This window comes from Salmo salar, chromosome ssa03 (genome assembly GCF_905237065.1).
Source record: "Salmo salar chromosome ssa03, Ssal_v3.1, whole genome shotgun sequence".
Taxonomy (NCBI): Eukaryota; Metazoa; Chordata; class Actinopteri; order Salmoniformes; family Salmonidae; genus Salmo; species Salmo salar.
The window spans coordinates 13,837,260-14,107,125 of NC_059444.1; the positions used below are offsets into that span (position 1 = coordinate 13,837,260).

The 269,866-nt window shown below is 42.4% G+C and overlaps 18 protein-coding genes and 1 non-coding gene across 34 annotated transcripts; 13 read left to right on the forward strand and 6 right to left on the reverse strand.

Moving 5' to 3' along the window:
- Positions 1-10,921: 10,921 nt before the first annotated feature.
- On the forward strand, positions 10,922-13,695 carry LOC106598900 (transcription factor Sox-14-like). The gene has a single exon (XM_014189919.2). The coding sequence runs from the start codon at positions 11,224-11,226 to the stop codon at positions 11,956-11,958; it is 735 nt and encodes a 244-aa protein (XP_014045394.1). The 5' UTR covers positions 10,922-11,223; the 3' UTR covers positions 11,959-13,695.
- Positions 13,696-13,772: 77 nt separating this feature from the next.
- On the forward strand, positions 13,773-16,547 carry cldn18 (claudin 18). Its single transcript, XM_014189917.2, has 5 exons — positions 13,773-14,334; positions 15,219-15,383; positions 15,690-15,834; positions 15,933-16,043; positions 16,187-16,547. Exons 1-5 carry the CDS (start codon positions 13,773-13,775, stop codon positions 16,287-16,289), a joined length of 1,086 nt encoding a protein of 361 aa, XP_014045392.1. The 3' UTR covers positions 16,290-16,547.
- Positions 16,548-17,356: 809 nt separating this feature from the next.
- Positions 17,357-32,487, reverse strand: LOC106598901 (selenoprotein F-like). The gene is made up of 5 exons (XM_014189920.2): positions 32,185-32,487; positions 29,011-29,178; positions 19,301-19,364; positions 18,408-18,457; positions 17,357-18,097 (listed from the first exon to the last, which is right to left on the reverse strand). Exons 1-5 carry the CDS (start codon positions 32,230-32,232, stop codon positions 17,954-17,956), a joined length of 474 nt encoding a protein of 157 aa, XP_014045395.1. The 5' UTR covers positions 32,233-32,487; the 3' UTR covers positions 17,357-17,953.
- A 182-nt stretch (positions 32,488-32,669) lies between these two features.
- Positions 32,670-58,418, forward strand: hs2st1a (heparan sulfate 2-O-sulfotransferase 1a). The gene is made up of 7 exons (XM_014189918.2): positions 32,670-33,118; positions 51,574-51,818; positions 52,180-52,265; positions 53,005-53,143; positions 53,372-53,469; positions 55,742-55,899; positions 56,339-58,418. Exons 1-7 carry the CDS (start codon positions 32,995-32,997, stop codon positions 56,563-56,565), a joined length of 1,077 nt encoding a protein of 358 aa, XP_014045393.1. The 5' UTR covers positions 32,670-32,994; the 3' UTR covers positions 56,566-58,418.
- A 4,754-nt stretch (positions 58,419-63,172) lies between these two features.
- On the forward strand, positions 63,173-105,580 carry LOC106598894 (serine/threonine-protein kinase N2-like). Its single transcript, XM_014189916.2, has 22 exons — positions 63,173-63,531; positions 82,082-82,382; positions 85,610-85,764; positions 89,336-89,465; positions 89,724-89,869; positions 90,308-90,521; positions 90,816-91,001; positions 91,442-91,551; positions 91,833-91,976; positions 92,200-92,275; positions 92,651-92,792; positions 92,966-93,104; positions 93,399-93,541; positions 94,076-94,151; positions 94,566-94,657; positions 96,081-96,257; positions 97,116-97,178; positions 97,273-97,349; positions 99,073-99,215; positions 102,573-102,680; positions 102,877-102,957; positions 103,345-105,580. Exons 1-22 carry the CDS (start codon positions 63,511-63,513, stop codon positions 103,546-103,548), a joined length of 2,928 nt encoding a protein of 975 aa, XP_014045391.1. The 5' UTR covers positions 63,173-63,510; the 3' UTR covers positions 103,549-105,580.
- A 2,021-nt stretch (positions 105,581-107,601) lies between these two features.
- On the reverse strand, positions 107,602-120,234 carry gtf2b (general transcription factor IIB). Of its 3 annotated transcripts, none has more exons than XM_014189716.2 (7): positions 120,053-120,234; positions 115,970-116,082; positions 114,485-114,618; positions 113,869-114,015; positions 113,250-113,379; positions 110,734-111,015; positions 107,602-108,165 (listed from the first exon to the last, which is right to left on the reverse strand). In XM_014189716.2, the coding sequence occupies exons 1-7, from the start codon at positions 120,055-120,057 to the stop codon at positions 108,032-108,034; spliced, it is 945 nt and encodes a 314-aa protein (XP_014045191.1). In that variant the 5' UTR covers positions 120,058-120,234; the 3' UTR covers positions 107,602-108,031.
- Positions 120,235-120,304: 70 nt separating this feature from the next.
- On the forward strand, positions 120,305-128,371 carry LOC106598902 (leucine rich repeat containing 8 VRAC subunit D). Of its 3 annotated transcripts, none has more exons than XM_014189923.2 (3): positions 120,341-120,583; positions 122,199-122,268; positions 124,670-128,371. In XM_014189923.2, exon 3 carries the CDS (start codon positions 124,672-124,674, stop codon positions 127,216-127,218), a length of 2,547 nt encoding a protein of 848 aa, XP_014045398.1. In that variant the 5' UTR covers positions 120,341-120,583; positions 122,199-122,268; positions 124,670-124,671; the 3' UTR covers positions 127,219-128,371. The 3 variants fall into 3 exon arrangements, with proteins under 3 accessions (XP_014045396.1, XP_014045398.1, XP_014045399.1); XM_014189924.2 differs by having other exon boundaries at positions 120,382-120,583; positions 122,179-122,268; XM_014189921.2 differs by lacking the exon at positions 122,199-122,268 and having other exon boundaries at positions 120,305-120,583.
- An 890-nt stretch (positions 128,372-129,261) lies between these two features.
- znf326 (zinc finger protein 326) lies at positions 129,262-133,593 on the forward strand. Its single transcript, XM_014189925.2, has 11 exons — positions 129,262-129,521; positions 129,819-129,844; positions 129,968-130,055; positions 130,474-130,816; positions 130,930-131,008; positions 131,278-131,350; positions 131,673-131,820; positions 131,919-131,982; positions 132,298-132,428; positions 132,759-132,848; positions 133,011-133,593. The coding sequence occupies exons 1-11, from the start codon at positions 129,454-129,456 to the stop codon at positions 133,038-133,040; spliced, it is 1,140 nt and encodes a 379-aa protein (XP_014045400.1). The 5' UTR covers positions 129,262-129,453; the 3' UTR covers positions 133,041-133,593.
- Positions 133,594-134,078: 485 nt separating this feature from the next.
- LOC106598905 (zinc finger protein 644) lies at positions 134,079-141,736 on the reverse strand. Its single transcript, XM_014189926.2, has 6 exons — positions 141,684-141,736; positions 137,649-140,196; positions 136,104-136,673; positions 135,813-135,938; positions 135,413-135,518; positions 134,079-135,154 (listed from the first exon to the last, which is right to left on the reverse strand). Exons 2-6 carry the CDS (start codon positions 140,179-140,181, stop codon positions 134,956-134,958), a joined length of 3,534 nt encoding a protein of 1,177 aa, XP_014045401.1. The 5' UTR covers positions 140,182-140,196; positions 141,684-141,736; the 3' UTR covers positions 134,079-134,955.
- On the forward strand, positions 141,526-172,119 carry LOC106598907 (probable ATP-dependent DNA helicase HFM1). 2 transcript variants are annotated; one of them, XM_045714520.1, is made up of 40 exons: positions 141,526-141,731; positions 143,848-143,942; positions 144,058-144,170; positions 144,404-144,692; positions 144,992-145,260; positions 147,158-147,199; positions 147,315-147,385; positions 147,476-147,608; positions 147,870-148,021; positions 148,367-148,444; positions 148,671-148,826; positions 150,500-150,700; positions 150,804-150,892; positions 151,001-151,044; positions 151,183-151,284; positions 156,845-156,990; positions 159,232-159,326; positions 159,548-159,681; positions 160,156-160,203; positions 160,325-160,405; positions 160,627-160,718; positions 160,885-160,991; positions 161,081-161,128; positions 161,274-161,371; positions 161,495-161,629; positions 162,015-162,100; positions 162,326-162,409; positions 162,617-162,774; positions 166,764-166,867; positions 167,052-167,258; positions 167,374-167,451; positions 167,571-167,695; positions 167,943-168,025; positions 168,144-168,250; positions 168,379-168,468; positions 168,686-169,351; positions 169,466-169,538; positions 169,760-169,865; positions 170,968-171,107; positions 171,233-172,119. In XM_045714520.1, the coding sequence occupies exons 2-40, from the start codon at positions 143,872-143,874 to the stop codon at positions 171,297-171,299; spliced, it is 4,968 nt and encodes a 1,655-aa protein (XP_045570476.1). In that variant the 5' UTR covers positions 141,526-141,731; positions 143,848-143,871; the 3' UTR covers positions 171,300-172,119. The 2 variants fall into 2 exon arrangements, with proteins under 2 accessions (XP_045570476.1, XP_014045403.1); XM_014189928.2 differs by lacking the exon at positions 141,526-141,731 and adding an exon at positions 142,937-143,355.
- A 4,579-nt stretch (positions 172,120-176,698) lies between these two features.
- On the forward strand, positions 176,699-184,570 carry cdc7 (cell division cycle 7 homolog (S. cerevisiae)). 2 transcript variants are annotated; one of them, XM_014189934.2, is made up of 11 exons: positions 176,699-176,882; positions 178,310-178,420; positions 178,524-178,610; positions 178,756-178,891; positions 179,319-179,412; positions 179,501-179,643; positions 179,914-180,184; positions 180,439-180,540; positions 180,841-181,114; positions 181,279-181,428; positions 184,019-184,570. In XM_014189934.2, exons 2-11 carry the CDS (start codon positions 178,330-178,332, stop codon positions 184,378-184,380), a joined length of 1,710 nt encoding a protein of 569 aa, XP_014045409.1. In that variant the 5' UTR covers positions 176,699-176,882; positions 178,310-178,329; the 3' UTR covers positions 184,381-184,570. The 2 variants fall into 2 exon arrangements, with proteins under 2 accessions (XP_014045409.1, XP_014045411.1); XM_014189936.2 differs by having other exon boundaries at positions 179,914-179,977.
- A 35-nt stretch (positions 184,571-184,605) lies between these two features.
- glmna (glomulin, FKBP associated protein a) lies at positions 184,606-193,036 on the reverse strand. 3 transcript variants are annotated; one of them, XM_014189931.2, is made up of 19 exons: positions 192,845-193,036; positions 192,280-192,370; positions 191,534-191,659; positions 190,608-190,721; positions 190,179-190,287; positions 189,629-189,863; positions 189,226-189,322; positions 188,555-188,736; positions 188,324-188,377; positions 188,144-188,174; positions 187,948-188,037; positions 187,765-187,806; positions 187,502-187,575; positions 187,339-187,423; positions 187,073-187,182; positions 186,848-186,911; positions 186,537-186,675; positions 185,180-185,265; positions 184,606-185,057 (listed from the first exon to the last, which is right to left on the reverse strand). In XM_014189931.2, exons 2-19 carry the CDS (start codon positions 192,316-192,318, stop codon positions 184,968-184,970), a joined length of 1,767 nt encoding a protein of 588 aa, XP_014045406.1. In that variant the 5' UTR covers positions 192,319-192,370; positions 192,845-193,036; the 3' UTR covers positions 184,606-184,967. The 3 variants fall into 3 exon arrangements, with proteins under 3 accessions (XP_014045406.1, XP_014045405.1, XP_014045404.1); XM_014189930.2 differs by having other exon boundaries at positions 185,180-185,262; positions 189,226-189,325; XM_014189929.2 differs by having other exon boundaries at positions 189,226-189,325.
- LOC106598756 (uncharacterized) lies at positions 193,008-201,124 on the forward strand. The gene is given in 11 exon segments (XM_045715418.1): positions 193,008-193,130; positions 193,258-193,303; positions 193,457-193,571; positions 193,838-193,869; positions 193,871-193,934; positions 194,035-194,100; positions 194,802-194,993; positions 197,189-197,308; positions 197,685-198,019; positions 198,495-198,575; positions 199,953-201,124. Coding segments are annotated over 11 exon segments (1,320 nt in total). The 5' UTR covers positions 193,008-193,081; the 3' UTR covers positions 200,173-201,124.
- Positions 201,125-207,267: 6,143 nt separating this feature from the next.
- LOC106598913 (zinc finger protein Gfi-1) lies at positions 207,268-211,777 on the reverse strand. The gene is made up of 7 exons (XM_014189938.2): positions 211,440-211,777; positions 210,052-210,245; positions 209,614-209,814; positions 208,986-209,392; positions 208,729-208,866; positions 208,387-208,552; positions 207,268-208,052 (listed from the first exon to the last, which is right to left on the reverse strand). Exons 2-7 carry the CDS (start codon positions 210,161-210,163, stop codon positions 207,874-207,876), a joined length of 1,203 nt encoding a protein of 400 aa, XP_014045413.1. The 5' UTR covers positions 210,164-210,245; positions 211,440-211,777; the 3' UTR covers positions 207,268-207,873.
- An 11,968-nt stretch (positions 211,778-223,745) lies between these two features.
- LOC106598916 (60S ribosomal protein L5) lies at positions 223,746-227,735 on the forward strand. Its single transcript, XM_014189941.2, has 8 exons — positions 223,746-223,872; positions 224,376-224,445; positions 224,786-224,901; positions 225,007-225,141; positions 225,838-226,040; positions 226,705-226,882; positions 227,226-227,314; positions 227,564-227,735. Exons 1-8 carry the CDS (start codon positions 223,870-223,872, stop codon positions 227,664-227,666), a joined length of 897 nt encoding a protein of 298 aa, XP_014045416.1. The 5' UTR covers positions 223,746-223,869; the 3' UTR covers positions 227,667-227,735.
- LOC123741964 (small nucleolar RNA SNORA26) lies at positions 226,391-226,514 on the forward strand. Its single transcript, XR_006769487.1, has one exon. It is a non-coding gene; the product is annotated as a small nucleolar RNA SNORA26 (small nucleolar RNA).
- A 251-nt stretch (positions 227,736-227,986) lies between the features above and the next one.
- LOC106598915 (divergent protein kinase domain 1A) lies at positions 227,987-240,088 on the reverse strand. Of its 2 annotated transcripts, XM_014189940.2 has the most exons (6): positions 239,778-240,088; positions 239,583-239,666; positions 233,930-234,064; positions 232,636-232,743; positions 230,096-230,272; positions 227,987-229,886 (listed from the first exon to the last, which is right to left on the reverse strand). In XM_014189940.2, exons 2-6 carry the CDS (start codon positions 239,634-239,636, stop codon positions 229,074-229,076), a joined length of 1,287 nt encoding a protein of 428 aa, XP_014045415.1. In that variant the 5' UTR covers positions 239,637-239,666; positions 239,778-240,088; the 3' UTR covers positions 227,987-229,073. The 2 variants fall into 2 exon arrangements, with proteins under 2 accessions (XP_014045415.1, XP_014045414.1); XM_014189939.2 differs by having other exon boundaries at positions 239,583-240,088.
- Positions 240,089-241,156: 1,068 nt separating this feature from the next.
- Positions 241,157-258,037, forward strand: mtf2 (metal response element binding transcription factor 2). Of its 5 annotated transcripts, none has more exons than XM_014189945.2 (15): positions 241,157-241,418; positions 242,020-242,236; positions 242,353-242,434; positions 244,358-244,453; positions 246,315-246,412; positions 247,445-247,569; positions 247,683-247,778; positions 247,901-247,969; positions 248,279-248,402; positions 253,279-253,346; positions 253,422-253,595; positions 253,832-253,940; positions 254,064-254,107; positions 254,194-254,301; positions 255,381-258,037. In XM_014189945.2, exons 1-15 carry the CDS (start codon positions 241,414-241,416, stop codon positions 255,748-255,750), a joined length of 1,785 nt encoding a protein of 594 aa, XP_014045420.2. In that variant the 5' UTR covers positions 241,157-241,413; the 3' UTR covers positions 255,751-258,037. The 5 variants fall into 5 exon arrangements, with proteins under 5 accessions (XP_014045420.2, XP_014045422.2, XP_014045424.2 ...); XM_014189947.2 differs by having other exon boundaries at positions 254,197-254,301; XM_014189949.2 differs by having other exon boundaries at positions 254,200-254,301.
- A 200-nt stretch (positions 258,038-258,237) lies between these two features.
- LOC106598918 (uncharacterized) lies at positions 258,238-265,573 on the forward strand. Of its 3 annotated transcripts, none has more exons than XR_006769071.1 (10): positions 258,238-259,874; positions 260,018-260,087; positions 260,257-260,355; positions 260,574-260,634; positions 260,723-261,074; positions 261,220-261,489; positions 262,471-264,259; positions 264,407-264,479; positions 264,590-265,340; positions 265,463-265,573. XR_006769071.1 is itself a non-coding variant. In XM_045714521.1 (10 exons), the coding sequence occupies exons 2-10, from the start codon at positions 259,804-259,806 to the stop codon at positions 264,733-264,735; spliced, it is 2,931 nt and encodes a 976-aa protein (XP_045570477.1). In that variant the 5' UTR covers positions 258,238-258,828; positions 259,787-259,803; the 3' UTR covers positions 264,736-265,573. The 3 variants fall into 3 exon arrangements, 2 of the variants coding, with proteins under 2 accessions (XP_045570477.1, XP_045570478.1); XM_045714521.1 differs by having other exon boundaries at positions 258,238-258,828; positions 259,787-259,874; positions 264,590-265,573; XM_045714522.1 differs by having other exon boundaries at positions 258,238-258,828; positions 264,590-265,573.
- The last annotated feature ends 4,293 nt before the right edge of the window (positions 265,574-269,866 follow it).

Genomic DNA, 269,866 nt, shown 5'->3' on the forward strand with positions numbered 1-269,866 from the left:
TTTTTTTATATATATATATATATATATATATATATATTTTATATATATTTTATTTTTCTATTTCACCTTTATTTAACCAGGTAGGACAGTTGAGAACACGTTCTCATTTACAACTGTGACCTGGCCAAGATAAAGCAAAGCAGTGCGACAGAAACAATAACACAGAGTTACACATGGAATAAACAAATGTACAGTCAATAACACAATAGAAAAAAATCTATATACAGTGTGTGCAAATGAGGTAAGATTAGGGAGGTAAGGCAATAAATAGGCTGTAGTGGTGAAGTAATTACAATTGAGCAATTAAACACTGGAGTGATAGATGTGCAGAAGATGAATGTGCAAGTAGAGATACTGGGGTGCAAAGGAGCAACAAGAAAAAATAACAATATGGGGGATGCGGTAGTTGGATGGGCTATTTACAGATGGGCTATGTACAGGTGCAATGATCTGTGAGCTGCTCTGACAGCTGATGCTTAAAGTTAGTGAGGAAGATATGAGTCTCCAGCTTCAGTGATATTTGCAATTCGTTCCAGTCATTGACAGCAGAGAACTGGAAGGAAAGGCAGCCAAAGGAGCAATTGGCTTTGGGTGGGTAGTATATGGGGCTTTGGTGACAAAACGGATGGCACTGTGATAGACTGCATCCAATTTGCTGAGTAGAGTGTTGGAGGCTATTTTGTAAATGACATCGCCGAAGTCAAGGATCGGTAGGATAGTCAGTTTTACGAGGGTATGTTTGGCAGCATGAGTGGAGGATGCTTTGTTGTGAAATAGGAAGCCGATTCTAGATTTAATTTTGGATTGGAGATGTTTAATGTGAATCTGGAAGGAGAGTTTACAGTCTAACCAGACACCCAGGTATTTGTAGTTGTCCACAAATTCTAAGTCAGAACCGTCCAGAGTAGTGATGCTGGACGGGCGGGCAGGTGCAGGCAGCGATCGGTTGAAGAGCATGCATTAAGTTTTACTTCCATTTAAGAGCAGTTGGAGGCCACGGAAGGAGAGTTGTATGGCATTGAAGCTCGTCTGGAGGTTAGTTAACACAGTGTCCAAAGAAGGGCCAAAAGTATACAGAATGGTGTCGTCAGCGTAGAGGTGGATCATAGAATCATCAGCAGCAAGAGCAACATCATTGATGTATACAGAGAAAAGAGTTGGCCTGAGAATTCATCCCTGTGGCACCCCCATAGAGACAGGCCCTCTGATTTGACACACTGAACTCTGTCTGAGAAGTAGTTGGTGAACCAGGCGAGGCAGTCATTTGAGAAACCAAGGCTATTGAGTCTGCCGATAAGAATGTGGTGATTGAGTCGAAAGCCTTGGCCAGGTCGATGAATACAGCTGCACAGTATTGTCTTTTATCAAAGGCAGTTATGATGTCGTTTAGGACCTTGAGCGTGGCTGAGGTGCACCTATGACCATCTCTGAAACCAGATTGCATAGCGGAGAAGGTACGGTGGGATTCGAAATAGTCGGTGATCTGTTTGTTAACTTGGCTTTCGAAGACCTTAGAAAGGCAGGGTAGGATAGATATAGGTCTGTAACAGTTTGGGTCTAGAGTGTCTCCCCCTTTGAAGAGGGGGATGACCGCGGCAGCTTTCCAATCTTTGGGGATGTCAGACGATACAAAAGAGAGGTTGAACAGGCTAGTAATAGGGGTTGCAACAATTGCGGCGGATAATTTTAGAAAGAGAGGGTCCAGATTGTCTAGCCCAGCTGATTTGTAGGGGTCCAGATTTTGCAACTCTTTCAGAACATCAGCTATCTGGATTTGGGTGAAGGAGAAATGGGGTAGGCTTGGGCAAGTTGCTGTGGGGGGTGCAGGTCTGTTTACCGATTTGGGGTTATACCTGGTAGGTTCATTGATAATTTGTGTGAGATTGAGGGCATCCAGTTTAGATTGTAGGACGGCCGGGGTGTTAAGCATGCCCCAGTTTAGGTCACCTAACAGTACGAGCTCTGAAGATAGATGGGGTGGCAGTCAATTCACATATGGTGTCCAGGGCACAGCTGGGGGCAGAAGGTGGTCTATGACAAGCGGCAACTGTGAGAGACTTGTTTCTGGAAAGGTGGATTTTTAGAAGTAGAAGCTCGAATTGTTTGGGCACAGGCCTGGATAGTATGACAGAACTCTGCAGGCTATCTCTGCAGTAAATTGCAACTCCGCCCCCTTTGGCAGCTCTATGTTGTCAGAAAATGTTATAGTTAGGGATGGAAATTTCAGGGGTTTTGGTGGCCTTCCTAAGCCAGGATTCAGACACGGCTAGGACATCCGGGTTGGCAGAGTGTGCTAAAGCAGTGGATAAAACAAACTTAGTGAGGAGGCTTCTAATGTTAACATGCATGAAACCAAGGCTTTTACAGTTACAGAAGTCAACAAATGAGAGCGCCTGGGGAATAGGAGTGGAGCATGGCGCTGCAAGGCCTGGATTAACCTCTACATCACCAGAGGAACAGAGAAGAAGTAGGATAAGGGTACGGCTAAAGGCTATAAGAACTGGTCGTCTAGTGCATTCAGAACAGAGAGTAAAAGGAGCAGGTTTCTGGGCATGGAAGAATAGATTCAAGACATAATGTACAGACAATGGTATGGTAGGATGTGACTACAGTGGAGGTAAACTTAGGCGAGGCATTGTCTCTAGAGACATCATTTAGACCAGGTTAGGTCCCCGCATGTGTGGGGGGTGGAACAAAAGGGTTAGCTAAGGCATATTGAACAGAGCTGGAGGCTCTACAGTGAAATAAGACAATAATCACTGACCAAAACAGAAATGGACAAGGCATATTGACATTAGGGAGAGGCATGCGTAGCCGAGTGATCATAGGGACCAGTGGGTAGCTAGGCAAGCTGGAGACATGGCAATTCAGACAGCTAACGGGCCGGGGCTAGCAGGCTAGCAGAAGGGCCTTAAGATGGACGTCGCAACGGAAGAGTCTGCTTGTACCCCCCTCGGACGGTTACTTGAGATTCTTCAAAGTAGCCACCCTTTGCCTTGATGAGAGCTTTGCACACTCTTGGTATGTTAGGTCTCAGAAATAACACAGGGATGGATCTAAACTCATTTTTTCCAATTTGATTTGAACAAATTACAGGCTCCTTGCTGTAGCATAGGCAAATTAATGATTGTTGTTATACTGATCTCTTGTGGCCCTCTTCAGTACTACCATTGTGTGCAGTTAAACCAATACACTGTATTGCCTGGTGCTGCTGGTCCTTAACACCTTGCATGTCATTGTATTGTCAGTACTAACCTCAGTGTGTGCATTGATTTGACTTGGTGTGCTTCTCCAACTTGCGTTTGTTTTCAGATTGAATTTCAGTCGTGTCTTAGCATTTTTGATCATGTCTCCTGTCTTGTTGTTTAACATTGCCCAGTGTTTACTAGGGAATCAGGGGGAAATACAACCTAGTAAGACAACAACGATGAGACAGACGGAGTTTTGATGAAGAGGAGGATTATCAAGATTCTCCAGTCCCATATATTTTGCCTGTGTTGTGCTATGCTCTACCCAGCCCACCTCAGAAACAGGCGCAATTAATCTGTCATGTCCTGATTCCCAAGAGCTCTGAGGTGCCCACAGATAATCAGTCCTGTAACCAAATCCACCTACCTACAGTACACTCACTGCCATCCCATTGGTTGAGCAGGAACATTCCAAAAAGACTTAAAAACCTCCACTTTCATGCCTGTCTATCTGCCTGTCCTCTCCCGGTAGGGGTTTATCTAAGCATACTGTTGTCATGGTGTCTCCCTACTCCCTCTCTTCTGGCTCAGTATGGCGCTTAACACGAGTACAGGCAATCTCAGTAAATACAAATCTCTCCTTACTGTCACAGCTAGCATATCATAGCTGGGGGGAACACTGTTTTCATTATATCATAAGCCTCTTAGAAGCGCCACACTGTCATTTTAGGGGGTCATATTATGAACCGTATGGATATTGCCTCATTCGCCTGTATTTGAATTGGCTCTCATCATACAGTACATGGAAACACAAATTCCTGTTCTACTCGGAATACAAAGCGCTAATAATTCCAGGAATTTTAACTGGCCACTTATATAATCCCATTCCTTAAAGAGGAGTCTCACCTCTAAAAGGGGTAACCAGGCTGCTTAGAGGAGAGGGGTAGAGAAGAGGGGTAAAGCTCACTAGCGGTTCTGGGGGGGGGGGGCAGTGCCCCTGTGACAACAATTTTGGACCCCCTTGTGGCCCCCCTAAATGTGGAGTATGAAATAATTTTTACATAACACATTTTTGCTATCGTTCAGATAGTGGCAACGCGGAACACTAATTTAACCCACACATTTTCTAGAGGGACGGCTTTAGGAGGAACACAACAGTATCGTACCACATGCAAAACAATATGACAACAATAACGTCTAATGTAACTGGCCCCTCTAACAGTACAACTGGCCCCAGCTTGGCCCCCCCAGTTGAAATGGTCTAGAACCGCCACTGGTAAAGCTGCCAAGCTCAGGCTGGTACCTGGAGGGCAGATTGTTTCTGTTCCCCCCTGTGTGTCCTAAAGGAAGAGGAAGATGGTAGATAAATGTCTGTCTAGAAGTAACAGACAAACAAGGTCAGTTGGGGGTCCTCCTATCTCCCCACACCCTCAACCTTGATCTTCCTCTTCATTCCCTTTTCTTCTTCAGAGGGAATGGCACTCTCTCGCTCTCTTTCTCTCTCTAACTCTCTCACACATGAACACACCGATTAAAGGAATTGCTTGTATTGCTTTCAATACCTTCTTCCAATACTGTGGAATTCTGGCTTAAACAAACACTGTCTTCTCTTGCATCTTTTTCCCTCACTCTTCTCCTCTGGAAATAAATCCTGTAACTTTAAGCAGCGTTTAATCAGCTGAAAACACACTGCTCTCCTGCTAAGCTCTCCTGGCTGCTGATAACGTCTTACCAGCTCATTTGCATACAGTAAAAGCTTGTCTTTAATCGTAGCGTCTAATAACTGTAGGTATTAATGCTTTTCTTCAGTGAGCATCCTAACAGTTGATCCCTTAGTGATCATCTCGCATGTTGGAGTCCCTTTTCGTGTTACTGGCATTATTCTAAACCTCTGTCATCTCGATTCAGCATGTAATTAATCCAACCAAAGAGGGAAAATCACTCTGTATGTAAAACACTTGTCTAGTAAGAGCTTATTTTCCTTATTGGCTATCCCTCGGCACGTCCCTGTTTCAAATACAGTAGGTCATAAATGATGGAGTTGGTCAAGGATGCCCTATTACAAAACATAGACATTCATGAGAAAGATTTTCACTCCCTACTTTTCTTCAAAAACTTGAGGTTTAAATTAAGTTGAGGTAAATATAAAAGCAACTACAGGTTAGTTTAACATTGATCCCACTGGGCACACACTGGTAGAATCAACGTTGTTTCCATGTCATTTCAATTAAATTACATTGAACCAACGTGGAATAGATGTTGAATTGACGTCTGTGCCCAGTGAGATATCAGTTGTGCTAGTTTGAAGGTCATGAAACATGGTAAAGAGTTGTGACTCTTTCGTTCGCTCAGATCTAAGGTTCCGCTACCGAATGTTCACCAAGAAGGATACAAAATGAACTGGACTCTAAATCTGAGTCCAACTGAGGAGCACTTTCACCCCCTAAACCACTCTGCCATGTAAAGTAAAGCATCGTCCTGCTTAGCTGGCCCCTTTCACTTTCAAGCAGCACTTAATTTACTGCAGGACATTTTCAAATCTTTAGCCTGCATGACGCTGAGTCGCTGACAAATGCCTGGTTGTCTCTCATTGACTGCTGACTAAGTGCTATTACAAGCTTGCAGATAGGCCCCACTGTAATATGGCCTTCAGGTTTATCCTGAGATGGTGGAAGTGTATTAATTTAGTCGGGCGAGCTGCGAGAGCATGCAGGGGTAGATCTCTCAACCCCCTGCAGGATTGGAGCTGTCGACCACAGACCCCAAGCATATTCTGCCATCAATGTGTCAGGCGGAAGCTAATAAAACCGCTTTACTTTTCCTAAGTATCATGAGAATAAGCACAAGATTTAGTGAAATCCCCTCCAGGGTCTGGAAAATCTGAGGGATTTTCCCCCTGAAATGTTCCCTAATGTACTCCTCGGAAGTGTCAGAAACTGTTGTTGGATTTAAAACGTCCCCCCCTCCCCCCTCAAGATACCCAGAAGTCTTGCATTGTTGGGAATTTCTGTGTATTTACTGTACGAGTAGCTGAAATGACACAATTTAAAGTGAGGTTGATGCTGAACTTTCTTCACACTCAGCTAGTGCCAAATGTCCTCTGCATACATGGATGGTCACAATATAGGTTTGGGATTTTGAAAAAAAATCCTTGGGTTTTTCAAATCAAATTTTTATTGTCACATGCTTTGAAAACAACAGGTGTAGACTAACAGTGAAATGTTTACTGAAGGGCCCTTCCAAACAATGCAGAGAGAAAAAAAAATAGAAATAGAAAAACTGAAAAATAATAACACAAGGAATATTAATTTGTGATGTGGAAGTATTCAAAAGTAAGTATTCAGGAACTTTAAAGAACAAACAACTTAAACTTACATCACATACCTCAAGTAGAACTCTGCCAAAGTCCATGTCATTAAGGTCTACATACATTTCTACTAACATAACCACATTTGATGTATGCTTTTGATAGATGAACTACAGTAAATGTATTTTATAAGGTTATTCAATTAATTGAAAATATTGTGTAGGTTGGCATTGGGTCCCACATCAGGAAGGCACTCAGTTTTTCCCAACCACATGACCAGACTTGGAAAACCTCTGCGTGGTCAGAAAAAACAATGGCCTCCCTATCTTCAGGTCTTTTCTTCTGTCACCATGACATAAATGATTCGGGGAGACAGGCGCAGGAATGTGTTATTAAGCCCAAATTACGGCGTGCCATGTAAAGGCACGGGGACGAAGACCAAACAAACACATAACAAAACACAGGGTAGAAACCCAAAACAAAAGATTGAGGAGCACCTCGAATAAATAACACACGCGTACAATGATTAACACACGGGACAAGACCCGTAATCATCTGCGCAATCCACAAGGGCACGAAACCCCAAAACACACAGCACAGGTACTCACACGCACCAACGGACATTGTAACAATAATCGACAGGACAATGTTAAACCAAGGACACACTTATACAATTACTAATCGCTGGGAATAGGGGCCAGGTGTGCGTAATGAAAGTTCCGGAGGGATCCGTGACATCTTCCTGTTGCCAAGGTTTTATCGATCTCTTAGGTGTAGCTCTTTTGTGTTTGATTGTCAACAATCTTCCCTGCCTGACGCTGGCTAATCCAGCACTACAGACTCGACGTAAAGAGAGAAGGATGCCTGCTGCCGACGTTAGAAAAATGGCAACTCTAAAATGCAGGGGGATAGAGACAGACACTGAACTAATGGATTGAGTCAGACAGGAATGGCCACATGGCGTCCGTCGTTTTCACTCTCGATAAGCAAAAGGGATCAAACCGCGCAGGTTTGTTAAAGCTCGAGCGCTGTTAGGGTAGGTAACCAGCTTCCATACGTGTGTCAAGAAAGGAGATCCAAATCAGTCACATGAGCTGGACAAGAAAGTAGCAATGAGAGTAAATGTCCGCACACTGATTGCATTGCAGCTCAGGTACACCTACTGTACCTTCACAACTCCTTATCATTCGTCAATGTGCTTGACACATACAACCTTTCTGAAAGGCCAAGAGGGACCGTTCCGTACGCTGTGGCAAAGATATACAAGTCGGTTGATTGTTTTTCTAATGTCAACAGAATTGAGCTGCAGGTATTCAACACAAAAATTAGCAGGGCTTATTTAACTTTTTCACTCCGTGGAGTTACCAACAGAAAGTTAGTGCCCTGAGGTACAACTATTCCTCCTTCCTTCTCCTCTTTCATTTCCTTTCTTCCCCCAGGTCTTCTGTACCTGTCAATCTCTCTCTCCAGCGTGACTTCTTCTTAATCCACCTGAGTGCATGGAGGACAGTTTTGACATAAGAAGAAAAAGATAGACTCCTGAGGACCAGTATCTTTAGAGCTCGGAGGATAACCGGATTATGACGGCCATTTTGTGCTGCAGGCAGTTTTTCTTATTACCCAGGGTTTTGTCGAACTTTAGAGAGGAAACGCCGTCCTCACAGAACATAGTCACACCCAACACTGATTTACACAAACAGACTGTACAGAAAACTACATATAAAATTGCCATCAATTAGTTAAACTTCTCAGCGCTTTTCTCAAACAGAGGAAATACTTCGGAGGACAGCATTATTGGAAAGAGTGACATGAGTGTTGTCATTATCTACACACTCTCACCAGGAAAATATCGGAATTTTTGTTTACACACTTTGCTATATTAATCCATTCACTGATTCCTTCAAACTGGCATTTTCTTTGAGCCAACAAACAGGATGTTTACCCTGTACTGTAGAAGCAATCAGCCTCGCTGCATGGTCAATGCCTCCTGTGTCTGAAGCTCTGAACTAAACCCCCATAGTAGATAGAGAACATGGCTGTTGGGTTACTGTTGATCCACTGAGCCCTGCTGCCAGGTAGTTTATCCACACAGCCCTCGGCGAGGCCCAGTTTGGACCCCAATGGTGGTTTAACATCTTTATAATCTCTGCCTCTGTATCGACGTGCACCGTTGGATTCCCTTCTGTCCATTTGTCTGCCTTTGAAGTGGCTTTGGCCTGCAGTGCTACTGATGTACAGAGTTGAGGAAATGTTGTTTACCTCTGGAAGCACCTATTCCGGGTAGGCTATGTGTACATGTACTTGGTGAAAATAGTGCTTCTGATTCTGATTAGTTGGCGCTGGGTTGAAATAAAGAAGGCCTCCACTCTGGTCATCTGTGCTTATACCCGCCACTCCCAACTCTGATCCACTGGTACCAAGTCTATCAACTCTGATCCACTGGTACCAAGTCTATCAACTCTGATCCACTGGTACCAAGTCTATCAACTCTGATCCACTGTTACCAAGTCTATCAACTCTGAACCACTGTTACCAAGTCTATCAACTCTGAACCACTGGTACCAAGTCTATCAACTCTGAACCACTGTTACCAAGTCTATCAACTCTGAACCACTGGTACCAAGTCTATCAACTCTGAACCACTGTTACCAAGTCTATCAACTCTGAACCACTGGTACCAAGTCTATCAACTCTGAACCATTGGTACCAAGTCTATCAACTCTGATCCACTGGTACCAAGTCTTTCAACTCTGATCCACTGGTACCAAGTCTATCAACTCTGATCCACTGGTACCAAGTCTATCAACTCTGATCCACTGGTACCAAGTCTATCAACTCTGATCCACTGGTACCAAGTCTATCAACTCTGATCCACTGGTACCAAGTCTATCAGTGTAAAAAAACACATAATCTGCCTGTCATGGTGGTAAACTGTTTGGTTCAAGCCCCTTTGCACATTTCAGGGTTTGTAGGATGGCCCAGGGGCTTCCACTTCTTTTGAGGCATCCCCAAGAAGGGTGTATTTTCCTTATCCCCCAAAAAGGTGTCCTTCATGGTACAAGATTTTCAGAATGTTTAATCCTAATCAAAATGATCATGTGTTATGTACAAATCTTCTCCCCCCTTCAGATGAGGTCCCTTCACTGCTTTTGGAGGAAACTTCAAGACAAAACTATGATCTCATGACACTTGTTTGTAAAAATATTGCTTTTTGATTCTTTAAAGATTGAATGGGGAACACAATCTAAAGAGGGAACAAATTTAAGAAAACACTTTGTACAGTTTGTTGTCATATAAGTATTCTGGCAAGGACATTCAGACATTTGGCCCTGTCTTATCAATGTCATTTCAATATCAAGGAAAATAGTTTAAATATATATTTGATCAGATAAGGGATAGTAATTACCAGCACCTCACAATCAATGGAATCATCCAGGACTATTGAATTATTTCTGTGATTATTATTGATTACACTGGGGTGGGAAAGATGGCTGGGTCAGGTGAGACACACTGACGCATATTAAGTCATTGAGGGTGCAGTTGAGCATTTCTATGAACCTGTCAACTTTTGTCAACTTTTAAGGGCAGTTTGAGAACTGTGGAAAGTGTGGGCTTAAGTAATGATTAGGTTTGATAGGCTACCTGAAAAGACTTGGCATGGCCTATCAGTCACCTAAGGGCAGCAAGTATCCTAGCAGTTAAGCATGCTGGGCCAGTAACAGAAAGGTCACTGGTTTGAATACCTGAGTTGACAAGGTGAAAAATCTGTTGATATGCCCTTGAGCAAGGCACTTATAACCCTAATTTACTGGAGTGGTGAAGTACTACTGTTAAACAACATATTTCACTGCATCTATCCGGTGTGTGTGACAAGAAAATATATATTTTTGACAACACATCTTTTATTTTATGAAATGTTTTACTAATGTGGCCCTACTGTTATTATTTGTGTATATATAAACAAGGTTACACTTTCTTTAACAGTGTTTCCTGATTCTTTTCGGAGTGTCTCTGTTTGAGTGAAGAAGTCCATGGTAATTGCTACACATTTTAGTTGGAGATGTCATAACACCTCTTGCTTCTAGTTGGCATTTCAGGACCATGGACAAGTAGGTAATACTTGTCCACTCCAGGAAAATGGCCACGAGAGATTAACTCCAGATACATTTCCAAATTCTGAATAAATTATCTGCTGGTGGTGAAAAACGAACGGCGCCCTAAAACTCAAGGAACGCAAAAAAAGGCTACAAAAAAAGAGAGTGCTTTCCTCCTCCCAAATTGCCGATTGCATAGGTTCAATTTTTAGGAACGGGATTACAATGCTTTCTACCCTCGGATTGGCTTGCCTGAGTATGACACTTCTATGATGTTGTCAGGTTGCGCGCAGACCTACACAGCTCTATCCATACCTTTGAACTTGGCTACGTTTGGCTCCCATTCACGCGCCTCTTCACATTCTTGAGTTTGCATTGCAGGCAGCTTTCTTTTCTTGAGAAACACACAAGAGATTCAACTCGCATTGGAGCACCAGTTGCCACCGGGTGTAGTCGTGTTTTTTTAACAGAGGCATTTGTATGAACTTTTATCTTTAAACTCTGTTAATTAGCCTTCCCAATTTGGATAGGCTGCGTTTTCTCTCCTGTGCCACATCTCCACACTAAAGGAGCATGAGCAGTTGGTGAGCTGAATACCAACAACTAAATCTATAGATCTTTATAACTTTGGTTGATGTTGATGCGCATTTCACCGTGCGCTATTGAGATGGCAAAACCTTTGGATCACATAAAGAGGCCCATGAACGCTTTCATGGTGTGGTCTCGCGGTCAGAGACGAAAGATGTCACTGGAGAATCCCAAAATGCACAATTCTGAAATCAGTAAAAGACTTGGCGCGGAATGGAAGTTGCTTTCCGAATCAGAGAAGCGACCATACATTGATGAAGCCAAGAGATTGCGCGCGCAACACATGAAAGATCACCCCAACTACAAGTACAGACCTCGGCGCAAACCCAAGAGCTTGCTAAAGAAGGACCGGTTCCTTTTCCCCTTTCCCTTCCTCGGGGACGCAGAACATTTGAAAGGATTTTCCACCGAGTCCATTTTGGCTTCCGCTGAGAAAGCTAGAGCCCTTTTGCCGCCGACGTCGTCACCATACTCGCTCCTTGACCCAGGTCAATTCAGCACCGGTGCTGTCCAGAGGATCTCAGAAATTCCCCACGCGCTGGCTGCCAACGGCTTGTCCTATGCGCCCTCTTTGGGATACCAGACTGGCGCGTTTGGAAGTTTGGGATGCCCCAGCCAGCACACTCATACTCACCCGTCCCCCACGAACCCGGGGTACGCCTTGCCCTGTAACTGTGGCACTTGGTCGGCGACGGGTTTACAGCCTCAGGTTGCATACATCCTTTTTCCAGGTATGGCCGGCATAGACCCGTACTCCTGTTCACCACATTCAAGTGTGTGACCACATAAAGAAAAAAGAAAAACGCATGTGAATAAAATACATGAATGTTCACATCATAACTGTCAAAATAGTTTTGCTGTTGTCTCACATCAAGGTGAGCAATGGGCTATATCTACCACGCACGCGCAACGAGGACCGATTCTGATCATGGTAAAACTGAATATATCTATTTATTTACTGTAGATAGGTCTAAATGAATTTACATTTTCATTCTTGATTGGTTTTCCTTATTTATATGGATTTTTCGTTCTGTATTTATGTTGTATTTACTTCGTTAACTTGATGATGATATGACAATATTTTGGGGGAATATGATTTAGGTTATTTTGGCATTTAAAAAAAGGCTGTTAACAAACTTTAAATCTCAATTGTCAATATGCCTTAAAAAATCTGGATTTGTCTATTGTCAATTAAAATAGTTGTTTTTAACAGATCAGACCATATTCCTTGGCAGCTGTTCCTAGCCAGCTACCAATAAGTCAGTTTATCAGAAGATACATAGTAAACATACCAAGTCAGATAGACACCAATGAGGTACATTTTTGTCTTATGAAATGACCACATAAATAAGACTCTATCAAAGTATAATTTTGCAAACGTCATCTCACATGTTCAACCAGTGGCCAGAGGAGGGCAGGATAGACCTGTGAATCAGTGATGATTTCTAACAGAAACAGACTCTTAGTGATGTAAAATGGATGCTTTATTTTAAACTCTAATACAAAAGAATAAAGCAGTCAATCGACGCCTCTATGATTACTCATTAAACAAGTATCTGCAACATAAATGAGCAGTTTATTACAATATAATCAATTAATACCACGATGACCACTGCTACTGTGTTTTGTTAAGGTGATGGTTGACATGGATATGTTCATCTGCATTCAAATTCATCTAGTTGAAGCTGATTTATATTCAGTTTCACATTTGACCTCCTTAATGGTTAAGGAGGATTGGGGTTGAGTTAACTGATCTTAGAACAGCGTTTGAGGTCAACTTCTCTTCTAGCTTTTAGTTTGTTGATGATTTCCATTGGACCGCATTTACATTCAAATTCTGAAGCAAAGGAAGTTATTTGTTAAACCACTTATCAAATTTTAATTCCCTGCCCACCAACGACGATTAGCAAAAGCTCTCAAGATTGTGTTACCATGGTATTTTTATCAATAATGTTATTGGTCCATAATGGTCTACCAGTATTGCTTGATGAAATCCAGACTGTTTGGTTTCACTGTATAAAAACATACCCTGTACAACTTTCAGTGTGTATTCGTGTGGTGTGTGTGTGTGTGTGTGTGTGTGTGTGTGTGTGTGTGTGTGTGTGTGTGTGTGTGCTTGAGAGAGGCTGGCGATAAGAGAAGAATGGAAAGCCTCTCCTGCACAGTTGAACTGTTGACAAAATGATCATGTGATTAAAATGAGTTTCTGCTTGTTCTGAGTGTGAAAAGGAATGAGTCTTACTAAGCATCATATTAAAAGTATTGATACGGTTACATCAACAAATCATCAACACTAACGTCTGGGTGCCTATACACTCTGGGACTTACCTGATGTCATTACAGGTTGCTGCTCACTCTGAATCATTCGAGTCTCACCTAAAATCACGTCTATAAATCATCTCCATCACCTATCTGTGAAGTGTGTGCCTCTTAATATGCCGTCCTGTCTATCTATCCACCTACCTGACTGTCTGTGTCTGTCTGTCTGTCTGCCTGTCCGTGTTCTCTTAATCCATCTCTGTCTCACTAGCTTTCTTTGTGCATGTTGGTATGTATTAGTGAGTGTGTCCCTGTCAGGGTATATAGACATTACAAATGCTCGCCATGCCGTGCTATAATGGGGTTGTCTTAGCTAAAGTGATTCAGACCTCTTTATTTACTCCTGCCCAACAACGGTTGGCTCAGATGAAAGGTACCTGGTGCACCTGTCTCCACTGTGCCCACATCTCTGATGAGAAACCAAACAGGAGCGTGCATGTGAGCGTGAACGTGCACATGGTCAACCGCCCACGCCACATCACACGGCGGGGCGAAACCTCAGCAACCCCACCCTACTCCACATTAGTTCCACCACCGCCCTTTCGCCTTCCCCCTCTCTCACCCTTCTACATCCCTGTCCTACACACACACATTTCACTCACACTTCACACTCAGGAAAGTATGGCCACTGCACTCCAGACGGGTGGATTCGTCCTGGGCCTGCTCGGTGCGGCTGCCATCATCGTCGCCACGGGGATGAACAACTGGAGCGTCAAGGACCGTCAGGGGGACGTGGTGACCTCGGTGTACACCTATAAGGGCCTGTGGCAGAACTGTGAGGTGGGCACCTCAGGCTTCACTGAGTGCCGGCCCCTCTACGGCCTCCTGGGCTTCTCAGGTAAATAATGTGGAATTTATGAAACTCTTTTCCAAGTGCTTTACATTGAAGGTTTCGAAGATACTGGTTCAGGGTTCAAATTACAGATTGACTTGTATGGGGAGTTAGAGAAGAATTGGTGTGGCCATTAGTTCCTCAAAAGGTTGATCAACAATGTGTTTTCACCGAAAGTAATTACCTGTATCACCAAATTGTGTCAAGGTTCTTATTAAATGTACCACTAAACTAGAGCAAGAGTTGTAGTTCTATTTCCACTCTGTAGTAGCCTAGTGGTCTTTTGTGTCCAAACTCACACTGACACCTGGGTTGGACTTGAAACAGGGCATCACTTGAACATTTCTGACCTTGATATTGTCAAAATAATCAAGTAGATTCCTCTCATTTTAATTCTCAAGGAATGGAACATGGAACAGTTGGCCTGTATAACAACAATGGATCACGGTTTAAGAAAAAATCTATACTTATTTACTTGCAGAATAGGCTCAATCATTAGCGACATTTGAAGAAGAAAAAAAGGGAAGCTAAAAGGTTTTTTACTTATTTGACAGGGCATTTTGGAGTCTTTCTGCTTTTAAGTTTCAGTCCTCTCCTCTCCCCAAATGAACTCCCGCCCGTTTCCCTGGCCTGCTCCTATCAGTATTGACTTTAGCCCCAGTGCATTATGGTTCCATAGCCAGGCTCATGTTAGGTCAACACCATTATCACAGGCAAAAAAATTACAAAGAATCAGATTCAAAATTCAAATACCAACAGAATACATTGAAGCTTGTTATTCACATTGGAACCTCTATCCCCGGTCAATTTGACTTGTAAACGCATGGGTACTAAAACAATGAGTGGCTCATACGTCAGGAATATACATAATGATTTGTGTTGTCTTCCAGGTACCTTTCAGGCAGTGAGAGCACTGATGATTGTGGGCATTGTTCTGGGTGTAATAGGGGCCATGATAGCCCTGTTCTCCCTCAAGTGCCTTAAAATGGGCAGCATGGAAGATTCCTCCAAAGCCAAGATGACCCTTACAGCGGGGGTCATGTTCATCATTGCAGGTATAGGGACGAAAAGGTTTATATTTACACATTTGAAAATGTAGCCTTTATTTAACTAGGCAAGTCAGTTAAGAACACATTTTTATTTACAATGACGGCCTACTTGCATGTTGCTTGGAGAACAGCATTTCAATCACTTATTTCTACATGTCTCTCTCTGAACGTATGTCTTTTGGTGATAATGTGTAACCACCCAAGTCCTCAATCAATGAATTGTTAAAATAAACGTACAATTCCAGTTTCAGCGGCTTGCTTTTGTTACACTCTTATGGCCACTGAGCAATGAATTTCCTTCCTCTCTGTCAGGGATTTGTGCTATTGCTGGAGCTTCAATCTATGCTAACCAAATCGTGGCTAGTTTCATGATGACCACCTACAACCCCAATTATGGAGGAGGGATGGGACAGGGCATGGGGATTGGTGGTATGGGAGGAGGAAATATGATGCCGAGGTAAGAGTGAACTTCATGTATCTGTATTTCCATATTTGGTCATGGTATCGCTATAGACAGGCGAGTCAGTTACTGACTGTGCTTTTTCTCTGTGACAGGTACACGTTTGGCCCCGCCCTATTTGTTGCCTGGATAGGAGCAGCTTTGCTCTTATTGGGCGGGATTCTGAAGTGTGTTGCCTTCAGGGGACTACAACCAGACAAGTCAACGTAGGTTATCATTTTTACATAATTTTCTAGCTATATTCAGGTAGGCCCAAAAATGAACAATGTGATGAAGGCAATATTTTGTTTACATATGTAAATGAAAGTGAATATGCAAAATTGTAATTTTCTTGCATTTGTTCCCCCAGCTACACAGGAGTTGCTTACAAAGTCCCCCAAACCCAGAACAGGCCAGTCTATGATGACCACCATGCAGAGGATGGGAAGAGAGACAACCAAAAATATGTATAATTTCTGTATCAATAAATTTGATTCTGCATTAAGAAGCATGTATTTAAATGTTGCTTCAGAATATAGTGCTCCATTTTCATATACGCTTCCTAGATTCATTTGAAGAGTTTCAAAACATTTTACTGCATGTTATTTAAAAATGTGTATTCTGTTGTGGTTGATAGTGGGCTCCATTTTATACTGCCAGTAACTGTTTTAGTTTCACGTGGTCTTGGGTAATGTGTTATTGCTCTTTTGTCAATAAACCATTAATGTAAAGCTTTCATTTGTACAATGAAAATGCACCAAATACATTTAAAATGTTCTCCATTTCTGGAAAGCATATGTTATACAATTCAAATGTCCTACCATAACATTCAGTCAGAGTACACAATACACAGAGCCTATATTTGAAAACTCTGTGGTACATACCTGGAAACTGACATTTTATTCCACTAGGTGGCAAGAACGCTACACTCTTCGGCAAATCAAAACTCATTTACATTTAAGTCATTTAGCAGACGCTCTTATCCAGAGCGACTTACAAAAACTCCCCTCCATGTTGGACCTACACTGAGTGTACAAAACATTTAACACCTGCTCCTGCCATGACAGAGTGACCAGGTGAATCCTTTATTGATGTCACTTGTTAAATCCACTTCAATCAGTGTAGATGAAGGGGAGAAGGGTTAAAGAAGGATTCTCAATTCTTTGAGCATGTCAATAACTGCAACGCTGCTGGGTTTATCACACTCAAGTGTTTCTCGTGTGTATCAAGAATGGTCCACCACCCAAATGACATCCAGCCAACTTGACAACTGAGGGAAGCATTGGAGTCAACATGGGCCAGCATCCCTGTGGAACACTTTCGACACCTTGTAGAGTCAACGCCCTGACAAATTGAGGCTGTTCTGAGGGCAAAAAAGGGCGTAACTCAATATTAGGAAGGTGTTCCTAATGTTTTGTGCACTCAGTGTTTACCTGTCCCTTTTTGCTTTTAGTGAAAGTGGTAGACTCAGAAGTATGCACCACAGCACAAATGATTAAATTAAGTGTACGCACAAAGAGAAGACCGATACCATTAGAAATAAATACCATGAAAGACATTTTATTAATTGCAGCGTTTTTCCTCCTCCCCATACTCATTCACACACTGGGGAATCCAGTCCCTCTCCACAGCAAGACACCCAGAGAGACACACAGGGACATCAGGTCTCACATCCCAAAATGTGGTTTACTGTGAGGCCTTCATTAATGTGTGCCTCCCCAGAACATTCTCATGAGGTGAGACACTTAGATCCCCCACCCTAAGATCCCCCTGCTGACACCATTAGCAATATTAAAAAACTATACAGGGACCACTGACGGAAGGAGGAAAACAAACATTCAAAAATAAAAAGTAACAAGCACTGAAAATCTTCTTTACACTCTCTTTGGATAATTCATTCCAATCATTTTAAAGTTAACAGCAGGTATTTTGCATGTAAGTTTAAGTATTTTGATATCTTCACAAATCTACAAAACAGACGTTTTACATCCTGGCACAAAATGTATTTGGGAAAATCTACAGATAGAATTTCTTTTTTTTAAACCTGAAAATCAAACAGAGCAGTACTTCCAACACAATTAGACAATCAAATCCAAATGGTGTACAGATTTGTAGCAGGGAAAAATTTTATGATGCACTATGAATCAGTATTATATACTTCCAACTTCTCGCTCAGGAATTCCTCCACGCTATCAGTGTTCCACTTGAGGATGCTGAGTTCTTCAGCGATGTTCCCGTTATCGTCCAGCAGCTTTAGTATAGGGTCTGCGCCTCTCACATACTGAAACCAACCACACAGACAAGAGGACTATCAGGACTACGGGGCCAAGCCAGTAATCCCTTTCAATTCAACATAGCCATTTCAATGGCTATAAGATTATAAAAACTATATCCTGTGTGATATTGAGACTTTATGGTGGTGCGTGGGCTTGATGATTTTCCATACCGACAGAAGATTATGTTCCAAGACAGTCTGGTTATTATAATTCCAAAGTTGTATAAAAGCTGAGAGAAACAACTTCTTCACAGCATTTGACACTTAACTAATTCATTGTACGCAACAGGCAAGATGATCTACAATTCATTTGTACCTTAATTTGAAGACCCTTGAACATCTTCGGCTTGTCAGACCTGACAAAAGCTGTGGACAGAAAACAAGGTTAACTCATTATCGCAGCTCTACTGAATCTGTCAACTGGACAGTATTTTTTTTTTCCACAAAGGTAGTAAACACAAACAGTTGGAAAACATTCCTCGGTAATCAAGTTAACGGGACCACAGTTGTGAACGCAACTGTACAGCTGTCCTAAACACAACAGGGCCACAGAGCTCCAAGGCAACCGTACAGCTGTCCTAAACACAACAGGGCCACAGAGCTCCAAGGCAACTGTACAGCTGTCCTAAACACAACAGGGCCACAGAGCTCCAAGGCAACCGTACAGCTGTCCTAAACACAAACAGTGCCACAGAGCTCCAAGGCAACCATACAGCTGTCCTAAACACAAACAGTGCCACAGAGCTCCAAGGCCCTTCCCCAGGGTTTCCCAACTGGATTTATTTGCCAACCCCAAGTTTTCTGAGCAAAATTATTATTTTTTGGTTCAAATTTATTGTTGGATATAATTGTTTTGTTTTTTTATACCAGGAAAAATCAGCTTCATGTGATTTCAATTGGGAAAATCTGTTCCAAGTATTCCCACGCATACTAATAGAGATACATGATCATATACACATGTTAGCAAGATTTGAAATGATTGTTTTAGACAAATGTTATCCGTTTGGGCTTCTTGTGGTAAATTTATTGTAATTATGTTCTGGCCCCCCATCCATCCTCAAAAGAAAAAAAATTGGCCCGTGGCTGAATCTCGTTGATGATCCCTGTTCAACCCCAACAAGCCGGCAACAATAACAGCCCCCTCAGAACAAACTGACACCAATTAGCTTTACAAGATGGGTGATCACAAAACATTACCACACAACTCACCTTGGACTTGAGGGAACCTCCCCAACTTTCATCCACACACTTCCAGGATGGCCCCAGGGTAGAGCTGTGGAGGGGAAAGTACTGCATTAAGTCCTGTAGTGTGTACAAGCAGACGGTCAGGGTGCGGCGCAGGATGACCACATTGTTCTACTGGAGGCCACCTCATTGACTAACACACAGCTCCTAACAGCCGCTCATTACTGAAACTAGCAAAACAAATCCAGGTCTCAAGGGCCACAAGGTATGCTGGTTCTCCTTACATTTTTACCAGACTTGATTATGGCGTGGTAGTCAGCAATCGCTGGCCAGTCAATGACCTTAATTGATTAATTAATTGCCAGGTAAAAAGGAAAACCAGCAGGACTACGGCCATCGAGAGTTGTACACCAATGCAGAGGTTTATCTTGACAATCCTTTGGCCAACAAAAATATGCAGTCTTAGAAAAATCCAACTTCCTTCCTGACTATACATTTTTACACACTGATGCCCACACACAGAGAAGCTCCTGGCGGTGAATTGGCGATGATGTGATTCTGGACAGTCTGGTTCATGAACATGGTAGACTGGCTGTTCCTCAGGGTCATTAAACTGTGAACCTCTGCATATGCTCTGATGGAAGGCAGCTTTGTGGCTCACAGGTAATCAAAGCTCCACACCTACATTGAGGGGAAAAAGTATTTGATCCCTGCTGATTTTGTACATTTGCCCACTGACAAAGAAATGATCAGTCTATAATTTTAATGGTAGGTTTATTTGAACAGTGAGAGACAGAATAACAACAAAAAAATCCAGAAAAACGCATGTCAAAAATGTTATAAATCGATTTGCATTTTAATGAGGGAAATAAGTATTTGACCCCCTCTCAATCAGAAAGATTTCTGGCTCCCAGGTGTCTTTTATACAGGTAACGAGCTGAGATTAGGAGCACACTCTTAAAGGGAGTGCCCCTAATCTCAGTTTGTTACCTGTATAAAAAGACACCTGTCCAGGAAGGAAGTTGGATTTTTCTAAGACTGCAGGGGTGGCGATGATTCCTACCATGTTAGCCTTTTAAAAAAAAGTGTTAATCAATCCCTCACACTTACAGCAAACTTTAGTTTGGCACACAATAATTTGGCAATTTTTATTATTTTCATCCTCTGAACTAACCAAGATGTCGTTCCCAGTTTCAGTGCTTCTCTAAAACGCTCGGAGTAAAGACTCATTAGAATGGGCCAAAACCCTAAAGGCCATCGCTGGCTTGCTTTACTGAGCGACAGTAATATTAGCCTGCAGAGAGGCAGCAGGGCCAGAGGTGCAGCTGAAGGAGCATTTCTGGACACACACAGAGAAATGGTTGACAAAATGTCCTCCATGCTCGTCGAGACTCACATTAAACTATAAAAAGTCATTTTTACAAATGTTTCATTATACAGCAGAATGTCAAGCGTGAATAGAACATTCTACAGTCAGACAAATGACTGCGCTTATTGAAGTGAAGGCATTAGCGCGAGCGCCCTCTCCCAGGTCTCCTAAGGGTTAAGAAGAGGGGCAGTAGCCGCCGCCTTACAGTACATGTGGTCCTTTGTGGCACAGTTGGTAAGAGTGGGGCACTCTTGAGAGATCCCAAAGGCAATTCCACGGTAACGTGCCAAACAAAAATAATTGGATTTCAAAGTTTAATAAACCATAGAACTCTATGCACAAGGACTACATAACAATGTACACTGAACATTTTACAAAAACACATTTACTGGAAGAAGTGTGCAGTTTGGTAACAGAATTTTGATATAACATGAAACATCGACCAAATCTATTTTGGTTATTGAACAGAAAGTGAAGTGGATTTACACCCGGTAACAGAATTTCATCATGTGTGTCTGATCTGTACTACACAGAAATGCATGGATATGATATCCACGACTGGCACTGAGGTCCAGCGTGACGACTCAATCACGATTTATGACATTGTTTGGATGGCTGACCATCTGCGGGCTATCAAGGTCAAACACACCTTAACTTTGGCTTTCTCCAGGTAGGGGCGTTCCCACAGAACCCTGGGAGCACGGACACCGTTGGAGGTGTGAAGACAGATGAAAACTTGAAATCGACTAAATGAATGTTACTGTGTGAATTAAATTGCCATGTTTCAAGAGTTCATAAAGAGAATGTTGATACGTTCCATTGTACTGTAAGTAGGGTTGAGCGGTATCCAGATTTTTATATCATCATACTGTCCTTCACGCTATTACCGGCTTAGTGCCAAAAAAACACAAAAAAGGCCCTTCAGCGTCTATTACCAGAATGCTAACAAAATTAGCACAAGTAATAGCAAATTTCCACGAGGTTGCTAGCTAAATATGCTAATGAGCAGCAAACAAAAATAAACAAATTGCAAAGAAAGACAATCCCGCTCATTAAGTTATAGCCTACATATATAGGTTGGAGCTACGGAACGTCATTTTTGGTCCGTTTGGACATTTACAAGCGAATGTGAACGAGCGACATTGTGCAAATGAACAAAGTTGACTCATGCTTGTCTGAAGGAAGAACAGTACTGGTTCTCCAGCAGCATGTCTACATGCTGTGTGTGTGGAATCTGGAGACGCTAGGGCAACTGGTGTGCCTGCTCTGCTTGGAGAAGAGGGGGGAGGAGCAGACAGGCCAAGACCAGAGAGGAGAAAGAAACACAAGGAAATGAAGATAGCAGTGGCAGCTGGACAAATAACTCTCCAAAGGCCTTTGACTTCTCAAACAGGCAGAAAGATAACACAATATGATGGCCCCTCACCTTATTAATTGAGCCACTTAGCAAGTTAAACTAGGGGTCTGTTAACACATAATTCAGAGTTTTTCACGCAGGAAAAATATATATAAAAACGCATAAATATCTTGTTGCGTTTTGTATACGGATCTAAAATGCTTCTTATTGTAATTTCTGCTCGGCATCAGAAACATTTTGTGCTTCAGTTGCACTTTTAAACTCGGATGAGAACTCAGGAACGGGTATCAGCAGACATTTACATTTTTTTGTTGTTGACATTTTAGTCATTTAGCAGACGCTCTTATCCAGAGCGACTTACAGTAGTGAATGCATACATTTCATTTCTTTTTTACATTTTGTATTTATTTTTGTGTACTGGCCCCGCGTGTGAATCGAACCCACAACCCTGGCGTTGCACACACACCATGCTGGCGTTACAAACGCCATGCTCTACCAACTGAGCAACAGGGAAGGCAGCGCTCTGACAGCACTCTGATGTGTAGCTACTTTTCTCTAGTACTTTCCTCAGTGTAGCAAGCCTATTTTTCTCCAGTAAAACACCAGATTAACTTTAAGCAAAACATAAGGAAAAGTAGCTGGCTACATTATTCCTATGATAGGCCTAAACATTAGAAATATGATGGCCATGCATCATTTTTGCTTTTTTATTATAAGCACATACTTGTGTGGCTGCCAGCAGCGTCACACTTTGTTGTCGTTTGATGAAAATGAAGCTATTTTATGCCGAATGTGTTGCACTAATGTTTGTATTTTCTGTGAAGGAAAACTAAAGCTGCACGTCCCTGATCACCTTATTGAAGCAAAAAATGCTTGACTTTCAATATATATAAAAAACCCTGTCCATTCACTGCTCGACTAACCTGTTCCTGTTGTCTCCCTGTGTGCCATTTACAAACAAATACGTGACTGGCTCTACTGTTCTGGGGAACTACATGAGCTTCATAATGTAAAATAATGTGACATGTAAAATGAAGAAGGTAAGCGGTTTTTTCTCTTGACGCATTGCACAAGTTAACTGCAGTTATTTACCCCAAAAATTACCACATTGTTTTTCTCTTCATTTTAGTCATTTAGCCGACGCTCTTATCCAGAGCGACTTACAGGAGCAATTAGGGTTAAGTGCCTTGCTCAACGGCACAACAGATTTTTCACCTAGTTGGCTCGGGGAGTTGAACCAGCGATCTTACGGTTACTGGCCCAACTCTCTTAACTTCTCTAGGGTAGGGGGCAGTATTTTGACGTCCGGATGAAAGGCGTGCCCGTAGTAAACTGCCTGCGACTCAGGCTCAGAAGGTATGATATGCATATTATTAGTAGATTTGGATAGAAAACACTCTGAAGTTTCTAAAACTGTTTGAATGATGTCTGTGAGTTTAACAGAACTCATATGGCAGGCAAAAACCTGAGAGAAATCCAACCAGGAAGTGTGGAAATCTGAGGTTTGTAGTTTTTCAAGCGATTGCCTATATAGTATACAGTGACTTAGGGTTCATCTTGCACTTCCTGCGGCTTCCACTAGATGTCAACAGTCTTTAGAACGTTGTTTCATGCTTCTACTGTGAATAGGGAGAGAATAAGAGGTCCTGGAGTCAGATGAGAGAGAATGACATGAGTTCAGTGGCGCGCACTCACGTGAGAGTTAGCTGTGTTCCTTTTCTTTTTTGAAGACATTGGAATTGTCCGGTTGGAATATTACTGAAGATTTATGATAAAAGCATCCTAAAGATTGATGTTTGACATGTTTCTACAAACGTAAATAGAACTTTTTTTGACTTTGTCGTGACATTTTGTGCGCGCTTCCCGCATTTGGAGTAGTGAACTAAACACGTGAACAAAAAGGAGGTACTTGGACATAAATGGACTTTATTGAACAAAAACATTTATTGTAGAACTGGGATTCCTGGGAGTGCATTCTGATGAAGATCAAAGGTAAGTGAATATTTATAAATGTCATTTTTGTAATTTCTGTTGACTCCAAAATGGCGGGTATCTGTAAGGCTTGATTTGATATGAGCGCTGTACTCAGATTATTGCAAAATTTGCTTTCGCCGTAAAGCTTTTTTGAAATCTGACACAGCGGTTACATTAAGGAGAAGTGCATCTATAATTCTTTGAATAACTGTTGAATATTTTTATCAACATTTATGATGAGTATTTGCGTAAATTGATGTGCTCATTCACCGGAAGTTTTGGGAGGCAAAACATTTCTTAACATTACACGCCAATGTAAAATGTTTTTTTTTGGGATATAAATATGAACTTTATCGACCAGAACATATATGTATTATGTAACATGAAGTCCTATGAGTGCCATCTGATGAAGATCAAAGGTTAGTGATTAACTTTAGCTGCATTTCTGGTTTTTGTGACGCCTCTCCTTGCATGGAAAATGGCTGTGTGGTTTTTCTTGTCTCGGCGCTGTCCTAACATAATCTAATGTTATGCTTTCGCCGTAAAGCCTTTTTGAAATCGGACAATGTGGTTGGATTAACGAGAAGTGTATCTTTAAAATGGGATATAATAGTTGTATGTTTGAGAAATTTGAATTATGAGATTTTTGTTGTTTTGAATTTGCCGCCCTGCTATTTCACTGGCTGTTGAATAGTGTCTACCGCGGGTGGGACGCTAGCGTCCCACATACCCCAGAGAGGTTAAACGCTAGGCTACCTGCCTACACCCTACAAATATGTATGGAACAACCTGTGGCTATTTCCAAATACCCCAGTATACAGTATACCGCCCAAGCCTAACTAAGTGCTATGGATTTTTTGTTACAGGAAAACTTATTTTGTTCGTTGGATGGTGTCTACTTCAAAGAGGGAGAGACACAGGAGTGCACACCTCATTTCAAATTGAGTTGATTAGAATCTGAGTTTTCCTGTCTACTGTTTTAATGAGCAAAGTGTAAAACCACGTTAAGTCTTAGCCTATTGGTGATAGTCATTTACTCTGTTAGTCTAATGTATATCATGCATCACTGGAATTGTTTGAGTGTTAATTCTTTGACTAATCTATTAGTGTAATTCATGAAATGCATTCCTCGTTTTACAGAGTAATTCTTTGACTACAGACTTATACTTGAGTAGACCTATTGGTAGTTATTAACACGATACACATAGCACATTCTTGGGTACCACCTTGATATTGCTGATCTGCTTGCCTCAAATTAATTCTAGAACATTGGTTGCCAGGATTAGCCATTTGTATGTAGTCTCTCAATAATTGCATAACGGTGCAAGTTAGACATGTTCATTATAGTCATAGTGAGAGGTGATGCAAGGCTCGCTGTCTTCACTAGACTCCTCCAGAGACGTACAGGGCCTGTTGCATTTATTCACATAATATTGAAGTCAGATTGATACATGTAATTTCTATGTTTGTGTAATTTCCATCCACTAATGGACATTGCATACCTATGCAATATCCGGCCTTGCATATTTGGGTATTATTCTACACACTGGATATTATTTTAATGAGCTCTGCCCCCAAATGAGACCTAATTTGGTTGGTCCAGACCAGACCAAATCTGAACCAATCATAAGTGTCTTTCACAAGTTTGGATATCAAAGCACAGCACAGTAGAGTACAGTGGGTGTCATTTGTCACGATCCTATGAACTTCTCACATTGATGCTCATGGGTCCTTCTACATGGAAATGACCACACACACTATAAATGTAAGCACTCACACTGTAAGTCACTTTGGTAAAAAGGGAATGCTAAGTGGCATATTAGGATATATTACAGGACGGAGGTAATAATCAACATGTGGAATGAGCTGCTGCTCACACTTCTCTCTGTAGGCTTCCTCTCCTAGGTAGTGTTGCTAGGATACCACAGCACTCGGGTGGCATGGGGAGCTGCTTAGTTTAATCAAGCAGAAATGACAGTTCTGTACTCCTCCACTTGAGCCAACTTTGAATCTATTTGAGTAGTTGAACACATGTTAAGTAGGGATGGGACGATACAAGTATTGCAGTATGTTTTTGATGGATGTATTTTTTTTATTTCAATTTTTTTTTTTTTACACGAAGCAGACTTTAAAAACATGCTGTATGTAAAATATTGTGTGCTATACAGTAGCTTGGAAAATAAATAAATGTGACTCTGGACGACAACATAATGATGTTGGTTTCCAACATTAGGGCTGTTTTCCTAATGAAGTTAAAGCCGCTTGGTGTTTTGTTTCCTTGCCACGATACTAATGAGTATCGCGATACTGGTATCGTCAGGGCTCTAATGTTAAGGATAGTGTGGCATGGGTACAATGGGGTGGTTATTTTATTTGACCTTTATTTAACTACGCAATTCAGTTAAGAACAAATTCTTATTTTACAATGACAGCCTACCCCAGCCAAACCCTTCCATAACACGGACAACGCTGGGCCAATTGTGCTCCGCCCTATGGGACTCCCGATCACGGCCGCTGGTGATACAGCCCGGGATCAAACCAGGGTCTGTAGTGACGCCTCTAGCACTGAGATGCAGTGCCTTAGACTGCTAATAACACCTAACAACATCTGACACACTAACAACATCTGACACACTAACAACATCTGACACACTAATATCTAATAACACACTAATATCATCTTTAGCGCTAACACCCAATATCTAATAACACACTAATATCTAATAACACTAACACACTAATATCTAACAACATCTTTAGCGCTAACACCCTATCTAATAACTAATTACAATTAATAACATCTATAGCACTAACACCCAATAACACCTATATCTAATAACTACTAATATCCAATAACACCCATATCTAATAACTAATATCTAATATCTAATAACATCTATAGCACTAACACCATCTACTAACAATAACACCAAAAACACCCAATAACACCTATATCTAATAACAACTAATATCTAATAACGAATAATACCCACTTAACACAGCCATGAGAAGGGCTGAGCAATATGGACAAAAACCAATATCTATGAGACTCAAACGTTTGCTCTGGTGTAGAGCCTGAACTTACCAGAAGATACCTACCTTACCGTTACGCTCGTTCACACTGAGATGCACTTAGGCTGCAACGTAATCATGGTTACATTAAGACAGTGTGGAGCCGGAGTGAGATATAGATCGGAAAACGTACCTCAATGCAGGGATGGGATATGCCACTGTGCTCTAAATTTGACCTTTATCCACATTGCTCCATCGAGAAGATTGGAATACTGCTACTTTTTCCTGAAAAATGCCTTTTTCGTCCACATGCTAGCTAGCAGTAGCCATTATAGAATGGCACATTACGTTGAACAACAAAGGAACTGATTGGCTGACACTGCCATTCCACAATGCCAGTGGTGGCTACGGCTAGCTGCATTGAGCTACGTTTTCTGACCCATATCTCGCGCTGGACCCATGATTGTGTTCCGCGTAACAGTAGGGTCAGTATCTTCTTGCAAAGCCTGAACATGAGAATAGTTCATGTTTGTTTGGCCACAAAGGGTCAATGCACATGGTACCATGGAATCATATTCTGACATAGCTGATCACATGACTTGCATGTGTGACGGAGTCGATCCTTGCTCATACAGCTCACTACATCCTCTCATCTCATCTGCACTGGTCTGAGAAGAACTGACCGGGTGAAAGTCAGTCTATTGAGGAGCTTCCTGCACATTATTTTCACCAGGCAAGTCTTTCTAATCAGTGCAGATGGATGGACTGAGACAACGAGGATAATTGATATTAGAGGTCGACCGATTAAATTAGTCAATGCGGTGCCGGTTCATTTATCATTGAATCACAGCCTACTTCACCAAACGGGTGATGATTTAACAAGCTCTTTCGCAAAAAAAGCACTGTCTTTGCGCCAATCATTGCCTTTCTTCAAATCAATATACAAGTATATTTTTTTAAACCTGCATATTTAGTTAAAAGAAATTCATGTTATCAGGCAATATTAACTAGGGAAATTGTTCACTTCTCTTGCGTTCTGTGCAAGCAGAGTCAGGGTATATGCAGCAGTTTGGGCCGCCTGGCTCGTTGCGAACTGTGTGAAGACCATTTCTTCCTAACAAGGCCGTAATTAATTTGCCAGAATTTTACATAATTATGACATAACATTGAAGGTTGTGCAATGTAACAGCAATATTTAGACTTATGGATGCCACCCGTTAGATAAAATAGGGAACGGGTCCGTATTTCACTGAAAGATTAAACGTTTTGTTTTCTAAATGATAGTTTCCGGATTTGACCATATTAAATGACCTAAGGCTCGTATTTCTGTGTTTATATTATAATTAAGACTAGTAATTGATATTTGATAGAGCAGTCTGACTGAGCGGTGGTAAGCAGCAGCAGGCTCGTAAGCATTCATTCAAACCGCACTTTCCTCCGTTTGCCAGCAGCTCTTCTCAATGCTTGAAGCACAGCACTGTTTATGACTTTAGCCTATCAACTCCCGAGATCAGGCTGGCAATACTATAGTGCCTATAAGAACATCCAATAGTCAAAGGTATATGAAATACAAATGGTAGAGAGAGAAATAGTCCTATAATTCCTACAACTTCTTAACTGGGAATATTGAAGACTCATGTTAAAAGGAACCACCAGCTTTCATATGTTCTCCTGTTCTGAGCAAGGAACTTAACGTTAGCTTTTTTACATGGCACATATTGCACTTTTACTTTCTTCTCCAACACTGTGTTTTTACATTAATTAAAACAAATTGAACATGTTTCATTATTTATTTGAGCCCAAATAGATTTCTATGTATTATATTAAGTTAAAATAAGTGTTCATTCAGTATTGTTGTAATTGTCATTATTACAAATATATATACAAAAAAAATGTGGCCGATTAATCAGAAACAGCTTTTTTTGGTCCTCCAATAATCGGTATCGGAGTTAAAATCATCATCAGTCGACCTCTAATTGATACACCCGTTATAGATACTCTAACTGCGGTCAAACATCTTACCTTCCTGGACTCCATCTGGGCCTCCTGCTGGCAGCACTGTCTACAGACAGGCTGGATCTGGCCCAGGCTGAACTCTCCCAGCAGGTCACAGGAGCTGCACAGGAGGTTGCTGGAGAAGCCCAGCTCCCTGCATGCCTCTGAGGACAGGTCGGCTCCATAGGCCGAAAGCTGAGCAGGAAAGAACGCAGAGACATTAGATTGGTTGTCACTTAATGTTTTCAGGGGCCACCCGAGTGGCGCAGCAGTCTAAAGCTCTGCATCACAGTACTAGAGGCGTTACTATAGACCCGGGTTCGATACCGGGCTGTATCACAACCGGCCGTGATCTGGAGTCCCATAGGGTGGTGCACAATTGGCCAAGTGTCGTCCGGGTTAGGGGAGGGTTTGGCCAGGGGGGCTTAACTTGGCTCATCGTGCTCTAGCGACTCCTTGTGGTGGGCCGGGCGCCTGTAAGCTGACCTCAGTCGTCAGTTGAACGGTGTTTCCTCCGACACATTGGTGCGGCTGCCTTCCGGGTTAAGCGGGCGGGTGTTAAGAAGCGAGGTTTGGCGGGTCATGTTTCGGAGGACGCACGACTCGAGCTTCGCATTAATGTGGGGTGGTGGTAACCTGTATCTTTATTGACCTTTTATTTTATTGCTTGCACTGTCTATGCACACTAACAGGGCCCTAAACACTCACTCCATAATCTGCTTAGTCACACATATATATATATATATATACACACACACACACACACACACATACACACACACACACACACACACACACACACACACACATACATACATATATATATACACACACACCGCTACTACTCATATCCTGTTGCCTAGTCACCTTACCCCTATACATATCCCTGCACATTGTAAAAATTGTACTGGAACTGAGCAGTTCAAGTTAGAAGTTTACATACACCTTATCCAAATACATTTAAACTCAGTTTCATAATTCGTGACATTTAATCCCAGTAAAAATTCCGTCTTAGGTCAGTTAGGATCACCACTTTACTTTAAGAATGTGAAATGTCAGAATAATAGTAGAGAGTGATTTATTTCAGCTTTTATTTCTTTCATCACATTCCCAGTGGGTCAGAAGTTTACATACACTCAACTAGTATTTGGTAGCATTGCCTTTAAATTGTTTAACTTGGGTCAAATGTTTCGGGTAGCCTTCCACAAGCTCCCACAATAAGTTGGGTGAATTTTGACCTATTCCTCCTGACAGAGCTGGTGTAACTGAGTCAGGTTTGTAGGCCTCCTTGCTCGCACACGCTTTTTCAGTTCTGCCCACAAATTTTCTATAGTACCTTGACTTTGTTGTCCTTAAGCCATTTTGCCACAACTTTGGAAGTATGCTTGGGGTCATTGTCCATTTTTGAAGACCCATTTGCGACCAAGCTTTAACTTCCTGACTGATGTCTTGAGATGTTGCTTCAATATATCCACATACTTTTCCTCCCTCATGATGCCATCTGTTTTGTGAAGTGCACCAGTCCCTCCTGCAGCAAAGCACCCCCACAACATGCTGCCGCCACCCATGTGCTTCACGTTTGGGGTGTTCTTCGGCTTGCAAGCCTCCCCCTTTTTCCTCCAAACATAACAATGGTCATTATGGCCAAACGGTTCTATTTTTGTTTCATCAGACCAGAGGACATTTCTCCAAAAAGTACGATCTTTGTCCCCATGTGCAGTTGCAAACCGAAGTCTGGCTTTTTTATGGCGGTTTTGGAGCAGTGGCTTCTTCCTTGCTGAGCGGCCTTTAAGGTTATGTCGATATCAGACTCGTTTTACTGTGGATATAGATACTTTTGTACCCATTTCCTCCAGCATCTTCACAAGATCCTTTGCTGTTGTTCTGGGATTTATTTGCACTTCTCGCACCAAAGTACGTTCATCTCTAGGAGACAGAACGAGTCTCCTTCCTGAGCGGTATGACAGCTGCATGGTCCCATGGTGTTCATACTTGCGTACTATTGTTTGTACAGATGAACGTGGTACCTTCAGGCGTTTGGAAATTGCTCCCAAGGATGAACCAGACTTTTGGAGGTCTACAATTTATTTTTCTGAGATCTTGGCTGATTTCTTTTGATTTTCCCATGATGTCAAGAAAAGAGGCACTGAGTTTGAAGGTAGGCCTTGAAATACATCAACAGGTACACCTCCAATTGACTCAAATGATGTCAATTATTATATCAGAAAAAAAAGCCATGACATAATTTTCTGGAATTTTCCAAGCTGTTTAAAGGCACAGTCAACTTAGTGTATGTAAACTTCTGACCCACTGGAATTGTGATACAGTGAATTATAAGTGAAATAATCTGTCTGTAAACAATTGTTAGAAAACGACTTGTGCCATGCATAAAGTAGATGTCCTAACCGACTTGCCAAAACTATAGTTGGTTAACAAGAAATGTGTGAAGTGGTTGAAAAACGAGTTTTAATGATTCCAACCTAAGTGTATGTAAACTTCCGACTTCAACTGTATGCTTACTTAGTGTTCTTCACATTATTTTAATGTATCGCGTTTTTTTCCTAGTATTACATTGTTATTGATTATTGCATTGTTGGTTTTTAAATGAGCAAGAACGTGATTTCACTGTAGCTGTGCATTGACTAGAAAATACAATTTTAAGTTGAAACAATTAAATAAGTTGTATATAAACACATCTTGTTTATTTATCATTGAGTGGTGAACATGTAACCATTTTTAATACTTCATTTATCGTCATACACTCATGTTCAAATACTAGAACAATCGGGCTTGGTAAAATGTTCGCCCATGACTTGAACGGTATGAAGAACCGTAGCCGCTGTCTCGCCGTGATTGGCTCTTTACTTTGTCACCTGTCACATCAGTGAACGCGAGCAGTTTCCGTTTGTTTGAAGTACAGTATGAGTGGTAAAGTTTAAGATTTATTACAAGGTAATTAAATATCAGTTTTACCAAAGGTGGCTAGCTGGCTTGCTAACTAACGTTAAACTTTGTAAACCGGTGCAATTGTTTTAAGCCACGTCATTCGGTTTAATACCGGTTGCGAATGTCGCAGCAAAGAAGTGGTTATAAATCCAGTGTTGCAAAAGAAAACCTGCCATCCGATACAAGCTGAGCAATAGGCAACAAAGCAGCAAATGCATATATGTGGCTTAGCTTATTTTTTGTTAATAAACCTACCGTTTGTATGAGAGAAAGAAGCCACAGAATATACACCTCCCCCGACATTTTGGCGATTGCTTTGTTAAGGATGGAAACTGAGACCCCTTAAAAAGTAGGAAGTAGTAGCTACTGGCAAGTGCCTAATGTCCTGTAAATTGTAATATACACGTTGTTTAGTGATTATCTTTATATTCAACAAAACGAGATCATATATTCGCAAAAATAATATCTGGTTGTTTATGTTATTTGTCTAAAACTTATGATTTGTAATTTGTATTCCTCTTTTCAGATGGCAAACAGAAGGGCACCTTTAACTTCTCTTCTTTTATCGGTCACTCACAGTTACATTTCATTCGGATGTGGACAGTGCCCCCCGTGGCCAAATTGAAGAACTGTTTAAAAAATGTCCAATCGCATTTTAACAGACTTGACTGTTGACGAATGAAAAGCCTATTCCGTTTAGTTGATTGTTGGTTTCACCAATAGGGGTTTTGTAGTAATAAGTCGTCCGACGAAGGTAGGCGTGTTAAGTGAACTGAACAGGACAGCTCTACGGAAAGACTCGCGGAGACCGAGGAACACAAGCCCGCTTCTGTTGACACCCTTGGGGGGGACATCTCAACATCAAGCAGACGGCATTGAGGTTGCATGCAGTTCTCTTTAATGAGAGTATATTATAGTATGAAACATAATTTGGACCTGAGTGTGTTTCCTACTGCACAACCAGGGTTTTAACAGACACTCGTTCGCTCTGTAATTGCCCATTCCATTACCTTTTTATGTAGTATTTTCTAAACCTGGAATGACCTGTTCTTACTGGATTGTTTGATGGGGCTTCTAAGAATCATGATACCGCCCAAGTTTCAGCTTCTGGCGCTGTTGGCATTCGCAGTGGCCATGTTCTTCTTGGAGAACCAAATCCAGAAGCTGGAGGAGTCTCGGGGAAAGCTAGGTAAGACTGCGGTCAAGATGTCCTTATTCATCATGCCGCAGGTAAATGTGTCCGTGAGATGCAGTCATTGCTTGGTTGAATCATTGCTAAACATCTTGTCAGCTTGGTTGCCAATTTGGGGTTGACTTGTGACGACATCATTCGCGCTCCCCTTGGGAAGTGACAAACTGGCATTTTGCGGACAACGTGCAACCCAGGAACATCAACTACATGTTCAGTCAGGTTTAGTAAACGATTTGACAAACCTATTATACAGTGAGGTTGCCCTCTTTTACCATATGGTTGACCAGATCACGTGTGAACAGCAAGTAGAACCTGTGGCACCATTGTCCCTCCAGTGGGTTAATGATTGATAGTGTAGTGATTGAGGGGGAACAACTAGGCTTGAACCATCAACCCAGCAGTTTTAGGGCTGGTGCAGTACAGCTTTTGGCCAGTGAGGAGGTCCAGACCTCTTGGTAAAGCAGAGGTCATTACACTTTCCAATAAAGAGCAACCCGTGCATAACGCCTTGTAGAGCTGCATGGTTATCCCACCGCTGCCACCAGGATTGGACCAGAGACCATGTGGTTACGGCAGAAGGGCTCTACCTCCTATTTCATTAAGCTTCAGATACCTCTTTACAGAACATGCAAGGAGACAACAATAGCTGTGTTGAGACTTAAGATTTGAATGATGGCCATTCCAAGGTGATTTCATGTAAACATGCACTACTTGGGGATTAGAAAAGTTCACTATTTCAGCCCATTCAATGTGTATTCTATGTATGCATTATTATTTTCAACAACCATGTACATTTGCATGGTGGAATGGATCGTTCCGAGAAATGTCCTTGCTGTAGTGTGCTGTGCCACAGAAACCTTTATTCATGGAAAACATGAGTTCCAAAAGAATGTGTTCTAAACAACCGGCTAATTTCAACAAACTGTGATCAGAATTAATTATCATGGTGGTTCCATAACAAATATTGGGAGGATATCTGAATGTTCTGGGTAGACATCAAATATCAACTTCTGAAACAACACAGGGAATATCTAAATGCTTTTGGAGTGAAAAAACAAGATGCTGAAACAACACAGGGAATATCTAAATGCTTTTGGAGTGAAAACACAAGATGCTGAAACAACACAGGGAATATCTAAATGCTTTTGGAGTGAAAACACAAGATGCTGAAACAACACAGGGAATATCTAAATGCTTTTGGAGTGAAAACACAAGATGCTGAAACAACACAGGGAATATCTAAATGCTTTGAGTGAAAAAACAAGATGCTGAAACAACACAGGGAATATCTAAATGCTTTTGGAGTGAAAACACAAGATGCTGAAACAACACAGGGAATATCTAAATGCTTTTGGAGTGAAAAAACAAGATGCTGAAACAACACAGGGAATATCTAAAGGCTTTTGGAGTGAAAACACAAGATGCTGAAACAAGACCTAAAGGGAGCGGTCTTTTCCATTGCAGCCTACTCAAAGAATTTGATTGACTTGACAATGCGTCTGATTGATGCCTGGAGAGGGCAAACATCTCTGTAAACTGGACCCGTCAATCATATCCTGCATAGTCAAATAGCCTAGGTTTGAGGCAGGGCAACATGATGGACACCACTTGCTGTCCAACCAGGTGCTGATGCATTTCCCCGTCTACATTGAGAAAGCAAGCTGTATATTTTATTAGCAATTTTTTGGGGGGTGGGCACACTCCAATATTGCCCATTTCCAACTTATTTTCTTATCTGCTTGTTACTTGAGATGCTGAATCACTTTTCCTACTATAAGTCTCCAGCACAGAAGCCACTGTGATTTGCTTCCAGGCTAATTGTGAGTGGTTTGGTAGTCTCTGCATGGATTGAAATCACCCCATGACTTTAACGAGCCATGTGTCCTGTAGCTAGCATCATCTGTGTTATCTGTTGACATACAGTGCATTTGGAAAGTATTCAGACCCCTTGACTTTTTTTCCACAATTTGTTACGATACAGCCTTATTCAAAAATTGATTAAATTGTTGTTTTTTTATCCTTGTCAATCTACACACAATACTCCATAATGACAAAGCAAAACAGATTTTTTGAATTTTACACATTTCAAAAAAAATGTCATATCATATTTTATATATGTAGTCAGACCCTTCACTCAGTACTTTGTTGAAACACCTTTGGCAGCAATTACAGCCTCGAGTCTCCTTGGGTATAACGCTAGATGCTTGGCACACCTGTATTTGGGGAGTTTCTCCCATTCTTCTCTGCAGATCCTCTCAAGCTCTGTCAGGTTGGATGGGGAGCGTCGCTGCACAGCTATTTTCAGGTCTCTCCAGTCATGTTTGATCGGGTTCAAGTCCAGATTCTGGCTGGGCCACTCAAGGACATTCAGAGACTTCTCTCGAAGCTTTGTGCTTAGGGTCATTGTCCTGTTGAAAGGTGAACCTTCGCCCTAGTCTGAGGTCCTGAGTGCTATGGAGCAGGTTTTCATCACGGATCTCTCTGTACTTTGCTCCGTTCATCTTACCCTCGATCCTGACTAGTCTCCCTGGCCCTGCCTCTGAAAAACCCCAGAGCATGATGCTGCCACCACCATGCTTCACCGTAGGGATGGTGCCAGGTTTCCTCCAGATGTGATGCTTGGTATTCAGGCCAAAGAGTTCAATCCTGGTTTCATCAGACCAGAGAATCTTGTTTGTCATGGTCTGAGAGTCCTTTAGGGGCCTTTTGGCAAACTCCAAGTGGGCTGTCATGTGCCTTTTACTGAGGAGTGGCTTCTGTCTGGCCACTCTACCATAAAGGCCTGATTGGTGGAGTGCTGCAGAGATGGTTGTCCTTCTGGAAGGTTCTCACATCTCCACAGAGGAATTCTGGGGCTCTGTCAGTGACCATCGCGTTCTTGGTCACCTCCAAGGCCCTTCTCCCCCGATTGCTCAGTTTGGCCGGGCGGCCAGCTCTTGAAAGAGTCTAGGTGGTTCCAAACTTATTCCATTTTAAGAATGATGGAGGCCACTGTGTTCTTGGGGACCTTTAATGCTGCATACATGTTTTGGTACCCTTCCCCAAATCTGTTCCTCGACACAATCCTGGCTCTGAGCTTTAGGGACAATTCCTTCGACCTCATGGCTTGGTTTTTACTCTGACATGCACTGCCAACTGTGGGATCTTATGTGGACAGGTGTGTGAGTCTCATAGCAAAGGGTCTGAATACTTATAAATAAGGTATCTTTAAAAAAAAATGATTTATACATTTCCAAAAATTTCTAAACCTGTTTTTGCTTTGTCACTATGGGGTATTGTGTGTGAGTATATTGTTGAGGACCATTTTGTATTTAATCAATTTTAAAATAAGGCTGCAACGTAACATGTGGAAAAAGGGAAGGGTTCTCAATACTTTCCGAATGCACTGTATTTCCTGTAGCGTCCTCTTATGCCAGCTAGGTACATTTTGTAGAAACGTCAAGTTTAACATTAGCACGTGGAGGTGGGGCTGACGTTGTGCTTTATTCATTGGCTGTAACTCTAGATGGGAGTATATGCTATACTTGCTAAGCGCAGTGTAAATTGAAGTGTTGTTTATAAACCAGTCACCTCATGGCCCATGTAACTAACTATGTATCTACATTTAACCACCACACCAGTCTCCACAACATTTACATTTTAGTCATTTAGCAGACACTCTTATCCAGAGTGACTTACAGGAGCAATTAGGGTTAAGTGCCTTGCTCAAGGGCACATCAGATTTTTCACCTAGTTGACTAGGGATTCCACCCAGCAACCTTTTGAGTTACTGGCCCAACACGCTTAACCGCCAGGCTATCTGCCGCTCCATGAGGAGCAATGAGCTAAGTAAGTTCCCACTCGCCACTATGTCACAGCAAGCGCAATGATTGTGGTTGGTTTGCCAGAGCTTGGTTGAATTGTTTTCTCGCGTTGTACCTGAGTGAAACATCCTAAGTGAGGTTTTGTCTTTTATTTCTTACACTGCTTTAATAATTCATGAAAGAGAGGCCTTTTAATGCAAAGGAGAAAGGGTACTGTACATGCATTGTGAATGTGTTTGGAGAGAGTGACACTGATGTAGGAATACCTTCTGCTCAACATTTATTCATTGCCTGCGCTGCGACTTCTTAAAGAGTCGGACCCGAATTATCTTCCATTTCCATACTGGGCACCAACCTCATTTTTGCTGAGTGCCCTGGACAGGAATTTGCTCATGAAAAGACCTTGCCATCCACAGACCGACATCAAGTACTTTGAAAAGAGTTATACTATTTGATGTGATTGACAGTAGCCTTGAGCATGGCTTTGAAAAGTCCATCTCAGTGCAGTGCTAGGAGGACCAGTATATCATCGCTGATGTGGTCAAGTTCCTAGTTCGCATCTTGGACGTTTGAATGCTTTCAATTATAATAATGAATCTGAACATTATAAAAAGTAGAAATCCTGATACACTAATCAAAATCAAAAACCTTCTTTGTCACATGCGCCGAATACAACAAGTGTAGACTTCACCGTGAAATGCTTACTTACAAGCCCTTAACCAACAGTGCAGTTCAAGAAGAGTTAAGATAATATTTACCAAGTAGACTAAAATAAAAAGTAATAATAAAAAAAGTAACACAATAACAATAATGCGGTTATATACAGGGGTCACCGGTACTGAGTCAGTGTGCGGGGGTACTGATTAGTTGAGGTAAATTGTACATGTAGGTGGGGGTGACGTGATTATGCATAGATAATAAACAGCGAGTAGCAGCAGTGTACAAAAGGGAGGGGGGGTCAATGTAAATTGTCCAGTGGCGATTTTATTAATTGTTCAGCAGTCTTATGGCTTGGGGGTAGAAGCTGTTAAGGAGCCTTTTGGTCCTAGACTTGGCCCTCCGGTACCGCTTGCCATGCGGTAGCAGAGAAAACAATCTATAACTTGGGTGACTGGAGTCTCTGACAATTTTATGGGCTTTCCTCTGACCGCCTATTATATAGGTCCTGGATGGCAGGAAGCTTGGCCTCAGTGATGTACTGTGCCGTTCGCACTTCCCTCTGTAGCGCCTTACAGTCAGATGCCGAGCAGTTGCCATACCAGGCGGTGATGCAACCGGTCAGGATGCTCTTGATGGTGCAGCTGTAGAACCTTTTGAGGATTTGGGGACCCATGTCAAATCTTTTCAGTCTCCTGAGGGGGAAAGATTTTGTCATGCCCTCTTTATGACTGTCTTGGTATGTTTCGACTAGAGGTCGACCGATTTAATTGGAATGGCCGATTTTTCAAGTTTTCATAACAATCGGTAATCGGCATTTTTGGATGCCGATTATGGCCGATTATATTGCATTCCACGAGGGGACTGCGTGGCAGGCTGACCACCTGATACGCGAGTGCAGCAAGGAGCCAAGGTAAATTGCTAGCTAGCAATAAACTTATCTTGTAAAAAACAATCTTAACATAATCACTAGTTAATTACACATGGTTGATGATATTACTAGTTTAACTAGCTTGTCCTGTGTTGCATATAATCAATGCAGTGCTTGAAATTGTGTCACTTCTCTTGCGTTCTGTGCAAGCAGAGTCAGGGTATATGCAGCAGTTTGGGCCGCCTGGCTCGTTGCGAACTGTGTGAAGACCATTTCTTCCTAACAAGGCCGTAATTAATTTGCCAGAATTTTACATAATTATGACATAACATTGAAGGTTGTGCAATGTAACAGAAATATTTAGACTTAGGGATGCCACCCGTTAGATAAAATAGGGAACGGTTCCGTATTTCACTGAAAGATTAAACGTTTTGTTTTCGAAATGATAGTTTCCGGATTTGACCATATTAATGACCTAAGGCTCGTATTTCTGTGTGTTTATTATAATTAAGTTTATGATTTGATAGAGCAGTCTGACTGAGCGGTGGTATGCAGCAGCAGGCTCGTAAGCATTCATTCAAACCGCACTTTCCTCCGTTTGCCAGCAGCTTTTCGCAATGCTTGAAGCACAGCACTGTTTATGACTTCAAGCCTATCAACTCCTGAGTTTAGGCTGGCAATACTATAGTGCCTATAATAACATCCAATAGTCAAAGGTATATGAAATACAAATGGTATAGAGAGAAATAGTCCTATAATAACTACAACCTAAAACCTCTTAACTGGGAATATTGAAGACTCATGTTAAAAGTAACCACCAGCTTTCATATGTTCTCATGTTCTGAGCAAGGAACTTAAACAATAGCTTTTTTACATGGCACATATTGCACTTTTACTTTCTTCTCCAACACTTTGTTTTTGCATTATTTAAACCAAATTGAACATGTTTCATTATTTATTTGAGGCTAAATTGATTTTATTGATGTATTATATTAAGTTAAAATAAAAGTGTTCATTCAGTATTGTTGTAATTGTCATTATTACAAATAAATAAATACACACAAAAAAAAATAATAGGCCGATTAATCGGTATCGGCTTTTTTTGGGCCTCCAATAATCGGTATCAGCGTTGAAAAATCATAATCGGTCGACCTCTAGTTCACACCTCAGCCACCTCCTCACTTTCAACTCCTACACTCTCTTTCTTTCGCTCTTTCTCTTTTTTACCATTATCCGGAGCACTCAGATTGCCTTTGAACTCCTTTTGACACCATGGAGCTGTTTTTAGCCTCCCCAGGGATATAAAATGGATTCATACACTGACAGTCTGCTGGTATTCACTAAATAGGGGTTACTGTACATCTCTATGTGTCTCAGCACTCTGAAACATGCCATTTGAGTGCCTAATGGATTGGATCCCACTGTGGAAACACAGGTGTCAGGAATGGATTTGGTGTGGGCAGAGTACTAATGGCCCTAAGCGCGAGCAGTTAGGGCCCTGATTGGTGTATTTATGGGCATTGGCTTGCACTTTAAAGAATAATGTTTTCCCGTTAAGTTCTGTGCTACATTTCCGTGGACAGTTGCGGATGACTGACAGGCTAATCACGGTGCTATGAACTGTTTCGCACCCCGGAGTGTAATTGAGACCGCTCTCCTCGCGCCGCAGTGTTCCCTTGTCGGGTTTCCAAGGGGTTTGACGAACGATGCGGTCGGTGTGGTTAAGCATGCGTGAAAGCAGGTGGGTGACTTATCGCTTTTCTAACACTGATCAACATCCCTCTGAGAGACCCAGCTGTAACAGAGCTTCTGTAGATGCATTGTAAGAATACCAAGCGTCATTATAACTGATAATCATGTTACTTTTCATCAGAGTCCTTCCTTAGCTAATCAATAACCATAAACAGCCTCTTTATTTGGAGCCTGGGATGCTACTGTAGTGCAAGATGCTAATCCCTGTGGCCAAACAGGCCTTTCCCCAATTTCCAACTTGCATCCAAAAGCTATCTTCCGCTTCAAAGCTACGGGGGGAGGGGTGGGGGGTGGTGAGATTTAATTTTCATCTCAACACAGAAATATTTAAACCCCTGGCTGCTCACATCCTAAGCCTTAACAAAAGGAGGGGAGAGAAACATGCCTGCAGCATTTTAAAACCAATTTCATCAGAGAATAGAGGGATAAGGCCGCCTGGCTGAACTGTTCCGCTCCTCCTGTCTTGCATATAACTTCCATCTTGTATAGAGCAGCTGAGTACAGCCTCACAGTGGAGGTGTCAGAATAACCAGAAAAGGTGACTTTTATCAATATATTCGTCTCTATTTACTTTGATTCCAAAATGCTAATTTGCATCAAAGTAGACATCTTTCAAAACTACAAATCCCTGCAAGCTCCTGCACGTCATCGCTAGCTGACACTTTTGCTAACAGGCATTGTGTCCATTTAAAACTTACACAAGACAGTTCACAGAATTGTCATTCTAAAGAAATGTAGCCAATTTATTCAGTACTACATTTAGCTAACATTAGATAGTTAATCCAGAGATTCTTACTTTTGCCTTGATTCGGCAGTCTCGTCCAGATCATCATGGCATTTGTAGTTCTTTATGGTAGCCACATTAGCAGATGATTAGCGTTTCATTTTTGGGGGGTAAATACAGACGAATATATTGATAAAAGTCACCTTGTCAAAACGTCATGCCTACATGAAGCCTACATGAAACACAGCCCTTATTTTAAGTGTTTCTAAAATCCCCTGTGGGAAAAAATGTACAGTGGGAAAAAGATTGGAACCATTTCCTGTTTGATCGCTAGGTTTTATGGGTATTATGACTCATACTATGGTACTCTATCCTGGCTTGGCTTTCATCTGCTGTGGTACAGTGCATCTTGTACGATCAGCTCTGGGGGAGAACTGCTGCTGTGGCCCGCTCTCCTTGTCAGACTTTCTCTTCAGCATTGCAAGGCACTGTGAGTGCTGGCAGTGTCGCACACAGTGTGCCGAGACTCTGGGGAGTGGGGACAGCCTCTCACCACAGAAGTGGTGTGTCACAGAAAGGCCAGTTGGAACACTCGAGATGTTCTTGTTCGTGAATGATCTCAATCGATTCATTAGCTGCTGCCATAGTTCATGTAGCCTGGTTAAACCAGACTGAACGCTGCGCTCTCCATTGTTCAGTCTCGTTTAACCAGGCTATAGTTCTTGAGGAGTAGTATTGAGAACCGCTTGTAACCATAGAGGAACATTTTTGGTGTCCGTTTCCTTCTTCCTACTTGGTTGCTATGACAGCCGATGATGGATCTGATCTCACATCAACGACACAGGAGTTCTCTGTTGGGCTTCCTCTGTGGAGCTTTGGGTCCTATTAACCTATTAGCCACTCCTCATCTGTCCTATAAATAGCTGCCCTCAGCATTGCTCGAACATTTGTGGAGTTTTCCCTGGACTCCTGTCTATGCATTATTAACACTTATGGAGGAGAGAATCACATTTCTGTGTTGTACAATAACTAGCCTACACCTGCATTGTTATGTAAGCTGTTTATTTCTGTGATGTTATTTTTTTACATTTGGACAGTAATACAGTTTCTCACATGAACAGTTTGCCGTACCATTTCTTAAGTGGTGGTGGACATGGAGAAATGGCTGCTGTCTCTCATCCTGTGATTCTGGATAGATGGTGTTATTGACAGAACCTGATATTTTCCCCCTATTTCAAGCAGTAGGCTAATTGCCCTGCTTAGTCAATGACAAGTTCTGCCAAGAGATCCAGACAAATCAATTGTCCACCCCACAGAGCAGCCCTTGCCAAGGCATAGAATGATTAGCCTGTAAAAAAGCCTGCCATCTGTGTAAATTATCATCTCAAATAACTGCCCGTTTTTGATGGGCGGAACTGAAGCGGTCTTTTTTTTCGATATCGTATAAGCTCACCTTGTCAGATAAAATGAGCTTTGATTGCGGAGAAAAATTGCGGGGTTAAGTTAACTATGATTATTACCTTATGTTAGCATTAAGGTACCAGTGTCTGTGCTAAGCTTGCAGTGATACAGTAGCCTGGTACCATACTTAATGTAATCCTACTATTGACACTAGACATACTACCTACACCAGCACTTCTCAACCTTTTCTGTACCAGGGACTGGCAGTCTTTCCCCTATATTCATGCACACTGAAAAAATATATAAACGCATCATGTAAAGTGTTGGTCCCAGGTTTCATGAGCTGAAATAAAAGATCCCAGAAATGTTCCATATTCACAAAAAGCTTATGTCTCAGATTTTGTGCGCAAATGTGTTTACATCCCAGTTAGTGAGCATTTCTCTTTTGCCAAGATAATCCATCCACCTAACAGGTGTAGCATATCAAGAAGCTGATTAAACAGCATGATCATTACACCGGTGCACCAATAAAAAGCCACTCTAAAATGTGCAGTTTTGTCACACAACACAATGCCACAGATGTCTCAAGTTTTGAGGGAGTGTGCAATTGGCACGCTGACTGCAGGAATGTCCACCACAGCTGTTGCCAGAGAATTGAATGTTCAGTTCTCCAGCATAAGCCGCCTCCAATGTTATTTTAGAGAATTTGGCCGTACGTCCGACCGGCCTCACAACTACGGACAATGTGTAACCACGTCAGCCCAGGACCTCCACATCCGGCTTCTTCACCTGCGGGATCATCTGAGACCCGCCAGCCGGACAGCTGATGAAACTGTGGGTTTGCACAATTGAAGAATCTCTGCACGAACTATCAGAAACCGTCTCAGGGAACCTCATCTGAATCCTGGTTTCAACTGTACCGGTCAGATGGCAGACGGTGTTTATGGCGTCGTGTGGGCGAGCGGGTTGCTAATTTCAACGTTGTGAACAGAGTGCCCCATGGTGGCGGTGGGGTTATGGAATGGGCAGGCATAAGCTAAGGACAACAAACGCGTTTGCTTTTTATCAATGACAATTTGAATGCAAAGCGATACCGTAATGAGATCCTGAGGCCCATTGTCAGGCCATTCATCCGCCGCCATCACCTCATGTTTCAGCATGATAATGTCCCAAGAATCTGTACACAATTCCTGGAAGCTGAAAATGTCCCAGTTCTTTCATGGCCTGCATGCTCACTAGACCCATTGACCATGTTTGGGATGCTCTGGATTGACGTGTATGACAGCATGTTTCAGTTCCCGTCAATATCCAGCAACTTCACACAGCTGTTGAAGAGGAGTGAGACAACATTCTACAGGCCACAATCAACAGCCTGATCAACTTTATGCGAAGATGTGTCTCGCTGCATGAGGCAAATGGTGGTCATGCCAGATACTGAATGGTTTTCTGATCCATGCCCCTACTTTTTGTTTATTAAGGTTTCTGTGACCAATAGACGCATATCTGAATTCCCAGTCATGTGAAATCCATAGATTAGGGCCTAATGAATTTATTTAAATTGACTGATTTCCTTATATGAACTGTAACTCTTTTTAAAATTGTTGCATGTTGTGTTTTATATTTTTGTTCAGTGTAGCATAAACTAACCCTAATAATTTTTGGGATGGTAAAAACTAAAAACCAGATGTAAAGTATGCAGAAATTATAATAGAACAATATATTTGTTTTATTAAGATCATCTTTGAGAACTAACAATCACCACTAGACGGGAGAATCTACAGTTCCAAAAATGCCATGGCATGGGGACCCCATTGATTTCTGTTATGTTTGAGTCACTCAGATGGCATAAGCTGTGGTCGCCAACCTTTTCTGAGTCAAGATCACTTTCACAGTCAAAAAGCAAGCAGAGATTTACCACTCAGATTAAAAAAATAGATACAAAAAAACAGACTTAAAATAATGTAAGCCTATGCAACATGAATAAACTTAGTTGTCACAGCATATTGGCTTTGTGTTTGGCCTGCTAATATTGTTCTGCTAACACCATATTATATTTCATAACTCAAGCTTTGATAACAGAATATATCAGTTGGTGTATCACTTGCGATGCACAGCTTTTTTATATTACTGGAATGATGGTACCTGCAGCTGATGGTCAGTCTCAGTGGCGGGAGAGAGGGTCTGCCTCTCACTGTCCCTGTTCTCTCCTTTCCTCCGGTGAGACTGACCAGCGAGGGGACACCTTCCTCCTCCTGATGGCAACTCGAATTGCACCACATTACTTCTGCCTCATACACAAATTCATGTTGTTCCTTTGACTAGAGAAAGTGAAATATTCCTTGATATTAAAAACACAAGCCTATCAATACACTTGGCTACTAATTACTTGCAGCTGCGGTGCAAGAAGAGGTAGTGAGAAGCGAGTGTTATACTTTGAAAGTGTTGGGGGGAAAAAAGTGTTGACAGTGCTGAATAAAAACAAATAACTCACTCATAAAAACAGCAGCTCTATGCTTTTTTCTTTGACAGTTTCTCTCTGGTCATGGTTTTAAAAGTTATGAGATCTCATGCGGGCTAGTATCAAACTGTGGGTTCTTGGAAGCTATAGGCATGGTGATTGGAGCCATCCGATTGGCCAGTGCAGTAGGCGCACTTGATTTAACTACAGCTCTCCTGGTCCGCCGGGTAGGTGGAGTTTGTCCCTTCAGACAAATGAAATGGTTAAAAATAGGAACACTGCCTTTCCGGCGCGCAGGGCTTCTGAATCAAGTGCACCTTCTGCCAAAAGCACAAAGTCAAATAAAAATAAAGGAGCCTTTATCGTTTGCTTTTCTACAGACATTTTGGTGATCGACTAGGAGTGCCCAGAAGATCGACCAGTCGATCGCTCGACCGGTTGGTGACCACTGGCATAAGCCATGGCAAAATGTGTAGAATTGCAGGAAATTTGCTTTAAAAACCCCAACATTTTGTCTCTTCAGCCAAGAGGGCTTCTAATACCGTGCCATTGGTCAGGTCCACTACCACGGGGTGTGACCAATGGCACTCTATTGTGATACTCGTATTGATGCTGTAATAAGGTAGTCAGTCCCAATCAAGAACCTCCCTAAAAACTGACTGCAGATGGCAAGTTTTGTCTGCTGACAAGATTTTTGGTCTGGTTTCACTGACCATAGAGGCTTGTGTATTCTCCCATGAGGAAAATAGGCTACTTAACAAGATACCTTGTCTTTTAGAAATGGCCTGCTTCCACATACAGATTTATATTGATTGGCATGTGGAAATAGAGCATGTGAGTGCTTAGTTACTCAGTTTCCACTGCACCTCTGTTGATGCCAGCGAAATATCTCCACTTGCTTGGGCTAAGCTGTACTAGCCATCCGAGTGCCGTTTCTCATTTTCTGCCTTGTGTCCTCACCCGGCTCGGTCCAGCCGTCTCTCTCCCAGCTGTCTACACCTTAGCCGCCAGGCTAGACGTGAATGAGAGCTTTCATGGACCATCAATGCAGCCGTTGTCTCCAAGCCAGGAAAATCCCCCCAGCTACGGTAATCTGTCCTAAAAAGAGCACTTAAGGAATTAAGTTGTAACTCATGGTGCCTCCGTCATTTATTTGCAAACACAGCAGATTGTGATGAGGTGTCTGTGTCATACACTTGTTTGAAACAGTAGTTCTGTACAGTCGTTGATGAAGCATTTAGTTGAACAGGCTCCTTTTGAATTCCCAGTTGCTGCAGCTGTGAAAGGTTAGCCCAAGGGTCCCTTGTACAATATGCTTGAAATTACTAATCACACACTCCTATTACCACCTGGCTGTGTATGCACTCTGGTAAACAAATATTGCAGGTGCCACAGGCCGCATCGAAGCTTACTGTATATAAATAAAAAATACCACTTCATATTTATTTTTTTCCAGCAGCAACCTAGATCTCCTCCCTGTCGTACTCCATTGATTTTGCAATCCAGTGCTACTGAAGCAGAACCATACAAGGCTTCTAGCTCTCAGGCTCTCTATTACCCCTCAGCCTAGGCTTGTGCTGGAGGGGCTAACCCGCTCAGGGATGAAGAGCTGCAGAGTATGATGGATGTATGAGCTGCCTGGAGAAAGGATCATCTCTCCCCTGTTTTTATTATCCCATAAGATCGTATGAGACACCATGACACACAACAAACTGTCATATTCTCGGATTTCCCGCCGAAGACGAATGATGATTGGAAATGGGCAATTCTAATCTAGCGTGAAATTGTTTTAGTAAATATTGCTATCTCGGCTGGCGTTTTAAAATATGTATTCAGAACAATAGGCATTGGCTTAGTTGTTGTAGTGTTTAAGACTGTGTTGCTAGTTCCACCATAGGTCATAATTAGCTGGAAATGGCGAGGGGGAACCAACGGAAATGGTGACTGAATGGAAGCACACTGTGTGGCCAGAGTGATTCATCAATACAGAGCGGGTCTTTGTCCACTAATTAAATGACCTCAGACTCGACCATTAGCTTAAGTGTGTGTGTGTGTGTGTGTGTGTGTGTGTGTGTGTGTGTGTGTGTGTGTGTGTGTGTGTGTGGCGCCCTCTGCTCGGACACAGTGGGGTTTTAACTAAGCTTGTTCAACACAATGGACTACAATAAACTGTACCTCCCTGTTCATTGTTGGCACTGAACACAATGCCCTGAACTAGTGGCTTGGGGCCTGTTTAAGTTCAGCTCATTATGTTTTAGGGCTAGGGAGTGCTGATCCTGATTCAGTTGTTACAGACCGTGACTACTGTGTCCAATGTTAGGACACGCTGTGGGAATACGCTAAGGTCTAGGCCTAGACATCTGGGCTCAACATAAGGCTGCGTTCAGACAAGCATCCCAATTTTTAGTTGAACATTTTCAGAGCTGATCTGATTGGTGAAAAAAATCTGAATTTGGCTGCCTGTCTGAACGCAGCCTTAGCATCTGAGTGGGAGTGCTGATCTAGGAACAGGTCTCCAACTGTCTATATAATCTAATTCATTATGATCTAAAAGGTGAAACCGATCCTAGATCAACACTGATATGAAAATGATAACTGCTCTTTTATGGCTTTGTGCTTTAGGTGACGTGTGGATAGATGTCTCTCCTAGCTATACATTCTGGGTGTTACTTATGACCATATTTATCTATGTTCATCATGACGACAGACGACCATAGACTGCCACCTGTCACAGCCCAGTATCGTGGCTAGCACCAGTTGCTAGCACGGTTGGTTAGCGCTAGCTTTGATTAGTGGGACATTAGCAGCTGCCTGGGAGGGTGTAAAAATGGAAGGGGGGGGCTGTGTATGTGGGGATGGCAAAGGGGGGTTGGGAGTGCAGTGTGATCACAGATGACATCTTATTCTCTGTACAAGCTGCCAGCATGGCTAGGCATGGCCTGGCCTGGCTTGGCTTGGCGTTCCCATGAGTATTATATGCTGGAGTGTTGATCTGTTCCAGCACAGATCTGAGCCAATGTTAGTGTTAGGCGCCGACAGAGATGGCCGCCTCGCTTCGCGTTCCTAGGAAACTATGTACTATTTAGTTTTTTTTATGTGTTATTTCTTCCATTGTTACCCCAGGTAATCTTAGGTTTTATTACATACAGTTGGGAGGAACTATTGGATATAAGAGCAACGTCAACTCACCAACATTACGACCAGGAATACGACTTTCCCGAAGCGGATCCTCTGTTTGGTCCACCACCCAGGACAATGGATCAGATCCCAGCCGGCGACCCAAAACAACGGCGCCGCAGAAGGGGCAGACGGAGCGGTCTTCTGGTCAGGCTCCGGAGACGGGCACATCGCGCACCGCTCCCGAGCATACTACTCGCCAATGTCCAGTCTCTTGACAACAAGGTAGATGAAATCCGAGCAAGGGTAGCATTCCAGAGAGACATAACAGACTAACGTTCTTTGCTTCACGGAAACATGGCTCACTCGAGACATGCTATCTGAGTCAGTACAGCCACCTGGTTTCTTCACTCATCGCGCCGACAGAAACAAGCATCTTTCTGGTAAGAAGAAGGGCGGGGGTGTATGCCTTATAATTAACGAGACAGGGTGTGATCATAACAACATACAGGAACTCAAGTCCTTTCGTTCACCTGACTTAGAATTCCTTACAATCAAATGTCGACCGCATTATCTACCAAGAGAATTCTCTTCGATTATAATCACAGCCGCATATATTCCCCCCCAAGCAGACATCGATGGCCCTGAACGAACTTCATTTGACACTCTGTAAACTGGAAACCACATCCTGAGGCTGCATTCATTGTAGCTGGGGATTTTAACAAGGCTAATCTGAAAACAAGGCTCCCTAAATTCTATCAGCATATCGATTGCGCTACCTGGGCTGGTTAAACCCTGGATCATTGTTATTCTAACTTCCGCGACGCATATAAGGCCCTCCCCCGCCCTCCTTTCGGAAAAGCTGACCACGACATTTAAAACATTTAAAAGTGTTAACCCTCGCAAGGCTGCAGGCCCAGACGGCATCCCCGGCCGCGTCCTCAGAGCATGCACAGACCAGCTGGCTGGCGTGTTTACAGACATATTCAATCAATCCTTATCCCAGTCTGCTGTTCCCACATGCTTCAAGAGGGCCACCATTGTTCTTGTTCCCAAGAAAGCTAAGGTAACTGAGCTAAATGACTACCGCCCCGTAGCACTCACTTCCATCATCATGAAGTGGTTTGAGAGACTAGTCAAGGACCATATCACCTCCACCCTACCTGACACCCTAGACCCACTCCAATTTGCTTACCGCCCCAATTGGTCCACAGATGACGCAATCGCAACCACACTGCACACTGCCCTAACCCATCTGGACAAGAGGAATACCTATGTGAGAATGCTGTTCATCGACTACAGCTCAGCATTTAACACCATAGTACCCTCCAAACTTGTCATCAAGCTTGAGACCTTGGGTCTTGACCCCGCCCTGTGCAACTGGGTCCTGGACTTCCTGACGGGCCGCCCCCAGGTGGTGAGGGTAGTTAACAACATCTCCACCCCGCTGATCCTCAACACTGGGTCCCCACAAGGGTGCGTTCTCAGCCCTCTCCTGTACTCCCTGTTCACCCACGACTGTGTGGCCATGCACGCCTCCAACTCAATCATCAAGTTTGCAGACGACACAACAGTAGTGGGCTTGATTACCAACAACGACTAGACAGCCTACAGGGAGGAGGTGAGGGTCCTCGGAGTGTGGTGCCAGGAAAATAACCTCACACTCAATGTCAACAAAACAAAGGAGATGATCGTGGACTTCAGGAAACAGCAGAGGGAGCAACCCCCTATCCACATCGACTGGACAGTAGTGGAGAAGGTGGAAAGTTCCTCGGCGTACACATCACGGACAAACTGAAATGGTCCACCCACACAGACAGCGTGGTGAAGAAGGCGCAGCAGCGCCTCTTCAACCTCAAGAGGCTGACGAAATTTGGCTTGTCACCAAAAGCACTCAAACTTTTACAGATGCACAATCAAGAGCATCCTGTCGGGCTGTATCACCACCTGGTACGGCAACTGCTCCGCCCACAACCGTAAGACTCTCCAGAGGGTAGTGAGGTCTGCACAACACATCACTGGGTGCAAACTACCTGCCCTCCAGGACACCTACACCACCCGATGTCACAGGAAGGCCTTAAAGATCATCAAGGACAACAACCACCCGAGCCACTGCCTGTTCACCCCGCTATCATCCAGAAGGCGAGGTCAGTACAGGTGCATCAAAGCAGGGACCGAGAGAAGCTGTTTTTCAGTCTCAAGGCCATCAGACTGTTAAACAGCCACCACTAAACATTGAGTGGCTGCTGCTAACATACTGACTCAACTCCAGCCACTTTAATAATGGAAAAATTGATGAAAAATGTATCACTAGCCACTTTAAACAATGCCACTTTTATATGTTTAAATACCCTACATTACTCATCTCATATACTGTACTCGATACCATCTACTGCATCTTGCCTATGCCATTCTATACCATCACTCATTCATATATTTGTATGTACATATTCGTCATTCCTTTACACTTGTGTGTGTATAAGGTAGTTGTTGTGAAATTGTTAGGTTAGATTACTCGTTGGTTATTACTGCATTGTCGGAACTAGAAGCACAAGCATTTCGCTACACTCGCATTAACATCTGCTAACCATGTGTATGTGACAAAAAATGTGATTTGATGTCACCACTAGTCAATCTGAGACTGATTTAGACCTGGGATAGGAAAGCCAAACGGAAATGGCTCAGGCCTACAGCGTTGTCTGTTTATTCACAGTTAGTCACATACATTTCTATCTGATACAGCTACTGTAAGGCCAGCAGGTAGCCTAGTGTTTAAGAGCATTGGGCCAGTAACCTAAAGGTCGCTGGTTCGAATCCCCAAGCCGTTCAGGTGAAAAATCTGTCAATGTGACCTTCAGCAAGGCACTTAACCCAAATTGCTGCTGTAAGTCGCTCTGGTTAAGAGCGTCTGCTAAATGACTGGAATCTAAATGATATATATAGAGAGGACAGGCCTCGTGCTCAGACACATCTGTTAAGTTACACTGAGGTGAGATTTAACAGGGATAGACTCCAGGCTGTGGTGTGACACAAAGGACTCCACCTCCAAAAACCACAAGAAAGTGGAGTCTGACACCCACCATCTCTGATTGCTCTGAAATCTTTTCTGTAGTTAGAAACATAAGATTAGCATTCCTGAAATGCTATTTTGATGAGGTTGGGGACCACTTTTGGCTCATGAGCTCTACTTTTAAAACTACTGGCTAAAATGTATACAAAAGTACCGGAGAATCTCTTTAACAATGATTAAGACATGAGGGATCTAAATAAATGGTCAAACCCCACACCAAGCGCACCCCAAAGGCCAGTACACAGTATCAGTTCTCTATGTTTGATAGGTATATTGAAGCTTTGGAGTATTATTCATACAATGTAATGTATTCTCAGTGAATTTGGTGATTGTTTATTTTTTTCTGTTCTTTATATTATGTTCAGGAGGCTGGTAAAAGGATAATTTGCCTAAATTACAAGTGCACCCCATTTTATAGATCTAAAGTGGCCTATTTACAGTATATACCCAAGATATGTTTTTTTTTTGCCACTGTGGTATTGGCAAAGTTGAGCCTGAGACAATGGAAGCTGTAAGGCCCCTGTTAGCACACTGTTGCTAACAGAATATAGGTCCTCATGTGGGTGAACTATCCCTTTAACTCTTCTTCCTCTGTGCAGAGCGGGCCATCGCGAGGCACGAGGTGCGTGAGATCGAGCAGCGGCACACACAGGACGGCCTACGGGAGCGGGAGGCCCCCTCGGCGGCCGACAGCGAGGACGTGGTGGTTATCTACAACCGCGTGCCGAAGACGGCCAGCACCTCCTTCACCAACATCGCCTACGACCTGTGTGGCAAGAACCACTACCACGTGCTGCACATCAACACCACCAAGAACAACCCGGTCATGTCCATGCAGGACCAGGTGAGAGGGGTAGGCCAGAGGCAAATCTCAACGGTCAATGGCACTCGTAGCTGATTAGAGAAAATACTGCACACAGTGGAGGCTGGTGGGTGGAGAAATTGTAGGACAGGCTCATTGAAATGGCAGGAATGGAATGAATATAAAGATGTCAAACAATGGGTTTCTTCCATTCCAGCCATTAAAATGAGCCAGTCCTCTGTTTTAATGTCACACCAGCCGTCACTGATCGCACACTGTGGCAATGTTTGACCTCTGTGGAAGAGGGAGAGAGACAGGGAGAGATAGCGAGTGGGAGGGTGATATTGAAGAAGGGATTGCATTGGCACATATCATGTATTAATTGTCTTGTCTACCTGCTCAGGTGCGGTTTGTGAAAAACGTGACAGAGTGGAGGGAGATGAAGCCGGCGTTCTACCACGGTCATGTTTCTTTCCTGGACTTTACAAAGTGAGTGGCTTCCTCCACTGCAGAACATATCTTACCAGAGAGACTTTTGCTGCTGTCTCCCCCTTGTGGTCTTATAGAATACTACATTAATACAACATTTACATTTTAGTCATTTAGCAGACGCTCTTATCCAGTGCGACTTACAGTAGTGAATGCATACATTTCATTTCATACATTTTTTTTCTGTGCTGGCCCCCGTGGGAATCGAACCCACAACCCTGGCGTTGCAAACACCATGCTCTACCAACTGAGCTACAGGGAAGGCAACATCAGAGTGCAACATTCAGAACAGAGAGAATGCAACTCTCTATACAAGGAATATGTCTTTAAATCATGTGAAAAGAGGTGGTGTCATGGCAGGTTGAAGCTTTACATCTGCAACACTGCCCTCTTGAACAGGGCCCAGATTCACATCTTGATATAATGTCATTAAAGGATCTCTAGGTTAAATAAAATGTACTGTATTCTTATCTCTCTCTTTTGATCCAGGTCCTATTGAACAGGCCCCAGATTAACATCTTGTGTATTCATAGATCTTAGATTTAATGACACATGATTTTTGTGATATGCGTAACGGGCGGGTGGCGCATCGTAACGGGCGGGTGGCGCATCGTAACGGGCGGGTGGCGCATCGTAACGGGCGGGTGGCGCATCGTAACGGGCGGGTGGCGCATCGTAACGGGCGGGTGGCGTTTCATTATACCGTCTATTCTTACGCTAGCTCTCTGTTTTGACCCAGGTTTGGAGTAAAGAAGAAGCCTATCTACATCAATGTGATCCGTGACCCCATCGAGCGCCTGGTGTCCTACTACTACTTCCTGCGTTTTGGAGACGACTACCGGCCCGGCCTGCGGCGCCGGAAACAGGGGGATAAGAAGGTCAGTCTGCAATCCTCCTGATTATTTTGTACCAACTAGTGTATTAGTGATTAACACTGTAAAATATTGTTAAAATTATTGTAAATAAGATGGCCGTTGCTGCCTACACTAAAGCTACAATCTGTGAGAAAAAAAATCCCAGCAAACTATTATTATATATACAATGTATTTGAACAGTAGAACACGCTTCCATAGGTAATTCTGTCTTTGATTGTCATTGTGTTTCAGACCTTTGATGAGTGTGTGTCGGCGGGAGGCTCAGACTGCGCCCCGGAAAAGCTGTGGCTGCAGATCCCCTTCTTCTGTGGTCACTACTCTGAGTGCTGGTATGTACCCCTCTTTACGTTTCATCCACACCAAGCATTCTTAATCTATAACCCCATTACACACTTCTTAATGGGCTTATATATGAACAGTAGAACACCAAACATGAACCCCTTTCAAATATAACTTACCTCCATTAGACATGCTATATTGCATGTCTTTCTTTTCTAGAGGCCTTTATTCTGAAAGAGCTGCAAAATCTGGACCCCTACAAATCAGCCGGGCTAGACAATCTGGACCCTTTCTTTCTAAAATTATCTGCCGAAATTGTTGCAACCCCTATTACTAGCCTGTTCAACCTCTCTTTCGTGTCGTCTGAGATTCCCAAAGATTGGAAAGCAGCTGGGGTGATCCCTCTTCAAAGGGGGGGACACTCTTGACCCAAACTGCTACAGACCTATATCTATCCTACCCTGCCTCTCTAAAGTCTTCGAAAGCCAAGTCAACAAACAGATTACCGACCATTTCGAATCCCACCGCACCTTCTCCGCTATGCAATCTGGTTTCAGAGCTGGTCATGGGTGCACCTCAGGCACGCTCAAGGTCCTAAACGTTATCTTAACCGCCATCAATAAGAAACAATACTGTGCAGCCGTATTCATCGACCTGGCCAAGGCTTTCAACTCTGTCAATCACCACATCCTCATCAGCAGACTCCACAGCCTTGGTTTCTCAAATGATTGCCTCGCCTGGTTCACCAACTACTTCTCTGATAGAGTTCAGTGTGTCAAATCGGATGGCCTGTTGTCCGGGCCTCTGGCAGTCTCTATGGGGGTGCCACAGGGTTCAATTCTTGGGCCGACTCTTTTCTCTGTATACATCAATGATGTCACTCTTGCTGCTGATGAGTCTCTGATCCACCTCTACGCAGACGACACCATTCTGTATACTTTTGGCCCTTCTTTGGACACTGTGTTAACTACCCTCCAGACGAGCTTCAATGCCATACAACTCTCCTTCCGTGGCCTCCAACTGCTCTTAAATACAAGTAAAACTAAATGCATGCTCTTCAACCGATCGCTGCCCGCACCTGCCCGCCCGACTAGCATCACTACTCTGGACGGTTCTGACTTAGAATATGTGGACAACTACAAATACCTAGGTGTCTGGTTAGACTGTAAACTCTCCTTCCAGACTCACATCAAACATCTCCAATCCAAAGTTAAATCTAGAATTGGCTTCCGATTTCGCAACAAAGCATCTTTCACTCATGCTGCCAAACATACCCTCGTAAAACTGACCATCCTACCGATCCTCGACTTCGGCGATGTCATTTACAAAATAGCCTCCAATACCCTACTCAACAAACTGGATGCAGTCTATCACAGTGCCATCCGTTTTGTCACCAAAGCCCCATATACTACCCACCACTGCAACCTGTACGCTCTCGTTGGCTGGCCCTCGCTTCATACTCGTCGCCAATCCCACTGGCTCCAGGTCATCTACAAGACCCTGCTAGGTAAAGTTCCCCCTTATCTCAGCTCGCTGGTCACCATAGCAGCACCCACCTGTAGCACGCGCTCCAGCAGGTATATCTCTCTGGTCACCCCCAAAGCCAATTCCTCCTTCGGCCGCCTCTCCTTCCAGTTCTCTGCTGCCAATGACTGGAACGAACTACAAAAATCTCTAAAACTGGAAACACTTATCTCCCTCACTAGCTTTAAGCACCAGCTGTCAGAGCAGCTCACAGATTAATGCACCTGTACATAGCCCATCTATAATTTAGCCCAAACAACTACCTCTTCCCCTACTGTATTTATTTATTTATTTATTTATTTATTTAGCTCCTTTGCACCCCATTATTTCTATTTCTACTTTGCACTTTCTTCCACTGCAAATCTACCATTCCAGTGTTTTACTTGCTATATTGTATTTACTTTGCCACCATGGCCTTTTTTGCCTTTACCTCCCTTATCTCACCTCATTTGCTCACTTTGTATATAGACTTATTTTTCTACTGTATTATTGACTGTATGTTTGTTTTACTCCATGTGTAACTGTGTTGTTGTATGTGTCATACTGCTTTGCTTTATCTTGGCCAGGTCGCAATTGTAAATGAGAACTTGTTCTCAACTTGCCTACCTGGTTAAATAAAGGTGAAATGATTTTTCTCTCTTGTGATATGTATCATCCTCCTCTCTCCATCTCATCCGTTGAGAATGCGAGACTAGCCTATTTTTGCTCGATCTAAACAACATCTGATGTACAGCTGATGAAAAAATGACTTTATAAATGCATTTAATTGATTACATGATTGAATGACATCTCTTGTAGGAACGTGGGCAGTCACTGGGCTCTGGAGCAGGCCAAGTATAACCTGGTCAATGAGTACCTGTTGGTGGGGGTGACAGAGGAGCTGGAGGACTTTGTTATGATGCTGGAGGCGGCGCTGCCACGCTTCTTCAGGGGCGCCACAGAGCTCTACAGAACAGGTACTGTACCAGAGACACCACCATGCCTCTTGATGACCTTTTACATCGACTTTATTCATTACTTTGTCAACCAAGCAGAAAATGATTTATTTGTTTTCTGTCTTTTTAAAGCTTTTTTTTTAATTATAGTGTCAGCATACTCAAATAGATTAATATGTATTTTGAGTCTTTGTAAATCGTATGTGGAATGATTACATACCTATTTCTGAACGTGCACTTAGCTGTAACTTTGCCACATGAAAGGTGATTTGCTGTGCAAACAAAACAACACTTTCACTTGTTATTCCCCTTAGAGCAATTCTCACCTTTTTAACAGCTCTAAAAATATGCAAGTGCCTCTACATTTATTACATATTTTTTATATACCATTTTTAACTAAAAACGAAAATCCAAGGGCCACCTGGATTGGTAGTGATGCCATATGCCCTTTCCCCCACAGGGAAGAAATCCCATCTGAGGAAGACGAGTGAGAAGAAGCCGCCCACCAAGGAGTCCATCGCCAAGCTGCAGCAGTCGGCCATCTGGAAGATGGAGAACGAGTTCTACGAGTTTGCCCTGGAGCAGTTCCAGTTTGTCCGGGCTCACGCTGTCCGGGAGAAGGACGGGGAACTCTACCTGCTGGCTCAGAACTTCTTCTACGAGAAGATCTACCCCAAAACGAACTAACTAATGCACATGGAAGATGGACCATTCATCTAGGCTTCATCCCGTAGTCACATACACTGGACAGAGGAGAAGAGGAAGACTAATATAATCAGTGGGTCTGTGGAACTGTCTGTGTTGGACGTTATTTGGACGTTAGTCAGCAGTTTCTGAATGTCACCCACTTAACTGACTCCTCCTCCTCGTCTCCATAGTAGCCGACAGAACTAGGAAGTGGCCTCTTCCTGGTGTGAGATAATGCCAATAGGTCATGTTCCCACCAGCATCCCAGGTCCAGGACTCCCTTTATACTTCCTGGTGAAAGGTCACAGGAGTTGTCGACAGACACGACAGGAGACGAGTCTACTTGGCAGCTGCCCATGTTCTCTTTTTTCTGATCACATGATTTATATTTTACGTCCAGGGGGAGGGGTTTTATTGGCCGTGTTCTGTTCTGTTTAGTTTTTGTGGTTTATTCTACTTTACTATCATCGTCTATGGGAACATTGTCGACCTAGTTTTATACGTTAAGAGGGTGTCATTTTTTTTATGTTGTAACCCTCCCACTAATAACTTAAAAGTTGACTACTATGTTACCTTGGAGTTTACCTATATGAACTGCAGACGTTTTTCCAAAATCTAAATCCTGTGACCTCCATAGACTTGAGTGGCAGACTGTGGTACTACTATTCAGTATTTTATACTATACTATACTTATTTAGTTGTTTTTCTGACTCTTTCACCCAGTTGGATTATTGCTAGGTGGAATGTGAAGTGTTTACACATGATTTCATTAAACTATGGAAGAAGACAGACACCGACCATTTAGCTGCTGTACATAATACTAATTTCAAACAGTTATTCTATATCAAGAGGACTTACTATTATTCACTTATTTCAGCTCTGGTATAACACATTTAGTTAATGAGCCATTTAGAGATTTTTCTCTCAGCTTTTGTTATTTTCTCTATATTGGCAAGATACCATTTAATTTTTGTGCTTTTACTGTCATAACCCAAAGATCTCCCAAAGCTGTTGTTTTGCTGCTTTAAACTCATGAACTTGCTGAATTTCTTGACACGATATTTGATGACTGAATTTAGATGTTATTTTGCTATTTCCCGTAGGATCATAACTTGCAATCCATTTTCATTAAATGTGTATGGTTATTATGTAAGACTATAACCTTACCCATGCGTGCACTGCTAACTGCTGACACTGCTAATGCCAATTTCGGTTCGTCTGTTGATGGCCTTAATACAGACACTGATCAGATCATCTCTGTGACTCAGCCTGCAACAGTGACTGCAGTGCTGGAGCACTAGAACAGCCTACAAAAGTGTTGTGAAGAAGTGACTTTCCCAACTAATCAAGCCCTAGCCCAGACATTGAGGCAGCAGAAGTACTAAAAGCAAAGGGATTTTGTTCACAGGGGACTATATAAAAGAGAGGTCGAGTCCCCGAGGTGAGTTGGGATGGTAGGCAGGCAGTAAAAACCAAACATTGAGATCCTGTCGGACACATTGCTTGTGTTCTCATGTCATTAAAAGAGGCACTTCACCATGTGACATCAGGAGTCATCTTTTTTTGTTTTACTACAGAACGCTGTTACTGTACGGTGCTAGAGGTAATGAATATGTGAGGTTCAAAAGTGGTGAAGCGTCCCTTTTTAAGGTCTGTTAAACAGAAAGTCTTGTAGTTTTTGTTACATGGCATATTGTGTATTCCTCCCTAGACACCCCAAAACATTGTTTCTCCCTCTGTCTGTTGCAGATTTATCTGCTGGAATGTCAACCTCAATGTTTTTGTTATTCTGTCGTTCTCATGTTTTTATTGTTATATCACACACACACACTTAAAAACTGAAATGCCCATAACTGCGTGCTTTTAATGTCATTCTTCATTAGTACATTGATCGATGGAAATGTTAAAGGCTGCTGTTCTTGCTGCATACTGTAGAGGGAGCTCATTAGCTATTGTGTCTTCACCATGCCTGGAGTGAAGACATCTACTGGAGACATTATCCAGTCCATGGTGATGTGGTGTGTGTGATGGAAACAGCAAATTAACACTTGGATACTGTAAGTTAAAAGAGATGAATCAGGCTAGGTGCTTCCCCTTACAAAAAAAACAGCTACTCAAAATAGCTTTAGCCTCAAATCTTTGTTCCATAGGTTGAGGTCATATGACTGCACCACTGCAACGCTTGTATTGTTAGTGTAGACCAGATCCAACCCTCCCTATAACATCACTGGCAACTGCCAATAGTGTTATGAGGTATGCATGCAATTGTGTATGTACAGTGCTGTGAAAAAGTATGTCTTTGATATATTTGGACATATGGATAGTTAATGTTAATTTCAAACTATTGACAAATGGAGGTAACCTAAATGAACATTTAACAGTGACAAATAACACTTTGCAATCATTTATGAAATTAAAATAAACAGAAATCCAATTTTCCTTGTGTGGAAAATGTTAGTCCACCCCTACCAGTATCATCCCATCAAATGGCAAAAAATTAGAATCCGGTGCACCAAAACAGGTGCAAATGATTAGAACCCCATCAGAGTAACTTGGAGGGGACATAAAGATCAGAAACATGGTCTGTTTTGGTCTTAACCATACAGGTGTGTGATAGACTTGCCTAATTAAATAAATAGGCCAAGATCAAAAGAGCTCTCTGAGGCCCTCCGAAGAAAGATTGTTGATGACTAGAGTCTGGGAGGAGTTACAAAGCCTGTTCCAAGCAATTTGAAGTCAATCATTCCACTGTCCGACAGATCATCTACAAATGGAGAAAATTCCAGACCACTGGCAGTCTAGCTAGGACAGGCCGTCCCACCACATTCAGCCCAAGAGCCGACTGAAAGATGCTCAAAGAAGTCTAAGAACCCCAGGGCAACATCAAGGGATCTACAGGCATCTTGCAACAATCAATGTCTAAGTGCATGAGTCAACTGTCAGAAAGAGACTGCACAAACTTGGCCTACATGGGAGGTCAGGAAGGAAGAAGCCTCTGCTTTCAAAAAAATGATATAAAATGGACGACTGAAGTTTACCAGACCACACCTGGGTGAAGAACAAGACTACTGGAACAATGTGCTCTGGACAGACAAGTCAACGGTGGAGTTGTTTGGGCGCAATGCCAGACGTCATGTTTGGCGAAAACAAAACACTGCCTTTGAACAGAAGAACCTTATACCAACCGTAAAGCATGGTGGAGCGGGCATTATGGTTTAAGGCTGCTTTGCTGCTTCAGGGCCTGGCCAACTTACCATCATTGAGTCACCCATCAATTCGCATTGGACCAGAGAATACTTGAGGAGAATGTGAGGCCATCTGTCAAAAGGCTGAAGCTGAACTGAAAATGGATCTTGCAATAGGACAATTGATCCAAAACACTCCAGCAAATCCTTAATTGAATGGCTCAAAAATAAGAAATGGAGGGTTATGGAATGGCCGAATCAAAGCCCAGATCTCAATCCTATTGAAATGCTGTGGGGGGACTAGAAGCGGTCTGTACATGCAATACATCCCTCAAACATCACAGTTGAAGCAATTCTGTAAGGAACAGTGACCAAAAATTCCTCCCAGTCAAAGGAAGAGACTGATAGACAGTTACAAGAAACGCCTACATGACGATATTTCATGCTAGGGGTGTATTTATCTTTTTCTGCACAAGGAAATTGCATTTCTGTTGATTTTTGTTGAATAGATGATTGCAAATATAATTGTTTAGTGTTGTTATTTGTTAAATTAGGTTACCTTTATCTGTCAGTGTTGCAATGGAGATCAAATATATGTCCAAATATGTAAAAATAAATCAAATAAAATGCAATCCATGGTTCAAATCCATAATCGAGACACAGGGGTTTCCAAACTAGGGAAAATAATGGCACCAACCCAGGGCTGCTGGTACACACTGTTGAAGCCATATAATTAATTAATGTTTCTATGGTCGTAGCAGTGTGCCACTAAACTCTACCCAGCCTGGCCCAGGGTTCCAATAAACTCTACCCAGCCTGGCCCAGGGTTCCAATACCCTCTACCCAGCCTGGCCCAGGGTTCCAATACCCTCTACCCAGCCAGGCCCAGGGTTCCAATAAACTCTACCCAGCCAGGCCCAGGGTTCCAATAAACTCTACCCAGCCAGGCCCAGGGTTCCAATAAACTCTACCCAGCCTGGCCCAGGGTTCCAATAAACTCTACCCAGCCAGGCCCAGGGTTCCAATAAACTCTACCTAGCCTGGCCCAGGGTTCCAATAAACTCTACCCAGCCAGGCCCAGGGTTCCAATAAACTCTACCTAGCCAGGCCCAGGTAATCTTATGCTAGTCATCAGTTACTGAACCAATCTCCCAGTAATCCCATCGTTAGGTAGCCTACAACAGATTCCTGGATTTGCCCATGTGACACAATAAAAAAGGGTTTCCCTACCCTCTGTCCAAGCCACAATTAGTCCTGATGGAATTCTTGTAGAACCCCTTATTCTTTTGTAAAAGGTTCTTTGAGGGTTCTTCGTAGGGTGGAAAGGTTCTGCCTGGAAGCTTTAGGGTTCTAGATAGCATCTTTATTTCTAAGAGTTACTTGTCTGTTTTTCCCATAACTGTCTCAACAGGTAATGCCCTGGGGTGTATTCATTCCAACAATTCTGTTTCACAATGGAACGTTTTGCAACTGTTTGGAGTTTCTCTTGGACAAATTCAGGTAAATCCCTCCCAGTCTTGTTCCGCTTGCTTCAGTTTAAGAAACGTTTTTCAAAAGAACCAGCGGAATGGAAACACCCCTGTTGAGTGCCATTATGCTTTCTCCCTTTGTGCTACTTCCCAGACTGATCTGGGGCCTGCTTCATGAGATGAAATAGTGTGCTCTCTCTTGTCATCTGTGAAATGACCAAATTGATCCAGGACCTGTAATGAAGGCTCTAGTCTACAGTGTCATCTATGAGACTGAGAGGTCTGATGTAACTTCAACTTTTCAATGTGCGGGGGTAAAGGTTAGTTGAGGTAATTTGTACATGTAGGTAGGGGTGACGTCACTATGCATAGATAATGAACAGCGAGTAGCAGCAGTGTACTAAATAAATGGAGGGGGGGTCAATGTAATAGTCCGGTGGCCATTTTATTAATTGTTCAGCAGTCTTATGGCTTGGGGGTAGAAGCTGTTAAGGAGCCTGTTGGTCCTAGACTTGGTGCTCTGGTACCGCTTGCCGTGCGGTAGCAGAGAAAACAGTCTATGACTTGGTTGACTGGAGTCTCTGACAATTTTATGGGCTTTCCTCTGACACCGCCTATTATATAGGTCCTGGATGGCAGGAATCTTGGCCTCAGTGATGTACTGTGCTGTACGCACTACCCTCTGTAGCGCCTTACGGTCAGATACTGAGCAGTTGCCATACCAGGCGGTGATGCAACCGGTCAGGATGCTCTCGATGGTGCAGCTGAAGAACTTTTTGAGGATCTGGGGACCCATGCCAAATCTTTTCAGTCTCCTGAGTGGGTAAAGGTTTTGTCGTGCCCACTTCACGACTCTTCGTGCCCTCTTCGTTCCCTCTTCGTTCCCTCTTCTTGAGCTTACACATGGACTTGCTTCTTTCTGTCTTGTTGCAGCTATTTCTGTAGAAGGCCTGCCTGCTCACGGTGCCATTGGTATGTAGTGCAGTCGGTTAACAGCTATTTTAGATTGTCTTCAGAAACTGGGCAGATTCGGTTACAATCGAGAGAGTCATTCTCTGTAACTGCTACTACTGTACTACTACAGTGTATTAGGCTACCCCTATATACTATACTACTGCCACTTTTTTAAAATATATTTTTTTATTTGTTTAGGCATCCTATTATGATGAATGATGATGATGATGATGATGAAGATGATGTCAATCAGAGGTGAAACCTCTATGACCCAATTGTCATACTTGATTAAAGTAAAATACTACATGAGTAAAAGTATAGATACCTTAATTAATAGAAAGTTACTCAAGTAAAAGTGAAAGTCACCCAGTAAAATACTACTTGAGTAAGTCTAAAAGTATTTGGTTTTAAATATACTTAAGTATCAAAAGTAAATGTAATAGCTAAAATATAAAAGTAAAAGTATAAATCAACTCAGATTTCTTGATTTTTAAAATTTACTTATAGCCAGGGGCAGACTTCAACAGTCAGACATAATTTAGAAACGAAGAATTTGTGTTTAGTGAGTGTCAGATCAGAGGCAGAAGGGATGACCAGGGATGTTCTCTTGATAAGTGCGTGAATTAGACAATTTCCCTGACCTGCAAAGCGATTCAAAATATAACGAGTAATTTTGGGTGTCAGAGTAAAAAGTACATAATTTTCTTTAGGAATGTAGTGGAGTAAAAGTAGTCAAAAATCTAAATAGTAAAGTACAGATACACCCAAAAAAATACTTAAGAAGTACTTTAAAGTATTTTTATTTAAATAATTTACACCACTAAGTTTCAACTATAGGATAACCTGGAACAAGTAGTATCCAGCTCATAATCTTCATCATTTTAGTGCACATCTAGAATTGTCACACGCTATTATATTGTGTAAACATGATTTCTTACAGGAGAGTGTGAGAAGTTTCTGATCACGTGGGAGAGTGTGAATAGAATCTGGCTGAGAGAATGGGCTCTGGGTTGAGTTGGTGCATAGCTCCTATGGGCGGACGCTGATGTGTTTCCACACAAACCACAGCCTCTCGCTCCCAAAGTGAAAGCAGTGGGACATTTATTTATGTTGCTGCTTCATATATGTGGACTACAGCACAACTTTTCTTCCCTCAGCGAAAAAAGACGCAAGGACTCAAGGAAAGCCATGGAAAGTCAAGTATTTCCAATATGACCTATGGTTTGGTCACCGAATAGGTTATTTTTGACGCACGAGAGGGAAACTTAAAACAAGGCTGTTTTTGGAGTTCCACCTCCCCTGTCTCCGTACAGTTTGATTCAAAGTCAAAAGGCAAGATGGCCGCCGATTCCGTGCAGGTATGAAAGTTGACAACTGTTGCAATAAATGCGTAAAGTTGTTGTAAAGTGCGCTTTCCAAGTTGGTAAATAACATTATTCTATATACCATTTGCAGTGGATTCAAATCTTTTGATGTTAATACATTTCTTAGGGATTTTGTCCCCCTCTTCCGAAGGATTGTCTGGGAATTATAGATTGAGGCCTGGAAAACAATTATCAAAATATCAAAAGTTTTGTGTAATTTTGTACTTGAGCTCCCACCAGCTGAACTACTGAATTAATCTGTTGTATATTCTTTTAATGACATGAAATCAATTGAATATCGACCATGATAGTAAAATGTTGAGCGTTTTGGAAGAAAAATAGCGTAGTTTCGAACGCATGGAAAAACATTTTCCATTTTAAGGTCCTTTGTAAACAGTGACCCAGTCAAGTGGGCGCGTGTTAAAACCCAAAGGTGTCTATTAAAAGAAAAACGTGTTACTAGGCTACAATACTTGTACTAAGTTAGTTGAAAATAATGTTCCAAGACATGCAAGTATAATTTTCAATTCCAAAAGGTTGAGCATTCCCTGATACATGGTTGAATTTGAAACTGGTAACTGTAATGATATTACAACACTTTGAAACTTCACATCTTAATCTCAACCGCAACAAATTACTCCGAAAAAAGTTTGTGGTCACTGCTGACTCTGGGGTGACGTCAGCTGTCAAATCTGGCAATTTTTATATTGGGGAGAGAAAAAAAGTATATCGAACAACAATGTAGCGTGGACGCATAATGATGTGATCTGACCATAACTTTGTATCCTGCGGAACATGTAGCTACATTTTTTCCCCCTCAAACTTCTGCATTCGAGGACACTAACCTGTGAACATATTGCCTTTGTTTGCAGTTTCAGTGATTAGATTAGAGGTAGGTCACTCTTTGGAACCTTATTTGTACCCACTCAGCCTCACTCATGAATTCAGACTTGTCTTTTTGCAGACATCGTTTCACAAGACTCTTGTGTTTGTTGGGTGATCGCTGAGATTGTTTGGACAGTGAGACTATATCTGGTATTTGTCAAATTGATTATGTTGCTGTTGACGACTAGACAAAGGACTAGTGCATGTATGCGGAGTGACGAAGTGGTGTTATTGCCCATAACCTTTTGGTCATCAGTAGTTTGTCTTGTGTTGTAACCCTGCCAAGAAAAACAGGCAAAACATACACTGTTCCTAGGTATCACTGTGATGTAAGAGTGGTACTTCCAGTTAAACTGACCAGGGCTGTAATTATACTGAACAAAAATATAAATGCAACAATTTCAAAACATTTCATGAGTTACAATTCATAAAAGGAAATCAGTCAATTTAAATAAATTCATTAGGCCCTAATCTATGGATTTGACATGACTGGGCAGTGGCGCAGCAATGGGTGTGCCTGGGAGGGCATAGGCCCATCCACTTGGGAGCCAGGTTCAGCCAATCAGAATTTGTTTTTCTTAGACAGAATACTGCTTACCACCTACCCCCACCACCTCAGACGATCCCGCAGGTGAAGAAGCCGGATGTTGAGTTCCTGGGCTTGCATGGTTACATGTGGCCTGCTGTTGTAAGTCCAGTTGGATGTGCTGCCAAATTCTCTAAAATGCTTAAGGTAGAGAAATTAACATTAAATTCTCAGGCAACCGCTCTGGTGGACATTTCTGCAGTCAGCATACCAACTGCACACTCCCTCAATTTGAGACATCTGTGGCATTGTGTTGTGTGAAAAAACTTCACATTTTAGAGTGTCCTTATATTGTCCTGAACACAAGGTACACCTGTGTAGTGATCACACTGTTTAATCAGCTTCTTGATTTGCCACACTTGTCACGCTCACTAACAGGGATGTAAACACATTTCTGCACAGATTGAGAGAAATAAGCTTTTTGTGCATGTGGAACATTTCTGGGATCTTTTATTTCAGCTCATGTTGCTTTTATATTTTTGTTTGGTGTACACCTGTCATCTATGTAATGTACAAGCGTTGCAGTCTTTTAAATGCATTTGTCTGGCTTGGAGGTGATTGTGTTCACGCTTATGTGCCATTTCTGGTATAAATGCAGCTACTAAACCAAATGTAATAAATCCGGTTTGGGGTAGGAATTGGTGATGTTTAGGTTCAATTGTTGTTTAGGTTTAAGTTGGGCTTTAAAAAAAGCAGATACTATTGCGCTCTACCGTAAACCTAAATAGTCTTTTAGCATAAGTTAATGTTCGCCTGTCCGACTTTTCCATTGTCCCTGGAATTGAGCTTTAGTTGGAGTTTGAGCTTAAGGCTATTTAGCCTGCTTACAGTGGAAGTTCAAGCCCTAATATTTGCTTTGGTTGGATTCTTGTAGGTGCATGAGAAATAGGTTAAACTAAGTTAAGGAATAAGGACACAACCTTTTATCATTTGCGTTGATTCAAACTTATATGCAAGCCTGTCCAAGTTCAATGTTTTCCTCAGTCAGTTAGATTTTCATAGCTATGTTGTTGCTTAGAGTGGAAAATAAGGGTGGTCCATGGCTTTGCATCGTCTTCAGGCTGGTAGTCGAACACAGCTACAGAAACCAATTGGGTTGAGCTGTCTTTTTACCTCTTCCAGCAGTTGTGACCTCCATTTTACCTGTGAGTCATACAGGGAGGCGGAGCCTCTCTCCCTCTGGACTGAGACGCAGGCCTAATAGGCTGACACATACTTCCTCTGTAAAGGTTTAGCCACTAGTCACCCAGAACAGGGAACCACCGTGCAGTCTAATCTCAAATACACACTAAGCCTAGGTGTCAATAAGAGTATAGCAGTTAGGGAGAAATAAACGTAGGCTACTTTGACTCAAATACAACAGCTCCAAAGCGCCGTATGTTATTCCGTTGGCTCAGTATGTTGAAACGTGGCGCTTGCTTGCTTCACCGAAGTAGTGGATTAGATTATTTCATTGGCCAAGTACTGATTCATTAACTGTACTAAAATATGTATACAGTGTTGGGAAACCAACAAGGCAAAAAATGTTTTTTAAGTTAAAAACTCTTTCCGAGGCTTCCAATCTCAACTTTAGAAGTATTAATGTACTTGTAGATGTACACAACGGATCCTCCTGTTAGTCCCATACACGTCACTCCACAGGGGAGGCCATTGGAACTCTGGCATCTTTTTTTTTTTTTTAACCAAAGTTTATTTTTAAGACTCCACTCGCTCCCCGGAGTGAGATTAGGTCCCTTTCTCGTCTCATGTGACCTCCCAGAGCGAGAGGCTAAACAGGATTTGGCTGCCCCTTCCTCAGACGATTTAGGCCAAACTCTGTTTTTAGAAAAAGGGAGAACTTTTGTTTGTGTTGTGAGAGGAAGAACAAAGCAGAACTTAAAAACATACGTGGACGGGCATCTGTAGCAGATGCCATGGAGACGAGGTTGATGGAAATTGATGATGTGATGGTAAGGAACATAGATTTGTGTAGCCAGTAGCCACTGTAGGAATTGTAAAACACCCATGTGTGGATTACGTTACGGTGTGGGCTGAGTGCAACAAGGGCTGAGTGCAACAAGGGCTGAGTGCAACAAGGGCTGAGTGCAACAAGGGCTGAGTGCAACAAGGGCTGAGTGCAACAAGGGCTGAGTGCAACAAGGGCTGAGTGCAACAAGGGCTGAGTGCAACAAGGGCTGAGTGCAACAAGGGCTGAGTGCAACAAGGGCTGAGTGCAACAAGGGCTGAGTGCAGGCGTAACATGTTCTGGTGTTGTGGGCTCATTGTGCCTTGTCTATGAATGGAGCAGTAGGCTAAGCTCAGTTCAAGTGCCGTAAGCGTTTAATGGTTTCACTATGTCAGGGGGAGCTTACTGTTATTTTCGGCTACAATTTGAAACAAATATTATACACAAGTTCTAGCAGTGGGGTCATCCCGAGTGAAATGGAATGAAATTGTCAATTGTAGGCCAGTTCTATTTTCCCTAAAGTTTTTGAAAAGAAAAGTGTGTTAAAGTGTGACATGATACAAATACCAAATATTGGCTTAAGTTATAGTTTAAAGTATCGTTTACAGAGATATTTGTAGGCCTAACAGGCTTTGGTGTTAACCTGCTGCTACCTGCTATTTGTACGCCTGACAGGCTTTGGTGTTTACCTGCTATTTGTACGCCTGACAGGCTTTGGTGTTTAGAATACTATGCTGCTGTTTGAGGAGAGCGCACAGTTTTGAACTTGAGAAGTTATTAATAAACCATTTGGGCAGTCTTGATATAACATTTTGAACAGAAATACAATGGGTCCTTGGATGAGTCTAAAACTTTGCACATACACTGCTGTCATCTAGTGGCCAAAATCCAAATTGCGCCTAGGCTAGAATAATACATTATGGCCTTTCTCTTGCATTTCAAAGATGATGGTACAAAAAAATACAAAAAAACTGTTTTTTTTCTTTGCATTATTTTTTTACCAGATCTAATGTGTTATATTCTCCTACATACATTTCACATTTCCACAAACTTCAAAGTGTTTCCTTTCAAATGGTATCAAGAATATGCATATCCTTGCTTCAGGTCCTGAGCTACAGGCAGTTAGATTTGGGTATGTCATTTCAGGAGAAAATTGGAAAAAAAGGGGCGGCTCCTTTAATGTATTCCTGAACGCTTTATAGATGCTTAAATCATTTGTTAGCATTGTCTTGCTAACTAGCCTGTATAAAGGATGATCATGATACAAAGGGTCCTTATCTGGTGCTTCGCCAAATGTGGTATAACCTTTTTGTCCTCCAGATCCTTTTATATAGCATTCTCCATGACATTTCCTTAGGCCTGACCCCATTTAGTTGACTGGTCGATTGTTTGGTCGATAGGCTGTTGGTCGAACGAGATTTCTTTAGTCGAGGTGAAGTCAAAATATATATATATATACACACGCAGTACCAGTCAAAAGTTATTTTTACTATTTTCTACATTGTAGAATAATAGTGAAGACATCAAAACTATGAAGTAACACATGGAATCATGTAGTAACCAAAAACGTATTAAACAAATCAAAATATATTGTATTTTTGAGATTCTTCAAAGTAGCCACCCTTTGCCTTGATGACAGCTTTGCACACTCTTGACAGTCTCTCAACCAACTTCATGAGGTAGTCACCTGGAATGCATTTAAATGAACAGGTGTGCGTTGCAAAAAGTTAATTTGTGGAATTTCTTTCCTTAATGCATTTGAGCCAATTGGTTGTGTTGTGACAAGGTAGGGGTGGTATACAGAAGATAGCGGCAGGTAGCCTAGTGGTTAGAGCGTTAGACTTGTAACCGAAAGGTTGCAAGATCGAATCCCCGAGCTGACAAGGTAAAAATCTGTCGTTCTACCCCTGAACAAGGCGGTTAACCCACTGTTCCTAGTCAGTCATTGAAAATAAGAATTTGTTCTTAACTGACAAGTTAAATAAAGGTGTGAAAAAAAGCCCTATTTTGGTAAAACACCAAGGCTAAAATGATCATCAAGGACAACAACCACCCGAGCCACTGCCTGTTCACACTGCTACCATCCAAAAGGCGAGGTCAGTACAGGTGCATCAAAGCTGGGACTGAGAGACTGAAAAATAGCTTTTATCTCAAGGCCATCATACTGCTAAACAGGAATCACTAACTCAGAGTTGCTGCTGCCTACATTGATACCCAATCACTGGCTAATTTAATAAATGTATCACTAGTCACTTTAAACATTAAACAATGTCACTTCAAACAATGCTACTTAATAATGTTTACATATCTTACATTACTCATACCATATGTATATACTGTATTTTATACCATCTATTGCACCTTGCCTATGCCGCTCGGCCATCGCTCATCCATATATTTATATGTACATATTCTCATTCAACCCTTTTAGATTTGTGTGTATTAGGTAGTTCGTTGGGGAATTGTTAGATATTGCTGCACAAGCATTTCGCTGCACTCACATTAACATCTGTTAACCATGTGTATGTGACCAATAAAATTGGATTTGATTTTGATTTGACCTGACCAAAGTCCAAATTAGGGCAAGAAGAACTCAAATAAGCAAAGAGAAATGACAGTCCATCATTACTTTAAGACATGAAGGTCAGTCAATCCGGACAAAGTTCAGTGACGTGTAGTCGCAAAAACCATCAAGTGCTATGATGAAACTGGCTCTCACGAGGACCGCCACAGGAAAGGAAGTCCCAGAGTTATTTCTGCTGCAGAGGATAAGTTCATTAGCGTTAACTGCACCTCAGATTGCAGCCCAAATAAATGCTTTACAGAGTTAAAGTAATAGACCCATCTCAACATCAACTGTTCAGAGGAATCTGTGTGAATCAGGCCATCACGGTCGAATTGTTGCAAAGAAACCACTCCTAATGGACACCAATAATAAGATGAGAAGAAACACGAGCAGTTGACATTCGACTGGTGGAAATCTGTCCTTTGGTCTGATTAGTCCAAATTGGAGATTTTTGGTTCCAACCGCCGTGTCTTTGTGAGACGCAGAGTAGGTCCCTTGTGGCTCAGTTGGTAGAGCATGGTGTTTGCAACGCCAGGGTTGTGGGTTCGATTCCCACGGGGGACCAGTACGGAGAAAAAATGTAGAAGATGTATGCATTCACTACTGTAAGTCGCTCTGGATAAGAGCGTTTGCTAAATGACTAAAATGTAAACGTAGGTGAATCTCTGCATGTGTGGTTCCTCCGTGAAGCATCGAGGAGGTGGTGTGGGGCTGGTTTTCTGGTGACACTGTCAGTGATTTATTTAGAATTCAAGGCACTCTTAACCAGCATGGCTACCACATCATTCTGCAGCGATACGCCATCCCATCTGGTTTGTGTTTAGTGGGACAATCATTTGTTTTTCAACAGGACAATGACCCAACACACACCTCCAGGCTGTGTAAGGGCTATTTGACCAAGAAGGAGAGTGATGGAGTGCTGCATCAGATGACCTGACCACATTCACCTGACCTCAACCCAATTGAGATGTTTGAGATGAGTTGGACCGCAGAGTGAAGGAAAAGCAGTCAACAAGTGCTCAGCATATGTGGGAACTCCTTCAAGACTGTTGGAAAAGCATTCCTCATGAAGCTGGTTGAGACAATGTCAAGAGTGTGCAAAGCTGTCATAAAGGCAAAGGGTGGTTACTTTGAAAAATAAACAAATCAAAATATATTTTATAACACCTTTTTGGTTACTACATGATTCCATATGTTATTTCATAGTTTTGATGTCTTCACTATTATTCAACAATATAGTAAAAATAAAGAAAAACCCCTGAATGAGTAGGTGTGTCCAAACTTTTGACTGGTACTGTATATGTACAAGACACCTGTTTGATTTGCACCTGTCTGAGTGGACTAATCCAGTGTGGAGGCCGTAGGGATGGCACAGTCCATCACTCTAAGAAGTTCTTCTGAACTTGTATATGGTTATATTACATAAGAACAATGGTGCAACACTAATAACAAATAGTATTTTATAACAAATGCACTTTCTCCCGCATTGGATAGTGGTCGCTGTCGACGGTTCTGAAACCAATCAGTACACTGTTGAATTGGCGCCTTTTCCTAGACCATGTTATGTGCATAATAGCAAAGTTAACCAGCATATTGGTGTTGAGAACAATGCAGTGGAGGCAGCAGCAGAATGAGGAGATGAGAAAACAGCCCTTGCCTTAATGTCTAAGAAAAGTGAGGAGAGAGGAAACCCCAACTTAATTGTCTATAATCAATAGCCTAACTGTTAAAAATGCCTGTCTTTATCAATCATCCATTTATATCTACAGAAATAAGACAGGTCCTGCCTCTGTTGCCTGTTTGAGTGTTTGTTTAATACCCTATTGATTCTTGACAACGACATGTCAAGTAAACAATATGGGGGAAAATGCACAATTCTTTTTCAATCTTCAACATTGAAATGCTACCAAAAAAATGTATTGAAACTTGTTACAAATGATCACTCATGATTCACCGAACAATATTTTGAAAGAGGGAGTAAAGTACTTTAAGAATGTTTTCGTTTGTCTCCTCCAGCTCTACTAACCAAAGCTAATTGTATGGATATTTTTCCTTATTAATAATGTAAAATTAACATCTGTACAAAAATACTCATGTGAAGGCCAAATTACAGAGGAACTTCTTTATGCAACTAAAGCCTTTAAGGCTGGGGGAACTCCAGGGCTGGATGGCATACCAGTGGAAGTATACAGAACTTTTTTTTATATACTCAGAGGACCATTATTAGCATGTTTTAACCAGTCCTATATAAACAGTAGATCTTCGAACAAGCAACAAGGTCTGATTTCATTATTACTGAAACAGGATCCAAGTGGTGTGTGTGTATATATAAAGATCCAGTCCATTTAAAAAATTGGAGGCCTCTTACACTTCATTGTTGTGATGCAAAAATTCTAGCTAAATGCTTGGCGCATAGAATTAAAAAGGTTTTGTCAGATATTATTAATCCTAATCAGACAGGTTTTTTACATGGACGATACATTTTGAGATGATATTAGACAAGTACTGGAAACAATAGAATACTATGAAATATCGGGGAAACCAGGCCTGGTTTTCATAGCTGATTATGAAAAGGCTTTTGATAAAGTACAACTGGAGTTTATATATAAATGCCTAGAATATTTCAATTTTGGAGAATCTCTTATAAAATGGGTTAAAGTTATGTATAGTAACCCTAGGTGTAAAATAGTAAATAATGGCTACATCTCAAAGTTTTAAACTGTCGAGGAGTAAAACAAGGTTGTCCACTATAGGCATATTTATTTATTATTGCCATTGAAATGTTAGCTGTTATTGTTAGATCTAATTTTAAGGGATTAGAAATTCATGGATTAATTACAAAGGTGTCATTGCACGCTGATGATTCATGTTTTCTTTAAAAACCACAATTAGAATCCCTCCACAGCCTCATAGAGGATCTAGATACTTTTGCTAACCTCTCTGGATTAAAACCAAATTGGATCACAAAAAAATGCAACTTTTACATTACCGTGTAGTTTACTAATAAAATGGTCTGACGGGGATGTGGACATACTCCATATACAGTGGCTTGTGAAAGTATTCACCCCCCCCCCTTGGCATTATTCCTATTTTGTTGCCTTACAACCTGGAATTTAAATGGCTTTTGGGGGGGGGTTGTGTCATTTGATTTACACAACATGCCTACCACTTTGAAGATGCAAAATGTTTTTTTTTATTGTGAATGAAATAAGACAAAAAAAAGAACTTGAGCATGCATAACTATTCCCCCGCCCCCAAAGTCAATACTTTGTAGAGCCACCTTTTGCAGCATATACAACTGCAAGTACCTTGGGGTATGTCTCTAAGCTTGGCATCTAGCCACTGGGATTTTTGCTCGTTCTTCAAGGCAAAACTGCTCCAGCTCCTTCAAGTTGGATGGGCTCCGCTGGTGTACAGAAATCTTTAAGTCATACCACAGATTCTTAATTGGATTGAGGTCTGGGCTTTGACGAGGCCATTCCAAGACATTTAAATGTCCCGTGTGGCTCAGTTGGTAGAGCATGGTGTTTGCAACGCCAGGGTTGTGGGTTCGATTCCCACGGGGGACCAGTACAAAAAAATGTAAAAGTATGAAATGTATGCATTCACTACTGTAAGTCGCTCTGGATAAGAGCGTCTGCTAAATGACTAAAATGTAAATGGAAATGTTTCCTCTTATACCACTCAAGTGTTGCTTTATCAGTATGCTTAGGGTCATTGTCCTGCTAGAAGGTCTCAAATCTCTGGAAGACTGAAACAGGTTTCCCTCAAGAATGTCCCTGTATTTAGCGCCATCCATCATTCCTTCAATTCTGACCAGTTTCCCAGTCCCTGCCAATGAAAACATCCCCACAGCAGGATGCTGCCACCATCCTGCTTCACTGTGGGGATGGTGTTCTCGGGGGAATGCGAGGTATTGGGTTTGCGCCAGACATAGCGTTTTTGATGATGGCCAAAAACCTCAATTTTAGTCTCATCTGACCATAGTACCTTCTTCCATATGTTTGGGGAGTCTCCCACATGCCTTTTGGTGAACACCAAACATGTTTGCTTATTTTTTATCTGGCCACTCTTGTGTAAAGCCCAGCTCTGTGGAGTGTATGGCTTAAAGTGGTCCTATGAACAGATACTCCAATCTCTGCTGTGGAACTTTGCAGCTCCTTCAGGGTTATCTTTGGTCTCCTTGTTGCCTCTCTGATTAATGCCCTCCTTGCCTGGCCTGTGAGTTTTGGTGGGCGGCCCTCTCTTGGCAGGTTTGTTGTGGTGCCGTATTTTAATTTTTTAATAATGGATTTAATGGTGCTCCGTGGGATGTTCAAAGTTTCAGAGATTTTTTTATAACCCAACCCTGATCTGTACTTCTCCACAACTTTGTTTGGAGAGCTCCTTGGTCTTCATAGTGCCGCTAACTTGGTGGTGCCCCTTGCTGTTGCAGACTTTGGGACCTTTCAGAACAGCTGTGTGTGTGTGTGTATATATACTGAGATCATGTGACACTTAAATAAAATCTACCTGTTTGCAATCTAACTAATTATGTGACTTCTGAAGGTAATTGGTTGCACCAGATCTTTAGGGGCTTCATAGCAAAGGTTGTGAATACATATGCACGCACCACTTTTCCGTTTTTATTTTTTTGAATATTTTGAAACAAGTTATTTTTCACTAAACCAATTTTGACTTTTGTGTGTCTGTTACATGAAATCCAATTAAATATCTATTTAAATTACAGGTTGTAATGCAACAAAATAGGAAAAATGCCAAGGGGGTGAATACTTTTCCAAGGCACTGTACATATCCTGAAAGAAAGAAATGATCTCACCCGAATACATTTTAATAGAAAGTTAGCAAAAATAGATAAGATCTTGCTACCATGGAAAGGAAAATACCTGTCTATTTGTGGAAAAATCACCCTGATTAACTCTTTAGTCATATCACAGTTTATCCATTTGCTTTTGGTTTTGCCTACACCTAGTGACCTGCTTTTTAAATTATATGAGCAAAAAATATTCTATTTTATTTGGAATGGCAAGCCAGACAAAATTAAAAGGGCCTATTTATATAACGAATATGAATTTGGAAGTTAGACATTATTAAAGTATTAGACCTCTCACGGAAGGCATCAATCATACAAAAGTTATACTTAAATCCGAAATGGTTCTATAGTAAATTAGTAAGAATGTTCAAGAATGGCCTTTTTCCCTTAATTCAAATTACAGCTGCTCACTTTTTTTTGCAATTTCAGTTTAATCCACCTGAAAAGACAGAACAAATAATACAACAAATATTGTGGTTAAACTCAAATATACTAATTGATTTAAAAATACATTTTTATATTTTTTTAAAGGTATACTTTTTGTAAATGATATCATAAATAAGACTGGTGGAGTTGTCACACATGCAGCTAACACAGACATATGGAAATGTCTGCTCTACCCAAAATTATAACTAATTGCAGCATTACCACAAAAATGGACGAGGCAAGTAGAAGGGGGGAAAAGTAAGGAACTTGTCTGTCGGCCCTGCATTAAAGGGCAAAAATGGTTAAAGAAAATTGTGTAGAAAAAAAAGAAAAAGAAAAGAAAAAAATATATACACTGCTCAAAAAAATGAAGGGAACACTTAAACAACACAATGTAACTCCAAGTCAATCACACTTCTGTGAAATCAAACTGTCCACTTTGGAAGCAACACTGATTGACAATAAATTTCACATGCTGTTGTGCAAATGGAATAGACAACAGGTGGAAATTATAGGCAATTAGCAAGACGCCCCCAATAAAGGAGTGGTTCTGCAGGTGTGGGCCACAGACCACTTCTCAGTTCCTATGCTTCCTGGCTGATGTTTTGGTCACTTTTGAATGCTGGCGGTGCTTTTACTCTAGTGGTAGCATGAGACGGAGTCTACAACCCACACAAGTGGCTCAGGTAGTGCAGCTCATCCAGGATGGCACATCAATGCGAGCTGTGGCAAGAAGGTTTGCTGTGTCTGTCAGTGTAGTGTGGAGGCGCTACCAGGAGACAGGCCAGTACATCAGGAGACGTGGAGGAGGCCGTAGGAGGGCAACAACCCAGCAGCAGGACCGCTACCTCCGCCTATGTGCAAGGAGGAGCAGGAGGAGCACTGCCAGAGCCCTGCAAAATGACCTCCAGCAGGCAAATGTGCATGTGTCTGCTCAAACGGTCAGAAACAGACTCCCTGAGTGTGGTATGAGCCCCGACGTCCACAGGTGGGGGTTGTGCTTACAGCCCAACACCGTGCAGGACGTTTGGCATTTGCCAGAGAACACCAAGATTGGCAAATTCGCCACTGGCGCCCTGTGCTCTTCACAGATGAAAGCAGGTTCACACTGAGCACATGTGACAGTCTGGAGATGCCGTGGAGAACGTTCTGCTGCCTGCAACATCCTCCAGCATGACCGGTTTGGGTTGGGTCAGTCATGGTGTGGGGTGGCATTTCTTTGGGGGGCCGCACAGCCCTCCATGTGCTCGCCAGAGGTAGCCTGACTGCCATTAGGTACCGAGATGAGATCCTCAGACCCCTTGTGAGACCATATGCTGGTGCGGTTGGCCCTGGGTTCCTCCTAATGCAAGACAATGCTAGACCTCATGTGGCTGGAGTGTGTCAGCAGTTCCTGCAAGAGGAAGGCATTGATGCTATGGACTGGCCCGCCCGTTCCCCAGACCTGAATCCAATTGAGCACATCTGGGACATCATGTCTCGCTCCATCCACCAACGCCACATTCCACCACAGACTGTCCAGGAGTTGGCGGATGCTTTAGTCCAGGTCTGGGAGGAGATCCCTCAGGAGACCATCCGCCACCTCATCAGGAGCATGCCCAGGCGTTGTAGGGAGGTCATACAGGCGCGTGGAGGCCACACACACTACTGAGCCTCATTTTGACTTGTTTTAAGGACATTACATCAAAGTTGGATCAGCCTGTAGTGTGGTTTTCCACTTTAATTTTGAGTGTGACTCCAAATCCAGACCTCCATGGGTTGATAAATTGGATTTCCATTGATTATTTTTGTGTGATTTTGTTGTCAGCACATTCAACTATGTAAAGAAAAAAGTATTTAATAAGATTATTTCTTTCATTCAGATCTAGGATGTGTTGTTTAAGTGTTCCCTTTATTTTTTTGAGCAGTTTCATTTAAGGACCAAAACATTGACAGCTGTGCCATATAGATTGCAAAATAGTTGGGAAGAGATTTTCGATATACCGATTCCATGGCACATGGTTTATGAATTGACACGCCATATTCAAAACTTCACATTTTTCAATTTAAATTATTATACAGAATTCTTGCAACCAATATAATGATATAGTGGATACAATCTTCTCAGCTCTGCAGAGTCATTAGATCATTTATTTTGGTACTGTCCATATGTAGCTCGTTTTTGGTCACAGGTCTAGGAATGGCTGAAGAATTGCAACATTTGCTTAGAACTAATGCTGCCGATAGCAATACTGGGTGATGTGAAAAGTCAGTCAATCGATCAATAATATAAACATTTTTGCTAAAATAATTATTATCTTTAATTTACAATCTGTAGAAGCTATGAGAATAGAAAGGTTCAGTACTTTTGTGAAGCATCACAGTTGAAAAATATATGGCAAATAGAAATCCAATATGGATGGTGTTAAGAGATAGATGGGAGGGATTGAATGGAGCTGAAGGGTGGGACTTATTAAGATAACAAATCTAAAACATACGGGGTCTGTAAAATGTATATAGGTTCAGAAACTTTGAAAATAGCACAGTTATAAATAGAAATCAAACTGGATGGACATCAGAAAGAGGAAGGACTAAAAACAAAATTACTATTGTAAAATTGTCTGTAATATGTATACAGTATGTATAAACTGAAGGTAGAAGCCTAAGTGGTGTTTATTAGTTTACTCCAATTGGGGGAAGGGTGGTAGGGTTTGCGGGGAATAATAAAGTTATATTCTAAAAAGTGTATGTATGTATATTTCCAATCCTCCATATTTTTTGGGGTAAATAAATACATTATATATATTTAATGGTGCTCCGTGGGATGTTCAAAGTTTCATTTTTTTTTTATAACCCAACCCTGACCCCGTATGTTTTAGATTTGTTATCTTAATAAGTCCCACCCTTCAGCTCCATTCAACCCCTCCCATCTATCTCTTAACACCATCCATATTGGATTTCTATTTGCCATATTTTGCAACTGTATAGATGGATATATATACACAGTGGGGAGAAGAAGTATGATACACTGCTGATTTTGCAGGTTTTCCTACTTACAAAGCATGTAGAGGTCTGTAATTTTTTATCATAGGTACACTTCAACTGTGAGACGGAATCTAAAACAAAAATCCAGAAAATCACATTGTATGATTTTTTTAAAGTAATTAATTTGCATTTTATTGCATGACATAAGTATTTGATACATCAGAAAAGCAGAACTTAATATTTAGTACAGAAACCTTTGTTAGCAATTACAGAGATCATACGTTTCCTGTAGTTCTTGAACAGGTTTGCACACACTGCAGCAGGGATTTTGGCCCACTCCTCCATACAGACCTTCTCCAGATCCTTCAGGTTTCGGGACTGTCGCTGGGCTATACGGACTTTCAGCTCCCTCCAAAGATTTTCTATTGGGTTCAGGGCTGGAGACTGGCTAAGCCTCTCCAGGACCTTGAGATGCTTCTTACGGAGCCACTCCTTAGTTGCCCTGGCTGTGTGTTTCGGGTCGTTGTCATGCTGGAAGACCCAGCCACGACCCATCTTCAATGCTCTTACTGAGGGAAGGAGGTTGTTGGCCAAGATCTCGCGATACATGGCCCCATCCATCCTCCCCTCAATACGGTCCAGTCGTCCTGTCCCCTTTGCAGAAAAGCATCCCCAAAGAATGATGTTTCCACCTCCATGCTTCACGGTTGGGATGGTGTTCTTGGGGTTGTACTCATCCTTCTTCCTCCAAACACGGCGAGTGAAGTTTAGACCAAAAAGCTCTATTTTTGTCTCATCAGACCACATGACCTTCTCCCATTCCTCCTCTGGATCATCCAGATGGTCATTGGCAAACTTCAGACGGGCCTGGACATACGCTGGCTTGAGCAGGGGGACCTTGCGTGCGCTGCAGGATTTTAATCCATGACGGCGTAGTGTGTTACTAATGGTTTTCTTTGAGACTGTGGTCCCAGCTCTCTTCAGGTCATTGACCAGGTCCTGCCGTGTAGTTCTGGGCTGATCCCTCACCTTCCTCACGATCATTGATGCCCCACGAGGTGAGATCTTGCATGGAGCCCCAGACCGAGGTTGATTGACCGTCATCTTGAACTTCTTCCATTTTCTAATAATTGCGCCAACAGTTGTTGCCTTCTCACCAAGCTGCTTGCCTATTGTCCTGTAGGCCATCCCAGCCTTGTGCAGGTCTACAATTTTATCCCTGATGTCCTTACACAGCTCTCTGGTCTTGGCCATTGTGGAGCGGTTGGAGTCTGTTTGATTGAGTGTGTGGACAGGTGTCTTTTATACAGGTAACGAGTTCAAACAGGTTTAGTTAATACAGGTAATGAGTGGAGAACAGGAGGGCTTCTTAAAGAAAAACTAACAGGTCTGTGAGAGCCGGAATTCTTACTGGTTGGTAGGTGATCAAATACTTATGTCATGCAATAAAATGCAAATTAATTACTTAAAAATCATACAATGTGATTTTCTGGATTTTTGTTTTAGATTCCGTCTCTCACAGTTGAAGTGTACCTATGATAAAAAATGACAGACCTCTACATGCTTTGTAAGTAGGAAACACTGCCGATTTTGCAGGTTATCAAATACTTGTCCTCCCCACTGTGTATATATATAATTTATTTACCCCAAAAATATCGGGGATTGGAAATGATACAGACAATTACATTGATGGAAGCAACAATCTATCCTCAATATTAAAGCTGATCCACCCCCTGAAAAAAAGATATATATATGAAAAAAAATTCACATTCGGCTGTTTTTAATCTTTACTCTGTTAGAACGTCCTTTCTGGTAATATTTATTATTTATTTGGTGTTTACACTGTTCCAAATTGTCCTATTTTATTTATGAAAAATTTAATTTAAAAATTATTTTTATATAATATTATTATTATTAACGCTCCTTTTTCTCCTTCATATTGTTACTAATAATAAGTGATGTCATTATCATTAGTAGTGTTACTATAGCAGCCTTGTATAACCACCATCCAGCTGTAAGCCTAAGAGCGCATCCTGTTTAGCCTTAATACCTTAACTTACTTAGGCCTATATTTCAAGACTTCTATAGGCTACTGTATCAATCATATGTGTCATTCATGATTTGAAATGCAGTCAAGCATTTTAATTTTAAAAGAAAGTGACCCTTAAATAATTACCTTAAACAATAAATAAACCGTTCCATTTCGGAAATTGCATTTAACGAATTAATGTGACTGTTTTTAGTCTTTGTTTACTGGTGGTCCCTGCAGCAACCCGTACAGCGTGATAACTGGTGGTCCCTGCAGCAACCCGTACAGCGTGATAACTGGTAGTCGCTGCAGCAACCCGTACAGCGTGATAACTGGTGGTCCCTGCAGGAACGCGTACAGCGTGATAACTGGTGGTCCCTGCAGCAACCCGTACAGCGTGATAACTGGTAGTCGCTGCAGCAACCCGTACAGCGTGATAACTGGTAGTCGCTGCAGCAACCCGTACAGCGTGATAATTGGTAGTCGCTGCAGCAGGGAGGAGACAAAGGGACAACAGGTGTTTGTCACAGTCACTCGCTGTCTTTTTTTCTTTTCTTTTTTTTACACACAGCGTTGCAAGATTGAGCCCAGCACAATCAAATCAATTGCTGGTCGGACTCCCTCTAGTCATTTGTGTGTCTTAATTATTTCATCAAACGGTGTGCTTGAAGAATGAGACGAGCTAAGGGAATATAAACTCAGCAAAAAAAGAAACGTCCCTTTTTCAGGACCCTGTCTTTCAAAGATAATTCGTAAAAATCCAAATATCCACAGATCTTCATTGAAAAGGGTTTAAACACTGTTTCCCATGTTTGTTCAATGAACCATAAACAATTAATGAACATGCACCTGTGGAACAACGGTCGTTAAGACACTTACAGCTTACAGACGGTAGGCAATTAAGGTCACATTTATGAAGACTTCATACAATAAAGAGGCCTTTCTACTGACTCTGAAAAACACCAAAAGAAAGATGCCCAGGGGCCCTGCTCATCTGTGTGAACGTGCCTTAGGCATGCTGCAAGGAGGCATGAGGACTGCAGATGTGGCCAGGGCAATAAATTGCAATGTCCATACTGTAAGACGCCAAAGACAGCGCAACAGGGAGACAGGACGGACAGCTGATTGTCCTCACAGTGGCAGACCACGTGTAACAACACCTGCACAGGATCAGTACATCTGAACATAACACCTGCGGGACAGGTACAGGATGGCAACAACAACTCCCCGAGTTACACCAGGAACCCACAATCCCTCCATCAGTGCTCAGACTGTCCGCAATAGGCTGAGAGAGGCTGGACTGAGGGCTTGTAGGCCTGTTGTAAGGCAGGTCCTCACCAGACATCACTGGCAACAACGTCGCCTATGGCACAAAGCCACCATCGCTGGACCAGACAGGACTGGCAAAAAGTGCTCTTCACTGACGAGTCGCGGTTTTGTCTCATCAGGGGTGATGGTCGGATTCGCATTTGTCGTCAAAGGAATGAGCGTTACACCGAGGCCTGTACTCTGGAGCGGGGTTGATTTGGAGGTGGAGAGTCTGTCATGTTCTGGGGCGGTGTGTCAGAGCATCATCGGACTGAGCTTGTTGTCATTGCAGGCAATCTCAACGCTGTGCGTTACAGGGAAGACATCCTCCTCCCTCATGTGGTACCCTTCCTGCAGGCTCATCCTGACATAACCCTCCAGCGTGACAATGCCACCAGCCATACTGCTCGTTCTGTGTGTGATTTCCTGCAAGACAGGAATATCAGTGTTCTGCCATGGCCAGCGAAGAGCCCGGATCTCAATCCCATTGAGCACGTCTGGGACCTGTTGGATCGGCGGATAAGGGCTAGGGCCATTCTCCCCAGAAATGTCCGGTGGAAGAGTGGGGTAACATCTCACAGCAAGACCTGGTACATCTGGTGCAGTCCATGAGGAGGAGAAGCACTGCAGTACTTAATGCAGCTGGTGGCCACACCAGATACTGACTGTTACTTTTGAATTTGACCCCCCCCCCCCCCTCTTTGTTCAGGGACACATTATTCCATTTCTGTTAGTCTTGTCTGTGGAACTTGTCCAGTTTGTCTCAGTTGTCGAATCTTGTTATGTTCACACAAATGTTTACATGTTAAGTTTGCTGAAAATAAATGCAGTTGACAGTGAGAGAACGTTTCTTTTTTTTTGCTGAGTTTAGTTGATTTGATTAAAACAACCATGTGTTCAACAAATCGATTGGTCGAAAGAACAGACGACTCTTGGTTGACCAAGATTTTCTTTTAGTTAGGGATTGCCCTACATTTCCTTATGAATCCTAACCCCCACCTATTTTCTCTGTTGTCCTCCAGGGCGACGCCAGGGGCCAGCTGGTGTCGGAGCGGCTGGGCCTGGGCCACAACCTGGACCTGTCGGACACCATGGTGCAGCAGAAGCTGGACGAGATCAAGGAGCAGATCCGCCGCGAGATCCGCAAAGAGCTGAAGATCAAGGAGGGTGCGGAGAACCTGCGCAAGGTCACCACGGACAAGAAGAGCCTGGCCTATGTGGACAACATGCTGAAGAAGTCTAACAAGAAGGTGGAGGAGCTCCACCAGGAGCTCCAGGAGCTCAACGCCCACATTGTGGTCAAGGACCCCGACGACCTGCTAGGTATGGCTATTTTTCACAGGGCGTGGGAGTAACTAGGGTTGCCAAACTCTTGAAACTTTCCACAGGTTTTTCAGAAATCCCTGGTTGGAGGATTCACTCGCTGCTTATTCCCTCTGGATTTCAGGAATCCTTCAACAGGGATTTTTGAAAAACCTGGAAACTTCAGGGGATGTAACCTTTCTTTTGATATGAGGTGTATGTACTGAATGCTTTCCCTCTGTCATGTTTGACATAGGCTAAACGGAATTTAGTGGAATACATTACTATGCTCTCTTCAGGTGTGGTATTTCTTGGTACAAGGACACAATACATGATACAGCACATAATACACAAATAGGACCCACACACAATGAATGCCCTCTATTGTGGTGACTCATCTTCTAGGAGATGACACTGGCATATTCCTTATTGTTTTACAATAGGGCTCCGTTTAGTTATTTTCGAGGCTGTTGAAACCTGCTACCATGAATTTATGAACAACAATGGATTTTTAGCACGTTACTGGAACACGGGTAAATGTTTCAGGGGATGTGCAGGGAATAGTTAATCTTATTAATAGTGGGTGGAGAGAGAAGGACTGGGTTTGTCTGTCTGCTGCTATGGCATTTCTTACTCCCTAGTTGTAGACATTGGAAATGGGGGCCGCCTTTCTGTATGTAATGGAAGTCATAAAGATTTTGAACGGGATCTAAAGCACTTACAAATTTGTAACATATTGTACGAATTAGAGCATTTTTCAGGACAAAACATAGCATACAAAATGGATGACATTGTTCATAATTGTGCACAATTTTCGGGGACCCATTTTGTCTCGTGATAGCTACATTCAAAACTACTTGCTGAAATTATACAAAACCTTTTTATAACTTATCTTTAAGTGGGAACAAATTTAGCCTGACTCATTGAACCCTTATCTGATGAGAAAGGTGTTTTGTTTAGTGATGCATGGCCAATGGTATGTCGTGGAACTGGGAACTGACCTCAGGCCAAGTTCTAGAGCAACAGGGGGAGGGTTCTGTCCTCTACAACTGATGTCAGATCATCTTCCCCTTTTTTTTTCACACCCAACCTTAACCAGCAATATGACAACACTAAACAAGTCTTAGGGCAGTTGTTAAATGATGATGTAACTGTATGTGTTGCGTTCTACCCTATCGGTGGCTGACCTTGGATCAGACGTTGGGCTGGTTCCCCTGTCAGCGCTCCAGGAGTGACATCACCCGGCTTGATATTCATTTACTTTTTTTGTTGTAATTTTAGCAGACGCTCTTATCCAGAGCGACTTACAATAGGGAGTGCATACATGTTGGTACTTTTTCATACTGGTCCCCCGTGGGAAACGAACCCACAACCCTGTTGTTGTAAGCACCATGTTCTACCAGTTGAGCCACACGGGACCATATTCAATGTCTCAGCATTTGTCGGCTGGCCCAGCGTGAGCTGTGTGGAGGAGGGGGCCCTTGACTGGTCCTGACCCCGACCAAACCCCTCTCTTCTGGAGGGAAGCCCTGGGTCACAGGCACACACACACAGATACATACACACACGCACACACAGATAATCGAATGTCAGTTAGGACTGCAATACAGTCCGCACACACACAACATAGCTGAGTATTTTTGCATCTGCTTACACTCAGTCTGAGCTTGAACACAGATCAAACATATGTTCGTAGGAATCTTGCGGACCCATAATCATTCTCGTTAGTGCTAATTTAGCAGATTACTTTATGACTCTGGTGCTGCCTAGCAACCTGACGTTCTCCTTCATATGCATTGCCAGGTTATTGGCTGATTAAATTAATTATTACACTCTGTTAGAATGAATTGACGACCTCCTGAGGCGTCTCCAGAGACGCCAATGTTTAATAGGATGTGCTTCTCATGCTAAAGCGGTGTGTGTGTGTGATATTTGAATGCTAACTGTGGTTAGCGCTGTTGACTGGGTATAGGCCTAGAGCTATTAGCGGTAGGGATATGTTGGTCAGCTGTGGAGCCATTTCAGCACAGGAAGTTGGTCGCACCTTAATTGGGGAAGACGGGCTCGTGGTAATGGCTGGAGCGGAATATTGGACCTCTTATTTCTGTTCTAATTTAACTGTAAATTGAAATGAAATCTAACCCTCAAAATGAGTACAGTTTACCTCAAACTATCACCAAGATGACGGTAAGAGACAGTAGAAGTCAGTCAGGCAGGTTTTTGCCCACCTGTGTGTGAAGAAGCGACCATTTGCTCAGCACTCGTCTCGGGGTGCAGCGGTGAGTAGGGGTGCAGCGTTGAGGGGTTCTGCCCAGGCATGAAAACCAGTGAGCTCATCCCTCAGCACCGCAGCTTGACTGAAATGATAGAGGACACTTTTGTTTTTGGAGGGAAGGAAGGAGAGTACTTGAGGTGTGCACAGCACCGGACCCAACAGCCCCTGGGGCAGGACAATAGCACGGAGTACCTGGGTGGCAAAACTGTAGCGACGCGCTTTGCAACGGAAGATGAACTTGAGCATTTCATATTGGACACCTTCAGGTAGTCCCTCCGTGTTTGTCCATTTTCTTCTGTTTTGTTCCTAATAAACACAACCCCGGCTTTTCGCAACAAGGGCCTGTCAGTCATACCATATATTTGCATGTACAGTAACGTCACATCTTGTCTTGAGCAAGTTTGTGCTTGTTTTTTTCCAGAGACCGCAACAGGGTTCCCCTAACTTCTGTGCTGTTTGGAACAGAAATCCCAACTCTTCAGGGAATTTAGTAAAGAATCTAAGTGTACATACAAGAATTCCCCGTCATCAGTAGTTTTCATACCAGCAGACAGGGATGGAAATTACTTTTCAGACCGGGCTGGTAGAAAATGTGCCCAACTAGCCCGTGGGATAGTGACATTTAGTATTTGGAAATATTGCATGGAACAGATATTCGACCCGGGCTAGTAAAGATTTCAGTCTAATTCCCCGGCTGGCCAGTGTCCAAAATCCTTAAATTCCATCGCTGCCAACAGGCTTTCTGTTTTTACACAAATTGCTTTGTTGTAGATGGTAAACAACAACCTGGTGAATATGGCTGCATTGAACAAGATAAGAAATGCATTATGGCCAACTAAGACCTTCCATACAAGCCTTTTGAATGTTATAGCTAATGAACATGCAAACTTTATTGTTGTATTGTAAGCGCTTTAATGGGTTTTAATATCCAAGCTTCACATCTTCCTTTCCGATCTTCTACCTTGGTTTCTAGAGTGCCCTTTGACCCCGGACACCCCAGCTAGCGAGGCGAGGATGTGCACCAGCAACAGCCGCTTGGCCGCCCTGAAGAAGCAGAACGACATTGAGCTGAAGGTCAAACAGGGGGCAGAGAACATGATCCAGATGTACTCCAACGGCTCTTCCAAGGTATGCCCACTGACCTCTGACATTCACAAACAGTAATTTTCAGTTTGTGACCTCTGGGTCATGTTCATTAGGGCACTTAACTCTACAGAAAACGACAATGAGCGTGTCCTATTGGTTAATTCCAGGTAATCCCTCCTTGCAGTCTCTTGTTCACTTGGCCCTTCTTGGAAATGAGCAGGTAGGGTTTTTCCAAAGTGTCACAGTATGATGCAACACATATCTGTATTTTGAAAGTTCTATATTTTGAAAACTTGATTGCTGACATGCAAAACATTTTTGGACTGTATCAACAGTGGAATAATGGAGCAAATACCAAATTATATTTTTTTTTAAAGTGGTATTTTCTTTTTAAGAGACCACAAAATCCATTATTCAAAATATTGAGCTCAGTTAGCACCATTATAAATATGGTGTATGGTAGGACTAACCTACAAGATAGTGTCCCTGGCAGTGACACCAGACATGGTATTAACAGAACTAGCTAGTACTCCCTGTGCAGAATCATGTTAAGTAACCCCAGCCATATTAACAGAGCATTATCAGGCCGTATTTAGCTCTGCACTGGTTACTAAGGTGTAGAATGCTGATGAATTCAGCTAAAATCATACAGCACTAATACATTAGGGATATTAACGCTAAAGTGTGGAATGATAGCAACCTCAGTGCTAACTACTAACCACAGCATTTTATGCAAGATGTGGCGTATTAGCTTCGTTCTATTTGCAAAGGTGCCCTTTGCTAAAATCAGCCATAGCTGGCTGTGAGCACTAGAGGTCGACCGACTATGATTTTTCAACGCCGATACCGATTATTGGAGGCCCAAAAAAGGCCGATACCGATTAATTGGACGATTTTTATTATTTATTTGTAATAATGACAATTACAACAATACTGAATGAACACTTTAACTTAATATAATACATCAATAAAATCAATTTAGCCTCAAATAAATAATGAAACATGTTCAATTTGGTTTAAATAATGCAAAAACAAAGTGTTGGAGAAGAAAGTAAAAGTGCATTATGTGCCATGTAAGAAAGCTAACGTTCCTTGCTCAGAACATGAGAACATATTACATTTACGTCATTTAGCAGACGCTCTTATCCAGAGCGACTTACAGTAGTGAGTGCATACATTTAATTTCATGCATTGTTTAATTTTTGTACTGGCCCCCCTGTGGGAATCGAACCCACAACCCTGGCATTGCACACACCATGCTGGCATTGCAAACACCATGCTCTACCAATTGAGCCACAGGGAAGACATATGAAAGCTGGTGGTTCCTTTTAACATGAGTCTTCAATATTCCCAGGTAAGAAGTTTTAGGTTGTAGTTATTATAGGACTATTTCTCTCTATACGATTTGTATTTCATATACCTTTGACTATTGGATGTTCTTATAGGCACTTTAGTATTGCCAGTGTAACAGTATAGCTTCCGTCCCTCTCCTCGCTCCTACCTGGGCTCAAACCAGGAACACATCGACAACAGCCACCCTCGAAGCAGCGTTACCCATGTAGAGCAAGGGGAACAACCACTCCCAAGTCTCAGAGCGAATGACGTTCGAAACGCTATTAGCGCGCACCCGCTAACTAGCTAGCCATTTCACATTGGTTACACCAGCCTAATCTTGGGAGTTGATAGGCTTGAAGTCATAAACAGCGCAATGCATTGCAAAGAGCTGCTGGCAAAACGCAGTAAAGTGCTGTTTGAATGAATGCTTACGAGCCTGCTGCTGCCTACCATCGCTCAGTCAGACTGCTCTATCAAATCATAGACTTAATTATAACATAATAACACAGAGAAATACGAGCCTTAGGTCATTAATATGGTCGAATCCGGAAACTATCACGTTTATTCTTTCAGTGAGGTACGGAACCGTTCCGTATTTTATCTAACGGGTGGCATCCATAAGTCTAAATATTCCTGTTACATTGCACAACCTACAATGTTATTTCATAGTTACGTAACATTCTGGCAAATTAGTTCGCAACGAGCCAGGCGGCCCAAACTGTTGCATGTAACCTGATTCTGCGTGCAATGAACGCAAGAGAACTGACAGAATTTCACCTGGTTAATATTGCCTACTAACCTGGATTTCTTTTAGCTAAATATGCAGGTTTAAAAATATATACTTCTGTGTATTGATTTTAAGAAAGGCATTGATGTTTATGGTTAGGTACAGTCGTGCAACGATTGTGCTTTTTTTCGCAAATGCGCTTTTGTTAATTCATCCCCCGTTTGGCGAAGTCTTCACAGTTTGCAACGAGCCAGGCGGCCCAACTGCTGCATATACCCTGACTCTGTTTGCAAGAGAAGTGACACATTTTCCCTAGTTAAAAGAAATTCATGTTAGCAGGCAATATTAACTAAATATGCAGGTTTAAAAATATATACTTGTGTATTGATTTTAAGAAAGACATTGATGTTTATGGTTAGGTACACATTGGAGCAAAGACGGTCCTTTTTCGCGAATGCGCACCACATCGATTATATGCAACGCAGGACAGGCTAGATAAACTAGTAATATCATCAACCATGTGTAGTTAACTAGTGATTATGATTGATTGATTGTTTTTTATAAGATAAGTTTAATGCTAGCTAGCAACTTACCTTGGCTTCTTACTGCATTTGCGTAACAGGCAGGCTCCTCGTGGAGTGCAACGTAACGCAGGTGGTTAGAGCGTTGGACTAGTTAACCATAAGGTTGAATCCCCAAGCTGACAAGGTAAAAATCTGTCGTTCTGCCCCTGAACAAGGCAGTTAACCCACCGTTCCTAGGCCGTCATTGAAGATAAGAATGTGTTCTTAACTAACTTGCCTAGTTAAATAAAGGTAAAAAAATAAAAAATATATATATATATATATATATATATATATAAAATTTAAAAAATCTGCAAATCGGTGGCCAAAAATACCGATTTGTTATGAAAACTTGAAATCGGCCCTAATTAATCGCCCATTCCGATTAATCGGTCGACCTCTAGTGAGAAATGTATGATATCAAGGTGTGGAATGTTGGCAACCCCCGGTCAGCGCTCCCCTGCTGGAGCGCCTGGAGAAAGTGGCACCATCCTGTGGGAAATGGCATGGCCTGATGATGTCAGCCAGGAAATGCCTGTCAGACTGGAAGCCTTTCCTGCCCTCTACGCCGGCACGGCATAGCATAGTGCGCTCCTCCACCAAAGGAATTCTGGGTGGAGCCGACTAGTTTACTCCACGGGCCAGTGTGTGCGTCAACTCGAGGGTCACCGATAACACAACACAATGGCATTCTACTTTCGCCTGCGGTGAATAACTTTTTCCATGTGTTCATTGAAAACTTTTGCTCCACTTAAGGTCATGATTTGACGAGACTGTGTTCCGATTGGGTAACCCACGCACGCACCCACACATTCTGTCTGAAGTATGATGTGGAATTTGGGTCAGGTGTTTTGGGTTATTTTACTCATGAAGAAATGCTGTTTAGATCAGATGTTGATCAATATCACACAGTCCAGTGAGTTACTTTGTTATAGACGCCTCTGTGTACCTGTTGATGGTGTGAGTGTTGTCTTCATTTTCTGCCCAGGACCGGAAATTGCTAGCGACTGCTCAACAGATGCTCCAGGACAGCAAGACAAAGATTGAGTTCATCAGGATGCAGATCCTCAAAGGCAGCCAGGCCAGCGAGTTGAGCTTCGATAACAACGACGTCATGGGTGAGACGCACACCTGCCTGTGACTCATTCTGTCCGTGGCTTCCTGTCCTGTGTTATCCCCTTTGACACATATGGATACACAAGCACACACACACACACAGTGGATTCACTACATGGAATCACTGATCTAGAGATTACCTTCCATCCTAAATATTTACTGACTGTGTGATCCAGATGAGTGATTCTGCACCTCCTCTTGCTCAAACTGATCCCCTCAAACGCCCTGATAGTCTCTCTAACAAGGTCCTCTTCCTCCAGCCAAGCCCATCATCAGCCCGCTGGACCTGCGGGTAGAGGAGCTGTGTCACCACGCCAGGATAGAGTCAGCCGTGGCCGAGGGCGCCAAGAATGTAATGAAGCTCCTGGGCTCTGGCAAAGTCACGGAGAAGAGGGCACACTCAGAGGTACAGACCACAGCTATAGTTGAGTAGGAGTGCTGATTTAGGATCAGGTCCCATAGTCTATATAATTATGATCTAAAAGGCTAAACTGATCCTAGGTCAGCACTCCTACCCTGGCCCCAAAAACAACTAGACAAAAAAATATGTTTTCGAAAGCTATTCCTAAACCCTTAGTCAACTCACTGCTCAACAAACTTATGCCCAAAATGGGAGCAAACGCTTTCAAAATGTCTGGGCGTGCCTGTTGGACAAACTCTATACAAAATACCCATTCTGTTTGTGAACTTGTTTTTCCTGGACCACATTCTGTAGAAACCATTATGAGAGCAAACACATTTTGAAATAAAAAATAAAACTAAATTGTACATTCTGAGTTTTCACCCATTTAGTGCCAACTGAAGATGCCCCTGTTTTGACCCTCAACCTTGCTTTTCTCCCCAGGCCCAGGCCCGTTTCAACGAGTCCAGTCAAAAGCTAGACCTGCTCAAGTACTCCCTGGAGCAGAGGCTGAGTGAGCTACCCAAGAACCACCCTCGCAGCACCAACATCGTGGAGGAGCTGTCCCTCATGTCCTCGCCCGCCCTCAGCCTGCGCTCCAGCATCATCTCCACCCAGAACCAATACAGCACCGTGGCCAAGCCAGCCGCACTCACAGGTAAAAGGGCTTATATCCCACAGCAGTGGTCATCAGTTGCATGCGGTTAACCTCTGAATGTAGAGCTGAATCTTAACTTGAGATATGCGCCTGTTAATCTTGTCAATGGAAGATTTGTGCGAAAACTTGACTTACAAAGATCTCAAGTTCTAGCCTTTTATGTACTGGCATTTTGGGATTTCAGTCTTTAAAGTATGCAGTTACCAATATATCATGATGGTAGTGCTGTAGCACTGTGCTTAGCCTGGGCTCATAAAATCTATCACTTTATGATAAATCTCTCGTCTCCCACAGGCACGCTAGATGTCAGGCTCATGGGCTGCCAGGACCTGCTGGAGAACGTTCCGGGTCGTTCCAAAGTCGGTTCCGTGCTGCTGCCTGGCTGGAGCCCCAGCGAGACGCGCTCCTCCTTCATGAGCCGGGGGAATCGCAACCGAGGTGCCAGCGCACGGAACCTCTCCAAGAGTGAAGACCTCTCCAGTGAGTCTCCTAACACCAACAGTCTCTCCTACTAGCCCTCCATCAATAACTTAATCCATTGATAGCTTTTTTGTCACCATCAGAAATCCAAGAATTTATTATGTCCAATATTAATACATAGTTGTCTGAAATGGCACCCTATTCCCTATATAGGGCCCATTTCAGACACTGCCATATACACACTTTACAAAAGCACATTGGAGAAACCTGAAACCTGTCGAGTGACTGATTACCGCTGCCATCATCCCCTCTGCTTGAGAGGATGAGTTGTAGCAGAACTATAAATATACAGAAACCACAGCACTCTATATGTAGTGTGTCCTAAAGGAAGATCACCCTGTTCGTTTAAATGTATAGTCATTTCAACAATACATGTATGTATGAACTATAATATGTACATTTTTGGCAGGAAATGGTATTAAATCTTTTTTACTCTCCAGATGAAATCAGTGCTGTGCTGAAGCTGGACAATACAGTGGTGGGACAGACCAACTGGAGACCTGTCAGTAACCAGTCCTGGGATCAGAAGTTTACACTGGAGCTGGATAGGGTACGACACGCACACACAGTTAACTTATAAGCATATTGCAAACCTCATTATCTGGCAGCCAGTTTAATTTTGGTATTTTCTACATCAGTATTTGTTATGAGGAGAAGACTAGTGGATTCCTCAGTTCACTAGACGCTAGTTAAATAATCTCCTAGTAATGCACATCGTTGAAGAAAGGTTTCAAATGAAATCACAATGCACCACGAAATGATACCCTATGAATACTTGACTTTACTTGTGTATTTGTGCGCTTGAACTTGTGTACATTGTTTGACCTGCAGTCTCGTGAGCTGGAGATCTCGGTGTACTGGAGAGACTGGCGCTCGCTGTGTGCTGTCAAGTTCCTGCGACTGGAGGACTTCCTGGACAACCAGCGTCACGGCATGTGTCTCTACCTGGAGCCTCAGGGAACCCTGTTTGCAGAGGTATCCCACATTGACACTACACCAGGGTTGTGTTCATTAACTGAAGGGGACTACCTGGACCTGTCCAATAAGAAATGCTCATTTTAGTTTTCGGTGCTAGTGGTTTTAAATGTTTTCCGTGTTTGCCCTAATGAACACCACCCATTTATCAATACCTTCCTATGATTAAGCCTGTTTGCTTGGTGTCCTGTATGTCTCCTCCAAACTATGGATTTTTGTTCAGGTCACATTTTTCACCCCTGTCATTGAACGGCGACCCAAACTGCAGAGACAAAAAAAGATCTTCTCAAAGCAGCAAGGTAACTTGTCATTTTCTGAGAAAACACAAAAATAGGGCCCAAAGCAGAATACAATTTACTTCATACTCAACAGGAGGTCCACAGGAAAAAAACAATGTTTTTAATGGAAAATATTAATTACATCTAAATTTGTCTGAGAAATCACATAGTTGCTTTGGTGTTCAGGACACTATTTATTGTCCTTGTTGGATGGCTTAATTCAGTGTCTTACACTAAATATCAGTAGTCAAATAATGGTGAGGTGATGATTTCCACGGTCACCCCCGGTCATAGGGTCTGTAGGGGTGTTGTGAGGACTAGTGTTCCCCCGTCCAGCTTTGTGACCGCTGTTAAGGAGGTTAGTGAGTCACTGACCTATCCTGTGTCCCTCCTCAGGGAAGACGTTCCTGCGTGCTCCTCAGATGAACATCAACATTGCCACCTGGGGACGCCTGGTCAGAAGGGCCTTACCCACAGTCAGCCCACAGGTGGCTGAGACCGGGACCAGCAGTCTGCCAGGATCTCCAACACCTACCAGGTGTGTGTGTGTGTATGTATATGTGTATATATATATATATATCTCTCTCTCTCAGGCATGAATTCACACTGGTGTTTGTATGCACACACTGTCACAACTGCCAGAGACCTTCATAACATCTTCACACACAGTCTGTAGACTCTCTCATTAAGATGTGGCACCTTTCCTTCCAGTCCCATCAGTGAACCGTTGGTGACCAAGCTGGACTTTGACAAAGAGCCAACCCCGGGACCCAAGCACTACCCTGTACCCGCTGGCATCAGAGAACCACTGGCACAGGACAACAAACTGCCCGACAAGGAGGAAGTACAGGTACGGATATGGGGTTACCATTGAGATGCCTGATAGAGGAAGTAGTGCACATGTAGTCATATATGATAATAGTTATGATAGTGGGAATGGTCATCCCAGTTCAAGCAAATTAAAACATTAAAAAACTGTCAATGGAAACCTGGGTCTTGCTCTGTGAAAACGTTTTGAAGCTGGGCTGTACTACCTGAATCCGAACAGTAACTTTTTCCGTTGCAAAACATTTTGTTACAGTGTGCCACACTGAACACAACCACGCTGCCCCATCCTCCTAAAAAGTGTGTTATGCCGTTGCAGGACGCCCTGGCATCGTTTGATTTCCTGAACAAGAGGAACAGCATAGCTGTGAAGTCGTCAGACCTAGACAGACTAGACAAGGTAGCAAAGCAGGAGATCCAGCCTCCAGGCCTGGAGCTCACAGCCATACAGAAGGAGATAAGGTAGAGCTCACTGACGACTACATTGCAGTTGAACTGCGCAGAATCACTGATTTACAAATCCTAAATAATTACTCATTATGTGATCAAGAGCAGCAATTCTTTGACTCTCAAATAGGGTGAAGATCTGTGACTCAAATATTGTTTTAACTGTTTGAGGACATTTTTGGTAGAAACTGATGCATTCATGACGTACTTTTAATAGGCGTTTGTTTTTGTTTGATTGGTTATAATTAATTTATTGGGGGCGCTGTATTGTTCAACTTCCATGAGGAAGTGCATGTTTTTACCTCTTAATTGATTGGTTATTTATTTTCTTATTGAAAGCAATAACAAAAATATTTTACATTTTAGTCATTTAGCAGATGCTCTTATCCAGAGCGACTTATAGTAGTGGTCCTCTGTGGGAATCAAACCCACAGCCCTGGTGTTGCAAGCACCATGCTCTACCAACTGAGCCACACAGGACACCATTAGTTTGTCTGTGTTTTTCCATTGAATATATGATATCTGATGTACATCTACCTCCATTTCCAGGGAAGAAGAACAATTTCAGTTTAGTCTCAGAGACTTTAAATGTGTTGCAGTCCTTGGTCGTGGTCATTTCGGAAAGGTACGTGGCACACACCCAACCCATTTCTCATCCCTAGCAAACACAGCTGATTTTAAACTAATTGTGTTCTAAACTAAAGATCATGATTAGTTGATTATTGGAGTCAATCAAAACCCGGAGGACTGGAGTTACCCGTCCCTGTTTTAGAGGTCCTAGGACCCTCCCTAGGTGCATGTTTAGTATTCCCCTAGCACTACACAGCTGATTTAAAATAACTAACTTATCATCAATCTTTGATTAGTTTAATCAGCTGTGTAGTGCTAGGGCAAAAACCAAAACGTGCACTGGGGGGGGCGCCATGTGCACACGCCCAGGACTGAGTTTGGGAAACCCTGCTCTAGAGAAATGTGCTCTTACTGAAAATCTCAACCCAGCTTTCCTAAAATGCCTCCTCTCTTCTCTCATTTCACACAGGTATTGTTAGCCGAGTATAAAAGCACAGGAGAGATGTTTGCCATCAAAGCCCTGAAGAAAGGAGACATTGTGGCTCGTGACGAGGTGGACAGGTAAGGGGCTCAACCAAGGGGCTCAACATGTGCACTTCAACCAAGTAGGCCAGATACTGATGTCTTTTGAATTGTTTGTTTGATGAGCTGAACCGTTTACCTTTGTTTAGCCGTGTAATTCAGTTCAGAGTTGACTACGAGCAAAAAGAAAGTCCATTGATATTTTACATTTACATTTTAGTCATTTAGCAGATGCTCTTATCCAGAGCGACTTACAGTAGTGAATGCATACATTTCATACATTTTATTTTTTACTTTTTTTTTGTACTGGCCCCCCGTGGGAATCGAACCCACAACCCTGGCTTTGCAAACACCATGCTCTACCAACTGAGCCACAGGGAATATGATATGGGCGCAATATGTAGCTTTGTACTCAAACTGACCAAATTCACAAAGAAAGGTGAGCTATAGACTTGTCATTCTCAGGAAAGCAAGCCTGGTAAGCGGTAGGTCCGTTTTATGTCCTTTTAGTTTCATATTTTTGCGTCTTTTTACTTTCGGTTTTGTACACCAGATATTTTGGGTTATTGAAGACATTTCACAGGTTTAGATGGTACAAGGATTCTCTAAAACAGGTCTCTTCAGCCCTGTACCCAGGGTGCAACCCTCCTGTAGGTTTTCAATCCAGCCCTGTACCCAGGGAGCTACCCTCCTGTAGGTTGTCAATCCAGCCCTGTACCCAGAGAGCTTACCCTCCTGTAGGTTTTCAATCCAGCCCTGTACCCAGAGAGCTTACCCTCCTGTAGGTTTTCAATCCAGCCCTGTACCCAGAGAGCTACCCTCCTGTAGGTTTTCAATCCAGCCCTGTACCCAGAGAGCTTACCCTCCTGTAGGTTTTCAATCGGCTAACTATTATAAATCAGCTGCACTAGATCAGGGTTGAATTGAAAACCTACAGGAGGGTAGCGCTCCAGGAACAGGGTTGGAGTGAAAACCTACAGGACGGTAGCGCTCCAGGAAGAGGGTTGGAGTGAAAACCTACAGGAGGGTAGCTCTCCAGGAACAGGGTTGGAGTGAAAACCTACAGGAGGGAAGCTCTCCAGGAACAGGGTTGGAGTGAAAACCTACAGGAGGGAAGCTCTCCAGGAACAGGGTTGGAGTGAAAACCTACAGGAGGGAAGCTCTCCAGGAACAGGGTTGGAGAGCCCTGCTCTACATTATACATTGGTTGTTTTGTCAAATCAACTGAAACTAAGTGAAATATTTTTTATTTTTTGCAACCAGACACTGGCAGAGCGATTTCTACATATTAATCCTTTAACAGTTGATGCTGGGAAAGATATTAGCTCAGCTCAGACAAGTTTGGTCTGATTTCCTTTCTTTTCAGGAATTGATTTACACATGGATTTTAAGTAGCATTAACGAGATTTTCTTTCCCAGGCATCAGTGGCTTACATCTTTGTCTCTCGGTCTTCCCCCCCAGTCTGATGTGTGAGAAGCGTATATTTGAGACGGTGAACAGCGTGCGCCACCCGTTCCTGGTCAACCTCTTCGCCTGCTTCCAAACGCAGGAGCACGTGTGCTTCGTCATGGAGTACGCTGCTGGGGGAGACCTGATGATGCACATCCACTCTGACGTCTTCTCCGAGCCCAGGGCCATGTGAGTGACACCATTTTTCTTTCTTGTTTATATGCTTTAAAGCTGAACTCAATAACAAAGCCCCTCCCGCCCCTGTTTTGCTAAAAAAGCTATGGGATGGGGCTTGAGAAATGTAATCACTCTCATATTCATAGACCTATACAAGGACTGACCATCCATTATATCAAAATGATACTTTTAACCATGTTGAGGTTTTATAATGTTTGTTTTACATTTACTTTGTTTTACTCCAATGTTTGTAAACTATCTTATATTTTGGGTTCTGATGGGGGGTATTACAGTTTAACCAAGTTCATGAGGCATTTATATGTTATATTCTTCCAGAATCAATCAGTAAATTATAAGTCCAAAAATGGATGTAGAAACTGCAGATTTCCCCTTTTTTAAAAAGCTAAAATCCTTAATAATGAAACTGCCACGTCTGTTTGTGATATTACAACAGAAGTTACTGCAAACCACAGTTGTTTTTTCCCCCTCTGACATTGCACACGTGATAGAACAGCAGCATATGTGCTGCCATTTTATTTTTACTGCGTTGCTCCCCAGCTCTGCTTTGTCAACAAAACAAAAACCTTAATGGCCATGGGGCAGATAGTGGGGAGGTTTCCCCTACTGTGAATTTCATCTTTAAGGTATTTTTGTCTAGTAGTAATATGGTTCACTTCCTTTGTGAGCACCAAAGTGTTTGTTTCTGTGCCAAGATTATTTTCTGGTGCAATTTGCTTTGAAATAGTATCTTAAGTGCTCACCTCTATATCCACTGTCTTGTTTTCAGTGTTACGCTAAATCATGAAGTGGATTCTCTTCAAATTTTCTCAGATTTTTTTGCTGAAATCCACTTTTTATTTTCTCTTGTAGATTTTATGCAGCTTGTGTCGTATTGGGATTACAGTTTTTACACGAACATAAGATTGTGTACAGGTAAGAATAATTCCATTCACTGGGTGAATATATATACTCTTATAATATATTGATACTGATTCTCATGATTAATTTATTTTTGTTTTACTTTCAGAGATCTGAAGCTTGACAATCTGCTCTTGGACACTGAGGGCTATGTAAAAATAGCTGACTTTGGCCTATGCAAAGAGGGTAAATAGGACAAAAATCACACAACCTCAACTTAATGCCATCTCTCACTGTTCCAACACCATTGAATGTATAATAACCTTACCCTGACTCTATATAAGGTGCATTCAGAAAGTATTCAGACCCCTTGACTTTATCCACATTTTGTTACGTTACAGCCCTATTTTTAAATGGATTAAATAAACAAATGTCCTCATCAATCTAAGCACAATACCCCATAATGACAAAGCAAAAACAGGTTTTTAGAAAATTTAACAAATTTCTTAAAGATTAACAACATATTTTATTTACATAAGTATTCAGACCCTTTGCTATGAGACTCGAAATTGAGCTCTGGTGCATCCTGTTTCCATTGGTCATCCTTGAGATGTTTCTACAAATTGATTTGGAGTCTGAGGTAAATTCAATTGATTGGACATGATTTGGAAAGGCACACACCTGTCCAGATAAGGTCCCACAGTTGACAGTGCATGTCAGAGCATAAACCAAGCAATTAGGTCAAAGGAATTGTCTGCAGAGCTCCAAGACAGAATTGTGTCGCACCGATCTGGGGAAGGGTACCAAAACATTTCTGCAGCAAGAACACAGTGGCCTCCATCATTCTTAAATGGAAGAAGTTTGGAACCACCAACCACCTCTTCCTAGAGCTGGCCGCCCAGCCAAACTGAGCAATTGGGGGAGAAGGGCCATGGTCAGGGAGGTGACCAAGAACCCGATGTTCATCTACAGAGCTCCAGAGTTCATCTGTGGAGATGGGAGAACCTTCCAGAAGGACAACTACCTCTGCAGCACTCCACCAATCAGGCCTTTATGGCAGAGTGGCCAGATGGAAGCTACTCCTCAGTAAACGGCACATGACAGCCCGCTTGGATTTTGCCAAAAGGTACCTAAAGGACTCTGACCTCTGAAACCAAGATTAAACTCTTTGGCCTGAATGCCAAGTGTCGCTTCTTGAGGAAACCTGGGACCATCCCTATGGTGAATCATGGTGGTGGCAGCATCATGCTGTGGGTATGTTTTTCAGCGGCAGGGAGACTAGTCAGAAAAGATGATCGGAGCAAAGTACAGATAGATCCTTGATGAAAACCTGCTCCAGAGCACTCAGGACCTCTGACTAAGGCTCACCTTCCAACAGGACAACGACCCTAAGCACACAGCCAAGACAACGGAGGAGTGGCTTCGGGACAAGTCTCTGAATGTCCTTGAGTGGCCCAGCCGGAGCAAGGCCTTACACCCGATCTAACGTCTCTGGAGAGACCTGAAAATAGCTGTGCAGTGATGCTCCCCATCCAACCTGACAGCTTGAGAGGATCTGCAGAGAAGAATGGGAGAAACTCCCCAAGCACAGTTGTGGCAACATGAAGCATCATAGCCAAGAAGACTCGAGGCTGTAATCGCTGCCAAAGGTGCTTCAACAAAGTACTGATTTAAAGGGTCTGAATACTTATAGAAATGTGATAGTTTATTTTTTTTGTAACAAAAAAACCTGAAATATGTTGCTTTGACATTATGGGGTATTATGTGTAGATTGAGGGGGGATTTTTTTTTTTTAAATCCATTTCAGAAAAAGGCTGTAACGTAACAAAATGTGGAAAAAGTCAAGGGGTCTAAATACCTTCTGAATGCACTGTATGCTGATCTGAAACTTATGTGGGTGTCAGATTTCCATGTCTGGGTGGACAGTAAAGTCTGTATGTATGTATCATGGTTATGTGTTTTCTGGCAGGAATGGGGTTCAGGGACCGCACCAGCACGTTTTGTGGTACTCCTGAGTTCCTGGCCCCAGAGGTTCTGACGGAGACGTCGTACACGCGTGCTGTGGACTGGTGGGGTCTGGGGGTCCTCGTCTTTGAGATGCTGGTTGGAGAGGTTAGTGGTTCTCACCTGTCATATGGATGCATACCTACTCAATGGCTCTTAAAGCTGGCCAATATTTGATCAACTCTAAAATATATATATATACAGTACCAGTCAAAAGTTTTAGAACACCTACTTAACCAAGGGTTTTTCTTTATTCTTACTATTTTCTACATTGTAGAATAATGGTGAAGACATCAAAACTATGAAATAACACATGGAATATTTTAGATTCTTCAAAGTAGCCACCCTTTGCCTTGATGACAGCTTTGCATATGCTTGACATTCTCTCAACCAACTTCATGAGGTAGTCACCTGGAATGCATTTCAATTAACAGGTGTGCCTTGTTAAAGTTAATTTGTGGAATTTATTTTCTTCTTAATGAGTTTGAGCCAGTCAGTTGTGTTGTGACAAGGTAGGGGTGGTATACAGATGATAGCCCTATTTGGTAAAATACCAAATCCATGTTATGGCAAGAACAGCTCAAATAAAAAAGAGAAAAGATAGTCAGTCCATCATTACTTTAAGACATGAAGGTCAGTCAATCGCAAAAACCATCAGGCGCTATGATGAAACTGGCTCTCATGAGGATGCCACAGGAAAGGAAGACTCAGAGTTACATCTGCTGCAGAGGATAAGTTCATAAGAGTTAACTGCACATCAGATTGCAGCCCAAATAAATGCTTCACAGAGTTCAAGGAACAGATTAATCTCAACATCAACTGTTCAGAGGAGACTGAATTTTATTTTTTATTTAACTAGGCAAGTCAGTTAAGAACAAATTATTATTTACAATGACTGCCTAACCCGGACGCCGGGCCAATTGTGCGCCGCCCAATGGGACTCCTGATCACGGCTGGTTGTGATACAGCCCTGGATCGAACCAGGGTCTGTAGTGACGCCTCTAGCACTGAGATGCAGTGCCTTAGACCGCTGCACCAATCGGGAGCCCCATCAGGCCTTCATGGTTGAATTGCTGCAAAGAAATCACTACTAAAGGACACTAATAAGAAGAAGAGACTTGCTTGGGCCAAGAATCATGGACATTGGACATTAGACTGGTGGAAATGTGTCCTTTGGTCTGATGAGTCCAAATTTGAGATTTCTGGTTCCGACTGTCGTGTCTTTGTGAGACCCAGAGTAGGTGAACGGATGATCTCTGCATGTGTGGTTCCCACTGTGAAGCATGGAGGAGGTGGTGTGTTGGTACTTTGCTGGTGACATTGTCAGTGATTTATTTAGAATTCAAGGCACTCTTAACCAGCATGGCTACCACAGCATTCTGCAGCGATACGCCATCCCATCTGGTTTGTGCTTAGTGGGACTATCATTTGTTTTTAAACAGGACAATGACCCAACACACCTCCAGGCTGTGTAAGGGCTATTTGACCAAGAAGGAGAGTGATGGAGTGCTGCATCAGATGACCTGTCCTCCACAATCACCCGACCTCAACCCAATTGATATGGTTTGGGATGAGTTGGACCGCAGAGTGAAGGAAAACCAGCCAACAAGTGCTCAGCATATGTGGGAACACCTTCAAAACTGTTGGAAAAGCATTCCTCATGAAGCTGGTTGAGAGAATGCCAAGAGTGTGCAAAGCTGTCATAAAGGCAAAGGGTGGCTACTTTGAAGAATCTAAAATAGTTTTTTTGGTTACTACATGATTCCATGTGTGTTATTTCATAGTTTTGATGTCTTCACTATTATTCCACAATGTAGAAAATGAAGAAGCCCTTGAAATGAGTAGGTGTCCAAACTTTTGACTGGTAATGTGTGTGTGTGTGTGTATGTGTGTATATATATATATATATATATATATATATATATATATATATATATATATATATATATATATATATATATATATATAGTTTTTACATTTTTAGAATTGAATTGACAAGATGATAATGGCAAAAAAAACATTAGCACAAAACCACAATTGTCATAACCATTCTAACATTATATACAGTTGAAGTCGGAAGTTTACATACACCTTAGCCAAATACATTTAAACTCACTTTTTCACATTTCCTGACATTTAAACCTAGTAAAAATTCCCTGTCTTAGGTCAGTTAGGATGACCACTTTATTTTAAGAATGTGAAATGTCGGAATAATAGAGTGATTTATTTCAGCTTTTATTTCTTTCATCATATTCCCAGTGGGTCAGAAGTTTACATACACTCAATTAGTATTTGGTAGCATTGCCTTTCAATTGTTTAACTTGGGTCAAATGTTTAGGTAGCCTTCCACAAGCTTCCCACAATAAGTTGGGTGAATTTTGGCCCATTCCTCCTGACAGAACTGGTGTAACTGAGTCAGGTTTGTAGGCCTCCTTGCTCACACAGACTTTTTCAGTTCTGCCCACAAATGTTCTATAGGATTGTGGTCAGGGCTGTGTGATGGCCACTCCAATACCTTGACTTTGTTGACCTTAAGCCATTTTGCTACCACTTTGGAAGTATGCTTGGGGTCATTGTCCATTTGGAAGACCCATTTGCGACCAAGCTTTAACTTCCTGACTGATGTCTTGAGATGTTGCTTCAATATATCCACATACTTTTCCTTCCTCATGAAGCCATCTATTTTGTGAAGTGCACCAGTGTCTCCTGCAGCAAAGCACCTCCACAACATAATGCTGCCACCCCCGTGCTTCATGGTTGGGATGGTGTTCTTCGGCTTACAAGCATCCCCCTTTTTCCTCCAAACATAACAATGGTCATTATGGCCAAACAGTTCTATTTTTGTTTCATCAGACCAGAGGACATTTCTCCAAAAAGTATGATCTTTGTTCCCATGTGCAGTTGCAAACCGTAGTCTGGCTTTTTTATGGTGGTTTTGGAGCAGTGGCTTCAATTTTTTTTCTGATGTCTTGGCTGATTTCTTTTGATTTTCCCATGATGTCAAGTAAAGAGGCACTGAGTTTGAAGGTGGGCCTTGAAATACATGGCCTCAAATGATGTCAATTAGCATATCAGAAGCTTCTAAAGCATTGTCATAATTTTCTTGAATTTTCCAAGTGGTTTAAAGGCACAGTAAACTTAAGTGTATGTAAACCTCTGACCCACTGGAATTGTGATATAGTGAAATAATCTGTCTGCAAACAATTGTTGGAAAAATGACTTGTGTCATGCATAAAGTAGATGTCCTAACCGACTTGCCAAAACAATAGTTTGTTAATAAGAAATTTGTGGAGTGGTTGGAGTGGAAAAACTAGTTTTAATGTCCCCAACCTAAGTGTATGTAAACTTCCGACTTCAACTGTACATAGCTGACCTGGTCAGTACTTGTCCTTATAAAAAAAAAAAGTACCATTCTCAATCATAGACTGAATGTGCAAAAATATATAATTTTTTTTCCCGTCCCAGTCTCCATTCCCAGGGGACGATGAGGAGGAGGTGTTTGACAGCATTGTCAACGATGAAGTCCGCTACCCAAGGTTCCTCTCAACAGAGGCCATCTCCATCATGAGAAGGGTGGGTTCTGGTGAAGTTCTACTACCAACTTCAAATGGTGCAGTCACCTCAGATTGACCTTTACTGAAACACAACACCTCAAATGACTGCTATCAGCTGTCACAAAGTGTGAACTGAGAAGAAACAAAAGACAATGGTGTTATTGAAACACAGCTTTAATGTTTACTCTGCTTTGTTATGCTCTTTTTGTTTGTAGCTTTTGAGGAGGAGTCCAGAAAGACGTCTTGGGGCAGGAGAACGAGACGCTGAAGAAGTAAAGAAACATCTGTTCTTCAGAGTAAGTTGAAAGTGTTTTTTAAATTGTATATATTTCATCTGTTTTGATATTGTAAACCAAAACAGCCTTGATTACAGGTAATGTGGACACCTTATCATTACATATGTAGGCTACTTAAGCAATAAGGCCTGAGATGGTGTGGTAAATGGCCAATATAAAATGTGTTTTGTGCATACCCATGGTATATGGTCAGATATACCATAGCTGTCAGCCAATCAGCATTCAAGGCTCAAACCACCCAGTTTATAATGTTCATTAGACTTGTCTACTTATCTTGGTTGTCATTAGCTTTTTTTCTCACAAGGTAGACGATTCAATACATGTCTGTCCTGATAGTTGACATAAGTTCACTCTTTCATCAATTTTCTCCTTCCTTTCTCCCCCCAGAATATGGATTGGAACGGACTACTGTCCAAGAAGGTGAAGCCTCCGTTTGTGCCGACCATCCAGGACTCCAACGACGTCAGCAACTTCGACAACGAATTTACCTCAGAAGCGCCCATCCTGACCCCGCCCAGAGAACCCAGGGCGCTCAGCAAGAATGAGCAGGACATGTTCTCAGACTTTGACTACATCGCAGACTGGTGTTAGCCCCCCCCTCCCCTTCTCCCTCTTCCTAACACGTTGAACAAACACACACTGTGAACCAAACACAGCGCTGACTGTAGCTCACATTTGAAAAAAAGCCTTTTTTCCAAACAACCGTTGAGGGAGGGGAAAACATTGCTCTTCCAGCCTTCAGGCGCACTCTGTGCCATTGAAAGACACCCCCCCCCGACTCCACAACTGAACACCCTTGTTTATTTTTTAACAAAATGAAGAACTTTTTTTTAACAAAAAGAGATTTATATTTTGCATTTCTTCTGAGAATTTTGAGAGAAGAGGGAGAAGGAGGCCTCCAGCGCATGTTGTCTATTGTCTGACCACTGAGAAGGTTTTCATATGAACTATGTCAAAGGAAATGCCGGCAACATCATGTTATTCATAGTCAGTCTTTATTTTTTATCATGTACAGAATATTATTAATCCGTATTAATGAGTCATTTCTCAAGCCATAACTAAATGACTTCTCTCTGTAAGGTCTGCCATATTGTATTATGAGTGTTTTAAGCATTTATCACTGAACTGTCACGTGAGGTTAAAGACAACACATCTTGACTACTACTGCCTTTTGACTTGAAAGCCAAAGTAAGGGCTCCCTTTTAGCTGATCCTTGTCATCTCCCTCGCCCACACTTATTTGTCACACGCTTCGTAAACAACCGGTGTGGACTAACAGTGAAATGCTTAGTTACGGGCCTAGTTACGGGCCCTTCGCAACAATGCAGGGAGAACCCTCCCACCGTTTTTTAAAGAATGCCTTCCTGTTTCTGCTAGCAAAGCTAAGAGCTGGCTCACTCTCAAAGAATAGAGTGCAGAAATGTTTTATTTTTAAACAGATGATCATTAGACAAAGCAGTGCATCCAGTTAGCCCTCAAGGTACTGGAACTATCCCTCATTTACTAGCATACAGGACCGTGTTTCACTATGTAATGCTATAAGGATGTTAGAGGGGAAATAATTAAGCAGTAGAACAGAGTTCTAGAGACATCAAAAGCGACTGCCGCTTTAAATGTCGTCATTTGTAAGGTGCACACAATATGGAGACTTATCCGACAAGGCTCCCTCTGGTGGGTTCCTAGCACCATTAAGCATATGAATCAAGTGTCTCAGAGTAGAAGTGCTGATTTAGGATCAGTTATGCCTTTTAGATCACAATGAAAATGATTACATGAACAGGGGAACCTGATCCTAGATCAGCACTCGTACTCTGAGCTATACATTCCCAGATTTAGTTATTGGGGGATAACAATGCATTCAGCTAGCAATGTTGTGCTCTTGTGGATAGAATCAATTACTCTAGCATTTCTAACAGAGTGGGTCAGTTCCATTATAATTCAATTCGATGCAGAAAATTCATAATCTGTTGAACTTCCATTCGCTACCTGAATTAACTGATTTGAAATAGAATTGATTCCAACCTCGATACCTCAATACTTTTAACTGAAGATACCAGAAGACGTCACAGCCTGCAATGATTGGAGTTGGTCAAATGGTGGATCTGAAGTGACTGATACAGCGGATTACCAAAACTCATCCATTCAGTCCTGACAGTGGGACTATGGAAACAGTAATGGATGTATGGTCAAACTGACATCAACCTATGTGTAGAGTGAAGTTGCCTCCACGTTAGGAGGATTGTGGAAGCTGGCCCCAGATCTTTACCCAGCGGAAACTAAACTCTGAAGCTTAAACTTAGTGCCAGTTTGTGCAGACTATGTAAATGAATCACTACAGGGGAGGGCATATATGTATGTACACACAATTAAGCTGATAACACTATCAATAAGTATTTTTTTATGACCTATGTTTAGTGTAATTATGAAAATAGATTGTACAAAGTTATTTCTCCCAGTGCTTAAATGGCCGCTTGAGCGTGTTGCAAAAACAGACAAGCTTTTTTGAATGGTACACCACATTGAAGTTACAAGAATGTTGGCCCTGGTGTAAAGAAGCATTTTGCTGTTGGGGGTTTGTCGCCTATCATGAATGCACAAATTAAATGTTTTTAATAGTTGTGCTACCTTTGCATATTGTATTCTATTGGCGTGAGCACATCACTTTCAAGCCCATGTTATGTCTTGGTCTCTTTGCTTTGAGAATCTCTTCCATGGTGTGAAGAGCAACATGCCCAATAGAACTGTCCATGAACGTACTACAGCAGTCCACTGTTCATCCATGACCCACAGTGCATCTTACTGAAGTCAGACCAAGCTGGAGTACTTTGCAGAAATAGCAAGGAGTGACCTGACTTTGGCGTTGAGGTAAGTGGACAACTAAAACATGATCTTGCGTAGAAGGATCAAAACCTCGAAGAATAGTAAAGAGACTAATTTACCTTGAATCCAGGTGAAGCATAGAGCACAAGTTCCCCTTGTTAAGCTACAGTATAACTTTGTCATGTTCAACTTTGCAAATAAACTCAGCAAAAAAATAAACGTCCCTTTTTCAGGACCCTGTATTTCAAAGATAATTTGTAAAAATCCAAATAACTTCACAGATCTTCATTGTAAAGGGCTTAAACACTGTTTCCCATGCTTGTTCAATGAACATGCACCTGTGGAATGGTCGTTAAGACGCTTACAGACAGACAATTAAGGTCACAGTTATGAAAACTTAGGACACTAATGGGGCCTTTCTACTCTCTGAAAAATTCCAGAAGAAAGATGCCCAGGGTCCCTGCTCATCTGCGTGAACGTGCCTTAGGCATACTGCAAGGAGGCATGAGGACTGCAGATGTGGCCAGGGCAATAAATTGCAATGTCCGTACTGTGGGACGCCTAAGACAGCGCTACAGGGAGACAGGACGGACAGCTGATCATCCTCGCAGTAGCAGACCACGTGTAACAACACCTGCACAGGATCAGTACATCTGAACATAACACCTGCGGGACAGGTACAGGATGGCAACAACTCCCCGAGTTACACCAGGAACCCACAATCCCTCCATCAGTGCTCAGACTGTCCGTAATATGCTGAGAGAGGCTGGACTGAGGGCTTGTAGGCCTGTTGTAAGGCAGGTCGTCACCAGCCTATGGGCACAAACCCACCGTCACTGGACCAGACAGGACTGGCAAAAAAGTGCTCTTCACTGACGAGTCGCGGTTTTGTCTCACAAGGGGTGATGGTCGGATTCGCGTTTATCGTCAAAGGAATGAGCGTTACACCGAGGCCTGTACTCTGGAGCGGGATCGATTTGGAGATGGAGGGTCCGTCGTGGTCTGGGGCGATGTGTCACAGCATCATCGGACTGAGGTTGTTGTCATTGCAGGCAATCTCAACGCTGTGCGTTACAGGGAAGACATCCTCCTCCCTCATGTGGTGCTCATCCTGACATAACCCTCCAGCATAACAATGCCACCAGACATACTGCTCGTTCTGTGCGTGATTTCCTGCAAGACAGGAAAGTCAGTGTTCTGCCATGGCCAGCGAAGAGCCCGGATCTCAATCCCATTGAGCACGTCTGCGACTTGTTGGATCGGAGGGTGAGGGCCAGGGCCATCCCCCAGAAATGTCCGGGAACTTGCAGGTGCCTTGGTGGAATAACATCTCACAGCAAGAACTGTCAAATCTGGTGCAGTCCCTGAGGAGATGCACTACAGTACTTATTGCAGCTGGTGGCCACACCAGATACTGACTGTTACTTTTGATTTTGACCGCCCCCCCCTTGTTCAGGGACACATTCCATTTCTGTTAGGCACATGTCTGATGTTGAATCTTATATTTACACATTAAGTTTGCTGAAAATAAACAGTTGACAGTGAAAAGACATTTCTTTTTTGTTGAGTTTACTTCATGTAATGACTTTTGACCCTTAAAAATAACATATTTTCAAAACAAAAGCAACGGTGTTTAATTCATGCTTCTATTGCTATACTAGGCCCACAACTGTACACCCGGCAGGAGGGATGAGACTAGCTGTAACTTGTCTGGCTGTCCGTAAAGGGCAAAGACTTACTGATCAATGTGGCACTCAAGTGTAGTAATACAAAAAAATGAACACTTCAAATGATAATAAAAAGCAGTATTAGAGTCACACTCAAACACATTCCATACAAAGTTTAATGTTATTCAATGCATGAGGTGTTCAACGTGCTTTTCAGAAAAGCATTTAAATTTACTTTAATACATTGCCAATAAGCTAACAAAATGTAACCTGCTAATTTCCTACAAAAGTAGGTGTATACAGTATAAAACCAGCCTAATATTGCAAGCACCAATTACATTCTCACTTGGACATATATACAGTATATATACACACTCAAATGAAATACTGTATGTACAGTTTGCAATCTAATTCTTATAGCAATGGAATGTGTGTCCTGTACTTGTCTGTATTCCTGCAAAAAAGTGCCTTGACAAAGGCCCGAAGGCTTAATTAACAAGGGAACAGAGGAGAGAAAAAAAAAATCATAGAAATTCAATAAACAAAGAACCCAGTAGAGAAGAATGTGTTGTTGGGGCGAGCAGGTCATCACAGCTGGGGCAGTTTGTCCACGGGGGTGTCGAATTTGAAGTCTGGGGGAAAGAGGTCGGCAGCGCGGGGGTAGATGAGTCTGTACGACTGTCTGATTGTGACGTCCGCCACACCGGCGATGTCTCCAATCTCTGTCGAAGGATTTGAAGAAATGACTACTGGTGCTTTAAGAGTCTTCAGAACATTTGTGCTGCACTTGTTCTCAGAACTATCAGAAATACGAGTTCATGAACCTTATTCATGCCTGAAATGTACTTAAGCAGGTTGTAAAGCTTACAAACACAAATATACTACATATATACAGTGCCGTGAAAAAGTATTTGCCCCCTTAATGATTCTATATTTTTGATACTGATTGTTACCAGAACTTCAACCAAAACTTATTATAAAAAGGGAACCTGAGTTTTATATTTTTTATTTCTTTCTTTAACAAAGCCAACACCCAATGCCCATGGGGGAAATACTATTTCACACCTTACACTACCTGGTTGTGCCACCTTTAGCTGGAATGACTCCAACCAAACACTTCCTGTAGTTGTTGATCAGTCTCTCACGTCACTGGAGGAATTTTGGCCCACTCTTCCATGCATAACGGCTTTAACTCACTGCATGACCCAGCTGCGCTTCAGCTCACAGACAGATGGCCTGACATTCTCCTGTAGAATTCTCTGATGCAGAATTAATGGTTCCTTCTATTAAGGCAAGTCATCCAGGTCCTGAGGCAGCAAAGCATCGCCAAACCATCACACTACCACCATCTTTGACCATTGGTCTGCGGTTCTTACTGTGGAATGCAGTATTTGGTTTTTGCCAGACATAAATGGGACCCATCTCATCCAAAGTGGACTCAAGTTCGCCAAAAAGCACCTGGATGATCATCCAGACTCTTAGAAGAATGTTCTATGGACAGATGATTTAAAGGTATAACATGGGTCCCACTGCATTCCACAGTAAGAACCTCATACCAACTGTCAAGCATGGTGGTGGTAGTGTGATGGTTTGGGGATGCTTTGCTGCCTCAGGACCTGGACGACTTGCCTTAATAGAAGGAACCATGTATACTGCCCTGTATTGGAGAATGTCAGGCCATCCGTCTGTGAGCTGAAGCTGAAACGCTGCTGGGTCATGCAACAAGACAATGATCCAGAACACACAATCATGTCTACATGAAAATGGCTAAAAAGCAACACATTTTTAGTTTTAGAATGGCCTAGCCAAAGTCCTAATTCAAATTGAGTTGTTGTAGGTCTTGAAACCCACAAACGTCGCAGAACTGCTTTAACTCTGCATGGAAGAGTGGGCCAACATTCCTCCACAGCGATGAGAGACTGATCTTGTTTATGAAAAATGAAATATGTAAGTGTGTTTTGTTCACTCAGGTTCCCTTTATCTAATATTAGGTTTTGTTGGAAAATCTGATAATTCCGTATAAAAAATATGCATAAGTAGATACAATTTGAAAGGGGGCAAATGCTTTTGTATATAAAGTACTGTGAAAAAGTATGTGGACACCCCTTCAAACTAGTGGATTTGGCTATTTCAGCCACACCCGTTGCTGACTGGTGTATAAAATCGAGCACACCGCCATGCAATCTCCATAGACAAACATTGTCAATAGAATGGCCTTACTGTAGAGCTCACTGACTTTCAACGCTGCACCGTCATAGGATACCACCTTTCCAACAAGTCAGTACATAAAATTTCTGCCCTGCTAGAACTGCCCCGGTCAACTGTAATTGCTGTTATTGTGAAGTGGAAAAGTCTAGGAGCAACAATGGCTCAGCCACAAAGTGGTAGGTCACACAAGCTCACAGAAATGGACCACCGAGTGCTGAAGCGTGTAAAAATCGCCTGTCCTCGGTTGCAACACTCACTACCGAGTTCCAAACTGCCTCTGGAAGCAACGTCAGCACAAGAACTGTTCCTCGAGAGCGTCATGAAATGGGTTTCCATGGCCGAGCATCCACACAAGCCTAAGATCCCCATGCGCAATGCCAAGTGTCGGCTGGAGTGGTGTAAAGCTCGCCACCATTGGACTCTGGAGCAGTGGAAACGTCTTCCCTGGATTGATGAATCATGCATCACCATCTGGCAGTCCGAGGGACAAATCTGGATTTGGTGGTTGCCATGAAAACACTACCTACCCAAATGCATAGTACCAACTATAAAGTTTGGTGGAGAAATAATGGTCTGGGGCCGTTTTTCATGGTTTGGTCTAGGCCCCTTAGTTCCAGTGAAGCATACAATGACATTCTAGACGATTCTGTGCTTCCAACTTTGTGGCAACAGTTTGGGGAAGGCCCTTTCCTGTTGCAGCATGACAACGCCCCCATGCACAAAGCGAGGTCCATACAGAAATAATTTGTCGAGATCGGTGTGGAAGAACTTGACTGGCCTGCAGAGCCCTGACCTCAACCCCATCGAACACCTTTGGGATACCAACATCAGTGCCAACCTCACAAATGCACTTGTGGCTGAATGTAAGCCACTACCCGCAGCAATGTCTCAACATCTAGTGGAAAGCCTTCCCAGAAGAGTGGCTGTTATAACAGCAAAGAGGGGACCAACTGTATATTAATGCCCATGATTTTGGAATGAGATGTTTGACAAGCAGGTGTCCACATACTTCTGGTTGTGTAGTTCAGATTCAGCCAATAAAGAACTTTAAGTGATGACCACCTGAAAAAGCCCCACCTCACCTTTCTGGGTCTTCTTCTCGGCGGAGGCCTGAGAGGCCATGTAGATGGCGGCGGCAGCCACAGAAATGGGGCTCCTGCCGGGCACCAGGTCCAGCTCCACGGCCTTCCGGGCGATGTAGGTGGCCGCCATCTGCACCTGCTTAGGCAGACCCAGGTTGGAGCAGAAGCGGGACATGAAGTCTCCGGTGGTGATGAGGTCCACGCTGGTCTCCAGGGCCTTGAGGATCAGCTTGAAGCAGCGGCCAATCTCCTTCTTGGAGATACGGGACACAGCGCAGATCTCTGCGAGGGATGGGTGACAAGGGAGTCATTAATGATACACCATCAGGATCGTTCTAGTAAGTCATGCAACGGAGAACATTTTAAAATGCAAGATGAAAATAAGCTTTTCTTTTTGGACCATTCCAGGTGATAGCTACCTCCCTGTTTGTCCATTTTCTTCCCTTTGGTGCCTAACGAACAACCCAGGAATATAAACTCAGCAAAAAAAGAAACGTCCTCTCACTGTAAACTGCATTTATTTTCAGCAAACTTAACGTGTAAATATTTGTATCAACATAACAAGATTCAACAACTGAGACAAACTGAACAAGTTCCACAGACATGTGACTAACAGAAATGGAATAATGTGTCCCTGAACAAAAGGTGGGGTCAAAACCTAAAGTAAGGTGTGGCCACCAGCTGCATTAAGTACTGCAGTGCATCTCCTCCTCATGGACTGAACCAGATTTGCCAGTTCTTGCTGAAAGATGTTACCCAACTCTACCACCAATGCACCTGCAAGTTCCCAGACATTTCTTGGGGGGGAATGGCCCTAGCCCTCACCCTCCGATCCAACAGGTCCCCAGACGTGCTCAATGGGAATGAGATCAGGGCTCTTCGCTGGCCATGGCAGAACACTGACATTCCTGTCTTGCAGGAAATCACGCACAGACCGAGCAGTATGGCTGGTGGCATTGTCATGCTGGAGGGTCATGTCAGGATGAGCCTGCAGGAAGGGTACCACATGAGGGAGGAGGATGTCTTCCCTGTAACGCACAGCGTTGAGATTGCCTGCAATGACAAGCTCAGTCCGATGATGCACAGGGAATGATGATGCACACACCGCCCCAGACCATGACGGACCCTCCACCTCCAAATCGATCCCGCTCCAGAGTACAGGCCTCGGTGTAGCGCTCATTCCTTCGGCGATAAACGCGAATCCGACCATCACCCCTGGTGAGACAAAACCGCGACTCGTCAGTGAAGAGCACTTTTTGTCAGTCCTGTCTGGTCCAGCAACGGTGGGTTTGTGCCCATAGGCGACATTGTTGCCGGTGATGTCTGGTGAGGACCTGCCTTACAACAGACCTACAAGCCCTCAGTCCAGCCTCTCTCAGCCTATTGCAGACAGTCTGAGCACTGATGGAGGGATTGTGGGTTCCTGGTGTAACTCGGGCAGTTGTTGCCATCCTGTACCTGTCCCGCAGGTGTGATGTTCAGATGTACCGATCCTGTGCAGGTGTTGTTACACGTGGTCTGCCACTGCGAGGATGATCAGCTGTCCGTCCTGTCTCCCTGTAGCGCTGTCTTAGGCGTCCCACAGTCCGGACATTGCAATTTATTGCCCTGGCCACATCTGCAGTCCTCATGCCTCCTTGCAGAATGCCTAAGGCACGTTCACACAGATGAGCAGGGACCCTGGGCATCTTTCTTTTGGTGTTTTTCAGAGTCAGTAGAAAGGCCTCTAGTGTCCTAAGTTTTCATAACTGTGACCTTAATTGCCTTACAGATGTAAGCTGTTAGTGTCTTAACGACTGTTCCACAGGTGCATGTTCATTAATTGTTTATGGTTCATTGAACAAGCATGGGAAACAGTGTTTAAACCCTTTACAATGAAGATATGTGATCTTTTAACAAATTATCTTTTAAAGACAGGGTTCGAAAAAATGACATTTATTTTTTTGCTGAGTTTTTATTAATTTGTAGCAACCAGCAACAGACCCTCATTCCAAGGTGTAGCATGAAATATTTGTTCATCCTAATATGAGCTCTAAACATCCTCTTCAGGTTTTTGTCTGTTTTGTACTTTTTACTCCTTTTTCTCCCCAATTGGTAGTTACAGTCTTGTCCCATCGCTGCAACTCCCATACGGACTCGGAAGAGGCGAAAGTCGAGAGCCATGCATCCTCCGAAACACGACCCTGCCAAGTCGCACTGCCTGCTTAACCCGGAAGCCAGCCGCAACAATGTGTTGGAGGAAACACTATACAGCTGGCGACCGAAGTCAGTGTGCATGTGCCTGGCTGCCACAAGTCGTTGCTAGAGTGCGATGGGACAAGGACATCCCATGAGGATAAATCCTCCCCTAATCCGAACGACACTGGGCCAATTGTGCGCCGCCTCATGGGTCTCCTGGTCACGGCCGGCTGCAACACTGCCGGGATCGAACCTGGATCTGTAGTGACGCCTCCAGCGCTGCCTTATACCGCTGCGCCACTCAGGAGGCCCTAAACATCCTCTTTATAAGAACTCACCTTTAAATGTCCGAGGCACACCCTCTTGTCTGCAGGCGATGTAGAGGCAGGCTGATGCGATGGCGTCGTTGGCCCGCCCCTTCAGGCTCTTCTGTTCATACACTTGCTTAAATAAGTTATTTGTTCGGTCCTGCAGGTCAAATACAACAGTGCAAAATCTCTTAAAATGCTGCAGACATTATTATAGTTTGGTTAAAGCTGCAATATGTACCTTTTCGGACAACCTGACAAATTCACATAGAAATGGGAGTTATAGATCTAATTCTCATTGAAAGCAAGTATCAGAAGCAGTAGTAGATCTGTTCTGTGCGCGCTGTCTATGCTTCCTGTTCTCAAGTTTTGTTTTTGTGTTTTTTTACTTTCGGGTTTGTTCTCTACACTATGCATTGCTTGTTTTGTCACAAACTGAAATTAGGCGACCTATTCGAATTTTAGCAACCAGGAAGTGGCAGAGCTATTTCTACATATTGCACCTTTAAGAGAAAACCCCATATTTAGAGTAACCTGCTAAATAACTTGAGATTTGGAAATATATTAATCCTATGGAGGTAGAAATGAGCAGTTAGCTAGCTACTAGGTTCCACAAAGCTAAACAATTGGAAGAGAGAACAGGACTCACTATGATGTTCCTCGGTAGGTTGATCCGGTCAGCCATGGTGGTAATCTCTTTGAAGGCGTTTAGCATGGCGCGGTCTGAACTGCTCATGGTCCGCCGGTTCTGATACTTGGAGTTGCCGAACTCGTCAAAACTTGCCGCGCCTGTTCCCTATGGTGACAACAGAATGGTTGGAACCAACAGAGGCAATGAAGACTTTTTATTTAACCATTGTTTTTCACAGGGATCCCTGCAGCAGAAAATACAAGCTACAAGGAACAAATGATACAAATACGTCAAGACAGTATCATGAGAAATAAAACCATACAGAAAGGCTATTATAATACATTTTTTACAACACATTTGCAATGTCTGATCCCTTTATTAGCATAATCCATTTACTACCAGTAAATCTTATGACAATGAAGTCTATTTTATGGAGAACAGAGGAACCTAATAAAGACCATGTCACAAAAAGGGGTGCAGAGATTTTCTTGTCATTGCATTTCTTTGTCTGGCTCCCCGGGCCACATTTATATGTGGTCCTTCTCGTCAGGCATCAACACCTAGCCACTGACCACAAACATAAAATTAGTTTAGAGCATCTTTCCCTGTAAGCGGTAACTTTGTGTGTACTTACCTTGCTGATCATGGTGCTCAAGTCTCCACCGTTGAGGAGTGGATTCTGGGCGTCGCCCACTCTGGACGGGTCTTGGGTGGCTTTCTCATTGGTGAAGGTCCTCCACTCTGAACCCACATCAATCACCCTGTCACCTGAGGAGGAACCAGATACATTACCACATGGGGCCACGTTCCAATATGTTCAACTGGAGGAACCAGACATTACCGCATAAGGCCACATTCCAATATGTTAAAATCTCTTCCTTTCCTTTTGTCATTTACTCTATTTTGTCTCCTTGAGCAGTGAGCAATGACAGTGACATGAATGGATAAAGGAGGTAAAAGTGATGAACATCAAGCACCCACTGTAATGATTTTACCATCATAGTATAATGCTTTCACCAAGAGAGTCCTTCCTTTTGTGATAAAAGGAGACGAGGGAAATCGTTATTAAAAAAGTAAGCAGTATTGAGGGTCAGTGGGACCCAGGCCACCACTTTGAACATGTTTATGTAAATGAGAATAGTAACTAGGTCTAATGACACAACCAGGACACAATCAACCAAATGTGTCTCATCTCTCCATTGTTCCAGTCACAGATTTGATTACACCCTGCACTTCCCAGACCAGGCCACAAGATGGCATTCTCACTCAGGAACTAGACACTTTCCTTTGTCCAATATTTTCTCTCGTTTATCGCCTCTTCCTGGAAACTAACACGGTCGGGGATTAGATTTTTCACCTCTAATCCCATAAACCCTTCCCATAGATAAATCACACTAATACTGAGTACTAATATGACGTTCATCTGCTTATGGCAAAGCTATGGGATACAATCTAGCTTTACATCACTGAATGTACCCACTATACCCCCATATGATTAGCTAAGTGTTTCCTATGGGACTCATTATTGGAGACCTGCTCTGTTACGTTCAGATAGAGCCCTGTAATTTAATCTGTTGCTGTAACTAGGGTGGCTTTCCAAGGCTGTCTAAGGAAGGCGTGGACAGATTTGATTCTATTGCATCTTTGTGAGGATGTTGTCATTTCTTGAATTTCATGGTATCATGTTACATATTATTATGCACTCTAGCCATGTGGCAGGTCTGACATGTCATCTCGCTGCTCGAGTCCCATAATACCAGCACAAACACTGTCACATCACTCCCTCCCTCTGAATTAGAGGTTAGTATTTTCAGTACGTGTCGGTTTATGTTAAGTTACACTATTTACCTAATGGAAAGACTTCTCATCCCTACACATAAGGCTTTATGTCAGTCTGTTGACAGGTAATGTGTGTGTGTGCGCTTGTTTTACTGTACTGAACCAGAAGTTCTCACAACTATGGTAAACCAAGGCCAATTCAGAGAACTGAGGACATTTGGCCGGTCCTAACTTCTAAAAAGGGTATTTTAGGCTTAGGGGTTAGGTTGAGTTAGAATCAGGATAAAAAAGTCCTCAAGTATAGTAATACAAAGCTGTGCGTGTGTGTGCCTGTCCTCACCCACTACAAGGCCACACTCGGGGCAGATCATGTCCCCTGCTCTGTAGTCTTCCACCAGCATGGCATCTGGGTGGTTGGGGCACTGCACCTTGGGAAGGGCCAGGACATCTCCGCTGCAAGGAAAGAAGAAATGCCAGAGGTCAGCTGACAGTGACCTCGAAGCTCTGACCCTGCCTAGTGAGGGTTACCCCACAATTGGATGTGACTGTGGTTATAACCATAAAGCTGGTTTACTGTCAAGTTTGTGGTATTAGTTCACTTACTCTATACACTTCAGTTAACGCCGATTGTTTACTGTGACATTTGAATTGGCAAATTATGATAATGACAAATCTTACAGGCCTTTGTTCAAATTCTGCTCAAATTGTTTAACATGTCAGTTTTCCCCTCGATCAGGGAAATATTAGGAAAATAGCTAGCTACCTTTAAGATTGTTAAAACAAAAGGAACTTAAGAAAATTACAAGTTACAATAAAAAGTTAAAACACAAGTAAATACATATACACACACGATAGATAGATATATAGATCTATCAACAAGAACTGGACTGGGAAGCACTGCAAACCTAGCTATCGCAGAAGCCACCAAAGATTGTGTTAACTTGTACCCAGACGAATTTCCAACCGAAATTATGCTGATGTGGCCAAAAGCGCCTCGAAACTGTCCTACGTGGGACCACCGGACCCATTAAATGGGCATCCAGCGGTTTGGAAATTATCCTCGACACCTATTCGATTCTATAACGTTAATACCAAAACCGATACATACCCCATATAGCCATCTATCCGAAATTCTGGCACAAACTGTTCTTCCAATCACCTGTGTTTCGTTTCTTTGACAAAGGCTTTATGCCTACTGGTACTTGGGTACGTCAACATTCGGTTTCTCTTCGTTTAGGCAAGCGAAAACAAGCCATTTATTTTGAGCTAGTTAGTTAACAGCTGACAGAATAAATCGCTGGTAAAACCACCAAATAAACTTGCAGTGTCCTTATAACTATTACCAATGGCTTAATAACTTGTCATGATTAAATCACGTTGACACTGCTACTGTAAAAATATATTAGATAACGTTAGCTAGAGCAATTGGAGTTAGCCAGCTGTGATGGCCCGACAACATCACCCATCCCTTTAAAAACATTACATCGCTCATTGATCGCATGTGCGAGGACGATGTTCTACACGAGCAACATGATCAAGTTAACATGATATACGATCGATACAATGTGTCAAACTGATTTGAGAGTGTTTTCTGGTAGGCTAACGTTAGTTAAGGTTAAGTAGTACGGACATTCCGGCGGCTATAATGAAAAACACGGAGAGTCGCGTTAGAAACAAACGTCTCTATGTGTTGATGGCCACCCCCACCCGTTGATCAATAACCGTTCCCCACATGAAAACATAATAATGCAAAACACCGCTTGGAATAGATGGTTTACACACCGGCTCGTCGACGCCATGTTAGTTACTTCTTTATAGTTCTGCCAGTGGTGAACAGTTTCGAACAATGGCGTCTTCTACCTCTATATATGGCTTTTTCGGCCCACGTGTTTACATGACGACGGAACGGCAAAAGGCTCCAACTAGATATTCAAAAAGCGATTGACATATGAGGACAGAGGACGTAGGCTACTTATAAAAGAGTAATGTACTCCCAAGTCACAGAACAATGCTTTTGACATCCATTATTTATTATATTATTATACTTATCTAATTAAATCATATGACTTCCTGACCGTGTCACCTTTAGTCACAGAATTACATTTAAGTGAATACAATTATGCAAATGACCAAGTGTTAAACCAAAACTAGTGAAAAGGAAAGACAAATGTGTGGATTTTTGTTTCATTTGTGTCACTGAAACTTTTTTTACATGCTTATTGCTGCAATGGATCCTAGCCAACACCCCTGCAAGCAGAGCAGCTGGAACACAACATGGTTGGTAATATTTCCATCTGCCAGCCACTAAAGAAAAATAGCACTTAAATGGTTGGTTATGTGTAGCCTACATAAGAAAACATGTTAAAGCAGAAATGGCAGTGGAAAGTGGAAGCATAACCCTACTTAACCCCATTCAACAAACTGACTCAACTCTGAGTAGCCAATATAGCAGTCTCACTGTAAGAGCCATAGCAGACAGGCCTGTTTATGAAACTGTCAGGGATGGCATTGTCTCTGTGTGCCAGTCTGTGCCCTATCCTTGTGCCAATCTTGGACTGTATTGCCTTGATTGCCCCTCGCCCACACACCCACTGTACCACTGACCTCAACAGCTCTGGTTCGACAACCACCAAACAATGAGTCATTTCACTTGGCCAGACATCCTTTGATAGAGAATTTCAAGAGAAATCCAATATTTAACAAATAATTTATGACTGAATTACATCGACTCTGGCAAGCACCTTGAGCTGTTTGGATTTCACTGATTGCAATTAATAAACAAGCCTTGTCAGCAGCACATATTTTATTAAATTGCACAATGACATTGAACACTAGGTGAATAGAATGCATGTCCATGTACAACAGCAGGTGGCGCTAAATCCCAATATGTCAGATAAGGCCATCATCTATTAAGCTTTCAAATGCTAAATAATAATTAATATTATGATTGTACTAAAGTCCCATGATGAATTAACATACATCATTTATTTATATTAATAATGTCAAGATTAATTCCTCTGAATGCTTGAGATTCTCAAAGGAATTTTAATCAAACTAATCAGTTTCAACAACATTTTCAGCTGGGCAAAAGTCATAGCTAGTCACACACTAATGACAATGTCACGATTTGACGTTGTTTTTTCCCCGAGTTCCCAGTTGTCTTGAAAGCACCATATTCTGCCAGCACTGTGTGGTGTGAGTCTCTGAGTCCCAGTTGAGGGACCTGTATTTGATCCACTGCCTATAGTAGCAGCACCACAGGGGTTATTATCTTATCTGCACTGATAAACACAAACAACACTCTCAATGAGTCACACAGAACACCAAAACACAATGTGTAGCCTACGGTAGGCAGTATGTCTTCCTACATTAGCCTATATATCACCTGTCTGTTCCTCACAGAGCCCCCGAAGGCGCTTGACAAGATTACTGATTCAGACCGTCTCAGGCAGCCTCATTCAAAAAACATGAACATGCATAGACATACAGTATCAGTGACTGTGAATATAAGGCTGTAGCTGTAGTCAGTTGGTGTTATTATTAATCATATTACAATCTGGTATACTGGGAATGGGGACACGTGGTGTTTACTAGTCATTAATTGTCATGGAAACAAGTGTGTCTGTCTGGGATTGGGTTTGCATTTACTGTGTTCAGACCTTTTTCAATACAATGACCTGGTTGCTAAGTACATGTGGGGGTTACCTCTGTATGTCTGCTTCGGCACTGTAGACAGGCCCAAATTACAGACGGATCCACCTATTCCCCATTGCTGTGACCACAACCACAACCCTGTACACCGCTCTTGCCGTCACACCCAACTATATGACCCACAGTCAGATTTCTCTTCTGTGTGTCTGCCGCCATCTACAGGTCTGTAATCAGACCTCTGCTGTTACACAATCACAATCCGTATCAGGTCACCATATTCTCCCTTTAGGAAGTGTATAATATTTATATGTTATAACAGTCTTTCAGCTGTGTAATATCGATCATTTCATTGATTGTAATGAATAGTTTTTTTAAATAATCACTGACTAAAGTTGTTTGGCCTCATGAACCTGGCCTGGCTGTTATTTTTATTCAGTTCTCTGAGTACATTGAGCAGTGTGGCCAACTATTTTTATATTATCTAGCCTGGACCAGTTGGAACCTGTACCACACTCAAGAGACACTTCCTCAAGAGTGTGCTGTGTGCAACCAAATCCAGACATCTGAGGTAGCGACTTTCACCAAGGGTTCTACATATATTCCTATGTCTTCATTTTCACAATTAGGCTATATAGCGTAGCTACAGACACACAGGAAGAGAGATGGCGAGAATTTACATTACATTGTGTAGCCTACAATCTACAGGTGCAGCAGATATGATGTGCCGGATACAATGTATTCATTTATAGCCTTAATATTAGGAGTTACTTACTACATAGTTACTGAATAGATGGTTACAGTTCAAAGCTTCCGAATGAGTTATATTAATATGTAACAGAATGTGCGCATTCGATCAAGTCGTAGTACAGTATGCGGTCGGTGGTGCCCCAGTTTTCATCATTATTTCCAATTTGGTGGCATCTGAGTGAGACCTAGCTGGAAAGAACTGTGAAGCTGTTTGAGACAGATAAGAATGTTGTGTCTTTAGTACGTTGATCTGTGGCGTCCACCAATAAGAAACTCCGGTAATAGCGGTGTCATGTTCAAATTGGACCACCCTTTTCTTCAAATTACATGCGTACAGTGGTCGACGTTATGCGCATATTCTCCACGACGCTCAGGTATGCAGAACCGCTGGTATTGAGGATGGTGCCGACATTCGCATTGTCACGAACAAATGTTCTTGGTCACAAGCTTTGTTCCATAGTTTAATGGATTGAGCTGAATCGTCAGAAGGAATTGTCTGGAGCGCAAAAGTGGAAATGGAGTACAGAACATCTAACTAGATAAGGTCACCAAGATAGTAAGTATGCTCGTTTTCCTCAGACTTACCACGCTTTAAAAACTGTAAAATCATAATTTACATTTATTTGATGTTGATTTTCATAATGTGCGGTTATCCCAGAGCAGTTTGTTTAACGCAAGTAGCCAGATAATACATTGTTACAGCGCTGTAAATGTTTTAACTCCGGGCACATGTTGTAGTTGAGTTACAGGCAATAAAAAAAAAGTTACAGTTACAGCAGGTCACCTGACCTCAGAGTCAGACAACAACAGAAGAGTAATACGCAAGAAAAAAAAATCTAAAGGGTTTAACATGTATCTAATATTTCCTATAAGTTAAATGACTGTAAATGTGTTTAATCAGTAGCCTAGGTTTATTCCACAACTGGTCTCTCTGCTCCCCGTCTCTTTGTTAGAATCAGTGTTGTCTACAAGTTGTCTCTGCAGATTCTCGTCCCACTTCGATTTGGCCTATATGCAAAACGTCATTGATGATGGCTTTTTGGGATGTTATCTTAAAGCATGTTTTAATAATATCATACCTATAAATATAGCCAATAGGCTATAGCCTATAATATCACAAATATATTACTATAATTATTTAGTTCAACTATGAACGGAAATTATTGATGAAAGCAAATATCATCTAAAGTTTTATTGGTGATAAATCAAGTGTCCATATTTGTGGCAAGGAAAAAGTGTATGGAATAAAATCACTCTTATGGCCAGGCACCACACCCTAATAGGTATTTTTTTCTCTCTTAATCATATCACAATCAACTTTTAAATATAATGCCTTTTTATATTAAAATGTTTCTGAAATATTGTATACGTTATGCAAATGAGACGTTATGCAAATGATGTGATCTAATTTGCATATTTTCATAGAAAGCAAATCCATTTTTTTGGACACTGGATGAAGTCAGCCTAAATATTTTTTTCATTTTTTTAAGACACTCCAGGACCGAAATTTCTTTGGCCATATTATGAATAAATACTTAAAAAAAAAAAAATCTTAATTAGTAAAATAAAGACATGTACATAAAATGTATTTGTAGAACATTTTTCTAAGAAAATTGGATCAATACTGAACAAAAATATAGACGCAACATGCAACAATTTAAAACATTTTACTGAGTTACAGTTTATAGAAGGAAATCAGTCAATTGAAATAAATAAATTCGGCCCTAATTGATGGTTTTCACATGACTGGAAGGGCATACTTGAGACATCTGTGGCATTGTGTTGTGACAAAACTGCACATTTTAGAGTGGCCTTTTATTGTCCCCAGCACAATGATCATGCTGTTTAATCAGATTCTTGATATGCCACACCTGTCAGGTGGATGGATTATCTTGGCATATGAAAAATGCTCACTAACAGGGATGTAAACAAATTTCTGCACAAAATTGGAGAGAAATAAGCTTTTTGTTTGTATGGAACATTTCTGTTATCTTTTATTTCAGCTCATGAAACCTGGGACCAACACTTTACATGTTGAATTTATATTTTATTTCAGTATAGAATACAATTTTGACAACATATCAACAATTCCCTCTGAGTAAGTCTGGAGAATATATCTAAGGATAACTACACAAACTTTGGGGAATGTAGATTCTTCTCATTTTTCTCAGCTTCAGTTGGCTGGTGGGAAGTCTTACTTTCGGAAAACGCCTATATTGACCCAATCACCATCTCTTCAAAGTAAGTTACTACATACAGTCCAGTTTGTAACATTCACTATGAAATGGACTTTACAATTATGTGTGATTCATTGTAGTGAGCTTTGAAATTATGGATATCCATTTAAAAGTGGTTAAAAATTCATAAAATGTTGATGATGGTAGTATGATAAAGCAAAGAAAATATACATTTACATCACGTTTCTTTACATTCCAGCCTGTGGGGCCTGGCCTTAATAGTGTAGTAACAGTAATAATCATATTATTAACTGTAGTGATCATTATGTACCTAGTTTGGGCAATGTGACACAAGTGTATTTTCATTGTTGTTTTAAATAACTCTCATAAAAACATTTAAAACTATTTTTATTGCCCTGGATGAAAAGGATCAGAGAGGGGAACAGAGTTAGTTAGTTACAACACCGGCAAATAGAGGAAGTGAGCCCACATGTTGAAACTGGGCATACTTACCATTCATTGCTTCACAAAATGGCACACCAACATGCAAAACTTCTCAAATCAAATTTTAGTTGTCACATGCTTCTTAAACAACAGGTGTAGACTAACAGTGAGATGCTTACTTATGGGTCCTTTTTCAACAAGGCAATTAAAGATAATTAAAAAAAAATATATATATATATATAAGTGCCTTCGGAAAGTATTCAGACCCCTTGACTTTTTCCACATTTTGTTAGGTTACAGCCTTATTCTAAAATGTATTAAATTGTTTTTTTCCCTCATCAATCTACACATAATACCCCATAATGACAAAGCAAAAACATGTTTTGAGAAACGTTTGCAAATGTATAAAATAAAACTGAAATATTACATTTACAAAAGTATTCAGACCCTTTACTCAGTACTTTGTTGAAGCACATTTGGCAGCAATTACAGCCTTGAGTCTTCTTGGGTATGATGCTACAAGCTTGGCACACCTGTATTTGGGGAGTTTCTCCCATTCTTCTCTGCAGATCCTCTCAAGCTCTGTCAGGTTGGATGGGGTGTGTTGCTGCACAGCTAATTTTAGGTCTCTCCAGAGATGTTAGATCGGGTTTAAGATGTGACACTTGGCATTCAGGCCAAAGAGTTTAATGTTGGTTTCATCAGACCAGAGAATCTTGTTTCTCATGGTCTGAGAGTCTTTAGGTGCCTTTTGGCAAACTCCAAGCGGCCATCATGTGGCTTCCTTCTGGCCACACTACCATAAAGGCCTGATTGGTGGAGTGCTGCAGAGATGGTTGTCCTTCTGGAAGGTTCTCCCATCTCCACAGAGGAACTCAAGAGCTCTGTCCAAGTGACCATCGGGTTCTTGGTCACCTCCCTGACCAAGGCCCTTCTCCCCCGATTGCTCAGTTTGGCCAGGCGGCCAGCTCCATGAAGAGTCTTGGTGGTTCCAAACTTCTTCCATTTAAGAATGATGGAGGTCACTGTGCTCTTGGGGACCTTCAATGCTGCAGAAATGTTTTGGTACCCTTCCCCAGATCTGTGCCTTGACACAATCCTGTCTCGGCGCTCTACGGACAATTCCTTCAACCTCATGGCTTGGTGTTTGCTCTGAAATGCACTGTCAACTGTGGGACCTTATATAGACAGATGTGGGCCTTTCCAAATCATGTCCAATGAATTTAAATTACCACAATTTCGAGTCTCATAGCAAAGGGTCTGAATACTTATGAAAATAAGGTATTTCTGTTTATAATTTTTTTATACATTTGCAAAAATGTCTAAAAACCTGTTTTTGCTTTTGTTATTATGGGGTATTGTGTGTAGATTGCTGTGGATTTATTTTTTAATCAATTTTAGAATAAGGCTGTAACGTAACAAAATGTGCAAAAAGTCAAGGGGTCTGAATACTTTCTGAAGGCACTGTATATAAATAGTGACACGAAGAATAAATACACAGTGAATAATTAACAATAACGAGTAAAAATAACAAGCCTGAAGATGGACAATATTGTGTCTTAATGGCTCACAATAGGTAGCGACTAACATCAAAGGAACCTTCGACATTCCAGTATCCACATGTCTTAACTAGTCTTGATTTGAGGGAAAACCAATTAACGCCCAGGAGGGGAAATTCTTTGCACTAGATCAGACATAGACTTTTGGCTTTGTCATCAGATGTTTTCAAAATCTAAAGAGAGATGATACAAATATAATCAGCCTATGTCATTACTAATGTTGCTTTGTCTTTAATGAGACACTTTGACATGGAGAGCCATTCAAATTAGTTATCAAAATAAATGGATCAATCTTTATTACCTTTTTAACCATACCAAGTACAAACATTTACCAACAAAAATATATTTGTTACTGAACAAAAACCCATTTAAAAAGTGCCTTTTTAAAATCATTTGATTTGAAAATCATTTGAAATAAGTGCTCTCATTATTAGCTAAATTCCCTGTCTCCTTCCATTGCAGGAATGTTTACCATCACAGAGTTAGCGTCGCTGAATGACATCCAGCCGACCTACCGCATCCTAAAACCATGGTGGGACGTCTTCATGGACTACCTGGGGGTGGTCATGCTCATGTTGTCCATCTTCGCCATGACGATGCAGATCACAAAGGACCAGGTGGCGTGCCTTCCATGCCTGGAGGAAGCGGCAGCAGGGCCAAACTCTTGGACATCCCAAAGTTCACAAGAAAGCACCTCATCAGCAGTTAGCATGACGACAGTGCATGCTACACCAATGGCCACTGAAGATCTACCAGACAGTGCAGTACACGAGGTCCACAACACCCAGCCCATTGTTGTGAAGCGAGAGAGCAAAATGCAGCAACCCAAGGCCACAGGGATCCAAACCAACTTAGATTATCAGCAGTATGTCTTTGTCAACCAAATGTGTTACCATATTGCCTTGCCCTGGTACTCAAAGTACTTCCCGTACCTCTCCCTCATCCACACCCTTGTGCTTATGGTCAGTAGTAACTTCTGGTTCAAATACCCCAAGACAAGCTCAAAGATTGAACACTTTGTGTCCATTCTCGGACGGTGCTTTGAGTCTCCGTGGACTACAAAGGCTTTGTCCGAGACAGCCTGTGAGGATTCTGAGGAGAACAAACAGAGACTGACTGGCACCACTTCAGCACAGAGAGAGTTATCACAGGAAACTAAAGATGAAAATGCTGCAAACTCATCTACCCCTATGCTTGGGAATACAGGAGTCAAGTTCTCAGCAGATAAGCCTGTTGCTGAAGCCCCAAGTATGACTATCCTGGACAAGAAAGATGGGGAGCAGGCCAAGGCTCTATTTGAGAAGGTGCGGAAATTCCGCGCCCATGTGGAGGACAGCGATTTCATCTACAAGCTCTATGTAGCTCAGACTGTGGTCAAAACGGTCAAGTTTATTTTGATTCTGTCCTATACGTCAACATTTATTGCTGCCATCAACTTTCACCACACATGTGAACCCAAAATCAAACACTTAACCGGATATGAGCAGTTCTTTTGTACCCACAACATGGCTTTCATGTTGAAAAAGCTCCTCCTCAGCTACATGGCCCTCATATTGATCTATGGGATGGTGTGCTTGTATTCCCTCCACTGGCTGTTCAGGCGCCCCCTTAAAGAGTACTCATTTGAGAAAGTCAGAGAGGAGAGTAGCTTCAGTGACATTCCTGATGTGAAGAACGACTTTGCGTTCCTTCTGCACATGGTCGATCAGTACGACCAGCTGTATTCCAAACGGTTTGGTGTCTTCCTCTCGGAGGTCAGCGAGAACAAGCTGAGGGAGATCAGTCTGAACCACGAGTGGACATTCGAGAAGCTCAGACAGCTTGTGACCCGAAATCCCCAAGACCAGCAGGAGCTCCACCTCTTCATGCTTTCTGGTCTCCCCAATGCAGTGTTTGACCTCACCGACCTGGAAATACTTAAACTAGAGCTAATTCCTGAGGTCAGGTTTTCGGCAAAGGTTTCCCAAATGACCAGTCTGCAGGAGCTGCACCTCTGCCACTGCCCTGCCAAAGTTGAGCAGACTGCCTTTGTCTTTCTTCGTGACCACCTCCGCTGCCTTCACGTCAAGTTCACAGACGTCGCTGAGATCCCAGCATGGGTTTATTTGTTGAGGAGTTTGAGGGAGCTAAACTTAGTAGGGAATTTAAGCTCAGAAAACAACAAAATGATAGGACTAGAGTGCATGCGTGATTTGAAACATCTTAAGACATTATATCTGAAGAGCAACCTCACCAAGATCCCCTCAAACCTCACTGAGCTGTCCCCACACCTGATCAAACTGGTGGTGCATAACGATGGTACTAAACTACTTGTACTGAACAGCCTCAAGAAGATGACAAACCTCGCCGATCTGGAGCTGCACAACTGTGAGCTGGAGAGGATCCCCCATGCTATTTTCAGCTTAACCAACCTTCAAGAACTGGACCTCAAATCCAACAACATTCGCACCATCGAGGAGGTCATCAGCTTTCAGCACCTCAAGAGGTTGACCTGCCTCAAATTGTGGCACAACAAAATCATCACCATTCCAGCCTCCATAGGCCAGGTCAAGTCTTTAGAGTCACTTCACCTTTCGCACAACAAACTGGAGACGCTCCCGCCGGCGCTGTTCCACCTCCCCAAGCTGAGGCACCTGGACGTCAGTCACAACTCCATCACAGTGATCCCGCCAGAGTTGGGTCTCCTGCAGAACCTCCAGCACTTCGCCATCAATGCAAACAAGGTGGAGGTGCTGCCCAAGCAGCTGTTCAGGTGCACCAAGCTGAAGTTCCTGTGTCTGAGCAATAATGGCCTCACCACCCTGCCTGAGACAGTGGGTCAGTTGGTGCATCTTGCTCAGCTGGAGCTGAGGGGGAACTGTCTGGACCGCCTTCCCTCACTGCTGGGGAACTGTCGCCTTCTACGTAAAAACAGCCTCATTGTTGAGGACCACCTTTTTGACACTTTGCCTGTAGAGGTAAAGGAGAGCATTAGTCGGGAGACCAATGTGTCCTTTGCGAGTGGCTTATAGTTTATCATTTCTGATATCTTAAACCCTTATGGTACAGTGATTAACTGAAATTTATATTACTCACTGAAGCAATACGCTATGAAAGTAACACGTTATTTACCAGGAACTAGCCTTGTAGTTTTTTATAACTTTTGTAGGCTTTTTGAATCCTCTTCAATGGGCAAAAACATAGCGCAATGGTCTTGAAGCCAAATACTTCGTAAAGGCACATGGCAGAAGTAAATTCATCCACAAACACAAATATAATTTTATATACAGGTATATCTTAAAAGATCACGTTTTCACGAATTTGATGATGTAACTTCAATCACATTCAAAAGATTAGGGGAAATGACCCGGAAGTAAAGCAGACGGGACGGTTGCTTTCACAGGATATTGAACCACGTTTTATTGATTATCAATGCCCTATATGGGTAGTTCCTATACATGTTTTGCTTAATAAAGTGAGAGAGAATGCTTCTCCTCAACAAAGACTGTATAGCTCTATAAATAATGTAATATCATTTCAAAGTATAATTTCATCAAGTATTTAAGAATGTTCAAGATAAAAAAAAGCTTTTAGTTGCTTCATAGGGTATTATGATATAATATTGTTTGCAGTAATAGATTTTTAGACTTAATAACAAATATTGTATTAGCTACTCAGGTAAAATGTTAACCCTGGGGACCATCATTTTGCCTTAACTGCTGCTATTTCTCAGTGAGGGCGTTCATAAGAAAAGACTAAACAGCTCTCAAGTTTGTCAAAACACTACCTGTCATTATTCACAACACCATTCAGTAAAATAACAAATGCTATTTTCAGTAGTAATTAACTTTTGGGGATTATGCTTCAAATTGGAAGTACTTTGCACAACCAATATTTGCTTTGCTTTTTGTTGTATTGTTAAATGTTTACTATGGATTACACTCCCCTATCACAGACCATGCTAGCATTTGTGTGTGATTGAAAATAAAGGAGGGTTGACAAAAGGGAGGCGATGTTTTACACCAAAACAAGTTTTTAAATTAGGCAACAATAGCATCAATTAAGTGTACACATGGGACAAGATTGTTATATTTCCTTTTTCCAATGTATTTCTGTACTGTACATAAACTGTTCACATTTGCAAGCATTCCATTTCTGGCACAATAAAACTAGATCTTAGATACACTTTTCTTATTGTTTTTATTCTCTGTTTCAATGCCTTTATCAATGGTCAATGGTCATTGGTCATTACCGTACATTGCTGCATTTATATCTGTATAAAGAATAACATAATTGGTAAGCTGCTGTACAAAAGTATGTATTTGTTGAGGGTTTGTTATATGTAAAATGTATGCTAGCATGATTAAGTTGCTTTGGATAAAAGCGTCTGCTAAATGACATACTTTTTTTTTCACCTTTATTTAACCAGGTAGGCCAGTTGAGAACAAGTTCTCATTTACAACTGCGACCTATATTATATTGTTATATTGTTATAACCTGTGCATTACATTAACTGAGGGGAATGATCAAGCAAGGTACAACTTACGCTACATCTTTAGGGAGGATGTCATGCTGAAACAATAGGGCAATTGAAGACAACTTTTGAAATACAATCTGGAAGTCAATGCCTGTAACTGACATCCAGACAGATGAGATACATTTGTCACAGACATTTCAGGCTTTGTCAGAGAACATTATCTTGCCAGTACTTTAGTAATTCTATAACATATAGTCAAGTTGAGTTATGTGTGTGACTTTCTGTATTTCTCTTCAAGGATGATGGCATAAATAAATTCCAGCACTCGGGGCATGTTGGCACTTGCTTTCTGCTCCTAGTTACACATTACAAGAAAGCCAGGAAAGCCACAAATATCTGCCTGTGGAGATCTCTGTCATTTTAAACCCTAAAGCTATAATTCATAGTGCACATACCTTTTATTCAACATTGCAACTTGCAAGTTGAATCATCAATAAAAAGCTGTTGTTTATAAATTCATTACAGAGTAGTCTTCATACTCCTGCACGATAGGTGGCAGTTATCATACATTTTTAGACCCTATAGAAGCAGCTACTTCGTTGACTGCTGTCACAGTAGGAAAATGCTGCCCCCTGCAGGTAAAAATAGAAAATTGTGTTCTGTAGCTTATTTGTAGTATGATGACCGCTTCCTAGACTTAAAGGTAGCAGCAGTCACGTAAACGAGACAGTAATTTAACAAAAATATGAACGTTCGTTAGGCATTAATAGTGAATTACCCGAGGACGAGAATGAGTCGACGAAATGATCCCTCTTTTTCTGGTTATGGACCGCCGAATACGTACACTGCTCATGGAAGGTAGGCTAGCCACTAACTTCATAGCCTCTGTAGCCAGCAAGCTAGCTAGTAGCTAAGTTACATGATTTAGCTAACTGTTTACTAGCTAGTAGTTTTGAGAGTTGTTAGTTAGCTAATCAAATAATGTAATGTAGTTGATTATGAACATACAGATCGTTTGCTGTTTTTTTTGTTGAAAAGAGAAAGCATGCCAGAAAAATAATTCATCCGATAAAAATTAACGTTAGCTGCTCAGTTAGCTATTATGTGTTGTGTTGAGTGGATCCGTGTTAATCTCTTTTCTTTATTCGAGTACAGCATCACACCAACCCAGCGAAGTGCAGGTAGTTCTGCTTACCTTTGGTCCAATATTTGTAATACCTGTCTGATAGGGATAGGAAACACATTTCTTACATTCTGTTTATGTTTTTCATTTTAATGAACAAAGCTTATTTTATTCCACACAGAAACAACCCATGGTTATACTCACCACACAAGACACTCGACCGTAAACCCAGCATCCCACAACTCTCAGCAAACAAGCAGCTCAGAAAAGTAAGATATGCAGTTTTGCTTTTGATTTTTCCATTCTAAATGTATCAAGCAGAGGATTTCCCGCAAAATGTGATTTAGACTTCTTTGGAACATTGCTTAGCACGTTATGTGGCTATTTAAGACATGGCCTAGTCCTAGTGGAAGGTTTCCCCTAGCTTATATAGCCACAAAGTCAGATTCGACAGCCACAAAGTCAAAATGAGCTTTCTGGTCTAAATTTAAGGTTAGAGTTAGGCATAAGTTTAGCAGCATGGTTGGGTTAGGCTTAGGTTTAAAATCACATTTTAACCAGATAAAATGTAGAACTGGGCAGGGTTTATGAATTTGTGGCTATAGAAGCTAGTGATGACCCAAGTGTAAGGCCCGCTTAAAAATGATACCATAGAAATGTCTGAAATGCTGTTGTTTTTTCCTCCAGAGCCGAGCTCTACGACCCGTATGATCCAGATCCTGGCTCATCATCAGACTCTGAAGTGGAGCCTTCCAAAGGCAGGGAAGACCATCACAGGCACAGAGTTAGTGGAGGGAGCAGCCGCCTGAGTAGTGGATATCAAGGCTCTGCTTCAGTAGCTGGACATCATGATGGCTTCAACTGGGATTTGTTATCCTCTCGGCCCGGTACCAGACATGAGCAGTCGAGCCATGGCCACTCAGAACGGCCGTTGCCCACGACAGAAACCCCACTATTCCCCCTCAAAGCATATTGGGGGCAGGGGGAAAATGGGAGAGAAATGTCCACAACCACAGTAGCTGGCAAAGAGGTAAGAGATTCACCGCAGTCAAGTTATTATTTTGGTGGGAAAAGGTAGAAAGATGTTGCTGAGGCTTGCACTGGTGCAACGTTGTAATGGTGATGTTTCTCTGTTGTCTGCAGACAAGAAATCCACCGGGGTTTACCCGGTCCCACTGGGATACCAACCCCATTCATGGCCAATCAGAATCTAGTGGAAGAGGTAGGATTGTAACTATGTTGTTTTGCTAATGGTCTGGCAGAGTTGTGAAGGGATAGAGAAAGTGTGTGATTTGTTAAGTCCTGTTCCAGTCTCCTGGGGGGGGCGGGTTCTCTATTGTTCCTTTAGCAAGGGGGAGGCCAATGACATCACGAAGTCACCATCAGACCAACTCATTGAATGTCTTACTCCTTGAAGTTTTCAGTGTGTCAATTTCTTTTTTTTTAAATCCTCAAATCACCGTAGGATGTCTTTTAAATGTCCATTTTTAGGAAGGGACCAAACCAAGTCACCCTCAGAGGTCACAAAGAAGAGAAGCAGAAGCCCAAATGAGGACATACCGAGGTAAAGAAATGATTGGAGGAACCATCATCTAACTTGTGTTTTTTTGGAAGGACCTTACTAAAATGCACAATAATATTGACACACCATTATATGTGTATATATATTTATATTCTGGTCTCTGACAGCCTTTTCTGATATTTAAAATGTTTCTGGATTATGTGTAGAATGTTTGAATACCATTTTTATTGCTAGGTATTACTGCACTGCTGGAGCTAGAAACACAAGCATTTCGCTGCACCTGCGATGACATCTGCAAAACCGTGTACGCGACCAATAAACGTTGATTTGAGTTGACACAAATCCCCTTCTATTGTCTTTTCAGTGATTTTTTCACCTGTGACATGTGTAACTTGGATTTCCATAAAGCGAGCTCCCTTGAGGTGCATCTGAAGTGCAATAGTCACTGGGAGACCCTGGAGCACATCCAAAATCAAAACAACTACGACGACACAGCAATCGCCTTTTTGCATGTACGTCAAGCAAATACATTCTCTCTCAGATGGAATTAAATGTGGGATTATCAAGCTGTATGACGATTAAGGGAAATGTAATTCTCTTTATGTTTCAGGAGGCCATGTTAACCAAAGTCCGGCAAGGTGATAGACTGCAGATGAACAGACAAAGCCTTAGAGGTAGCTTAATGTGCAAAGCCTGGGGTCTATCGCTAATGCTCCTGGCTAGTCACACATACTGTTACTGACCAGATTCATTCCCGCGTCCATCCCTCCTACTATTCTCCCACTTGCCTGACCCCCCCCCTCTGTGTCCAACTATAAAGGTGGCTAAATTTAAACTCACCAATGTTGAGGTATTGTGTCTTTCCTCAATAGAAACGGAACTTATTGATTCTAAATGTACTTGTATGCTTTGGACAACATTTCACTACCTGGTGTCATTAAGCCTACACTTGTGATTTGACCTCTGTATCTCACCCCTATCATTTTCAGCATTGCAGGACAAGGATTACATGACAAAGTTAGATATTTTCCACTGTGCTCCTTGCCAAGTCTACGTCTCCGTACATCCATCGTCACTTCAGGATCACCTGAGCTCCAAAGACCACCTGAGGAACAAAATGGTGAGGCAGTTGTTGTGCTGCTACAGCAGATCTCACACCTCATATCATCAGTGAATAATGAAACACATTATATATCTTTAAAAAGCAATGGTCACTCACTGATATTGTTTTGAAAGTCATCGTAGTGTTAACTGAGATGCAACATGAAGTTGGACAAATTGGCCAATTGTGTTTGATTTAGAATTTGGTCTGTCAATTCTTTAAAGAAACAAACATCAAAGCGATAGATGCTACATTATTTTCTTGAAATCTGTTGTTCTTTCACTGCAAAAGACAAGTGGGTGTACATACTATTTCATGTTTATGACTTTACTGTGTTTACCACTGAAGGAATTTAGAACGAAACAGTTGCGGGAAAGTGTGAACTTTGCGAAGGCGACCATGAAACGAATGAATACTGAGTATGCAAGCTTCTGTGAGGTAAATAATCTGAACAGGCATTTGCTATACATTACACTAATGCTATTTATCTATAGAATACCAAAGTTTTATATTACTTTTTAAAGTGTGTTAATTCTATAAACTGTAGGCAAAAACAAACTTCATTTGAATAGAAATGACAAATAATTGGTTGTATTTCAGGGCAAGGATCCTTTTGAACAGTCATCATGAGGGCCATGAAGACTAGATAAACAGTTGATGCAAACTGCTAGCTACTGGCTGTGGACAACTATGGCCAGCCAACAATCACCTATCAAAATCAACTAGACAAAGACCAACTGGATATAGTCTGTGCCCTGAGTGTTGATGTTTAGTCTTATGTACTTCTAAACTAATACAGGATAATCTTAACTAATACAGAATACTGTTTTTCCTTGAGTGTGGAGCATCCATTAGCTAGATATCACGTAGTTGAGAACTTGTAGTCATTTTGTGTTTGATGTAGACATTTTTCACGTAAGAACATCCATCTGTAATTTTGGACCTTTTTATTTTTCACTTGGAAATTGATTTAATTTCAGATATTGAAGCACATTTTGCAATGTTTTTCCCACAATAATCTTTTTCCATTGGAACACCTGCTTTGATTCATTGAGATTTAAGGATAGAAATACTGTAATGTTTTGTTTCCTGAAGAAATATGGTCCTTACAGGCTTTTCAACTTTGTATTTTCTTACAATCATTTAAAAATAATACCCAAACAATAAATGTTTTAAAGAAAAATTAATTGTTGGGTGACTGATATTCACAGGAATCTAAAACAGCCTTTTATAAACAGTAACAGAGACGGTTGACCCATTTTCAAATATTGTCAAGGTTACCATTGTGATATTAATCTGGTACAACCGTTCATCTACAGTATATGCAAACCAGCCATTTGAGATACCAACTATCGCTTAAGGTTAAAATTGTGCAGTTTTGTAAAGGAAATATTTTCTGTTTCTTTAGAATAACAGTGGCCTTTATCCTGTGAATACAGATTCCTTTTGAGTTGGAACTTCATGAAGGAGTCTCAGTGGTCCAGATCAAGCAGCTGAGGGGTTCATTAAGGCGTTAGTCTCCCACACATGTACACTCCTGCGGTATCCCACTGAATGAGTTAAGTTTCAGGTATGATTTAAATTAATTAGTGGATGAAAGCAAATGGGTCCATCCTTGACAAACTAATGGTGGGACACTGCTAAAGAAAACACCACAGGTCAATCCAGTTGACTAAACTGTTTTTTATTTTTTAGAACATCACAAAAATGGTTTCAGCATCATATCTGTATGATATACATTTAAACATAAATTATTTAAAAAGACAAACAGCAATTTTTTTTAAACAGTTAAAAAACATTAAATATAGGCAACAGTTATTCATGAAAGGCAGCAACAATAAGCGCTGTGACTGCATCATTGAGAACAAAAACTGACTGATAAACCCTATTCATTTAGGAGTTAATATGCAGATAATCGCAGTATGAAACCACCCCACACCAAACTGGCATCCATGTTTTAAACCTTTTGTTCTGTGATTAACTTGCAAGCCACACTTACCCATATTGATAGGAAATCTACCTAAAGATTAGTTGATGACTCAATTTATTTTCTTACCCAGAACCCCCTCCCTGCAAACACAAATCGTAGCAATATGATCATGATTTCAATACATGTTAAAAATACAGAATTGTATTTGTCCCATTTTTGTTTTCATGTGTAGCATAAATGTAAATATCAACATACAGAGAAAAGGTGCTCCAAACTTGACCAAATGGACAGAGAATTTTTAGGAATCTGAGGTAAGAGTTGTCTCTATTGGAAATGGGTTCCACACTAATCACTGCATAAACACAAGAAAACAGTCAGCCCACATGGAATCCTATTCGTAACATGGGACATTTAAAATGTAACAATATCCAAAATGTTTAATGTGTTTTAAGAGATTAGGTAGTCATACTCCTCTGAAATTGTGTGTTGTAATAGTGGCAAGCATTTTTCAATTATGACTGTATAAAACTGTGAAGGAACATCTAATGTACAAACACATACACGCACAGGACCAAAATAGTGTTTTTTTTGGTTTTTTAACTAGGTCCCCTTGGCTTAGGAGGCAGTGTGAGTTGCCAGTGATGGGGTCTGTCTTTCAGTGGTGGTGGAGAAGGAGGGGTCCTTGGGCAATGAGGTGACCTCCCTCATGCCTGCCCCTGTGTGGGGGACACTGGTATTCATAATGTGCCTTTGTAGATGCTTTATCCAGTCCTCCTGGACTGACAAGGGGCCCTGGAAGACTAGGTCACAGAATCTGCAGAGGATCCAAGCACAGTAAGACCCCCAATCAGAAGTGGCCCTCAAAGACAGTATAAGCTACAACCTGGGTCTTAAATCTCTTTGAATGCAAATATTTTTGGTCAACTTAACATTCATTTGAAAGCGTCACTACAAATACATTGATTAGATCTTTGCCCCAACTTAAATCTTAGTGTTTATTATCAGAAAAATGTCAATGAATAATACAATAATTTACACCAACGGCATACAGTGTGGTATGTGGTCAGAGTACCTGCAGGTTAGTCTATACATCTCCTCTGGTGCGTGTGGCGTAGTGGGGGATGTCTTCTTCTTGGAACCAGGCCTCGATCTCTGCCTCCTTTGTTTACAGTCATACGCTGAAACATTAAGAACAGGGCAAGCCAGAACAATAGGCTCAGGTAAGTTTGGTATTGACTGGTGACCATGTGTGTACCGAAGCAGTGGGTCTGTGTGAGGCAGTGACATTGAAGAAAACATTGTGTTCACTGTACAGTAGTGAGGCTGTAAGCAAATGTGCAGTGGGTTTGTGTGAGGCAGTGACATTGAGGAAATCATTGTGTTCACTTTACAGTAGTGAGGCTGTAAGCAGTGTGAAGTATTGATATTACTTTGTGAACATATGCCATTGATAATGACGGGAAGGGACTTACTTGTTCCCTCCAGCAAGGCAGTCCTCTTTCGTTTTGCGTATGCCCGCAAGTGATTGGACAGACTAACACCGCTGTGGAAGGTTGCATTGCAATGGACACACACCTTCCTGTTGAATTCACCTTTCTCTGTGAAACAATATTTACAAAAATCAGTCACACTTTTGACCACATCAGCAATGGTTTTGCATGCATACAGGCACACTCCATTTGGGATTCATAACCTTCATGCTAACATTTTGTCTTTGGTTAACATCCCATCATACCATACTTTAAATTGACCCTTGGTCTTACCTGATGTAGAATTTGAGAGTGTTGAGTTTACTTGTGCTCCTCTACTGTGCTCTGTACTGGGGGGAACTGCCAGGGCGTTTCTTGCAGTTAGAGAGGAAGTCCTCAACTTTGAGTCCACCTGACACTTCCTCTTCTTCAGAATTCCTATCAAGGCACTCGAGAGTGAACCTTTCACCTCCAACTTAGTCTCTGCCTGTTTCTTATCCAATGTTTCCCCTGGTAGAGAATATGTGGGCACCAGTGATTTGGCATTGTTGTAGAGGTTCTGGATGGGATTCCGTTTAGGAGGTGTCAAATGATTAGATATGGCCTGCTTTGAGGGGATTCTGGAATGGGAGGGGATCCGTTTTTTGCCCAGAATCTGCAGAGCTCTCTGGAACTCTCTCTTGTCACGCATCAGCTCCCGGAGCAACAACATTGGGGATTTGGACTTAGTGGCGATGGTTTTGCCGAGCCGTTTCAGATGGCCCCGAACATGGTTGGACAGCCCAGTCTTATTATCAAAAGAGTCCCCACATAATGGACAGGAGTGCCCTCGGACCGGAGAGTCTTCGGACCCCAGCTTGGGCGCTGAAATAATAGCCACACAGCAGAAATAATTGGTCAAAGCATTCTTTGTATGCCAAAGAAATTAGTTCCCATCCCCACTCAAAATTAAAAACAAATATTTATTGAAAACTTAGCAGTGTACCCAATCCCGCCGACTACGCCAAAATGTGTCATGGCGAGGCCAGTACTACAGTAATAACTTCAAGGTGTGGTATTTCACATGAGCGTGATACATTAACACATCATGAACACATTGTAATGACATTAACAACCTACAAATTATTACCAAATTATTGATGAATTTGCCTGTTCAATAATGTAAACTATTCCAATCAAACCAGGTGTGTAATCTTTTTCTTACAATACTATATTTAGTTTCCTTTATTTACACCCCAACCGAGCACTACGTTCTACCACCTCTGGTCTTTTGGCCCTCCCACCCCTGCGGGAGAGCAGCTCCCGCTCAGCCCATTCTAAGCTCTTCTCTGTCCTGGCACACCAATGGTGGAACAGGCTTTTCCCTGAAACTAGTACAGCAGAGTCCCTGCCCATCTTCTGAAAACATCTGAAACCCTACCTCTTCAAAGTTAATAATCCCACAGCACCCCCCCACCCCCCCCAAAAAAGCCTTTTGTGAACTAAACACTTGCACGCTACTTTTTCCCCCCCTTACTAGCTCTGACTTTGCTATAGCTAATTTGAGGAAAAATATACTTGTGGTTGTCCAACCTAGCTATCTTAAGATTAATGCACTTACTGTAAGTCGCTCTGGATAAGAGCGTCTGCTAAATGACTAATATGTAAATGTAGCTAATAAAAACCATATGCATCTCTATTTAGAGGAGGTTTCTGTGAAGCCAAATGGTTGACCACTGGCTCATCTGTATAACAACATGAAGGTGACCAGCACTGTTGAACATTATATTGAAGGATCAGAATATAGCTATTCATGCAACAAAATATAATATAAGATAGAAAAATAAAGGAAATTAGTACCTTTTTTCAGTCGTTGCATTGCGACCATCTTTCGACGGATGCGGGGCTTCCGATCTTGAGAAGCCACTTGCTCCCTTGATACCACATGGCGTGCATTGTAACTCAGTCCAACCCTATGAAGATGCCCTCTCACGTGATTGGATAATCCCACACCGGACTCAAACACTGCAGGACAGTAAGGGCAGGTCTTCCGCTCCCCACTACCTTCCGAATCAGGATCTAAAAAGGATTCACTTAGAGGTACTGAGTTAGGCGCAAGGGTCTCTCCAAAAATATGTGTTTCAATGCACTCTTCCTTGACAACAAGCTTCTGCTGAGACTGCCCGTCTTGACCTTTCTCAAACATGTCTTCAGAGGGTCCAAGGACTCCCCTCATAGACATTCTTCTGCTAAAGGAATTAACAATGTACGGTTTATCTTGCTTGATTTCACTTTTATCAAGAACTTTAGTGTTGGCATCTGTGGCATAGTCACTGTACTGGAACACATCCTTATCATCACGGGCTTCCTCTTCCATATCTTCCACCATATTTAGCATCTTTGGACTTTGCAAATTTTTGGGTAAAATGAAGCAAGAGTCCTGGTCAACAGTATTGCGATAAGGGGTGGACATTTTTCTTTTGGAAGGGGACTTTTTCATAACGGCCTTTTCACAGACAGAATGTAATATATTATTCTCCAACTTAGATGCCAATAAACATTTGTGGCTATTAGAGGAAGAATTTGGATTTTCTGAAATTCCTGACAATGTTCTTCCAAAATCATGATCATTGTTGTCCCCGTTTCTGTCCTCGATAAAAGAAAAACCTGTGGTGACATCAATTTTTTCATTCCTCTGCTTGTCACGTCTTTGTCGAGACAGCAGATTATTTATTGACTTGTCAAGTTTTGACTCCGTGGGTTGAGACTTGAATCCCCTTTGTGCTCTGTGAACAATCTTATCCTTTTTGAAAAGATCGGAAATGTCATTTGAATCACAAGGGGAATCTGTTCTTTTTCTGAAAGCCTGTTTTTTTACAGAGAATTTGGATGTCAGCTCTGAAGTAAAGGAATCTACTACTGGGGGTTTCCTAATGGGGAGGTGCTTCTCAGAAGGTGGTTGTGCATACTCCTTTCTTTCTCTACACTGCAAAGCTTCATATTCTTCGTATGTCTGATTATGACGAATCGCAAGATGATTTTTGAATACGTTTTTGCTTGAGGTGCCATAAGAACAACAGTTACAGGAGAAAGAATGATGCGTTTCATCATCTTCCTTTGACTTTAACACACTGGGTTTCTCCAGCGGCTCTTCCTGGTTTTTACAGTGACCGTGCTCTTTGTTCATGTGTCTCTCAAGTTCAAACACTGTCACAGCCATGTAGTTACACTTCTTACAGTCGTAGTACCGCTTGTCCTTCTCATGAGTCTTAGCATGTTGAATAAAAGTATTTGGACAATTTGTTCCAAAAGCGCACTGGGGGCACTGTAGCCTTGCATCTGTGCCCTCATCCTTCAATTCATTCATGCCCTTGATCTCCTCCATGAGTCTCTCCCTTCTCTCCTGGTGTATGGTCATATGCCGAAGGAGGGCATTGCGAAAGCGGAACGACTGTCCACACTCCCTGCATATAAAAGGCTTTGGCATGTTGATAGGACTAGGCGGATCTGTGTGAGTCCTCATGTGCCGGTGCAAATGGGTCTTCTCCTTGAAATTGATGTTGCACTTTGTGCAAGGAAAAAACAATGGCTCTTCCTCTGAACAAGGGTCTGTCTGCGGTTTCCCATTCAATGGCGTAAGCTTGTGAGCCACACTTTGCTCATGTGGATTTTTTGCTGGCGCACTGAAAATCAGTTGCTTGATGGCCTCTACAGTTCCATTGGGATACTGGGCTTTCTTCGCTGTCGGTGATTGAGGTTTGGAGCTTTTTCTTAATAATTGGACCTTGTTGATGGGAACAGGGTCTTCTTGATCCTCATCAAATATGTCTTTTGTTGACTTGAGGCTCAAATCAGAGTAAAGTTCCTCTGAGGGATCTACCATGACCACCATGTCCATTTTGCGTTTCCTCCTCCTTTGGCTGTTTGGGGGAGGATCTGCCTTTGGTGGCTCCTCCACAGGAGAATCATCATGGTTGTCCCATAGAAACTGCATGAATTCTCTCTGAGGGTCCCAGCTTAGGGGACCCTCATAATTATCCATTGAGTTTTCGGAAGATTCCACATCGAAACCCCATATCCCTGTAGTGTCAATGTCCTGCACAGTCTTCAACTGAGTAATACTCTTTTCCTCCTCCTTTTCTGTTGACAAGCTGTTGAATTCATCTGATTCGAAGATCTGGTGTGAAGATGGTCCATTCACAGACAACACATTTGTGTTTGAGAGAACATCAAGGACACTGCTATTTTCTCTCATTGGAGAAATTTGAGGTCTGTCCAACATTTCCATAAACAACGGCATCTGATTTCTCATTGGATCCTGAAGGAGATCTAAGGGGTCCATCATAGGATCTGCATCTTTTTCGTCTTCATCAATACCGGTCAGATCAGACATTTCAGTAGCTGAACCCTAGGAAAGAAAAGAAAACATCAGAAAGATGTTGCCTTTGCCCATCTATCATCTGAGCTGGCTACTCTTGCCAGATATGGTACCACTCCTTTAAGAACTCTCTACTACCACCAGTGGTGCCTGCTATTAGTTCACACCAACAACCAAAAAAGCAGTCCAACATTACTTCTGAACGCTACTGCAAAATATGATCAACTGTATTTATGTAATTTGAGCAGCATTTGTGTAGTTAAAGATCACTTTGTCATTTGTAAACCCAACAGGGAAGAAATCTGATGTTATTTAGCCTAGTTGTAAAAAAAAAAAAACTTTACACTGACACTTCTAGATGAAATTTTAAATATAAAAAAATAAAACAAGGATCTTGATGGGTTAATTCTGTTTAATTCCATTTGCTATGAACCAAACAGAACAAAACAGGGGGGATTTGTCCAATAGAAACCTGGTTTTGCTTTGTTTGGTTCTTAAATGGTAAACGGTTTCCGTAATGATTTCCCCCCAGGTGAGCACCCACCAGAATGTCTGTTTTCACATCTGTACAGAGAAAATATGGAGATGAAGCTACTATACTATTGAGATTCACCCCTCAGTCTCACTTCAATTTAGTATTTAAAATAACTTACATAGGTAAAAACCCATGAGGATTTGAATCCCCACAACATTATAGGAAAAAAATACATTTTTATAGAAAAGATGAGAATTTTCATCAACATGACCAATGAGTGGGCTATGGGTATTCCAATTTAAAGACAACTGTCAAGCAAGCCATAAATGCATGCATGTCTGATCAGAATATGCTAGTCGATCACCCCTTCCTCAAGACCGATGGGTAACGTTATGACTATTGATGAGCAGGAGACAGACGGTCGTCACTAGCTGGCACAGCCACAAAGTCATAAACCCCGCCTATTTTTAAAATGTATCTTCTTAAAATCTGATTTTGAACCTAAAGTTAACCGCACACTGCTAACCTTATGCCTAACCTTAAATTAAACGTGTGCCTAACCCTAACACTAGATTATGACCAAAAGCTTATTGTTGAATTTTTACGATATAGTCAATTTTGAGTTTGTGGCTGTGCCAGCTAGTGGAAACCGCAGTAGACAGTTCTGCATTCGTTGGTAGCTACAAACTTTCTAGCTATGTGTTGCAGCACTGCCCACCTATTCAAAAACAAAACGAAACGCAATCTTTGATTTCGAAAGCACAAACATAGCGAGCTAATTGTGGTCTTCCTCGAGCCCCATAAGGCTCCAAAGGTGTTTTACTTCTCGTTAAATCATCCTGTTGTTGGATGCTTTGCAATAGCCTACTACAGTCCATACTGTTCCATACCAAAACCCCCACCAAGACCACACAAAAAAACGGATATGTTTCAACAATACCGGAAGATGACATTGTCGTAAGATAAGATGTTAAACGTTACCGAAGAACGGTGAAAATGCAAACGATATGCACTTTAATCGTTGCATTGAATTATTGCTCACTTTCGTCTTCCAGCCATTCCACAGTCGCCATTTTCCTTGATGGTCTACGTAAGTTAAACCATTTTTGTGAGAGGGAATACAATAACAAAACAACTGCACAAATGCAAATGCACATTTGAATTGCTCAACGTTTTTCCAGTTTAGGACTACTAACATATTATATAATTCACAGTGTAATTAATGATTTCAATATACGTTCGTGATCTTTCATTGACTTTGTGTCATCGTGATAAGCTTCCCCTACAAGAAAAAGTGGTTTGTCCCAGATAAACGGCATGAAAAATCCCGAGTTGATGATCATCTACCTAGTTATCGGCGGAAGATTGGGTGAATGATACTGATAGTCGGCTTTAAATTGAATAACATATAATAAATTGACATGTTAGATGGTAATTTCCATTCGATGTAGATATGTCTTTTTTTCTCTTTTCCTCTGTCTGGATCACCTTGGTGTTTGGGAACACCTTGGGGGTCATACAGTTAGTTACTCCTCAATATAATAGCACAAGATTACTAGCAATCCAGACGCATCTTTCCTCGTTTTATTTTTAGATATAGCAACTTCATAATGCGTACAAGCAGACTGTCATATTTGCCATTTAAGTAATTAAAACTACAGCCTGCGATTTGTACATCCATTTATGGACATGATATAAAGGCCTATAACAATGCCTTATGAGCTTAGTTTAATAACACAACCAGAACCCAAAGTAAAAGCTTGTTTTACTCCATTGTCTGTAAACAAATGATGTATACCTCAAAACATGAGAATGTTGATCCTGATGGATGGCCCTCGCAGCCTATGAATTTGAAAGTGGTTAGAATTCTTCACCCCATTCCTCCGCTGTTTAACAAGACAAGTGGCGGGGCGTAGATGTAGTTGTTTTTCGAGTCCCAGACTGTGGCTTTAATGTTACAGTCAGTTGTGTCTAAGTCAGTGGCGGTTCTCGACCATTTAAACTGGGGGGGCCAAGCTGGGGCCAGTTGTACTGTTAGAGGGGCCAGTTACATTAGACGTTATTGTTGTCATATCGTTTTCTTCACTGCATTGCCCGCATTAGCAGGCAACAGACCATGTTCATAATCATCATCGTTGCCACTGTCTAATAACGGATGTAAAAAAAGAAAGATAGCAAAAATTAGTTATGTAATTTTTTTTTCATACTCCACATTTAGGGGGGCCACAAGAGGGTCCAAAATTGTTCTCCCCCCCCAGAACCGCTAGTGGTCTAAGTGTGCTCTTACCTGTTCAACATAGTTTTTTCCCCACAGATGTTTCAATCATAATCTTAAGGGATTTTGAAATACCATATAAATGTTCATGTGCCGAATGTGTAGGCTATATCTGACAGCAGGTTGTTTCGAAACCTGTCAGTCGTTTTGGCGTCAAGAGGCAGCCGCAGCGCGCGCACAACAATCACCAGCTGGCTAGCTCTTAGCTAGCTAGTTGTCGGATACATAAACGAACTGTCTAGCTAGCTAGCTAGCTAGCGTACATTATTGAGCGGCTTGATTCTAAATCAATCCTTACGATATATGAATTATAATTACTAGTTAGGCATCGTTTGAGTTGCCCATCAATCATCTGAGCTGGCCTAACTCCCGGACGGAGCGAAGATAGAGCATTGGGAGTCTAGGCTCAAGACTAGTGAGCTAGACCACACCGAAACAGGTAGGCTAAATGTACTTCACTTAGCTAGCAACCGGAATTATCTATTTCCACGCTACTAGTCAGTTTGAAATGGAATACGAATTAACATACTCTCATCCGTATGGTCATAATAAACTGTTATTTTGTCAAATAAGTCGCTTACATGAAAGCGAGCGAACTAGCCTGCCTAGCTAGTTAGCTACCGTTAGCTTGCTTGGTAGCGAACTGTTAGGTCCATTACAAGACTGCCATCTTGCGTTGATCTGATGTAGTGTCTTCAACACCTTTTGAAAACAACCTGAGGCCTTAGCACAAAAACTATTTATGGTTTAAAGTATGACGACAATTATGATATTTTATGAGGTCTAGACAGGCTACTGATTCAATCCCTCCCAGTTGCTGCAAACCTAGGCAGAACCTATAAAGACTTCTGTTGTGGCAACATTTCCCTGAAATGGCTGTCAGGTGTTTGCTGCATATACCATGGTTACTTCTAACTTTGTAATTCTACAGATGACTGTTACATGAACTGGCAAGATGTTGGACTCAGAAGAGTGTACTTTGTCCCTGGATAACTTGTTCTTTGAGAGGCCAGTTGTCCACAAAGTGTGAGTTGTCAGAAACAACCTACATGCCCTCCTAAATGTATATTTAGCTAGGAACTGTGCTATTGTTATGAAGGACGCTTGCTCAACCCTTTTCCTGCCTTGGTCCTGTCTCCAGAAAGCCACTTTGTCAAGAGCAGAGTTCTTGGCAGTTGGAACCCCCTCCATCCCTCTCCCAGATTCCAGCCACTCAGGACATCCAGAAAGAGGCAGAGGATCTTTCATCATTTAGTAAGTTACATTTGAAATGATTCAATTCAGTCAATACTGTAAGGGCCTGGGCCAGATTCCCGGAGCCAGATTAAGCATAGTCCTAGACTAAAATGCATTTACCATCATTTTTTTCTTTAAGACTAGGCTTAATTTGGGTCTTACACCAGCCCTAGGAGTCAGGATTTTGTTTCATGTCATGTCAGTCCCTGTCAGTCATTACATCATCATGTCTTCTATCATCTCCAATGCAGGTTTCTCTCAGAGGTCCAAGAAATTCATTCCCCCTTTGAAAAGAACAGTCGGCAATGATGGTTTCATACCAAAGAACACAGATTTTAATCAGATTACCAGTGATGGAGGAAAAGAACCTGAGCGCCAGGGCGGGTGTGCTCTCTGGTCTCAGGAAGACTTCATGAACAATTCCCAGGATTCCACAATGGTCAGCAGAGGTCGAACTGAAACCCCACAGGAGTCCGGTCAAGCGCTGGAGCAGAGACATTTTCCTCTGGACTTCAGCCAAAGCCCACCTATACGGAGAAGGTAAACCATTCAAATTAAGCTACTGAGTGTGTATACTTTGCATTCAGAATACATAGTAAATGTCAGTTGCTGTCTTTTTTTTCTCCAACCATGTGTCTTATTCAGATACTATTGTTTTGCCATGTAATGAGTGTAAAAAAAATAAATACCTTTATCGTACATTTGGCAAAGCCCGTCTGAAATGTAATCTTCTTTATCAAAGATATGGCTGTACTAGTTACATCATGATATGTGGGATATTACTGCAAGCACTTACGATCTATCTGCCCGTTAATGAAATCATCTTGTTCTCGTTACAGTTTGTTCAAACCTTTCATTGGTCAGGTGCTGAACAGTGGCGCAGACTTGAACACCCACCACAGCCAGGCAAGACCCAGAGCGCAGCAAACCTTCAACCAGGTTTCCATGGCGACAGAGCCTAGGCTGGCGAGCCAGTCAGCAGCAGGCCCCAGCCCCCTCAGCGGGCTGGGTCCGGCTGCAGCCCGGGGACCCCCACCGCAGACACCGGACAAGGGAACCAAGAGGGCTAACGTCCTCCCCATGACACCCCAGCCCCTTCAGATACAAGGTAGTACCGCACAGAAAGAAATTATATATATATATATATATATACTACCATTCAAAAGTTTGGGGTCACTTAGAAATGTCCTGGTTTTTGAAAGAAAAGCCAGTTTTTTGTCCATTAAAATAACATAAAATTGATCAGAAATGCAGTAAACATTGTTAATGTTGTAAATTACTATTACTGCTGGAAACGACTGATTTAAAAAAAAAATGGAATATCTACATAGGCGTACAGAGGCCCATTATCAGCAACCATCACTCCTGTGTTCCAATGGCACGTTGTGTTAGCTAATCCAAGTTTATCATTTTAAAAGGCTAATTGATCATTAGAAAACCCTTTTGCAATTATGTTAATACGGCTGAAAACTGTTGTTCTGATTTAAAGAAGCAATTAAAATGGCGTTCTTTAGACTAGTTGAGTATCTGGCGCATCAGCATTTGTGGGTTCGATTACAGGCTCAAAATGGCCAGAAACAAAGAACTCGTCAGTCTATGCTTGTTCTGAGAAATGAAGGCTATTCCATGTAAGAAATTGCCAAGAAACTGAAGATCTCGTACAACGATGTGTACTACTCCCTTCACACAACAATGCAAACTGGCTCTAACCAGATAGAAAAAGGACTGGGAGGCCCCGGTGCACAACTGAGCAAGAGGACAAGTACATTAGCGTGTCTAGTTTGAGAAACAGACGCCTCACAAGTCCTCAACTGGCAGCTTCATTAAATAGCACCCGCAAAACACCAGTCTCAACGTCAACAGTGAAGAGGCAACTCCGGGATGCTGGTCTTCTAGGCAGAGTTCCGCTGTCCAGTGTCTGTTCTTTTGCCCATCTTAATCTTTTCTTTTTATTGGCCAGTCTGAGATATGGCTTTTTCTTTGCAACTCTGCTTAGAAGGCCAGCATCCCGGAGTTGCCTCTTCACTGTTGACGTTGAGACTGGTGTTTTGCGGGTACTATTTAATGAAGCTGCCAGTTGAGGACTTGTGAGGCGTCTGTTTCTCAAACTAGACACGCTAATGTACTTGTCCTCTTGCTCAGTTGTGCACCGGGGCCTCCCAGTCCTTTTTCTATCTGGTTAGAGCCAGTTTGCGTTGTTGTGTGAAGGGAGTAGTACACAGCGTTGTACGAGATCTTCAGTTTCTTGGCAATGTCTCACATGGAATAGCCTTCATTTCTCAGAACAAGAATAGACTGACGAGTTCTTTGTTTCTGGCCATTTTGAGCCTGTAATTGAACCCACAAATGCTGACGCTCCAGATACTCAACTAGGCTAAAGAAGGCAAGTTTTATTGCTTCTTTAATCAGGACAACAGTTTTCAGCTGTACTAACATAATTGCAAAAGGGTTTTCTAATGATCAATTAGCCTTTTAGATTAGCTAACACAACGTGCCATTGGAAGACAGGAGTGATGGTTGCTGATAATGGACCTCTGTACGCCTATGTAGATATTCCATAAAAAAAAAACGTTTCTAGCTACAATAGTCATTTACAACATTAACAATGTCTACACTGTATTTCTGATCAATTTGATGTTATTTTAATGGGCAAAAAAATTGCTTTTCTTTCAAAGACAAGGACATTTCTAAGTGACCCAAAACTTTTGAACGGTAGTAAATATATATATATATATATATATATATATATATTATTTATTTATTTATTTATTTATATTATATTGCTATGATGTATTGTAGCTGAATAATGTACTCAGGTTTAATGGTCATGGCAGCAGCTGTCACTGTTCTTTAGGGCTTGATGAGGTGAAACGAGGTGAACCCTACCCAATGCCCTCTTCGCTGTAATAGCACACAATTACCACTAGGGGTGGCCAATATCTCCCATTTTGACTGGAATTGGTTTGGATATTGAAATATAAATAGATTTATTGTTTTCATATCAGGTACTTCTGGGCCTGGGATACTCCGACCAGTCTCTGAAATCCGTATCCTTTCTCACCCTTAGCACAAGTAATTACTGTTGAAATACATTAAACTTAAATAAATCCACAAATCTATTTTAGTTGGAATATGTTTGTATACTTAATCAAAGTAATACAGATGGAAAATTCAGATCTGTCTTCAAAGAGTTCCCTTACTTCAACTATGTCCAGTCCAAAGCCCTGGACGATGTAAGCGCATCTACACTTTATTCAATCTTCAACCTTTATCATCAAAACAATATCTGTGATTGATTTCTTGGAACAAAATGCTTTTTGCAGGTTCTTTACACAGGAAAGAATGTTGTGGCTTGTGCTCCTACTGGTTCAGGTAAGACAGTGCTCTTTGAGTTGGCCATCATCCACCTGCTGATGGAAACCACAGAGCCCTGGAGAAACGTCAAAGCTGTTTATAGTAAGTAATGTCACATCAGGACCATCCGTTTCTTAGTATAATTTTACAAAGCAATAGATTACATGTACTAAGACATCAACAGCCAATCTAAAACACCATGAGCCAGTTAAAGCTACTGTATGGGTTAAGCTAGCTAACACATGTCATTTTTGACCTGATTACATTCACACTTTCAAAGTGTTCAAAATGTATATGTTGTATTTTAAGCATTTATTAAATGAAAACTGTTTATTAAATTTCATTTAATGTTATTCTCTTTAGTGGCCCCCATCAAAGCTCTATGCAGCCAGCGCTTTGAGGACTGGAAGAAGAAATTCCAGCCTCTGGGCCTGAGCTGCAAGGAGCTGACCGGAGACACAGAGATCGACGACTTCTTTGAGATTCAGGACGCCCATATCATCATGACCACACCTGTAAGTGAAAATGTATCCCAGTGTACATGTCGCATTAAAGCACGTCACTAGCAGCCATTTTGTTTCTGTGTAATATGTAGCAGAATGATGTGGCTGATCCTGTGACCATAGCAACCATCCATTGAAGAACAAGCAGACAGGATTCCCATGTTTGTCATGCAAACAGGGCTTGGGTATACAAGAATAGATACATTTTTGTTTTGAGAGTGTGTGGATGCACTGTGTTATATCAAGATAATTCATTAGAAGATTCATAAAAAAAAACATGAACTGACCAACTGTTAATTTAACACTTCATTAACCAGTTCTCGATAAAGCTCAGACACATTTCTCTGTTCCTCCCAGGAAAAATGGGACAGCATGACCAGGAAGTGGAGGGATAACTGCCTGCTGCAGTTGGTCCGGCTTTTCCTTATTGACGAGGTCAGTGAATATGTCTAAGTCGCTACTTCATGTTCTGTTAAAAATTCCCTCAGGTATCACTGCAACCGTAGACTTGGTCAAATAACACTCTGAAACAGTTTGGACAGACTGATTGTGTTCTATTGTTTCTTAATTTGTCATTGTACTTAGTAGTGCATATCTGTCTAGTATTATGTTATGTGTTTCATTGACAACTAAATATACTCAATTTTGGCTCTGTTTCTAGGTGCACGTGGTGAAGGACACTACGCGTGGAGCGACACTAGAGGTGGTGGTGAGCAGGATGAAGGCGGTCCATGCCTACCGTGCAGCAGAGAACCCCCAGGAGGACCTCTCCATGAGATTTGTGGCCGTCTCCGCCACCATTCCCAATATCAAGGATGTAAGTGGCTGAGGGGCCAAGAGGGGTGATGGCACACTTTGGTCATATTCTAATACTCTAAAGAGGTTTCCTTCACTATAGTCCTTCTTTCCCTTTCTGATACGTGCATCTCCATCAGTGGTGGAAAAAGTACCCAACTCTCATACTTGAGTAAAAGTAAAGATACCTTAATAGAAAATGACTCAAGTAAAAGACACCCAGTAAAATACTACTTGAGTAAAAGTCTAAAAGTATTTGGTTTGAAATATATATAAGTATCAAAAGTAAAAGTATAAATAATTTCAAATTCCTTATTTTAACCTCTTTGGGCTAGGGGGCAGTATTTCGTAGTCCGGATTAAAAGCACGCCCATAGTAAACTCCCTTCTACTCAGGCCCAGAGCTAGGATATGCATATTATTAGTAGATTTGGATAGAAAACACTCTGAAGTTTGTAAAACTGTTTGAATGATGTCTGTGAGTATAACAGAACTCATATGGCAGGAGAAAACCTGAGAAAAATCCAACCAGGAAGTGGGAAATCTGAGGTTTGTAGTTTTTCAAGTGATTGCATATCCAATATACAGTGTAAATGGGGTCATATTGCACTTCCTAAGGCTTCCACTAGATTTCAACAGTCTTTAGAATGTTTCATGCTTCTACTGTGAATAAGGAGAGAATAAGAGCTATTGGAATCAGGTGTCTGGAAAATTGCCATGAGCTCAGTCATGCGCGTGGCTGTGAGAGCGAGCTGAGTTCCTTTTCATTTCTTAAGACATAGGAATTGTCCGGTTGGAATATTATTGAAGATTTATGATAAAAACATCCTAAAGATTGATTCTATACATAAGAAGTAAAAGACACCCAGTAAAATACTACTTGAGTAAAAGTCTAAAAGTATTTGGTTTAAAATATATTTAAGTATCAAAAGTAAAAGTATAAATCATTTCAAATTCCGTATTTTAAGCAAACCAGATGGCACCATTTAAAAAAAAATGTTTTTTTATTTTTATTATTATTTTTTTAATGGAAAGCCAGGGGCACACTCCAACATTCAGACCTGATTTACAAACGAAGCATGTGTGTTTAGTGAGTCCACAAGATCAGAGGCAGTAAGGATGACCAGGGATGTTTGGTTGATAAGTGAGTGAATTTGAATCTTTTCCTGTCCTGCTAAGCATTCAAAATGTAACGAGTACTTTTGGGTTCAAGGAAAATGTATGAAGTAAAAAGTACAATATTTTCTTAAGGAATGTAGTAAAGTAAAAGTAGTCAAAAATATAAATAGTAAAGTACATATAGTAGTGCTTTAAAGTATTTTTACTTAAGTACTTTACACCACTGATTTCCATCAGTGGAGGCTGCTGAGGGGAGGACGGCTCATAGTAACGGCTGGAATGGAGTCAATGGAATGGTATCAACCAACATGGAAACCATATTTGATACCATTCCATTGACTCCATTCCAGCCATTATTATGAGCCGTTCTCTCTTCAGCCTACACTGATCTCCATATATTGTTATGTTGTTCTTATCTCTCCCGTCCTGTCTCCTTCAAAAAGAGTAAGGGAATAGGAAATAGGGAAGGAGAGGAGGAGGCTTCTTGGAAGTATTGCTATTTACCAATTATCATTAAACAGAGCATTTTTTTAAGAAATTCCCTCTCCTCACTGTGTTCAATGGTTTGACATGTCAGATAGCAGACTGGCTGTGTGACAACAGAGGCCCTGCTACTTGTCTGGAGATGGATGAGAGTCACAGACCTGTAAAACTGAGGAAAGTAGTACTGGGTTTCCCCTGCAGCAGCAACCAGACTGAGTTCAAGTTCGACCTGTCACTCAACTACAAGATGGCCAACATCATCCAGACCTACTCTGACCAGAAACCAACTCTTGTTGTGAGGAACTCTCTTTGTGTGTCTGAAATGTAGACATGACCAGCACCATATTTGTAAGTATTGCCATTGTTAATAGCTCACACATGGGATTTTTTTTAAACAGTTTTGCTCAACAAGGAAAGGAGTCCAGCAGTCAGCCGCTGTTCTGGCCAAGGATGCCAGGTTCATCATGAGGATTGAGCACAAACAAAGGTTTGAGCTACTTACCTTTTTTATTCTCTACAGATGTACAGGTACTCAATACAAATGTCTTGCTGTTTAGTTAGATCTGATTGAATCGTTGGAATCTTCTGTTTGCAGGTTGATGAAGTATGCGAACTCTCTCCTGGACTCAAAACTCAGAGGTCGGTGGATAATTTAGGGTTAATAATTTATATTCCTTCTCTTCTGTATCATGTAGGCAAACATTTCTCTTTGATTTGAATATAACTATTATTGCATTAGAATGTGAAATCACTAGCCCGGCATTTTCTCTATTCCAGACCTGGTGACGTTTGGGGTTGGTTTCCACCACGCCGGGGTAGACGTGTCAGACAGGAAGGTGATTGAAGAGGCCTTCACCATGGGAGACCTGCCTGTACTGTGTAAGCATTAGGACCTTCACCATGGGAGACCTGCCTGTACTGTGTAAAGGCAATCACACATCGCAACGAATGTGGATCTAGCGTTCGTCTGCCCGTCGTTCAGCGCGATGCGTTTTACATGCTGACCACACCGCTCGCGTCGCATGTGCGAGCGTTGCAAAATAAATGTACACATACATGTTATTCAATCATTGCACACACACTGCTCAAGCGTCAGCGGGCATCTACGTAGCCAGGCACTAAAATAGAACTTGGTTCTATTTTTGACGCTTGATGTGCTGCAAGTCCTGCCTCTCCCATCTCATTGGTTTTTAGGAGCATATACCAACGTGGGTGATTGAAAGATGAACTGAGGTCCACACTCCAGTCCCGTTGGTGGTGGTAATGCACCTTAAAGTTGGTTGCCAACTACCATATAAAGTCCAAAGAACAAGAAGAAGCCTGAAGGAGGAGAGATTACTAGAAACTAACTCGGTTTACCCTTTTATCTGTGGATTCATTGTCGGAGTAGAGGACCATGTGGTAAAATAACAACTCAATGTTTCAGGTAAAATAACAACCCAATGTTTATATCCCAAGACAAATTAGCTAGCTACAGCAAGCTAGCTAGCTAAATTGCCAAAAAAGTTTAATGCTTTTCGACCTGCCCCCAAATTAATATAGTTGGTTCAGAGTTTGTTTTGATATTTCAACCTCATGATCGCGTCTGGTGTGGGTGGACAAAATCAACATGCGCACGAGCGGTCTGGTCAGCATGTTGGACCACGCGCTGTAGATGTCAGACTGCAGACATTTCTCATAGTTCGCAAATCAAGTTCAGAGGTGCTAAGTACACTCGTCCAGCAAACGCTATTGGTGTATCTGAGCCCTAACACGCTGACCAAACCACAATCGCGCACAAGTACATTTTGTTCACCCACACCAGACGCGATCAGGACACACAGGTTGAAATGCACAAGGTCCTTTACTCTGACAATTAATCCACAGATAAAACGGTAAATCAAATTAGTTTCTCGTCATCTCCTCCTTCCTTCAGGCTTCTTTTTCTTTGGACTTTATATGGCGGTTGGCAACCAACTTTAAGGTGCACTACCACCACCAACGGGACTGGAGTGTGGACCTCAGTTCATCTTTCAATCACCCACGTGGGTATATGCTCCTAAAAACCAATGAGGAGATGGGAGAAGCAGGACTTGCAGCGTGTTGAGCGTCACAAATAGAACCAAGTTCTATTTTAGTGCCTGGCTACGCTGACGCTCGAGCAGTGTGTGTGCAATGATTGAATAACATGTATGTGTACGTTTATTTTGCAATGCACGCGACGAGAGCGCTGTGTTCAGCATGTAAAGCCGTCCACATGCTTCCCAGCCAAAACAGTTTGTGCATATATAATGATGACATTTTGTGGCGATTTGTTCGTTTGGACTTCGGCTAGGGTTTTTTCAGCTGTTCGGACAAACATTTTTTTCTTGAGGCAAGCCGAGGTCGGTAGCTGAAGTCTACGACCCCTCATCGGCAATTGGTCAACAGTAGGGCTTCTTCAATTAAATGCCTGTTGTCATTCAACGAAAGACGACTCGTCCTCATGCACATTTCTTCACTTGAGAAATACTGCACCAAACATCCTAGACAGTTGCAAAATCTCCTCTGCAAAAACGTCAAACTTTATGACATTTCTTGAGTTATCTTAGGTTACTTGACTATTTTTAGTAAATACAAATTATTAATTTCAACTGCATCAATCAACCCTTCATCGATTCCCGCTATCTAAATCTACTCATTGTTCTTTGTGTCCACAAGAGCATTAGTGAGGTCGGGCACTGATGTTGGGCGATTAGGCCTGGCTCGCAGTCGGCGTTCCAATTCATCACAAAGGTGTTCGATGAGGTCAGGGCTCTGTGCAGGCCAGTCAAGTTCTTCCACACCGATCTCGACAAACCATTTCTGTATAGACCTCGCTTTGTGCACGGGGGGCATTGTAATGCTGAAACAGGAAAGGGCCTTCCCCAAACTTTTCCCACAAAGTTGGAAGCACAGAATAGTCTAGAATGTCATTGTATGCTGTAGCGTTAAGATTTCCCTTTACTGGAAGTAAAGGGCCTAGCCCTAACCATGAAAAACAGCCTCAGACCATTATTCCTCATCATCCAAAATGTACAGTTGGCACTATGCATTGGGGCAGGTAGCATTCTCTTGGCATCCGCCAAACTCAGATTCGTCCGTCGGACTGCCAGATGGTATTATTGACTGTGTGTTTTGTTTATTCCATGTGTAACTCTGTGTTGTTGTATGTGTCGATTTGCTATGCTTTATCTTGGCCAGGTCGCAGTTGCAAATGAGAACTTGTTCTCAACTAGCCTACCTGGTTAAATAAAGGTGAAATAAAATAAAATGGTGAACCGTGATTCATCACTCCAGAGAACGCGTTTCCACTGCTCCAGATCTGATGGTGGCGAGCTTTACACCCCTCCAGCCGCCGCTTGGCATTGCGCATGGTGATCTTATGTTTGTGTGCGGCTGCTTGGCAATGGAAACCCATTTCATGAAGCTCCGATGAACAGTTATTGTGCTGAAGTTGCTTCCAGAGGCAGTTTGGAACTCGGTAGTGAGTGTCGCAACCTATGACAGACCACTTTGGTGCTGAGCCATTGTTACTCCTTGACGTTTCCAATACACAATAACAGCACTTACAGTTGACCGGGCAGCTCTAGCAGTGCAGAAATTTGAGGAACTGACTTGTTGGAACAGGGGCATCCTATGACGGTGCCACATTGAAAGTCATCGAGCTCTTCAGTAAGGCCATTCTCCTGCCAATGTTTGTTTATGGAGATTGCATGGCTGTGTGCTCGATTTTATATACCTGTCAGCAACGGGTGTGGCTGAAATAGCCGTATCCCCTAATTTGAAGGGGTGTCCACATACTTTTGTATATATAGTGTATATGTGGTAAAGTGAAAATCTGATGCCCTGTAGGCTACAGTCAAAGACGGCAGAACACATTTTTTGACGGGGTGCAGGATTTTTTGTTGTTGCCTGATTTGGATATTTCTGCTTATAATTGGCAACATTTTGTAAGGCTATTTGTTAGTCAACTTGGCTGTAATTAGATACATGCAGCTTCTCTTCTGTCATTATATGTTGTCCTAGAAGACTAAATAAACCCTTGCTCACCAGAATAATGTCATAGATCGATTGAAGCATTCATTCTATCTAGCTGACATCGGTAAAGTTTTCTGTCATCTTTCGCAGAGCAAAGACATTTAGGGACTGGGGAGAAAATACAACAACAAAGAAACACAGGAAAGATTTAATGTGCAAAATGTCCAAATTACATCAGTTTGACCGGTTGTAAGGGGAAATAATGCTGTGAAAACAACCCAACGTGTTTCTGATAAGATTTCAGTTTCGGCTTCGATGCATATTTAATATGGTTGAAATACTGTCAACTTTTATGAAGAGAGCACCTCTACAGATGGTATCTAACTGAGCATTGCATTCTCTCAAGATGCATAAATAAATAAATCTTATTTCTTCACAAGTCCAAATTTTGCCTACATTTAGTGCTTCGTTTTGTTTTTGCCTCTGTGGATTGAAGTTAACTTTTTTTTGCTCGTTCCCAAAACCATTATTTGGCAATTGGCTGTGTAGGCTATTTAGCGTGTGTACAGTTAGGCCCTAAAGCTTAGGCTTATGCACTAATTCCAGGTAGCATAAATGTGCAAAGCTGATACAGACATACCCAATACCACTCAAAGCTGTAATCGCCGCCAAAGGTGCTTCTACAAAGTATTCACTCGGGGGTGTGAATACTTATCTAACTTAGATATTTCTGTATTTCATTTTCAATAAATGTGCGCAAAAAAAACATGTTTTTACTTGTCATTAATGGGGTATTGTGTGTAGATGGGTGAGGGGATTTTTTTTTTTTAAATCATTTTGAATTCAGGCTGTCAAGGGATATGAATACTTTCTGAAGGCAGTGTACAGTGCTGATTTTGTATGTTTGCCCACTGACAAACAAATGATCAGTCTATAATTTTAATGGTAGGTTTATTTGAACAGTGAGAGAAATAATCCAGAAAAACGCATGTCAAAAATGTTATAAATTGATTTGCATTTTAATAAGGGAAATAAGTATTTGACCCCCTCTCAATCAGAAAGATTTCTGGCTCCCAGGTGTCTTTTATACAGGTAACGAGCTGAGATTAGGAGCACACTCTTAAAGGGAGTGCTCCTAATCTCAGTTTGTTACCTGTATAAAAGACACCTGTCCACAGAAGCAATCAATCAATCAGATTCCAAACTCTCCACCATGGCCAAGACCAAAGAGCTCTCCAAGGATGTCAGGGACAAGATTGTAGACCTACACAAGGCTGGAATGGGCTACAAGACCATCGCCAAGCAGCTTGGTGAGAAGGTGACAACAGTTGGTGCGATTATTCGCAAATGGAAGAAACACAAAATAACTGTCAATCTCCCTCGGCCTGGGGCTCCATGCAAGATCTCACCTCATGGAGTTGCAATGATCATGAGGACGGTGAGGAATCAGCCCAGAACTACACGGGAGGATCTTGTCAATGATCTCAAGGCAGCTGGGACCATAGTCACCAAGAAAACAATTGGTAACACACTACGCCGTGAAGGACTAAAATCCTGCAGCGCCCGCAAGGTCCCCTGCTCAAGAAAGCACATATACATGCCCATCTGAAGTTTGCCAATGAACATCTGAATGATTCAGAGGACAACTGGGTGAAAGTGTTGTGGTCAGATGAGACCAAAATGGAGCTCTTTGGCATCAACTCGTCGTGTTTGGAGCAGGAGGAATGCTGCCTATGACCCCAAGAAACCATCCCCACCGTCAAACATGGAGGTGGAAACATTATGCTTTGGGGGTGTTTTTCTGCTAAGGGGACAGGACAACTTCACCGCATCAAAGGGACGATGGACGGGGCCATGTACCGTCAAATCTTGGGTGAGAACCTCCTTCCCTCAGCCAGGGCATTGAAAATGGGTCGTGGATGGGTATTCCAGCATGACAATGACCCAAAACACACAGCCAAGGTAACATAGGAGTGGCCCAAGAAGAAGCACATTAAGGTCCTGGAGTGGCCTAGCCAGTCTCCAGACCTTAATCCCATAGAAAATCTGTGGAGGGAGCTGAAGGTTCGAGTTGCCAAACGTCAGCCTCGAAACCTTAATGACTTGGAGAATATCTGCAAAGAGGAGTGGGACAAAATCCCTCCTGAGATGTGTGCAAACCTGGTGACCAACTACAAGAAACGTCTGACCTCTGTGATTGACAACAAGGGTTTTGCCACCAAGTATTAAGTCATGTTTTGCAGAGGGGTCAAATACTTATTTACCTCATTAAAATGCAAATCCTTTTATAACATTTTTGACATGCGTTTTTCAGGATTTCTTTGTTGTTATTTTGTCTCTCACTGTTCAAATAAACCTACCATTAAAATTATAGACTGATCATTTCTTTGTCAGTGGGCAAACGTACAAAATCAGCAGGGGGATCAAATACTTTTTTCCCTCACTGTATGTGGTTTCTTAGTTACAACCAGTACTCTGGCGATGGGGGTGAACCTACCAGCCCACCTGGTGGTGATCAAGTCCACCATGCACTACATCGGGGGCGCCTGCAAGGAGTACAGCGACGCCGACATGCTGCAGATGATTGGCCGAGCAGGCCGGCCACAGGTACAGATTATAGACACGCCCTCTAGTCCCAGCATCCTTAGCACCACAGGATCCAAATCATAGTCCAAAACCAGCTCCTATTTTTATATTTTACCTTTATTTAACTAGGCAAGTCAGTTAAGAACAAATTCTTATTTACAATGATGGCCTAGGAACAGTGGGTTAACTGCCTTGTTCAGGGGTAGAACGACAAATTTTTGCCTTGTCAGCTCGATCTAGCAACCTTTCGGTTACTGGCCCAATGCTTTAACCACTAGGCTACCTGCTGCCCCAGCGGGCAAAAGTAGTTGCGTGCTATGCATTAGGAAAAACTAGTAGAAATTAGGTAATTACAAAGTGTTATGTTCATTATGACATTTCTACTAGTTTTGCTTGATTTGTGTGCCCATTCTGTATTTTCATATCTGAGTGCATTGGATAAGAAAATGAGTCATAGTTTTTTCACAATATACAGTGCCTTGCAAAAGTATTCAGACCACTTGGATTTCTTCATTTTATTGTGTTACAAAGTGGGATTATAATTGAGGTGTCATTTTTTTGTCAACAATCTACACAAAATGCACTGTCAAAGTGGAAGAAAAATGTATAACTACAAAATATAGCCGTTGCATAAGTATTCAGCTCCCTGAGTCAATACACATTAGAAACACATTTGACATCAATTACAGATGTGAGTCTTCTTGGGTAAGTCTATAAGAGCTTTGCACACCTGGATTATGCAATATTTGCCCATTATTCTTTTCAAAATTCTTCAAGCTCTGTCAATGTGTTGGGGATCATGGCTAGACAGCAAGTTTTGCCATAGATATTCAAGCAGATTTAAGTCAAAACTTTAACTTGGCCACTCAAAAACATTCACTGTCTTCTTGGTAAGCAACTCCCGTGTAAATGTGGCCTTATGTTGTAGGTTATTGTCCTGCTGAAAGGTGAATTCCTCTTCCAGTTTCTGGTGTACAACTGTGTACAACTCCCTTCACAGAACAACTCAAACGGGCTCGAACCAGAATAGAAAGACGAGTGGGAGGCCCCGGTGCACAACTGAGCAAGAGGACAAGCACATTAGATAGTCTAGTTTGAGAAACAGACGCCTCACAAGTCCTCAACTGGCAGCTTCATTAAATAGTACCCGCAAAACACCAGTCTCAACGTCATCATTGAAGAGGCGACTCCGGGACGCTGGCCTTCCTCGCAGAGTTGCAAAGAAAAAGCCATATCTCAGACTGGCCAATAAAAATAAAAGATTAAGATGGGCAAAAGAACACAGACACTGGACAGAGGAACTCTGCCTAGAAGACCAGCATCTCGGAGTCGCCTCTTCACTGTTGACGTTGAGACTGGTGTTTTGCGGGTACTATTTAATGAAGCTGCCAGTTGAGGACTTGTGAGGCGTCTGTTTCTCAAACTAGACTATCTAATGTGCTTGTCCTCTTGCTCAGTTGTGCACCGGGGCCTCCCACTCGTCTTTCTATTCTGGTTAGAGCCCGTTTGAGTTGTTCTGTGAAGGGAGTTGTACACAGCGTTGTACGAGATCTTCAGTTTCTTGGCAATTTCTCGCATGGAATAGCCTCCATTTCTCAGAACAAGAATAGACTGACGAGTTTCAGAATAAAGTTCTTTGTTTCTGGCCATTTTGAGCCTGTAATTGAACCCACAAATGCTGATGCTCCAGATACTCAACTAGTCTAAAGAAGGCCAGTTTTATTGCTTCTTTAATCAGAACCGTTTTCAGCTGTGCTAACATAATTGCAAAAGGGTTTTCTAACGATCAATTAGCCTTTTAAAAGGATCAACTTGGATTAGCTAACACAACATGCCATTGAAAAACAGGAGTGATGGTTACTGATAATGGCCCTCTGTACGCCTATGTAGATATTCCATTAAAAATCTGCCGTTTCCAGCTACAATAGTCATTTACAACATTAACGTCTGCACTGTATTTCTGATCAATTTGATGTTATTTTAATGGACAAAAAAAATGCTTTTCTTTCAAAAACAAGGACATTTCTAAGTGATCCAAACATTTTGAACAGTAGTGTAAATGTTTTCTTCCACTTTGACATTACAGAGTATTTTGTGTAGATTGTTGACAAAAATGACAATTAAATCGATTTTAATCCCACTTTGTAACCAGGGGTCTAAATACGTTTGCAAGGCACTGTATCCATGGCAGCAGTGTCACTGAAAGTGGACGGTCCATTGATTTGATATAAGAGTTTGACTCTGAATTATTTTCCTCTCCAGTTTGATACGTCAGCAACCGCAGTGATCATGACCAAGACTCACACCAAAGACAAGTACATGCAGTTCATGAATGGGGCAGAAATTATTGAGAGCAGGTATAGTGATGGGTTACTTCTACTGTACAGTGTCAAAGTTCCACAACACTTGTTTCAGAGTGTAGTTTATATGATTGGTTTTACATTAATTTGTATGATACAGTACATTGTGATGATGATTGTTTGACTACATAAACCGGTACCTTTCTTTAAATCTCTGTTTGATTTCATACACTTTGTGGTTCACATTGAGGTTGAAGTATTTTTGTCCTCCTCCACAGCCTGCACACCCACCTTGTGGAGCACCTGAACGCTGAGATCGTCCTCCACACCATCTCAGACGTCAACATGGCCCTGGACTGGATCCGCTCCACCTTCCTCTACATCAGAGCACTGAAGAACCCCAAACACTATGGTAAGTACACACAGACTGGACATCACCCAGTCATTATTAGCATTAGCCAGCATCGTTAGCATGGATGCTAGTCTATTTCAGCACCAGTCAGCTACATCGTTAGCATGGATGCTCGACTATTTCAGTATGAACGAGTTAGCCTAGCACCCATGCTAACAATCTATTTCAATATTAACCAGTTAGCCTAGCACCCATGCTAACAATATATTTCAGCAGTAGTCAGCTACGTCATTAGCATGGATGCTAGGCTATTTCATTATTAACCAGTTAGATTCTCAGTATGGGTGCTAGGCTATTTCAGTATTAACAGTTAGATTGTTAACATGGATGCTAGCTTATTATAGTACAGTTAATAGCATGTACTTAGAATATCTCACTACATCCTTACAACAGTTTCTCAAACGTCATAAATGTCACAGACATACATTGGCACATCATACGTGAGAAAACAACTGTCCATACTTTTTGTTGCAGGTTTTTCCACCGACTTGGACCGATGTGGGATCGAAGCCAAATTGCAAGGTGTGGCATTCATATGTTTTCTTTGTTAATATGGACTTTGTATCTGAAAACACAGAACATCTCTATCATGTGTTTGTGTAGTAACTAACTGTATTATGTCTCTCCATACTCTCTGCTCCAGAGCTCTGTCTGAAGAACCTGAACTCCCTGGCCTCCATTGGTCTGCTCTCCATGGATGAGGATGTCAACATCAAAGCTACAGGTTGAGAGAGGCAACCCATTTTGTTTTTTGCGTGGCCACTATGGCCTTTTACGGTTTGTTTCATTAGTTATAATCAGAAGTGTACAACAACTAACAAACCCTGTACATGTTTGTTGTTATTCAATACAGATATCTCCTTCATTTGCTTTCCAGCATCGAAAAGCCATTGTACTCAAGTCTGTTCTTTTCTTGACATGTGTAATTGTGCTCATCCCCTACAGAGGCAGGCAGGTTGATGGCCAGGTACTGTGTGGCATTTGACACCATGAAGCAGTTCAGCAAGGTGACTGGCACTGAGACCTTACCTGAGCTGGTAGGTATACAGTAATACGGTAACACAGTAGCATCTCTCATATGCACATACACTGTTTTTATTGAGTTTCTGTATTGTGTTGTTTGTTACATAGGAAATTAGATGAGTTGAGTAGATTTTGTATTGAGAATCCCACTGAAATGGAAGCTGGCTCTTCTTCACACAGATAGAATTGATGGCGAAGGGCAAAGAGTTCACTGACGTGCAGCTGAGAGTGAATGAGAAGAGAACTCTGAACACGTTGAACAAGGACAAGAACAGGATCACAATCAGGTTAGAGTACAATCCAATGATACATTGTAAGAAGAGGTGAAGTGACATACAAAAAATGTAAATGCTCATATCTGGGCTTTTTTATCCAGGTATCCCATGGAGGGAAAGATCAAAAACAATGAGATGAAGGTGAACTGGTAAGTCAAGCAGAGGCCCGTACAGTGTGCCAACATGAGAAGATGGAGGATGACATTGACGCCACCATGTATTCCCTTTGGGTGAATCTCAAATTTATTTTCTTGAACTTCGTCTCTTTCCCACTATACCCGTCTTTCACCTCAGCTTGATTCAGGCCCAGTTTGGCTCCATTCCAATCCAAGAGTTTGGACTCACACAAGACACTGGTAGAATCTTCCGGAATGGAGTCAGAATCAGCAGATGTAAGTCATCAATCACTTTACATTTTGATAGTAGAAGATGGTTTGCATTGAGCCTTGTCTGATAAGCAAGCTTCCTTTGAAAAAACACTCTTTGATCCAAGATGTGTTTTGATTACGAACCAGGTTTGGCAGAGTTTCTAAACCAGCGCTCCAAGACAGGCTTCTCTGCTCTGCTCAACTCCCTGATACTGGCCAAGTGCTTCAGTGCCAAGTTGTGGGAGAACTCTCCTTATGTCTCAAAGCAGCTTGAGAAAATAGGTAGGAAGACATTGAAACATGACAAAAAATACTGTCAATGCTTGTGGAAAATGTGTAGTTAATGGTTACTATGCTATTACTATGTTCAGAGACCCTTTTTAAGAAATCTATTGACCAACTGATTTATTCCTAGACAAATTAAAGTAGTACAGTTGCTGTGAGCATAGAAATATAGTGGTCCCGTGTGGCTCAGTTGGTTGAGCCACACGGGTTGTACTGGTCCCGTGGGGGACCAGTACAAAAATGTATGCCCTCACTACTGTAAGTCTGCTAAATTAGAAATGTATATGGAATAATGAGGCTTATTCATTAAAATGATAAATGAGATTCTATTTATAATATAATTATATATGTCTGTAATGGCACAAATGACTATCTGTTCCAGGGTTGACTCTTTCAGCCGCCATGGTGAACGCTGGGCTCACCACCTTCAATAAGATAGAGAAGACCAACGCCAGGGAACTGGAGCTGGTGAGCATGCATCCTCTATAGATGACTATAACAAAGTCATTCATTTAAACACCCCGTTGTTTCAATTTCTCCATGGTTTATTGACATACCCACTGAAACAAAAATGCAGTTTCATGGCTTTCAATTAAATCAGTCTTTCAAATGTTATTCATAAAGCCCCTTTCTACGTCAAGAGTCGTCACAAAGTGCTTTCACATACAATAAATGCAAATATTTGCTGTCTAGATCGTCAACAGACATCCTCCATTCGGAAACCAAATCAGAGAGGCTATCATCAATCTTCCCAAGTATGAAGTTCGTTTGGAGCAGGTAAAAACCTTTGCTTTGGTTGAATTTTTGTTAGAACGGAAAAGGTGATTAAGATGAATCATTGTAGCAATATTTGGTTTCGGGTCATAACAGAATTTTTTCCACTTATATAATTTAATATTACGGCTGAGTATCTTTTCAATTACTGATCAATTAATACATCTCCCCAACAACCTTTGATTTCATTTTTTATTTCTCACGTTTTAGCTTCCAAGATACAACGTCGCCACCGCAGAGATTGTGGTGACTGTGAACGTGAAGAACCACGAACAGCTGCTGTCAAAGAGAACTGCTCCTGACCACCACTATGTCACCATGATCATCGGGGACTGTGACAACAACGTGGTCTTCCTGCAAAAACTCACGTAAGATAAGGAGGACTGACATTTCGAGTCACACACACACACACACAGACTGATACATGCATAGAGACACACTTTATCTAAAGCTTGCCGGTAGAGACAACTTGTTAAAAGCGTATTGTAGGATGTTTTAAAAGTTCATACATGATAACAAGTTATAAAGCATTATACCTGCAGGCAGGGTTCCCCAAAGGGCCAAAATTGGCCCGTGGGGGGTTTTATTTGGCCCCCAAGTTTAAGCAACAAAACAAATACTAATATTCAATCAAGGGTTTTTCTTTTTTTTTTTACTATTTTCTACATTGTAGAATAATAGTGAAGACATCAAAACTATGAAATAACACATGGAATATTTTATATTCTTCAAAGTAGCCACCCTTTGCCTTGATGACAGCACACTCTTGGCATTCTCTCAACCAGCTTTATGAGGTAGTCACCTGGAATGCATTTCAATTAACAGGTGTGCCTTGTTAAAAGTTAAATAGTGGAATTTATTTCCTTAATGCGTTTGAGCCAGTCAGTTGTGTTGTGACAAGGTAGGGGTGGTATACAGAAGATGGACCTATTTGGTAAAAGGCCAAGTCCATATTACGGCAAGAACAGCTCAAATAAGCAAAGAGAAACGACAGTGCATCATTACTTTAAGACATGAAGGTCAGTCAGTCGGGAAAATGTCAAGAACTTTGAAATTTTCTTCAAGTGCAGTCGCAAAAACCATCAAGCGCTATGATGAAACTGGCTCTCATGAGGACCGCCACAGGAAAGGAAGTCCCAGAGGTACCTCTGCTGCAGAGGATAAGTTCATTAGAGTTATCAGCCTCAGAAATTGCTGCCCAAATAAATGCTTCACAGAGTTCAAGTAACAGACACATCTCAACAACAACTGTTCAGAGGAGACTGCGTGAATCAGGCCTTCATGGTTGAATTGCTGAAAAGAAACCACTACTAAAGGACACCAATAAGAAGAAGAGACTTGCTTAGGCCAAGAAACACGAGCAATGGACATTAGACCGGTGGAAATCTGTCCTTTCGTCTGATGAGTCCAAATGTTACATTTTTGGTTCCAACCGCTGTGTCTTTGTGAGACGCAGAGTAGGTAAACGGATGATCTCTGCATGTGTGGTTCCCACCGTGAAGCATGGAGGAGATGGTGTGGGGGTGCTTTGCTGGTGACACTGTCTATGGTTTATTTAGAATTCAAGGCACTCTTAACCAGCATGGCTACCACAGCATTCTGCAGCGATACGCCATCCCATCTGGTTTGTGCTTAGTGGGACTATCATTCGTTTTTCAACAGGACAATGACCGAACACACCTCCAGGCTGTGTAAGGGCTATTTGACCAAGAAGAAGAGTGAGGGAGTGCTGCATCAGATGACCTGGCCTCCACAATCACCTGACCTCAACCCAATTGATATGGTTTGGGATGAGTTGGACCACAGAGTGAAGGAAAAGCAGCCAACAAGTGCTCAGCGTATGTAGGAACTCCTTCAAGACTGTTGGAAAAGCATTCCAGGTGAAGCTGGTTGAGAGAAAGTATGCAAAGCTGTCATCAAGGCAAAGGTTGGTTACTTTGAAGAATCTCAAATATAAAATACATTTTGATTTGTTTTATACTTTTTTGGTTACTACATGATTACATGTGTTATTTCACCGTTTTGACGTCTTCACTGTTATTCTACAATGTAGAAAATAGTAAAAAATAAAGAAAAACCTTTGAATGAGTAGGTGTGTCCAAACTTTTGACTGGTACTGTATATTAATGTCTGTTAATTTTGTTGTGAGTTTTCACTGTAAAAACACCAAGAAATAGCTGCAAGTGGTTTTAATTTAAGAAATCCTTTCCAGGTATTCCCACCCATAATAGAGAGACACATCATCTTATACAAATGTAAACAAGGTTTGAAATTATTGTTTCAATCAAACATATCTGTTTGGGATTCCTGCAGTCAATTTGCGGTCTAAAATGCTGATTGGCTGACAGCCGTGGTATACCAGACCGTATACCACGGGTATGACAAAACAGTTATTTTTGCTGCTAATTTTGTTGGTAACCAGGTTATAATAGCAACAAGGCACCTCAGAGGTTTGTGGTATATGGCCAATATACCACGGCAAAGGGCTGTATCCAGGCACTCTGCGTTGCCGTGGTATATTGGCCATACAGTGAGGGGGGAAAAGTATTTGATCCCCCTGCTGATTTTGTACGTTTGCCCACTGACAAAGAAATTATCAGTCTATAATTTTAATGGTAGGTTTATTTCAACAGTGAGAGACAGAATAACAACAAAGAAATCCTGAAAACCGCATGTCAAAAATGTAATAAAATTCTTTGCATTTTAATGAGGGAAATAAGTATTTGACCCCTCTGCAAAACATGACTTAATACTTGTTGGCAAAACCCTTGTTTGCAATCACAGAGGTCAGACGTTTCTTGTAGTTGGTCACCAGGTTTGCACACATCTCAGGAGGGATTTTGTCCCACTCCTCTTTGCAGATCTTCTCCAAGTCATTAAGGTTTCGAGGCTGACGTTTGGCAACTCGAACCTTCAGCTCCCTCCACAGATTTTCTATGGGATTAAGGCTAGGCCACTCCAGGACCTTAATGTGCTTCTTCTTGGGCCACTCCTTTGTTGCCTTGGCCGTGTGTTTTGGGTCATTGTCATGCTGGAATACCCATCCACGACCCATTTTCAATGCCCTGGCTGAGGGAAGGAGGTTCTCACCCAAGATTTGACAGTACATGGCCCCGTCCATCGTCCCTTTGATGCGGTGACGTTGTCCTGTCCCCTTAGCAGAAAAACACCCCCAAAGCATAATGTTTCCACCTCCATGTTTGACGGTGGGGATGGTGTTCTTGGGGTCATAGGCAGCATTCCTCCTCCATCAAACACGGCGAGTTGAGTTGATGCCAAAGAGCTCCATTTTGGTCTCATCTGACCACAACACTTTCACCCAGTTGTCCTCTGAATCATTCAGATGTTCATTGGCAAACTTCAGATGGGCATGAATATGTGCTTTCTTGAGCAGGGGGACCTTGCGGGCGCTGCAGGATTTCACTCCTTCACGGCGTAGTGTGTTACCAATTGTTTTCTTGGTGACTATGGTCCCAGCTGCCTTGAGATCATTGACAAGATCCTCCCGTGTAGTTCTGGGCTGATTCCTCACCGTTCTCATGATCATTGCAACTCCACGAGGTGAGATCTTGCATGGAGCCCCAGGCCGAGGGAGATTGACAGTTATTTTGTGTTTCTTCCATTTGCGAATAATCGCACCAACTGTTGTCACCTTCTCACCAAGCTGCTTGGCGATGGTCTTGTAGCCCATTCCAGCCTTGTGTAGGTCTACAATCTTGTCCCTGACATCCTTGGAGAGCTCTTTTGTCTTGGCCATAGTGGAGAGTTTGGAACCTGATTGATTGAGTGCTTCTGTGGACAGGTGTCTTTTATACAGGTAACAAACTGAGATTAGGAGCACTCCCTTTAAGTGTGCTCCTAATCTCAGCTCGTTACCTGTATAAAAGACACCTGGGAGCCAGAAATCTTTCTGATTGAGAGGGGGTCAAATACTTATTTCCCTCATTAAAATGCAAATCAATTTATAACATTTTTGACATGCGTTTTTCTGGATTTTTTTGTTGTTATTCTGTCTCTCACTGTTCAAATAAACCTACCATTCAAATTATAGACTGATACTTTCTTTGTCAGTGGGCAAACGTACAAAATCAGCAGGGGATCAAATAATTTTTTCCCTCACTGTATACCACACCGCCTTTGGGCCTTATTGCTTAATTATATTCCGGACCCCTGACCATTCGCTCAAGAAAGAAAATCGTCTCGCGGCTGAATCTAGTTGAGGATTCCTGCCTGCAGGCTTTAGGTAAAGTGTTACCGTCATACACTCAGACAGGGAAAACAGTGAAAGAAATAGAGCAAGACCAAGAAAGAGAAAGAGTGATGAAATGGAGAGTTACTGTGTTGTGTGTTCCTCCAGAGACTTGATGCTGTTGAAGTCGGGAAGCTGGTCAAAGAAGATCGAAGTTGCGAAAGCATCCAAAGGAGAGGAGATCAATGTGAATCTGGTCAGCTCAGAATACGGTCAGGCAGCTAACTATCAGGACATTTTTCTCTCACTTTTATTATAGATTTGTGTTCAAATACATTTCTACAAACTGCTTCAAACTTGTAAAAGGCAGTTTAAGTAGAGTGGAATTGTTTAATTGAGATTTATTAAAAGTAAGAATATATTCTGTTAAGTACATTGAGATCTTCCTCTCTTCAGTGGGGTTGGACATTCAACAGAAGTTTAGTCCCTTCTTCTCTGGACCGAAGAGGTACGGAGCTGAATCACTCACACCTGAGCAACACAACACCGTGCAGCAGGCACAGGCTAATGCTCAGAGATCACAGGGTGCAACACAGAGAACACAGCCAACAGCTCAGGAAACACAGAAAAGAAACTCCACATCCACATGTGCCACAGAAAAGGGTAGACTTATTCAATACCTTACATTTGTATACTTTGAGCTATTGCTAAGTTGTACTTGCGGACTCACAAGGACTGTTCCAACTTCCGTTATCTTTTTTTCCTCACTGAAATACAGGTTCCTCACAATCAGATCCAGGCAAAAGACAATGTAACCACTTATGCAAAAACAAGGATCAATGTGGCCACGACTGCTGTGAGTCATGTTTTTTGTCCTCAAACTCTCCATTGCTCAATTGACACTTAGAATCATTCAAATTGTTTATTCACAAATTATTACATTGTTTTTTCAATTTCCTCCTATCTGTTTCCCAGGTAAAACTGGAGTGCCGGGGGTTCTGAAAAGGCAGATGAATCAGCATTCGAGTTTCACCTCCTACCTCCAAGACCTGAAGACCAGGAGTGACACACTGATGGAGACACCAGTCAAACGCCTCAAGGTGGGAGAACAACTGACAACAGCTGCAGCAGTTGTTTAAAATATAACCCCTTTGGGCTAACATTCTAATTTGAGAGAGAGAGAGGCTCAAAACAAAATACTTATTCATACTGTCACATAAATCATGCATTGAAGTTAAAGACGATTGACACGTGTTTCATGATCATTTGCTGATTTGTCATCGACTAACTGAACGAGGAACTTTTACCTGAGTTAATGTTTCATCTGCCTGTTGCTGGTTCCTTTAGATGAGAATGAATGGCGGGATGGGAGCTGCGAACATGCAGCAGTTCTCTTATTCACCTAAGCCAATCCTACCTGCTTCTTCCAGGTACGTACCCTCCTTTACCCAAAACATTTACCCAAAACATAATTAGCTTGGAGTTAATTGATTACTAATCCAAACTGTATCTGACACATTCCAAATCTTTTCTTAACTTGTTTTGAAGGTATGAAGGTAACCAGTATGGCGCTTTGGCAAGACCACAGAGTGTAGATTCAGCTGACGACTTTGCAACACCCCAAGAGATGGCTTATGTTGTGACCTATGGCCATGGTATGTTTAGTATCGAAATGCTTCTAGAGGCTTCTAACTCCATTCACCTTCAATACAGCAGTGTGGTAGTGAAATGGTGCTAAATGGACACTTGAGAGGAGTAACTGAACATATGTGTGTCTCTACAGAGTATAATGACTACCTGGAAGACATATCTCAGACAACGGGAGATTTGGAACCACCACCTGTTCAACTTCAAACCCTTACGGAGTTACAAAGTAGGACGTCTCAGTTACAAAAAAAAACCTATGTCATACTGTTTTTGTTGTTGTTTTTTAAGCTGTTATATCCCACGATTCCATGAAATAGACCTATTGTAGATTCAATAAAATTTACACACAGATTATTTTCTAGTAGACTACTTCCTTCAAATTTACTGCAAACGGACAATAACGTGTTCTCACAATCATAACCAATCCATATTTTTGTTTTAAGGCACTTCAATGTGGAGGAAGCCCAATGCCTACGATGGAAGATCCCTCAGCCAAAGCACCCCCCAAAGCACCCCGCAAAGCCAGAGCAGGGGTTACCCTCAGAGTCACAGCACCCCCCAGAGCCAGAGCAGGAGTTACCCTCAGAGCCACAGCACCCGCCAGAGCAGGGGTTACCCTCAGAGTCACAGCACCCCCCAGAGCCAGAGCAGGGGTTACCCTCAGAGTCACAGCACCCGCCAGAGCAGGGGTTACCCTCAGAGTCACAGCACCCCCCAGAGCCAGAGCAGGGGTTACCCTCAGAGTCACAGCACCCCCCAAAGCAGGGGTTTCCCTCAGAGTAATAGCACCCCCGAGAGCAGGGGTTACTCCCAAAGTATCTCTCAGAGCCAGAGCAGATGTTACCCTCCGAGTCAAAGCATCGCCCAAACCCAAAGCAGGGGTAACAGTACCCCCCAAAACCAGAGCAGGTCTTTTTCTCCGAGTTCCATTGTAGACTTGACCGACGACAGTGGTTGCTTCTCATCGTCAATCACCCCCAGCGTGACCTTTGACCTGGGAGACGAGTGGGACGATTTTGACGACGACAACTTGGTGCACTCCAACGAGAAACCATGCACCACTGTTGCTAAAACTAAAGGGGTGGACCTGGACTGTGATAGGCCAAAAGGTATTCTAAGAGGGAGCCATTTTTGAACATATCAATGTTAAAAATGTATTTTTTTTGTTCATTCTTTTTCAGTGGGGCAAATGATTTAATAGTTAAATGTATTGATGTTTTCAGGAAACTCCACACCACTACCATCCACTTGCTTACTGCCCAAACCCCGCTTCACTACATCCAATTCCCCACTCAGGTGAGCTCAGCTCGTAACAAACTAGGACTTCACTGTTCCACAAGCTGTCAAACCCCTGTCATTTCACTGAATGAAATATCTATAGTCTATCCCAGCGAGCAAAACTGGTTTCTGGTTGAAGAGACGTCAGTAGAAAGGAACTTGGTACTGTTGCAAATATTTGATAAATGTGACCCTGAGCAATTGATTATCAATGTTATGTCATGATTTGTGTGTCTCAGGTCGACCTCCCCAGTTGTTTCTCAGATACCAGTTACTACTCTCCCAGTCAGACCACACAACCCCCAGGCTACTGCTAGCTGGAGCCACTCTGACAACAAGGCCACAGTGAGTTACTATCTACCCATAGTATCAGTTGACTTTATCTCAATGCTGGATCTGAGGTCAACATGAAACTGACAGCAGACAAAGCCAAGGCTTCTGTTCTTATATACAATCAGTGTCCAGTTTATTAGGTACACCACTCTGTTCACAAAAATGGTTTGCTCCTACAGACTGAGTCACGTGGCCGTGGCTTGCTATATAAAGCAGAAAGACAGGCATCAAAAGCATTCAGTTACTGTTTGATTGAATGTTAGAATGGGCAAAACAAGTGACCTAAGCGACTTTGAGAGTGGTAGGATCGGCGGTGCCAGGCGCGCCGGTTCCAGTATTAGAAACGGCCGGCCTCCTGGGCTATTCACGCACAACTGTGTCTAGGGTTTACCGAGAATGGTACGACAAACAAAAAACATCCAGTCAGCGGCAGTCCTGTGGGCGAAAACAGCTCGTTTATGAGAGGTCGAAGGAGAAGGGAAAGAATCAGCAAATACATGGTGGTACAACAGTGTTGTGCAGAACGGCATCTTGGAACACACAACTCGGCTGTACTTGTCACAGATGGGCTATTGCAGCAGACAACCACACCGGGTTCCACTCCTATCAGCTAAAAATAACAAGAAGCGGCTCAAGTGGGCACATGATCACCAACACTGGACAATTGACGAGTGGAAAAACATTGCCCGGTCTGACGAATCCTGGTTCTTGTTGCGTCGTGCTGATGGCAGAGTCAGGATTTGGCGTAAGCAGCATGAGTCCATGGACCCATCCTGCCCAATGGTGTAATAGTGCGGGGAATGTTTTCCTGGCACACCTTCGGTCCCTTGATACCAATTGAGCAAAGTTTGAACGCAATACCTTGTAGAATCCATGCCCCAAAGAATTCAGGCTATTCTGGAGTAAAACAGGGGTCTGACCCAGTACTAGATGGGTGTACCTAATAAACTGGCCCCTGAGTGTAGAATGAAAAGTTACCTTTTATCACACAATTCACATGCTTTGAAATCAAAGATAGCAGGGGATGGCAATGTTATGTTTTAGGTTTAGCAGCCCATTTGTTTCAGTACACGTTTGAAAAGTAGTCTGAAACACACATCTTTGCCCTCTGCAGAGGACATTCAGTGAACCCCCCATGAAAACACCACCCTCCTACCCAAAACAGACTGACACCAGCTTGCCCCCCCTGGGAGAACGGTTTGATTTCTTCTCAAAGACGACTATCCCAAACAATGACAATGTGACTGGCAAAAGGTAAGGAGGGACTATAGAGAAATAATACTTCCTTTTCTTAACTTTTTTCATACATACTAATTGAAATCATGATTATGAATTAACTTTATATCATTGACAGACGGCATTAATCTTCATCATTGCAGGCTCCAGGGAGAGGATTACAGCAAGGAAGTGGAGGCATTCATGGGGATATTTGATGGACTATTTTAGTAGTGTTTATAGTTGTATGGACTGGTTCCATGATAATGTTTCATGGTGATTTGTCATGTTATTGTGTATGTAATTTTTTATACTGTTATTTATACTGTTTGGTGTTTTAGATTCACTGTTAGATTTACTGTTGGTCCTATTTGAAAATGTTTATCTAGGAGTATGAACGTTCAATCGTCATTAGCAGGATTCCAAAAATGTCATATTTCTATGTACTTTATTAAATTAACACAATATTTATTCAGAGGAAGTCTGAGGGTGTAGAGAGCAATAGTAATGGTGTCATGGACCATATAATGACGTTTTATTCCCTTTAGTGGACTGTCTTTAAATTGCAGCTTGTAGCTGCACTTCCTGTGCTCACTATGGGAGAAGACAGTAGGGGATGTAACTCTGAGCTGGATGTAACATACAGTATAGCATCCAGCTCAGAGTTACATCCAGCATCCAGCTTTAGTTACATCCAGTATCCAAATCAGAGTTACATCAAGCTCACAGTTACATCCAGGATCCGGCTCAGAGTTGAATCCGCCTCACAGTAACATCCAGCATCCTGCTGCACTTCCTGTGCTTGCGATGGGAGAAGATGAAGAATCCAGATAGCAGTTGGTTGTTGTTACCTAAAAGTTCACAATTTCTATATGTAAAATGTTCATACCTTCATCCTGTATTTGATAGCCCTTAAGCTGGCACCATCTGTACGTATTTACGTTCCTGTATGTTTTTTTTATGCTTACATGTTATTAAGTAATTTCCTACTTTTTGCCTCATCAAATAAATTGCTAGCCAAACAGTCCTAACTGTTAGCGGTCAACCATTAGCCATTGCCATAGAGATGTATTGTTTAGCCCAGCTGTTCGCTAGCCCCATTCAAATGTATGGTGCATTCGGAAAAGTATTTAGACCCCTTGACTTTTTCCACATTTTGTTACGTTACATTCTTATTCTAAAGTTGATTAAATTGCTTTTTTTCCAAATCAATCGACACACAATACCCCATAATGACAAAGCAAAACCAGGTTTAGAAGAATAATTTTTTTAAACTGAAATATAACGTTTGCATAGGTATTCAGACCCTTTACTCAGTACTTTGTTGAAGCACATTTGGCAGCGATTACAGCCTCGAGTCTTCTTGGGTATGACACTACAAGCTTGGCACACCTGTATTTGGGGAGTTTCTCCCATTCTTCTCTGCAGATCCTCTCAAACTCTGTCAGGTTGGATGGGGAGCGTCGGTGTACAGCTATTTTGAGTTCTCTCCAGAGATGTTCGATCGGGTTCAAGTCCGGGCTCTGGCTGGGCCACTCAAGGACATTCAGAGAATTGTCCTGAAACCACTCCTGCGTTGTCTTGGCTGTGTGCTTAGGGTCGTTTTCCTGTTGGATGGTGAACCTTCGCCCCAGTCTGAGGTCCTGAGTGCTCTGGAGCAGGTTTTCATCTAGGATCTCTCTGTACTTTGCTCCGTTCATCTTCCCCTCGATCCTGACTAGTCTCCCAGTCCCTGCTGCTGAAAAACATCCCCACAGCATGATGCTTCCACCACCATGTTTCACTGTAGGGATGGTGCCAGGTTTCCTCCAGACATGACGCTTGACATTCAGGCCAAAGAGTTCAATCTTGGTTTCATCAGACCAGAGAACCTTTTTTCTTATGGTCTGAGTCTTTAGGTGCCTGTTGGCAATATCCAAGTGGGCTGTCATGTGCCTTTTACTGAGGAGTGGCTTCCGTCTGGGCACTCTACCAGGCCTGATTGGTGGAGTGCTGGAGAGATGGTTGTCCTTCTGGAAGGTTCTCCCATCTCCACAGAGGAACTCTGTCAGAGTGGCCTCCCTAACCAATGCCCTTCTCCCTCGATTGCTCAGTTTGATCGGGCGGCCAGCTCTAGGAAGAGTCTTGGTGATTCCAAACTTCTTCCATTTAAGAATGATGGAGGCCACTGTGTTCTTGGGGACTTTCAATGCTGCAGACATGGTACCCTTCCCCAGATCTATGCCTCGACACCATCCTGTCTCGGAGCTCTACGGACAATCCCTTCAACCTCATGGCTTGGTTTTTACTCTTGACATACATACATAACTGTGGGATCTTATATAGACAGGTGTGTGCCTTTCAAAATCATGTCCAATCAATTGAATTTACCACAAGTGGATTCCAATCAAGTTGTAGAAACATCAAGGATGGTCAATGGAAACAGGATGCACCTAAGCTCAATTTCGATTATCATAGCATAGGGTCTGAATACTTATGTAAATTTAAGGTATTTCTGTTTATTTGTAATACATTTGAAAACATTTCTAAAAACCTGTTTTCACGTTGTCGTTATGGGGTATTGTGTGTAGATTGACGAGGAAAATGTTATATTTCATCCATTTTAGAATGAGGCTGTAACGTAACAAATTATGGAAAAAGTCAAGGGGTCTGAATACTTTCCGAAGGCACTGTTTGTAGCTACTATTTTCCTAATTATCGCTACTTTGTATGCAAATGTGTGGGTTTTTTTGTGTATTTTTTTTACCCCTTTTTCTCCCAAAATGTGTAGTATTCAATTGGTAGTTACAGTCTTGTCTAATAGCTGCAACTCCCGTACGGGCTCGGGAGAAGCGAAGGTCGAGAGCTGTGCGTCCTCTGAAACACAACCAAGCTGCACTGCTTCTTGACACAATGCCCACTTAACCCAGAAGCCAGCCGCACCAATGTGTAGGAAAGAACACCGTACATCTGGCGACTGTGTCAGCGTTCACTGCGCCCGGCCTGCCACAGGAGTGCGCACCGCCTGGACTCAAACCCAGAATCTCTACTGGCACAGCTAGCACTGCGCCACTCCGGAGGCCCAACAAATATATGTTTATATCAGATTTTTTTTATTATTCATCAAACCTGTAATTGACCCACACAATGTTGTTTTGTCACTGTCATAGGTTATTCAGCTATTCATGTACCCTATGTGTTAAGATATGGTACTCTACTTACTTTTTGTATCTATCCTGTGTGCACGTGTTGCAGTTTTACACTTCTGAGTTAAATCAACTAAAGATACTGTGTCTCCAGGCGGAAACATGGAAGACTTAGTGATTAAGACGACAGTGTAGCTAAAAATTTGTTTTAATAAAGCGCTCAATGGGAGTAAAGCTTTATTGAGGACAGCACAAATGGCGTCTTTTTGTAGGCACCAACTCCTGCATGGTTCATTGGAAAAAGACTATGGGAAAATTAATGTTTTTTTTTTTTTGATAAACTCCAAAATAAGGTCTGTGGTAAACACAGGTTTAGGAGATAACTTTCATCAGCTATCGTCACTTTTTGTGTAACATGTATGTAATTAAAAAAAAGCACAAAGGCTTGTAGTCCTAAAAACCGGGAATGATTTACCTCTTTTTTTTTTATTAACAACAAATCAATTCAGGAAGTACATGTGAGAACAAAAGTATATATGATTTATATACAATGGACAATTGGGCTAGGGGGTACAATATCACATTACGCAAAGAACTTAAGGGACATACTTATAATTCTAACAGCTTTTTTTTGATAGAGTATTTAATTGTCTTAAAATATAGTTCAATTTATTTTTGTAAGGTAAGATTTTTTTTGTTTTTTTTTGTTTGTTAGTCTAGAGATACCTTCAGCCTTGGTTATTAGGACTCTTCCTTTTCAAGATAAATCCCTCTGAAGCCATTGATTTAGCTTCTTCTGGGGTTTTTTAATAAGAGGTTTAAAATTTAGTAAGCCTCTAGACTTCTGATCCTTTGTAATGGTTATGCCTAAATATGTAAGTTCTTCTTTCACTGGAATACAATAATATGAAGGTGTCACACAATCTTTGACAGCCATCAGTTCACATTTATTAATGTTAAGATATAAACCAGATGCTTTGGAAAAGGATTGTATCACATTGATCGATATGGGAATTTGGTTAGCATCTTTCAGAAAAAGTGTAGTATCGTCAGCCAGCTGGCTTATAATAATTTCTTTACCAGCTATGGAAATACCTATTATATAAAGAATTTGTAAGAGGTTGGGTGATTAATAAAAACAGGTACGGCGAGATAGGACAACCTTGCCTAATTCCTCTCTTTAACTCAAATCTTGGTGAGGTGCCATATTTCAATTTGATAGAGTTGTTACCATTTGTATAGAGAGTCTTAATAGCCTTACAGAAAAAAATCCCCAAAGCAAAGTCTCTCAATGGAGTGGAAGAGGAACTGATGCTCTACTGTGTCAAATGCTTTATAAAAATCTAAAAATAATATGAAGCTATCCTCGGTTATTAGGTCTGAGTAGTCAAGTATGTCTAATACTAGTCTGACATTGTTAGAAATATGTCTGTTCCTCATAAAGCCAGACTGTGTTTCATCAATGATTGCATCCAGGACTTCTTTAATTATTTTTGCAAGCAGTAAGGCTAATATCTTATAGTCATTATTAAGAAGACAAATTGGACGCCAGTTATCGATGAGCAGCACTTATTTTTTAGGCTAAGGTATCAGTGTTATTAACCCCTGACTCATTGTAGGAGGGAGAACATTGTTTTTAATACTCTCTAAAAATGACTTGAAATAGGAAGGGAGCGACTTGTTCAGAAAATAATCTGTAAAATTCTGATGTAATTCCATCAACACCTGGTGATTTATTGTTCTTTAGATGTTTGATAGACTCTATAATCTCCTCAATTTTGATGGGTTCATCACACTGTTTAGACTCTATATCACTGATAGTGAACATTATTCAGTGAGTCAAAAAACATCTGTGGATTCCTGACAGTACGTAGAGCTATACAATTTTCTGGTATGTTCAGTGTTCCCGGGCGCCGAAGACGTGGATGTCGATTAAGGCAACCCCCTGAACCTCTCTGATTGAGGTGTTGGGTTAAATGCGGAAGACACATTTCAGTTGAAGGCATTCAGTTGTACAACTGACTAGGTATCCCCATTTTCTTTCAACCATTTCTATGGGCAAAATAAATGGGGAAAGAATAGGGTTTTGGAATAAATGCCGAAAATAAGGTCTGAGGTTAACACAGGTTTATGAGATCCAATACGTTTTGTTCTATAGAACAGTCAGTGAGCATGACCTTTATTAATTATGAAGCCTTTATTAATTATGAAGCCTTTATGTGCGTTTGTTTAATTTATTACATAATTCACAAAAAGTGACGTTAGCTGATTGAGATTATCTCATATAACAAAACGTATGAGATCTCCTAAGCCTGTGTTTACCACAGACCTTATTTTCGGCGTTTATCAAAAAACTTTACAACAACTCCATACATTTCCATAGGCTTTGTTCAAAGAACCATGGTGCAGTTAGTGCATACAAAAAAGACGCCATTACTAGAAAAATATATAAAACCTGAAAAACGTGTGTGCGTATCACGTCAAACGTCATTTGACGTACATTTTTAGCGCGGAGTTTGTTGTTTGCGGAAAAGGAGAGTTGGAAGAGCACTTCTGGATTTGTTTGTCTTTTATAAAGTTCTGCTTTGTAATATTCCAGGATATCTTTTTTTTATATTTTTGAATTTGTCTCAGAGAGTATTAAATTAGTCTAATCGGCTATCCTTTACAAGCGATTTGTACGATAAAGGTAAATTAAAGTTTTGTAATGTCAATTCGATTAGCAAAGAACTTTGCTGGCTAGCTCAGCTAGTTAGCCTAGGTTGATGATGGGATATATTTTGAACCTAGACGTTAACAAAATTAGCTAAACAGCAAGTACCTTAGTAGTTCAAAGCTGTCTTGTAATATATACTGAACAACAATATAAACGCAACAATTTCAAAGATTTTTCTGAGTTACAGTTCATATAAGGAAATCGATCAATTGAAATAAATTAATTTGGCCCTAATCTATGGATTTCACATGACTGGGCAGTGGCGCGTCCATGGTAGGGCCAGGGAGGGCATCGGCCCACTCATTTGGGAGCCAGTCCCAGCCAACCAGCCAATGAGTTTTTACCTCAAAAAAAGCTTTATTACAGACTGAAATACTCCCCAGCACCCCGCCTTCCCCCTCTGACGATCCTGCAGGTGAAGGGCCTTGGCTGGCGTGGTTATACATGGTCTGCGGTAGTGAGGCCAGTTGGACGTACTGCCAAATTCTCTAAAATAACATTGGAGCCAGCTTATGGTAGAGAAATTATCCTAAAATTCTCAGGAAACAGCTCTGGTGGACATTCCTGCAGTCAGCATGCCAATTGCACGCTCTTTCATAACTTGGGACATTTGTGGCATTGTGTTGCGTGACAGAACTGCACATTTTAGTGGCCTTTTATTGTCCACAGCACAAGGTGCACCTGTGTAATGATCATGCTGTTTAATCAGCTTCTTGATTAGCCACACCTGTCAGGTGGATGGATTATCTTGACAAAGGATCAAATTCTCATCAAGGGATGTAAACAAATTTGCGCAAAACATTTGTGAGAAAAAAGCTTTTTGTGCTTATGGATAAGTTCTGGGATCTTTTATTTTAGCTCATGAAACATTGGACCAGCACTTTACATGTTGCGTTTTATATTTTTGTTCAGTGTACATTCTCCAAACTAGAAGCTAGCTAGTTGAGCTTGTAGCTAGTTGTTCAGTTCTGTGTTGTTTGAATAGTATACAATTGAGTAATATCAGCATAAAGTACCTTTTTTTTGTATCTGCTTGTTTCCTTATTAAAAACCATGTTTCAACATAGTTAGCTAGTCAAACCAGTGTAGCAGATTGCTAAAAGTCAGCTAACTTGCCAGCTATCCCATGCACAGTAACTTGGTTAGCTGACAGTTGCTCTGCAGAATAATCGGTCTGTACTCGGTCATTGTGCCTCTAGTCAACCCGCATCTTGACTGTCACAAACAGAGCACAGGAAGATCTGTATTACAGAAACTCGACATATGCTAAACATTATGTTGATCACTCTAAACTAAATATTAACTTTAGTCAACTTAAATTTCCCAATTACATGTTAACATTTCATCACATTCATCGTGTCAGAATTGTCACTGGTTTAAATGCTCATCTGTATTTCTAGATCCACAGTCCTCAGAACAAATGGAAGTCATTCCCTCTGTCTGCGATGAAGCCAACAGCAGAGAAAGTCAAGTCAAAGCCGACAAGCACATTGGAAGGAGAAAACTATCAAGTGAGTTTGATCGTGCAACAGGAAGTAGGGGCATTGTTTCGGTGATATTGGCTTTACCAATTATGTTATGCCTTCTCTATGGTAACTTTCTATTTTTCTCCAGTGGATGTGGAGAATGACATTGAGTACCTCTACGAAGCTGTTCCTCAGCTCTCCACAGTTTTCCACATTTTAGACAAAATTGGTGAAGGTATGTAGTAGTACTCTGTATGTCTTCATATGCAGACAACTGCAGGTTAGCCACAGTTTGGCAATTAACAAATATCAGTTAAAAAAAAGGGTTATCTTATATCAGTTGTTGTTGGCAAAACAACAAAATACTTTGTTTTGTGTAGGTACTTTCAGTTCAGTGTACCTGGGTGAGGCTCTGATGGCCAATGGGACGAAAGAGAACTTTGCCCTGAAGCACCTCATCCCCACCAGTCACCCTGTGAGGATCGCTGCAGAGCTCCAGTGCCTCACTGTGGCTGGGTAAGTCTCACTTCACATGCTCTGGGTGTAGGAACAATATTACCACAAGAACTAATATTTTCATTGACTGATCAACTTGTAGAGGAACACTCTCTCAACAGATGCATGAATAGGATTGCACTGCATTAGTTTACAGTTTAGAACAGGGGTCTCCAATGAGTCGATCGCACAGATTTTATAGGGCCCCCCTTAGTTGTTTATGAACCATTATTTTACCAGGTATATTGGCAGTAAAAACAGTGCACTACTTTCTCTTGTACACTAATGTTCCCGGGGGAGAGGAGGAGAAGAATGTGACTATTTGAAAGCTAGAAAAAGGAGCATGCGACATGTTTGAGTTTTTAAAAGTATCTCTCATGCTAAAAAAGGTTGGAGATCCCTGGTTTAGACAACACAATGTTCTCAATGTTTTTCTTCCCTCTTTAAGTGGAAAAGAAAACGTCATGGGTGTGACCTACTGCTTCAGAAAGGATGATCACTGTGTGATTGTTATGCCTTATATGGAGCATCAAACCTTTGTGGTGAGTCAATACTGTTACCTGGTTTGTGTGTTTATACCTTGTTTGTGGCATAACACTAGCAATGTGATGGAAATCTTTCTCCTATCAGGATATCATTGGCCTGCTGAGTTTCGAGGAGGTGCGTCAGTATATCTACCACCTGCTGAAAGCCCTCCGACACATCCACCAGTTTGGCATCATCCACCGTGACATCAAGCCCACCAACTTCCTATACAACCGCCAGGAGAAGATGTGAGTGCTGAATACCTCTGTATCACTGGAGCTAACCTTCAGCTCTATATGACACTCTGGAATACTTGACTCAGTCAGTCAGGTCCAGAGATCATGTCTTCTGGTCTGCGGTCCACATTTTGGACTGAGATCATTAATCTCCTGTCTTGAATGGTCTCTATTCCAAAATCAAGCATTTATAAACCACTTAAATGTTTGCTACATGCAACTCCCCCACATTTTTGGGGAGTGCGTATTCCTACCATATATTGTTTTCATGGTGGTTTGCAGGTTTGCCCTGGTGGACTTTGGGCTGGCACAGGGCACGACCGACACCCAGATCGAGCTGTTGAAGGTGGCGAAGCAGAAGACCCAGAAGGGTGGGGGCTCCACGGGGAAACCGGAGACATCACAGGGGAAACGGGCACCAACCTCCCTAGCCCCACCTCTACAATCACTTTCACACCCCAGGACCTCAGCACCTCACTCTTCCTCCTCCACTTCTTCTTCCACTTCCTCAAAACCAGCATTCACCTCCACCACCCGCTCTAAACACACCAAGGTTGTCTGCACTGGATCTATCTCTTGCACTTCATTTGGTTACAGTGGTGTTATGGTATTTGTCTAGGCTTAGTTTTATTAACTCATTGACCATACAGTGTTGTGATACTCTGAAGACGTTTTGAGCTGAAAACACACTTCAGGGATGTTGCAATGCATACGGTGACATGTAGTATATATGCTTTATGTACTTTGTCTGCAGTGTTCGTTAGTGACATGATGTGACTTAGTTACATTTTTTGTTTTTAAAACCAGGAGTTCTCAGGTCTGTGTAAAGCACCGCGGGCCGTGTTTGGAGAGAGGAACCTGAATAGCTTTACCCCCGTCCCCACCAAAACCACTGACCCCAAGATAGAGGTAGGAAATGCTTGCCTTCTCTCCTCTTACATTCAATCCATAGCTACTCTGTTGTCCAGTGTATATTGAACACATTTGATTGACAGACATATTGCCGCACAAGTTTGGTATACTTTTCAGTTCTCTCTTAGCTAGCTGTAACTCTGTTTTAGTCTTTTGGAGTTGTCACCAACAAATACATGTTTCTGGATACTCAGTTAGACTGCGCTCCAGCAGTAACAAACCAGACGATGAACTGCAGATTCTTTTGGAAAGACTTTCCTCCGATCATAACAATCCTTTGTCTCCATGTTGGGCCAGCTGGTGAAGCCCACCAAAACAGAGGACCCTGCCACACGCAAGTTTGTCTCTGCCCACCGGCGCCCAGTACCTGTCAGGACCCCTGTCAGCAACCAGAGACCCAACCAGAGGATGACCCCTGCTGCGGTCAACCTGGGCTTCACCTGCAGCTGCTACTCCACCGACAGAGTCTGTAACATCTGTATGTCCAGGAAACAGCAGGTGGCCCCCAGGGCCGGAACCCCTGGCTTCAGAGCACCAGAGGTCCTGACCAAGTGTCCCAACCAGGGAACAGGTAAGGCTAACGGACACCATCCTCAGCAGTGCTACACCTCACATCTCTACTAATACTCCTCTCCACTGCAATATCGCTCTCTGCATTGGAAATAAGAATGTGTTCTTAATAATATTTCACAGTACATGTCAACTTGTTTATTTTTCACTCCTGTCTCCCTGCAGCCATAGACATTTGGTCAGCTGGTGTGATCCTGCTCTCCCTGCTGAGTGGCAGATACCCCTTCTTCAAAGCCAGTGACGACCTCATCGCCCTCACACAGATCATGACCATCCGAGGCTCCCGAGAAACCATCCAGGCTGCCAAGACGTTCGGTGTGTATTTGTCTTATCAACCATGTTTGACAGCCATTGTCGATGGTGACGACATCTTGATGTCACAAACGATGGTTTAGCATATTTGAACTTGACTTTACCGCTGGAATCTGGCAACGCATGACAGCGCAGCTCAGTGAGCACAAAGCAGGGCAACATGCTAAATGGCCTATTGCCCATAGCCTAAATGTTTAATACGTATGTGGTAGTTTGACTATTAACAATGTGGATTGTAGAAAGAGGAGAGCGCCGAAGCAGCTGAACATGTCACATGGGGTCCAACGAGTTTTCTTCCTCCGTCTGATGATCATGGGCCTTTTGCAGCGGACACGCCGTTGTCTGGCTTGTTGTTATAAAATCTTTGTTTATTTTTCTCCCCAATTCCCTTTCGATTTGAATGTGACTTTTTGACCTAGGTATAGCCTATTCTTTCATGATCAAACATGGAATGAATCTATAGGCCTAACAGAGTTCCATCTCAGAATAGCCTGAACAAAAACATAGTGTAGTAATAATGAGAGAGGGAACAAACAATTGCAAGATAGACTAATCGAACAGGAAGTCCACATTTCGTTTTTGCTTTACTTTACCAAAGTGTTGGCAAAATAAATTGTGCCGTCGGAAAATCCCTCCTTGCAAACCAAACAGCCAATAATATATGCCTACACTAGGGTATTGTCAATAAAATTTGCAGTAAATGTTACTTTGACAAGTTAAACTTAGAAACTAACATTTTTGTAATATTGCCAGTGTTTATTCATGTCCTTGAATTGCGCATCGGGCATAAGCTCCCGCAGCAGCATTTTAAATAAATGGGAACAAAAAATAAATGTAATTATGAGTCTGTCGGAATTGTCTCGCAAACATTTATTTTGAATAGCTTACAAATTGTACATACAAAAGTCAACAACAATCAGATAAAACAAATGTATTATTTAGTCTATAATTAAGCAATAAGGCCTGAGGGGGTGTGGTATATGGCCAACATGCTACGCTAAGTGTTCTTCGGCATGGCGCAACGAGGTGCCTTATTGCTATTATAAACTGGTTACCAATGTAATTGGAGCAGTAAAAATACATGTTTTGTCATACCTGTGGTATTCCGTCTAATATACCACGGCTGTTGCCAATTAGCATTCAGGGCTGGAACCATCCAGTTTATAACATTCTTTAACACTTTAATGAACATTGGCTTAGGCCTTTTGCCTATCGAACTGTAAAAATCCTAAATATACAATCACATAACCAATGTATTATTTAACACTTAAAAATGAATAAACATTGGCTTAGGCTAAAAACAAATAGGAAAAGGGGCTGTAACTGTACAAAATCTAAATGTAGCCCTACAAGTTACAAAATGTAAAAGTAGCCTAAACAAAATAAGTACGGAAATATTTTAGCCTGTGTCTTTCAAATAAGATGCAATTGGAAACTCAGCTTAGCGAATTTGTAAATGTTGAGGTTTGTAGTCTGTCCATCCTTTGCCCTAATTATCGTTTTGCATATTTTGCAAGTGACTTCGATCAGGTCTGCTGGCTCACCTTTATAATTCGTCCTGAAACCGAAGAACTGCCAAACGGGTGAAGACGTTTCTTTCCCAACCCAGTCAGCCACTGTTTGTTTTTTTCTGATTTAGTGCCAGGCAGACTATACTGACCACAACTACTACAAATGGTTATCTGTACTGGTGTACAACTAAAGTAACTAAGGTGAAACTTAACGTTGCTAGGGAAATTACCCAAGTTGCGCTGTGATTTCGATGCTAAATATCATATATAAAAAAAAATGTAATGCTGCCATGTGGACAGCCAATAGGGTCGTCCCCGGCAGGAAGAAGACACTGCATCTGACCAGCCAGAGAACAGTGTCAGCTCCTGCTGGATGAGAGGGTAGGTAGCCCCAGGGCCGGGAAGCCTCCTATCCATCTAGGAGAAGTGGTCTGTTGGATTATTGACTTTCTTTTTCATGTCTTCCCTGGAGGGGACGAGGGTGTGGTCAACTCTACCACTCTGCCCCCTTTTCTGCAGGGCCACACCCCAGGTCCCTCACATCTCCTTGGACCCTCAACTGCTCCTCAATCTTCGTACAGACCTTTTTGTCTGTAATATCATTTCCTCTCCTTCCTCCATGGTATTTCTGTTGTTGCTCTTCAGACTCTTCTGTGCCCTAGGATGCTTGAATAGGCCACAGAAAGACATCTTGGTTGTTGCTTCGTTGCTTGTTGAAGCAACACAGCACCAGATCGAGTCACAAGCCATTGTATTTGCAAAGTTATAACTGTGAAATAAGTTCACCTACGTCAGAGGAAAGTCCTGTATCTTGATGTCACAATGGGCCTACCTAAGACTTATCAATGTAATTGTTTGGATAATCTAATTTCCTTTTAGTCATGTCACTTAAAAAACAGCAGTAAGAGGCTCCAATTAGTAATGTAGCTTAGTTCATAACTTTATAAAGAGCCATTTACAAAAAAAGCTAAACTATTTACATTTGAGTCGAATTATAAGAGTAAGGGCATGATGCCACTGGTAATATTAAAAATGGTGAAGTACAGCAGTCTGACCATAACATGACCATTATTCAACCACAGGTAAATCAGTGGTGTGCAGCCGCGAGCTTCCCCGGCAGGACCTGAAGACCCTGTGTGAAACCCTCAGAGGAAGGAGACTATCCCCGGATGATGAGGCCACACCACATCCTCACAGAGACACTGCAACACGCCACCACACCCATGACTCCCCCATCTCCACTCATCCCCCTGGGGAGCCCTCCAGACAGCACCACCCAGAGGAAGACCAGACCCTAGAAGAGTCTGAGGCCCAGGATGAGAGGGGATGGGACAGGGTGCCTGACGAAGCCTACGACCTGCTGGATAGACTGCTGGACCTGAATCCAGCCAAACGCATCACAGCTGCACAGGGACTGCAGCATCCACTTTTTACTGACCTGTGAGATTACTCTTTTCACTCGTCTTTGCCCTGACTGCCGTTGTCCCCATTCCCAGCCAAGGGGTGTGTGAATTTCAAGTTTATGTTAAGATGTGCTATTTACTTGAATTGTTCCATGTTACCATTTAATTTATGATTGTCTTGTTTAATATAAAATTGTACTTACATTCTCAGAATAAAATTTATTAAAGCACTCTTGGGAACTGATGAAGACATTTGCACAGCAGGGTTAAAAAGGCTTGAGTTTATTAACTGTCTGACAAAGATCCATCATCAGGATCTAACTTAGTGGCATTTGAGTAACTAAAGGCAGACATTTAAAACTGCCATTGAGCATTTAGTCTGGTACAGAGCTGAAGACTCAACATGCTTTCTTATTCGTTATTCAAGAAGCTTGGCGTCATTATGCCTGAACCAGACAATTAGGTAACGATGCCAAAATAAAAAACACCACATTGTCAGAATCCAAAGAAGGTTCACCAGAAACAAGTAATCCAAAGTGCTTTGCTTTTCTATCGATCACCTGTTTGCTTATCTAGGCAACATGGAGTTCAATTATGAGGCCTCAATACAACACGGTGAAATTGTAGCTCAGGGCTTCTCTTTCACTTCGATGATTTCCTCTATTCTCGCCAAGACGCTCTCCATCATGTCAAACGTGTGCAGTGCTGAGTGCAGAACCTACAATGACAAGCATGAGATTAAAAAGATTTACAAAGTAGGCAGAAATGTATAAATCATGCTAGTTCTCAAATTACTCAACAGAAACAATATTTGTATACAGATGTATCTAAATGTTTTACCTGAAGCTGCATCTCTGGCGTCATGTTTGGCATCTTCTCGTTCCCTACTGTCAAAGAGCACACTGACTCCTGGGTCTGGGACTCTGCTAACACAAACAGAAGTTACTATCACATGAAGAAAACATGGATCTAAAGCCAATTCGTTCCCTAAGACGTCAGGGAGCCAAAATAGACACCATGGAAGTAAACTCAGCAAAAAAAGAAACGTCCTCTGTCAACTGCGTTTATTTTCAGCAAACTTAACATGTAAATATTTGTATGAACATAAGATTCAACAACAAGACAAACTGAACAAGTTCCACAGTCATGTGACTAAGAGAAATTGAAAAATGTGTCCCTGAACAAGGGGGGGTCAAAAGTAACAGTATCTGGTGTGGCCACCCTGCAGGAAGGTACCACATGAGGGAAGAGGATGTCTTCCCTGTAACGCACAGCTTTGAGATTGCCTGCGATGATGCTGTGACAAACTGCCCCAGACCATGACGGACCCTCCACCTCCAAATCGATCCTGCTCCAGAGTACAGGCTTCGGTGTAACGCTCATAACTTTGACGATAAACGCGAATCCGACCATCACCCCTGGTGAGACAAAACCGCAACTCGTCAGTGAAGAGCACTTTTTGCCAGTCCTGTCTGGTCCAGCGACGGTGGGTTTGTGCCCATAGGCGATGTTGTTGCCGGTGATATCTGGTGAGGACCTGCCTTACAACAGGCCTACAAGCCCTCAGTCCAGCCTCTCTCAGCCTATTGCGGACAGTCTGAGCACTGATGGACGGATTGTGCGTTCCTGGTGTAACTCGGGCAGTTGTTGCCATCCTGTACCTGTCCCGCAGGTGTGATGTTCGAATGTTCGAATGTACCGATCCTGCCACTGCGAGGACGATCAGCTGTCCGTCCTGTCTCCCTGTAGCGCTCTCTTAGGCGTCTCACAGTACGGACATTGCAATTTATTGCCCTGGCCACATCTGCAGTCCTCATGCCTCCTTGCAGAATGCCTAAGGCACATTCACGCAGATGAGCAGGGACCCTGGGCATCTTTCTTTTGGTGTTTTTCAGTCAGTAGAAAGGCCTCTTTAGTGTCCTAAGTTTTCATAACTGTGACCTTAATTGCCTTACAGATGTAAGCTCTTAGTGTCTTAACGACCGTTCCACAGGTACATGTTCATTAATTGTTTAAGGTTCATTGAACAAGCATGGGAAACAATGTTTAAACCCTTTACAATGAAGATCTGAAGTTATTTGGATTTTTACAAGTTATCTTCGAAAGACAGGGTCCTGAAAAAGGGCCGTTTCTTTTTTTGATGAGTTTAGGAAGGATACAAGCTGGCACTAGACGAGACTAAGTGGTTGTGTCTCACCTTTAGCATTGGTCTTCTTGCTGTTGTCTTTGGTGTTCTGGAGCTCAGCCTCGTAGTGGGCTTTGGACATGTTCAACCCCGTGCGTAGTGGCTTCATGTAGTAGTCCTCAATCTTATACAGCTCAGTCCAGATCCCCGTCTGGACACCAGAGAATGATTAGTGTGTGCATTCAATTAACCCAAAGAAGACCAGGCAATAGTGTAAACATCATCAGTCATCCTCACTATATCAAGTTACACTTTGTGTTGATAATCATTGCATGCATCCCTTCTGCAATATGGATAAGTGTTGTGGTTGAGGCAGTAGCTACCTGGTTCTTCCACGCTTTGTCTCTGATGAGTAAATAGCGCAGCAGGTTCAGAGACTCCATCACCCTGTCAGAAAGACCAAGGCGTTAAGTCTCACTACACCCTACTACTGCTCAGTGGGCAAAACTTGTTTCAATCGATCAATTATTGTAGTGAATATTGCCTGGATGGTGGGTGGAAAACATTGCATCAATCAGCTACTGGTAGTTGGGATGCAGTGGACTGACCTGTCCAGGTTCTGTAGGAGGTCGGTCTCAGGACCCTGGGGGAGACACAGCACCTGACGCAGGAGAGGGAACAGGTGTGCCCCCATGAACCACTCGTTACCGTTGTCCAGCTGACGAGGAGAGATATGTACATTTACATAGGTAATACAGCACCATTGGTAAAGGTATAGTTCACTTTTTTGAAGTTTTAGCCAAAAAATGTCAAATCATTTACATTTGCTAGCCATGTAAATCTGAAAAAAAGCGCAAAACCATGAGCGCCATACGTTTAAGGCAAAGTCGATCTGGTTTTTGATGTTCTTGATGATGTAGCCCTCTACTCCTGCATGGTGACTTGTCTTCAGCATGCACCTAAAATGATATGAAAAGTTATCAGAAAGGTGTCAGAACAAGAGAGCGGCCATATTGTTCTACAGGGGTGAACTTAACTGGAAGAATTTGTATTTGGCTTCCGTGTCAAATTTATCGATGCTCAACTGCAGCACTTTTAGTCCTTTAATTCTCTGTGAACAGAAAATAACATTTGACTGCTAATGTTAGTTATATATATATCTATATATATTATAAATCTATATATATATATCTATCTATCTATCTATCTATCATATATATATATATATATATATATGTTATAAATCCAACCTCCAGAGGACAAAGTAGTCATAATAAACATATCTATACAGGTTACTTACCAAATGCTGAATTGGACACAAGGTCATGACTTTCACCAAGTTCTAAAATGTAAATGAAGGATAAAATGTCATGGTGATTCACACAGCGAGATGGGATGAAGCAATTCCTCTCTACTGATTGATTAAACACAAGCTATCCTAAGTATTTGCGGCATTACATCAACATAGGACGTTTTGTTTTACCTGAGGGACACTGAAGAAGGATTTGAGCTCCATTAGCTGGACTGGGAGACTGTTGTCCTCAACCCTAACCAGGCTCTTTTCATACAGGTCCTTAGGAAAGGACAAACAAGCAATTAAGAGTCGTAGTAAAGGTCAATGAGAAAGTGTTACTTGTACATAATTGCTAGTCTTCCGACTTTAAACAGAGGATCCTTACCAGTCCTTTCTGCAGCCTGGATTCTTCCGTTCTGGGGGGGGAAAAAAGAGCACCAAATATATTGTTTGGATTTAGACACAATCAAAACCAATTTTCATGACTTTACAGAAGTCTATGAAATGCTATACTTTGTCAATTACATACATTGGAAAAGAAAGTCAAAAGTAAATGAATATGTACCTGCTCAAGAAGAGGTTGATGTATTCCATATTACACTGAAGAACAAACACTGAGCTGAAAGAAGAAAAGAGTGTTAGGACAATCAACACTGTTTTAGCACTTACATTAAGAGCCAACCAACCCCAATACCACCAAGGCATACAATACAAATGTAATAAAAAACTTCTTAGCCAGGTGCAACAGTACTTTCAGAGTAATGTGAACTGAAACCACACAGTCTTTATTCCCTACCTGAAGACTGTGGGGAAAGTATCCATGGCAATGTGCTGGACGAACAGCAGGTAGGCCAGGCTGGCCAGAGACTCTTTGGGGTAGCACACCTCTTCCTCCAGGAACCCAGGCACCTCTCTCCTCCTCAGCAGGCTGTGAGACAGTAGGTCAGGGAGGGACTCCCCGATGTCCGACAGGATGCCCTGCAAAACACACACACACACACACACACACACACGAGGAGCAGGGTTAACCCTTTATTAATTAGAGTTACCCCTATACAGGATGAAGTTTCACCTAGTTGTATGAGAACTCAGGTAGCCTAGCGGTTAGTCAGTAACCGAAAGGTCGCTGGATCGAATCTCCAAGCCGACTAGGTAAAAAAATCTGTTGATGTGACCTTGAGCCAGGCACTTAACTCTAATTGCTCCTGTAAGTCCAGAGCGTCTGCAAAATGATCAATGGAAACACTTAAATGACCAATGGAAACACTTAAATGGAAGTCAAATATAATCTTCATGAATAGTGTAAAAAAAGCTAGCCTGTTTCCAGACCTGTTTGTGCTGTATAACCACAATTAACAGTCTCCTATAGTCGCTGTCAATGACCATTGGATTTAGATATACAACACAAACAGATCTGGAACCAGGCTATGAGAGGATCAATGGTCACAATGTGAGCAGGCATCTTACCACAATCTCTGTGGCAAAGTTCCTGAGGGGAGATTCTGCTAGCGTTTCAGGATCCTTCAGCTGCACCTCCAGAAGAGGCTCACAAAGACTCTTCATACTGCTAGGGTGACAACACACACACACACACACTCTATACACACGCTATAGACACACTCTATTCATGCACCTAGACACTTAATGCACCGTACTTTAACGTTGGAGCTCGGAGCCGAAGAATTTCACTGTACCCTACAATCACACCTGCAACCCTGTACATGTGACTATTAAACAATCAGAATCTAATGCTCATCTGCTAAGCTACAGTATGATGGTGTATTGCATCTGCCCACAAAATCCACATGTTAACAAAGCTTCCCAAAATCAACTAAACCCAATAGCTCTCCGATAAAACATGTAGACCTACAACTTGAGCAGCTCAGTCCTCAGCTCATCCTCTTTGGGCGTCCTGCTCTGCTTGGCCTCCTCCACGAAGGGCCTGACAAAGACCAGCAGGGCCGAGCAGCAGCGGCACAGGCTGAACACGTCGTCCTCCTCCTGCTCCTTGGTCTGGGGCACAGGCAGCCTGGCCACCTGGCCCAGCAGAGTGGAGAGAGCCATGCCCACTGAGGAGGCCTTCCGGCCGCCCAGCCGCAACAACACTGAGGGGGAGGGTGGAGCGGTGGGGACAGTAAGGGGGGAGAGGGTCAGTGTGGGGAAAAGGGTGGGAGTAGACAGGGAAATGTGAGATGGGGCAAAGGGCATTAGGGTGGGGGAGAGAGAGAGTAGAGGAAGTGGGTGGGAATGCGGTAAGACAGTGGATAGGTGATAAGGGATGTGTAGATTGAGAGAGTGGTAGCAGAGAGTAGTCATTAAGGCATGGGAAAGGGACAGGATACAGAAACTTCTTAATCGTCAAGAATGTCAAACAATATTGAAGGTTTTCCATTCAGCCACTACAGAAAGGTGTTCCTCACCTTTCTGTAGTGGCTGCAGCAGGAGGATGACGGTCTCTGCGATGGAGTCAGAGTGGGCCTCCTCAACCTGCTCCAGCAAGCCAACCAGCAGCTCCTTGGGACTGCAAACCTGACCAATCACACACAAGGGTTACTTTTTCCTGTTTTTCCTGTGTCAATGGACTTCCGTGTCTGGACATGCAAACATGAAGCCTAATCTCAGATCTGTTTGTAATATCTTGCCAACTCCTATGGTGATCTGGGGCCAGACTAGCTAACGTTTACATTTTATAACCAAAACAACAATATGGCTGCGTTTAGACAGGCAGCCCATTTCAATCAGATCAGCTCGGAAAAAGAGCTTATATGAAAAGGTCTGATATGTTTGGTCAAAACGCAGAGTATTAGACCTTTGTAATAACGTATAATAATTACAACATGTAAACAGACCTCCAGCAGGTGTGTGAGGATGGCGAGGCAGTGAGGAAGATTATTTTCCTCCTTCTTCAGCAGAATCTGAACCAGAGGACCCAGCAGGTTCCAGCCCATACATCTCACTATGTTCTACAGAAAAACAGGGAGAGAAGTAGTATTACTTCACTATGTAATAACTAACATATACCAGAATTATGACCCAGAGGTTTTCCTGGTCAGATCATGTGGTTAGGAAAACCTCCGGTTCCAACCATACATCCCTATAAAGTACATATATAGGCTACTTTAAGAGAGAGAACCTTTCAGCTGAAAAGCAGCACACCACATCCAAATGACCAGCTGTTGATGTTTATTTATTTATTTAGTTCACCTTTATTTAACCAGGTAGGCTAGTTGAGAACAAGTTCTCATTTACAATTGTGACCTGGCCAAGATAAAGCAAAGCAGTTTGACACATACAACAACACAGAGTTACACATGGAGTAAAACAAACATACAGTCAATAATATAGTAGAAAGATAAGTCTATATACAAAGTGAGCAAATGAGGTGAGATAAGGGAGGTAAAGACAAAAAAGGCCATGGTGGCAAAGTAAGTACAATATAGCAAGTAAAACACTGGAATGGTAGATTTGCAGTGGAAGAAAGTGCAAAGTAGAAATAGAAATAATGGGGTGCAAAGGAGCAAAATAAATAAATACAGTAGGGGAAGGGGTAGTTGTTTGGGCTAAATTATAGATGGGCTATGTACAGGTGCAAGGCACTTCACCCTAATTTGCTCCAGGGTCGCCGTACTACTATGACTGACCCTGTAAAACAACACAGCGAGCGACTCTTCTTCAACACATTTCACTGCACCTATCCAGCGTATGTGATAATACAACTTGTATTTCTTTTTTACTGTACACTTGGTATAGATGTCTGGTTCAATCTTTAGTTCACCTTATTTTCCTCATCTACGACGATACTCAGAACCTGAGCACTCTCTCCATCCTCTATACAGGTACGTCCAGCTATCTGGAACACGGAATAATCCTCAGTCGTATAGTTGTCATCCTGGATGGCTTGCTGCATGAGAAAGGGGTAGAGAAAAAGAGAGAGAGAGGGAGATGAAAGGGGGGTTGGGTAGGTCTGTCCTTTACTAACCTCGTCTCCAAGCTACTGCGCACAAGCTATACGAAGCATCTGAGCTTTGGGAGGACGTCTGGTGAGCGAGACCAGCTTGGGGAGGACGTCTGGTGAGCGAGACCAGCTTGGGGAGGACGTCTGGTGAGCGAGACCAGCTTGGGGAGGACGTCTGGTGAGCGAGACCAGCTTGGGGAGGACGTCTGGTGAGCGAGACCAGCTTGGGGAGGACGTCTGGTGAGCGAGACCAGCTTGGGGAGGACGTCTGGTGAGCGAGACTAGCTTGGGGAGGATACTGGTGAGTGAGACCAGCCATGACACAATTCTCTGGTGAACTCAGTTGCCTTAGGACACGTGTCAAACTCATTCCATGCAGGGCTGAGTGTCTGTGTGTTTTTGCTCCTCCCTTGTACTTGATTGATACATTAAGGTCACTAATTAATTTGGTACTCTCCTCACCTGGTTGTCTAGGTCTTGATTGAAAGGAAAAAACAAAAACCAGCCGACACTAAACCCTAAATGGAATTTCACACCCCTGCCTTATGTGGACTCTTATGACTTACACATCTCTGGACGACATCACTCAGTTGTTCTAGAGCCATCCTCGTTGTCTCGGCTGTACTCCTACAGAGGGTATCTCTTCACTAAACACTCCTGTGAGGGAAGAAAATGTGTGTTCAGTAATACGGGTTATTAAACAACACGTTTCGAATGCAGTCATCACAGTTTTGTTTTATGTATGAAACCGTGGCACACAAAACAGAGAGTCAAGGCAAAGTAGGACTATTTAGCTAGCGTCACCTGATTTGCTGTGAGTGAGTGGCACACATAATGGATGTAATGTATCTTGGTTTTACTCCATCATTAGTGACTTGATAAAAATGTCTTTTGTTTGTTTATACTAGTGGCGTAGCTAGCCTAGTCTAAAACGCGCATGATTAGGAAATAAGCAAGAACAGAATAGTCAAATCACTTCATTATTGTGGCTGTTTTGAGGCAACAATAGAACCCAAGTGTAATCGTTTCATAAAGCTACATAGGATCTACAGCTTCATTTCCACGATGAAGAATATAAGGGCATAGTTAAAGTATTAATCGGTTTAATTAATTAGAGGAATTGCTACTTACATGTCAATTAATGGAGACACTGTCAGTCGCGTGGATTCGGAAGTGTTTCGGTTGCGTTGACCCTGATGAATTGCCGTAGATTTAACACGTCACAGGTCAAAGTTGACATTAGCACAAAACATTGGACGAGCATGAAGAAGGAGCAATGAAAAAGGGTTTGTTTTTATAAGATATCATCAGACCGGTATTAACATTGTGTTTGGATATTGTAGGGTCTCAGTTGGTCCTCAAAAAGTAATGAAAACGGAGATATCATTCTTGCAGCTACAGTTGTGTTTACATATAGGTAACTAACATGTTTCATAGCTAACCATATAACGTAAGCCTTTAATATTTAATTACTACAGTAAACAGCTAACTTCCTTATTACGTTCTGTCATAAACACGGACACCTAATTTCAGTTATTTGACAGATGGGAAGCGTGTCAAAGCACAGACCTCTGCAGAGGAAGCAAGAAGGTATTTTCACCCCCCTGCTTGCATCAATGTTCCCCATATGTGGAGGTTGAAAACGTTCTGATATTTGGATGAATGTCATTACCAATGTTGTTGGTCTCACGTTTGTGGCTAGTGTTTTTCTGGTGCTTATGTGTGTATAACCCTGCCCCCCAGGAGAGAGGCAGAGAGGGAGACCCTGAGAGAGAAACTGGACCTGGAGAAGAGACCTCTGCAGGCGGTGGAGTGTCTCTTGGAGGATAGCGTAGTGGAGGACTTCCTGGTTGACTGTGTGAGTACCATAGAGATTGAGGTCTACAAATACACTGTTCCAAATACAAGATTTTTTATCTGTGGTTGGTGGCTAAGATGGTGACATGCGGATTTGGAACGGTTCCACTTTTGAGTATTAGAAGAGGATCTATGACCTCATGGAAAGATTTTACAGTTACTGTCAATGGATATCAGTTGATCGAGGAGCACCACATCACTATGTCAGGTAGTGTGGGGTATCTGTCATGTATTCATGATGTTTCTTTCAATGCCCTTGATTTGCAGGAAAGCTTGATCACTTCTGCCAATTACAAAGACAGTTGAGGAGAGATCTATTGTGAAGCTGTGTGGCTATCCTGTCTGTTCAAATAAACTGGGCAAGGTAATCTTTCATTTATTTATAAAAGGCCTCCCTTTTTTACTTGCCTTTGAGTAAATAGTGTTTTGTCAAAACCAACTTCTTCTGATATTTATTTTCATAGGTCCCCACTCAACAGTTCAAAATTTCCACCAACACCAATAAAGTCAATGCCATTACAGAACGCATGGTAAGTGCACAGAATCAGATTTTCTGTTGTGTTATGACCAGCACCATTTAAAGAACGTGACTGATAGAAGACTGAAACAGTGCCCTTTTCCTGCAGTAATTCTGCTACAAAGCCTCTAAGTCCATTGAGCTGCATATATCAAAGAGCCCTCTATGGTTGAGGCAGCACGAGAGGTAATTATGTTCCGGTTCACTTTATGAGTCATGGTTAACCGCAGATATAGCCGTGCTGAGGTAGGCCTCCATTTTCCTTTAGGTCCAGATATGACCTAAATGTTGACTCTCCTCCTCTTATGACCATGTTTTCCTCTTTTTGTTTGCAACCCCCCAGATGTAAACTTAATGAAGAAAGGAGATTGGTATGTACATTCCTTTTTTTCACAATTTCATATAGTCTGGATTAATTGATAAGATGTGTAGCTGTCATTCAACTGGTTTATAAGGGATGGAGGGATGGATCCATTTATCGAATCCATTCATCAATCATTACGGCATAATAATTAAATAATTCACCAACTGTAAACATCAAATTAAATTATAGATCCATTGATTTCTCGATTGATTGGTGGCTTGACTGACTGACTTCCCCCTGATTCCCCCTGTCTGTCTGTGTAGCGGTAGCACTGGAGAGGAAGTGAGGCTGACTGAGGCGTTTCAGAGAGGACGATGTGAAGAACCTTCCCCTGTACTCTGTGGCCCCAGAGAACCCCAGACGATCCCGTACAGCCGGTCACAGCGACACAGTACAGCACTTTGTTTCCAGCGTGGTCTCCCAGCAACAGGGACCCAGGGTGCGCTGAGGCAGTCTGCCCAAGCACACCGACGAAGGGGAGGGAACGAGGAGAGGGAGAGAAGGTCGGGAGGGAAGGACACAAGTGCACAACTGCAGCCAACGTGAGTAAAACATTTAAAAGTGTTAACCCTCGCAGGGCTGCAGGACCAGACGGCATCCCCAACCGCGTCCTCAGAGCATGCGCAGACCAGCTGGCTGGTGTGTTTACAGACATATTCAATCAATCCTTATCCCAGTCTGCTGTCCACATGCTTCAAGAGGGCCACCATTGTTCTTGTTCCCAAGAAAGCGAAGGTAACTGAGCTAAATGACTACCGCCCTGTAGCACTCACTTCCATCATCATGAAGTGGTTTGAGAGACTAGTCAAGGACCATATCACCTCCACCCTACCTGACACCCTAGACCCACTCCAATTTGCTTACCGACCCAATAGGTCCACAGACGACACAATCGCCTGCACACTGCCCTAACCCATCTGGACAAGAGGAATACCTATGTAAGAATGCTGTTCATCGATTACAGCTCAGCATTTAACACCATAGTACCCTCCAAAGTCATCATTAAGCTCGAGACCCTGGGTCTCGACCCCGCCCTGTGCAACTGGGTCCTGGACTTCCTGACGGGCCGCCCCCAGGTGGTGAGGGTAGGTAACAACATCTCCACCCCGCTGATCCTCAACACTGGGTCCCCACAAGGGTGCGTTCTCAGCCCTCTTCTGTACTCCCTGTTCACCCACGACTGTGTGGCCATGCACGCCTCCAACTCAATCATCAAGTTTGCAGATGACACTACAGTGGTAGACTTGATTACCAACAACGACGAGACGGCCTACAGGGAGGAGGTGAGGGTCCTCGGAGTGTGGTGCCAGGAAAATAACCTCACACTCAATGTCAACAAAACAAAGGAGATGATCGTGGACTTCAGGAAACAGCAGAGGGAGCAGCCCCCTATCTACATCGACAGGACTGCGGTGGAGAGGGTGGAGAGTTTTAAGTTCCTCGGCGTACACATCACGGACAAACAGAAATGGTCCACCCACACAGACAGCGTGGTGAAGAAGGCGCAGCAGCGCCTCGTCAACCTCAGGAGGCTGAAGAAATTCGGCTTGTCACAAAAAAACACTCACAAACTTTTACAGATGCACAATCGAGAGCATCCTGTCGGGCTGTATCACCGCCTGGTACAGCAGCTGCACTGCCCAGAACCGCAGGGCTCTCCAGAGGGTAGTGAGGTCTGCACAACGCATCACCGGGTGCAAACTACCTGCCCTCCAGGACACCTACACCACCCGATGTCACAGGAAGGCCAAAAAGATCATCAAGGACAACAACCACCCGAGCCACTGCCTGTTCACCCCGCTATCATCCAGAAGGTGAGGTCAGTACAGGTGCATCAAAGCTGGGACCGAGAGACTGAAAAACAGCTTCTATCTCAAGGCCATCAGACTGTTAAACAGCCATCACTAACATTGAGTGGCTGCTGCCAACATACTGACTCAACTCAAGCCACTTTAATAATGGGAAAATTGATGTAATCAATTTATCACTTGCCACTTTATATTATTTATATTATATAATGTTTACATACCCTACATTACTCATCTCATATGTATATACTGTACTCTATACCATCTACTGCATCTTGCCATCCTGATGTAATGTATCACTAGCCACCTTAAATAATGCTGCTTTATGTTTTCATACCCTACATTACTCATCTCATATGTATATACTGTACTCCATACCATCTACTGCATCTTGCCTATGCCGTTCAGCCATCATTCATTTATATATTTTTATGTACATATTCGTATTCATTCCTTTACACTTGTGTGTACAAGGTAGTTGTTGTGGAATTGGTAGATTACTTGTTAGATATTACTGCATGGTCGGAACTAGAAGCACAAGCATTTCGCTACACTTGCATTAACACCTGCTAACCATGTGTAGGTGACAAATAAATTTGATTTGACGAAGATGCCAAAACAAACAAACAAGGCTGAAGACAAGAGGGAGGAGAATAAAGAACAATCACAGAAAGCACCAACAAAGACAATCAATGACATAGATGGACCCCAACAACACACAACAGATTCAAACCACCCCAGTGAGCAGCAGCCTTTCCTGGAAGAGAGAGGCTCACCAGAGGGCCAGTCTATGGAGGATGCCGCAGCACTACTGAGCCAAGTCACAATGTAGGATAGAGAACCAGTCACGGCTACATCTTCTGTACTAACAACCCTCAACACAATGCAGTGTACAGAATCAAGATCTAGCTCCAATCCCCAACCCTCAGTGGGACTCAACCCCAGCCCAGCCCACCCAGCCGGGCTTCAGGATCATCCAGGTGGGCATGAGCAGGAGGGGGGCCCAGGGGCTCCTCAAGGGCCACAAAACTACTCCAAAACCTGTCTCGGTTTGACTGAACCTTCTAGAAGGCCTAAGGAGGACCTTCGACGAATGGTGGGCTGAGGAGACTATGAAGTTCCTATATGGCCCAGACCACTTTAATAAAACAACAGTAGAAACGAAGAAGAAGAAGAAGGAGGAGGAAGAAGAGGAGCATGATGAAGATATCCTGGAGGATATTGTACAAGGGGTTGGGGATGGAGGGGACAGCGGGTCCCCAGGGGGTCCATGAAGTCCCTTTGCTCCATCCCCAGACTACGACACAATACGCAGGGATACAGAGGAGCTGGGGCTGAGGGTCAGGGAGTTCTACAAAGGGGATGAAGCCCACCAAGTGTCAGGGAAACGGGCCCTGAGACTCAGAGGTGAGTTGGGGATAAAAGTGTAGTGTAGTAACTGTCAGTCTCCAGATGGGGGCACTATGTATATGCATTGGAGATGTAAAGCGTGATGATGATGATGGTCTTGTTTTTGAGGTTGGCTTTTACCATGAAGATGTTTTTTTTAATGTTTCATCTCACTTCTTTCCCTCACTCTTATTCTCCTCTCCTTTCCCATCTACGCTCTTTCTCCTTTCACGCTCTTTCTCCTGCTTTCATGCTCTTTCTCTCACACTCTCTCCACCCACCCCCCCAAGACCAGGACCAGGGTGGTTGGTTGATTCCCATGCCCAGCACCTCATACAGAAACGCATAACGGTTGAGAAGCTCACTAGAGGGTGTGTGTGTGTCTGTATGAAAATGCTGCCACGGTTTTCAAAGTTCAAAAAGCTGTGTTTTATGCAATGAAAATGTGGTCACTGATGTGCTGATAGTTGACAACCAGCAATATTACAGAAGAATTGATAAGTACTGGCTCGGTCTTATAGCTCGTTGAACTTCGCATCTCAGCAACTTAAGAAATGAAACCAAGTTGTGTGTATATGTGTGTGTATATGTGTGTGTATATGTGTGTATATATGTGTGTATATGTGTGTGTATATGTGTGTGTATATGTGTGTGTATATGTGTGTGTATATGTGTGTGTATGTGTGTGTGTGTGTGTATATGTGTGTGTATATGTGTGTGTGTGTGTATATGTGTGTGTATATGTGTATATGTGTGTGTATATGTGTGTGTATATGTGTGTGTATATGTGTGTGTATATGTGTGTGTATTTATATGTCCGGTTCTCCTCATCTTCGTGGTGTGAAGCCTGAGAAACATCGTGGGCCCCCTGCGTCGCACCATGACTGACATCTCCAGGGACCTCAACAACCTGGTCACGACCTTCAGGTCAGTGCCAATGTAAACTCAGAGAGTTAAAGGGCCAATCCTTAATTGAAACAATAAAAAAGGGCTCCCCGCCTCTGTTTTGGTAAAAAGCTGAAGGATGGGCCTGGAGAAATGTAACTTCTAAAATTCATAGACAGAGCTATGGATGCAAGGACTGACCATCCTAGATTAGAGTTTCAAGCATGTTTTGAGGCAATACAGTGCTTGTTTATATTTGAAATCAAATTTTATTGGTCGCATACACATATTTAGCAGATGCTACTGAGAGTGTAGCTAAATGCTTGTTTACTAACATTGGAGTGAAAAAAGCTTATATTTTGGGTTCTGATGGGGTATGACATTTGAACTAAGCTAATACCGTAATTTATAAGTTATATTCTTCAAGAATCTAAGTCCAAAAATGGATGTATTACACTGCAGATTGCTGTTTTAACACACCATTTTCTACTAAAACGTCCAATACTGTGTCTGGGAGAGAAACAGGACATTTTACACTCTTATTTCAGTCAGTATTTACCTGGTCCCGCAGTCATAAACCGTCTTATCTGAAGTGCTGATCTAGAATCAGTTTTGGCTTTTTGATCATAGTGAATAAGATCACATGGACGGGAGACGAGGACACACATTATCCTAGATCAGAACTTCTACTCTGAGACACTATGAACACGTGCTCTGGTATTTATGGAGAAGTTATGTGGCAACAAGGCTTCCACTAACTGAGTGAACTTTTCAGGGTAGCCCCAAACTGCCAGAGGTGAACTCTGTTCCTGTCATGGGCACTAACTGGGCTATCATTGGCTGATTGAGGTGCAGTCAACAGGAAGTAGTGATTGGCAGAGTGCTATTGACTTCCTGTAGCTCAGATTTAATAGCGAGGCACTTGAGTCACACCTTCATCAAGAGGCCTGTTTCCAGGAATTCTCTGCTAGCTACTGAGGCCTGCTGGAACAGCACCCAGAGCTGACACCGCAAACTGTCAAATAAACACCTATAATTGTTCAATCTATATGACGAGGTGTCTCTGATATGGTTGGACATTAGGCTGATATGATTTAGAGATTTTCAGTGCCAAGTTGAAGTAAAGGACAGATGGACTGTTGTGTTTTCTCTTTCATGGAAAATCAGTGATGTCAGGCCTGGTGGCAGTGAGGCCTGGTGGCAGTGCGATGTCAGGCCTGGTGGCAGTGAGGCCTGGTGGCAGTGCGATGTCAGGCCTGGTGGCAGTGCGATGTCAGGCCTGGTGGCAGTGCGATGTCAGGCCTGGTGGCAGTGCGATGTCAGGCCTGGTGGCAGTGCGATGTCGGTACTAATTTGTCTCAGCTTCTCAAGACGTGTGCCATTTTTTTACTATACAGTCTCTCTTTTTTTCCATGGCAGGTTCACAAACACCAACATTATCCACAAAGGCCCAGAGGGACCGTGTGTGTGTGTGTGTGTGTGTGTGTGTGTGTGTGTGTGTGTGTGTGTGTGTGTGTGTGTCATGTGCTGTTGCAGGAACAGCTGGAGAGCCTGTGCCTCAGTAGGATCCATCAGGGATCAGCAGAGGAAATCAGGGAACATTGTTTTACCTGGGGGAACACCCTCTCAACAAACTTAACCTAGTGATTTATCTCTACTTGTGTGTATCCAGGGTGCACTGCAGTGTGTGTGTGTGGAGAACTCTCTTTGGTACATTTTAAACATCACAAAATTGAATACCAACCTGTTATAACTCATGATTTCATTAGAATATGCATAGAATAAGAATTTGTATATTCATTATTATGAAAAATGCATACCCATAACCACAGGCTCAGCAATTCAAAGGTTTCCTTGTGTTTTATGTTGCCCTGTGAAATATACAGTGTGGTGTGTGTGTGGCATCTCCAATCTGCGTTGTGTGCTTGCCCTTGCATTGTTTGACCAGTGCCAGATGGCGTGTGTGTGTGTGTGTGTGCGTGTGCGCGCGCACTACTTCCCCAGGCAGGTCGGTGGCAGGGCGTGAGCCTAGCAGGCGCTGTGTGGGACAGTTCCGTGCTGCTCCCGTCTGTGTACACACCTCTCGGCCTTATCTCCTCCACCTGATTACCCCCCCAATCCTAACCCTCTCTAGATCCGTGATGCAGCAGCCAGGGGCGACACACACACACACACACACACACACACACACACACACAAGCCCTGGGAAACATTCCACTTGGTCCCTAACTGATCCACTGTGTACACCACCACAGAGAGGAGACCAGGAACATAGCTTCAGCTCTGATTTATAGCTGTCTAAATAAATGGGAGATGATGCTTTCTTGAGCTGATATCACCTTATCTAGGCTACAGATGTTGTCTTCATCCAATCTGATAGGTAGATAGTAAAGAACATGCCTTATTGAGTGAGGTGCTCAACAAATAATTTAAAGTTGTAGCTGGCTGTTGGCTGCAGTATGGTTTCAACTAACTCAAAATGTCTCGTATTTAGTCAGGCTCATAATGATGTTTATTATAAGAAATGATAAATGAGTCTTATGACAAGTCTTACATTGCATTATAAGCGCATCATAAAGCATACATACCTATCTGAAGTGTTATCCATTATTTTTTTGAACTTACTAACAATATATCTGCAGGACCAATTAACAGTACCAAGCCATTAGCATTTGAGTCAACTATCCAAATATCCATCTCATGAATCATTTGCAGATGAGGCCCATCTACTGCATGGCAGCTGTGTAATTAGCCGGGCCTCTGTTGTGGTTCGGTGAATAATGGATGGGCCTCATGCAACACTAGACCCAGGTAGCAGCTTCGCTCCAGGAAACATATACACACTGTGCTCCTGTATCCCTAAAACATATTTACCAGCCCTCTGGTTAGCCTATTTCCGAGATACTTTTCCCATCACCAAAGGCAAATATATCATCTGGAATGCCTTACCCATCCCTACTGGCTATACAAAATAAAGTGTGCCCTTAAACACACCGCTTTGTAGACTTTACAAACATGTGCATTGTGCTGCTGAGGAGATTAGTCATATTGCCACCCAGAAATCATATACATATTTACTATAGATGCCTGAGGAGATCTACATATCACGTTGGGGGCGCTGAAACAACAGAAGCACGTTCATTTTCAATGACAGAAGCGAAGTGGACGGGGTACCGTTGGGCAATAAGAACATGGGCGAGGGACTTGAAAAGAGCGGAACCAAAGTTGGGAATGTGGAACTTTATGCCAATACTCCGCGACGTCGCGTTACTGTTGGCCAATCGAAGCTCACTAGTTTCCAGCCCCTTCTTGATTGTCTGTTGATACCTAGCACTATCTAGTCTGCTTGCTAGCACCAAAGGTAATTTACTATTGAGCCGACAGATGTATCATTTATGGAATGGGGTCTCAGCAAACGTGGGAACATTGCCTTTAATGTTGTTATTATTTAACCTTTATTTAACCAGGTAAGTCAGTTAAGAACAAATTATTATTTACAATAACGGCCTACCCCGGCCAAACCCTAACCCAGACGACGCTGGGCCAATTGTGTGCCGCTCTATGGGACTCCCAATCACGGCCAGTTGTGATACAGCCTGGAATCGAACCACGGTCTGTAGTGACGTCTCTAGACCGCTGCGCCACTCGAGAGCTTATCAGACCTTACTTTAAAGTAATTTGCCTTGTTGCAAAAGGTGACCCATCACTTCAGAGTGGATTGCAGTCAAGAAGATTCAGTTGAAACTTAGACCGCTGCGCCACTCGGGAGCCAAAAGGGTGCATAGCCGACAAAGTGCGATCTGATAGAATCCAGAGGAGAATCCTATGGAGCAAGCTAGATCTACTCAGGGTTTTCTAAAGCTAATCAGCTTCAGTTAGCTTCGCATTTCATCTCAGCCTTCGTCCGTACTATGACGTGGATATTGCTCGTTCTCCTGCTGCTAACTCTAGCAGGCTTGTAACTGCGCGTGCATGTAGCACATGGCTATTCGGACGACGAACTCTTCAGTGACTTAATACTGAAACGTCAATATATGTGACACATTTTCATTTGTGCTGAAATCAAAATTAAAAAATACTTCTCTTGCAAATTCAGCAAGCTATGGCGTGAAATAGGATTTTCGAAGTGCCTTCTGTATTTTATTATTGTTAATGCCGACTTTTGTTTGCTTTGGTGTGCTTATCAATGCACAAATACATTTCCCCCCCACTCTGGTTGATATAATAATTGTATTAGGCTATGTGGGACGCTAGCGTGCCACCCGTGGTGCACCCTATCAACAGCAGGTGCATTTCAAGAGCGGCAAATTTGAAACCAAATAAATGTCAAAATTCACATTTTTCAAACATACAACTATCTTACACCCTTTGAAAGATAAACATCTCCTTAATCTAACCACGTTGTCCGATTTCAAAAAGGTTTTACGGCGAAAGCATAAAGTTAGATTATTTTAGGAGAGTACATTGACAATAGCTGTGTGTAATGTTTTGTCAATTCAAAGACAGGCGTCACCAAAACCATAAAACCAGCTAAAATGATGCACTAACCTTTTACAATCTCCATCAGATGGCACTCCTAGGACATTATGTTAGACAATGCATGCATTTTTAGTTCTATCAAGTTCATATTTATATCCAAAAACAGCGTTTTACTATGGCGTTGATGTTCAGGAAATCGTTTCCCTTCAATAACCGGCAGTCAAGTCAGCACCACAAATTAAATAATTAAAATTAGAAAACATTGGTAAAATATTATATTGTCATTTAAAGAATTATAGATTTACATCTCTTGAACGCAATCGACTTGCCAGATTTAAAAATAACCTTACTGGGAAATCACACTTTGCAATAATCTGAGCACTGCGCCCAGAAAAATACGCTTTGCGATACAGACAAACGGCCATGTTGGAGAGATCTAAAATCGAAAATACTATGTAAATAATCCATTACCTTTGATTCTCTTCATCAGATGTCACTTCCAGGAATCCCAGGTCCATAACGAATGTAGTTTTGTTCAAAAAAGCTCATAATTTATGTCCAAAAAGCTCCGTGTTGTTAGCACATGATCTAAGCCCGCTGGACTTCACTTCATGAACGAGGGGAAAAAATATATTTACGTTCGTTCAAACATGTCAAACGTTGTATAGCATAAATCATTAGTGCCTTTTTTAACCAGAACATGAATAATATTCAAGGTGGACGAATGCATTCTCTTTTAAAACGTTTTGGAACGAGGGTACCCAACATGACCTCGCGCGCCAGAGTCTAATCGGCCATCACCGTTCCAAGGCTCTTGTTCGGTCAGATCTCATAGTAGAAGATTCAAAACACTTTGTAAAGGCTGGTGACATCTAGTGGAAGCAATAGGAAGTGCCAAAACATTAATCAGCCCCTGTGTGTTTCAATGGCATTGGCTTAAAGGTAATTCAACACATCAGGTATCCACTTCCTGTCAGAAAATGTCTCAGGGTTTTGCCTGCCAAATGAGTTCTGTTATACTCACAGACACCATTCAAACAGTTTTAGAAACTTTAGGGTGTTTTCTATCCATATATAATAAGTATATGCATATTCTAGTTACTGGGTAGGATTAGTAACCAGATTAAATCGGGTACGTTTTTTTATCCAGCCGTGAAAATACTGCCCCCTAGCCCCAACAGGTTGTATTAAGTCATACAAAAGTGTTACTGTGCGTGAAGTTTAAAATGCTTTCTGGCATTACTAAATGGGTAATGTGATATATTTTAACATGAGTATTTTTTTAACACAGACATTTTAATAAAATATTGAATCCGTTGTCTTCCTCAAATGAAGGAGGGAATCTGATTTCATTGGTCCTCAACTCGTGGCTCAGTCATTTCATTCAGGGTAAGTGGCTCTTCTCCAGAACAGGTTATAGTTCTGATGGATTCGTTGCCATATAAATTTACCAGGCTAAAAGGTGAGACACTTTTGAATGACCGGTTATCCCTAGTTGAATTCAAGAGTTGACCAAAGTTACCTCGCTAACTCCTCAAACCTGCTTTGTAGGATAACCCTTGGTTTTTCCTGACCGTGTTGTGTTTGTGTGTTGCAGGTTATCAGAGGTGTTCCCGGTCAGCTGTCACTTCAGGACCTACAGAGCCTAGTCGAGCTACTCAAAACCATAGCCATCCAGTCTCCTCTACTATAGACGACTTTCTTTACTGTTACAGCCAAGTCTACATGTTTCCTATCAGAACGGCAAGGGCTGGAGGTATCGCGCTTCTGATAGATACATCATTGATTTACTTTTATTCGAAATCAGTATTGGACAACCTTGCCTTGACTTTTTTGTATTACTTTGGTTTGGTTGCTTTTTCAGTTTTGTTCAAACAACTATTGAGAATTAAGAGAATTTACTTTTCATCTTCTCTCAGGATATGGACAGTGCTTGTTGAGGCTTTAGTGCTCTGAAATGAAGACTGAAATTTCCAAGAAAATTGAACAGACATACAGTATCGTCGAATAGGCTTGTTATTACACAGGAATTGTTGAACAGGTGCATAGTTTACACACATTCTGCCAGCTTCATGGTGGAAATGTATAGTCTTATTATGCCTCTCCTAATTTTCAAACAAACACTGATATACTGAATCTGATGATACTGTAAATGTCTAAATCAAATCTTCAAAGTTACAAGCCTCCAATGTTTAACCCCATGCTTCTATACAACCAAATAAATCACACTCAGGTTTTCCACTGTGTATAAAAATGTCATGTGGTCGACTATATTGCCATACTGGAAGAGGATGGTGCAATAAATGTGTCGCTGTTTATCCCAGCTTCCTTCACAGGAAGTTTATGGTGTTGTAATCTCATTTATTCCAAGTCTGACAAGAAAGTTGTGTCTGAAAATATTTGTTTTTGACCAGGTGGTTCGCGCGACTAGAAACATTATCTGAGGGGCAAAAAAATATTTTATCGTGATTCTTTATGGATAGTTTGTGTATTTTATTATTCAAACATTTTAGGATGATACAGTTACAGATATAACCTTAGTCTATTATTTCTAAAGCTTTTCGCTTGAAGCCAATAACATGTTAATTTTGTTGGTGCGAGTTTTCATTTTTTCCTTGTTCATTTAAACATTTGTGAAAATAAAATATTGTGCGATGAAATTGTGTCGAAAATGTAAAAGCCTATAGGGTGACTTCAGAAAGTGGAACATTATATAAACTGGGACAGCTTAATCCTGAAGCATATATTTATTGGTCTGACAAGAGAAAATCTAAATTATTGTTATGCTACGTTCAAATCAACTTGGAACTCGGAAATCTCCGACTTCAGTGCGTTCAAGACAACTGGGAACTTGGGGGGGGGGGCGTTTTGAAGGTTCATCCAACTCGGATTCCAAGTCAGAAACTCTGGCATCTTCTAGAGCTCTGACTTTCCGACCTGAAGATCACTGATGCCTCGTTTTTTCTGAGTTCCCAGTTGTCTTGAAAGCACCAACACTATTGCCACTAGGAAACTCGGAAATGTCACACTTGCCAACTGGTTGTAGTTATGCACGAGCTATGTTCAACGAGTTAGTAAAGCGGACATTTCTGAGTTGCCTAGTTCCGATTAGTTTAGTTGCACAAATAGAAAGACAGTTTGTAACAGTAAACAAATGTCCTTGCAGAGAAACCAACCACATGGTAAAAATCACATCACTTCGTTGGTGTGACATCATAGAGGGGGCAGATGCCACGTTCAAAACAACTGGGTACTAGGCCGAAACCTCCGACTTCAGTGAGTTCACATCAACTGGGAACTCCTGATAGAAAACTTGCTCTGAGTTGGGAAAATCGTTTTGAACAGTGATTCAACTCGGAATTCCAAGCCAGGAACTCAAACCTCTTTCTAGATATCCGATCTGGACGTCGTGATTTGACCTCGTTTTTTCTCTGAGTTCCCAGTTGTCGTGAAAGCACCAAGAGCAAGCTTTAAACAGGAAGTTCACCTTGCAATGCACAGTAAGATCAGTGACATATAGATTTTTTCTGTTAAGGTCATACAACTCATAATGAACAGTGCCAAGTTGTGATGTAAATGTGCATACTACTGGTGCATCAAAATACATTTTTTTTTTAAGTTGCCAATATTATGTTTACATTTTGTAATTCAGCACTTTTTTGTTGTCCCGCTTTACTAACCATAGCTAGCTAAAGTAGGACAGTCTTCTAGGCTTTTCCAATGGAGGAAAGATCCGGTTTACATTAGGGAACACCTGTACTTAGGTTAGGCAAGGATCTGGTTCTTGTAGTACTATATCATGTTCATTTTTTCTTGTAGTATTGTTATTAGTACTGTTATTTGAATGAATTCAGAAAAAAATTGACACTTTTTATCTATCCAACATATACAACACATGATACATTTCTGAAATTCTCAGATGTTTCCTAATCACACAACATTGAATTGTTTTTGGGGTACAATTAGGACTGTAATAATGGTGTCCCCGTTTATCTAACCTGCTGTTTACCAAATGAGAACTGAAAATAGGGTTTTCACTCAGTGTTCACAAATGGGTGTGCCGCCTTCTGTGATAAAATGTGTGTTTGTGCGTGATTATGAAACATTTTGAGGATTTCAGAAATGTATCATGTAATATGTTGGAGAGATGTCTGAAGAGGTTACTCTTCCCATTCTGAATTCAACCTACTGTATCAATTCACTCACCTCACTGACAACAATTCAATTCACTGACAATTCAATTCACTGACAAGAATTTTGGATGAAGGCCTATTATTATTATATATGAACATGTTTGGTTTAGATGTCTTCACTTATAAGCCTATCATTGTTTTTACAAAAGACAAGGGAACATTTAAAATGTATATTCAGACAAAAGAGCATAAATTCTCCTTTCCCCACCATGGATTCTGTATACACAGCAGATTATAAAGTGACCGTGTTGGATAATTAAAGGCCTTAATTAATTAAACAGGCATTAATATTAAAATGTTCCGATAAATAGACTATTAAGCTATAGCATTTAACTAGCCGGTTTCTTCTCGAGAAGAAAACAAATAGGCTAGGCTAAAACGAATTATACAATCCTTGTGGATCACAACCAAAACGTTTAAATCCTGTATTTTTGTGTTGTGTGAAATGATATTCAGAATTTGGCCTGTAGCTAATGAAAATCTATAGGCCGATTTAATAAATACATGTTTCATTTTCAAAACAACAATTCAAGAAGGGGCAATATAACCAAGGCATATAACCAAGCAATGATAGAATAACATAAACGTATTTTGAAAGCGACATATTTACGCTACATGTATTAATATAGTACAGTTCTCCAGCACAGTTTTTCGGTGTTGACAGTTTTTCATTTCAATCCATGTTGTGTTTCCTTGTGCCTCCTCAGATCCACTTTCCTTTGGAATCCTTTGCCGCAGAGGTCGCAGCCGAACGGTTTGAAGCCTGTGTGCTTGCGGCTGTGCGTGATGAGGTTGGAGCTCTGACTGAAGGCCTTCCCGCATACCTGGCACTTGTGCGGCTTCTCACCTGAGCATGTAAACAAGTTGCATTATGAAAGTGTCCTTTTGAGCTCTCCATATCTGCTGTGATTGTTCTCGAGCCTAATTGTCTGACTTTTAGAAGCATAACAACATGCATACCCACTGGGCACCGACGTCAATTCAAGGTCTATTCCACGTTGGTTTAACGTGATTTAATTGAACTGACGTGGAAACAACATTAATTCAACCAGTGTGTGCCCAGAGGGAAAAGTTACTTTTTGTTTGGTTGACACTTTTAAATAACAGGCGTTTGTAAAATATTTTATATAATCTTTTAAAATCATTAACTTATCTTTTGTGGTTGGTGCGGGATCTCTCACCTGTATGGATAAAGGTGTGTTTCTTCATGTCGGACTTCTGATGGAATCTCTTCCCGCAGTACTGACAAGGGTAGGGCCGCGTGTCCGAGTGGATAAGCAAGTGCGTGGACAGCGTGGACGAGCGCTTGAAGCTTTTGTCACATATTTTACAGTTGAAGCTCCTCTCCTGTGAACCAGGTAAGATGTGAGCGCATGTGACATGTGGCCGTCTGCACCTTGTTATTTCATGCATTGCGTTTGTCGTTTACGCATGTATTACACGTGGTATTCATTCCCAATAGGCATAGGAGAAAGTAGGCCTGAAGGTCCAAATACTAAGTGACATAGGCATTTGGGCCTTACCTGTGAGTGAACGCCCTTGTGTTGTTCGAGGCTCACTGCGTGCCCAAACGTTTTCCCACACAATCCACAGGCAAAAGGGCGAGTTCCGCTATGCGACCGACGAACGTGAACCTCTAACCCGTGCGGCGTCGAGAATACCTTTAGGAGAGGATGAAAGAGGTGTTAATATGTGTTAATAAGTGACAATCACCCAATTGAAACCGAACAATTGTTTATCGTTGCCATACGTTGTGGTAGAGGAGTGTGGCTAGGCCCACCTTGCAACACTTGATGCACTTGTACGATCCACTTGGTTCTAGACGTGAACAGATGAGATCGGATTCAGACTTGATATCAGAGGCCTTGGTCTTCAGCTTGAGGTCCGAATATAACTGGTCGGCGTCCCGCATTCTATAGGTAGGGAACACCGTAGACCCAAAGTCCCTGTAAAATCCAGTGTGGGGGCCCCTCTGTGCGTAAATGAGGGAGTTGGTGGCACCATCCTCGGATCCATAGAGGCCCATCTGTATGTCGGGCTCCAGGGTTGTGGGGAGATTGTGTTGATATGTTCGCTGCACAAGGTGTCTGAGCTCGGAGCCAGAGTAGGTCATCCATGGGTAAGAGCGAAATGGAATGGCGAAAGGCTGAGCGTCGTCTGCTGACGGAGTGAAACATTGTTCCGAATCTGGAAAACATTTGGACTTTTAGTCGTCACGTTTCCAAATACTGTTTACAAAAATACGTAATAGTTATTAAATAAAACACCCTTTATTTTTCTGGTAGCCTATATTAAAGGATAAAAGTGCTAAAATATGAAAAACAGAGGGACAGCCTCAAATAACCATGTTTGGAGATGCAGTGCGCATATGCGTAATGATGACATCACAACAAACTATAAACACAAACCTGGTGATGCAGATGGAGATGGAGGGCGCCAGTAGTCGTCATAGTCCGAGAAGCGGTCGCACACGCTGCCCTCGCAGCTCAGCGGATAGATGGGGGAGTGGTCAGCCGTGTGCACCAGGCGGGATTCGGGGGAGAGGTTGCGGTGGTTCGGAGCAACCTGCGCGTCACAGTTCCCCTCAAACTCAACCTGCAATTTGCTTTCTATAGCCATAGAGAAAGAGAGCAAGGACTGGCATTTAATTCAAGCTCATAATATTCGTCACAGTTTTATATTTTATTTGTGAATTCTAAAAAGTAAACATAAAACATTCCACGCGAATTTAGAGACATTCGAATCGTTTCCATATCCAAACAGACTTGTGTGTGACGTGCATAATGTATTCTAAGTCCAGGCCTAGGCGTGACATACATTGAGAGCAGCATCACAGATAGACATACCTGCGCATATATGGGCTAAAATAGTATCCATTCTAATGTAGTCATCATCCAGGTATCGTGGTTGGTGGTAGCTATGTGCTCGTTTACTCTTCACCAAAAATGACCTCGGCATGGTTACTCTCTGCTGTGTGACTGTCAAGATCCCTGGTCACTTGTGATGAAATCCTCTTCGTCCACACGGACCTATTTTATCTCTGGAAAGATTTTAATACCATTGGTTGACAGGTTCATCCAACATAGGGATTTTTTGGCAGGAGATGAAGCATGCGCATTGCCCAAAGGCACCTGCGCGTTCACCAGGTGTTGCGAGACAGGTGGCCAGAGGAACTACTGCCCTCCGCGGTCTACAGGGTGTGATTGAATACCACAACTTATCATATTTCAAAAAGGTCATTAAGAGGCCATAGTAGTTGTTTCCTTTCATGATGTGGAGTCTTTAGAATATATGTCGATTTAAAGCCCCAACCCTCCCTTCATTAATGGCCTATGCAACTAGGCCCATGTCAGTGTAAACGGATCCTGCGGTACCTTCTCAGAGCTCACCCACCGGCAATGATATCCCATTAATGACGCATGCACGGCAAGGTGACTAGCCCTCTCCATGCAACCGTCTGCAGGTGCGGACCTGAGGTATCCCTTACTGACCCGCCGTCAGTTAGCATGCTGGCTAATTCACCCGTATAGACCCAATAACTTCTTCCAAATGTATCTTATCCAAATGCGTAATGCCAAAGTATGTCAAGGCACTATTATTATAGCAGTACCCACTGGGCAAACTGGTTTAATCAACGTTGTTTCCACGTCATTTCAATGAAATTACGTTGAGCTAACGTTGTATAGACGTTGAATAGACGTCTGTGCCCAGGGGTAGGCTCGCCCTTGATTAAAAAAAGTTGGAGTGAACTGAGATGTCATTTAGCCTATTCCAGAAATCACTAAGCTTCAAATTAAATCATTGCGAGGATTTTCGTGTTCAAGGTTGGTGTTCGAAGTTGTCTGAAAGCAAAGTGAAATCGATTTCTGGACGGTGTGGGAAAGAACGTTGTTAGTTGAACCTGCAAGTACAACTTGAGATAAGCAACGTTGGAACACATGCTGGATACTCATAGCCGAAGTTGCTTACCCGTACTTATTTTCTTTTACCGAGCCTTTTGAGTAACAACTAACACCTCCAACACATTGTAACTGTAAGTAATTGATAAATCACTTGACATCTGAAGTATTGCCCCCCCCCCAAAAAGTATTTAATTCTTTACCTTAAAACATTTGACACTCAATCAACCACACATAGAAGCATTAATATTTAGTCCAGATTATTAAAATTGTCAAGAAACAAAACAGCTTCAGTTACAATTTTTGTTATTTCAGTCTAATGCATTGAGACCTACCCGTACTCGGTGTCCACATGCGTAATAGGCGCAACTTGCAGCGTCCCTTCTCTCTCATCTGAACACAGCGGCTGTGCGGCTGACATGACCTTTAAACAGCTGACAACTTCCTGAACTTCAGATTTTTTTTGCACAACTTTCAGTAAATAGACAGTGATTAGGCCTGATCACTAATGACATAAAGGGCTATTCTAATCATTTGATGCCTATTTCAGTTGTTCTACCTTGTTTGACAATCAAGTCATATGAAATGACTTCAACCAATTTGATTTGATGTTATAATAAAGTTATAACTCCTCATACATTAATAACACAACACCCAATGAATCATCATTTAAAAATTCCCACAGACAACTCATGTTCCAAGGCAGCTTTTTCATATCCCAATTTTAGTCTGTTTGTCTATTTACAGCTCAAGGTAGGGCTGTGAGTTTGTAATGATGTTTCCAGTATTAGACCTATGGGTTATGGGCTGGCTAGACTCATCCTTAGCCGTGACAGTGCCAATGCCCACACAGAAGCTGTGTAATTTCAGACAGATCCTAAACATTCCTTTAAATGGATCTCGTAACCATTCATTATCTGAACTATTTGTGTACTGAACTGACCAGGCATCTTGACTGACATGAATAGCCCATTGTTGTCTTCTCTCCTGGTTTTCACTTTCCTGCAGGTGGAAGTTCACTTGATTAGAGGGCCTCCACCCTTAAAGCCAGATGGACTGTCACTGGATGGAGTTCACTGGAATAGAGGGCCTCCACCCTTAAAACCAGATGGACTGTCACTGGATGGAGTTCACTGGAATAGAAGGCCTCCAACCTTAAAACCAGATGGACTGTCACTGGATGGAGTTCACTGGAATAGAGGGCCTCCACCCTTAAAACCAGATGGACTGTCACTGGATGGAGTTCACTGGAATAGAGGGCCTCCACCCTTAAAACCAGATGGACTGTCACTGGATGGAGTTCACTGGAATAGAAGGCCTCCACCCTTAAAACCAGATGGACTGTCACTGGATGGAGTTCACTGGAATAGAAGGCCTCCACCCTTAAAACCAGATGGACTGTCACTGGATGGAGTTCACTGGAATAGAAGGCCTCCAACCCGAAAGCCAGACGGACTGTCACTGGATGCACCCATGGCTACTCTTACACACAGGGCAGGGCATAGTGGCCTTCATTGTTTCCCTTTATGGATTTCATATCAGATCTGGGTTCAGATAATTGAGTTGGCTTGATTGACCTTGCCTGGTAAAATTGAACCAATGCAATAGACCCAAGTGCAAACCTCTCCCATCTGGCACTCCATCAGACAGACTCAATCAAACACTCAGATGATTTGAACGATAACAAATCAAATACTATTTGAACCCGGGTCTGTGAAATCTGTATAATCTTCAGAGTTTTTGTTCCCTGAAGTTTTGATCTGCGTCAAGATATCTGGAGGGGAAAATCCCATTTCCATGGGACCTCAGTGGAGGATGCACCTTTATGTGCCTTTTAGGGTCTTGAGAATGAGACTGATTAGACAAATAGCTTGACATGCACAGTACTGTACAGACCTAATATGGTGTCTGAGGCATTAAGAGCATCAAGCAGACTAAGAGCATCAAGTGCGTCAAGCCCAACACTCTGTCTTGTCTATAATAAGCCATTAACAAAATTAAAAGGGGTGCAAATATCTTTGCATCCTTTTGGGCAGTCAATCACAATCACACTGCATTGAGGTAAAGGCAAAGCAGACTGACCTTGTGCAGTGTTGCAGAGTGATATCTATCTGAGCAGAGCTGAAGGAATTGGAGAGTGTAAACTCAGAGCCAGAACAGGAAACCAAACACAGTGCAGAACAGGCGCTATCAATGCTGCGACAGGTCATCATCTCGTCAGCCGGGCTTTTTTCTCTCTCTGCTTTTCTCACCATCCAGAGACCCTGGTGGTAAACGCTACAGTCTCTCAGCCAAATATGTGATTGAAATAGCTGCAAAGAGTCGCTGTGATAACAGCTTGTGGTTTTTTTCTTTCAACTTTCTCAAACATGCTATAGAAATAAACGTGGGCTTTGACTTGCTGTCTGTGAACCACCAGTCTATATCTGCAGCTCAAGCTAATGTTCTTGAAACCGTATGTGCGCAGAGAAAAAGTATGTGACTGATGTTCCTGGAAAGTATATATAGTATTTTACCTGTGCAATGCTGTCGCTTCAACACCACAAAGTCCATGTGAATCTTTCAGAAGACAACTCACCAGTTCAAAAAACTTGACTGTGCAATATGTTAGTTATTTGAGCGTTGCTTTCCAGACCCCGATTAAGCCTGCTACTCCTGGACTTAAAAAATCGTGCTAAATAGAGATTCTCCATTGAAAGTGCTATTCAATCCAGGACTAGGCTTAATCTTGCTCTGGGAAACCAGCCCTGAAAGTTTCAACTGAATCTTCTTGACTGCAATCCACTCTGAAGTGATGGGTCACCTTTTGCAACAAGGCAAATTACTTTAAAGTAAGGTCTGATAAGCTCTCGAGTGGCGCAGCGGTCTCAGTGCTAGAGGTGTCACTACAGACCCAGGTAAGATTCCAGGCTGTATCACAACCGACCGTGATTGGGAGTCCTATAGGGCTGCGCACAATTGGCCCAGCCTCGTCCAGGTTAGGGTAGGCCGTCATTGTAAATAAGAACTTGTTCTTAACAGACTTGCCTCGTTAAATAAAGGTACAAAAATAAGCCTACCACTGATAGACTAATCTTATGTATCTGTGGGTTTTATAAAGCCGAGCAGGTATTCTCAGATATTATCAACAGCTCAGTGGACTGTGAGCCTCCACAGTCCATTTTGTAGCTCATGTGACTCAAGCATGTTTGGATTCTTGTCCAATTTACCATAGAATATTAAGCTAAGTATCAAAATAGTCTCCCCTGTGTACATCAAGCAGTCAGGGGCAGATCATGGGGGTTGGAATCCAGTAAGAGTGGAGTCTGTTGTGGAGCCTCCATCAGTGTTGAGACATCTCTATAAAAACCACACCGCTATCTAATCACCTCACAAGTTCCTCTGGCCCACTCACACAAACCACACAAACGTGAAGCGCTAAGGAAACACACACACACACACACACACACACACACACACACACACACACACACACACACACACACACACACACACACACACACACACACACACACACACAGCTAAGGAAAAAAACACATGGACACGCACACACACACAAACCTTACTTTAACTTCACCCACTGCCTCCCCTCATTCAACCACAGCCCAATGGGAACAACAAGCCAAATCTGACCGAACCCCCAGCTGCCAACTGCTCCCTCCAGATAGGGCTGCAATCGAGAACACAATGCATGATTTACTGTGTCGCAGTCAAAACAAAACCACAAGACAGTTCTTCTCTCAGAGGGATAGCATCTTGTTCTCCCTTCAAATCTTGTCATCTGAACTAGTAAATCAGTGGTTATGAGGAAGAAAACCCCATAGTCCCCTTCTGTCCACACTGTGGCTCATTTCTTTTCCAACTGTCCTAAACTCTTAGAAAAAAGGGTTCCTAAAGGATTCTTCGGCTGTACCCATAGGAGAACCCTTTTTGGTTTCCATGTTGAACCCTCTGTGGATCGCGTTCTACCTGGAACCAAAAATGGTTCCTCAAAGGTTTCTCCTATGGGGACAGCTAAATAGCCTTTTTATGTTCCAGGTAGCACCTTTTTTTCTAAGAGTGTATGATCATAAGATTTCTTCTTCGAATCAGTGTGTATCTTTACAGTTTCTCCATCAGTCAGTCATGCATGCTTCTTCTTTTGTTTGGGTTCCCCTGTATTGTATGTTATATAAGATTATGAATTATGATAGTCAAGAAAGTGGACCAAACAGCAACTTCAATGTACATTTTCCTTAGACTGCACAGAAAGCTAAATGATATACAGCTACAGACTGTAGGCCTATTTGGCTATATTTTGGCATGATTTTGTCAATAATCAAGTTCTTGAAAACACTCCCTCCTGGACTTGCTGGATGCTATAAACAGGTTACAAATCACCTCCTCAGAAAAGGAGTACCTCATCAATCTGATCAACAAGACCCCTTGTTAGCAAGCCGCCAGGCCAATTTCTGGTTGTAAATCATCCAAAGTGGGCAAATACTAGGAATCTCATGGAAACAGACGTGTGGAAATCTACTCAGAGCTTCCTGGTTATTGTGGCCCTCTTTAGGAGCATGTTGGAGTTTGTTGCTGAGAGGTCAGGGTTCACCGTGTCGTGTGATTTTCTGATACACTTGACAGTGGTCAGTGCAAAGAGCTTATTGATAGGTTATTGATTTACAGCTCTGTGTTGAAGAGCTATGATTCGTAGTAACATTGAAGTCTTCCTGGTAGCCACTGGTTACTGTCTTCTCAGTACATTGGTAGTTTTAATCTCCCATGTTAAATATTCATAACAGGACTGCTTCAGAGCTCATTGTTGATATTGATAAGATGTTTGACTTGTTTGGACAAAATAGACCCCTTTTTCTACTTCAACCCATATGCACGCACGCACACAAATAGTAATGACTCCACTGATGTACTTTAATCTGTGTTTTGACTAGGATTGCAAAAGGAGGGTATAATATTGGAAAATGTCTGTTTACCAGTATACTACCAGATTTTGGTATCTTTCAAAGTTGTTTTGGAATGTTATGAAATAACATCTAGTGGCCTTTTGGCTACTTCGGATTATCACAGGCATCTGTAACAATCTAAATAAAATGACAAAGCTGGAAAACGTTATCCAGTGCCTTCAGAAAGTATTCATACCCCTTGACTTATTCCACATTTGGTTTTGTTACAACCTGAATTAAAAAGGCATTGTATTTAATACACACAGACCCCATAATGCCAAAGTTTTTAGAAATGTTTGCAAATTTATTGAAAATAAAATACAGAAATTTCTCATTTACGTAAGTATTCACACCCTTGAGTCAATACTTTGTAGAATCACCTTTGGCAGCGATTACAGCTGTGAGTCTTTCTGGGTAAGTCTCTAAGAGCTTTGCACATCTGAATTGTACAATATTTGTACATTATTCTTTTTTAAATTCTTCAAGATCTGTCAAGTTGGTTGTTGATAATTGCTAGACAGCGATCTTCAAGTCTTTCCATAGATTTTCAAGCCGATTTAAGACAAAACTGTAACTAGGCCACTAAGGAACATTCAATGTAGTCTTGGTAAGTAACTCTAGTATATATTTGGCCTTGTGTTTTAGCTTATTGTCCTTCTGAAAGATGAATTTGTTTCCCAGTTGGAAAGCAGACTGAACCAGGTTTTCCTCTTGGATTTTGCCTGTGCTTAGCTCTATTCTGTTTATTTTATCCTAAAAAACTCCCTAGTCCTTGTCGATGACAAACATACCCATAATATGATGTAGAAAATATGAAGAGCAGTACTCACTGATGTGTTGTGTTGGATTTGCCCCAAACATAACGCTTTGTATTCAGGATATTAAGTTATTTGCCACATTTTTTGTAGTTTTACTTTAGTGCCTTATTGCAAACAGGATGCATGTTTTGGAATATTTGTATTATGTACAGGCTTCCTTCTTTTCACCTTTTTCACTGTCATTTAAGTTAGTATTGTGGAGTAACTCCAATGTTGATGCATCCTAACAGCCATTAAGGTCTTTATCTGTTTTAGTCACCATTGGCCTCATTGTGAAACCCCTGAGCGGTTTCCTTCCTTTCCGGCAACTGAGTTAGGAAGGACGCCTGTATCTTTGTAGTGACTGGATGTATTGATACACCATCCAAAGTGTAAATAATAACTTCACCATGCTCAAACGGTTATTCAATGTCTGTTTTCTTTTACCCATCTACCAATAGGTGCCCATCTTTGTCAGGCATTGGAAAACCGCCCTGGTCTTTTTGGTTGAATCTGTGTTTGAAATTCACTGCTCGACTGAGGAACCTTATGTGTGGGGTACAGAGATGAGGTAGTCATTGAAAAATTATGTTAAACACTAAAATTGCACACAGGGAGTCCATGCAACTTATTATGTGACTTGTTAAGCAAATATTTACACCTGAACTTTGACATTTTTTAAATGTAACCTTTATTTAATCTAGGTAAGTCAGTTAAGACCAAAATCTTATTTACAATGACTTATTTAGTCTTGCCATAACAAAAGGGATGAATACTTATTGACTCAAGTCATTTCAGCTTTTCATTTTTAATTAATTTGTAAAAATTTCTACTAACATAATTCCACTTTGACATTATGGGGTATTGTGTGTAGGCCAGTGACACAAAATCTCAATTTAAATTCAGGCTGTAACACAACAAAATGTGGAAAAAGTCAAGGGGTGTGAATACTTTATTAAGGCACTGCATAAACCATCAACTTAGTGAATACCACTCATGTTTAATATAAGCTTTTCAGCATGAAATATCCTTCAAAAATGCTTTACACACTTGTATTTATTTTACTTTGTCAATATGTCTTTGATGTAAATGTTTTGGTGCCAAACTGATGGCAGCTGTGAAAAAAGTGAATAGTTGGAAGAGTTTCAGAGTTAATTGAGAATAATGGCATTGTTGATTAGATTTTCTTTCCATTAATTATGCTATTTTCTGCTGAACCATATAGTCTAACCTGTTAGACTGTTCCCCAGGCGCCAAAGACGTGGATGTTGTTTAAGGCAGCCCCCCGCACCTCCCTGATTCAGGGGGGTTGGGTTAAATGCGGAAGACACATTTCAGTTGAAGGCATTCAGTTGTACAACTGACTAGGTATCCCCCTTTCCCTATCCACTAGAAAGTAGACACAGATATTTAAAATAAAATTATACTCTACATGAATATATTTAAAGGTTATTCAAGTATAAATTACCAAAGTTACCATAGATTGCCATAGATTACCTGCTAATTACCAAAATGACAGAAGATTCAGGTATCTTTGGTAAATTACCAGTAGCTTTGCAGACCTAGTTTTGACAGACAGATTTTCTTCTGAAAATAAACTCCGTCCGCTTCATCTGAATAAGGTGTGAGAAGTCTGGTCAAAGTGTCACATAGCTGACTGAGCACAAAACACTTTTTCATACAGGAGTTGCTAGATCTCAGCGCCATCTCCGCTATCTCCGCTATATATTTGGCATGCAATTTAATCTATCGTAATGAGTAAGCTTTGGACAAATTTGCCTTTTCCAAGCCAGACAGCCCATAGTAGGTACTGACCTTTATTGTAATTAGGGCTTAAAACCACTTTTGTGTTGAATGGAAAAAACTAGGACTCCCCTGAATTGATGTTCTGCACCCACAGTCATCCTATGCAAGATTTGTCTGTTCTGCTGCAGCACCAGTCAACCATGGGCGGCTTCTCACTCAACCACCTAGGCCTATTACAGGTACTACAAGATGACTGGACTGTACTGGATGGGCACTCAGGGCACGTGCCCCAGGGCCCCCGACCTTCAAGGGGGCTACCAACCAAAGTATGTTTGAGGTTGGGGACCCCCAGATACCATAGGATAGCAAAATCTTTAGAATTGCAAGAAAATTAGCTTTAAAACTACTAAATTATCTCTCAGCCTCATGGAAAAATGTGTAGAATAGCAGGAAATGTGAACAATATCATGAGATAAGCTATAAAACAGCAATTTTTTTCTCTCTGACCCACTGCAAAAAGTATAGAATTGCAGGAAATTAGCTTTAAAACTGTACATTTTCTTATAGCCTCATGACAAAATGTATAGAATAGCATTCTAAAACATTTTTTCAACACACCATTTTTTTAAATGCATGAAGTTATCTGTTTTCACCCCCCAAAAAAGGTTGGTCCCCTGGGGCCCCAAATGGGGTAGTCCGGCTCTCCTTTTACAGTTGCTCTCTCTTGCGAAACCAGTTCTGCAGAACAGAGCTTGGGAATGGCAGTGACCTGTTCACTAGGACCCAATGTGACTGAATGACAACAGTGATGTTCTCACAGAGTGAGAGAGAAAGATCTTATCGGTAATTTTATCCAGAAAAGGAGAAGACATTGGTTCCTTTTTGGGGGTTGGGTGATCTACAGATAGAGCAAAATTTTAACAAACTCATAGTGCGATGAAGAAATCTAAATGTTTTATCTTTCTATCGTGAGACCGGGGTTTGAGTCGACCGGCTAGGCAGTTGTTTGTTATGTACTTGAACGGACATATCAAACTCTGGGAAACTTTATTTAATAGTTTATTGATGTGCTACTGTACTGTTATCGCTCTCTCTATATATAATTACAAATGAGAAACACTGTAAAGTTTGCAAAATTGTGCTAAGAGAACATAATTTGGCTAATCAGAATTCCGTAACATTCTAAAACGTTTTGAATGTTCTTCAAATGAACTGTAGACCTTTTGGATCTTATCTCAAAGACCGTTTCACAAACATGACAAGGAGGTGGAAAAAGTTTCATTTTTAGGCGGACGGGTAATGTGATTTTAACATAATTGAATAAACAATGAATGAATGACAACTTCAATATGTATGGTAATAACATTTGTTTTGAATTATCAAAGAGTCATCAAGATTTTACCTTGTGAGGGAGGTACACACACAATAGTGATTTTTAACATAAACATTTCAAGCACCCTGTCCTATACTTGACCCCTGTGAGTGAGGACCTTCCCAAGGCTGCATGATACTAGGCTGATTAATCATAGCAGAGTGCTCATTGGGTGAGGTTACCACATATAGGTCAATGGTCTCTACCCATCACCACCGGTCCTACCAGGGAAGAGCTGGATCAGCAGACTGGGCGTGGCTGCTTCAATGTCAAGGGAGACTCTGTCCCAATATATTCACACTAGCATACCATTTAGTTTGAAGCAATGTATTGAACATGCATTCTAAGTGGTAAACATAGTTTGGGTATTGCAATGTGGCCATTTTCTAACTGCATTCCGATAGGTAACCAATTTTGGCAAACCTTAACTAATTTCTTATAGAGTTAGAATTTACCCTTGCTAACTTAACTGGGTGTCGTTGTCCCTGCCATCGCTCTCCAGGACAGCAGAGCAGATACCGTGGCTGTCCCTGCCATCGCTCTCCAGGACAGCAGAGCAGATACCGTGGCTGTCCCTGCCATCGCGCTCCAGGACAGCAGAGCAGATACCGTGGCTGTCCCTGCCATCGCTCTCCAGGACAGCAGAGCAGATACCGTGGCTGTCCCTGCCATCGCTCTCCAGGACAGCAGAGCAGATACCGTGGCTGTCCCTGCCATCGCTCTCCAGGACAGCAGAGCAGATACCGTGGCTGTCCCTGCCATCGCGCTCCAGGACAGCAGAGCAGATACCGTGGCTGTCCCTGCCATCGCGCTCCAGGACAGCAGAGCAGATACCGTGGCTGTCCCTGCCATCGCGCTCCAGGACAGCAGAGCAGATACCGTGGCTGTCCCTGGCATCGCTCTACAGGACAGTAGAGCAGATACTGTGGCTGTCCCTGCCATCGCGCTCCAGGACAGCAGAGCAGATACCGTGGCTGTCCCTGCCATCGCTCTCCAGGACAGCAGAGCAGATACTGATGGGCAACCAAATGGAGCAGTGGTTCAGTAGCTAGCGTTCAGTAGCCAGACTACAAACTGGCGGGCTCTATGAGGATGAAATCTAGCATAATTCAGCTAGCCAGCTAGTTCAGTCACAGATAGAACAATGAAGCAGATTTTTCACCGAATGTATAAATGTGAAGCATCCAGTTGGAGTTTCCACTCATCACCAAATATGGCGATGAGAGGAAGCCCAGTGGCTGGCAGTGGGAGAAAATGGGGCGAGATGGATTTTGTACGACATTCTGCAAATTTTCTCATCTATGAAATATTTGATATCAGTACAGTTTGTTTGTTAGAATATGTTGCAAACAGAGTGGACTAAGTCTGTAGACTTTACCCTTTGCCAAAGTTTCTAAAAATTGTGTTTTTTAGAAGGCGTGCAAGGGTGAATTGAGTTATTGCACTCACACTTCACAGAGTTGGCGTTCCCTAATGAAATACAATTAAATCAAATGTTATTGGTCACATTCACATGGTTAGCAGATGTTATTGCGAGTGTAGCGAAATGCTTGTGACCAATATGCAAATATGGAAATATGCAAATACTGTACACGCTAGAACGTGCCAATAGGCTCTCGCTAGCTCATGCTTGGCTCTGCCCACCTCCTTGCTTGTTCTGCCCACTCTGATTAATTTGCTCCCATTGGAAACTACAGGTTGGAGTCTATCTTGGGTTAGTTCTAAGAATCTTTGGTTCAGTAGCCAGGGTGTGGGGTTCAAAAGACAAACAGAGTTCACAGATTTGTCCCTATTCTGTCTCCACACTCGTAGAAAAAAAGGTGCTATCTAGAACCTAAAAGGGTTCTTCAGCTGTCCCCATAGAACACTTTGAAGAACCCTTTTGGATTCCATGTAGAACCCTTTCCACAGAGTTTTCTACATGAAACCCAAAAGGGTTCTTCCTGGAAACCTAAAAGGTTCGACCTGGAACCAAAAAGGGTTCTGCTATGGGGACAGCCGAAGAATCCTTTTTTCTAAGAGTGCATCCATCTACCAATGATAAACTGACTTGTTATTTCAACATTGAGCGTTCTGATGTTCAACCCACTTTTCATGAGTCATGACGTTTCACAATGCAGTTTACAAAGGAGCATGAGGTTGTGATTAATATCACAACATCCTATTCAATTCAGATGGCTTATACTCAGTCTATTTAACAATTCCATTAACAACAGATTACTTTTTTTTTCAAAATATGAATTAATTCATTTCAGAAGGCAGCATAAAAACAATTGAAGTAAAGCAGTGGCAGTCTGGTCTGGTGGTAGTGCTGCCAAGTTGGGTCTACACATAGCCCCTTTGGGCATGGGTTCAAAACCTGCTCTACGACCAGCAACTCTGTCTCCACATCTTGTTCTGATCTATACCTATCCAAAAAGGAAGAAATACTCTCCTTTGAAACAGTACAAAGTATATAGGTTATTGGCCTCTCAAATTCAACTCATGACCTTGAAGCACTTCCACTGCTTTTTTTCATTGTTCCCCTCTAATAAGGGGGGAACCTGGTACACCAGTGGGTGCAATTACTTGTCAGGTACATTAGAAAACCAGCAGGCTTCGGACCTCGTAGGGTAAGAGTTGAATACCACTGCACAGTAGAGGAGGCTGGTGGGAAGAGCTATAGGAGGATGGGCTCATTGTAATGGCTGGAATGGAATAAATGGAACAGAGTCAAACGTGTGGTTTCCATATGTTCAATGTGTTTGATACCGTTTTATGGATTCCATTCCAGCCATTACAATGAGCCCATCCTCCTATTGCTCCTCTCAACAGCCTCCTCTGATGCACAGCTACATCCTTTTCAAACACCGTTATTGGACTTTCAGGAATGCCATGCCTAGCATAAGTAGTGAGCAGTGGAGGCTGCTGATGGGAGGACGGCTCATAATAATGGCTGGAAACCCATGTGTTTGATGTATTTGATACCATTCCACCCATTCTGCTCCAGCCATTACCACTAGCCTGTCCTCCCCAATTAAGGCACCACTAACCCCATGCGGTAGCGAGTGGCTCAAATGCCTTATTCCGAGATCACATACTGCATGGCTGGGCTACTGTCCACCGGAATGGGTTGCTGCTGCCCTCTGCTGGTGTCTTGGTAAATGTCAGCCAGGACAATGACCCTTTGTTTCTTATTTCTATTTCTGGTGTGTTTTTATACTACCTGTTATTCTACCTGTTTATTTTTAGTGCTACATTGATATTGATTACTGCATTGTTGGGTTTGGAGCTCGCAAGAAAGGCATTTCATTGTACCTGTGCACTTGTTTTGGCTTGTGTAGGCCGTCATTGTAAATAAGAATATGTTCTTAACTGACTTGCCTAGTTAAATAAAGGTTACATTTGACATTAAAACTTGAAACTCTGTGATGGTTTATTATCATCACCCATGGTAAGAACATCCAGTGGCGCTGGAGGGAAAACACACACAGAGATAGTTTTACCACACAATGTCATGTAGAAGTATACAGGGATTCTTTACTTAGTCAAAATGTATTTGGAATGTAGTTTCATGGGTGTTAGTTCCTTGTTGTATGTGTATTGTGGCTTTGCCTTCATTATGGTGATATTCATAATTGAGAGGCCAGAATAGATTATTCTTGTAAAAGCTTGCATCCTTACAGGAGACACACCAGAGACTAATATTGTAGCCTCTGCCCAGGCATTCACCTGAAGCCGAGGCTAGCGATATGAGATACATTTTATTTGATCATTTTTGTTAATATTCATACAATTTCTCCTCCAATCCACTAGGTGGTGTGAATGACCGTTTCTATTCACAGAAACACATATCCTGTCTGCAACGTCAGCGCATTTTACCAGCCCTCTGGTAAAGGCTGCCAACTGAGAAGTTGGAAAAACTGCAAAAATGGTAAATATATTGTCGTCATATACTGTCAACATTAAACATTTTATGCTATTACTTGTCTTGTGCATTTCTATGTCTGATGTTCGTTTCTTTTTAAATGGATGACGTTGGATTTGTGATAAACTTTCACCGGTCAGCTGCATGCTAGCTGCATGCTATGTTCCAGCGTGGTGATATGGCGCTTAAAGGCCTTACTTTGACATTTCCTAGTTATTCCTACTAATAAATAATGTCATGCCAATTGCATAACGTGTTTGTTGTTAATATATCGGCCTGCTTATCTTCCATGCGAATGAAACTGGTCATTGTGTGAAGAAGTCAGTCCTAACATTACCTAGTAAGTTAAGTTTGTAGATTGGCCACCAGTGTGAAAAGGGTTACAACAGGCCAAGCTAGCTGTTCTATGGAGAACTTACACTGCAGTAATATGTATTGCACGTTAGGTGAGTGACACCCATGTCACCAGAAATATGCAATGGCAGCTGTCTCACCTCTCCTCTCCACAGGGCTTCGTGAAAGTAGTGAAAAGTAAGGCGTACTTCAAGAGATACCAGGTGAAATTCAGGAGAAGGCGAGGTGACTAATCATACAATTTTGTTTATGTAATGCACATTTACTCACCGTTTACGAACCACTGACTCAATAGATTCTAGAACAGTGTTTTAATAGGCTTATTTATTTTAATGGCGAATACTAACGAGTTGTCACCTTGTGCATTTAATTCGCTGCTTCTTAATGATGATTCCAAGATCTCTGAGCAATATGTAGTTGGTCCTTCATTTGCGACGGCTGATGTTTTTTTGTTCTTTCAAGACGGGGCTGAGAGAAGCAAGAAAGTCTTGTAATTGTCTATTTCCTATTGGCTAATGCTGGCATGCTAACCAGTTGTGTGTTTGATGTGATTTGTCTTTGTCAGAGGGGAAGACTGACTACTTTGCCCGTAAGCGCCTGGTCATCCAAGACAAGAACAAGTACAACACACCCAAATACAGGATGATCGTGAGGTTCTCCAACAGAGATATCTGTTGCCAGGTGATTGCTGGAGGGCTGCTGTGTGCAGCCTTGGTGTGATTTCAACAACTATTTAGATTTGAAAAACCACATTCTGGCCCTCACCACTTTTATCAATTGCTTCAGATTGCCTACGCCAAGATCGAGGGAGACCAGATTGTTGCTGCTGCCTACTCCCATGAGCTGCCCAAGTATGGCATCACCGTGGGACTGACAAATTATGCTGCAGCCTACTGCACGGGCCTTCTGCTGGCCCGCAGGGTAAGGGTCGCGCACACACACCCATGCTTACACACATACTGTATGCCATACTTACACACATACTGAAGTCTCAAACAGAAGAATGCATAGCTACATGTCATTGTGCAATCCCATAGAAATGGCCACATATGCACAACCTTGCACACTCATGCTACGATTTCCTGCTTGTTCTCATAGTTAATTTTTCTGTTTTCATGAGGTTCATGAGTTGACGTCACTGTGATTCAACAGGCATGACTTCCCCTTGAGTGAAGTTGTATGTCAGGGTGTTGATGGCACCTGTGTAGCCATTCTTCTGCACTGGCAAAGGATACTTTTTTTTTTTAATTAGGGGGAGAGGAATTGTTGCTGATGTTGGGTTTGGGGGCTTTTGACTAAAACCTTCCATATCCAGAACCAGTATCATTGTGCTGACAAAGCAAGACAGACCGGGCCTTTGTGGACTTCCCTTTGTGTATAGATTTGATGCTAGCAAATGCTTATAATTTTGTTGTCTAATACACTGAACTCTTCGTTTTTGGGGGGGGTAAAAGCTGGTGTGGGGATATTCCTTAACTGAGTCTGATATCCAGCAGCACAGTTAATGCAATGAATTTTCAGTTTAGCAAGATTCTATTCATTAGACGATATTGTCAACAGGGGTTGCTGCTAAATCTTAGATGGCATTTCTTTAATGAAACATCTTTGTCTCCTCAGCTGCTGAACAAGTTCGGCCTGGACCAGGTGTACGAGGGCCAGGTGGAGGTGACGGGAGATGAGTTCAACGTGGAGAGTATAGACGGCCAGCCGGGGGCCTTCACATGTTTCCTAGACGCCGGGCTCGCCAGGACGTCCACAGGAAACAAGGTGTTCGGAGCACTAAAGGGCGCCGTCGACGGTGGCCTCTCAATTCCTCACAGGTCAGTTTGAGATTTTGGCAATTAAGTTCTTTATCTACCCCACCAGAGTCAGATGAACTCGTGGATATCATTTTTGTCTCTTCGTCCAGTACGAAGGAAGTTTTTAACTAGCGTCAGCGCAATGACGACGTCTATGGGAACAGCTGTTCCTGAGACCACCAGTCATTGCGCTAACACTGGTTAGCATTACTCTGCAAAACTAACTCTAACTTCCTTCATACTGGATGCAGAGACATCAAAATGGTGTCTGAGTTCATTGGACTCTGGGGGAAGTAGATTAATGACTTCATGACCAAAATCACTAACTATCCCTTTAAGTACAGCTTAAAGCGGAATATGTATCCCCTTTTTTGCCCATCTCGGACTTGAAGTGTCCTATATGATCAACACAGAGGGGTAGAGGATGATAGTTCTCTCATAAACCTGTGGTGAAGGCTGGACACCTCACTGCGGATCCTGTCGGGAGATACAATGTGTCCATGTCTCTTCGCCGTGGATTTGTTTCTATAATGAATGGCCAAGACCATCGGCCCTGTAATAAGACATGGCCTTTGTCATTATACAATGTGATTCTGGAAAAACTTGTTTTATTTTACTATTCAAAGTCACTAAATCAACCCAAGTAATCCAGTTTTGTACCACATCACCATCCTCTTCTCCTCAGCACAAAACGATTCCCTGGCTACGACATGGAGAGCAAAGAGTTCAACGCAGAGATGCATCGCAAACACATCATGGGCATGAACGTGTCGGACTACATGAGCTACCTGATGGAGGAGGATGAAGACGCCTACAAGAAACAGTTCTCACGCTTCATAAAGAACGGAGTCACGCCAGACACAGTAAGTCTGTTTGCACATCCCACTGAATTAGATATTAGAAATGTAATGCCTACCAGGCTGATGGTAGTCACTCCTGGTGTGTGTGAGGGTATCAGTTGGGTTGGCAACTCCTTTCTCACACAGTTGTTACATTTGCTGCTTCTTAATGATGATTCCAAGATCTCTGAGCAATATGTAGTTGGTCCTTCAATTCCGACGGCTGATGTTTTTTTTGTTCTTTCAAGACGGGGCTGAGAGAAGTGAGATGAATTACCAGTGCTGAAAGGCTATTTGTTGGTGTTCTGTGACTCTGGTCCTGAAACCGCTACCCTACCTCTGTCTAAACAATGTGTCGTTCTTTCAGGTGGAGGAGATGTACAAGAAAGCACACACCGCCATCAGAGAGAACCCAGTCCACGAAAAGAAACCCCAAAAAGACGTCAAAAAGAAGAGGTGGGTTTGTCACCGTTGCTGGATTTCCGCTTGGGAGCACTTTGGAGTAGTGCTTCTTTATGATGATACAAAGTCCGCTGAGCAAAATGGAGTTGGTCCTTCATTTGCAACGGCTGATGTCCATTGTCCTTTCAAGACGGGGCTGAGAGAAGCAACCTGTATACTGTATATCCACTTGTAGTATTAAAAACATTGAGCGTTCTGCCATTTAATGTTGTTTACTGTGCTGATGGTTGTTTTCTGTCGCAGGTGGAACCGCGCTAAACTTTCGCTGGCACAGAGAAAGGACCGTGTCGCTCAGAAAAAGGCCAGCTTTCTACGAGCACAGGAAGCCGAGGCAGCGGACGGTTAGAGGGACGGGCACCACTGCCCGTTCCAAAGACACCACTGCACATTGGCTTAATAAATTTATTGCAAAAGACTTCATCACTTTGCTCTCTATGGAAATACTGCCAGTGTGGCGTGTGTTTGACATTTTGGGGGAAATTCTGGTGTGATTGAATGATAGACCTGATGGAAAACATTTAACATACTAGTAACTTATTTTTTTTTACTAGTAATTGAGTATGACGAAACGTATTGGGTATTACATTTCCTCAGACTTAGTCACTGCATACTACAGTCAGGATAATCCACAACTCAGCTGACAAAGAAATGAAAATGAGACCACAGTGAGTGGTATGTGGTTTTATTGTGCAAAATCATGCTTGTTCAAACTTCAAGGAAAACAAACATTGATCCCTCAAAAGCAGCTGTGTGCTTCAGCTCCTTCAGAAACCAAACAGGGTTTCCTGTTTAGAAGATAGTGACCTACTCGTTTAAAAGTTGCGGTTGAAAGAATGTAGAAACAGGAATTTGAATAAAGCGAGCAGTTAATGTACAGTACCTCCTTCACAAGTGGTAGTCTAATTCCAAGTTTATAGTTTTCAGCATGATCTCTTGTATTTGGCACAAGTATTCATGATATGCTACACGGTTAGTGGAAAACTACAAGTGAAAATGTACATGGTACACAAACCAAGAATAATGGCTCGTCATGGGCCGATTCAGCAATGCCATTAAACAAGTGCAGGTGGAAATGTCCCGCGACGTGGACGACACCTGGGTACGTTCCAATGTCTCCTGAAGTGTACACTCTATCCACTATTTCCCATAAATCTAAAAGCATTGGGTTGGTCGAGGTATGGGCTACAGGGAGTTTCCACCATATTTGTTATACCAGTCATTTCCTTTCAAATCAGAAGGGAACAAGTGCACACTGGAAAGAAGAGAATTGGAACAATACCACAGACCTCTATAAAACCGTTTCTTCGGATAGATTCCTTGGTCACATTGAAGAAACTGAAATGTGCAAGTGTACTTCCAATGTGTAGTTCATAACTATTACCACAAATGTTCCATCTGTTTTTTCCCAAGAGGGGAAAACAAGACTCCGAGCCCCGTCATAAACAGCAGATCTACAGTTATTTTCCAGCATCCTGAAAAGGAATTATAATTATCATTCTTCCAATGAGTCAGCAAAACATAAAACGTTGTAGTACGTCTTGAATGAACGATCCACCCAAAGTGGTTGTTTTTGTGACTCACCCATTTTGAATGTTATATTGTATTTCTGCCTGCTTGAACAGCAATAGCTCAGACACATGACCACATGAAATGACCCCTGGAATCGATAGAACATCACTCAAATGCTACAACATTCAAAATGGGTGAATCATACCTTTTAAGTATTTGAGGACTCGGTTGTGTTGTCCCCTCGTCACGAGTCTTTAGTATGGGATATCTGTCTCCACAGCAGGGCCTTGAGGTTGTTCAGAATCAGGGAGTGCTCCATGTCCATCTGTCCCGCCGAGCCTCTGAGGGCCATGCAGGCGTACAGCTGCCTCTCTAACTCCTCCCTCAGCTCTGACGGCGCCCCTCTCAGAAGGTAGTCCCTCAGCGCCCCGCATGCCTTGGCCAAGTTGGGCTGGGTCACCTCCTCCCTGCATCGTCTCTGAGCCATGTCGCACGATGTCCGGCAGTCCGGCCCCAGCACACAGTCGTCGTCCTTCTCGCAGTGCAGCGCGTGCATGGTTCGCCTGAACGCATCCTCAGAGACGATGGCCCTGGGGTCGGTGAGGCGGAGGTCGTGGCGGTCCGTGTAGCCGAAATGGTCGGCGCTCAGGTCGCACATGAGGAAGCTGCCGTAGTTGCCGTGGAAGATGTCCTCCACCAGCTCCAGGAGACCCATGGAGATCTTGGCTTTGCGGGGCCAAGAGGGCGTGAACCACTGGTCCATGCTGCGTCGGGCCTCACTGGGGACCCAGGCCTCAAGGGGCCAGGGGAGGCTGAGACCGTACAGGGGGCCGTAGGGGACCCTCTCGGTCACGTACAGGTCCCCACAGAAGCCCAGCAACCGAGGGGTGTGGCCCCGGTCCTGGAGGAGCAGGCCCAGCAGCACCTCATCCAACTGGAGAAGAGCCCAGGCTGAACGGGCCTCAGGGAGGGAGACGTGCCCGTCCTTGTTGCCGTCGGCGACAGTGAGGATCTTGCTCACCAGGCTGGCCAGGTTGGCCTGCTCGCCCAACTTTGACTGGAGACGGAAGGAGTTAGGGGAGGTAGGAAGAAAAGAGAAAGAAGTTAAGGTGATGTTCTCATGCTCAATCTGGAGATTTTGGTAAAACTGCTGGTGAAATAACAAAATCACTTTCAACAAAAGACAAATGATAGTTGTAATGCTATGCTGATGTTGCTATTGTGACACAGCATATGCTAAAGTCAAAGCAGCAGGAGTTCCAGAACCTTGAAGTGATTGAAGACCATCTCTCTGAACTTCTTCACAGACGTGCCGCGGGTGGGTTTGTCGAAGACTGCAGCCTCCCTCCGGGGCTCTGGCTCTTCTCCCAGCTCATAGTGCAGCACCTCCCCCACCCGGCAGCGGATCACCCCGTCCACATCACCCCAACCACCTGTGTAAACCTGAGGGCCCAGGCAAGGTGAACAAGAAGGACAACCAGACCCAAGTTAGTGGAATTACATTATTATACACCTACAGTCGATAAGAAGAACCAATGGTTTTGACTTATTCTTCTGGACTGACTGTGTAGGAAATACTATTGTGAACTTCTACTGAAGACACCACACCCTTCAATAAAACCATTGGCTACATACTGGAACTTGCCGAAGTGCCTTCTGAGTCGACATTAGGGCTGTAGGTCCCGGTTGTAGTAGGTTGTCCCAAGATGCACTGATCTACGGTTGGTTTTACAAAACCTGGATCTGTACTTAGAACAAACCAACACTACTTGTACAGTACAGGGCTCTACAGTGATTCCAACAGCTTGTACAGGGCTCCATTTTTTAAAAACTTTTATTTAACTAGGCAAGTCAGTTAAGAACAAATTCTTATTAATAATGACGGCCTAGGAACAGTGGGTTAATTGCCTTGTTCAGGGGCAGAATGACTGATTTTTACCTTGTCAGTTCGGGGATTTGATCCAACTGCCCCAGTGCTCTAACCACTAGGCTTCCTGCCGCCTCTAAAGTGCATATCCGCCTAAATATTTCGTTTTTTGACCTAGAATTTGAATTTAGGATCACCAGTGTGCCTAGAAAAATGTAGGATTCTAGTTATCATTTCCGATGTTTCATTGTGCTCATGTAACAATATAGCTTCCGTCCCTCTCCTCGCCCCTACCTGGGCTCGAACCAAGGACCCTCTGCACACATCGACAACAGCCACCCTAGAAGCATCGTTACCCATCACTCCACAAAAGCTGCGGCCCTTGCAGAGCAAGGGGAACAACTACTTCAAGGTCCCAGAGTGAGTTACGTCACCGATTGAAACCCTATTAGCGCGCACCCCGCTAGTTAGCTAGCCATTTCACATCGGTTACACTCACATTTCTTTGTGTGCGCCTACATTTTTTAACAACCTGGTCAGCGTAGAGCCCTGCAGTACAGATGACGCAATCTCAATCGCACTCCACACCACCCTTTCTTACCTGGACAAAAGGAACACCTATGTGAGAATGCTGTTCATCGACTACAGCTCAGCGTTCAACACCATAGTGCCCATGAAGCTCATCACTAAGCTAAGGACTCTGGGACTAAACACCTCCCTCTGCAACTGGATCCTGGACTTCCTGACAGGCCGCCCCAGGTGGTAAGGGTAGGCAACAACACGCCTGCCACGCTGATCCTTAACACTGGGGCCCCTCAGCGGTGTGTACTTAGTCCTATCCTGTGTTCCCTTTTCACCCACGACTGCATGGCCAAACACGACTCCAACACCATCATTAAGTTTGCTGACGACACAACAGACGGCCTATAAGGAGGAGGTCAGAGAACTGGCAGTGTGGTGCCAGGACAACAACTTCTCCCTTTATGTGAGCAAGACAAAGGAACTGATCGTGGACTACAGGAAAAGGCGGACCGAACAGGCCTCCATTAACATCGACGGGGCTGTAGTGGAGTGGGTTGAGAGTTAAGTTCCTTGGTGTCCACATCACCAACTAACTATCATGGTCCAAACATACCAAAACAGTTGTGAAGAGTGCAAGACAAAACCTTTTCCCCCTCAGGAGACTGAAAAGATTTGGCATGGGCCCTCAGATCCTAAAAAGGTTCTACAGCTGCACCATCGAGAGCATCCTGACCGGTTGCATCACTGCCTGTTATGGCAACTGCTCGGCATCTGACCGTAAGGTGCTACAGAGGGTAGTGCGAACGGCCCAGTACATCACTGGGGCCAAGCTTCCTGCCATCCAGGACCTATATAATAGGCGGTGTCAGAGGAAAGCCCATCAAATTTTCAAAGACTCCAGTCATCCAAGTTATAGACTGTTTTCTCTGCTACCGCAGGGCAAGCGGTACCGGAGGGCCAAGTCTAGGACCAAAAGGCTCCTCAACAGTTTCTACTCCCAAGCTATAAAACTGTTGAACAATAAATCAAATAGCCACCCGGACTATTTACATTGACCCTCCCCCCTCTTGTACACTGCTGCTACTCGCTGTTTGTTTGCTACCTATGCATAGTCACTTCGCCCCCACCTACATGTACAGATTACCTCAACTAGCCTGTACCCCTGCACGCTGACTCAGTACCGGTGTCCCCTGTATATAACCTAGTTATGTTATTCTTATTGTGTTATTTTTTTATTTTAGTCTACTTGGTAAATATTTAATTCTTCTTGAACTGCACTGTTGGTTAAGGGCTTGTAAGTAAGCATTTCACGGTAAAGTCTACACTTGTTGTATTTGGCGCATGTGGAAAATAAAGTTTGATTTGATTTACAGTAATCCCTGCAGCTCAAAGGTAGGGGCATGGTGTGTTACCTCACCTGGTGGTTGGGGCTGGTAGAGAGACATCTTCCCAGGTAGAGGGTGTCTTTGTCACACAGACTGCTGCAGGCCGAGCCGTCAATGATGCCCCTCCTGTATTTATCACACTGACAAGTGGATGGTTGGTGTTAGTCTCTTCCTCTCCATTTATTTACTCAATACAACAATACGCTAGGTATTACAAAGTCAGAACCATAACGCTTAAACCACTTGTGACACAGATTTTAATCTTAGTGACCTCGCTATTGTTTTATTTCTATGGTCCAGAACCAACAACACTTCACTCAAGATGAAAGTTAACTGCTACAGACTGCCCAAAGACCTTTCACTAACTTCTTTCTCTGTTTGACGGTTGCATGTTACATGAACATTGGGTGGCAGTGTTTAGCCAAGTACGAATGAAACCAGTCTCGTGGTAGCAGTTCTGGTAACAGCAAGGGTCCGAATGCCAAATAGCTTGTCGTTGAGCCTTTGTGTCTGTAAGCTTCATAAGCCTCAGCGGTTGAATGAGACGGATGATGTCAAAACGGTGGAGTATAAAAATGTGTGATGCTCTTTACAAGGGTTCCCCAGCCGGTGACCTGCGATCTGAATTTGGCCCGCGTATGACGATTATTTTTTGTTGTTTCATTGTTGGACATAAAAGACCATAAAAACACCAGTAAATCAGCTGCAAGTTATTTACATTTAGGAAATCTGTTCCAAAGTATTCCCATAAAAGAGAAACGTGATCGTATACAAATGTAAGCAAGGTTTGAAATGCTGTTTTAGTTCAACATTATGGGTTTCTTGAGGTCAATTGTCTCTGGCCCCCTGACCATCCGCTCAAGAAAACATAATCGTCCCACCACTGAATCTAGTTAATGATTCATGCTCTACACTACAGCAGTGCTTTTACAACTACTAAGAATCAAATCTAATTTTATTAGTCACATACACATATTTAGCAGATGTTATTGCGTGTGTAGTGAAATGCTTGTGTTCCTAGCTCCAACAGTGCAGTAGTATCTAACAATTCACAACAATACACACAAATCTAAAAGTAAAAGAATGGAATTAAGAAACCGCCACATGTTCCAGTATCACAGTAGAACTGGGTCGTGACCTGACTGGTCCAGCAGTTAGCACCGCCGATCGGCCACCCCCATATTATGTAGTCATTCCAATCTGTCCCATAGCCTGTTTGACACACTCCTCCTGTCATTCCTGTTCCCCCTAAAGACAGTCTATCAATAAAAGCATAACAATAGGAGAGTTGGTCATGAATATGATGTCAGATGTGTCTGTACTCACTATGGCGTTCTGGCACTCATGTCCTCGGCAGAGCTCGGTGTAGTTGGAATACTGGACGTAGATCACCCAACCTCCCACAAACACTGTCAGCCAGGTGAGGAACAGGTATTTGACCCGCACAAAGGAGATGCGAGCCTGTAGGGGTCAAACAGAGAAAGATGGTTGGTTGCTTCATTAAACATGTCTTCACATTCCCTTTAAAATGCATGAGCATGCATCAATGAGTTCTACCATGTCATGTGAAATTATACAGTGTGCCGAGCACCTACCCTACATAGTAAACATCACACCATATAACTAATTATATCTTAAGTTCAGTTGGTAGACGTTATTTGATTGTCAATGCATCAGAAACAATGGATTTTTCACAAATTTCATGAACTGGTTAAGGTGAGCTATTCTGTTATGATTTATAACAGTGATTCCCAACCAGGGGTACTAGGACTCCACAGGGGTACTTGGCCTATCCACAGGGGTACTAGGACTCCACAGGGGTACTTGGCCTATCCACAGGGGGTAGTTGAGAAGACTCATGAGACCTAATGGGAAAAATACACAAGGGGGTACTTCCAGGGTACTCCGGGCAGAGCACAATTCAGTTGGTGGTACAGTAACTGGAAACGGTTGGGAACCACTGACTTTAAATATGACACACACGACCTACAGTACAAAGAAATGGAGCGAGAACATAAAGAACATGCCCCATTTAGCCATGAAACCAGCCTGGTCAATGGCAGTATACTAAATAGCACTTCCTAATCGACACCGTCATGTGACCAACAACTGACAGCCCAGCAGTATTTTTTACATTTTATTTAACTAGGCAAGTCAGTTAAGAACAAATTCTTATTTACAATGACAGCCTAGGAACAGTGCCTTGTTCAGGGGCAGAAAGACAGATTTTTACCTTGTCAGCTCAGGGATTTGATCTAGAAACCTTTTGGTTACTGGTCCAATGCTCTAACCACTAGGCTACCTGCCATATTGTAGTTTCCACAGTGATGGTGGGGTCACACATATTCAAGCTATTGATCTCATAACCACAGTGGCCCAACAATGTCCCTTTGAGACTAAACAGAGTTCGGGGGTTAAGTGTTGGATTGGTCCTAATATAATAGAAGACTCGAGACATAGTTGTAAACCAATTGAGTTATGACTTCAGCTGTGGCATTTATCACATGACAGGTTAACAGGCTGTATGCAGACATAGGCTACGTTCCAATGTCCATACTAATGTTGCATACACAATCAGGGATTGACGTTAAGGGCTGCCCCATTGCCATGACAATACATTGCTTCACACGAAGTGGTATGCTAGTGTGTGGATTTTGGAATCAGAGCATGTCTGAAAGGCAACTGCGACCAATAAGATCCTTATGAGGCGACAGGGACCAATCGCCTTCGACTTTCTCTGACTTGGTATTTCTAAATCAGGACTATGACCAGCGCTGGAGCTTAAAGAGGTGTTGTTTTGGGATGAGAAGAATAAGCTTGAACAGTGACAGAGTTATGGCTTAAAGGGGTGTGAGAGAGTGAGTGAGTGAGAGAGTCCTGAGTTGTGTTCACCAGACACGAAATGGAAGAAAGCTGTCTGACCTCTGAAACGGTGTGAAATGGAACTTGTATGAGAAACGCTCGTTTCCATTTTGTTTTGCCACTGTATGCCCCAATGAACCCGACCCACATATTTTAGTGTTGTCCTCACAGAAAGGCGGTAACAGATAGGGATCAGATATTCCCCTCCCAAAAGCCTCGCTAGCTGAAGGCATCAGGGGAGCACACGCTGCTACACTATCTGATCTGACCCCTGTAGTGTGTGTGTGTGTGTGTGTGTGTGTGTGGGCTAACACACACTTTAAGATACAGGGCTCTGGCAGTCACTTAGGTATGAGTCTCCATGATGAGTCTGTTTGAAGACTCGAGACATCGGCCTAGTTGTAAAAGCAATTGAGTTACAACCAATGGCAGCAATACATGACAACACAGCATGCTAGCAACACAACATGGTAGCAGCACAAAACAGGGTACACACATTATTGGGCACAGACAACAGCGCAAAGGCCAAGAAGGTAGAGACAACAACACATCACGCAAAGCAGCCACAACTGTCAGTAAGAGTGTCCATGATTGAGTCTTTGAATGAAGAGATTGAGATAAAACTGCCCAGTTTGAGTGTTTGTTGCAGCTCATTCCAGTCGCTAGCTGCAGCGACCTGAAAAGACGAGCGACCCAGGGATGTGTGCGCTTTGGGGACCTTTAACAGAATGTGACTGGCAGAACGGGTGTTGTATGTGGAGGATGAGGGCTGCAGTAGATATCTCAGATAGGGGTGAGTGAGGCCTAAGAGGGTTTTATAATGGCCTGTAGGCAGACAGAGGATGTCTGAAAAGTCATTGTGTGAGTTTCAGAGTAGCTACCTCTACCTGTGTTTGGATGAGAAGCTGTGTGTGAGTTTCAGAGTAGCTACCTCTACCTGTGTTTGGATGAGAAGCTGTGTGTGAGTTTCAGAGTAGCTACCTCTACCTGTGTTTGTGTTTGTATGAGAAGCTGTGTGTGAGTTTCAGAGTAGCTACCTCTACCTGTACCTGTGTTTGGATGAGAAGCTGTGTGTGAGTTTCAGAGTAGCTACCTCTACCTGTACCTGTGTTTGGATGAGAAGCTGTGTGTGAGTTTCAGAGTAGCTACCTCTACCTGTGTTTGTGTTTGGATGAGAAGCTGTGTGTGAGTTTCAGAGTAGCTACCTCTACCTGTGTTTGTGTTTGGATGAGAAGCTGTGTGTGAGTTTCAGAGTAGCTACCTCTACCTGTGTTTGTGTTTGGATGAGAAGCTGTGTGTGAGTTTCAGAGTAGCTACCTCTACCTGTGTTTGTGTTTGGATGAGAAGCTGTGTGTGAGTTTCAGAGTAGCTACCTCTACCTGTGTTTGTGTTTGGATGAGAAGCTGTGTGTGAGTTTCAGAGTAGCTACCTCTACCTGTGTTTGTGTTTGGATGAGAAGCTGTGTGTGTGGGTGTGTGTTGATGGATGTTTAGTTTGCATGCAGTAATAATACTCCAGTCTCACAAGTTGAAACAGCTAAAGATCAAAATTGCACATCTACTAGCTTCCGTCTGATAAGTAAAACGGTTGCAGTCAATGAGGTGCCAAAATGCTAATTGTGTTTGTGTTATGGAACAATAATGCATATCATAATAGGTTTAAACACGTCACGCCGTTGGGTTGCACTTTGACTCGTAGACAGTTAGTGGCTCTGTCATGTGCGAGTAACATTTATCCTACAGCCCATTTCTCTTTGCTTCTAAGGGTCTACAGTACGCCATTTTCACATTCCCTGACACTATTATGCAATAAAGGCTGTCATGATATCCTGCATCCCCCTACTCCAGGCCATGGCTAGCTCTACAGTTAAAGCATCACTGCATAAGCCAGGCACCACAGGTCACATCCACTAACACATGTTTAATAATACAGTAACAGTAAAAATAGTAATATCACCTTTTACTGTTTCAAACACCTCCTTTGCCGAGGGTTAATCTGTGCAGCTTGCACATAGCACAGACTGTCTTTACACTGAAGAAAATAATAGCACTTGCTATTGGCCTTGCTCACTCCCACACTGCTCCTTGCTATCTATTTCTCTTTGCTCTCTCATAACTGCTTCTTAGGGGCAACTCTTATCTACTGAGTAAACACAGTATTTCCTTGCTGTGTTAGTGTGTTGTCAATAAACTTTTTTATAACCTTGCGTTGCTCAAAATAACTAGCCATACGCTGGCAAGTGGTGTTAACCTCAGGAAAACATGGGGGGGCTCAGGAATTCACACAGGGTGAAACATCATTTGATGTCGCTGAGAACTCATAGGTTGTTAGATGTCATAAAGACCCTATGCCAGACAGTATTTCACTTCACAATCAAATAGTACTGTGCCTATGGCAGCCTTACACGGCCTGCCAACAAATAGCATTGTTGCTATGACAGTCTGGCATCACAGAAAGGGGTTTGGTGCCAGATAGGTGGTGGACTGAGTACTCTGTTAACCTTTCAACCCACTTGTATTAATAAGTAGTCAAGGATCCTTTTATATCTAAACTAGCAAAAACAACAGCTATACTCCATTCTCTCTGGCTATACTACATTTAAAGTGTCTGCAATCCTATGAAAGTACAGACAAAAGGTTGAAACAATGTAACTGCTCAACTAAAGTGCCTCTATGGGAAGAAATATATATAAATAAATAAATGGATTTGCTGAGCCACGTTTACATTTCCGGTGTCTGGTCCGGTCAAGGCTGTTTGGATTTATGGTCGCCTCATTAATCACTGTAGCAGGCGTATTCTGTTGACCGTCCTGTCAAGAGGCCACATTCTACAGAGAGTAGTAATCATGTTCTAACAGGGGTCTGTTCAGGAGGATGTAGTGTTACAGAACGTTCAGATAGAAATGTGTATTGTAGAACAGATATAATTGTCTGTCAGATCAAACAGGGAATCGTGTGTGCTCTATTCGTTCTGATTATATCCGCAATGTTCAGAACATTTCCCCTCACGGAATACACCACATGCTGTGTTTCAACAGATGGTGGAACAACTGTTAAATACAGCTAAACATGGAAATATTATATTATCATGTGCTATTGAATGCCCTCAACACACCCCTACAGCCAGTAGTCAGAAATGTACTCAGGAGCTTGAATAAGTTACATATTAGCTAAGTCTCCATGACATATTTAACAAAAGCAAAGCAGACATTGAGAGCAATGTCAACATTACCATAGTGATGGATTGGGAACCATCGTTATAGGGCAGTAACGCAATGCCTGAGTACACAAGCAACTCTATCACATCCAAGTGAGATAAACTTTTATACTATCCAACCCAAAACAAACTAACAGAAACACACATACACACACTGTGTGGCCCCTCTCTCCCTCTTCCCACTAAGCGTTTTATGGTATAGTGGAATTGCAGGCCCCGAGTGCCCAAAACCCTTAGTTCAGCCATATTATCCAACACAGCGGATTATTCCTGCTGTCGCACTGGATACACGTAAATCAAATATGCCGCTGGTGGCCTCAGGCAGGGACAAAGGTGACCCACATCCACCCCTTACTGTTGGACGTGACCTGTTATTACGCCATCACCAATTTGTAATATAAAACAATATTATGAAAATAGGATCGCAGGACTACATTGAGCCAATGAATTAGCCTACATTCAATAAGAGTGTATTAAGCTATATGCAATAAAGTGTAGCCTATAGCCATAGTCTAAAACATCCTATTAAAGAGTCAGGCATAATTTATTTCTGCCAGTTCTTTGGGGTAGCCTATTTTTCCAAACCAAATTGGCAGCATCAACAATTTCAGCATGCAAGAATATGCATTGCAGCAAGACAGTCTCTTCAATCTCTAAATGTCTAGCTCGTGGCTGTCCTCGCATACATGGCCTTACTGTATAGGCTACTATAAAACCAACATTTGAGTCCCTTCAGAATTTTAAGAGGGTGCACTGTGTCCCGCGTGCGTAATATTGCTCGACAAAAAGCACACTACAGCTGTCGATGACAGTGGCCACACGACGTCAATTTTCTTGTGGCGCGGTTGATTGTAGACTGAGCTCAGTCAATATAAATTGTAAAACGGTTTAGAACTGTTACCTGGAAATAGAACGATTTATTTATCCAGGCACGTGGAAACAGACGCCTCGCCATCACAAAAATAGATCATCTCCAAACGCGGAGCTGCGAAAGAGAATCCAAATAAATGGAGAATGCATTTCAGTGTATTCCTATGCGATCGAAGCAGATTCTATTAACACTGAATATATCCGTTGCAGAGTTATTCTTAGTTACCCTTTCGTGTAGTTACAGCCGTAGCCTGTCTCTGAACGCAGCGCTGCTGTCTTGGCCGTGCAGCTGCTGATCACCAAGAAAGACCACAGAAAATAAAGGCGCTGGGACGATTGTTTGGCGACGCAAAAGCTTTGACCTCCTCTGTGCAACCAATGCATAACCATCACATTTCCTATGAAATTTTCCCGATGAAATAATTAGAATTTCTATGAAATCATTATACATTTATAAATGATAACTCTTCTCTCTCACTAATTCTGAATTTCATGGATGCTTGGATTTGCCATAAAATGTAACTGTTACAGCAGCTCGCAGTCATAAAAAGCAAAAAGGTTTCAGCCATTCATTGTAACACATATGTAAATGTTACACAATGTAACAATACACAATGTTACAGGACTATTTATAGTAACAGATGTGAAGATGGTGTATGGTTTTCTAGCGCCGACAAGTGGACGGTTGATTAATTCATATATTTGATTGGAACTAAAATAATATTACAAATATGAATATTGGTGGCTCAGTTGGTAGAGCATGGTGTTTGCAACGCCAGGGTTGTGGGTTCGATTCCCACGGGGGACCAGTACGGAGAAAAAAATGTATGAAATGAAATGTATGCACTCACTACTGTAAGTCGCTCTGGATAAGAGCATCTTTTAAATGACTAAAATGTAAATGATATATGAATAACTATAGGCTAGTCTACTACAGCTATACATTTTCCAAAACTTCAAAAGTATCCCAGAATAGTAGGTTGCCATATCCACTATGCACACAATTTAGTTGTGGGCTCACAAGCTGGATATGCAGTCTATGTGGGACTAAACAATAAGTGTAGATAATAATAATTGGACTGGTCCTGACAGTAAAACATATATTTTTAAGTGGGTCGTGGGTGGAAAAGTGTCCTGCCTTCATTTTCAAATGTATCTAGTGGGTCAAAGATGATTGATATAGTGCCAAGATACATGTCTCTCCGCCTTTACAGTGGGAGTCGTTGTCCACAAAGCGGCATTGCTGGCTGTCTCGCTGCCGCCTTATTGGTGGATACATCTCATTATTGTTGTTCTTTTTTAAATATTCTATGAGGGTTGTTGACATCAACTGTGTGTATTCAATTGAGAGAGACGCTATGCTACTAGCCTCATTTAATGAACATGCATAGCCATCTCCGACTATAAAGTGTTTTTTCTTTAAGTTTCCGGGATGTCACCTTCCCTACTTATATTTAGCATTATGAAACTTCTATTGGATCGTAGCAAATAAGCCATACATTTTTTTTGTTGACCAAATTTGACACTCTCTCATTGAACTCCATAGAAAAACTCCTTGCTTGGTGGGCGAAACAACACTAACTGCTGGAGGGAAACAAATCTCCCGCCGACTGGGGCCTCCCTTTCTGCCATGGTTGACCGAGCGCTTCCCACAATGCACTCCCATATCAGCGGGAAATAAAAATGGCGAATGTATTAGGGGAGAATGACCCGTTTGTTATTTTCTAAACAACATTTATATTGTGTCATATTTTGAGAGGAGCATTTCAAGGAGATTTACCGATATTCGGACAAGACGCCAATCACCGGTTACGACCGAGTATTTCAATATATGTGGCATTTTGACCCTCCTAACTGACCGAATGAGGTAGCTCGCAAACTTATCAAAATAACATGTTATTCGCTGAGGTTGCGCTCCAGAATCATCCCGTCTGTTATAGCTCGATACCTGTGCCTGTAGACAACTGCTAAGATTAATTGCATACATGATGTATCCAGCTAGCCATTGAACTGAAAACGTATGTGCCGTTAATTGTATCAATTCATTATTTCATCCCGGATGCAAATGTCCAGACAGCTAGCTAGCTAACTAGCCCACGAACAAAAGGAAAAAGTGACGGTGCAGAGTGGGATAGGGCTCTAACACATCAAGACTATTCCTTTTCTCACAGATATCTAGTATGTTGAGTTACTTGACAGCTGAGTTGACGCAACCTGTCAAATTCTAGACAATTCTCTATTGAGTAGCGTGCATGGCTGGATACTGTTACTTAAAAAGTGTGATTTGGCTTTCCAGTGTTCCCATTGAAATAATCCCCTTTTATTCTGTGTCTCAGATATACTGCTACGGTGAGACTCAACTGATCTGTAGCTTCAATACAATGACAACGTTTGACAGTGACACCAATTTCTTTTTTTGGGGGGGGACGATGTAGGAATTAATTCACCTCTCTCTTCCAATATGACAGAGACTCAACGGCATTAGAGCACTTGCCGGTCCACCAGCAGAAAGCACATTCCCTTCGGCAGCAGTGCAAGACGCCAGTGTCCCTGACCAGCGTCCACTCTACCGAGGATAGACATGGAGTGGACACAGACACCAAGCTCGTCTACAAGTTTGAAGAGGGACAAGAGGTCCTAGCCCGATGGTCGGATGGGCTGTTTTATTTAGGGACTATCACAAAGGTAAGCAGCTGTAGTTACTAGGTGGAAAGTTTCAATTTGGTGTAAATATAATTTCAAACATATCTTATGTCATTTTGCAGTAAAGGATCTTGATCTTTTTTTTCTTCCTCCCTCAGATAAATAAGGACAAGCACCGCTGCTTTGTTGTCTTTGAAGATCGGTCCAAATCCTGGGTTCTGTGGAAGGACATTCAGACAGGCAAGTAGTTCTTCTGCACAAGACGTGCTCCATGTCAAGTTCGTCATATTTTTGATAGTCAATGCGATGGACCGTTTTATGCTTACTTGATAGTATGTTGAACTTTCATCTTGTTGGATATTTGCCATCTGTGTAATATGTGTGTATTACACTCTTAAGAAAAAGCTGTCTGCTAGTAAAAATACATGCCTTTCTATTTTCTCCACAGATATTGCCAATAGACAGTGGGCAGAATCCTTAGAATTTTGCTTTCAGAAAGTATGATTTCTTCTCCAGGATGTACAGTTTTTCAGTTAAATGTGTTTATTCATTCCGTTAGGCTTGCCCTCATTCATTCTATCTCCGGTTGTCTTGATATCCTTGGTTGAGGTTTCTTCCATCTCCTCCTGGTTTATCTTTTGTAATTTGTCCCAGACAGTTAACAGACCACAGAATTTCCTACACCAACTGTAAATTCCCCACAGACAAGCATAGGGAAGGCACTCCTCAGCCTGTGTTACTGTGTTCATACATGTTAATTTTATACATGTTAACGAGTCACACTTCAGGGAGGGGCCTAGAAATTAGATTGTCATTAATTAACACCTATTTTAGTTAGATGACTGATGTTTGACATATTGGAATTGCACAATCGTATTTGTTCTAAGTGGCAGAAAAATATGATTGTGTTATGTTGAACCTCAAATGGCACCCCCAGTTGTATTTGAGTAGGAATTAATTTGTTGGGCCTCTCAACTAGTGTCACCTAAGGTTATAAAGTTCATATTCTAGGGCCTGTGCACTGATGCGTACACTCTGACCAGACCGTGTGTGCGCCATTGCCATTTTGTCCACCTACACCAGACACGATCAGGACACGCAGGTTGAAATATCAAAACGGACTCTGAACCAACTATATTAATTTGGGGACAGGTCGAAAAGCATTAAATATTTATGGCAAGTTAGCCAGCTAATTTGTCCAGAGATAAACATTGCGTTGTTATTTTACCTGAAATGCACTTGGTCCTCTACTCCGACAATTCATCCACAGATAAAAGGGTAAAGGTTTGTTTCTAGTAATCTCTCCTCCTTCAGGCTTCTTCTTTCGACTTTATATGGCGGTTGGCAACCAACTTTTAAGGTGCATTACCGAAAGGACTGGAGTGTGGACCTCAGTTCATCTTTCAATCACCCACGTGGGTATATGCTCCTAAAAACCAATGAGGAGGTGGGACTTTCAGCACGTCAAGCGTCACAAATAGAACCAAGTTATATTTTAGCACCTTGCTACGCAGACACGCGCGAGCAGTGTGGGTGCAATGATTGAATAACATGCATTATTTTGCCGTGCACGTGACGGGAGTGGTGTGGTCAGCATGCTAGGCTATGCCATTTTATTTAGTGAGGTTGCAGGTGTTGCGAAAAATAAGTGTTTAACTTCTATATTAAATGACATCCACTTCAAAAAGGGTCCCTCCCTCTTTGGACTGGATATGAATGACAGATTCCTTTTTCAGTGAACTTTGGGTGAAAGTAGCATATCTTGTTTGATTATGTTGGATTGGTAGCACATGGGGATAGGTTTGTGGAGATGGTACTGCATATAGCACTGTGCACACATCACATTGGTGAAATGGAGACTTCCCACCATGGTCTCGCACCTTTGTTTGTCAGTTATAAAGTACAAACGTTAACTGTTATGCGTTGTTGATCGTTTAGAGCAGAGTTTCACAAACTTGATCCCCCCATGGGTGCACGTTTAGTTTTTTTCCCCTAGCACTACACCCTGACTCAAATAACCAATTTATCATCAAGCTTTGATTATTTGAATCAGCTGTGTAGTGCTAGGGCAAAAAACGAAATGTGCACCCAGGAGGGGCCCCAGGACTGAGTTTGGGAAACCCTGATCTAGAGGAATGACCCATCCTACCTGTGTTTTTTTAGGGGACGAGGGAGGAGAGGACATGGTATGCACAATATGCCAGGATGAGTGCTCAGAGGATCCCAACGAGATTGTCATCTGCGACAAGTGTGGACAAGGTAGGGATTAATCGCACTCCTAACAATGTGGACAGGGTAGGGCTTAATCGCCTTCCGAACAGTGTGGACAGGGTAGGGCTTAATCGCCTTCCGAACAGTGTGGACAGGGTAGGGCTTAATCGCCTTCCTAACAGTGTGGACAGGGTAAGGCTTAATCGCCTTCCTAACAGTGTGGACAGGGTAGGGCTTAATCGCCTTCCTAACAGTGTGGACAGGGTAGGGCTTAATCGCCTTCCGAACAGTGTGGACAGGGTAGGGCTTAATCGCCTTCCGAACAGATAAACGTTCACAAAAAACATAACAATTATTTTAAGAATTATAGATACAGAACTCCTTAATGCAATCGCGGTGTCCAATTTTAAAATAGCTTTTCGGTGAAAGCACATTTTGCAATATTCTGAGTAGATAGCCCGGCCATCACGGCTAGCTATTTTGACACCCACCAAGTTTGGCACTCACCAAACTCAGATTTACTATAAGAAAAATTGGATTACCTTTGCTGTTCTTCGTCAGAATGCACTCCCAGGACTTCTACTTCAACACCCAATGTTGTTTTGGTTCCAAATAATCCATAGTTATATCCAAATAGCTCAGTTTTGTTAGTGCGTTCAAATCACTATCCGAAGGGTGATGCGCCGGCGCGTTTCGTGACAAAAAAAAATCAAAATATTCCATTACCGTACTTCGCATGTCAAACGCTGTTTAAAATCAATTTTTATGCGATTTTCCTCGTAAAATAGCGATAATATTCCAACCGGGAGACGTTGTATCCGTTCAAACACTGAAATAAGAAAATGGAGTCTTCACATGCACGCGCGCACCAGTGTCATTGTTCTCAGAAGGAGCACTCTCCAAAACCCCTACTGTTTTTCGCCCAGATACTGCAGAGTTATCGTTCCACGTTCTGGTGCCTTCTGAGAGCCTATGGGAGCCTTAGAAAATGTCACGTTACAGCAGAGATCCTGTATTTTTGATAAAGAGGCTACAGAAGGCCAAGAAATGGTCAGACAGAGCACTTCCCATATAGAATCTTCTCAGGTTTTGGCCTGCCATATGAGTTCTGTTATACTCAGACACCATTCAAACAGTTTTAGAAACTTTAGGGTGTTTTCTATCCAAATCTACTAATTATATGCATATTCTAGTTTCTGGGCAGGAGTAATAACCAGATTAAATCGGGTACGTTTTTTTATCCGGCTGTGAAAATACTGCCCCCTATCCCAAACAGGTTATACTCACAGACATTATTTTAACAGTTTTGGAAACGTTAGTGTTTTCTATCCAAATCTGCTAATTATATGCATGTTCTAGCTTCTGGGCCTGAGTAGCAGGCAGTTTACTCTGGGCACCTTATTCATCCAAGCTATTCAATACTGCCCCCCGTTCCCAAATAAGTTAATCACCTTCCTAACAATGTGGACAAGGTAGGGCTTAATCACCTTCCTAACAATGTGGACAAGGTAGGGCTTAATCACCTTCCTAACAATGTGGACAAGGTAGGGCTTAATCACCTTCCTAAGTGGATTTTCACCAACAACGAATTCGGCAAGAGACGTTCTGCCCCCGTTAATTTTCAATGAGGACATGCAGAGAAATTGTGGGTGGGTGAGGGGTGGAAAAACGTTATGCAAATTTCAAGTGGAGCGACGGGTTCTGCCTCTGGTCAAAACCCACTGTAACTTCTTTGTCCTGTAGCGCAAAGACGAGGTTGGAAAATTATGCTTGGGACCAGATGTTTGTAGGTTCATATCCCATTTAAGGATTCCTTGTTTGCTATCTAGTCATTAGAGGTCCCACCACTGGAAAATGTATTGATACAATAGTAATTCTCTCTTTACTGTGACCCATCTTTTCTTTTCAGGATACCACCAGCTCTGCCACTCCCCCATCATCGACTCCAGCCTGATCGACACCGATGAGAAGTGGCTCTGTAGGGAGTGTGTGTTCGCCACAACAGAGGTACTTACCATACTGTGATTACTAACACTGGGTGTACAAAACATTAGGAACACCTGCTCTTTCCATGACATAGACTGACCAGGTGAAAGCTATGATCCCTTATTGATGTCACCTGTTAAATCCACTTTAATCAGTGTAGATGAAGGGGCGGAGACCGGTTAAAGAAGGATTTTTAAGCCTTGAGACAATTGAGACATGGATTGTGTATGTGTACCATTCAAAGAGTGAATGGGTAAGACAAAAGATTTAAGTTCCTTTGAATGGGGTGTGGTTGTAGGTGCAAGGTGCACTGGTTTGTCAAGAACTGCAACGCTGCAGGGTTTTTCACTCAACAGTTTCTCATGTGTATCAAGAATGGTGCCACCCAAAGGACATTCAGCCAACTTGATACAACTGTGGGAAGCATTGGAGTCAACATGGGCCAGCATCCCTGTGGAATGCTTTCGACACCTTGTAGAGTCCATGCCCTGACGAATTGAGGCTGTTCTGAGGACAAAAGTGGGGGGTGAAACGCAATATTAGGACGGTGTTCCTAATGTTTTGTCTGTGTATATTGTCCATTTACATTTAGTGAGTTCAGCATGCAAGGTACACAAAAAGAAATACACTAATTAAGCAATAAGGTCTGAGGGGGTGTGGTATATGGCCAATATACCACGTCTAAGGGCTGTTCTCTGCACGACACAACGCTGAGTGCCTGGCTAAAGCACTTAGCCGTGGTATATTGGGCATGTACCACAAATACCTGAGGTACCTTATTGCTATTATTAATGTAATTAGAGCAGTAAAAATGCATGTTTTGTCATACCCGTGGTATACAGTCTGTACCACGGTTTTCAGACAATCAGCATTCAGGGCTCGAACCACGCAGTTCGTAATACAATATAACATAATGTAATATGAAAACACTGGAAAGTGAACCCACACATAATATTCATATTACAAAACCACTGTGTGAAAAGGTCGTAGTAATAGTAAGGTGACGCTCCAACCAAATTGAGCTCACAGTCCGGTGTATGTGTTCTCTGACAGAAGGGTCCCAAAGCCCTGCAGGAGCTGAAGCAGTCTCTGCCTTATTCCCTGAAGGACCTGGTGTGGGACCAGGGCCACAAGACCAACATCCAGCAATGCTACTGCTACTGTGGAGGGCCTGGAGAGTGTGTAACACACACACACACACACACACACACACACACACACACACACACACACACACACACACACACACACACACACACACGTCCTCTGTTTTAACCCCTCTCTCCTTTAGCTGGTACCTGAAGATGCTGCAGTGCAACAGGTGTAAGCAGTGGTTCCACGAGGCGTGTATCCAGTGTTTTAAGACGCCCATGCTCTATGGAGACAGGTACTAAACAACCGCCCCTTTAAAGCCTCGTATGATAAGTCATCTCTCAGGAAGTATGTGCCCGAGTGACTACCTATGACATGCAAGAAAATAAATCTACTATTGTGCTTCTTTCTCACCAGGTTCTATCTATTTATTTGCTCAGTTTGCAGTAGTGAACCAGAGTTCCTCAAACGACTGCCTCTTAGATGGTGAGAGAAACTTGTGTCGAATTGATTGGTGTACGAGACGGATTGATGTTATTCACTCTAGCCGTTGATCTATTTCCCGTGTTGAAGCAAACAAGATACCCCAATGACACTGAATCAGTTTAACAGTAGTACAGTGTGTATGTGGGTGTATATGTATATATGTGTGTGTATATGTTTTATGAAACTGGAGTAGTAGTCTATCATCGTTCCCTCTAAGCAAAATGAAGCTATTCTATTCCACGTCAATCCCCATACTGAATCATTGACTTGTGGCTGTTCTGTGCTTCCTTCCTTGTTTCTGTCCAATAGGGTGGACGTTGCACATCTGAGCCTCTACAACATGAGTGTGATTCACAAGAAGAAGTACTTTGATTCTGAGCTGGAGCTGATGACTTACATCAATGACAACTGGGAGCAACTGCAGCTCGGGGAGGTAGGACGAAGCTTGACACAGTTGGGAATAGGGGTGTGAATGTTTAAACGGTAAAACGCTTAAACAAAATTGTGATCCTTGACATCAAGAAAAAAAAAATAGTCCCCCCCCCCATTTTTTTTATTTTTATCACAGTACCGTTATCACTGTGATAGGCTATAAAGACCTTTTTTTTATTTATTTAACCAGGTAGGCCAGTTGAGAACAAGTTCTCATTTACAACCGCGACCTGGTCAAGATGAAGCAAAGCAGTGTGACAAAAACAACACCGAGTTACACATAAACAAACACAGTCAATAACACAATAGAAAAATCTATGTACAGTGTGTGGAAATGTAGAAGAGTAGGGAGGTAAGGCAATAAATAGGCCATGAGGTGAAATAATTACAATTTAGCATTAACACTGGAGTGATGTGCAGATGATGATGTGCAAGTAGAGCTACTGGGGTGCAAAAGAGCAAGAGGATAAGTAACAATATGGGGATGAGGTAGTTGGGTGTGCTATTTACAGATTGGCTATGTACAGTTATCGGTAAGCTGCTCTGACAGCTGATGCTTAAAGTTAGAAAGGGAGATATGACTCCAGCTTCAGTGATTAAAAAAAAATTAAAAAAATTGCAATTCGTTCCAGTCATTGACAGCAGAGAACTGGAAGGAAAGGCGGCCAAAGGAAGTGTTGGCTTTGGGGGTGACCAGTGAAATATACCTGCTGGAGCGTGTGCTACGGGTGGGTGTTGCTATGGTGACCAATGAGCTGAGAAGGCTGGGCTTTACCTAGCATAGACTTTTAGATGACCTGGAGCCAGTGGGTTTGGCGACGAATATGTAGTGAGAGCGTACAGGTCGCAGTGGTGTGTAGTATTTCGGGTTTTGGTAACAAAACGGATGGCACTGTGATAGACTACATCCAGTTTGCTGAGTAGAGTGTTGGAGGCTATTTTGGAAATGACATCGCCGAAGTCAAGGATCAGTAGGATAGTCAGTTTTACGAGGGTATGTTTGTCAGCATGAGTGAAGAGGCTTTGTTGCGAAATAAGAAGCCAATTCTAGATTTAATTTTGGATTGGAGATGCTTAATGTGAGCCTGGAAGGAGAGTTTACAGGTATTTAGGTATTTGGAGTTGTCCACATATTCTAAGTCAGTACCGTCCAGAGTAGTGATGCTAGTCGGGCGGGAGGTTGCGGGCAGTAATCGGTTGAAGAGCATGCACTTAGTTTTACTTGCATTTAAAAGCAGTTGGAGGCCTTGGAAGGAGTGTTGTATGGCATTGAAGCTCGTTTGGAGGTTTGTTAGCACAGTGCCCAAAGAAGGGCCACATGTATACAGAATGGTGTCGTCTGCATAGAGGTGGATCAGAGAATCACCAGCAGCAAGAGCGACATCATTGATGTATACAGAGAAGCGAGTCGGCCCGAGAATTGAACCCTGTGGCACCCCCATAGAGACTGCCAGAGGTCCGGAACATAGGCCCTTCGGTTTGACACACTGAACTCTGTCTGAGAAGTAGTTGGTGAACCAGGCGAGGCAGTCATTTGAGATGGCAAGGCTATTGAGTCTGCTGATAAGAATGCGGTGATTGACAGAGTCGAAAGCCTTGGCCAGGTCGATGAAGACGGCTGTACAGTAATGTCTTTTATCGATGGCGGTTATGACATCGCTTAGGACCTTGAGCGTGCACCCATGACCAGCTCGGAAACCAGATTGCATAGTGGAGAAGGTATGGTGGGATTCAAAATGGTCGGTGATCTGTTTAACTTGGCTTTCGAAGATTTTAGAAAGGCAGGGCAGGATGGATATAGGTCTATAACAGTTTGGGTCTAGAGTTTTCCCCCCTTTGAAGACGGGGATGACCGCGGCAGCTTTCCAATCTTTGGGGATCTTAGACGACACGAAGAGGTTGAATAGGCTAGTAATAGGGGTTGCAACAATTTTGGCTGATCATTTTAGAAAGAGAGGGTCCAGATTGTCTAGTCCAGCTGATTTGATAGGATCCAGATTTTGCAGCTCTTTCAGAACATCAGCTGTCTGGATTTCGGTGAAGGAGAAGCGGGGGGGGCTTGGGCAAGTTGCTGCAGGGGGTGCTGAGATGTTGGCCGTGGTAGGGGTAGCATGGCCAGCTGTAGAAAAATGCTTACTGAAATTATCGATTATTGTAGATTTATCGGTGGTGACAATGTTTCCTGTCTTCAGTGCAGTGGGCAGCTGGGAGGAGGTGCTCTTATTCTCCATGGACTTTACAGTGTCCCAAAACCTTTTTGAATTAGTGCTACAGGATGCACATTTCTGTGAGGAAAGCCAAGGCTAGCTTTTTCAAACTGACTGAGTATATTGGTTCCTGACTTCCCTGAAAAGCTGCATATCGCGGGGGCTATTCGATGCTAATGTATAACGCGACCGGATGTTTTTGTGTCGGTCAAGGGCAGTCAAGTCGGGTGAACCAAGGTCTATATCTGTTCTTAGTTCTACATTTTTTGAATGGGGCATGCTTATTTAAGATGGAGAGGAAATCACTTTTAAAGAGCAACCAGGCATCCTTTACTGAAGGGATGAGGCCAATATCCTTCCGGGATACCCAGGCTAGGTCGATTAGAAAGGCCTGCTTGCTGAAGTGTTTTAGGGAGCGTTTGATAGTGATGAGGGGTGGTCGTTTGACCGCGGACCCATTACGCACGCAGTCAATAAGGCAATGATCGCTGAGATCCTGGTTAAAGACAGCAGAGGTGTATTTAGAGGGCAAGTTGTCAGGATGATATCTAAGAGGGTGCCGATGGTTACGGATTTAGGGTTGTACCTGGTAGGTTCCTTGATAATTTGTGTGAGATTGAGGGCATCTAGTTTAGATTGTGGGACGGCCGGGGTGTTAAGCATGTCCCAGTTTAGGTCACCTAACAGTACGATCTCTGAAGGTAGATGGGTGGGCAATCAATTCACATATGGTGTCCAGGGCACAGCTGGGGGCTGAAGGTGGTCTATAACAAGCGGCAACGGTGAAAGACTTCTTTCTGGAAAGGTGGATTTTTAAAAGTAGAAGCTTGAATTGTTTGGGCACAGACCTGGATAGTATGACAGAACTCTGCAGGCTATCTCTGCAGTAGATTGCAACTCTGCCCCCTTTGGAAGTTTTATCTTGTCGGAAAATGTTATAGTAAGTGATTGAAATTTTAGGATATTTGTTGGCCTTCCTAAACCAGGAATCAGACACGGCTATGACATCCGGGTTGGCGGAGTGTGCTAAAGCAGTAATAAAACAAACTTGAGGTGGCTTCTAATGTTAACATGCATGAAACCAAGGCTTTTACGGTTACAGAAGTCAACAAATGAGAGCGCCTGGGGAATGGGAGTGGAGCTAGGCACTGCAGGGCCTGGGTTAACCTCTACATAACCAGAGGAGGAGTAGGATAAGGGTACGGCTAAAGGCTATAAGAACTGGTCGTCTAGTGCGATCGGAACAGAGAGTAAAAGGAGCAGATTTTTGGGCATGGTAGAATAGATTCAAGGCATAATGTACAGACAAGGGTATGGTAGGATGTGAATACAGTATAGGTAAACCTAGGCATTGAGTGACGATGAGAGGTTTTGTCTCTAGAGACATCATAGACCAGGTGAGGTCACCGCATGTGTGGGGGGTGGAACAAAAGGGCTAGCTACGGCATATTGAGCAAGGCTGGAGACTCTACAGTGAAATAAGACCATCACTAACAAAAACAGCAATGGACAAGGCATATTGACATTAGGGAGAGACATGCTTAGCCGAGTGATCATAGGGTCCAGTGAGTAGGTAGGCGAGCTGGAGACACGGCGATTCAGACAACTAGCGGGTCGGGGCTAGCAGATGGGACGTCGCAACGGAGGAGCCTGTTGAAACCCCCTCGGACGGTTACGTCGGCAGACCAGTCGTGATGGATCGGCGGGGCTCTGTGTCGGCAGTAAAAGGGTCCAGGCCAATGGCAAAATATGTATTGTAGCACAAGAATTGGCTGATGGACATCTTCAGCTAGCCAGGAGATGGGCCTGGCTCGAGGCTAGCTCCAGGCTGGTGCTTGCTTCGGGACAGAGACGTTAGCCAGGAGTAGCCTCTCGGATACCAGCTGCGATGATCCGGTGTAAAGGTTCAGAGCTTGCGGTAGGAATCCGGAGAATATGGTAGAGAAAAAGCAGTCCGATATGCTCTGGGTTGATATTGCGCTGTGCAGATTGGCAGGGATTGATCGGGCTGAGGCTGGCTGATGTCCGTGTTAACAGTGATGACTGCTAGCAGTGGCTAACTGACTAGTAGCTAGTTAGCTGGCTAGCTCCTGATGGGGGTTCCGGTTCTTCCGGCTCTTGCAGGAGAGTATGTTCAGTTCGTAGATGGAAATTGAAATTTAAAAAAAGAAAAGGGTTTTAATATATATATATGGGACGGGACAAGACAACAGACCTCTGACTGCTACGCCATCTTGGATATTTTGCCTGGGGAAAGTTGCGTGATTTTAAATAAAAACCAGAGAGGAAGAGGCGAACTTTGGGCTACTTTGGTGAATTTGCGAGGCATACAAGATATTGCGAGATCCAGATTACTAAGATATATGCACGCTGTTCTGCCTGCCTCCTCTCTCTCCCTCGCGCTGTTCTACCTGCCCCCTCCTTTCTCTCCCTCGCGCTGTCAGGTGGATGGATTATCTTGGCAAAGGAGAAATGGTCATTAACAGGGATGTAATCACATTTCTGCACATTTTAGAGAAATAAGCTTTTTGTTCGTCTGGAACATTTCTGGTATCTTTTATTTCACCTCATGAAACAAAAACATATTTTTGTTGAGTTTATTTTATTTGATACAGCAATATGACATTTTAACACTAAATAAATCTGACTTTTTCATTTTTCCAAATCCAGCTTTCAGCCACTCCTCAGTCGGACCGATATGAAAGTATTTTGGAAGCACTGAATAGCAACCACAGCATGTGAGTAACTCTCTGACCTTATGATTTCTCTAATGTTAGCATACAAATCCACCCTCATTTGTCCATCTCTCTTAGGTTCATGTCAGGGAAGGAGATCAAGAAGAAGAAGCACCTCTTTGGGCTGAGGATCCGTTTTCCTCCGGGACCCCAGAGCTCTGACCTGCTGGCCGACAGAGGGGAGCCAGAGAGGGCCTCCAACGAGATCAAGATCAAAGGCAGGAAGGCTATCAAGCCCCTTACCAACACAAGGTGGAACTCAAGTTTTTACTAAATTATGTTAGGAGAAACTAATTTAAAAACACATTTTTTTGCATGCTAGATATCCTGGTAAGGCTGTTTTTTTTTGTTTTTATCTGATTACTTTTGGTTGGGTTTGGTTAGCCAGAAGTTGACTGGTAAGATAAGGGACCAGAAAAGAGAACTATCCTTTTGTTTTCAGTAAACTATGATGACTCAATTTGACGGTGTGAATCTTGTTGTTCCAGTGAAGTAACCAATGGTGTGGTGAAGAAGGCCAAGAAGATGAAGAAGCAGGGAGGTCACTCCCTGGCGACTCTGGCCAAGCTAAGTCGCTCCAGTGAACTCTTGGCCCAGGTGTGTGTGTTTAATACTACTTGTATTGATCGACGTTAACACCTTTACCCAAGTTAAAACATGTTGAGAGGTATGTTGTTCATCCATTGAGATGTGTAATACCTCTTTTATCCCTCCCTGAAGGATATGAAGCCACCACCACCTCTGGATTCCCAGTCCTTAAGGAGGTCAGCTATCCCCCAAAAATGTAATTTGTGAAACTTTTGCTCAGTTTGTGAAACTGTTGAATGGTGGTGTTCTTCTTTACTCCCAGCAGCAGGAGTGACAGATCTCTTCCCTCCTCCAGTACCTCCGAGATGGAATCCATCAGTGCCGTCCGCACCACTGAAACTACCTCAACTAGCCTCTCCAGACAGTCCAGGTACATTCTACAATAGCATTATGGTACACCAAGTATGTGGACATCCCTTCAAATTAGTTGATTAGGCTATTTCAGCCATGCCAGCTGCTGTGTATAAAATCGAGCATGCAGCCATGCAATCGCCGTAGACAAACATTGGCAGTAGAATGGCCTGTACTGAAGAGCTCAGTGACTTTCAATGTGGCACCGTCATAGGATGCCACCTTTCCAACAAGTCAGTTCGTCAAATTTCTACCCTGCTAGAGCTGCCCCAGTCAACTCTAAGTGCTGTTATTGTGAAGTGGAAATGTCTTGGAGCAACTACATCTCAGCCGCGAAGTAGTAGGCCAAACAAGCTCCCAGAATGGGACCACCATGTGCTGAAGCGCGTAACAATTGTCTGTCCTCAGTTGCAACACTCACTACCGAGTTCTGTACTGCCTCTTGAAGCAACGCCAGCACAATAACTGTTTGTTGGGAGCTTCATGAAATGGGTTTCCATGGCCGAGCAGCCTCACATAAGCCTAAGATCCCCATGCGCAATGCCAAGTGTCGGTTGGAGTGGTGTAAAGCTCGCTACCATAGAAATCTGGAGCAGTGGAAACACCTTCTCAGGAGTGATGAATCAAGCTTCACCATCTGGCAGTCCGACGGACGAATCTGGGTTTGGTGGATGCCAGGATAACGCTACCTGCCCCAATGCATATTGCCAACTGTGAGGTTTGGTGGAGGAGGAATAATGGTCTGGGCCTGTTTTTTCATGGTTCGGGCTAGGCCCCTTAGTTACAGTGAAGGGAAATCCTACCGCATAGTGACATTCTAGACGATTCTGTACTTCCAACTTTGACAACAGTTTGGGGAAGGCCCTTTCATGTTTCAGCATGACGGTGCTCCTATGCCCAAAGCGAGGTCCATACAGAAATGATTTGTCTATTGGTGTGGAAGAACTTGACTGGCCTGCACAGAGCCCTGACCTCAACCCCATCGAACACCTTTGGGATGAATTGGAACGCTGACTGCGAGCCAGACCTAATCGCCCAACATCAGTGCACAACCTCACTAATTCTCTCTCTTGCTCTCTCTTCCCTATTCCTCCCCAGCTTGTGTAGCTCCAGTAAGACGTTCACGGGTCGCCACTGGCCCATCGCCCAGCCCCCCCTGAAGAGGAGACGGGGCCGGCCACGTCGGGCACCCCTCCAGCCCCCCAACCCTGAGATCCCCCCTCACCAGCCAGACCCCCACCACCTCCCAGAGTCCCCCAACCCCCTGCCAGGGCTCCACTCCACGGACATAGTGCACGGGCTGTGCCAAGGTGGTCAGCTGTCCCACCTGAAGAGCTCAATCAGTAGCTACTTTGGGGTGGCAGGCCGCCTGGAGTGCGGGGAGAAGTACCGCATCCTAGCTCGCCGGGTCACCCTGGACGGCAAGGTTCAATACCTGGTGGAGTGGGAGGGCGTCACTGCCTCCTAAACTTGTCATAGCGCTTACGTAGTTTATTACATGTACGTAGCGCTCAACATGTTTACACAGCGTTTATAAAGCATTATAAACTGGGTGGTTCTGAATGCTGATTGGCTGAAAGCTGTGGTATATCAGACCGTATACCACGAGTATGACAAAAATGTATTTTTACTGCTCTAACTACATTGGTAACCAGTTTATAATAGCAATAAGGCACCTCAGGGGTTTGTGATATATGAACAGCCCTTAGACGTGGTATATTGGCCATATACCACACCACCTCGGGCCTAATTGCTTATTTGCACTCTCCTTCTGAGATCGGGCTTCCCAAGTGTTGCCCAGTCTGGAACGGCGCTTGCATTTCCAGTGATATGGTCTTTCTGTGACTTGTCTTTTGTGTTTCAGATCTGTTTCGATTTTGTAAACTGAAGAGGTTAAGAGATAAGCTTTGGCAGAATGTAAAATGAATGGTGTTTAGAGTGGCTAGGTAGGGGGTGTGAATGGTGTTTGAGTGTCTTTGCGCCTGACCTGATATGTTGAAAGTGTGCCTGTTTGTGAGTAGTTGATGTTCGAGAGGGACTCAAACAACAGAGATGATGTTGTGCTGCTGCAAACCCGTTTATTATTATTGTTTATTATGAATTATTATATATATCTTTACTTTTCTACTTGTTTTTATTGATATGCCTTGAGAGTGTGTAGTGAGACACAGTTCATTTTTTACGATTTGGATTTGATTGCACATACTGTATCAAGTTCAGCCTGTCATACAGCAATTCTCCTGAACCCGTTGTACCCAGGCTCATAAAATCACTTAGATATGAAGTTTCTTTGGCAGCTGAAAGCGTGTAACCTCTAGCTCTAATCTCTGCTTAATGTTCTGCAAATCATCTCACTATGAATAGTATTAATTTCACTGTTCTAGTCCAAATCTACACTATGTCAAGATTTTACTCAGACTTTTTCTAACACATTATTAATTACTGGTAGAATTTGCTTTGAGGGCTGAGCTTGTGCGAAAGAACGTTAGTGACTGAATTCATGTGTCATGCGGTAACTGATACTGTTAGGCCTTGTTACATTTGAAAGGTTGAGTAATGTACCCACGTTTTTACTTGTGTTCTACAATATATGTTCTGAAGATATACATTTTTGCTGCATTTTTTTATATGCAATCATTGTACTTTTAAATATCTACAGTTACATTTATGAACCTCTTAAAGGACTTTGTTCCTTAGTTTTCTTCCCTCTGTGCGGTTATTTTATGACTTTGATCAGTGCGAACATTGAATGCAAAAATCTCATGGACCTTTTTACTAAAAAAATAATCATTCTTAAATTCTTAAAGCCGCCTATGCAACTTAAGTCTCGAAAGACAATTGTTTTTGTATTTCAATCACTTGACCGCAAGATTGGCATCGGCAACAAACCACAACAATATTTTGGTTACATCTGACTCAGGCCTTTTTGTTTTTTTATTTCACCTTTTACTCCTCAGAACTGTGCACTTAGTCAGACGTCTGCTGGTACAGCCAAACTCACCTAGAACCCACTCAGGATATGCTCAGCAACTTTACTGTATTTATGACGTGCTCATAGAACTCAAAGATTTGGAATATAACATGTTATTGATGGAACATTGGAACATTTTCTGTGGTGTCAGTATTTCGTTGAAGTTAATTTTAAAGCAAATGTAGCATTAATTTAGTCATTCCTCTGTGACTGGCTGTTTTCAAAAAGCTGTAGTTCAGTCCATTATGCTACTGGGTCACAAAATGTCTCTTAGTTCATCTGAAAACATTTATCTTCCACTTATCTCATGAAGTGTTTTTTTTAAATATTTTTTTAGTTCCCTTCACCTCTGAGGGGTTAGATTCAATACAGAAGACACATTTCAGTTGAATGCATTTAGTTGTACAACTGACTAGGTATCTCTCTCTCTTTTATTATTATTTTTTTCTTTCTCCCCCCCCTGTTTCATTGTAAGAGTTCAAGCAGTTGATGCCTCTTGCTGTTGGATGTGTTTTTGTTATTCTCAGAAAATGCCATTTTCCCCTTGAGGCAGTGGAGTTGGGTCTTGACGTTGATACCTCCTTTATTTAAAAAAAAGTTGAGTTATTTTAAGCTTTTCTTCTGTATCAAACTTTATTGGTCACATACACATTTAGCAGATGTTATTGCGGGTGTAGTGAAATGCTTGTGTGTGTATGCTCCAGTGTTAGACCCCTGGATCTTTCTGTTTTCTACTGGCTTTGAGCAGGCTTCTTCAGCCGAATAATAAATATCTAAAAGCCTACTGATATCATTGTTTAGTTTTTTTTCTTCACAATGGCACTTTTGTTTTGATTCCAGTATGTCATCTTGCTGTTTTTTAAATAAATGTATGGCATGTTACATTTCCATGAAGTAAAACAGAGTAGAGAATTAATTGACGTCACACATTGTCACCAGCTAGCTAGTTAACATTAACCCAGATTTCACTCCAGTAGTTGGCTTACATGTCAGCTGTGTCATTGTGGTCATCTCTGGCGATCATCATTGACATGATACAAGGGTAGTTTATATTTATTCGTATATGTATAAGTTTTATTCCAAAGATGAAGTGGCAGTTTCGAGACAACTGGGAACTCAGTGAGGGAAATGAGGTCAAATCATGACAACGGTGATCTTCAGATTGGAGATCCAGAAAGATGCCAGCGTTTCCGACTTGGAATTCCGATTGTTCCCAGTCGGAGCTCGTTGTGTTCGAGTTCCCATTGGTCTTGAACGCGCTGAAGTCGGAGATTTTCGAGTTCCCAGTTATTTTGAACGCGGCATATGTCCCAAGATACAAGGCAAGATGATATACTATAGAAGTGTAGCCTATTGTTGTCGTGGGGTATTTTGTTTTCCTTCTTTCGCCTATGACGTAATCTGGTCCAGAAATACGTCACCTGAACATGAGCGTGACAGGACTTCTTGGGTCAGTTCTTCATCAAGGAGTCAGTCAGTTTTCAGGCCTACCTACCATCAGCTAGGAAAGGACACCCGCTCAGACTGCGTGAGGTCAAAGTCTGTCACAGAGGCTAATGTAGACTAATCCACGAGGTACATGTATTTTGATTGTAGACCACTGCGACTTGTCTAGCAGATGACCCGATAATGCGTTGCCAGCCTCGGCTCCAGGCTTCACTCAGGAGACGAAAGCCTGTGGCTGAGGCTAGGAAAAGGAAATGCTGCCGTATGTTTCTATGTAATGTTAAACTGACACGAGGCACACGCAGGGAAATGTTTCTCTGCCCCTTCAGTTTCCGCTTGAGTTTTCTAGATGTTTGATAAACGTGGTTAACGTGTTGCTAACAGGGCACTGAGGATTAACACCCATAAGGGTGTCAATGAAAAATAATGATTATTAGCTACGTGGTGGTGGGACTAGGCTATAGGGTGGTTTGGGTTTAAACGCCCCTCCTGTAATTCTCGCATAAACCACTATATGTCACCAACATTCATGTATTTCATCACTTTCACTGGATGCCACTAGTCTTGCTCAACTGAAATTGTCATCTTTCTCATCTCAACTTTGTAAGTCACACCGACAAAACGGTTTTGAGGTACATTGATCTTTTATTTTGTTATTTACAAAAAGTTATATAGCTAAATAATTTAACAAAGTTAGAGCAGTTGCTAGGCCCTACATCCATTTCCGGACTTATTAATGATATGTACCCATTTGATTCTTGAAAAAACGTTTAAATGGCACATGAGCTTAGTTCAATTGTCATATCCCATCAGACCCCCAAATATAAGCTTGTTTAACTCCAATCTGTGTAAACAAAGTAAATGTAAACAAACATTATATACCCTCAAAACATGGTTCCAACTATAATTGTGATATAATGGATGGTCAGTCCTTGCGTCCATAGCTCTGTCTATGAATTTGAGAGCGGTTACGTCTCCAGCCCCATCTCTCAGCTTTTTTGCGAAACAACTGCTGATTGCCCCTTTAAAACCTGAAAACACATGAATTTAATTGAGTTGTGGGAATAAGATATATGTTTATCTTCAGACAACATCATCCTAAAAATGTCTGACTACATTGTGAAAATCGAGGGAACTGGTCCCGAGGAGTCCGAGGCGTCCCCTGAGAAGTCCAGGTAGCTATTTTTAAAGCAGACAGACAAGACAGACTGACAGATCTAAAATGGATCTATATAGGTGCTCAACAACCACTTACGACCACTAAATACACTCAACAACCAAATCTCAATGGTTAACTCAGACGTGCTGTGGCCTACAGGGACCCGTCTCCTGAGCCTGCTGTCCTGCCCGTGACAGATGTGTCCTTCCTTGGAGCAATGGAACACACGGTGAAAAATGAATATTGAAATTGTTGAATAAATCTTGAGCATAAAATGTCTTCTAATCTGCTGGGTCTAGTTGAAAGCATAAAACATGATAGCAATCTATAATCTACAATATGTTATCTAGTACCTTTAGCCTAGTAAGCTATTAATCAATAGATTTTCATGCTCACAGAATGACATGCTTAGCTCCCTGGATCAAGTGATGGACAGTCAAACACAAGAAAATGGTGAACAAGTGGAAGCAACTGAAAGTCAGAGGAAGAGACTGAAGGTAGCAATCATCTTATGTTACTGTCAGTACATTTCTCACAAATAACCTGCCAACCTGCCTTCAAAAGCCAAGGGGACTCTCGTCAAACGCATTTAGCTCTTGCTCTTTTACCCAGTGTAACAGCTGCATTTCATGAACTCAATGTGCTATTAAATGTTATGATTGCTGCATTGCCTATATTAGTATATTTGACACGGTTTACAATTGTCTCGAAACAGGGAAACCTAGGTTTGTCCTCTGCTGGGTGTTCACTTGGATGTATTCCAAGCTTTGACTCAGGTCAGTGTTTAATCTTTACTTGATGACTTTATTGTATCACTATGATAACACCAGCAATGTGTCAGATATATCATCTTCTTTCCTCTAGTGTCCCTTACATCTACGGTCAACACGGATAACAACTCAGCGGAGAGCCTAGAGCAGCTGCAGTACCAAGAGGTCCTGAGGGTGGATACATGTGATGAGGTGGAGGTCAAGATGCCTGTAGATAATGACACCCTGATGCCCACAGTCGTTGACTGTGACTCCTTGCCAACCCTGGACCAGATAGCCTCCTTGAGAACTCTTCAGGAGGAGATGGACAGAGTGCTAGACATGGACACTGAGGATTGTCTCTCAAGAACAATTAGCTTTGAAAGCAGACCAATTCCGGAGAGGAGTGGAAGCACAAAGCCATATTGCAGTGGTGTACGCTCGGCAGCTCCCTACGCTTCAAAACCGTAAGTATTTTTTTTTACCAATTCTGTGACAGCCTATGCTTTTCTCATTCTTACTTTAATTTTAAATGTGGAAGTTGAAAACAAATCCTAGATCTATGAAAGTTATCTGAATAAACCCAATGTTATTGTTCATTGTCTGTTGTAGATCCCTTACATCTATTGACGCACATGGGGCTGAAAATGAGGTGGAGGCCAAGGTGCTCAATATCGACTTATCTTCATTCACCCTGGACCGGATTTACTTCTCCAGTATTCTGCAGGAGGAGAACGACAGAGTGCTGGACATGGACACTATGGATTGTCGCTCTCTGTCGAGAACAGTTCACTTTGAAAGCAGCCCAATTCCGGAGAGGAGTGGAAGCTTGAAGACGTATTGCAGTAGTGTACGGTCGCCCACCCCCTACCAGTCAAGATTGTATGTTCATTTCGTTTGACTACATTATTCATTCCATTCTCATTCTTGTAAGAGTTGAAAAAAGGTCCTAAACAGGTGGTCTATGACATCACTTATCTGATAGTAAGAGTTTTGTTGCAAAATGCACATTTCTCACCTTTGTGTGTAAATGATTACTATTTTAATATTAATAGTACTATTCTCAGAATTTGAATTAATAGATTTTAGCTTTAAAATGTGTTTAGTTGCTAAACGCTATATATCCATTGTTTAACCCCTTACACTCATGGGAATTGGCCTATATGGATAGGGCTACATTAAAATGTTTCTAACAGAAGAAATATGGAAAGTATATTAATAACCATGGTAGCAATTTGGAGATTATGGGGAAATTATTAGACTAAAGGTGAGAACACAACAGTTCACCTGACAAGACTGAATCCAAACATTACACTGTTGATATTTATGCACATTTGAAATTGACTGTTGGCAACATTTTTGCTGCATTTGTTGATAAACAAATCTGAAAACACTCTGGATACACTCAGTAACATAATAGGGTTTGAGTGAGAGGTCTAACTGGTGTTTCCAAGTGGCCACACACCTCTCCAAAGTGTGCACAGTTCCTTAGTAATTTCCATGCACTTTTTATGACTCAAGAGTCTTCAACTCTAAGGTGCTTTATTAAAATCTCCTAGCTGTGCCGTTGAAGAATTAGACCAAGCACACTTGTAGTTGTTTTGTTTGGAACACAATTACTGTTGTTGTTTACGCAGTCCTAAGAACGGTTCATTATAAATCACAATCTGGGTCAGGTGGGCATAATTTCAAAGATTTTTCTATTGCCAACAAGTTATAAAATACAATCTTACAGTTTTAGGCTTTCACAAGGCATAGAATGGAGTCATGAGTGCATTCAGGACATTTTCTTCACAATACAACAAACATTTGGAATGAAACTCTTTGTATGTTCCCAACGGTGTACATTATTGTCTATTACAGATCCCTTACCTCCACTGAGGCACATGATGAAGTTGCACACAGTTCAGGCACACAAGTGAGCCTCCAAATCCTGATGGACCCTCTGGAGGAGCTTTTTGGTATCACTCAGGATATGATATACACAGACGTCCAAGATAGAGTGATTGAAGTGCTGCAGGACATCTACTTGGCAGCTAACCAGCTAGAGCAACAGCTATTCCAGAGTGTCTTTGACAGGCAAGCCAGAGCCATTGTAAAGGCGGTAGTGCAGCAGATCAATGCCGCCCTGTCCAGGGCTCTCCAACAAACCTGCTCGGGATCACAATTACTTACTATAGTGGGATCTGCCAAGCTCTATAGCAAAGATGGGTTGGCAGCGGTTGAGGGCCAAGGAGTTCCTTTGATCACCTCATCAGCAGAGGGAGACAGGGATGGCAACAAGGAAGGAAGTAGACCGTTGAAACGTTGTTTTAACAGCTTTGTTCGTGTTTTGTCAGCAAAAATGAGGAGTATCTCCAAGGGGATCAAACAGAGCAGCGAGAGGGCACAACAAGAGCACAGGCTAGTTGTTGAACTGCCAGCATCATCTGACGAGGGTACAGAGCAAGAGGCAGCAGAGAAAGCTGGATCTAGTACAGTTTCTGAACCCTCTAGGGAGGAGATCACAGAGGTCAGTGAAGTTCTTCAGTCGGAATCCGATGATTCTCTACTTCCCTCCATCGGGGGAATGCTCTTCCACGTTGGATCCATGCCTCATACAGAGGATTCAGTGGAGCTATACGGCAGGGTCCCATCAAAGTTGACACCAGAAAGTATGGTGCAGGAAGAACGTGTTGATGAAGGCTTGTCTAAGGCTTGTTCCAGGACAACTTCTTCAACCAGCACCACTTTCAGCATGGTCGACGTCCAGAAGACTGCTACTTTGACCACTTCTGGAAGTGACAGGGGTAGAAGCATTATCACTACCCCAGAAACGCCAGAGCAGAGTCTGCACCACCAGGGAGGTGGACTGGACAGCCCTGTCTCCTCAGAGAGAAGAGTGGCTGAAAGTGGCAGAAAGAGCCCTGCAACTTGGTCAGACGCAGAGGGATTAAGTTATGCAAAAAAGGCTGTGTCTGAGTTAATGGAGAGGATGGTGCTCAGCCGTGAGGATGCAGCGTCAGCAGAGAAGAGCCTGGAGATCCTCCTCTCCTCTGGTATTCTTCGTCCTCACACTGACAAGTTAGTCGACCAGCTGCGAAACCTTTTGATGGTGAACAGCACACTAACAGCACAATCTGTAGCTGACAGGTCAAAATCAGAATCTGCTCTGCCAAAGTCCAGCATGACAGGGGAACTTCAAAGGGAGATCTCAAGGAAGGGTTTGCTGGAGATAGCATATACTATCACCGAGAGATCTATAAAGACCCTTTTGGAGCAGCTGCTCACTGCCCTCCTCCCTCCATCTGCAGTGGTTGAGGTTGCCAGGTCATGTCAGAACATCCGACCAGTCACTCCCTCTCAGGTGATGAGTTCTGAAGTTAGCCCAGGGTGCTGCAACCCTCTTTCAATGATTTGCCGTGTGATCATAGATGTCTTTACGATCACAAGACAGGTGGTTGAGACAGCCAGTGAAATGGATATGTCTCCCCCCGGAGAGAACATTAATGGAAGGCTTTGTAGCAACACGGCACCACTGCCCACTGATTCAACCTCATCTGTCCACCCGATCAACCGTGAGTGCGACAGATCTTTGATGACCAAACCAACAAACAAAGTCAAGAGCTTGACATTCTCATTTCCTAAGCTCCCAAAGATCAGTCTCATAAAGGTAAAACCCAGTCTTCATTATTTTGGGCAAGGCATTGAGATCAACTTGGACAGTAAATGTATTGGTATTTTGACTGCAATCAAAAATAAATGTTAAGCTTGTTTGACATTCTTTGAAATTCTTCTTTCCTCGCGTTTAAATCATCAGAGCAAGAAAGTCAACAAAGGGGATATCGCTCCCCTTGAGACCACCAAGGATCCTGCTGATGTCAACTATAGTAGTATGTAGCTAATAGATTACTAACTTTGCTTTCAAAAGCATACAGGTAGTACTGTGCATGATCAGTGTTTTCTGTTATCCATTTTCTAACGCCACGTTCTTTGTTCACAGTGTTCTGCACTACTCCAACACCAGAGAATGCACAACGACAAGAGGAAAATCTTGCCTCCTGCTCCTCACAGAGGACAGAAAGGCCAAAGAACCAATTCTTTTTAATCAGGGTATACTCTGCCATGTCTAGGCATGACAACAGCTAGCGTCAGTAGAAATGTCCTTTTGGTTATTTGGCAACACAACCAGAGGACCATCTCGTCACCTACTCCACAACGAGGAAGGAGAGGCTCAAGAAGTGTTCATTTTCACTGCCATAACTAATCATTTCAACTCAGTCCTACTGACATCCCACTGTGCAAAAACTGGTTTAATCAACATCGCTTCCACATCATTTCAACACACCAAAAAATCTACATGATGAACTGATAGGATTTACAACAAGTCATGAACGTCAGGGCATTTCGTCTTTTCTTCACCCAACTTTTAATCTAAATCCAATGACATGGTGATTTTTTTTTAAACGTTGAAGTGACGTTAGTTGACAACTCAACCAAATGTAAATCAAAACTAGATGTTGAACTGACATCTGTGCCCAGTGGGATTTGCTGTTGTCAGTCTTCTACACGGGTTTTGCAACTGCATCAGAGGACCATCTTGCCTCCTACTCCCCAACAAGGAAGGAGAGGCCCAAGAATTGTTACTTTTTTGTCAACCAGTCCTTTCAACTCTTTCAAAACTCATTTCAAAACTCTCTTTTCACCTATTAATCTCATTCACGAAGCTTCCAAAGAAATATCTCAACAAAAATGTAAGTGGATCTCACTCCCCTTCCGACTATCCAGAGTGAGACATAAAGCATGCAGGTAGTGCTGTGCATGATCAGTATTTGTTATTATCTGTTTTTTAAACACCACATCCTCTTGTTCATAGTGTCCTACACCACAACCAGAGGAGGAACTTGCCTCCTGCTCGCCAATGAGGAAGGAGATGCCCATGAAGCTTCCTTTCACTTCCTTCAATAATAAACTGCCACTTCATGCATTCATGAGTCCTTTAGTGAAATGTATATTTAAAAAGTAAAGTAGAGTGGAGAGATCGACAAAGAAGAAAATTAATGGGCATTCAAAGTTCAAAGAAATCCTTCATGACATTCTATGAGTCTTAATCCAGTGGTAGAGTTCAACATGGACTATATAGGTCTGCTGCCAAGCCTATGAATCCTATTCTCTTCTCCCCTTTGGACTCAAATATTGATAAAGTCCCTGGCAGTCAGGTTCATGTGTGACACAAATGGTCTGACAAGAATATTTACTATGAGTTAAACACCATTGCAAACCATGAGGCAATCTGACCATAAATAAATAGGCTTTCCATTATATACTGTGATCCTGGCTTCAATCACACATTCATTAAGTTAGTTGTAACAGATGATATAACAGTATTGATTACTTAAATGTTACACAGACGCCCAAAGGTCACTATTACTGATGGTGCAGTCTTCTATCCACCCATTGGCTAATACACAGTAGCTACATCTATCATATAAACACACTCTAAAGCCTGCTTCCCATCAGAATGTGCCTTGTTGATCAGAGTTCAGTGGGAGTCATGAGACTGGAGCACGAAGTCTCAGTGGGTTGTGATATAAAGCCACTTGTGATATAAATATAGGTATGTCGAATCTGGCACTCAAATGGTGGCACATTGGGACACAATTTAATGTCTCATCTGTAGATACTATCCCCTTATGGTGTTTCTTCCCTCTTAAATGACCTTCAAAGTAATTGTATTTCTTTATGAAAATGCTGCTGTAAATTTGTTCTCTCATCAAATGTCTGAGATCAGTCTCATTTTGAAGGGAATTTATTCGGCTATATGTCTCATGATATGTTGTCAACGACATGAATCAAAAGGTATGACCCAGTGACTTCATCTCCATGCATTATATTATTTGGTCATTCTGCATATTTAAGAACAACAATTTGCCAGGAATATCAGAAATTAACACACAAACACAAAAAATTAAAATCAAGGAGGCCGAGATGCAAAAATATGATTCATTTAAATCCATACTGAAAATAATGGAAATAGTGATACATTAGAAATCTCTGGCAATGTTTTCAATTGGGAGGTCTAATCGTGACACCACTCGTGGCATTTGCAGTTCACGACCTCTTTGTACAACCAATCACTTTTTAGACAGTTCCCTCTCGTCCAATCGAATGACGTGATGTTGGTGCGTGTAGTTGTGTTGTTTTTAATTTGGAAGTGAGCGAATCAGGGAACTGTCAAGCTGTAAAAAAGAGCACCATGTATTTTCCAGAGTATCACAGTTGCTATAGCTTCAGTTAGCTAATTAACATAAACCCTAGCAACCTGTTGATTGATGTAAGCAGGCTAACGTTAGCTAGCTAGCGTGTGTAAAATAATAGCCACCAATGTTTAACAACGATGAGGATCTTCTAGATGTGGCCACTTTAAGGAATCAATTGTGATCGACGGAGATACGTTTGAAAAGTTTGGGAGAACAAATTATGGTAACGCTAACTTAGCTTATAATTGTCAATCGACATGTTTACTGGTGCAGGTCAGGTTGGCCAAAGCCAGGAAAATGCAATTTCATCACCCACATAGCTAGCCTAATTGACAAAAATTAACAGACGGTTCGGTCCTCTGAAAGTCCAACATGTGTGGCCCTCACTTTGACATGTCTCTTCCACATCCTCCTAGTCAATCAGGACATGAGTCACAGTGAGTGGTCTGAGCAGAGTACAACATGTGGGTTGCCAGGTCGTCTGACCTTTGAGCAGGGGTTCCCAAACTTTCGAGCATTGGGGAACAGCCCCACCTGGCAACCCAATTCTGGAGAGAACCCTCAGCCTACCTAGTACTGAGTCCAGGGTGAGAGAGATAACCAATAGTTATATTGTATAAGTCAATGGAGAGAACCATCCAGTTTTTATGGTGGACAGTGTCTGTAACTGTATATCTTCGTGAATGTGTGTGGTCATTTGTGCACTAGTGTGTATCTTGTCCATGACTTTGTCTGTTTGTATAACATCAAATCAAATTGTATTAGTCACATGCGCCGAATACAACAGGTGTAGACCTTACAGTGAAATGCTTACTTACGAGCCCCTAACCGACATTGCAGTTTCAAAAAATACGGATCAGAATAAGAGATAAAAGTAAAAACTAATTAAAGAATATCAGTAAAAAATAACAATATATACAGGGGGTGCCGGTACAGAGTCAATGTGCGGGGGCACCGGTTAGTTGAGGTAGTATGTACATTTAGGTAGAGTTAATTAAAGTGACTATGCATAGATGACAACAGAGAGTTGGCCCCGGGGGGGCAATGTGAATAGTCTGGGTCGCCATTTGACTAGATGTTCAGGAGTCTTATGGCTTGGGGGTAGAAACTGTTTAGAAGCCTCTTAAACCTAGACTTGGCATTCCGGTACCGCTTGCCGTGTGGTAGCAGAGAGAACAGTCTATGACTAGGGTGTCTGGAGTCTTTGACAATTTTCAGGGCCTTCCTCTGACACCACCTGGTATAGTGGTCCTGGATGGCAGGAAGCTTGGCCCCAGTGATGTACTAGGCCGTTCGCACTACCCTCTGTAGTGCCTTGCGGTCGGAGGCCGAGCAGTTGCCATACCAGGCAGTGATGCAACCAGTCAGAATGCTCTCGATGGTGCAGCTGTAGAACATTTTGATGATCTGAGGACCCATGCCAAATCTTTTCAGTCTCCTGAGGGGGAATAGGTTTTGTTGTGCTCGCTTCACGACTGTTATGGTGTGCTTGGACCATGTTAGTTTGTTGGTGATGTGGACACCAAGGAACTTGAAGCTCTCAACCTGCTCCACTGCAGCCCCGGTCAATGAGAATAGGGGCGTGCTCTGTCCTCTTTTTCCTCTAGTCCACAATCATCTCCTTAGTCTTGATCACTTTGAGGGAGAGGTTCTTGTCCTAGCACCACACGGCCAGGTCTCTGACCTCCTCCCTATAGGCTGTCTCGGTGTTGTAGGTGATCAGGCCTACCACTGTTGTGTCATCGTCAAATTTTATGATGGTGTTGGAGTCGGGCCTGGCCGTGCAGTCACGAGTGAACAGGGAGTACAGGAGGGGGCTGAGCACGCACCCCTGAGGGGCCCCTGTGTTGAGGATCAGCATGGCAGATGTGTTGTTACCTACCCTTACCACCGGGGTTGGCCCATCAGGAAGTCCAGGATCCAGTTGCAGAGGGAGGTGTTTAGTCCCAGGGTCCTTAGCTTATTGATGAGCTTTGAGGGCACTATGGTTGAACGCTGAGCTGTAGTCAATGAATAGCATTCTCACATAGGTGCAATAGAGACGGCATCATCTGTGAATCTGTTAGGGCATTATGCAAATTAACTGGGTCTAGGGTTTCTGGGATGATGGTGTTGATGTGAGCCATGACCAGCCTTTCAAAGCACTTCATGGCTACAGACGTGAGTGCTACGGGTCGGTAGTCATTTAGGCAGGCTACCTTAGTGTTCTTGGGCACAGGCACTATGGTGGTCTGCTTAAAACATGTTGGTATTACAGACTCGGACAGGGAGAGGTTGAAAATGTCAGTGAAGACAATTGCTAGTTGGTCAGCGCATGCTCGCAGTACACATTCTGGTAATCCGTCTGGCCCTGCGGTCTTGTGAATGTTGACCTTTCTAAAGGTCTTATTCACATCGGCTGCGGAGGGCATGATCACACAGTCTTCCGGTACAGCTGGTGCTCTCATGCATGTTTCAGTATTATTTGCCTCAAAGCGAGCATAGAAATAGTTTAGCTCGTCCGGTTGGCTCGTGTCACTGGGCAGCTCTCGGCTGTGCTTCCCTTTGTAGTCCGTAAGGGTTTGCAGGCCCTGCCACATCCGACGAGTATCAGAGCCGGTGTAGTACGACTCGATCTTATTCCTGTATTGACGCTTTGCTTGTTTGATGGTATAGCGGGATTTCTTATAAGCTTCTGGGTTAGATTCCCGCTCCTTGAAAGCGGCAGCTCTAGCCTTTAGCTCAGTGCGGATGCTGCCTGTAATCCATGGTTTTTGGTTGGGGTATGTACGTACGATCACTGTGGGGACTACGTCATCAATGCACTTATTGATGAAGCCAATGACAGATATGGTGTACTCCTCAATACCATTGGAGGAATCCCAGAACATATTCCAGTCTGTGCAAGCAAAAGTCCTTTAGCTTAGCATCTGCTTAATCTGACCACTTTTTTATTGATCTAGTCACTGGTGCTTCCTGCTTTAATTTTTGCTTGTAAGCAGGAATCAGGAGGATAGAATTATAGTCAGATTTGCCAATTG

What these genes read in the sequence shown, in the direction of transcription:
- hs2st1a (XM_014189918.2), top strand. Translation starts at nt 32,995, where the DNA reads ATGGGGCTTCTAAGAATCATGATACCGCCCAAGTTTCAGCTTCTGGCG. An exon ending in GGAGTCTCGGGGAAAGCTAG is followed by an intron (nt 33,119 to 51,573) that starts GTAAGACTGCGG and finishes TCCTCTGTGCAG; the next exon opens with AGCGGGCCATCGCGAGGCAC. An exon ending in GGAAACAGGGGGATAAGAAG is followed by an intron (nt 53,144 to 53,371) that starts GTCAGTCTGCAA and finishes ATTGTGTTTCAG; the next exon opens with ACCTTTGATGAGTGTGTGTC.
- LOC106598913 (XM_014189938.2), bottom strand. Translation starts at nt 210,163, where the DNA reads ATGCCGAGGTCATTTTTGGTGAAGAGTAAACGAGCACATAGCTACCAC. An exon ending in AGTGCATCAAGTGTTGCAAG is followed by an intron (nt 208,867 to 208,985) that starts GTGGGCCTAGCC and finishes CCTCTCCTAAAG; the next exon opens with GTATTCTCGACGCCGCACGG. An exon ending in ACACACCTTTATCCATACAG is followed by an intron (nt 208,053 to 208,386) that starts GTGAGAGATCCC and finishes TTACATGCTCAG; the next exon opens with GTGAGAAGCCGCACAAGTGC.
- znf326 (XM_014189925.2), top strand. Translation starts at nt 129,454, where the DNA reads ATGAGTCGACGAAATGATCCCTCTTTTTCTGGTTATGGACCGCCGAAT. An exon ending in CCACAGTAGCTGGCAAAGAG is followed by an intron (nt 130,817 to 130,929) that starts GTAAGAGATTCA and finishes TGTTGTCTGCAG; the next exon opens with ACAAGAAATCCACCGGGGTT. An exon ending in AGTATGCAAGCTTCTGTGAG is followed by an intron (nt 132,849 to 133,010) that starts GTAAATAATCTG and finishes GTTGTATTTCAG; the next exon opens with GGCAAGGATCCTTTTGAACA.
- gtf2b (XM_014189716.2), bottom strand. An exon ending in TGAGCACCATGATCAGCAAG is followed by an intron (nt 114,016 to 114,484) that starts GTAAGTACACAC and finishes TTGTCACCATAG; the next exon opens with GGAACAGGCGCGGCAAGTTT. An exon ending in CGAGAAGAAGACCCAGAAAG is followed by an intron (nt 108,166 to 110,733) that starts GTGAGGTGGGGC and finishes ATCCTTCGACAG; the next exon opens with AGATTGGAGACATCGCCGGT.
- glmna (XM_014189929.2), bottom strand. Translation starts at nt 192,318, where the DNA reads ATGGCTCTAGAACAACTGAGTGATGTCGTCCAGAGATGT. An exon ending in AGGACTGAGCTGCTCAAGTT is followed by an intron (nt 189,326 to 189,628) that starts GTAGGTCTACAT and finishes TTGTCACCCTAG; the next exon opens with CAGTATGAAGAGTCTTTGTG. An exon ending in ACTTTCCCCACAGTCTTCAG is followed by an intron (nt 188,378 to 188,554) that starts GTAGGGAATAAA and finishes TTCTTCTTTCAG; the next exon opens with CTCAGTGTTTGTTCTTCAGT.
- LOC106598907 (XM_045714520.1), top strand. Translation starts at nt 143,872, where the DNA reads ATGTTGGACTCAGAAGAGTGTACTTTGTCCCTGGATAACTTGTTCTTT. An exon ending in CTGAGACCTTACCTGAGCTG is followed by an intron (nt 160,719 to 160,884) that starts GTAGGTATACAG and finishes TTCTTCACACAG; the next exon opens with ATAGAATTGATGGCGAAGGG. An exon ending in TGTTGTGACCTATGGCCATG is followed by an intron (nt 168,251 to 168,378) that starts GTATGTTTAGTA and finishes GTGTCTCTACAG; the next exon opens with AGTATAATGACTACCTGGAA.
- LOC106598894 (XM_014189916.2), top strand. Translation starts at nt 63,511, where the DNA reads ATGGCCGCCGATTCCGTGCAG. An exon ending in GCTCGTGACGAGGTGGACAG is followed by an intron (nt 94,658 to 96,080) that starts GTAAGGGGCTCA and finishes CTTCCCCCCCAG; the next exon opens with TCTGATGTGTGAGAAGCGTA. An exon ending in CTTTGGCCTATGCAAAGAGG is followed by an intron (nt 97,350 to 99,072) that starts GTAAATAGGACA and finishes GTTTTCTGGCAG; the next exon opens with GAATGGGGTTCAGGGACCGC.
- LOC106598915 (XM_014189940.2), bottom strand. Translation starts at nt 239,636, where the DNA reads ATGGCGAGGCGTCTGTTTCCACGTGCCTGGATAAATAAATCGTTCTAT. An exon ending in ATGAGTGCCAGAACGCCATA is followed by an intron (nt 232,744 to 233,929) that starts GTGAGTACAGAC and finishes TCCACTTGTCAG; the next exon opens with TGTGATAAATACAGGAGGGG. An exon ending in CTACCAGCCCCAACCACCAG is followed by an intron (nt 230,273 to 232,635) that starts GTGAGGTAACAC and finishes CTGGGCCCTCAG; the next exon opens with GTTTACACAGGTGGTTGGGG.
- LOC106598916 (XM_014189941.2), top strand. An exon ending in ACAGAGATATCTGTTGCCAG is followed by an intron (nt 224,902 to 225,006) that starts GTGATTGCTGGA and finishes CAATTGCTTCAG; the next exon opens with ATTGCCTACGCCAAGATCGA. An exon ending in GGCCTCTCAATTCCTCACAG is followed by an intron (nt 226,041 to 226,704) that starts GTCAGTTTGAGA and finishes TCTTCTCCTCAG; the next exon opens with CACAAAACGATTCCCTGGCT.
- LOC106598900 (XM_014189919.2), top strand. Translation starts at nt 11,224, where the DNA reads ATGTTGATGCGCATTTCACCGTGCGCTATTGAGATGGCAAAACCTTTG.
- LOC106598918 (XM_045714521.1), top strand. Translation starts at nt 259,804, where the DNA reads ATGTCTGACTACATTGTGAAAATCGAGGGAACTGGTCCCGAGGAGTCC. An exon ending in GTCAGAGGAAGAGACTGAAG is followed by an intron (nt 260,356 to 260,573) that starts GTAGCAATCATC and finishes GTCTCGAAACAG; the next exon opens with GGAAACCTAGGTTTGTCCTC. An exon ending in ACCCCCTACCAGTCAAGATT is followed by an intron (nt 261,490 to 262,470) that starts GTATGTTCATTT and finishes TGTCTATTACAG; the next exon opens with ATCCCTTACCTCCACTGAGG.
- cldn18 (XM_014189917.2), top strand. Translation starts at nt 13,773, where the DNA reads ATGCTCGCCATGCCGTGCTATAATGGGGTTGTCTTAGCTAAAGTGATT. An exon ending in GGTCATGTTCATCATTGCAG is followed by an intron (nt 15,384 to 15,689) that starts GTATAGGGACGA and finishes CCTCTCTGTCAG; the next exon opens with GGATTTGTGCTATTGCTGGA. An exon ending in GGAGGAAATATGATGCCGAG is followed by an intron (nt 15,835 to 15,932) that starts GTAAGAGTGAAC and finishes TCTCTGTGACAG; the next exon opens with GTACACGTTTGGCCCCGCCC.
- LOC106598902 (XM_014189921.2), top strand. Translation starts at nt 124,672, where the DNA reads ATGTTTACCATCACAGAGTTAGCGTCGCTGAATGACATCCAGCCGACC.
- cdc7 (XM_014189934.2), top strand. Translation starts at nt 178,330, where the DNA reads ATGGAAGTCATTCCCTCTGTCTGCGATGAAGCCAACAGCAGAGAAAGT. An exon ending in TTTAGACAAAATTGGTGAAG is followed by an intron (nt 178,611 to 178,755) that starts GTATGTAGTAGT and finishes TGTTTTGTGTAG; the next exon opens with GTACTTTCAGTTCAGTGTAC. An exon ending in TACAACCGCCAGGAGAAGAT is followed by an intron (nt 179,644 to 179,913) that starts GTGAGTGCTGAA and finishes GGTGGTTTGCAG; the next exon opens with GTTTGCCCTGGTGGACTTTG.
- LOC106598905 (XM_014189926.2), bottom strand. Translation starts at nt 140,181, where the DNA reads ATGTCTGATCTGACCGGTATTGATGAAGACGAAAAAGATGCAGATCCT. An exon ending in ACTCTCAAATTCTACATCAG is followed by an intron (nt 135,939 to 136,103) that starts GTAAGACCAAGG and finishes ATTGTTTCACAG; the next exon opens with AGAAAGGTGAATTCAACAGG. An exon ending in TGCCTTGCTGGAGGGAACAA is followed by an intron (nt 135,519 to 135,812) that starts GTAAGTCCCTTC and finishes TTAATGTTTCAG; the next exon opens with CGTATGACTGTAAACAAAGG.
- mtf2 (XM_014189945.2), top strand. An exon ending in GTGTGTTCGCCACAACAGAG is followed by an intron (nt 246,413 to 247,444) that starts GTACTTACCATA and finishes GTTCTCTGACAG; the next exon opens with AAGGGTCCCAAAGCCCTGCA. An exon ending in AAGCCCCTTACCAACACAAG is followed by an intron (nt 253,596 to 253,831) that starts GTGGAACTCAAG and finishes TTGTTGTTCCAG; the next exon opens with TGAAGTAACCAATGGTGTGG.